We start from the raw sequence: 246,409 nt of genomic DNA, 5'->3' as shown, positions 1-246,409 counted from the left end.
AGTGCAAGCTCCTTCAAAAAAGTGGTCGCATGCTTCCTTTCCTGTTCATTTCTGAATGCGTAGGTCCTTGTCTTCTTGTTCTCCTTCGGCAGCGCGTTCGCCACACGGGCTATTTGAAGCATCCTCCTGGACAATTGTACAGTCAGCGTCCGATTTTTCGGACTCCCTAGGAACCGCGAGAACGTCCGAAAAAATGAATGCGTGTCTTTTACAGCCCTTAATGGTTCAAATCTCCACAGCCACGTCCGAAAAAGCTCTGCAGGCCGGCCAGTACATTTATTAGGCATGTCGGTGCTTTACTGTGACAGGAGATGGCGGGTGCACGCTTGTATAATTAAGGAATACGTACTGTGTCCCGTGACAGTTGCCACTTCCCACACTTGTTAGGCTTCACAGCGTAATATTACTGTAATGAGGCGAAGCTGGCGTTCGGGAAGCGGCATTATGCAACGCGCCGTGCTTTCCGAACTTCGAAGCCAATCGCGATCACCACAGAGGCGGTATCGATGCCATTGCTGACAGCGGCGAATTCTTTCAATGAAAAACACGACACAGAGCGGCAAGAAGCTTAACACCAAACCTCGAAGCAGCCAGGCCTAGCATTGGCGCGGTGGTGGCTATGGCTGCAGGCGGATCTGCGTGCGAGTGTGCCTGGACGAGGCGACGAGGTCATCAAAATGACGGCGGTGGTGGTTTTTATTAATGCCGTTTCGGACCTGCGGTCACGGCGAAAATTCCGGAAAATCGGACGGTGAAGCGTTCTTGTGTCCGAAATTTTAGACGTTCTTATACATTGACCCCATGGGCTATGTAGTTGTGCCACGAAGCCGTCCGAATTATCTAGCGTCCGGAAAGTCAGTCGACTGTACTCTGGCAACTCGTCCAGCCGACGCGACGTCAAAGACCATTAGTTACGATTCCTCTCTGTTGCTTGAGCCAGCATTACCGCCAATTTCGTTCCCTTTCAATAAGATTACAGCTAATTTTCCCTGATAGAAGCACAAATTCCCTGAGTTTTTCCAGACTACTAAATATCCCTGAGAACTCCCGGTTTTCCCGGTTTTCCCGGTTGGTAGACACCCTGCCCACTAAGCGACGGTCGTGACGTTGTACACCTAAGATCATTTGTATCCTGTGACATCAGGCGCATAAGAATTTCTTCCCTACTGCATGAGTGATCTCACGCAACATCCCTCATATGTTTCGTGGTATCACAAAGATTGCGGAATGATTAACTTATAGCCTCAACGAATTGCAGTGCTCAGGTGAAGCAGCGACCACTGCATTTGTTTGGAACTGTGCCAGATGTCTTTTATGACGCGCTCGATTCAGAATGCGGCAATAAAATTTATATGATTGTTACGAACAGAGGGCGCGACGATCGCACATGGTGCACTCAACACGTGCACTCACTGATTTCATTGCAGCGCAAAGAATACAGCGCAAAGCTAGATGAGTTTCTACGTTGTCAAAGAAATGCATACCGGCATTTCCGACTGCGCTACAACCACAGAAAAAGCACACTTTAAAGGACACGTGCACCACACGCGCACATGTAAGCAAGTAGCGGCTAGCAGACAACGCGCGACGTATCGTGGTTCAGCCAGTGTCCGCCAGGTGGCGAATCTGCCCGCCCTCGCGGCCACTAGTCGGCTGTGCTCGACGCCATAGTGTCCACCTACGCCCGCATCGGCTCACGCTGCTTTGTTTGGTGTTCCAGCACACGTTAGTTGCGCCAGTTCCAAATACGTATTTCCTTAAGAGGGCTCAAGCATCGACAGCAGACTTCGAGATATGAATGACAGAATCGCAGTAGCAGTCTTCGTTAAATGGTCCAAGGCATGCACACACTGCCCTTTACTGCGCGAGATGAGTTCGCTGCTGAAGACCAAAAGCCTTAGTTCGCATGCTAATTCGATGGTAAGTTGCAAGTGACTGTGATCGAAAAACGCCGTCACCTCAGCAGTTTTACCGTTTCAAGGTCTTAGTGCGCAATTTCAGTCATCAGCATCGGCAAGAAAATGCTTGATATTAATTTCGCTGAATACCTAAAATGTGCAAATGTGCTACATACATGTAAACATAAATCAGCAGAAATGTTAAAGACGAGCGCGTAGCCATGGAGAAAGAAATTCAAGAAGAGGGGACACTCGGCGAGGACTGGCAACAGGAAACACGTCACGCCTAGTATTAATCCCGTCCGTTAGTTGACGCGAGCATCGGAAAAAAAAGAACGTGAAATTAACTTACAGACAACGTTTTGTTTTTCTTTATTCTCTCTTACTAAAACTACAAAAGGTTTTGCGCATAAATGAACTTATACTTTGCGACTTATTTTTCTTGCGTCAGCTAGCAACAAGCTAACGACAGACCAGGCGCGACCGATGCATGCGTCATGCGCCAGACAGGCCACTGAAGCCAGCAAGGCCGGTAGCGCATGTGAATTTCGCCAGTTCGGCGACCCGTCTATTTTGGATGTAGCGTGTTTGTCGGGCTCCCGGCGTATTCTTGCGTTCCTTCTACACTTCGACACCACACCACTGCACTATTGGACTACGGCAAGGCGAGGAATTTGGTCTGACAGTCAGCGACGCATTTCAAGATATTTTGGCTTTTACGGCACGGAACCGAGGCTTGTGACGCAGTTAGCGAAAGGCAGCTCGGCCATCCTGCCGCAGTTTATTTGAGATAATGGCTAGTACTGGCTAGTTTGCGACGCATTTTGCGAGCCCCAACGTTATTATAACTTATTTCGATAGTTTTTGGGCACGCTCGCCGCACCCGGCATTGCGACGCAGCTTCGTGTGTACTGAATCTTACCGGGACAAGTTTGGCGCTTTCTCTAACCCACAGCATTATTGTAACTAATTTCGCTACTTGTTGAAGTACTTTTCATGCACAGTGGCCGCCCCCGGCGTTGTGACGCAGTTAGCGAAAAGCAGCTTGACCGTGTGCAGCAGTTAGTTTCGCGTCTTCTGACTCTTACTCGAACAAGTTCGTGACGCATTCTCTGACCCCCAAAATTATTGTAATCCGTTACTTTTTGGGATGCTTTAGAGGCGCGCTTGCCGCAACCTGGGTTTGTGACGCAGTTAGGAAAAAAGCACGCCGGCCATGGTGATAGTTTCGCGTGCACTGAATCTTAGTTAGACAAGTTTGTGACGCTTTCTAATGGACCCGCAACATGTAGTACCTTCTTTCGGTACTCACGCTTGTTGAAGACGCGACGAGCGATTGCCAAGAGTGATAACACTGGAGTGTGTTGCTTCCGTCGGCAGAACGCGCAAAAGATAACGCCGAGAAGCTCAAAAACCAAGAACTCGAAATTTCTGTCTTCTGAACGATTGAAAACAGGCCTTGCACCCACGCATTTCGTTTGAGCGCGTGTGGCGAGCGTCTAGCATGGTCTGGCTGAGAGCTTGTGTTGTGGCGACCTCAATGTATGTAGCGTACTATCGCGTTGGCTGAGGCCAAGTTGTTTTGTAAAAGCGCAGTCGCCAGCGCATCTGTGCTCCTAAAGTGCAGGAAATAATGCCCGGGAAAGGGGGAATGTTTGGAAATCAGATGTTTTCTTCATAACTTATAGCACAGCTTGGAACGAGTCGGGAATTTTCGACGCCATGTATGTAAAAGCGAATTGCTTTTGTTTGCAATGTCGCCCGTTCTCCACCTTCACACGTTTCCCCTCTACATGCAGTATTCCTGTCTAAATACCAAAATGACACATGCTTGTAATTTACATTTTTCAGATCATGCCGTCCGGTGGAGCTTCGTACTGGAACTACTGCTGCTTACCTGGTGCCACAGTTAACGTTGGATGAACGCACGAAAAGGCCGGAACGAGCATTTATATAGAGCGAAATAAACATTTCCTCGTTTGCAAGGCGTTTAGCGTCTACTTTATGAAATTGCACGTGTCACAGATTCGATGCAGGTTTGCAAGGATCGTTCGCAATCATTTTAATTCAATAAACAATTACGCACTAAGACCGTGCGCAATTGAACAGCAAAAGCAAAAAAGAGAGAGAGAGAGAGAGAGAGAAAGGCGCCGAGTAGCGCAGCCGGCGTAGCGCGTGCCAGCTAGCGTTCAAAACGCGCGCGCCCAAAACCGAAACCGGAAGATGTAATCTCATCCGCTTGATGCGCTACAGTCAATTCGGCCGCTGGCATGGTCGCTGTGCTCTGTGGAAGTGTCCGCCCATTCTCTGTGGCGTAGCGTTGGTTCTTTGTTCTATGGCGTAGCTTTGTCGTCGCATCCCGCGTATACACTTTGCGCGGCGTGACGCAATCTAAAGCGCTTTTGTTCCAACTCTCAACCGCGCGGAAGGAAGCTTGGCTGCGCACGAGTTAGCGCGGGGCACCCCGCATGTGAAGGCGCCAACGTTTAATGCGATATGCATTCCGGTCGCGCACGTACGTGTGGGCAAATTCAAATGAGCACCGACCTCTCTAGTTGTCAGAATGACGCTCTTCTGTGCCGTATAGGCGAGAGGTATGTATACGCCGCAGCCTTGCTGGCTTTCCTATGCGCGTTAATCGCCACGGGGATTCGTCGGGTGGCAACAAAGGGCGCACCTGCGTGCCGTACAGGGAGCACAGAGCAGCAGACCATGCGTCAAGTGCGTAACAACTGACATTTGCGTTTAAAAGAGAACTGGCACAGCGCCGCTGTCACGGCTGTTGTCACTGCTGTGCACGAGGTTGTTTTCCAACGGCCAAATTAGTCGGCATTCTCTAATATAGAAAGAGAGAAAACGTTGCACAGACAAGCCCAGATTCGTTCAACTCTCCTCTAAAAGCTTTCTTTTTTTACGTCAGTATTAGGCCATCGCTACTGGAGATTGAGACTGAATACGTGAGGGTCTTTTTGGCATAAAAGTACAGGGTGTTCAAAATTAGGCTTTATGGTTTTGTGAAAGTTTGGCACTGGGAGGCACGCGAAGACCACTTGTGCAATTAAGTTACGTGGCCAGGGGTACACAAAGTGAGATTATAATTATCGCTGTCAGCAGCCCAATTAACTAAAACTGAATAATTACCTTTCTGTTGACTGCAGGAAATGGGTATTTTTGTATAAAACGTTAGAGGTGTAGCGTTCCTAACTAGAACGGCAACAGAAATGACATCATCTAAGTGAGACGGGTGTCGTCCGCCATTTTATTCCAACTTCTTCCTTCTCACTTCTCCCCTAGCACCTTCCTTCGTCTTCTTTCATGCGTCCAGCGCAGACCGCTTCACTCTTCCGGATTTCTTTTAATTACACCTCCTGGGGTAATACTTGAATACGTTTCCAATAGCGGCGCACTCCGTTTGGCCCGAGGCTCCGGCGTACCAGACATTCTTCAATATTCCATGCTGGCATGCAGTCTTAATAACTTGAAATGGTCCGCAATATTTTGAATTTGAGGGCACAGCTCCTTTCCTTACAAGGACATAGTCTCCAGGCTGTATGTCCGGTATCTGGCTACTGTGCCTTTTATCAAAGTTTCGCTTCATGCGGCGCTTGTAGATCTCCTGTTCTTTGACAGTTTTCCTTACTTCCGCAAGTTCGAGGTTCTCTAGGAGACCTAGCTCACGATCTGCAGGAAGTATGGGCGCTGTACCTGAAGTTACAAAATGAGGGCTGCAGCCTAAACTCGTGGTGTATGATCTGTTGTGATGCTTCACAGCGGCCTCGAGACAGCACTTCCAGCCACCGGCAAAGTCTGGATACATCTTCAGATACTGTTTGATGTCTCGTATGGCACGTTCCGCTAGGCCGTTTGCTGCCGGGTGGTATGGAGAAGAATACTTTATCATGATGCCGTGCTCCTGGGCCCACTTTGATAATTTGGCACTCCGAAAAGCCGGCCCGTTGTCGCAGACGAGCGTCTTTGTGTGTTTAAAACACTCAGCTTTGAGGAGGTCTATTACGCTGTTTGCGTCTTCTTTGCCAGCTTTAGCCGCAATCGTCCGTGTGCACTCATCTATGGAGAGCAAGAAAGCTTGCGTTCGCTTGACTCCTTCCCCCTTCTTTTTGAGCTCCGCGAAGTCCAAATGAATTACTTCGAACGGGATGCTTGAATATTCAGGGTTTGTCATAACGTCTGTCGATTGCTTGAATTTAACTTTGTTCACCTGGCAGAGGTGGCATGTGCGGATGTAATGGCTGATGTCGTTTTTCATGCCCGGCCATGTGAATCTCATGAGCAATTTCTTATAAGTGCGCCAGAAGCCATCATGTCCACCCGATTCAGGGGTGTCGTGGTATAGATGAAGAATCCTTGGAATCATAGTTGGTGGTACGTGATACCTTCCATTGATAAACTGGAGCTCTTCTGTACCTTCCCATAGCTTAATATGATTGATTGTATCTGGATTATTGCTTGATTCCTGTACAAGTAATCTTGATAGAGCGTCAGCGTCAGTGAGGAGTGGGCCAGGACGGTGCGAAATTACGAAATCAAATTGTTGCAGATAGTTCACCCATCTAGCAATGCGGCCTCTTGGCTGGGCCATGCTCAGAAGTTGAGTCAATGCTTGATGGTCCGTGAAAAGTATGAATTTGGCACCTTCCAGGTAAGTACGAAAGTACTGCACAGCTTTTAAGACGGCCAGAGCTTCCTTTTCTGTGGTACAGTAATTGATTTCGGCGGGTTTCAGGGTATAGCTGTAGTACCCCACGACGTAGTGTTTGGTTTGATCAGCTTGTTTGGATGGCTTCTGGTATAGAACTGCACCGGTAGCATAATGTGATGCGTCCGTGTTCAGCACGAAAGGCAAGGAAAAATCCGGTATTCGCAAGATGGGGTCCGACGATATTAGTTTTACAAGCTCACGATAGACAGCTTCGCACTTCTCGTCCCAATGAAAAGGCACGTCTTTCTGAGTTAAACGTGTGAGGCACCTTGTTCTCAGTGCGTAGTCTTTGATAAACGCCCGGAAGTGTCCTGCAAGGCCAAGAAAAACGCGCAGGGAGTGCACATCATAAGGCTTTACCAGCTTGGAGATTCTCTCTACCGATTCTTGCTTGGTGCTTTTAGTCTGTCCATCAAACACCCTGCCAAGAAATACTACGGTATCTTGAAAGAACGCACTTTTCTTGAAGTTGACTTTGAGTTGGGCAAGACTGAGGGCATGAAGAACTTTTGAAAGATGACTACGGTGTTCGTCCTTTGTCTTTGAGTAGATGATGATGTCGTCGATGTACACATTGCAAAATGTGCCCAGGTAAGGTTTCAGAATGTCCGTCATAATCTTCTGAAACCACGCAGGGGAGTTTTTCCAACCAAATGGTAGGCGGTTGTACTCAAACAAGTCAAATGGGGTTATGAACGCGGTGTACTTCTTCGTTTCTTCACTTAGTGGAATCTGCCAAAAGCCCTTGCAGAGATCTATTCGTGAAAACCAATGGCAACCACCGGTTTCGTCAATGATGTCGTCGATTCTCGGCATTGGATAAGGTATCAATTCAGTTTGACGATTGAGAGCCCGGTAGTCTGTGCAGAGGCGGAATGTCCCGTCTTCTTTAGGTGCAATAGTGATAGGAGAAGCAAATGGGGATACAGAAGGCCGGATGATACCTGCGTCTAACATTTCTTGCAACTCCTTTTTCAGCCACACCTTTTTATCTCTGGACATATTATAGGGGGTTCTACGAACCACTGTTTTATCTGCGAGCTCGAAAGGAACGACATGGGATTTCATTGCTGGAGGGTAGCTTCCTATGCATATAAGCTCTGGGTACTTAGTCTTGATGTCTTCGTGGTGAAAAATTAGCCTTGATACACTAGGTTCTTCACCAGGGTCTTCTGTTCTTATCGTGTCTTCGGCCATTACCTTGTCATCCCAATAGAGGCTCATCTTAAGTTTTTTCATGTCTGGACGGGACAAAATAAAATCGTAGGTGACATTGGGAATGGCCAATACGTCACTGGTAATAGCATTTCCTTGAAATTCAATAGCCAGGGTTACCCATTCGCTATGCATGGTCACTGACCCATCGTAGGCTTGGACACGCAATGTTCTACCAGCGTGCAGACGACTGGCATCCACTCGAGTCTTGTTGATAATAGATACCGAAGCTCCACTGTCAACGAGAGCCTTCACTTCAATGCCATCTACCTTAATGGGGGCGTACAATAAGCTTGACGACACCAAATATACTGTCTCACTGAAGCTCTTTTTCTGGGGCTTGTGATGCACGGTAGACAGATTATGTGGAGGTAGGTTGCTGTGAACTGCGGTAATTGGTTCTTCACCATCCTCACAGTCATGATTTACGCTTCCCAGAGATTTGTTTATGAAGCTGTGTTCACATTCAGTTGACGGCAACGACTCTAGATTGGAATCAAGTTGCTCTGTTCTACCATCTGGCTGTCTTCTCGATGTAATTCTTGGTACTGAGGTCTGTAGAAAGTTCAGAAGGTCATCAAACGTTCTTGGACCTTTGAGCTGGACATGACAACGGATCTCGATACACAACCCTTGCGTTATCAAAGCTACAACAGCAGAAGACGACAGCTTCGGTTCTGCAGAATACAACAGGCGACGCTTCTCAAGACAGTACTCAAGCAGAGAGCCACCTGTATAACTGAACCGCAGTGCCGCATCCCATCTTTCTACTGCGTTGCCTTCGAAAGCCCCTAAAAAGTTGCTTTTCCACAGTTCCCAACATGTTGTTCCATAATCCATGAGTTGCACGTCATACCATTTTCTGGCTATACCGCCCAAATAGCGGCGCATATGCAAAATCTTTGTGTCGTCGGAGTGCCACAGATTCTTGTCACAGGCGTACTCGAAAAAACACAGCCAGTAGTGTGCATTTTGCGATTTTCCTTCAAAAACATCTGGTTCAACAATACTTCGTGCTGACTGCTCTCGACTAAGCGCTTGGACGAAAGTTCTCATTATTTCGAGCTGTTGTATAATGTTCCTTTGCAGTTCCATAACACTCAAGTCTAGGCTCACCTTCCCGGCAGGCGTTTCCTCTTTGAGGGTGCCACGTCGTATGGGTTCCAGAACGAGTTCGCTCAGTGTCTGCAGTTGTAGATTCACTGTCACCGAGCCTGTTTGCACGAGGGCTTGGCGGCTGATTGCAGCTTGTTGCAGTACCACGTTGATCAGCGCGGTAGAACTAACTTCAAGAGGAAGGTCCGTCGCTGGCTCACCGTGCACTTGGTATCGGGTGAACACAACAGACTCTGATGACGCCTGGTCGACGAAAAACGTCACCCGCATCGCTGGTCTTCGAAAACTGTCGGCTGCGCCAAAATGTAGCGTTCCTAACTAGAACGGCAACAGAAATGACATCATCTAAGTGAGACGGGTGTCGTCCGCCATTTTATTCCAACTTCTTCCTTCTCACTTCTCCCCTAGCACCTTCCTTCGTCTTCTTTCATGCGTCCAGCGCAGACCGCTTCAAGAGGCACTCATGCTTCCACACAGTATCAGTACCCTATCTATGCGACTACAGATTTTAATTGTCGTTCGCATGATTACGCATGCAAGAGAGTTGGGATCGGCGCGAAGCTCCTCCTTGATATGACACGGCTGTTGCGTGCGGCGTAGTCCGACAATTGGCAAAGGTGATAACAGTTCCCCTTCCCCTCTCGGCTGGCGAAATAAAAGATAGAGGAACCCAGAACCGCTGTCGTAACACGCGACCGCGCAACCTGTAATGATGGCGGCAGCCGCCATACGCCGAGATAATGGCGCAAGCGCAGAAGTCGGAGGGCAGTGCGCGTGCGCAATGGTGACTAGACGAGCGGGCGTGGTCCTTGCCTGGGCTACGCAAATAAAGTGGCTGCTGATTTCTAAGTATTGTAAGTTTTATTCAAATCAAGTGCAATAACTGCACGACACACCGCGCTGTCATATCTTGATTTCGCCAGCCAAGAGGGGAAGGGGAACAGTTATCATCTCTGCCTATGCCTCCGCCCCGTTGTCAGACTTAACGCCGCACGCAACAGCCGCGTCACATCAGCCGATTCTCACTCTCTTGCATGCGTAATCATGCGAACGACAATAAAAATTCTGAGTCGCATATCTCCGAGCACGGACACGCTAGAAGAATTCTTCCAAATGATACTGTGTGGAAACACGACTGCCTGTAACTTTTCACTACAAACATACCCACTTACTACAGTCAACAAAGAGTTAATTATTCAGTTTTAGTTAACTGGACTGCTGACAGCGATAATTAAAAGCTCATTTTATGGCCCCCTGGCCACATAACTTATTTGCACAGATGGTCTTCGTGTGCCTCCCAATGCCTAAATTTAAGAAAACCTTAAATCTTAATTCTGAACACTGGGTATATGCCTAAAAAAAGTCACTGGATATATATATTTCTAGCCAGCGTAACATCTCATTGAAAAGTTGCACGTATTGTACATCACAGTTGACATGGAAGCGAAAGCATGTCGTAAAACATCACAGTTGACATGGAAGCGAAAGCATGTTTAAATAAAGAGAGCACTGGCAAACACAAAAACGCGAAGGGTTATAATAATGATGCCTCCGTTTTGTCATGTCCGGCCTTCTTTCGTCCTAATCATTTCAGTGCTTTTATTAAAATTATTTGTGGTGTACCAATGAAATATTTTGTTCACACTTAATAAGAATAAAAAGAAACAGCTCGAAGCAAGCACGTTAAATGATGATAACAAATAGCGTCGAGTCCTTTTGAGATCTGAGAGAGAAATCGCGACGACTTAGTGGCTATGGCATTCTCTATGTACTGCTGAGCACAAGGACGCGGGTTCGACTCACGGATGCGGCGGCAGCATTTCGACGCAGCGAAGCACAAAAAAAAATTCTATTTATATTTGTGCGCACATTGAAGAAACTCGGACCGTCAAAATTGACCCAAGCCCTATACCGCGCTGTGCTCGTTCTGCTCTCCACCATGCGGTGTCTCGGCTCATAGCCCCGGCGCTACCTTCAGGCGTTCCCAACCGAATCAGTCAGTCGGACACACGTGCACAATGTCGCGTTGAATTCTATCCGGGTACGGTGAAACGGCCCTGTTCCAGTGCCACTCATTTTCGCTCTTCGTCGATGGTTCGCGAGCGGCGTTGCTCCCACACTATCTCCAGGACCGGCCGGCCGTGAACGGTGGATAACGAGAGGAATGGAATCGAGCGAAAGGAGTGCTAACATTACACCGTCCCAGTTTTCAACGCCAGCCTAAGTGTTATCTACGGTCTGTCCTGAAAGCAAGGAGTATAACCATGGAAAACACGCTCTGTTCGGCAAAATATTTCGGTACATCTAGCATTCTTCAACATAAGAACCTTGGGCATTGATACGGCGAGTTCAGCGAGTTTCCCACTGACTGTAGGAGTCTTGGGAAGTTATTTTGTGGAATCTAGTTGACGACCTTCGTTGTGACACTTTGGGCGTCTTCCACAGTGTCGTATGGGCGTTCTTTCGACGCGCTTTTCATCCTGGGAAGCAGGATGACGTCAGAGGGAGAGGAGAGGACGGGAATGTTTTGGAGCTGGGGAGGCGTGGTTGTGCCTCGTCCGGTCAAAAATTATCTGACAACGAGCGACGTGTGCGACGGAGCGTTGCCGTGGTGATGTCGCGATCCCTCGAAGCATGCACAGGACGCGTTGTCTCGGTCTCTGGAAGACTTCGGCGCATAAAAATTACGTTTGCCGTCGTACTCCAGGAAACAAATTCATTATGAACGATTCCCTTTCAGTCATGGAACGCGATAAAGATTTATTTCACTTTGGATTTCGATATCCGCGGCTTCTCCCGACGGGGAGATTCACTTGTGTGCCACCCTGAGCTCCGTCCTTCTGTTTCTGGGTCATATTAAAACAGCCACGTTTCACCTCCAGTAATAACTTGCGTTATGAAGCTTTAGTCATGTGCACCGTTGACTCGTTGCAACGATTCAACAAAAACAGTCATTCGAGTCTCCATTTGCACGGAGTTCAAACTTCTCGGCACGAGTTTTTTGCACGCCTTGCGTATGTGCAAATGTTCAGTGACAATTTGATTAACTTTGCGGCGTTCTCGGAATCTCTCGTTCTTGAACAATCATACGGACGCTTAAACGCCCATGAGTCGACACTAGCGTCTGAAACCATTGTCGACGAGAGCCCGGACCGCATGGCCCGCCGTGGACGTCTTCTCGGTCGTCTTCGTGCAATTCGAACACTCACGATCTGCACATTGCTATCATTGCCGTACGCTGCCCTAATCATCTCGAATGTCTCGGTATAGGGGACTTTCTCAGTTTAACGCAGAACTTTACCGCGTAGCGGCTGTTCCGACGTTCGCGCCATTGTTGTCGTAACGCAGGCGACGAAACAGGGGTACGCTCTAATAGAGCACGTCCCTTCGCTTCGCCTGTTCGAAGCCAGCTGCGCTTCGTGAAACTGAAGGTTCTCGCACCTTCCCTCGCGACCGGTTTCCGGGCAAGCTTCGCACGTGCGCGCCACGCCACGACTTATCTCCTTGTGTACTCTCAGGACAAACCGCGTAGTTTCGAGGGCGTGCCAATATTCGAAATATCGAATACGAATGGAATAGTCCTTGCTGTTCGATTCGTATTTTATTCGAGCATTCACTGTTCGAAATTGTCGAATATTCGTTTCTTCCGAATATATGAGGGATCGCAGCACTCACTGCAATCTCGTGAAAGCGGCGAGCATGAAAGGGAGGACTGTTTCGAATGACTCCGTTGCAGGAGAGCTGCGGTCGCTGCGCAGAGGCACCAGTTACCGAGCGAAATCACGGGACAGACAAATTCTGCGCAATAATTTCCAGTTATTCAGCACGAGTCGCTCACGTTTTAGGCAGCCCGCGTGCGAATTTGTTGTCTCGATTTATTGTTTAGCCGTTTTCACCATGCACATGCTTGCATCCCTTTAAAACGACGTATGCGGCAATCTAGTATACCGCACTTATCTCCTTCAACGAACACAGCATTACCCGTGCGCCTGGTGACAAGCTGACCCCTTGTTTCGTTATACTGCCCTCGTCGTGATGATAAAGATAACAAAAAAAGCTTTTGTATCTCCTTTACAAGCTTCTCAGTTTTCCAGGCGCCCGATTGCACATGGTATTACATACGGGCGTAAAATACCACACACACACACACATATATATATATATATATATATATATATATATATATATATATATATCTTTTTGTTTAACCCACACACTCCGCACAAACTTCATGTTTCACATTGTTTAGAAATAAGAAAGTATTTGATATGCAATCCGGTATTCGGAGGTCTTTTCCTCTCGACTTTCGACATTCGATTGGATTCGAATATTTCACTGTTTGAACAGCGCTACACTATGTTTATATCGAGGAGGCCGCGGTTTCTAACCTAACCTGACCTGAACGTGCAGGTCGTATACTATATTTGGTTTTCTGGCGTCTGGGCGTCATTTCCCCTCCCTGCAATACTAAACCCTCCCACCCCCTTTCCTTCTCTGTGCCTTCCCGCTTTGTTCCGGGTCGTCAAACGCCGTAAAGGCGAAATGGCAGCCGGCGAAAGAATGCAGCGCGCAGCTGAACGCTCGTCCACGCTGATAAGCGGCAGCGAGCGGCAGTTATATTACCTTTACGGCAACGGCGGCTGCGCTGGAACCGAGACCGCCGTGGGTCGCATATGCACGGAGTCTTGCGGATATACGTGCACACGGGCGACGGAAAGATTGAAGAAGCGAGAGGAGAGAGAAAGGAAAGAAGGAGGAGGGCCGTCACACAAACTGCAGATGTTGTCACGTGCCGCCGGTGAGCGATAACATCAGATACCGATTTTGTGGCATATACTTCACACGGTTTTAGATTCGCGAAAGATGGCGACGTGCGGGGTGTCTGTACGGACCCCGTATCGTTCGTGTTGCACGTAGTATACAGCGCGTTAGGGTAACCGTGGCTACTGTAACGAGCTGTATAATATACTATACGTGTAACATGAGCGCTGTAGGCGGAACGCTGCAGTAGAGGAAGGCAACGAAATTTGGCTGTTCGCCCAGGGACGTTTAGTAATGCGGCTCAGGAATTTATATTTGTTTCTAGATTCGGTAAGAAGATGGTGCGAGAGTCAGGCAAAGCAAAAAAAAAAGAGAGAGAGAGAGAGAGACAAGGCTACTGCGTAAAAAGAAAAGGGAAAACGCATTTTTCTTTCTTTTTGTATGACCGAAGAGTACCGTGATCATCACAAGCGCCGAAAGGGTCCGTATCCGAAGAGTTTGCACAGACGAGATGAGCAGAAAAACACGAGGAATGAAAATATGTGCCTTCGTCGGCAAGAAATTATGCAGGGGCCTTTTTTAAGAGATTCGGTGTACGTGAACGCGCATTATTATACGAAGTTCGAGAGCTCGGCACGTAGAAGTTACTTTCCCATACTGCAGGGGTAACTCTATTGTCATACTCCATGTGTGTTTTTGCATACAGGTCAAGCAGAGAATGAGTGAATGTATGTGCAGTAGACGTAGACAGACAGGCTACAGCCAGCTCGGTCGAGCCGCACTGCGCCTGGTGTCAAAGGCAAGGAAATGAAGGCTATGTGCAGGAGAATTATTAAGGGAGACGGTAATGGGATCCAGGTGGCATGGCTGTGTCGACGTGAGCGGGAATTAACGGAAGCAAAAGAGAAAATAAATGAGAAATTATGGGGTTTTACGTGCCAAAACCAAAGTCTTATTATGAGGCACGCCGTAGTGAGGGACTCCGGAAATTTCGACCACCATGGGGTTCTTTAACGTGCACCTAAATCTAAGTACCACGGGTGTTTTCGCATTTCGCCTCCATCGAGATGCGGCCACCGTGTCCGGGATTCGATCCCGCGACCTCGTGCTTAGCAGAGAAGTGGTTCTAGAGGGAAGGAGGAAAGGCTGGCACTATATCTTCTGCAACCCTTGAGGGAGCACGGCTCAGCGCCAGCTTAGCAGCCCAACACCGTAGCCACTAAGCAACCACGGTGGGTAGGAAGAGACGAAAATTCCCTGAAAATGGGTACAAATTGGCTCGTCCAGAGGCTGCTGACCTTACACTTCTTTAGCGTAGTAAGTCGTAGTAAGTAAGGCTGGTGATGTATTGAAGAAAACACTGTGTGAACATCAACACAATACACGCTGCCCACTGTGTAATTTGTGCGCGCTACGTATACAATGGGAGTAATAGGAACTCTATTTAGTTTCTCTCGCCTAATCGTCATTCCATCCCTCTTATTTTGTTCTCTTGCTCTAACCCAAAGCCGAAAAGCTGAATAGAACCACGGGGAAGAAAGAAAAAAAAGAACATGAGTGAGCTCTAGATCAGGCACTTAGACTCGACGAGCCTCTGAAACCGACTATCCTTTCATTCCGCGCCCATCCGGGTGTTGACTCTTGTGAAATAGACCCTCCATGCTTGCCAGACATTTTAAGGCGTTGTTTGGTTCGTGGTAGCTCTTATAATAATAGTGACACCCTCGTCACGATCGGTCCTCGCCATGCGCCCTACTCGCTATACTCTCCCTGATATTCTCTGAGCGCTCGGCGGTTAGAAATTACCACTTGCCTATCACGTGGCGAGGGCCTGTTTCCCATTACCATCTCCTTTATATTCTTGATGACTATGCTTCAAAATTATCACGTGACGCTGCCTTCTAGTATGTTTCCTTCCTCCATAGGAACGCCTGAGTACGGTCGGGTACTGCGGGATTTGCAGTCAAGCGTTCCAGTATACTGGAATATCTTCTGGCTTGTACATGTATATGTACAAGTCAGAACTAGTACGAAAATTGACAGATCCATAGCACTCAAGATCGTAAGTCGTCCTTGTTTTCGGCTCTGCATTCGAGAAAGCACATTGAGGCGGATTCTTCGACAGGCGAGACACGTGGGAAAGTATTAACGAACGAGGTCTGAGGTCGCATTTGTGTAGTAACCGTCGCTTCAACAACATTAGGCGTTCGCTTTAATATCACCGTGTCCTGTATAAAATCTGTTGTAGAAGTGTAAATAAAGGTTAGCGTCCTCTTTTCCGAAGCACACAAGCTACTGTTCCTTGTGGCGCAGCACTCGCCATGGCAAACGCTTGCAGAAAGAGTGGTCTGAATCGCGAAACCGACTTCGAAACGCGGTGACCTTTGCGCCGTCCAACGTGCAGAAGTTCCGGAGGCAAGAGCTGTTGCCTTCGCACCTTTGCGATAGACTGTGAGGATAGTTTTTGGGTCTTTTACTTCAGAGCTAGTGAGGCCGTGGTACTCTCGCACGTGTGCACTTTTCTTTCTTCCCTTCCGAACATAATCGTACAGTCAGGTATACAGTTCTCCGTGTCTTCGCATATGCGTACATGAGGGAACAACATCTAACATGCTGATCCGGTCCCAGTGACCTATTAGTGGATGCGCACAGCCTATAGTCACAATACAGCCGAGCAATTGCGACGCTCGCACGGCATCTGAATATGGGTCTTGCACGGACGTGGGTCTGTGTGACAGGCACGATGTTGGAAACAGATGCTGAGAAACGAGGCCTCTGAAATTCGGTGGTTCAGCTGGTTGCCCGCTGGCTGCGGAAAAGGAGGCAAAGGCACCATCCTTTCATTTCTTCCTATTTAGACACAATATATAGTCGCTTCTTTCTCCACCCCGTTTCAGCGCAGCTGATGGGGAATAATTGTTATTTTTCTTCTATTTCTTTCTCGTTCTCTCTTCTTCTAAATTTACCGATTTCTCTTGCGGAACTGGAAGATGGTAACCATGGTAAGTCGAGCGTAACAAGATGCCTTTAAGTGTTTATGCTTGGCGCTTAACGGAATAGCTTTTTTTTTTCGCAAGTTGATTGAATAATCTGCGTTAATGGGACGCAGCTGACGGTCCTCATCAAGCGCCTCACCCGCGGAGGCCCGAGGAAAATGCTGTTGCCTCCCCTGCTGTTAAGGAAAGTGGTGCAGCGGGAACGCATGCAGTGACGTTAACCTTCACACCACAACATCAGTCGCGAGGCCCGTTTTCGTTCCGTATGAGTGAGATGTCAGGCCCGGTTCTCGTCAATACCAACAGGAACGTCAGCCATGCACTGCAGCTGCGTCAACCTGCCAACGCGATACGCGTCCGAATGTGCTTATAACGTTCTCCACGGTGCAGGCGCGTCGCGTCACGCGACACTGCAGACTCGCACCAAGCGCTCGAAGTACGCACTTGCGCCCTACGCCTTCTCTCTTCCTCGTTCCCACTCTCTGTGCGTACGCTCACGCCGTTCTCGCCGGAGCGGCGGCACCGGCGGGGAGCGCAGCCTGTTCGGCAAACACCGCGCATGACCGGGCCTCGGACTCTTTTTTACTGTCGCCCTCCTCCTCGCTTCTTCCTCCCCTGTTTCTGATACAACGCGACCGAGCAGGCAGCGAATATGCGGCTTCCGAGGGCTGCCTGCTCACGTGCTTCGAACACCGTCGATTTCGGTCCCCGCCGGCTCTGTGAATAACGCGTTTGTCACAACGACGCGCACGCTCAGGTAAAGGGGGGAAAAAACTGACGTTTCGTTTTAACTGCATAGGCGCAGTTAGGTTGTGGAGGTGTATAGTCAACCAGGAGAAGCGATACGAACTGCTGATAAGCTTCTCGTAAGCAGACGGTTCTTCAAACACTATACGGAACTGCTGTTCGTGCAGGTTTACCCATTGGAGCTTTACGGCTCCTCGCACGTTTCACAACTTTTTGGATAATCGTACCTGTCCTATAGCTTGTGCCGCACTGTGTCTTCAAAAAAAGGAAAGGATCGACGAAGTGTCAGCCACTCGCCATAAACGTGGGATCTCGCCTCCTTTTCTTGGGACGCCCAAGTCAGCGATTGCTGGGACGCTCGCACCGTGGTTCCCGGCCTCGTCGAAGAGCACATCGGGATGTAGAAGCTGAGCTCAATCTGCGAATCCGATCTCCTCATTTCCGTCCAAGCTATCGTTTCTGTTGATTCTTCTCCAATCGGTGTCCGTTCGGTCAAAGGCAGACCGTTCAGTGTGCCGCGCCTATAGCAGTTCCGGCTAAAGCGCCTGCGTGTGTCCTCAAAAAGGCAAGAGGGCGTCAAGTAGAAGGCATGCCTCGGGGGAAGATGGAGACCGGTAACGGCGGCCACGGCAAACACCACCGGAAGCGTGACCGGCTGAGTCCCGTGGGTGGCTCGTACGAGCGGCGCAACAGCGACATCGAACTGGACAAGGTGACCGGTCCTCCCGAGGCCTTCTTCCACCAGGCGAGGCAGTCGCGGCGCGCCTCGGTAATGGCCGAGCTGGTCATAAAGCACCTCGAGGACCAGGACCAGGAGGACAAAAAAAGCTCAGGTAAGCGTACAAGCGGACGCCATCCGGCCTTCTATATTACATGCAAGTTTGCCCGCTAAATGGACGCTTCCAGTTTTGGTGCACGGGCTCGTGCTGTCTTGAAAACGCGGTGGCTACGCCCTTCGCGTCGCTGTGTCAAGTTACAATGCCGAGAGACTTTAACCACTGTCCTGATCTCTGTGAGATGTCCCTTTAGGCGATGTGCGCCGTCGTTGCAGTCCCACGACCGCACCCAAGGTGGCGAAAGCATGAGATAGCGACACGTATGTCATTGCCGCCTCTCGAATAATCGCCTGTATTTTATAGTGTGTGTTCGAGTGCGTTGTGCGCGTGTTTTGTGTCTATGCAATGTGCATCAGTGGCTTCATACGTCACCCTTATCACGTGAAGAACGGCTGTTTGCTTGTCGGAAGCAGAACTCTCCGTGCATGCATACTGTCATGAAAGACTCTCCGAGTCCTTTCCTCTTGCACCTCAGGGTCACGTGACTGCAGCTGCCAGCTTTGTTGCAGGCTTTACGGGCTGTAGTTTTGAACGCGCTGTGGCGGTGACTTGGTGGTCGATAACGAAGTTGGCTGGACATATAGTACAAAAAAGGGGACGCCGCAGCGTAGAATAACACCAGTCTCGCTCATTTTGCGGCTTGTTTTGAGTTCTGTGGGTAGTTCTCGAACTCGAAAAAGTGCTTGAAACATACGTACGACTTTGTACGCTACTGCCTGTAACACAGGTCACGGGAAGCGGCCGACAAACCTTGCAGAAAGCGGAAGGACTCATCTACTACACCGAGAAGCGCGCGCTCCCCCAGCGTCGTTACCTCTGTTATGGATGTGCAGTGAATTGTCCTCAGAGCCATGAGCCTGACACGCTGGATATTTGAACACACCGTGCGGCTATACTTGGTGACGAGTGATATACAAGTTGCATGCAGCTCTCCACGCTGAGTTACGCTGTCACCCGGATGTACAGCCTGCCTCGCTTGCTTTATTTACGTGTTCTGGCTTATACCTTATTCTGGTGTTCAACCACAACAGCCACAAATGAAAATCGTTACGCAGCGTCAAGTATGTTTGTTCGGCATGTAATACTGCTGTTGAATTTACGGCATTCCTACACGCGAAAAGAGAGAGAAGAGAGAAAGTAAGCCAAAGAAAAAGAACAGAAAACGTGTTCGGTGGTCTCAAGCAGGAAGCTGCATGATGGATAGCGTCATTTTATCTTCAGAACACGTTGGCAAGCTGTGGCGCAGTTATTGTTTCAGCCCACTATTACCGCTTGCCTGTTTTCTCTGGTGCGTTATGTTCCCAACAGATTGCTCTCCGGCCCGCAAACATTTTTTCTCCTATTTTAATGGAAAGTTGGCTCCTTTCCGCGCCGCGACAGTGGTATGTGTCGCATAGAGGCACACGGCTTTATTAAACGCAAAACTATACAGCGAGGTCTAACTGTAAAAACTTTCTTTTTTTGTTTGTTTTAAATGCGATAGCATTATAGGCGGACTTCACCCAAATTAGAGGTGCCATGTCCTTCTGACAAAAAAATATGCGCCGATCTTGAAGGCAGCGCACTGTAACACAGTGCCTCAAAGCGCTAGCTTTCACGAGGGGAGACTGCGAGAAGCTGGCGCGCGCGATACGTTTCAAAGAGCGATTTTGGCACGAGAGAAGCATGCGTGAGATCGTGGCCAAAATGCTTAGAGCACTGAGCTGCTGTGCTCGAAGACAGAGGTTCGGTCCCAGCATCGACCGGTTACTCATTTCTTTATAGCATTAAAGGTGGACCTCACTCACTCGTATAAGGCATCTAACCGAAAACTCGAGGCGTGCTAAAACGTACGCGAGCACATCGCAGTGTGCACGAGGTCGCAAGTTTGTAAAGAGAGGCGAGGTGTAGAATGGTCGCCTTGATAAATGAGAGTGTGCAAGGAGACCCGTGAGGCGCATGCGCGCGAGGCTGTCGACAGGTCACAGTCATCACATTATCTAAGTATCTGCTATCGCACACTTGTTAACGGTTATAAAAGTTCCGGCCTATTTATTTTATTTAAGGCTTGACATGGGGCGCCTCTCGGGCTGCTATTATCTTTTATAAATAAGTGTTTACTTACTTTTAACGAGGTACTCCGCGCAAAAGGAAACGATTAAACGTTACGACGGAGTGTATTCTGTAAGTGTCCACTAGAGGATGCATGTCAATTTCGTCTGCTGCTGAAGTACTGATTGGCTGGGCTGCGGTAGAACGTCAGAAGCGGTAAAGCTGCCAGCCAGTCAGCACTTCAGCAGCAGACGAAGTGGGCATGTGGACTAGGTGCAGACTAACAGAATACCTCTACACCCCCCCCCCCCCGTATATAGTTGCTTGTAACATTTGTCGATGCCTTAAGCAAGTAATTTATCAGGTTTTTTATATTGGTCACCTAATTACCAACATTTTTATTAACCCTGTTGGGTGTGTTCGGAAGCACACCGTTCACTCTCTACAGTAGCTCAGTGGCTATGGAGTTGCGCTGGAGGCCGAATGCAAAAAAAAAAAAGGAAATGTGCTCGTGTGCCGTGCATTCGGTGCACGCTAGAGAAAACCCGGGTGGTAGAAATTAATCCAGTGTCCCCCACTATACGGGGTGTATAATCATCATTAATTCGTGGTATATAGGCACGTAAATTACCAGAATATAATAGAAAGCACACCATTTCCTGACCACCTGAGACAACAACGATGACAAGAACTTTCGCGTACGTTTTTCTTTTTTTTTTAATATAAGGAAAGGGAGCTGAATTAGGCGCATTCGAAGCGTTGTGGGTGGCATTTCATGCTTCGTTACAAAGGCTATACTTTTGATGACCTGCAGCACTCTAGCAATTCATTGAAAGTTTGCTTGCATACAGCTTGGACCGTCGTCAATATAACCGCAAGTCAAAACTGCACGTCGAGGATGACGTGAATGACCTAGAAAAAAATTTATGAACTAGGTTCGCATATGCCAAAATGTGAGCCGCTTTACACGAAGTTTGCATTTCTTTCGACCTTATGCCCTCAGCGTGTCACCGTCGCTCGAAACATGCGGCAGAACGCAGCTGACCTGGTTCTTGCTGCGGCTTCGGGTCGCATGTGCACGTTCGGCATAGCGGATATGGACTTATTTCATCGAGGGGCGTAAAATTACACGAATGTCGGCGACGGAACACCTGCGCCTATAAAGTATATGCGTGCCAGCATATATACATTGTCGCGAAGAGGAGACGCATGCGGTGGTAAAATTTAGAGCCAATAGATTTACAAGCAAAAAAGTTTCTTCCAACTCGTCGTCATCGCCGGCTAAACGTCACCGTCATCACCATATGCTTTCTGGCTGAGTTGTCACACTGCAATGCTTTCTTTCCGAGTTGACGCTGCTAAACGATAAAGCATGGGCCAGAATAAGCGGTATTTCACGCGTTAGTATTTACGAGTGACACAGAAGTGTGCGGGTGTAAGACGCACTGCGGTTTTTGCAGGCCACAAAAACGATCTGATTATTAGGCACGTCGTATATAGAGAAGGAGGGGGGAGGGGAGGGGGGGTCTCCGCGGATTACTTTTCACCCCCTGGGGCTCTTTAACATTTGGGCAGCCCGTGTCACGTGCACGGTACACGAGCATTTATTGCACTCCGACCGCATTGGAATGCGGTCGGTATCGAACCGGCGACCTCGTGCTCAACAGCGCAACCTATAGCCAATGAGTTACCACGGCAAGTACGTGCTCGGCTGCGTAGGCGCATTACCAAGTTATTGGAGCGCGTGCGTGCACAGCTGGACCGGCATGAAAAGCAAGCGGTCAAGGCCGTCGGTTTTATGACGTTGTGGTGGCGTCGCGCTGGGGAGAAAAAACAACAACCGAAGCGAATGGTCACACTGGGAAGCAGAACGCTTGACGATGGAACGCAAGTCGAGACCTGCGGCGCTGTTCGTCACCGATGTGAAGAGAGTGCGTGAGTGACTGAAAAAAGTTATTTGTGCCCTCGTCGTCGAAGTCGGGAGGATGGACAGGATGCCCGAATAAGCAGTAACGTTTTGACAAACTGTGCTCTTTTGTACCGGGCAGCGTCAGTCAGTACAAAGCATTACTAGTATTATGATGACGAATGTGTTTTTTACAAAGAGCTACGACCTCCCGATGGTCACAGAATTAAGGGACAATTAAGTAGTACACAGAAAGAGACGTCTCCCAGTGGTATTCTAGCAAAAGTATCCAGGATTATATTTCTGCATTTCTTATGCTTATGCTAATTAAACGTTTCTCTTTCTCTCCTGCGCCTGTGGTTACCCTCCTGGCCTCGTCCATTATTGAAAACTCGATGAGCGAAGGGTTGCGGGTAGCGTGTTTCCAATGTTGCGTCATCGATACGCACTCCCCACACGAGCTGGAAGGCGTCGGCTGGTTTTCCGGTGTTGCACCAGATTGTATATGACGGATAGTTCGAGTCCCACTAGGACTGGAAGTATTCGTCGTATACAATCTTCAGTGTGCGTGAACTATCTCTTTCTCTCTCTTTCCTATCTTCCCTCCCTTTTTTTTTTGTTACCATGCCTAGAGTAAGCCACGCTGTAAGCAAGAGTTGTCTCTGTACCCTCTTCCACGTGCCGGGTAGCCGACAGTAGGCCCGCCTCATTAACAACCATGCCATTGTTTCCTGTCTCACCTCTCGCTCTCTTTTCCTCGCAGTGTTATGTCTACAATGCTAGAGAATGTCTCTTCCTGTCGCCTGACTGTGCATGTCAGTGGATTCTCTCAAATTCGAAGTTAGTTTTTTTTTTTTCGTAGCCAGATTCGACAGTGCTCGCGTGTGCTGCCCATTCGAATTCTCCCCTCTCCCCAAATTTATCCCCCTCTCTTTTTTGTCACGTGGCCCTCTCCCCATTCCTTGTGCCTGTGTCTGCGTGCATCCCGCTCGGAAACGGGCTCTCAATATGCCGCCGGCGACGGGTCGACTACCATGCATGCGCAGCCCGCCTGTGTTTGCCCGACGCACAGCTGCACCTCAGCTGTGTCATGGGCCGCGCTGCATATGGAGCGCGCGTGTGCGCGTCACACGGCGGCAAGGTACCTCCCACTCCTCCGTCAGCATAGACGCGTCGCCGTCTCTGCAATTCGTCCATTCTCTCTTTTTTTTTCTATTACGCCGACGGCGCTGGTGCGTGGGTGTATTGCAGTACCATGCTCGGAAGTGAAACCCATATGCAGTGCGCTTGACTTCAGCATTAACGGCGTGTGCTATTCCCGGCGCGGGCACGGGACGTTACCTTTCGCGTAGGCCGATTTCACGGGTTACTAAGCGTCGTCGTAGATAGATGGAACTATAACCGGATCCGATTAAATGTCCCGGCTCTCTTGGTGCGCTTGCATGGCGGCCGCGACGACCTGAGCTGCTAATAAAGTATACGAATGCTTTTCTTTCTCTGAAGTCAGCGGGACCGCCATCTTATAGCACCGTATAGCCAACACTCTAGAGGGTGTTGGTATACACCAGAACACCGTGAATTCAAAGGGCGCCGCCATATTGATGAGCGCCGGTCGCGCCATCTATCCCAAGAGCCGCAAAGTAGCAGGCCTGGGCTGCCACGGCGGGAGATGCGACGCGGCGCGAAAGCGAAACTTGGGCTTTTTTAGCTGGGCAGAAGACGTGTTTCGCGTTTTTTCTAACCTGTCATTTTCGCTGTCTGGATTCTATCAAACTTCAAGACCTCATGCAAGTCCGCAAAGGCCACACTGAGTGCTGTGCAGACTGCAGAAGCGAATACATCGGGTAGGTACGCTATTACGTTTGTACAAACCGCGCGCTATATGCTAGAACACGTGTGAGCTTTTTGGCACGTAACCTGTGAAGGAATTTACAGCACTGTGTTGGTGCCATATATTATTAAAGCACGCAGAACACTGTCATCTGCACTTTCAGTTTGGTCTTGTTTGTCATGGTCTGTACTGGGTTGGCCGCGTTTGGCAACCAACTGGCGAGGTCGTTTGACTGCCTAGTTAGCAGACGCCTGCCCTTCACCACCTGCACATTGAAAACAAAATAGATGTTATAGTAAGAAGGGCTGTAGTTCTTTCCCATGCCATCACTGTTGCGAAGATGTAAAGTCCTCTCAAAATGAAATAGAAAATACACCAGGCCAATTGTATCCTGCAACCACTTAAGAGTACAACATTCAGAACAAAAGCCTACAGCACTCGAACAAGCAGCATATGGTGCTAAACCTGCACTCATTGGAAAATGAGGTACTACAGTAGTTATAATGTTCAACTACATGTGCATTCAAAGCCCGTATAACAGGGCGAGCATGACAGATGCAGGTGTTGTACAGTTGCACAAACCATGACAGGGCACGTAAAATTACCATCCCTACTTAAAGCTGCATCATCAGGACCCCTTTGGTACAATACAACAACCGCACCTGCATTCCACGAAATTAGCCCCACCAACTGCAGCTACCTGGTACCAGACCTGTTTCGCTTGTGCGAGGCCATCGGTTTATTGGCGCTCCCTTAGAAAAGAAAACAGTAAAAAAAACTAGTGAGAACGATCAAAATTTTGTTACAAAATACAAGAATAATTAGGCACTTTATTTTCCTCGCCATATGAACGGAAATATTTTGCGCTTTGCCCCGCATAACAGCCCGCACGCAGTTTAGAGCTCAGGAGGCTCAAATGAATTCGTTACGAATGACACCTGCAACACCAGCTCGTAAAGGTAGGTGCGCTGCAAGAACACCTTCGGCGACGAGTAGTCGTCGTTTACGTTTTTGTGGACGCATGCTACGTGACGAGCAGACTTCGGTTTACTTTCACTAGCAATAACGCTCACCAGCAAGGCCTACAACTAGTTCACGCTTAATGGTCATTCCGTGCACCAGCTGCAAGTATCGCTAACCGCAAACTCAACTGTTCCGCTTAATCGTCGGGAGCTCTGCCTGAATGAAAACACGAAAAGGCTTGCCTTTTTGTTATAGCCAAGGCGAAGCACCGGCGCGGGATTCTGCTCTGTAGGCTTGTTGCCCAGAAAGTGCTCGGAGCAAACCTTCGTGTTACACGTATTACGTTCGTAGGGCGCAAAGTTGAACGTGGCACCAAAATATACACAGATCGAATACTCACTCGTGCATTTTCACTGGGTTGGTAGTTCTTCCTATTCACTGCAGCTATCCACCGGTGGCGCAGCTTGGCATTCTTCGTTGAGGATGGAAATCGGCGCAGGCTGAAAACACCGCACCGGCACGATTCCCTACGTGTGTTGTGCTCTTCGCAAACAGCGCTAAGCAACCTGCTCCTTTTCCGCTGGTTGTTTTGGCATCCAAACACGACGCAATGATGCCCAGATGACTTCTTCTACTTTAGATCCGTGTGAACGGGCACATTTCCGCACTTTGGAGCCCTAGAGCTGGCGCTTGCCATGTCTACTGGTCGCCGGCGAACACACTTTGGCAGCCCAGTACAAAACGGCGCCGGTCGACCGGGCAACCCGGGTGCGAGAGTATGCGTTCGGTTAGTCTGGGTGCGAGACTAGCGTGTTCTGGTCTATATAGCAGGCCGAGGAGCTGCGTAAACAACAAACGTGACCGCGCTAGAGCCAACCTAATCGCGCGACAGCACGACAGGTGCGTCTTGCACCGAGCGACAAAGTATAACAGCGATAATTTGACGAAAAGCGTCATCGAAAAACAAAACGATGTATATATACGCGGGATGGTATGCATGGTGCGCTGACGTCATCGTCGTCACCATATTTTGGTTGTAGCACGGTCAGAAGCTGCGTCCGTGACGTCATGCGCAAACTACATCAGTTTGTAGCACACGTGACGTAGCAATGAAAAGTCGCCAGGACATTTCGGTTCCGCGTATTAGCAACATCGTGACATATACGACATGAACTACGCGGCACAACAGGGAGTCGAGTTGAAAGTATGTATTTCAGATATTTACGGAAGAATAGAAAATAGCGTACGCTGCATACTTCGATCGTGGCTTCCATGTGCCCAAGAAGCCTAAGCATGTGCATATGCAGTTGACGGCACTGCACGTGCGAGTGATCCTAACTTGTATGCATATGGGGCACGACTTTTCTCAGTTTCTTCTGGTGCTTATTTCCATGCAGAGATGGCGCTTCAGCGAACTTCACTTGAACTAAGACTCCATTTGAACGATGCCGTTTAAGTTTCTCCAGGGGCGTCGCATTAGATTTCATATTCAAAAATGTTTCATCCGCCTGCTTCGACAAACTTACTCTAAGGCAATTTTAACTTATACGAACGTTTTCACTCCTTTATTCTTCTTCTTTTCTTTTTTTTTCACGACACGGTGTACTGCAAGAGCCCCTTTGGTGCTCAGCAAGCTGCTGGGCCGGGGATTATGGTGCAGGGCCTCTAAACATGTCCTCAAATAGCGCGTTGTTTTGCACGAGCGCGAAAGCAGAATAACCACCTTTTTTACATGATTGTGTAGGATAGCGAGATGCACGTGCCTGAACTTTCCTGAAACTATGGTAAATGAACGCTTCGTGTTTTAGTTTAACGTTCTTTTTTTTTTCAGCATCTCTTTCTTAATTCCCCGGTCTAATATATAGGTTCTTGGGCCGCTTGGAAACAAGTTTGTGTAGTTGTAGGCATCCGGCATGACGAACTGTACCGTCATCGAATGTGCGATCTAATATGATATATGGGGAGCAACTGATTGGACAACTGCTGGCGCCCGTGGGCAGCCCTTGGCGTATAGCATGTACTCACACGAATGAAAGTCGTAGTAGACGGTCCTGCGCGGCCACCGCCTCCAGATGAAGGGCGTGCCCTTGCGCTGCTGCTGCTGGTCGCCGTCTCCTGCGGACGCGTTGTCGGCATCCTCGACAGCCAGCTTGTCTCGCCAGTCCGCGGTGCGCACCGCAATGTCGCCATCGATAAGCGTCAGGCCCCGCGACGAGAGGTTCAGGCGGCTGTTCTCCAGGGTGTCCCACTGCGCGAGCGACACATGTATATGCACGGATGAAGGAAGTTTATATAGACTGTATAGGAGGAAGCCCTTACGTCACGCATGCCAGCCTCCGCAAGGCAACCCTTCGTGAATAATTCCCTTTTCTTGCCCACAAAAGTCGACCCATCACGCGACCCAGTGTTCGGCGGACCGAGCCGGTGCTATATTCTACAGACATTGGCGAATCCCGCCATATTTGCAACCTGGTAAGCCCTGATTGGTCCAGAGATCAGCTACGGTTTCTCTGATTGGCTCAAAAAGCCGCCATTACCAGTTGTCACAATATGGCTGAGTTTGACGACGCCTAAAATAGCACACTCGGCGCAGTGTGATTGGTTCCCGGCAGGTTTTCGTCGACGTGCACTGGTTCGGGTACTTCGCCGAGCGATATACATATATGTGTACATTTTCTGCAGATATGTTCGTGCGAATTCGGTCGTTTTATATGAGGTATACTCTTACAGCTTTCGTTGCAACGCGCGAACACGGCAGCTGCACCTTACTGCATTCGCACCCGTTTTCTTTAATTTCTTTTTATTATCATTATCTTTTCTTGCCCTTTGTTTTTGTTTAGAGCGTCATCTGAACGCAATCGAAGACGCTAAACCTTACCGCGACATGATCACGTGTAGTTGGGCCGACCTTTCGTAGCTTCAATTTCGTTACGTAATGCCAATGCCCCCCGCCCCGCCTCCCTCACCCCCCACGCACACCCTAGTTCTTTCCTTCTCACTGTGCGTCGTCATCGAAGTGAACCGTGGACCACGGTGAGCGGGCGCTGGGGATCGGCGAGGAAGTTACAGTGCCAGCCAGCTCTCTTCGCACTTCTGCGACAGGTCCACGGTACACGCGTATTTAGCCTGCTCAGCTTAAACGGTAAGAAGTACTTATGTAGAGCGTTTCATTCAGTCGACGGGCGCTGTTGCATTAAAAACGCTAAAGACGTTGCACACTCATCAGAACTAATGAAGTGCTAGTGACTTCGCCACCGTGTATGTTTCACTGTGTACTATTTCAGTATTGAGGAAGCTTTAGCTCGGTGCCAACTCCGATTTTCCTGCTAAACTACAAGTGCAACGCGTAAGCGATTTCGTTAGATAACCAATGAGCCGAGTTTAATTGAAGTTGTATGTAAAAGCGAAAGCCGAATCTACCGTCTGTATAGAATCAGAATCTTTATTTGGAGCCTCAATTTTTTGCAAAGACTGCCAAGAATCGGTCACTTTTAAACAAATTGAAGCGCAATGTTTACAGGTCCGTAACTTTGCAATAAAACCAGATATCTTAGTTCAGTGAATTGCACCCGTTAGAGCACCCGGAAGGGACAAATGTGACTCGAATCTGCAGCTTACGTAAAATTGTTACACGCTTTACAATGGTTTGGCAAAGGTCCTACTGGCAAACTAGCAGTATATTTTAAAGCTGTGTACAATACATCAGTTTTCACCACATTTGATATGTTATTAGGTGCAAATTTCTGTCTTGCACAGCGGACCAGAGAGAGAAGTCTAATGGTAAGAAAGGTAAATAGATCGACCGGAGGAGCACGTCTCACGCCTAAATAAAACATTTGCTTCCTGCAGTCGGTAGAGTTTAACTTACCCATTTTAAATGCAGCAGACTTCATAGAAATCGGTGCATGGAGCGGATACCGAGGAAAACAATTTCTCTGTTCCGACGTATTTACATAGAAGCTACTGAAGTAAACTTTCCTCATCAGAGCGTTTAAATACATTTCAGGACGTAGCCTGGGTATAGGCGTGAGCAGGTGGCCTTAGTGGCCAGTTGGCCTTCGTGCACATTGTTGGGTATAGGTAAGTTTACCACTGCAGTTGGTTGGCACAAATGGATAAAACATTACTCCGGCTTCAAAAGGTGATGTCTGCACTTGCGACGCAGCAGAACCAATATACAGGAGGCATTCACAAATATGAACACTTAAGAAACATCAATTGCAGGCCGACCCCTCGTTTGTTTTTCTCCTTGGATTGACCGTCCTCGTTGCCAAAACTTTCCTTCCTTCCTTCTTTCTTTCTATCTTTCTTGTAGTCTGCGTAGTCTTCAGTATAATATGTTTGGAGGCTCTTTCGCATTTGTGCGACCGCGCGAAGTCTCCTACTACCAATTCGAATGCAAAAGTCACAAGTTCTTTATGCATAAATTTTATCTGCCTTCGTATTTACGTTACCTTATTCGATAGCACATCCACCGAGGATTGGGCAGGTAGCGCATTTCCCAGCAGCACAGCGAACACAACCGTGGCAGTACGCATCGTCGACGCGAGTGACCAAAGGGTAAGAACCTCGGTGTGCGCTGTGATCCTCCGTCAGAAGCAAGCCCCATCATGAGGGTCCACGTGTGCGCGACGACCATTCCTCTTCCTTCAACGCGTATCCGCAAAGCCTCTTTGAGAAATGCGGGTTCACGTTAAAACGTGCGCCTGACGGAAACTTTCCACGCTTGTCGTGCGCTTGTTTATTCTCTGTGTTTGTTGTTCTACGTGTATACGTACTACATGCGGGCCAGGGGTAGCGCTGCCGGCACAATGTGATGTATGCGGTCAAGTGCCCCTAGAGCAACGCTTGCTTTTCTTGTTCGTTTCTTGTATCGGCCAGTGCCATAGACCTACCGCATATGTGTGTTGTCGTGCGGAGCCTAGAGTAAGCCTAGTTCGAGCCTAGAGATCGGAGACTGCGCCCGAGGCGTCGCCGCAAGGCGCGAGCACACCGGCTCTTTGTTCCAGGTCTAAAAACAAACTGTCGTGCTCACTTCGAATCATACGCAATGCAAGAAGAGCGTGACAGGAAGAAAATAATGTCATTATTTCATAGCGTTCAACAGCAGCGAAGAGAAAAGTAGTGGCTAAAAAGGGTATGATGAAAAAATAATAATAATAACGGACTTTGGACACATTTGGCATCGGAACACGACCGTGCCACAAAAACGAAATAAGCATGGCGACATGTTTTGATCATCATCGTCATGATCAGCAGCAGCCTATTTTTATGTTCACTGCAGGACGAAGGCCTCTCCCTGTGATCTCAAATTACCCTTATCCTGCGCCAACTGATTCCAACTTGCGCCTGCAAATTCCCTAATTTCATCACTCCACCTAGTTTACTGCCGTCTTCGACTGCGCTTCCCTTCTCTATAGGCACCATTCTATAACTCTAATGATCCACTGGTTATCCATCCTACGCATTACATGGCCTACCCAGCTCCCCTTTTCTCTCTTAGTGTTCCTCGCTTAGTGTCTATTAGAATATCGGCTATCACCGTTTGTTCTCTGATTCACACCGCTATCTTCCTGTCTCTTAACGTTACGCCTAACATTCTTCGTTCCGTCGCTCTTTGCGCGGTCCCTAACTTGTTCTCGAGCTTCTTTGTCAACCTCCAAGTTTCTGCCCTATAGGTTAGCACCGGTACAATGCAGTGATTGTACACCTTTCTTTTCAATGACAGTGGTAAGCTCCCAGTAAGGATCTGGCAATGTCTGCCGTATGCACTCCAACCAATTTGTATACTTCTGTAAATTTCTATAAATTTCTATAAATTTCTGTAAATGTCCTTCTCCTTATTAGGGTCGAGTAATTGACGTAGATAAACGTCCTCCTTTACAGACTCCAGAGGCTGACTGGAAATCCCGAATTCTTGTTACCTTGCCTGGCTATTGAACATTATCTTTGTCTTCTGAACATTAATCTTCAACCCCACTCTTACACTTTCTCTCTCTGTTAAAGTCCTCAATCATTTGTTGCAATTCGTCTCCAGTGTTGCTGAACAGAAGAATGTCATCTGCAAACCTAAGGTTGCTGAGATATTAGCCGCTGATCCTCACTCCTGGGCCTTCCCAGTTTAATAGCTTGAATACTTCTTCCATGCGTGCAGTGAATATCATTGGAGAGATCGTGTCTCCTTGCCTGACCTCTTTCTCGATAAGCAACTTTCTACTTTTCATATGGAGAACCAAGGTAGCTGTGGAATCTTTGTAGCTATTTCTCAAAATATTCACGTATGCCTCCTGTACTCCTCGATTACGTAATGCCTTTATGACTGCTGGTATCTCTACTGAATCAAATGCATTTTCATAATCTATGATATAGAGAGGTTGATTGTACTCTGCAGATTTCTCGATTACCTTATTGATGACGTGGTTGTGATCCATTGCGAATTTTTTTTTTTTTGCTAACATCTAAAGACAGCGAAGAGGAACGCAGAGAAATATTGCTGCTCTGAGATCCACGCTTCGAACGACCGCACTTCATTGGACTTTGAATTAGCCCCTTTTGATCAATTAATTATGAGTATGCTCATTGCCCCACGAAGTTGAAATTAGGGTTGTATATCTCACTTTTGCTTCTTCGACTCCATCTGTGCTAAATTTTATATCCGTACCTTTATTACCCTGTACTTCGGGTTTTGCACTACAGCGTGGCGATGTACGGACGCTCAAGCTCTGTTTCCTATGGGACGATACTGCTTTCGAGGATCAAAAGCACACGTGTGCTAGTCGAGCCCGTGTACTCTGCGCGCAAACGTACGACTCCGTACGTCTGCGCGCACTGTAGGAGCCGGGGGTCGTGGCCTCGGAGTTCGGAGTCTGCGGCGTCACACAGAGGGCCGCTCCCTATCCTACGTCGCCGGTGCATCTCGTGACGGGTAGCTGGCCTACGCTGCCGGGGGCGCCGCACGGAGGCTAAACGGGCCCACGCCGTCGTCCGAGTTTTTCTTGACGAGGGTTGCTTCTTTCGTGAAGATTACGAGGTCGAGTGGATGAGGAACAGAACAGGGGTTTTATTTAAATTGGCATTGCAAACTTGTTGACATAGAACAAGGGGTATCGTATACTGCCCGATGCACGTAGCTTAGAACATCGTTCTCGTAGCATGAGCTACAGGTCAGAAGGCTACGTCTTTCTGGCGAGCACACATCATAGCACACTAGCACACTCCAGCAGTCCGCTTAAATCCCTTTGGTCCTCCCTAGATCCCTAGGTCAGGGATATCTGCGATCACACCTTCCTCCAACCGGAGCGCCCAAAGTCGAGGAAGGCTCCGCCTTGAGACCGAGGGTGGGCATAAGCACTCCGGCACCTTTGTTTCCTGAACACAAGGAAAGGAGGGGAGTTTCGTAAACAGGGATTGCCACGCTTGATTCAAACTGGCACGTCTTGATTCCTGGAATGACCCAGCAATTAGCTGCAGCGTCTGTCAAACGACCGTGGCGGTTACCGGAGTCAGTGAGGAAATGGCGTAAAACGCCCTTTTCCAGGAGTTTCCAGGCTGGAAGGTCACGGCTCCCGCTAGCCGATTATAACATCACAGACAGCTAGAGCTGTCACTGGGCCGTTATGTCTGTTCCACTCGAGACGCCCCCGAGCTCTGGAACAGCTTCCAAGAGCTCACGTGACATATCCGATCGCACTGACAACACACGGAATACGTTTTAGCGAAGACGTGAGAAAAATTCCTTAGAAACTGCAGTAGACGCTAAGACCCGTTCTATTTTAATTTTTGCAAAGGTGGAGCGCCTTATTTGTGACATCAGACTTGGAATTGCGTGAGCAATACCAATTAGCTCGGGAGATCACTCAGCGAATTATCTGATTCCAAACACATATGATACACTCTTGGAATTGAAGTCAACCATGCAGTGTTCAAGATATGTACGTTGAATACATCCTGAGACATACGCGCTAAAATATGCCGCGAAGTTCATCGATTTTACATCGTTTCCCGCAACAGGCTTCTTCACAGGTTTTATACAGGAAACGACCGCCCTATACGGAGCACAAATAGAACTGCAGGGGACCATTCGGGTTATATGCTTGATTCCTTTGCCTAGAACATCGATGTAGTGAAGACCATAGACCAGCCGCGGCGGCTCTGTAGCTAGGACATTGCGCTGCTGAGCACGAGGTCGTGGGTTCAACTCCTGCCGCGGCGGCCGCATTCGATGAGGGCGGAATGCAAAAGTGATCGTGCACCGTGCTTCGAGTGCATGTTTGAAACAACCGCAGATGGTAAAAATTGATCCGGAGCGGCTTCACTGCGGAGTACCTAATGACCCAACTGTGCAATTTAGCGAAGTTATATAAACCCCGCAATTCAGTGAAGAACATAATTTGGGTCTCGTAACATATCCGATCGCGTTGACAACACACCGAATATGTTTTAGCGAAAACGTGTGAAATATTCTTAAGACACTGCAGTAAACGCTTAGACCCGTTGTATTTTAATTTTTGAAAAGGTGGAGCGCATTCTTTGTGACAGCAGACTTGGAATTGCGAGAGCAATACCAATTAACTCGGGAGATCACTCAGCGAATTATCTGATTACCTGATAATTGATGATTACCTGATGATTATCTGATAATTCGTATAGCCAGTTCGTACGGCTCAACCTCGATATGTCTCAATAGCATCTTGCCGCGTAGAGCCACGTACGTCGTATCTTATTTCGTGCCACTCACTGCGCACCCCAGTGATCGCGTTTAATTTGACCAGTGAGCCGTGTGAATTGTGTGCATACGCCTGTTCGTCGATTCGTCTACATCAACCCGACAGGAACGGACCGAGTTAAATGTCAAGTTGACGTACCCCCGACCCGACCCCGTTTGCATGAACTCACTTCAGAAGACAAGAAGTTGCTGTGGAAAAAAGAACGAATCGGCGAAAGTCGCTTTTACCGCCGCACCGCCAACACTATGCCCGACAGCGCCTACGTGCATTTCGCCGGGCGGGTCGGTCCGAGTCAACAACGTACCCCGTGAAAGCGGACAGATCTAGCCAGCCCCAATGCTCACCTGACCTTATCCATGCTTACGTAAACCCGAAATGCAAATTTGTGCCCGAGAAGCAGACTCGAACAAGTTTTGTAGACCTCGTGTAAGCGGTTTGTGTGATAACATGGACGAGATTCCGAACGAGTCCGAACGTGTGTGACAGGCACCTTTAAAGTTGGCTTTTTCACAATGAGATCATATGAGTGGGGAAGCCTCCGCTTCTGTGATTTATTTAGTTTTACATGAACTCTGGCAACGACAATGGGTCTTCATAAACATATATAAATATTTAGGTAAAGGCATCTCAGCTGCGTTTGAACTGGGGAAATCTATGTCACGAGCCCGGCGCTTGCATACTATTAGGGCGTTACGGAATAAACGCCCGACACCACTCCACGCAGCGTGCGATGAACGCACGCTGAGTGCAGCATTCGCTATCAAGGTGACGACTAAGCTATATATACCTAAGGCACGGTAAGAAAACTGATCTGGTAAGTTATACGGCTGCTGAGGACCTTAAAGGAATCTAGAACGCAATGTCTGCCGGTCTGTGCGATCCGTTCAGTTCAGTTCAGTTTTATTTCCTTAAGGGCCTCGGTGTTATGGGTATTACACATGTGGTGGGGTTACATGTTGCATTCTTATTTTAATACATGTTATGTTAGCTTGTGTAACAGTAACATCGGTGGGCAACTGATTGGTTAGGCCGTTCCAGTCTGATGCTGCCCGGAAGAAAAATAAGGCTGAAAAAATAGTAGTGCGAGAACGCGGGCGTGAAAATTGAAATGGATGGCCGGTGCGTTGTGACGTATGCGTGTGGCGTAAGGTGTAAAGTGCGCGATGCAGTGCGCTGTAGAAAGACTTAAGGAAAGGACGGAGGCTGGCGATACGACGACGATAAGAAAGAAGTGATAAGTCGATTTATGCTTTTAAAGATGATAGACTGATGTCGTACAAATAGGAAGAATTAATCAACCTAGTTACGAGCCCTTGAAATTGTTAAAGGTCATTTTTTTTAGATATTCCCGATGCTGATATTAAATGGGTGAAGAAAATTATGGTTTCGGTCTGAGAAGCGTTTTATATAGGCAAGAGAAGAAGGGGAACAAAGGGGCTCGATCTTGATAATCATAACCACGTAAAGCCAACATACAATGAAGCCAAGGAAAGCGTAAACTTTATTTTCAAATCAATGAGATTCGAGTCCGGCGTCGTTTTAGTGGGTCTGGGCACCCGCCGTGAACGCGGTTCCGAGACCTTGTCTCGAAGTGGCTTCCTCAGCTGGTTGGACGGCCCAGAGTTGTGCTGTCAGGTTCGAGCTGAGCAGTGCGGTCTTCCAGCGCGAGCGGAGGCTGCAGCGGTGGAAAAGATGGAGAGGTCGGCACTGCCCGACTTGTTTGTTAAGTCCCGACATTCCGATAACATGTGATTAAGTGTGGCAACCTCGCCACACGATGGGCATCTGTTTGTAGTTTACATGTCTGGATACATGGCGTGCATGAATCTGCGGTTTCTGTAAGAATTCGTTTGTAATTGTCTGAAGTGTACTGCTTGCGTAATGTCTAACCTAGCATGAAGTAATGGGTATACGCGTCTCTGTAACTGGTAGTGTGTCGTGATTTCATGGAACATGGTCATACGATCCTCCCACGCCCAGACGTTTGCAGACCCCGCGGGGGCTCTTCCTCCGATGATGCTCGGTGAGTGAGGCCTCGAGCAGCGCGGTGAGCCGCTTTTTTGGGGGTGCTCAGTCCAGTGCAGTGGCGTAGCAACAGGGGGGGGCCGGGGGGCCGTGGGCCCCGGGTGCAAGGGGCCAGTGGGGAGGGGGGGGGGGTGTCATATACGCCTGAAGACACCCTTTCCGCCGGCTACACCCGGGGGGGGGGGGGGGGGTGCTGACGGAAGACCTATGGGCCCCGGGTGCCAGACGACCTAGCTACGCCACTGGTCCAGTGTGTGCCGGGATCCATAGCAAATGCCTTCGGTTATTGAAGTCGGTCTCTCCATGCTGTATGGGATGTGGCTGGAGTATGTGATACGCCTCTTGCGAGATGCGCCCACTTGCAAAATTGCGACTTGCCGTTTGCGAATCGCAGATCATGTATGTACCTTTGGTTTGTGTGAGGGCCGTTGCTATGGACGCTTCCTCTGCCGTTTAGGCATGTGCCGTGTTCACGGGGTCACCAAGGAAAGCATCGAGGAAATTAACTGTGGTGAAAATTGGAATGTAGAAAGTAATGAAGAAAAGGGAAATGAAAGTGGACGAAAAGATAACTTATCGGCGGTGGGAGCCGAACCCACAACCTTCGCATTGCGCGTGCGTTGCATTACCAATTGTGCTACGGCGAGGGCTATTAATTCATCCACTAACTTGGGTATTTTATGTTTACTAGATCTAGCCCTAGGAGTGTTAGCCAGAGCCACTCAGAGCCATGGTGCGCGGACGTGGGGTATCCTTTTTTTTTTTCTGCCTGATGGCGTCCCGCAACACGTGATCTTAAGAGATCAGGCACGTGGATAATAAGCCCTCGCATGCTACCTAATGACATCAAGGCTGCCAGATCCGAGACCCTCACAATGAATAAACGAGAGAAGAAGGGGAACCTAAGAAGTTGTGGGTTCGGCTTTCACTGGCAACAAGCTATCTTTTCATCCACTTTCATTTCCATTTTCTTCATTATGTTCTACATCCCAATTTTAACCACAGTTAATTTCCCCGATGCTATTTTTTTTTTTGGCTTCGTTGCCTGTTGTCTTTATGTGGTCTTTATATAAGCAAATAACTTAACATATTTCGTAGCTATGCGAAGGTGGCGCTTTAAAGATCCCAGTTTTTTGTTAGATGACGAAAAAAATGCTAGTGATGTGAGCGTTCCAAGTGAGGGCGTTTGATAGCTCAAAGAATTGCCGGGAGAACCGTGAAGATGGTAATAGAAGAAGCAATTCACTTGGAGAAAACTGCTAAGCGTGAAAGTTGCAGCGGGTGCGGTCGAATCATCTGTGGTTTGAACTACATGCTCGTGAAGAAAGGACAACCAAGTTCTAATTAGTTCCAGGGGCGTATTAGTTGACGCGAAAACGTTCAAACCATGTTTGCACGTATGGTACGTAGTTGAGATCGGTTCTAGATGATGATGATGACTTTGAGAACTTCGGCGCATACTTAGTGTGGTGAATAGGCCAAGGATCGATATATCGCCTTCAAGGGAAGTGAGGGGAGAACGAAGACGGCAACTAATCTCCACGAGGATACCTCCGTCACGAGGTCTTCGTGCTGCTCTTGTACCAAGCGCCTCGACCCTGCAATTAATTTATGTGGTTTTACGTGCCAAAACCACTTTCTGATTATGAGGTACGCCGTAGTGGAGGACTCCGGAAATTTCGACCACCTGGGGTTCTTTAACGTGCACCTAAATCTAAGTACACGGGTGTTTTCGCATTTAGATGGGTGCGAAATGCGGCCGCCGTGGCCGGGATTCGATCCCGCGACCTCGTGCTCAGCAGCCCAACACCATAGCCACTGAGCAACCACGGCGGGCGAGCCTGCAATCATTCTTTCAACCTACAGTGCTGTCATCGTTGTGGGACTTGCCAGAGTTTCGAACGATGCAAACGGCACTCATTCGACAAAGACAAAGAGGACGAAGAAACAGTTGGCGTTTCGCTGTCACGTGCGAACCGCAGACGCCACGAAGAAGAAGCAGAAGAAGAGGGCTGCCATTCCGGTCTGCCGTGCCGGTATAGCCACTTGCTTGGTTCGTCAACAAGCTTCACGATTCTGCGCTCCACATTCAGCTCGCTCTTGAAGACCACCCTGCACCTGCTGGTGGGCAGTTCTCCCGAAAGCTCTGCGCACACCATGCACGCTCCCCGTACATCGGCAGGAGCCGACAGCGCCAGCGAGCGTAAGTGCGACGCGCCCTCCCTGCTGTCTTCGCTGTGGGCACGCAGTGAAGACAGACTTACACTCTCCGAGACAGATACGTAGGCAACACTGCAGTTTGTTTCGCGGCACTAAGGTATTTCGTATGTTGCAGACGACCGACTCTAAACTGGTGCTAGTCTAAGGAGTCATGCGCGGTGCACGAGCCCGAAGCACTGACTGGTTTCAACTGCGGCACTTGCAGCGTGTAGCCTGAAATGTATGCATTATTAGCGAATATTAGTTGATTGCGCAGTGATTCACGTTGATGGTCGCACAAGTTAAAGCGTCCGCCGGTCTTGGTATAATGACCGCTTGTAACGCAGTAAACACATAAAATTTTATTACTTGCATGCGGCGCCATAAATGCCATAATGGAGCATGATTCACAGTAAGGTGAACGCTTGGGCTAGGATATAGCGAGTCATCCGGGATACATACGCTCATAGAGCTGGGGTAAACATAGACAAAGACAAGAAACAAGAAAGAAATACGGGGCTATATCCGTTTTGTTTCTTGTTGATTGTGTCTATGTTTAGGCTAGCGCTGTAAGTGTATTCATGACGATTCACTGGTTCCACAATACTGCCGGTGAGTAGTAGGCCGAGATTGTTCGAGGGATATTTCAACATGGCGGCTTAGGGCTCTACAACAGATTCACGGCACAACAGAACAAAATGTCCAACATGGTCCATGTCCTTCATATTAGACTTGTACAGGTTATATATCAAAAATATGTAACCGGTTACAATTACTTCATCCAGAAATGTAATTGATTGCAGTAGCCTCAAGGAAGCAATTCAGCAATTGCTTAAATCCAATTGACTACTTTTTCGTTACTTTTCTCCCAACCTTTATCAATATGGCATAAACAACGTATAGATAGAACGAACTGGTCTGATTCTTTCAGTGCGTGTTCTTCAGCCCTTTCCACGTTATTTTCGCTAACAATTGTTTTTCAAAATTTTTGTCGGTCGTCTTTCCTGGTTTCCTTGTGAAGTCACCAGCAGTGACACTGAAAACTCGTTCAATGTGCGCGCTGGGGGAAGGACGGTGTCGTAACATACGAGCGCCTTGAGCACAAGATTGTAGCTACTCAATGCCACAATGTTCGCGCCTGGGTCCTCTACGAAGCGCCGCGCTTCGCGCTGTTGCCGGGGTTCAGAGAATGCGCTCCAGATGTGGCCAATTAAAAGTTTAGAGAATCGTACGTAGGGCATCTCCTGGAGTCAATATCCGAAGTGGCCATCACAATTGACCGATAGCTGCCATATCAGCCCTGGTCTAATTCGTTGGACAACATCTGGCGGATTATTACGATGAGGAAACAGACGTTGAGCGCCCAGGTTTGCCTCTTCATGCACGACCGCGGATATTCCAATGTAGTTCCCGCCAAATAGAAATGTTAAAAGGTGTGTCAGCTGTAACAGGTTGTCCATCAATAATGTAACTACATGCATGTAATTTCTTACTTGAACAAGTAATTGAATTAAGTGAGCTTAGCGTTACCGAGTAACAAAAGCACCGATCAGTTACAAAACTGCCGAACAATGCAATCAATTACAAGCAATAATTGAATGTAGTTTGCTTCGTGTAAGTCCTTTCCAGATATAACGCCCAAAATTCGCGCAGCTGTGTTGTCGCTTTATTAGTTTCGTGCGGAGGTAGCAACAGCAGTCGCGTACCAAGTCATGCATGTCCTGTGTCCTAGAAAAAAATAAATAAAAAAAGCGGACGTCAGGGAATATATGACGACTATAGTTGTTACCGACGTCTTAGCAAGGCTAGATAGATAGGTAATCTATATTATAGCCGTAATGAGTGTTAGGGCTCTACGCATGAAACAGTTCCATGCAAGACGTGCCATGGGTTTTCAAATTTCGCGCTTAAAGTGACACCTCACGACCTTCACGACCTACAGCGGTTGTAGTTGCAACAACTACATGCTTAAAATAGCGTATTGGATGAATTGAAGTGCAGACTATTTCATTAAATCAAATTATTCTCGCACGAGTTTACTTTAAACTACTTGCCACGACACAATAAAAAGTGAGCGTATCACAGCCAGCTGACTGATGCGACGCTCAAGGAGGCTTGGCGGAGAGTCGCCAGTGCCGTGTTGATTTCTGTGTATTTCTTACGATCTCACATTTGGAAGTCTCGTTTAGTGGACTGCACATGGGCACTGCTGTTACCGTACCAGTCTGAAACTGTAGGCGAGCTTCAAGCTTTGCGGCATCCGCCGACAGCTCGATTTTTGCCCCATTGCGGGGTGTGCCGCATCGTTCTCCCCTCACGTGACGTCTGCTGCCGTCTCCGCTGCCTGTCGCAAAACATGTCTCTGAGCACGGATATTGGCTCTGTTTTAACGGGTTTGCCCGATGATTTCGAAAAAGGAGGTTTGTCATTTTACTTACGGCCTCTTCTATACATTAGTTAACGCGTGTTTTCTCATTATGTTCAATGAGCGCGGTTTTACTGCGCCGTTGTTTGCAGCGGAGCCGCGGCTAGTTGCAACTTTCATATTGCTCTTTCGATTGCTCCTTGTTATTTAAATCGCGGCAGCACAATTCCGGGAATATATAAGTTAATTTATGTAATGTGCATGATTTATGCTGCACTCTAAGCATGGGCTTTCTCTTTCTTTCATAGTGTAATTTGCACCGTATCAACTTGCTTTCGGTGATGTAGCAATCTGAGTTACGTTGCGTAAGTGTTTATTGTAGCGACAGAGTGTTTATAGGACAAGCTGAGAGCACTGATTGTTACAGATTGCAAGCGTTTTTTATACGTATTCGAAATATGTCGATCCTGCGAGTCTCTAACGTGTGATCATAAGTTTTCTTTGGTATAACAGCTAGGCACCGTCGTAACAGTCCATTTCTGCCGTATTTCTTAATTGTATTTTTAAATTATTTTTTCTAGGTGTGGTGGCTGCCACCAGTGTTCTTCACCAAAGGGCGAACGAAATACGGCAACAAAGGGTCAATTGGCAGTCCTACCTCCAGTGAGTAATATACTTAACGATTTCACGTCATAAATTAATGTATACAGAAGGAGGTCTCATATCTCATGGCTGTGGGGGACCTTGTAATAAGTAAGTGACATGTCACTATAGTCACATATTCGTAGTTACGGCAGTGAACTTGTGGCTCATGGCATGTTTCATGGATCAGAATAATGGCACCAATTAATGCACTAGGTACGTCGCAACTAAGAATGCGAGTTTTGTTACTGTGATGAAACCAGAAATTTGAATGTGCCAGGGTAACACTGGCCATTTCTCAGTCATGTGAGAGAGCACAAATTGCAGCTTCTGTCACATTTGCCTACATTACAGGAGCTCTTGTGCTCCAGAGTATGCTGCCGCTGCATGTTGGTATACGGTGTTTTTGACTAGACCTCTTGGGCTGCAACACCTGATAAGTGATGTGCCGCTATTGAGAGATCTCGGACAGCCAGCTTTGCTCACTTGCCCACCATAGATCAAGTACATGCAAAGATCTGATTTTTTGCATGGAGTTCCAGCACAGAGGTCCTCCTACTTTAAGATAGTTGGTTGGCATTACTGTACGATGCAGCAGCTTTTGCCTTGCCTATCTAAGTGATCGGTGAAGCAAGTTTATGAGCACGTCATATGAATTATATGACGTGATATGCTATGTGTGCGTTGTGTTGGGCCACATCATTAATCTTGTGCAGGAGCCAGATGATCACACAAGAAGACTACAACTTCATTGTTGCCCTTGACCAGTCGACACCAGAAAGCAGGGCTAACCTGCTCAAGCAGCAGCGTCTGCAGTCAGCAAAGACCTTCTTCAACATGCTGGGGCACATTTCGAGAGACCAGACCATCCAGTACATCCTCATCATGATAGACGAGATGCTTCAGGTAATGCTTGCTGCAATTTCATTAGGTGTCCTTCCAACTCCTCATTATTTTTGTTTGTCACTCAAGTTTGGCTATATTGCACATATTGTCATGTAGGAGTGACAATCAGAACACAGTAGCAAAAACTGTGGATTATGAGACTAACTCGTTATTGAGTGAACTTTCGCCCAGAAAAACAAGTTACACTCAAAGCACTTCGACAGTGGTGAGCAGAGTCTGCGTCGAAAACTTGAGCTGCGGATCAGATGCGTAAGCTATTTATACATGGCTCAATGAAACTTCCAGCGTAATCGCTGGCACTCGCGTAGGTTATAGAATGTACACCACCATTCGCGTCACGCACACAATCTGATTACCCCAGGCTTGGCGACAACATAGGCAACAGATCCGACAAGCAATAACATTTTGGAAATTTCTGATACAGAGAGGATGAGCAATAACCTTTAACATTTGTTAGTTGGTGAAAGACGGTCACTGGAAAAAGACCAAGTACGCCTGTCAATATTGTTGTAAGTAAGGAAGCAAAATCCTGGTTACCTGTATGAGTTAGTTTGTACACTATGTGAACATTTGTCATTTGCAAGGCTCATGATAAAACTGTTCACTTGCATGAACAGTTCACATTTTTGACAAGTTACATAGCTCATATGTTGTATCAGGCTTTTTTAATGGCAAATATGAGTGACAGCTTAAATGAGTATGAATTGCAAGAAACTGACAGTTTCTTGTCCGAAGCATTGCACCTTGTCTTTGCTGAACCTGTTTTTTAATGGCATCTATTCCATTTTGTGACGGATTTTTGTATTGTTTCACCTGCAGACATTATGTGACCTTGTTTACTTTGTAGGAAGACAAGTCACGAGTGGAGATTTTCAAGGAGTATGCCCGCAAGAAAAAGGAGCCGGTCTGGACTCAGTTTTTGACCTTGCTGAATCGACCAGATGGCTTCATCGTGAATATGGTATGCAACGTGTGAAATGTTGCAACATCCAGATAAATTCATTGCAGAAAATATGGGTGGGCGCCCCAAAGTGGAGAAGTTATTACGAGGGGACTGTTGTTGCTTACACAAGAACTGAAAGTCAGTCTAGTTCATTCATTATTACATCATGCATAATGTTACGTTTTCTGTGTAATTTTCACGTTTTAAAGCATCACATATTAGCACACCATTGTTGTGTTCATACAATTCACAATTTGGTCATCTTTCCTTGTTCTGCTATGCGCACACTATATTTGTTCGTGGAGACTTTGAGGTGCCATGGCAGTGAATTTTCGAGTTTGAATTATGCATTTCATGTTAAGCTGCATGTGTCCCACAGCAGGGTAGCAAAACTTCAGCCCATTTGGTACGGCAGAAAATTTGCATATGAATATTTTTATGTCGCTGTTGAACTATACAGCAGTATGGCAAGACTGAGTGGGGAGGAAATTAATTGGCGGCCCCAGAAATGGCTCCCTCGAGTAACAGAAGCCTATCTCAAAGTGTAACTGCAAGTCGGCCTAGTTGGAACAGATTCATTTTTAGAAAAACTTTTTGTGCACAAAACAAACAGGGACAAAGAAAAGGAGCAACACAAGGACGAGCGCTTTCTGATAAAACCAATTGTTAGAAAGCGCTCGTCTTTGTGCTGTTCCTTTTCTTTGACCCTGTTTGTTTTGCGCACAAAAAGTTTTTAAAAAAATCTATCTCAAGGGCCATGCTTTTGTGCAGTACAAATATTGAAGTTATTGCAGGGCTATAAAATGTCTTAGCCACCACACATTCGTTTAATTTTGCATGTGTGTCTCGGAATTTTGCTGCTGCCTTTTATTGTGTGAGGGAAGGAATCACAGGCACAATTCAATGCCGACACCCTTGCTGTGCCTTTGGTTGCCAGAGCATTCAGAGTAAAGAGTCTGATGTGGTCTCGCAGTGTTTCAAAGCAGACGACACGGCACTGACCCCTCATTTCCTGACATCACACAGTCCATACCAAAATGGTGGTCGCTGTAGGTGGGAGTAGCTTAGAGGAAGCAAAATTATGAGTCACAGTGTGCTATGATAGCCATGTTTTATTGTCTGTATAACCATATTGAGCACTTTACTTTCAGTTACAATGATAAACTGAGAGTAGTCATGTGACGGTGGTCATAGCCCCTTTAATGTGCCTGCTAATGTTCCCTTTCATGTGCCTGCTATTCAGTCTGAGAAGTTTTTGCATGGATTCCGTCTTATTATTGTAGCCCACATTTAATTTTGTGAGGGCCAACAGATTGTTGAGCCCCTTGTTTGCTGACACGCCTTCTGGGGCATGATTTGAATACAGTAACTTCAAGGGATACTTTCCTGGTGTGATGCTATTCATTGCAAAAGCCAACAGACAATCAATCCAAGGAAAGTATTGGCAAAAATAACTAAATTCCCGGCATCTAATGTTTTCAAAATTCACCAAGCTTTTATAGGCATATATTTTCCTCTGAAAAGAAGTGTGAAAAAATTGCTCACACATATTTATATCGGGAAGCAAACAAAGGTATGAAAAACATTATTGTTGTAAAGGCAGTGAGGTGCATCAACTACGGTTGAAAATTGCTAAAATGCATGTAGATTTATTGAGTGGTTCATAAATAACAGCGTCAGGTGCACGTTGCTCTTTCAGCTAAATTGTTGAGCGATTTCCACCCAGATTTTGCTTAGAGGGAGCATTTCTTCAGTGGGTTTAATTTAAAGAAGTACTAACATATTTTGGACTATGTACTTTCTTTTGCCTTTTTTTTCTATTTTTCGTTTTGTATGTGTGTGTGTTCATTGAAGGTCGTAGACCTCTAAACCTTACCAAAGATACTAGCACATGTTGGAGCATTCTAAATAACTTATAATAGCTCTTCTATAGCCAGTTTCAGTTTTGTTACCCAGGAGGTTACTGTGTCATGACCTCATGGCACAGAAGGTGGTCAATTGGTAGTTTCATGAAGTTTTGGCACTCGCTCCGGCTCGCTCATTTTCCTCCTATGCTGCTACTTGTGAGGCTCGATGTAGCAGCTAGCAGACCACCGAGCGAACCGCAGTGAGTGTCAAAATGTCACACAGTATTGTAGCGAAACAAGTGCAGTGTTGCGTAGTGTCTTGATACATCTGTTTTGCTTGTGCATTGATTTCATTGTCTGCAACCAGACAAGTCGCATCATTGCCAAGATTGCTTGCTGGAGCCGTGAGCTGATGGAGGGCTCCGACTTGCAGCATTACCTCACCTGGCTCAAAGACCAGCTTCGCATGCCGGTGAGTGCACTAACACAAGCTTGTGGGTTCATCAATAAGCTGAAGAACATTCATGACAAGGCCTTCAGAATATTGTGACATGGTGAAGAGGAGTAGACAAAAGAAGAGCAGGAGGACGAGCTGAGTAGCAGACAAGGCAACATTTCAGTGGCGACATCATCAATGGCGACAGTTTTTGGTGGAAGGTGCTGGGTACCCCCAACCGCCACGCAAGACTGATGACACAGTTCTCCAATCTCCTGATCTGCATCGAAGCCGCCGGGTCGCTGGATCGCCCCCATTACTTCCGATATTTGAGATGTCCCACAACAAAGGCAACACTCACTCCGAAATGTTGCCTTGTATGCTACTCAGCTCGTCGTACTCCTTTTCGCCATGTTACAATATGCTTCATAATGCGCACTTACATGTATTACCAGGACAATGTTATGAATAAGTCACTGTAGTGTGGTGCTGTGCCAGACACGTGCAAAGCCTCAGATAATGTGACTGCCTAATGCAATAGTGTATTTTTATATAGTGAGACCAGCACTGCATCACTGTAGCTAAGCAAGAGCTGCTTATTCAGTAATGTGCAATTCTTCGTCTGTTTTAACATGTAGATAAATTTGACTAATTGCAAACATGTGCACACCTCTGTCAGCCAATTTATCATGGTTGCTGTGGTTGCATGTTAGATTGAGTGGTTGCATTATTCTTTTTTCACATGTAACAGAAACATTGCCTTAAGACAGTATCAAGTGTTTGCCATTGCAGATGCAATAGAATTATTGAAGGACCTCTTTTTTTTGCACTTACCACTTTTCACATTGTATTTTACTGTGGGCTTATAGTGTCATGCAAATAACCACACTTGTTACACCAACTGGCTGGTACAGAAAGTACACAGAAACAATGTATTTTTTTTTTTCTTTCTATGGTTATACATGTATTTGACTGGTATGTCCAAAGGCATGGAAAGTGCTCGATAGATGGGGTTGTGTGAAATGAGGCAACACTTTTTGTGTCATTTGCCCAGAGCACCTACAGTGTGGCTGGCTATACTGAAGAGCGGGGGAAGTGGGATATGTGAAGGCGTCTTTCAGACAGATCATTAAATTTAGTCTGTATATACCTATTCTTTCTTGTTTTTTTCCTCCTATTGCGCACAATTGCTAGCTGGCTACGATATTGACGCTTGCGTGCCGTCCTTTCTTTTGCTCCCAGAACAATGACTACATCCAGTCCGTGGCTCGGTGTATGCAGATGATGCTGCGGATCAATGAGTACAAGCTAGCTTTCGTTGCCATTGATGGCATTTCAACGTAAGTATAGGACAATTCAGTGCTTTTGCTCTAAGGTGCTCCCACTGCTTGCACGTTGCCGTGCATGCCATCCTTGTCTTGCTTTACTTCTACCATGTGTGTGTAATGTCATCACTTTCTGGCATGTGTCATCCTCATGTAAGGATACTCTGTAGTGTATATGTCCTTTTTGTCACACTGATGGCACTGCTTCTCAGATCTGTTGCAACAGCGATGAGTCTGCTAATAGAATGTGTGGCAGAACATTCAAATAATGGCTACATGTGAGCTAAGCCAATCGTATATAATCTGCCAGCTGCTGAGCAATGTTGGCACCTTTACCACCTCATGTTGCTTTGTGCGTTACTTTCATTGCTGTTGTGCTATTAGTGGAAGCATGTGATATTGTGTGCACATGTTACTGTCACTAAAAACATTACATTAGCTTGCCGGTATCAGGACTGTGATCTTGTTCATTCTCAATGTGCAAGCAGTTCATGCGCTGAGTTTGGGCTTTCATTCACTCGTATTTACACCAGAAAGACAAATTTGTACGGTACACAACACTGGAGTGCAGTTATCTGAACATCTGACCCTTGCTACGCTCTCCATCACAGTGAAACACACAAGGCTCAGGAGATATCGAAGAACATCAGAACAGTACACTGACACTTGTGCCTGTCACTTCAAACTGACCAAGATTGAAAATGTTTATAGCATTATAACACTCCAACACACAGCTCCAGATGTGACAAAAGCTGCAAACAAAAAAGCATGAGCTTTCTTGTTTCATTATTTGAATGCTGTATATGGCAGCCCCTTGAAAATTTTGTTGTAACAGTTTGGTATTTGCGTAGCGGCGTTTCTTGCCTACATGAATATACTCGCACAACTTAACGTCGTTGATCTGGCTGTAAGGCAAACATCGAGGAAAGAGGAGTACATAAGAGTCCATCATGATGTTTTCGTTTCTCGCTTACAGCATTGTGACGGTGCTGGCGGGTCGTGTGAACTTCCAAATTCAGTACCAGCTTACCTTCTGCCTCTGGGTCCTCACCTTCAATGTTGACTTGGCCAAGCGGATGAGCAAGTAAGACCTTGCAGCACTTACTTACTCGGGAGATGATGAGGCTTGTCATAGCACTGAGTTGTAAATAATGGCTGATGCTTCCTGTGAGACTGTGACTACATATAATTATTTTTGAGAACAGTGAACAGGTCACAAAATCATGTGCCAATATTTTGGGTATTACTGTACTGAGCAGCAGGATGCTGGCTGCAGTTCTCAATTTATCTTGGTCAGACTGTGGCCACTTTTGTCCCAGATGCAGCAATCTAGTTTTTCCTTCTATTTTCACTGCCATAATCCATTGCCCTAAATGATTGGAAAAGCTGTTAGTGCATTGGAGTATGGTGTTAAACAGCTGTCGTGGTGTCCCCCACCTCTGTATACCATAATTACAGAAATGTGAAGAATATGTCACTCAAACTTTTCACTGCATGTGCTTCACTCTGCAGAATACATAATGAAGTTGTAATATTACAACATACAAGGCATCTTTTCTTTTTTTCCAGTCTTCTTATTTTCAGTTATTAGGCAATTCACAATTTTGCTGTGCTACGCAGGCTGTTCAAAAGTTAAGCCTGCGTTTGTACTTGCATGAAATGTACTTATTATTGCAGTAGCAATTACAATCGACTTCCATTAATTTGACCTTGACGGGATCGACGAAATCGATTGAATTATCTGGCTAGTCGAATTAAACAAGATGCAGAAAAAACACCAACACACCGCTGGGCACCGTATTGTGAGGTGTCCAAGATTTCCTTCAAGCTGTCCAATTTACCTGGCGGCCATTGTGCCACATCAACAATGCCTGGTGCCTTACCAGACATTTTTGGAAGTGCTCTCAGAAATTACAGATCAGTGAATGAGTGCAGCTAACATTAGCTGGAAATGCAGAGAGATATTTGTCACACTGGTGCGCCCTGTGCACTACGTGCCTGTAAGATAATGCCATATCATTTAGCGCTGATCATTCTTTGGTGATGTGGAAGCCTAATTCTTTGCTGCATCATTAATTTGCTTATCCACTGAAATGGGACGCGCAACGGCAGTATGCTAACATGCTGCTAGTGCAGCACAGTAACCCGGTTCTGGGGAGAGGTGGTACATGCGCTGTGGGCCTAACATAACAGACAAAGCTAAATGGCTCAATTTCTGCATCACACATTATTGCAGTAACTAGCAGTGCACCAGACTTTAGCTCAAGTTTGTCTGAAAGGCAGTGAGAAATTTCGTTCAATGTAACCGTTGAATGGTTCTAGGAATTGAAATTTGTGGGACTTTTTCTTTATGCAGATACATGCGACTCTGCCGGGACCAACCAATCAGTTCTAATTATCCGGCAATAATAATTAAAAGATATTGAATTACTGGAATTTCAGTATAGTACAAGTTAATGAAATTTCATGTTATGCCAAGCATCTTAAACACTCTACTTGATTTTAAACGGCATCAGTTTTAGACAAGTTCATTGTAAATGCTTGTATTGATGGCACTTGCTAGTACTAATGGTGGATGCCATTAAAGGGGGTAGATATGAATAATTGCACCGTTCTAGGCAATCCTGGTTTACTGTAAGTCGCAATTTCAGGAAATTTTCAAATTGTTTGTTTTCAAGAGCTTGCAACCATTCATAAATACCAGGACTGTTCAAATAACTTGTGCGACTGAGCTACGTGAATGCATGAGGAAAATTGCTAAACATTGAACTTGAGAATGCGCGTTGCCTGCTGCCTCTACAGGTACAACATCATACCAATCCTGGCTGACATTCTCAGTGAATCGGGAAAGGAGAAAGTGGCACGGATTATCCTGGCAACATTCAGGGTTTGTAAACTTTTTATATCTGATTTGATTTCTCAAGGGTGTCTTCAGAATGTATGGTGAACTTTCCTTCTGCCATTTAGAATGGTGTATTTTAGCCCTACATTTACAAATAGTGTTTCTGCTGTCACTCGCTGTAGTAGATTAGCAGCTGTGCCATTGCACTGCTGAGCTCGAGATTTTAGACTTGACCTCAGCCACGGTGGCCACTTTTCAATGATGGCAAAATTTAAAAAAAAAAGAGGAAACGCTTGCGTAATTAGATTTAAGCACGCTCTAAAAAATCCTAGGTCATGAAACTCAATCCGGAATTCCCCACGGCAGCATTCCTCATAATTATTTCGACTCATCAAAACCCAGAATTTGCTTTTTTTGCGTGTGTGTTAATAAAGTTAATAAAGGCCTCAAATGTGCAGCACAGCGAACAAACCACTAAAGCAAAAACAGGTTCCCAAAGTGGATGATGTCACATGTGCTGAGACACATTTACTAGTTATTGAAGGGAAAATGAGACATCTGCCCAATCACAGCAGTTATTACAAATCAAACTCATACGGGTTCCTCGGAAGAAAAGCCTCACAGTTGAAGAAAAATTCATCCTGGCCCAGGACTCGAACCTGGAACCACCGCCTTTCCGGGACAGCTGCTCTACCATCTGAGCTAACCATCGAATTTGTCAACAACTCGAAGCAAAGGCAAGAGTTCGACGTAATAGTCCCAGGTTTGAGTCCCGGACCAGGATGAATTTTTCTTCAACTGCGAGTCTTTTCTTTTGAGGAACCTGTATGGTTTCCTTTGTAGCAATTAGCTACATTTGGGTGGATGTCTCATTTTCCCTTTATTGATTACTTCTCTCCACCTTGCGGGTCTCCGCAGAACTATTACGTCAAACTCTTGCCTTTGCTTCGAGTTGTTGACAAATTCAACTTTGCCCTGCTATCTGCTAGCCGCCTGGTTGGCTCAGATGGTAGAACGGCCACCCCGAAAAGGCGGTGGTCCCAGGTTCAAGTCCTGGACCAGGACGAATTTTTTCAAATGCAAGGCTTTTCTTTCGAGGAACCCATATGGGTTTCCTTTGTAGCAATTGCTACAATTAGGTGGATGGCTCATTTTCCCTTAAATAATTACTTCTCTCCACCTTGCGGGTTTCCACAGAACTATTAACATCAAACATTTACTAGATGTGTGAATATTTACAAACTACTTCAAACCTTCATAACTCTTAATCTTTCTCTTTCTTTCACTATGGCTTAAGTGATTGATGGTGTCAACATATAAAAAAAAAACAATTTGCAAATAGAACTTTGCTTTTAGATGTTGTAGCCCTATTTCTTTAATATGGCTGCCACCGTGCTGCTAATTAGTGATCTGATCAGTTAATTCGATCCGTGCGAAAGGTCCCGGCCGGCGTCCATGTATTTCTATGGGCCAAACTTTCGTTATTTGAATCTTAAGTTAGCCATCGCCGGATAATTCCAACTTGACCTGCCAGCATGCACGCGCCTGACCCGTATGGCGACCCCGATAGCGACCCTTTTAGTGGCAGCCTCGGTCTCGGCAGAGCTTAGAGGACAGTCAGTGCATTGAGTACGCACCTTCTCTCGTCTAAAACGCCTATTTTCGCCCCGCCCTAGAAATATTTTAAAGTAATAACCGTAGGTCACAGCGCTTTATTGCGGTATTTACCTGATTATGACGCGCGACTTTTATTTTTCTTTTTTAAAGAAGAAAATTGGGCCGAAAATCGTATGCGCTGTGCATCTGTCACAAAACAAAAACCGCCTTCGCAACTTTCGCATGCTTTGCCGCATAACACCGATTTATTGCGGCGAAACTGACTCTAGGAACCGTGTGGCGAAGCTGACCTTAAAAATCGTGTGGCGAAGCTGACTTTAAAAATTGACCGCCATTGTGCAACAATTTTTCTTGCTTAAACATCGGGCGCGCATTATATTTCTACTTTTTTTAGGGGGTTTAATGTGATTTCTACGTTAGTATACTACTTTGGGCACATAGAAAGTGGACGCGCGTTTGATTAGAGGGCGCGTTAGAACTGGGAAAATACTGCCTAATGAATCAGCAGTGTGTTTTGGTGTTTCTTGTGTGTGTGTAATTGTGTAATTCGACCCGTCGGATAACTCGATCGATTTCGTTGGTCCCGTCAGGGTCGAATTAATGGGAGTCGACTGTATAGGATATCTTGGTGACACTCGTTTTTTTGTGCGTTTCTCTCACTTTGTCCTGGCGTGGGGAATTTGCAGAACCTGATCGAGAAGCCTGACGAGAACGAGATCCGGCGGGACAATGCCATCGCCATGGTGCAGTGCAAGGTGTCGAGGCAGCTTGAGATATTGCAGGGCAAGAAGTATGCCGATCCCGACATTGTGGAGGACATTGAGTACCTGGAGGAGAAGCTTAACACCAGCGTTCAGGACATGAGGTACGCACAGTTGGACAGCAGCAGTACATAAACGCATGCTGCAAAGAAGGAGAATTTCGGTATTTAAGATGGCAGTAATCGGGGCACGCTGTGCTGTACTGACAGTTTGAGACAGTTGGAATTGGTAAAAAAATTTAAAAATTCCAGCAGAACTCACCTGCTGTGACTGTCATGTCACATTGTCACATAACCACCATTGTAAACAATGTACCAGATTGGGCAACTGCTATATGCATTTACAGCTAAACTAATGTGATACAAATCATCACTTATGGTATAACACTTCAGTATGGTAGTTGCACTTGAAAAATTATACTGAATGTTATGTATACTGCCTCGTTGTGAGAATATTGCTCACACTGTGTATTTTCGTCTTTTTCATTGCTGCCCATGCTGTAGCAACTTAGTTTCAAACATCTTTGTTTCTGCTTGCAGTTCCTTTGACGAGTATGCCACAGAGATCAAGTCTGGTCGTTTAGAGTGGGGACCTGTGCACAGCTCAGAGAAGTTCTGGCGGGAGAATGCAGACAAGCTCAACGAGAAGAACTATGAGCTGCTGAAGTGAGTGAGAGGCTATGGAAACTGTGGCAGCTGGATCTATGCGGGACTGAGCAAATTACTCTTTTGTGTTAGAAGGTTTTCCCTGTGGCAGCATTAGGGTACTGCGTTTGTATTTTACTGCATACAGCCACTGCTCTTACCTCAGGCTCCCTGGCCTTTGTGCTAATTACATGGTGTAAAACACTTGTTGCTTAGTAAGGATCGTTGAATACATTACTGGGGTCCGTAAGGCCACCTACTGTTAAGGCATAATTACAAGGCAAAGTAGAGCTAGGTGTACTTAATATTATTCATACTCTGCACCAATTAGGCCCTCCTGTGCAGTTGTCTAAAATGCGCTATTCCAGAAATGGGACAACAGCTGGCAGGGATTCAAGCTTTCTCTCATTATTTATGAATGTACCAATGATACAAGTCCAGTTTCCTGTCACTTATACTTAATGCATCAATTATTTTTGTCTTAATACTTATGGCAACCATTTCCATGGCCCTTGGTCTTCCATTTCTTTACTTTGTGCCCAACGATTCTTTGGTCAATATAAATGTACTTCAGAACTATTGCTGTAAGATGTGTTCACTGTGGGAAAACATTTCAGCAAGGGCCTTTCAGCGTACCATGTTCATCCATGTTATCAGAGGCAACTGTTGTATGAAAAAAAAAAAAGTTTCCAGCAACGACAAGTACTTTGATTCATATTAGGGTGTCCCTAGATGCAATATTAGTGACTCGATTGACCAACTATGCCCAAACACTCATTACGCTAAGAAATCCCCAGTGTGCATCCACAGGATTCCTTGTTAGCAGCAGGCAAACAGTGTGCACATCTTTGTATGTACTCTGGTCACATCTGCAGCGCATATGCTAAGCATGACACCACGAAATGAGAACACCGCCAGAAATGCTACTCATGTGCATCCCTTGTGACAACAGTCTGATGAGATCCTCACTGATAAGATCTCTGGTGAGATCCTCACTGATATCTTTTTTCCAGCTGCAGAACTTGTCTTTCCCAGTAATCTTGGGGCAGCTTTGTAGCATTGCACTTCAGCCAGTTGAGCGGTTTTTTTTTTTTTTCGCCTATTACCCACCTTGCAATGTTCGGAAAGACTCGTTTGAGCAGAAGCGGAAATTGTATTAGAGCATAACACATGAAATTGCTAGAGGAAATATGCTATAAAGTATTGTCTTTTTACTACAGGATCTTGGTGCGCCTGTTGGAGACAAGCAGGGACCCTCTTGTTCTGAGTGTCGCTGCCCATGACGTTGGAGAGTACGTCCGGTACTATCCACGAGGAAAACAGTTGAGTGGGGTTCATTTGCTGATCTCACCAACTGTTCCTTCATTGTGTCAAGCTAATGTTGTGGCATGAGGAGCACTGCTGTGCCTGTTCATTGCCTGCATGAATGTTGCGTACAAGTCCATTAGCATTCTCTCTTGGCAGGTGAGCAGAGCTTTTTCAGAGTTGTATGCATCTGTGTAAAGCAAACTATAAACGTTTAGCTGAAGACCTCTAATGGTGAGAAAGAATACAACAGGACCCTGCTGCTGGCAATAGCAGAAAATAAGTCATCTAGGCTCTGCAAGGATCGCATTTATGGATAAATATGGTTATGTTGACTGATATCTCGGTATACTTGCTGTAGCAAGTCACACATATAGTGAGATCTGGCATAAATTATGTTATTGTGTAACATCGTCGCTTAATTCTATCCCTCTAGGCTGACCGATAGTAAAAAGTGGCCATAGAACCTTTTTTTTAATTATTATTTACAGCAAGAAGTGCTTGAAATATTGGTGCAAGAAGTTGCTCTTTCCTTATGGAACGTGCCTTTTATCTTTGGCACTGCTATCAAGCTTTAAACTAAAATGCATTTTCTGAGGCATTGTCCTTTACCTTTGGAGTTTTTCTTTTTCCTTTGTCAGAAGTCACAAACTAGCTTAACAGTCATGCTCTCTAACTCGGATCACGTAAGACGCATGTCACCTCCCTCCTTTTATGGAGGTTTGAGAGAGGGTGGGATATTGGTGGGAGATGAGCCTTGACAGAAATGTGGAGCGCCTGACGTAGTGCGCATGGCACCTTTTGCGAAGCGAGTGCATGCCATTTCTGCTTCACTTTTCAAGGAATCATCTCATTTCACCAGTGATATATTCCATGTTAACTATGGTCAGCACTCTCAACTTCTCTGCAAATAATTAAATTCTGTATGCATTCGTGCCAAACATGTTCCTCCTATTTTATAATTGTTGGTCTACACCGGTTCTATCTGCCACCTGCCAATCACTGGTAGGAAAGGCACAGCAAACAACTCTTCCATTACATTGGGTGGGCACAAATGCGTTTCCGCTTCAATAAATGTTCTCCCAGTGCGTTTCAGCAATTTCTTCTTTTATTTTTATGTTTAATGGGTTATTTCCTGTATTTTCAACAGATAGTTACATGTTGAAAATTAAAACTAGAGTCGAACAGAGTAACTAGTTGGGCTTGTTGGTCGAGCATAGTTGGAGGCTACAGCACGGGAATCGATGGAGACAAAGGAGACACACAAAGTACATAGACTCAGCACTGTATGTGTACTTTGTATGCCTCCTTTGTCGGTTCCCGCTCTGTAGCCTTCCACTAAAACTACAGACTTTAATTTGTCGGTGTTAGTATAGAGTTTCCCTCAGGAAACTTTAATTTCCTAGAACAGAGGAGATTGTGCTCAAATTGGTTAGCATGGCAAGAATAAAATGCCAGTGACTATACATATATAATTTAGAAGCACTAAAGTGGAAATGCGGAATGATGCTTGCACTGTTTTTGCCTGCAAGGTTGAGCTGGTAAATGTCCATCGTGTAACGCTGGTTCTTTGTATGGTCACTTTCAGTGTTATTGAGAAACTGGGCGGCAAGCATCTTGTGATGCAACTGCTAGGCCACGAGGACCCCAATGTGCGGTATGAGGCTTTGCTCTGCGTCCAGAAGATCATGGTGCACAACTGGTAAGGCAAAGTGGTGAAACGCTAATGTAGCTACTATATAGGTATATTGTTTATAAAGCTGTTTGCGTAACCATTCTCTAGTGGCTGACTAGCCAAATGTAGCATACCACTCGCTCATAGTCCCACTTGTTCACTCACTCAATCAGCATATTAACCTATAGATTAATCAATCGGTAAATTAGCTACTGCATTTACTTTCCATTTACAAAAAGAGTAAATTAAGGTAAAAGCAAGGACCCTCTAATTGCAGTTTGAGAGTCCCCAAACCCCCTACATTGAGTCAAACTTAGATTCCACACACATAAGTGATTTTGGCTGTCATGTGCAATGGTGTGTTGGCTGAAAAATGAGCTGAGTTAAAGCTGAAATGCTGAAAAATGAGTTGTATTAAAGAAGTCCTGAACCGCATTTCTTTGAAGCCTCAAAAATGCCTTTGAATGAGTGTGGTACCCCCAGTGTAGTACCAAAATAATTTATGAAAAAGATCTGAGTGTAGATATTTCGAGCGCTGTACAGTGAAATCTCGTTGATACAATTCGGCTAAATACGTTTTTCGGCATAATACGTTTTTTTTTTTCGTTCCCGGCCGATGCCCTATAGAGGTAAATGCATTTTTGTACGGCTAATACGATCGTATTTCCACGTCGGTTTGGATAATACGATCCCGGAAACGTCTTCTGTATGATGATAACATCAGAGCCAGTCCTTTGAAGCGGGTGGGCAGAGCTACTGAAATTAACATCGAGCGAAACGACAGGCACGGCGGACTGAAGACGCGGCGACGCGCGCTTTGTATGCTCGAGGCTTGGCCTGGCTCGGCTCGGCTAGAGTCCGGCCGTGCTTCTGCACAGCGCCTGCAGCAGTGTGGCGGCCTCTGGGAGCAATTTTCGCAAGCTCGCACACCAAACGCACCGAAGGTATTTAGCGCCATCTATCCTAAGACATAGTACTCACGGTAAAATCACGTGACCAAGAAGCAGTGATTGGCGCATGCATTGACGATGCTGTAGGCTTTGTTGGCTTTGTGCTTGCCATTTCTCATTGCCATTTTGGTGTTTCGAGCGTTCAGCTTGCACTTCGCCCTTATCGTTTCTTCTGTTTTGGTGCCGCGTTTCACCCGTGCGCTTCACCATGTCTAGAAAGCGTAAAGCGTTATCACTGAAAGAAAAACTCGACGTCCTAGCAAAAGTCGACGAAAATCCGCAGAAGAAACGTGTCGACCTGGCACGCGAACTTTGTTTGCCTGTCTCCACGCTGAACACGATCGTCGGCAAGCGAGAAGAAATTCAGAAGAACATTCAAGTCTTCGGCGCCGGCGTGAAGCAAACAAGGGGCGCCCTGTCGATCCTTCGTGGCTGCAAAACGTAAAAGTAATTTTCCTGCCGCCCAACTGCACCAGCCACTTGCAGCCCCTAGATGCAGGAATCATTAGAAACATGAAATTTCACTTTAGGAGCTTGTTGATCAGACGCTTTTTGGCCAAGATTGACCGGAAAGATGCCAGCTTGAAGGTGGATCTTCTTGATGCCATCCATTTTCTGGCGATGTCATGGGATCGCGTCAAACCTGACACCATCGCCAACTGCTTCAAGAAGTGTGGCTTTTTTTGTGCACCTGGCGATACTGAGGAAAATGGAGATGACAGCGCAGAGATTGACATCCCGGACTGGGGTGACCTCAATGTCAACGCGTCTCCGGAAGAGTTTGTATCGGCGGACGACCAACTGGCGACATGTGAATTGCGCACCGTCCAAGACATCATTGCAGATGTTACCGCTGAAGAGGAGAGCGACGACGATGACAACCAAGACGCTGGAGATTGCAGCAGCGATCGTCGGCCATTAAGTACTGACGGTGCTCTCGAAGCTTTGGACGGGCTTCGTGGCTTTGTCGCGTCTGCGGAGCTCAGCAAGGAAACTGCTACTCGTTTTTACGAGTTCCAGAAAAGCTTGCTGCAGGACTTCGAAAAGCAAAAAGTGCAGCGCAAAGTGACGGATTATTTTAAAGTGCTTTAATAAAAGCAAGTTCTGTGCCAAGTATGTATTATTCGCGATCTTTTGGAGTCCGTTTTGGATAATACGATTTTTGGATAATACGTTTTTATTTTCAGTGCCCGTGAGAATCGTATCAACGAGATACACACGAGAACACCGGTTCACAGCGGTAGTCGTAGACGTTAGCTCCCGGCTTACGCACGCGTGTAGTGTCGCAACAGAATACCCCGAAACAGCAGAAGAGGTAGCAATTGCGCTTGCGCTTACCGACCCCCTCTGCGAGGTAGTTTTTAGCTACTCACAATCCGCAGTTTGCAACTACGCGCGGGGGCGCATTTCCTCCGAAGCTCTCCAGATTCTAAGGAAAGCTGGTCGACAGCACTTCGATAACACCGCCATCATATGGTTTCCAGCGCACGTCGCCACCCCCACTGATGAGGGCCTCATTAACTTGAACGAGGTAGCACACCGCTCTGCGCGAGAAGTGACCTGCTGCGCAGAATCGGAGACCGCCTCTTCGAGTTCAGAACTGCTGGCTCAAAACACGCGAGAACGCCTGGTCAGGTACAATGACATCACCAAGCACTACCAGCTAGGCAGGCGGTTGTTGCCCCCACCTCACCCCATGCTGAAATGTTGCCAGGCAGTCATCTGGCGACAATTGCAAACACAAACCTTCCCCAGTCCGGTGCGATTGCAGCACATTTTCCCCGCGCAATACCCGACTGCTCTTTGCAAATTATGTCAGGAGACTAGAGCGACGCTGTCACACATGTTGTGGGAGTGTCGGGTTACATCAGCTACAATGGCAGTAGCTCCGGAGGCTCTTGCGTCGAAGTGGGCCGCCGCTCTGCGCAGCTCCAACCTCAAGACACAAGAGTGGGCTGTCCAGCAAGCCCTAGAGGCGGCGACGAGGCAAGGCCTCGAAGTCCCCTCATGGGAGACCTGAGCCCGGGTCGTCGAATTTGCCGGATTCAGAATAAAGTTGTTTCCATCCATCCATTCAGGGCCCTTTTAAAGCTGGTTTTCCACATTAGATCAATCGAATTGCCAGCCGCATGACTCAGCGACACCTAACTGCATTTCAAGGAGTTAGTGTGCATTCCTCCTATGTATGATGTGACCCATCGCTCCTCAATCGCACAACACCTAATTCAAAAATCTAATTGGGTCTTTGAATTGGTCTTTGGAGTGGTGAAATGTGCTAATCCGCCTTGAGAAAGAAAATACGCTGGGCTGCACAGTAATGTAAATGTGAAGATTTGGGGGTTTTCACTCTGGTGGCGGCTGCGTATGGTGCAGCCAAGTAGCGGGCCCTATCTCAGAAGTGATCTGCGATGGGGACAGAGTACATTGAGTGCTGGTAGCTTCATGTGCACTGTGTTCTCGCCGCTTAGTTCCCGCTGAAGTGAGAAGCAGCATGAAGGTCAATTCACTTGCTCCTGCCGCCACACTTCCTCACGCCAGTGTTTTGGCAGCGAGTGTCCGCATTCATCGAATGAGATGTGTTCATGTTTGCTTGTGCATATGTGACACCATGCTTGTTAATTTAGTTAGTAAGCGAATGCCTACAAGTTTATGCCGCCGATAAAACTGCTATTCTCACTTCATATAGCTGTCTAATAATTTGCTATCACAATCGGTGCGTTGCCTTTTGGATGGAACTGCAACTCTTGTTTAATGTAGTAAAATTATCGGAGGGACCAGTGCTCTTCCTGCTGCTCTTTTTTATCTCCTAAAGTGTCTCGTTTTTCTGCAAGCGTTGCTAATGTCACGTGTGTAAATGTTTGTTTAGGTATGTGGCCTAATTCGCCAAAGTTTCTTTTAACTGCCCGATTTTTTTTACTCCCATTTTAATGTAATGGTTTACATAATCCTCTTTCCTTTTTTTTTTTCAGGGAGTACCTTGGAAAACAACTGGAGAAGGAAACTAGCACCTCACGTCCAGCACAAGGCCCAACCAGATCATAACTCATCTGGACATGTTACTGTGCTTTTTAAGCCTCAGGAGGGGATGTGTAATAAACCTGTGTATTTATTTATCCAAAGGCACTTGAACCCACCGGCATTCCTTAAGCATAACTTTGTGGGTTTTTCTTTGGTTAAAATGTTTGAACTGGCTGCTCCATGCACATAGTGCAAGAGTGACATTCCAAGTAAAACTGCCATTGCACAAGTACTTACTGAAAACAAACTTTTGTCTTTCCATTCTGCATATATAGAATATTCTTCGGTACTATAACTGTTCGAGTTCTTTCTGGATTTGTACAGTGTGTCAGCAATGTAACCTAAAACATTCACTTGTTAAGTGTGATTTATGTTAGACTATAAATTGTGCCAGCATTGTTTAAAAGCTGCAGAGAACATGTGTAGCAATAAAGACAATTGTGACCACTGTTTTCGTCTTTAATTCACTACTTTGTCGTACGCCAACATGAAATAAATATTGAAGGAAACAACTTCTAAACATAGCACTTAAACACCATACGTGTTGCCCTTGTCTACTTTGGCACAGACACATTGACGTCTTCGTCTGTCTCGACGCCAGTTTCTTCGATGAGGGCTTTCTTCCCTTTAGGATAGCCTTCAAGAATGGCATCAATCATGTCGTTTGCCAAGCGCTTTCTCTTGCGCCATTCCTTCACGAATGTCTCGTTGTCTTTGAGAATGCGGTCCTTCACTTCCGGCTCGACGAAGTTCGTATTGGAGGTAAGCTTATCTAGTCTCGCTTTCAGCCTTTCAAGTTCCGCAGTGGTGGACGCGATCTTTTCGTTGAGCTGTTCCGTCGTCAAGCTCTGACTCAATGCGCTAAGCTGCGACTCCCGGGTCTGCAGCTGTCGCGTCAACTCTTGGTGCTTAGCGTTGAGGTCGCTGATCTCTTGGTCCATAGCGGACAGCTCTGCCTCTGCAACGTTGGGGAATTCATCCTGGTTGGCGAAGTATATCTTCTGCTTTCCGTAAGTCTTCTCTTTGATCTTGTCGTCCTGCGCGAGTTGCTCCAGCGCTCGCACTACGGCAGTCTTACCGTGCTCCTTATGGAGGTTGTTAAAGATGTCGTTGGAGCTGTAGGGCCGGTTCTGAGCTTTGACGTAGTCGAGGATAGCTTTTTCTACCGACGCTTCTTTAGACTTGCTCATTGCGAGCTACAGATAACACGAAACTGTGACAGAAACAATCGCCCAGCGTACCTCGCCGTCGCGCGACGCCGTAGGAGTTCACGAGTCCGTGAGCTGCTCAGTTGATTTTGGCGTCGAGCATGCTAAATTCCACAGGAATGAAGTGGCAGCCGCATAATTCACTTACACGTCTACACTCCGTAGTTTCGAAAGTGCACTAGACAGTGGAACGGGCAAGTTAACTTTCAAAGGCGCGAAAACATGCGCCTCACCGGATACCGGATACGACAGTCTGCTCTCTAGTTTCATGTCCGTCGCGTAGATGGCAGCACCTTGCAGCACACGAGGCGCAAGCGCGGTTTGTAAAGCGCAAAACTTTTAGAACAATAATGTTTGTAGCTCGTCTTGGAACACAATTAAAAGGCCACAAAAAATTCTTAGTGCGGTACTGGGTAACTTTTTGCGCCGGCGAAATACCTGTGCGGGTCACTGGCTGTCATTACCCGGCTTGCTGACGTTACATACCTTGAGGGGGAGCAGAAACACGCTCGCGAGTTTTTCCCCTCGCTTACCTGTTGGCCTGCTGGATTTGCACGGCAGGTGTTGTGAGGTCCAGTTTGTGTTTGATGGGTGTGTCAGTGGCCGGGACTCTGGGAGCCTCGACATGAGTTCATGTGTTCGACAAGCGTTGCTCTAGCGTCCGGCGAACGAAGTGCATATTTCATGGGATTACATTGCGGCCGCTTATTGGAACTCCGGATAGCGCTGCACCATCGGTAAGTGATAGACAATGGCCCGAACAGGAATGTTTGCCGGCTCTAGGCTTAATTGACAGTTAGGTCGGCGAGATCTCCAACCTCCAGTGCGTCGTTGGTGTGCCTCGTATCGGCTTAAACGGCGGGATCAACTTCTACACGCCAATCCACAGGTGTTCGCCGCACTGTTCGTGCGAAAAGCGCCGTTGTTGCGTGGCCGACGACTTCGGTGTTCCGCTAATTTTCTAGGACGCGGAAAACGCGCGTCCGCTCTGCAAAGTGCCGGTAGCTTAAACTGGCGCTGGAACAGTCACCAACTGCTACGATACTGTTTGCAGGTCGTGCATTTAAACGTCGTTGGCTGCGTTCTCAGTATGATGTGTCGTCATTAGCAGCGATTTTCAACTCCGCTTTCCGTAGCAAGCTTTGCTCGAGAGAAGGTCATCCCGAATGTCTGGTCACCGGTTCTGCGCGGTGTTTTCTTTTTCTTTCTTTTTTTACGTGCTTATTCACTGAAACTACCAACACCACATCAGTCGTTAAGCTTATTTGCAGCCTTTTTCATTTCTGCGTTCGAATGAGTACGTAGACGTACGTACCTGACAGTTGAGGTTTTTATTTGCTCATGGGCCACTTCCCTGTAGCATTGTCGAGCGTGCCGTAGAGCGTAAATACCGCAAAGCAACCTGAGTGAACGGAGACACTCACGTGCATTCCGTTCAGGTGTCGGTATTTAATTCTTAGTTTATACGATAAATCCCCTAATTAAAAATCGGACATCGCGCAGGCAGTTTTCGAAGGTCGCGTGTCGTTTTTTATTAACGGAGGTGCGCATACGAAACATTACCGTGCGAACTGCTGTAAAGAACGGTAGCGTGGAGGACGGAAGGTCGAGCGCGCTCACAAGTATGCGAGGCCATGTAACTTCGCGGCCACGTCTTTCGCCGGCGGCGTTTTGGAATCGTCGGGCTCGCCCGCTTTATTTTCTGTCTCTGGGCTCCTTGCCGTGCGCAGGGCCTTCCTCCTCGTTCCAGCAGTCGGCGAACGGCGCCTGGATCGAGATGCGATTGCTTCCTCATTTGGCCCATGCGGGATGTTACCTGGCTCCGTAACGCATGCACGTATACCGGTTGCCGCCATGGAATATCGTTGCGAAGCCATTTGCGGCGAGGAATGCACGCTGTCGAAAGCGTACACGTGCGTTAGTGGGAGGAATGACGTCGTTTTTCCGTGCCTCCGTATCCGATACTGTGATCATTCGCGAAGGCGTGGCTGCACGCTTGCGCTAAAAGAAATAATAACAAGATTCAATGGGCAGTTGTCGCTCGTTATGTGCGCGGGTGTTCAGATGCAGCGCAGTGATGGATCACCGTGTTGTCGAAGGCGGACTATGGACAGGAAAAACTGTGCGCGTTTCTTCTTTTCTTTAACTGGCACTGCGAACAAACTAGGCTGTTTTATTGGCGAATTCGTAATGGCGGACGCAATTCGGCAATTTGTTTCCGAATGCCATGAGGTCTTGGTGGGCCTCACGACGTCTCGTGCCTGTTCCTCTCTCTGTCCGTGAAAAAACGCGTACTTACCGCAGTCAGCGACGTCCATTGCGCCAAATACTGTGTCTGACCTTGGACGACGGTCTGCCTGATCGTTTTACGCGCTCACAGCTATATTCGTGTATTTCTTGTCGCTTCATTTCGTATAGTTTCGTTCTAAGGGTTACCAAGCTCGCAGCTCTGATCGAAACATCCGAAGCCCGAAGGCAATCTGAAACACACGCCTTCCATGTAACTATAAAACCGCTATCACACGAACTCTTGCGAGCGTGCTTGTAACTAATTCAGATCGAACTCGGATGTCGATCAAGCGTTGCTGCACGTTCATATAAAGCGCGTTTGACTTCCACCCCACAAGGCTCGATCACGCCCCATCGATTGCTATCGACATTTTTGAGCGTCAGGCGGAAAGTGGAGGCGCGTTCGACCTCGAGGAGCTGTCACGGGGAAAAAAATAATAACCTTAAGAGAATGAATACAAGATGATACTAACCTTTTAAATGGTGATGGATTTTTGTTTAGTATATAGTGCACGAACTTGGAGATCCGCGCTTGCAGTCGCTTCCGCAGTTCGTATTAAACGGTGGCCCGCCCACCGCCTACAGCTGAATATGGGAAACACGTCATATAAGTTAATTGCGGTCTAACACTCGGTTTACAGCATCAGATGCATGCCTGTAAACTGTATACCTTTCATTTTTCTACGCATCCAGTACCACCCGACAGCACACAGGAGATAGGCCAGGATAAACATGTCTGTTAACATTGCATTTGACCGTATGCAGCATGCGACGTCCTTCGATCGCGCTCGATAATTGCGGAGCAGCGTGTCATTGATCCAGACCGAAACTGCCCGTGTGACGGGGGTGTAAGGATTGTGACAGCGCCAATGTGGCAGGGGTGTTAGGCACGGTATGCTTCTCAGTGATACCCTTATAGGAGTCAAATTGGAGTCTGATAGATGCCTCCAAGGAATAAAAATCAGGCGGGGGCACGCTCAGTGGGTGTTCGGATGGAAATCTTGAATGCACTTATTTCGCGCATTTTTCTTAAGGATGGCATCTGATAGAGGAAAGCTGAAATAAAAGTATTGGTTAGACAATTTCGGTTGAACTACGTGTCGGGCAGCGTTGGGTTTGCGTAGTCCTTCCGTAATACATCGTCTTTACTGCGCTTCCCGACTCCTTGCAGTAATATATATGTTTCGCCTCATTCTGTCGTATTCGCTTTATCGGACCGAACGGTGCATACTAAAGAAAGCAAGAAAGGGGGAAAATAATTTTAAATCTCTAATTGAAGAAAGAAAATGTCAGCAAAGAAAATCTCAGATTACAGGTACCGCCTCACTACCGCGTGCCGCGATACGCTGGCTGTCCTACTTATATATGCATACGTGATTTAGTGGCGCACAACTTCCTTTCACCTTTAGGAGAGCCTTACTTGCCTTGCCTCTCAAGCAATATTTACGAACTGGGCGGTATGCCGTTACAGTACTCCTTGCAGTACTTCATTGCAAGAGTTACTCGCGAAAGCAAACTCCATTAAAGACAAAGAAAACAAGTTTTCCTCCGTTCCAGCGTCGTTCGATTCTCCGGACGAGGTTGTTGCTGGCGTCTGGCCCTGGCGCTGTACTGTCTTCAAGGCGGAAGGGGAAAGCGCTTGTATGGTCGAGCCAACAGCGCAGGTTACCCGTGACCGGCGAGGTCCTATTGATGCCTATTATAGAAGCAACTTCCCGCTTTGACGACAATTCAGTTCGTTGCGGCGCTTTCTCGCTTGCTCAAAAGAACGTGTGGCCGTTTATACACACATAGATAGCGAGGGGGGACGTACGACGGGGAATGCGTATAGCCCAGTTTGCACGTATGTGTGTGCCGCTTCCGATGTGTGCGCCGTCTGACGGCTTTTTAAAGCGGAACGCGGGTAGCACGCTCAATCGTTCGAACTCGACTACGTCGCAAAGAGCTGTGCCAGTTTCGGAGCCCCTGAACGGGGCTGCAAATTTCTTCCGTCGGAAGCGATAACGCCGTCTGCTCCGCGCGCCGACGGAGCTGCTGGAACAATGGAGCCATTCTCTCTGGCGGGCTGGCTGGGCTCGCCGGTAGTGGTTGGCGCATTCCTGCTGTCTTTCATTCGCGCAACATCAGTCGTTGCGAGAGCGCTCATTGAATTGCACCCATGTAGTCTGTGCATTGGACGCGTTGGCTTCTGTTCTGCGGCCTGAAGTTCTGAGGAGCGACTGTCTCCTTTGCGTATACATAGATGACGAAGAAATAAGCGTTGGCATTCGTTAGTTTACTGCGACAACAGTGAACTTTTTCGTTACTGCGCCTACAAAAATATATGAAATTGATTGACCGTTTTTCTTTTTTTTCTACGCGTTGTTAAACGTCTCCGTTGGAATTCTACTGGCAACATCATTGCGCCGCCTGAAGTGACTCAAATTTAGCTATTTGTCGGATTTTGCAATCTTTGGCAGATTGGGAAGTCCGGAAAAAAAAAAGAAAACTTCGACTAGAGGTATCGTCGAAACTATAGCCTCCAGTGCTCCTAGCACTTCCTCAATAAAAAAAAAAACCGCAAAACTTGCGCTTTGGTGGACTCGGCAACATAACTTTTAAATGACAGCATCAGTGAAGACACAGCAGCTTCTATCGGGTTGTATATTTTCCGATCCGACGTATAGGCTGTCTTAACGATGCCTGAAACAGCGGTGCGTCGATTCTCATGTGTGTTATTCTGTTGGACTAATATCAAGCCCTACTTCATTTTCTTCACCGTCGGTTACCTTTATCCGTCAGCGCTCGGACAGCGTATGTCCAAATTGTTACGAGCAATCATTCCCGTCGTGTGGGGTGTTCGCTCGAACAAGAGCGCGCAGTCGATTTCAGACCGACCTTCGACCGAAACTTGGCTAGCTGTCTGATCTCATAAATTTTGTACACCGCCTGTGCAAGTGCTCTTATTAGTTATTGTACAATATTGTGCAGCACAGCACATTACTGTACAGCACTGTGTACGTGAACTGAACAAAGCACGTGGAAGCTCTAGTGCCAGCTGAACGCGCACTAGACCACATTGCCTGCTGCAAAGTTGATGGAATGCATTGTTCAAGTATGAGGAGGCTTCTACATGCTGCCTGACCTATCTACCATCGCTTCACGAGCCTAAATAACGCAGTGAAAAAGAAGCCAGGTACCTGCTGCTATAAGTAAAAACACATGCTCCCTGTACAGTATGAACTTGCCCGTTTTCACATTTGGGATGCTACTGCTTTTTCGCATAGCATGGGCATTATACTGTGGTTAGTATGGACGCCAACAAGTCATAACTTTATTGCGTGATCCGACTTAAAGATGTTGGGAACTAAAACCCACGCGCATATTTTGTATATTTCACTTTTTTTATACTAAAAATAGCAAATTATTACTTCGTGTTCCTTGACGTGCTTCTCTGAAGTTTCACCGTTGTAGTCCTGAGAATTCGTTTCAAGTGGATACGCCTTTCGAAATCACCTGTTACAATTCGTAAATAGCATTGTGTGCCGTAAAGTAATTACATATAAAATAGCAATTAGTGGAATTAGGCTACTTATTCAATTAAGCATTTATGATTTCTCGTAAAAGCAATGTCCACCTCAATGAATAACTCATACTCAATGGTTAGAATTGCGCTATGTGCCACAGGCAAAATTTAAAAACTTGTTGCAGCTAAAAAAAAAAAAAAATGACATACACCTGGTTTTACAAGCAAACAGATTTCGAAAAGAACGACCGCATGCTTCGCGGTGCTTATGAGCATCTCTCTCTCTCTCTCTCTCTCTCTCTCTCTCTCTCTCTGATAAATTGTGGTAGACGCAACAGCTGGACGAAGCTCGTGTGTTAGGAACCGCGGGAGCATTGTCCTGTCACGCGGGCAGCGCGTGTTAGTGCAACCGAGATCGTGCTCGCGGAGCTGGAGAGCGGAGCTAACTATCTGTACTTTTATTGTCCAACCCGTGTCCGCGAATAACATCTGTACTCTAGGCAGCTGTAGTTGAAATTTGGGCCGCTATCTTTCTCGAATCCTCGTATTTCGTCTGGCGAGATTATTCTTCTAAAGCTCTGCATTTGCGTTTCTTTGGCTGCTTAGACTTTCCGTCTGCTTGGGTTCGTGTGTCATCATAAGCGACGCTATGTAGCTTTGTGCTGTTTGCTAACCGATCACCTTGAAAAAAAGAAAGGGATGTGTGGGAGGCAGCGCACTGAACAACACGAACGGGCGACGCACTTTGTGTAGTACGCTCTCTTCCTTGTGGTGTGTTTTGTACGCTGTTGTGCTTTGTCCACTCTCTTCTCGGTGTTGGTTTCACTGTGCTCTGGAAGATCCATATCGCTGGGAGAGGCCAGTCTATGTGCTGCAGTGGACACATAGGCCCGTGATGATGATGATGATGATACTGCACAGCTCTTTTTAAGGAAACGCTGCATCCGACAACTACGCTGTCTCCGCTGCCTGAAAGATAACAAGGAGCCGACAACGCCGACGATCACGCAGGGAATCTTCTTCTAGTCGCGTTGGAGATTTTAGTCATCATTCCGAACCAACTAACCAAATATTACAGACCAAATTAAATATACGAATGTGTATTAGAGTATAGTATAAATCAGCAGGCCTTCTTGGATCAAACAACATTGGCATTCTGCCCCCAATGCTCCAGAAGATTGCTTTGCAATCCGCGCTTCTAGCAGTGCAGTTGCAAAGTTGCAGCTCGCGACGGGGATCAGTGCGTCGGTCTTTTTCAACAATTCTCGCCTCTTGTTTGTACTTCGGTTGATGCCACGTAAATGTCAGTGTAAGATATAGTTGATGCAAAACTTGTTCTCCACGTTCGACTACACTTCTGCGCGGGTTTCTGCCCATTCTGCAAATATAAAGTTAGTTGCGAGTACCCTCCCATCCTGTCTTCCTTGTGCGTGTCGGTCTCGCGCTACTTGACTACTAGCTTGAATACTGCTGCTTTTTCATGTGCAGAAGAGCAAAAACTGCCCGTTCACGAATACCATATACAATCGAAGCACCTCGATATAACGATCGAAGACGGATATAACGGATTAAGTCTAGCACGTTTCTCGCCAATATCTGCATATAACGAATTCATGGTTATAACGAATATCGGATATATCATTTTTTTTTTTGTCGTATCTGGCTTCGTTATAACGACTCACGACTGTAGTATACGCGCTCGTGCGCGCTGCACCTATTCCCGGCTCGAGGATTCCCGAGGCTTCGCGGGGCAAGCGCAATCAAGGCTTCGCCGCGCATCTCGAAGCGACGACGCGTGTAATTGGCGCGAATACTTAGTACGCGACCCCTGACACACTCCGGGAGCCGAGAGGGGGCGGGTCGCCTCTGAGATCTCGCATCCCGCGTGTGTGTGTATGCATTGCCATGGGTATGTAATATCTGCGGGTCTGCTGCCTCGTCTTGGCTTCCTCCGCACCTTCTCGCAGCACCCTTTCCAGTTTTCTTGTTCTTTTTCCCCCCCTCTTTTATATCGCCGCTCTTTCTAGTTTTGTTTTCCATAGTATCCCCAGTCATCGCCTTGGCCCATTAAGGCGCACGCTGCCAGCGAGCGCATACACCGCCTCGCGGTCCGAGGGAGAAAGGATGGAGCGGGAGCTGAAAGTCGTGAGGTCCGAGCTGGCGCGTCTCTATCCGCGCGCAGGTTGTGAGGATACGAAGACCACGACTCGCCGTCCATCCCGCATGCCCGGGAGGGTCACGCGCATCATCACTTCACCCCCCACCCGGCTTCTCCTTGAGGCTTTTCGGCCCATCATTGCCTTGAGACACGCGGATATACGCCGACGGCTTGGCTGCTCTTTTTTTTTTTGTTCCAATAAAATAGAGAGAAAAGGGAAAAAAAGAAACGATAAACAAAATGTGGGCTCATGCCTGCCTCGTGGGCTTCATTTCCGCCGCATGCCCACCGAGGATGCAGTGTCCCGTGGCTTCGTCTACCTGTCTCTTCCCTCTCAATTTGCTTTCTTTTTTTTCACCCTTATCGTCGTTTCTTCGCACTGCGTTGATATATATTTTTTTGTTGTTGGCCGCCATAAGCTCCTCCATAAACTCCCAGCAGTCCCCTTTTTGCCGCGATATTCACGCAAACGCACGCAGCAGACAGGTAAGGTTCGTGCGTGCGCCGTGATGACGATGGTCCGTGTATGAATGAGTGTGCCGGGCCGTTTAGGTCCCTAATGCCGACCCTCTTTGTGGTCGCCCGCCGGAGGCAGCCACGAGGAGGCGGCCTCCGTTCTAGGCGACTGCTGCTTGCGGCAGCCCCGAGCTAGTCTCTCATTCCATTATTATTTTTTTTTTGTGCCAAAATAGTTCGTGATCGACATTGCGGCGTAAAACCTTCGTGCGCACGGCGTACGAAGAAGGTTTCCTGCTTTTTTGTGCGAGCGCACTGTGCCGCAGCGGAGGAACTGCGTGGACTTTTTTTGTACCAGGCGTTCACCTTCTTAACAAATATAACCCTGAACGTAGACGATGGCGGAGTGGTCGCGGTATGTTTATGGTACGCCGTCTTGAAGAGAAATAAAGAATCTGGCAATGGTCGGCGGTGCTAGCTGTGGCCTGCCTTTCCGCTTCTGCGGCTGACCTGTCTGTGCCGATATGCGCACGATTGCGTTCTGTACGTATGGCGTGTGACGCATGCGAGATATCCTGCTGCCATTGGTCGCGCGTGTGGACGCAGCGGATATGTAGTCCCACCCGTCCCCCATTGATACGATTAATACGTGTTACTGTTGAGGCGTATGTCGTAGCGCGTCGTATAAGGAAAGTCGTGAAGCAACTGCGTATTTATTTGTTTAAACCAGTCATAAATAACTTGTTGCAGAAGCTGTAAAATAACGTTGCGGAGCGATACCGGTTAACGGTACGATTCCGAAACCAGCGGTGAAGGGAGCCACCTCTCCTCCTCCGTCGCTGTCGTTGCCGACACTCGTGCCGCCTTCAGAACTGCAATACAAAATGCTTTTTGTTTGTCATCTACTTTCTGCACCCTTCTGAATGTATCTAACCACTCCTTTCTGTAATCCCCTCGATCCCTGAAAGCATTTCTAATTAATAAATTACCCACAAATCGGATGGGGCAGCACCACGTGTGCAGGTACTAGCTTGACTTGGGCGCACGGCCCTCCCTCCAGACGTCAAATGCTGGACGAGACCACATGTGAAGGAGGCGCTCAGAACGCAAACCCAACGTTAAAAAGCAAACGTGGAAATCCTGTCAGTGCGTCGTCTACATAGCGTCGCCGCGCGCATAGTCATGCGCGTGCGCCACCGACGCCTATATACCGATTGTTGAACTATAGTTGCATGCTTGTAGGTGGGGGAAGAAAAAGAAAACATTCGTTTTCATTACCCGAGCGAAAAGTGCCCGTTTTTCGCATACCGCGCTCTCTTGCCGCGGTCCCACCCGACTCCAGTGCGTGGTGCTGTGCCGGGCCTTTTGTTCTTTTCGTTATCTGGCTGCATACGTGTCCTGTTGCTCCCGTGGCCCTTGTTTATTTCGCTTTCTTTTTTTTTTCCCTGTGTTTGTATCTACTGCGGTGTCGCATCGCGCCCCTTTACCGGATTCGGTCTTGTTCTTTAGTGAAGTGCTGCCGCAACCCACTCTGGCGGATTGGCCATGAATCGAGCGGTGAAAAGACTGTTTTAGGCTTGTACCGCAGTTCAGGAAGAGCAAGAAAGGGGAGGAGGTAGAGGTAATCAAAGGGAACGGAAAACAGAGTGAGCGCTAAAGAAAAGAAAACTGTTATTTCTTGTTTGATGTCGCTCGCTGTCCCTCTTCGTCTTTCCCGGGGATGCCGGCTCGCTGTGGGAGCTGATGCGACTTGCGGGAGCAAGAGAACCGCCACTCGCGTGCCAGTTCACCGGAGGACTGCGGCCCACCAGCGCAGTGGGTCTAGATTTGTTTGATCACGCGGTGCCGTACCGACCGCTTTTCAGCTGCGCTTTGCAGGCAAGTTGTCCTTGTAGCGGGCAGCTGTGCGCGCATCGGTAGGAAGCGTAGTACAGCACGCCTATAGTGTGACTCAATAGAACAAACAGCACTTGTCTCATCCGAAACAGGCAAAAAGAAAAAAAAGAATGAAAAAAAAAACGTGCAAATCCATCTTTGGTCCCGGGGAAACCAGTTGTCACCGAAGAAGAAGAGGAATAAAGAAATTAGAGCAAGAAAAGTTTCGCACATTTAATTAAAAGATAAATATACTTTCCTACGCTGCCCGCTTCTTGGCCGTTCCCACACAGAGGGTATGCGTCAGAGTTTTTAATATCATCCTCATCGTCATTCTATTACGATATCTACATATATATGATCATGGTCGAAGCCCTTCTACGCAATCGACATGTACGCATTCGCCATTGCCCGTATATATAAGTGAAGCAATTGCTGTATTGTGTATTCGATTCAGTAGTTCTGTAAATATTGACGGCACTTATAGTCTGGCTCTTCAGCGTATTCACCCAATACTATAGGCTCACTGAAGTTTCGTTTGGCTCTAATTCTTTGCATGCATTCAAAAAGAAAAAACAAAAACAGCGGGAACGTGAAGGGCGGGAACTTAAAAGGCAAGGCAAGAGGCGGATCCTTGTGGCGTTGTCATCAAATATTTCTGATGTCTGACGTTTGGGAGCGTGAGTGTCTTTGCTGGAGACATAGTGCAGGGCACACCCTTCGTCCACTGATGAAAAGTCGCACGGGTGCCTATTACGGCGGCAGGGCGTGCAAAACGATTGACTGACGTGACCTCGTCTCGTTGACAGTTCTTGAGGTACACGCTGCAGCCATTTGCGGTGTCACTCGTTACCGCGTGTGGCCGTGCGGCGTAACACGGGACATGCGATGTTTGCTTCGAAAAAAGAAAGAAAAGAAAAAAGAGTCGGAAATAATGTTGGATCGAGGCAGAAGGGAAATGGAGTGTATTGCAATGATAAATAGGGTGGTATCGCCTGGCAAATGCAGGTTTAACGTGCGGAGGAAAGCATTAGAAGAACACCTTTTGAAAACTTGGGTAACACTATACCAGATTTTGCTTTCGTACTCGAAATGCCGACTGTGCTTGGCGCTCTGCTGCCGGGAGCACGGTGTTGAAATGCATTACCGTGCGCAGCGACGACGTGTTAATGTGCATGGAACGCTAAGGAAGCCTACTGTACGCGTAGAGCCGAGAATCCCGATGTAGCTGACACGGAGTGCGTAGTGAGTGTGCACATTTCGGTGTGCCGTGTTTTCTCATCTGTACGCTCTACGAGCTCGCCTCGAACGAGTCGTTCGGCTTCGCTTGAAGTGAGCGTCTTCTTGCCTGTCTGCTCGCAAATAGCGGATGACGTATAGCGTGCCGTAAAAACCCTATAGGGCATTCTTTCGGCGAATCCCGTCGCCCCCTTCAGGTCGAGTCACACGATCGGCGTTTTCGCCGAGCATTGAGGGGGGGAGGGGGGGCGCCACTGGTATGCGACAACCGGTCGCACGGGGGACGCGCTTACTGACTCCGAGAGGAACGCGATTCGTCCAACTATTCCAGTCTGTTCGGCAAGAAGCTCTGCTTCGCCCCCCCTCCCCCCTCCCCTTCCCTCCTTCGGCTGGCTGGTTCTGAGGTTGGTCACCTCTGGTGATCTCCTCCGGCCAGCATAGGTTCGTGCTGCAGCCGCGTTTGTCGAACCGACTGCTGGCGCTTGAGGGCTCTCAATATAGGATTTGTCTGACGGGTTGTTCTGTGGTGTGCGGACAACGTCTGGACGGGATGCGGTCGGCGCGTCTCTCTGTGCCTCGCCGACGAACTCGCCGTCGGAGCCTCACGTGTGATTCTCTCTGGGCATTTGATTTTTGCCGTTCCGCGGACAGTCCGCGAGACTGTATACGTGCAACGCCGGCGTAGGCAAACGCTCATTGGCTGAAAGGTGCGCATCGGGAATTCCCAGGCATTCTGGGAAGACGAATGGCACATGCCTGTCTGTAGGCAATGGACCATTTTAGTGTAGACCAGTGGCCACACTACACTGTAAATGTTGGGAAAATGATGTGAATCATGGAGTTCATGAACGGATAGTACTAGAGTTAAATCTAGTGTCTGCGCGCGCCGCTGGTACTGCGCTTCGTTTCAGCACAGAAATGATGTTATTAGTGCCTACATTTATTCGGTTAAAGTTTGTGTTTGCGGGTTGGGGGATGGGGGTTGCTTTAATAAGGTTGCCGTATGGTTTCTTGTTTGAACCTAATCTTAAGTATGCCTATACGCTTGGCCTCGTTTGTCCTCTAAAGTCTACCATCATGCATGTCTTCCTAACGTTACAATTAGAGAAACAAATTTAATATATCAAAACTAATTACCAATGGTGAGCTTTACTGCTCTGGTGACAGCTAAATTTAGCGGCACGAATATTAGAAAGTGCCGAGGGAAATGTATGCACTGGAAGTCGATTAACGGAAGGAATTGGTCGTGAATGGGAAACGCTCTGCCTTATGCTGCTGGAGCACTTCGCAGCTGAGCCACCAGAAGCACAATGCAAGAAGCCGCGTTGTGCTTTTTTCAACGAAGCCATGCCAAGCCGTAGAGCAATGCATGTACTGTACCCATATTTCTCACGGTGCACGGTTGATTTATTCGGGATTTCTTCCGGTAACATGTGTTATGATGTGAATGCCGTGCCCGTATATGTTTTAATGTAACGAGAACTGCTAAAATAAATAATTTTCACGTTTTATAAGCGAGATAATGCACGTGTGCCGCACCGGATACAAACGTCCACGCTGCTGTATGTAGAGCGTTCGATCTCCGCGCTGCAGAACGGAGCAAGAACACGGCAGCTGCTATTAGGGGTCAAGGCTGAATACTGTGTAGGCCGCGCGTTCTTGTTCCCGCTGTTCGCGAGCATCGTACCTCTTAAAATGCGGCAGCTCACAGATATTGATTTCTTAGCATCGCGGTGCATCGATTAAGCTCTTTAAAGAGAGCTGAATCGTCTACATCGTCGTCTACAGACGTCTACACTAGTCTACGTAGACTACTGTACGCGCCCCATTTGCTGTGACACCACGCATTGGGCAGCACGTTTCAGCGCCTCCCGTTGAGTCGCTTCTAAAATTGCTTCTAAAAGCTTCTAAAATTGACCGTGCCTGTTTCAGAGCATCTGAGCTCTTGCCACTCGCTCCATTGTATTCGTTGCATGTGAGTGCAACTCGCTCAGTACATAGAGTCGGCACATGTGTGGTGACACGAACAGCTGCGTTGGCACCGATACATCGCCGCTTTTGAAGCGCGCTGGCTGACTCAGCCCTCGCAACTGTTGCGCGCCCCTCACGCGTGCAACTCGTTTTTTTTTTTCGTTATCGCGTAAGGGTTCATTGCCCGAGTGTACTGTACAACAGTACAGTACACTCGTGAAACAGTAAACCTGAATTTCGCTATGGTGTTCAAGAAAACACATTCGCTATAATCGCGCTCGTCGCTGAACTGCATCGTTTGTTTTCTATCCCGTTTTCTCCTTCGTTGAGTTTGTCACACGCGTTACTCTGCCGTTCTACATTCGGCGAGAAAGCAAAGTCTGCGCTAATGAGGAGCGTATAGAGGCGAGGTGTGTAACGTTATTGTACGTATTAAACGAAAACGAAATAAGCGCACTCGCGCTGCGGTAGCTCATTCTTACGGTTTTTTTTTTTTCCCCGCTCATTGTTCGCTGCCGCAGACTGTATACGTCGTAAATTAAGCCGGTCGGCTGCAGCAGCTGACGGGCCTCCGCGCCGCGCCGCCCACATGTGAAGTGGGAGCAGCGAAACACGTAACGTAACGCCTTGGATGCAGACAAGGTCGTGTATGTCTCGACCGAGATGCTCGTTGTCCTTACATTCGGGACCTTTTCGTCGTTGCTGCTCGTACCTCCTCGCATCGTGCACAAGGCCGGCGTCTTGAACGGTGTATGAAACTCAAAGTGTTTTAAAAGGCGTCTAGCCCTTTGTCGGTCGCCGCGAATGAATATTTCATTTCTTTCTCGCTCTCGTCTCTTTCGCCCAATCTCGTTTTCGCGATAAACGAGGCGAGGCCATTTCTTTTTTCTTAAACTTATTTCTTTCTTCGAAAAAGGGAGACAATAAACAAATAAATGAATAAATTGGAGCAGTCGTGCTTGCGCGGCTGATCGCCGTGTGGGGCGTGTTTCTAGAGTGGTCAGTCACCTTGAGTTCTGGCGGCGACTGGGCAGTGTTAAATGTGTCGCAAGAGAAGGTCCGCTCCGGCCGACCGACGCGTAACCTTGAGTTCGGACGGTGATACATCTTTCGTTATCGTGACTCTGAACAATCGTCCAAGCCTGCGGACGTTGACGTTGTCAGCGCAACACGCAAACGAAAAAAAAAAATGTATATATACGTATGCCGCTGTGTGCGGCAGGCTTTGAAAGCAGCTTTGGCAACTCCCGAGGCAGTGCTCAAAAAGGGGCGGGGCACCCCCCCCCCCTCGCGTTTGCGAGCGATGACGCATAGTGACCACTCACAGGACGTGCTATCTGGAGCACGAGCAGAGTCTGTGATGTTGTCTTATAGAATTGCGGAATAAAGATTGCGAGGTGTATATGATCAGAATCTTTGCGGGACGGTTGTACCTGAAGGGTAAATACGAGATTAACAGATACGTAGTATAATTTGGCTCGGGTGCTCCTATCTAAATATATGTAAACGGAGAATTCGTTTTTCTCGGCAACCACTGCACCAAATTTGACGAAGTTTGTTGCATTTAAAAGCAAAACTTAAAATGTAGTGACTTTTTGTTTACAATTTTTTATTTAGGTCGTCAATTTGTTATTAAAAATTAGCAAATATCGCAAATATTCAGAAAACTCTAAACTATCAAGTTTACTACACTCTGACTCAGACAGTGATATCACAATTCTGTGCACTTGCATCTGATAGTACATCTTAAGCGGACAAAATTGATATGCTACTCATGAATCTAAAAAAATGAGTAATATGGAAATATAGCTTTTGCAGAACCCTTGTACACAACGTAACAAATTCACGTAAAATATAAATTGATATATCGAATTTGTCCAATTTGTATGATCTAATGGATGCCGTTTACAGAACCGCGATATCTGTTTTTGATGCAGAGCTATTAATTTATAAACTTCGTGCGTCTATCTCTTTTTTTTTTCAAGCTTTCAAATTTTTGAGAAATATTTTCATAAAGTTTAGGTTCTAAATCGGAATTACGCTTCCAAAAGTCACTAGAATTTAACTTTCTCTCTCAAATACAACAAATTTCATTAAAATCGGTCGAGGGGTTATCTCAGAAAAGCGTTTTTGCGTTTTACATGTATTTGAACAGGCTGCGTCGGAGTTAGGGCCCGAGCTCAAGCTTCCTCTTAAGCCGAATTTTCACAGAGGTGGAATAGTGCGTGAACATGCGGTTCGTTTCCCGTAGACCCTGTGAAAAGAAAACAAGAAAAATTCCGCACAACACGAAGCGCTAATTAATCGATGAAGCCGAACTTCCATTTGCTATACTCAGCTTAACGAGGGGCTCGGACTTTGAGGCTGCTAGCTCCCTACAAACAAACGGGGCTTCTGTGGACACAGACAGATACGCCAGCCTCGACGATGACGTGGAAACCTGCAGGGCTCACAGGAACAATAATTGAATAGGTCTTCAAGGTGTCTCTGCCGGCAGATAATTATGGTTATAGGAGCACACTGCCCAGGATCCACAAGAACCATGGTGTTCACACGTGCTGCAGCTGATAATGAATGCTCGGAATCCTTTGATGCATGCTAGTTTCAACAGCATGAGCTCCCTGAAGTTTTCGAGCAAGCTACTTGACAAGCCAGCTTTTGTGGCAGCGCGCAGGTTCGCACAGCGACAGCAAACAAGCATTCGTCGTTGCCATAAAATAGTTTTTAATTAAGAGCGTGTATCTTAACGGGAGTGCAGTGTTAAAATTGCGTATTTTCGGAAGTTCGCATTCGAGTCACGCGACAGCGAGTGATATATACAGTCTCCGCTGTATATAGATACGAGCGCCTTCAAAGTGGAGGTAAATATGGGACTAGCGGTTACTCCCGCAAAGGGAGTAATCGTTGATCTATGGATGGATGGATGTTATGAGCATCCCCTTTGGAACGGGGTAGTGGGTTGCGCCACCAAGCTCTTGCTACTATACTGCCTAATATTCTACCTAGGTTAAACAATGAAAAAAGACACACAAAAACACTATGAACTACCACGCCCAAATTTTCTGATCCCCTATTGCGAACTGTGCTTTTGTACGTCTCCGTCTTTTGTCGTTTCCCTACTTTTCTTCCACCAATCCTCCAGTCGCCTCTTACTAATGTCTATTGCGGACATGTTTGCTTTACCACTGCTCCCTCTGAACCCAAGGGCTTCAAGGAGGCCAGTGGTGCCTAAATCGACCGCTGGGTAGACGTCTTCACATTCTAATAAAACATGCTCCGTAGTTTCCCTAGCTTTACCACAGCAAGCACATGCTTCTTCTTCCTTCTTATATCTCGCTTTATAGGTGCGTGTTCTAAGGCATCCTGATCTCGCTTCGAAAAGTAATGAGCTTCCCTTTGAGTTATCATACATGGTTTCTTTCCTGATTTCGTTTTTTCCTCTTAAGTAGTTACTCATGGCAGGTTTCTTTTCCATTGCCGCCACCCATGAGATTAATTCAGCTTGTCTGACTTTCCGCTTGACCTTTGTTGTTGTGTTGTCCACCCTACAGGCCGCATACTTGCTGGTAAGCTTCCTAGTTCTTTTCCTCCACTGTGAATCAATGTTTTTCCTGTACAGATACCTGAACACTCTCCCAGCCCATTTACTTTCTTCCATATTCCTCAGCCGTTCTTCATACTCAATTTTACTGCGAGCTTCCCTCACTTCAAAACTAGTCCAGCCCATATCACCCTGCACAGCTTCATTTGTAGTCTTCCCGTGAGCGCCCAATGCGAGGCGACCCACTGACCTTTGGTTCCCGTCGAGTCCTGATTGTACCCCTGATTTATAGCAAACAACCGCATTTCAAAAAGTAAGTCCTGGAACCATTACACCTTTCCACATACCTCGGAGGACCTCGTACCTCTATCTTGCTGGTGTGCAGCACATCGCGCGCCGAACAGGGTTCCAGCACGCGCCACTCACGATACAGTGATCGGCGCGCTAGCAATACGATTGCCGACGGCAGTTAGCGTAATAGAAGTGATGCCTCGTGTATAATTTCGGTGACCCATGGTAGTGATCGACGCGTGTAAAAGCGGCGCGTCGTATATAATCTGGGTGTCACCTGGCCTCAATCGCCACCCCTGTCAAGCTAACAGTTCGGCGTCACCTTGAAAACACGTGCTGAGCCATCGTCAAGCTCGCGGTTGCCCCCAGCGAGCTTGCCTGCTGTTGTGCCATCACCACAAGCCCGGATTCCGAATCTGCAAGATGCAGAATCTATCCTGCGAGCGCCCTAATTCTCCCTTCACAAGTCAAGATGCTGAGCCGTCAGGCAGCGGGATCCTGCGGGAGAAGCCTCGGCGAGCAGCAGGTTTGGACGTGTCCGCGAGTACCAGACAGCCCGGCGCCGCACCTCCTCTTGCATGGAGGTCACCACGCGCGCGAACTTTGAACCGGGTGGCCAGCGCGGTCGCTGGTTGGACCCCTCGGACGACCGTCGTGTGCTGACTTTGTATTGGGCCGTTTGAGTGACAATGGTTCTCGGGGATTATAAAAGCAGCGACGCGCTGCCTGAAAAACAGGATCCGCCGACCCACGGGGAGACAGTGTCGCTCCCGACTGGGGTGAGATGTGTCACGCGTTTTCGCCGGACGTCGTCGTGCGAGAACAGTCCCGTTTGTTGTGAGCACTCGGCCCCAGTGCCGACCCGTTCATGTCCTGTATGATAACCTGTATATAATGTATAAAGTCCCTTTTGTTATTCTCATCGACGCCAGGCTCGGAGTCTTCGCTACCAACGCTCTGTCACGAAACGGGTGACGAGCGCTACGGGACCACAAAGCCGTAATCGTGGAACAGCGGTGCAAGTTGTAACACTGCTGGCACCGGTTGGATGTCGTAACACTGGTGGCACCGGTTGGGTGTCATAACACTGGGGACAAGCTCGCGCTTGCAGCGGACGAGGCCCCCAGCTAGGCCTCGTCCGCTGCAGGAATAAAAGGAAAAAAAAACGAAAGAAAGAAAACAAACAGCGAAACTATTCAGTAAGCGTTCTTCAGTCTCCGTCACGCGGTCGAACTGTGCGTCCATTCCTATGTATCGGCTGTTTCAAGGAGTTTCTGTGAATAACAGGTCCCGACGAACAGCACTGAAACGCGCTTCACGTATCTCCGTGTATCGTCTTGCGAATGAAGGAGTAATGTCGCCCCCCTTCCTTAGTTTCTTCCACTCGGTGTTTCGCCTGCTGGAGAGTATATATATATATATATATATATATATATATATATATATATATATATATATATATATATATATATATATATATATATATATATACATACGCGCGTGGGGTTGTGTGTGTTTGGAGAGATAAATCAAAGAGCGAAAAGAGGCCTTTGTTCCGCTTGGCCGATCGCCCAGCCCGGTCGGTCTGTCTTTCCGTCTCCGTTGTCTCGCACGCCGACGCCTGCGTGGTATGTGCTGCCTCGTTGCCGGCGGCTCCGCGGACAATCGGGCTTCTCGTTCCCTCTTCCGGGTTCCAACTCCCAAGGCGAGACTCCCCGCTTTCTCGCATGTTTACCGTCGCTCCTTGCATCCGGTATGAAAAGGCTGATCGCTGCGATATAGTCTCCCTCGCTGTATACGGCTTGGTGTACATGTGACGCACCTGTGCGGGGAAGGATTCGGCGAGTATACGATAAGACGTCGCTGCAGCATAGTGCGACGGACCGAAGGTGACCGCGGTGGCAACCCGTTCGTTTTCCTATACTTTGCTGGACTATTGGAGCCGTCGTATACACACTCTTACAAAAAAAAAATAGACTGAAGGAAAATAATGGCTTCTGAGGAGGGTACTTGTTACAGGCAAACTGAAGGACAACACTAAATCAGTTTAGAATGTTGCGTTTTCGTTTATTTGTCGGGAGAATGTCGATTGCTAGCGTAGGGAAAACAACAGCCTAACTTCCCTTTCTCGAATTTCGCGCCTAAATCGCAGCGCCGTTAACGCCGGCGTTACGTCATGGATTGGGCACGTTGGCGCATACTCCCGGTTCCGTCGTGGGAGACGCCCACTCCATGAGAGCCCAAAGCTCTCGTGGCCTGCAGGACCTGAATAAAGTTGATTTCCTTCCTTCCTTGGCGCATACTCCAGCCATTCTTGCTTTGTTAAGGTTCTAGATAGTTGCCATGTTGTCTTTGGTTCTTCTAAAAACGCAACGTAATCCTTGATTATAGATGAACAATTAACCGTAGCCCCGGGAAAGAAGATACAGTGCGGCGCTAAGGGAGCTTGTGTGGGCGCTTCAAGGGGCCTCAACTGCTTACGTTCCAACCACTCTCCCCTGCGCCACGTATACCGTGTGCAATATATATATATATATATATATATATATATATATATATATAATATGGCGCGTGTTATGGTTGCACGAATGCGATGTTTATGCACCGCGCAGCTGGCAGGCAAACGTGTGTGTTTGGATACATGCCTGAGAACAGTGTGCGCGCTCCTGCTCAGTCAGCCGCAACCTTTGTTCCGCGTAGAACGTTTCGAGCGCTCGTGGTTGCGCTCTGGTGTTTTTTTTTTTTTTTTCAACGCAGCCCGAGGATGGATTTGTGGAAGATTCGGCGTGTACCGGTACAGATGGCGCATGCGCGGGCTCCGCGACACGGGGGAGCACGTTCACGCGGGCGGAGCGCTACATCAGAATGCTTTGCGGGCTGTAGGGTCCGACTGCCGAGGACTTTGCATGCTCTACGAACGCGCTGCACATTAATCTTCACGGCGTACAGTTGTGCCCTTCCCGATCCATCTTTCTGGCGCCCGCTATTGCAATACATAATGCGAACGTGTCGTTTGTGCACCTTAACTTTTATTGTCTGTATTTCCGCTACGAGCGGCGGTCAATCAATGGTGCGTTACTTTATTGAAATGTGATGATCATCACGCAGTGTATGTCCATGCTATATATACATATCTGTATCCGACCGTTATTTCTCTGGCGTCCGCGGAAGAGTGTCATTACCGTCCTCATGGCTGCGTTGGACCTGTTGCGTATACGTTGTGCTCACGAGACTTCTATATGCGCGGCTCGTTGTTTACTCTTCTTTAATGCGTAAGTAACATCTCACTACGCACGCCTATAGCGACGCCATATGCGTCCGCGGCGGGCCCAGCGTTGGCCACATGCCGCCGGCGTTCGTTTGCCTGAGTGGCCGCCTGCGAGAACCCCGAGTCCAGCGGGCGTCGCGCGTTGTCTCCTCTCGCGGCACGTTACGTTCCGCTCGGCGGTCGTTGCCGCCGCGGGCGCCGGAGCGTCACGCTCTGCTCCCTCGCCTCGCAGCTCCTCCCCCGAACGGAGCGGGGGTCCGGCGGCGGCCGCCGCCGCGTGCATTGTTCTCCAATGAACCGAGCGACAGGAAGGATGGCCGAAGGGGTGGACCGCTTCTGAAGCTTGAATACGGCGACGCGGCACAGCGCGCGGCGTTGTGCCACGTCCCGGGCCTTGTTTTCTCGGCGAAAGGAGCGGGGAGGCCACTCCGGCGCTGACGGCTATCGGGAGTGCCGTGCCACAGCGCGCCAAATTGCCGCCGCATGCCGGCGGGCGGCCTCGTCCCACGGCTCCCTCGGCGTCCAAATTGGACGCGCGTGCATGCATGCAACGCACACGCCGCCGCGACCGCGTCCAGCTTAGCGCCGAGCGCAGCCGCAGGGGCCTTCTTCCGGGACATACCTCCCCCCCCGCCACACGTGGTGATCGGACGGGGAGCTGCTTAGAATATGTTGCTGCCGCTTCACACTTTACGGCATCTCTTTATTTGCAACCCCTCCCCCCCCCCACACACACACACAGACACTAACACGCACTTGCGTTTAGGATAGCGGACGGAGATCGAAAGTGGAAGCAATCGTATACTATCGGGTTTGTTCGATAAGATGGCAATTGTATACGCTCTAAAGAAAATCCGCGCTTTTATGTATAGTGTGCGTTTGCAGATTTTATGCACACCTAACTTAAGCGTGATACATCTCCACGCTTACTGATCACGCTTACTAAGGGCGATCAACAACCCGTCTTCACGGTTAGCAAGCCTGATAGGGATCCCTATTCACACGCTTACTATGGCGCGACCATTCTCCACGCTTAGAGACGGCACCTGAGGAATGTCCCACGGGGTAGGTAAGGGCATGGGGAGGGATGCATGCTCCATCCTCCTCCCCCTTCTCTACATGTGCGGGCGGCTACGATCAACCATTCGGTTTCGGTTGCCGACCATGGCGCTCTCGCTCCGTTGCGAGAAATAAAGAAAGAAAAGGGAAGGATTAAAAAAAATAAGCTTAAAGAAGGGTTTTACGTGTACGTTAAAGAATCCGTTAAAGGGGCCTCAAGCGAGATTAACGTAAAGCCCCTCCATACCACTACTACCGCTGATCGAGGGGAGGGGCTTTAGATTAACCTTTCTTTCGTAGTCTTCCATAGCCTCAGTGTTGCTTTTTGACTCATCACTCGACCCGATGATGCGCTAATCCGTATGCACGTGCCGATACGCCACGTGACCATCTGCCAGGTGCGTCGAGCTCGCCCAAAGCCACCTTTGGCTCGCCTCGTCGCCTTCACTGCAATGGCAAATTATCACTAAAGCTTGCCGGTCAATTGAGACGGCGCCGTAACATACCGTAACGCTTACGTGCGTCGGGAACGTTTCGGCATAGCGCGTAGCGTTCTTTTGCACCACCGCTTGAGCGCGCTGCGTACGAGTTGCTCCACTGGCGCGTTAATGCGTTTTAAGCGTGGGAACCGGGACGGCGTTCGCTGCGGGCGTATATCGGTGCGTGCGGGTGGCTGTTGATTGCGAGAGGAAGGAGAGGCGCCTCCCCGCGGCGTTGCCCCCTCTTCTCCGTCAGCCGAATTCCTTCTCCCGCGCTTCTCTCCAACGAGAGAACAAATTGCAGCGCGCGCACCTGAAAAGAGCGGCAGCCGCGCGCCATTTGCAGTGTGGGGGAAAACAAATGCACGTGCGCGTTGCGTTCCCCGGGCTCGTCAAAGCTAACACGTTGAACACCGCGTGTACGGGAAAGAGGTGCGGAATCTCGGCGGTGGGTGCTGGCGTGGGCCCCCCCGCTGGTATACGCGTTGCGCAACGGACGTCGGTCTGCGTCCGCGCGGCGTGCCTAATGGGTATGCACGAGGCGCGCGCGCACGATGGTGCGCGTTGATCTCGCGGCCCCCCTACTTCTCTAGCGCGTTTGCTATGCGTCCCGTGCCCGTGAATGCGCGCACAGCAGCAGCTCGCGGCAGCCGCCCCTCTTACTCACTCCAGTCTACCTGGCCCTGTTGGTTTATGTATGCGACGGCCGTTGTATCTATAGCGGCGTGCGTGCGTGCGTGCGTGCGTGCGTGCGCGCGCGCGTGTGTGTGTGTGTGTGTGTGTGTGTGTGTGTGTGTGTGTGTGTGTTCACGTTTTCTTTTCATTTTAACGATTCTCTTTTATCTCTTTCGTTCCTTCCTTTTGCTTACCCGATAGCTTCACGCATGCCCGCCGCCCTCGACGACTGCATTCCACCCCGAATATGCCACCTCCTCGGCAATGCCCCAGTTACTTCCATACCAGAAATTGAGAGAGCTACCTGGGCGCTCGCCGTCGTGTGAGTGTATCGCCTGTAGAATATTCTGCATACTCGAGGCAAAAGCAACGCGAAGGCGATTTCTTTTTTGGCGGCTTCGCACTTAGCCGCGGTCCTTCAGCGAAGTCGCTCTCGTGGTGGGTATTTTGTGAAATCGCAGTCAAATCATACAGGCCACTGCTCGCGTCATTAGAACCGTGTGCACATTACGGAAGGCGCGTAGTGAGGCTCGCACGTTGTGCGAACGCTGAGAACGTTCGTTCTCGCCCCGCACGATTATATTTTTGTATGTGCCAAAAGTGGTGGTCGCAACGCACTTTCTGCACAGCATCAACTCCAGTCGCATGGCTGGGAATGCGCGCACTGCCTTGTTAGCACTTTTGAAAAGATTCGCACATCAGCCGGCTCTTTATATTCTGTAAACTATACAGGCTCTTCAGGTCTGTAGGCTCGAAAAGGTCAGAATGTGCGCGACTGAATGGAAAAAGAAAATCCGTCTCCATTCCACCCTGTGAAAGTGGATGTACAGCGAAGCTGCTGCCGACGGTAGACAACCACTACCGACGTTAGACAACGTTAGACGAGCACCGCCACCACCACAAGTGACGTACGTCACGCACGTGTGCGGAAGTGCGGCATACACGCTCATTCCTCTAGGCCTTCCGCCAAGCGCAAGTGCCTTATTGAAATAATGCAATTTTTCAAAGTAAATTGCGTCAGAGAATTCGTAAATTGCGACTTACGCACAAGCTGAACACATGACAGCTTCGGATTGTAATTCGAATATACGAGAATAACGGCATCTTCACGTGACGCTATCGTCAGATGGAGTCATTGCGTCAAGTGTGACGTCACGCGATGACGTATTCTTCGAGTGATGTCCCCTGATGACGTCATGCGATCCCTCTTCGAGAAGCAGCACACTGTGCGCTCCACGCCTCTTTGCGCTGTCTCCGGGATCGGCCGACATTTTTGTGTGAGCACCGCGCACGCAGACACGAAAAATCCCGACAACTAGAGGCTAACAGCTTGCCGTAAAAAAGAACGGGTCATCTCAGGCCGCAACAGACTGTCGCCGGCCCGATCGCGACGGTCCGCGCCGAAGTGAAACTTCGTTTCTTCCACGAGAATCGCCTCGCTACCAGCTCCGAGTCGTTCGAAGGCGGCAATGCCCGCCGAATGTATAGCCAGTAGAAGCTTACTGGTTTCTACAGCGGAAGTATCCAATCGCCTCTGGCTGAAGCTGGGGGCTATTGTGTATACAAGACTATTGTGTGTGTGCGCTCGCGCGCTCCCTATAGGAGATGGATGGATCGATGCGGGCGCCTGCAGGCTGTACACGACGAGATCTCAGTAGCTGCGCCGGCAGCCGTGTTGCCCTGCGCAAGCCATGCACGTTTCCGCCCGCGGCGGTGGCTCTCGGTCCGTGCTGCGCGACCTCTTGCGAGTTAGCGGAGGGTCGCGCCGTTTCCTGGAGTACATTGTGTCGCTCGCAGTTACGGTGCACGCACAAAATCGCCACGTACGCCCACGTTCGCTACGGTCTGTACCGACTGTCCGATGCTGCGTGCGTGCGGCAGCATGTATACCTATGCGACTATACGTTACAACGGTTGGAAGGGGCGTGGTGGCATGGCGGAGTTGCGAAACGCTTGGGCAGCCGAAGTAATTGTTCCTGCCGGGTCCTGCAGCCGAATAGACACGGGTTATTCCTTCCGCTGCTATACGCTTGCTGTGCGGTGCCGAGTCGTCTCTGAGGCATCGTGCAGGCGCTCGCCCTGGTCGCGCTCTCACGCGCGGCCGTTTTGTTTTCGCGAAAGTGCCTTTGGAGGCTCGGGCCGCTCAGCGATGCGCGACTGTGTGTTGCGCGCCGCGTTGACCTCGAACGGAACTGGTAGCGGTCGAAGGGCCGTCCGTGCTTTTCTGCGACGCTGACGCAAACGGCCTCGGCGAGGGTTTGGGGAGACGCCTCTCGGCTGTTGTGAGAGCTTGTTTCGATCCGCAGGGACAATTTGAAACGTGCAGCGCCGATCGAGAGGAGAGCCGTGTAAATCGTCTGAATCCGGGCCTCTTCGCGAAGCCACTTGATGCGATAACTTTCCGAGTGCCCCCGTATTTCACTTACCTTGTCGGTATCGTGGTCTTCCTCTATCTTTTCATTGTACGTTTCCGCGTTATTACAGCGATAGCTCTTGGATAAATCTGCCGGATTTGTCCGCAGTGGTCGATTGTCGTAACATATCCAGTAAATATACTGTGTCTCTCTCTCTCTCTTTTCTTTCACATATATATATATATATATATATATATATATATATATTAATATATAGGGGTTTTTTTCAAAGTTCAGCACGCAGGACCCGACGTAACATACGCAGGAAAGAGACGACGAACTTTTTGGAGGACTTCTTTTACCTAACGTTTTCGGCTGGTGGACCAGCCTTCTTCAGAGTACAGTCACTGTATTCTGACGAAGGCTGGTCCACCAGCCGAAAACGTTAAGTAAACGAAGTCTTCCAAAAAGTTCGTCTCTTTCCTGCGTGTGTGTGTGTGTGTGTGTATATATATATATATATATATATATATATATATATATATATATATATATATATATATAATGTGTGTGTGTGTGTGAAGGCTATACAGACATTTTTATATCGTTTGTGGCAGATAGTAAAATTATAGCCCTTCGGGTGGGTAGCTGGAAGAAGCGGACATCATTACTTGCACGAGAAATCGGCATACAGAATCGACAAATTAACAAAATTTTGCTAATTAGGTTTCTAGCTAATTATGTTTCCACGTGTATTGCAATTGTAACCGGTGAGTTCGCGAGAATTCTCAGGGTGGTGACGTCAAGTTCGATATGCGCCGCGAGATTTGCAGTAAAAATACGTTGTACCACTTACTTCCCCCCCCCCTTCTTTTTTTTTACGAAAACGCTGTTTCGCACCATTGAATAACAAGCATAACTGGGACGCCAGCGCATCTCGCCGTACACTTTGGGAATGAACATCTCTAAACTGGTGTCATACTCAGAATTCGTTCCATGTGGTACTTGCGGACTCATCGGCTACAATTCGTAAATTCCACAGTAAAGTTTCGTTCGTTCTCCGTCCTCGCTTCACCGTTGGAACTTGAAGCTTCTCGGACGATGATCGGCAGTGGTTGATCAAACGCAGGCAGGAAACGATGAGCTCAGATGTACAAGAAATATTTATACGTGAACTTTTCTATATACATGGCAGGTAAAACAAATACATTACAAAAGTGAACAACTGAGAAACAAGGTCTCACTCTTCGACTGTCTCAATGACTGTTAGAGCCCAGACTCGTTTTAACGTACATAGTACGGAGGCTCACTGGTCTATCAGCAATCCTGATCTCAGCCAAGTCTGAGGGACAGCATGTCGTCCCGATTTTTATAGCCCAAATATACAAAGAAAAAAAGGCGGTAGGGCCGTTGGCCCGTCCCACAGGTTCAGTTGCCAATCAGAGTCAACCGTTTGTTAAGCCACCACCCACAGGGATGGGCTTACTCTTAAAAATAAACATATTGGAAAACAAAGCTCTTTTCCTTCTTCGCCAAAACTCCGTTGCCCTCTCATTTCTCCGTAGTGAGTGACCGGCTCAGCAAAACACGCCAGGCCCGAACAAGTTATCGCTAGACCGTTTCAAATGCCAACGGCGTCTAGGCTGCACCTGTCTCGGAAGCAGGGGCACCGGCACCACGAAGTGCCGCTGTACTCAAAGTTTGGCCGTCTGGGAGACGGATGACCCTCCTTGTCCTTCAAATTTATTGTCTACAAGACAAAGTTCTTTGAGTGCGTGTTTCCAAGACGCCGTCGTGCGAATGCACTCTTTACGTGCGCACCGCATTCCTACAGCGTGTACGGTGAGCTGGTCTTAGACACCACGCAGGCAGTCGCACCCAACAACAATGCTGGCGATTACCTTCCGGAGGCGTAGAGGATTAGGTCCATGCTCACTGCATGCAGCACGGAGTCAGAGTTGCTAAGTCCTTCTTAACCTCGGCGGCGCCTCCAATTAGTCAGGGACTCGGGCGCCAGGCTCACAATACCTTTTGTACAGCGGTTCGTTTTAAGGCTGGTCTGTGTGACCCGTCGGCGGACTGCGAACATCGTGCGCACAATACTGACTTCCAGCAATCGGCACACGCCCGCCTGGCACCTGCCGCGATGCGTCACCAAACCCCGCGCGTTGCCTGTGACCCCGCATAACACAGCAACTGTCGCCCCGCTGACATGGGGGGAAGTGAACCCCCTCTCTATACACAAAGCACGAGGCCGATTCGTGAGACTTAAGAAGCCGAACAATCAGAGCGACCTTACACGTCCCTCCTAAAGAGTATACTGGGCTTACGATGTTCCCAGCTATACTACAAGAGCCAAAGGGCGCTGTATCATAAGATTTAGGCTCTGAAGGTTCCGTCGTCAAAGAAAATCGACATACGCTGCCCAACACGGGTGCTGCGGAGTCCGTAAGGAACAGGAAAATTAACTGAAAGGACCACAGAGAAAAAACAATTTTCTCACAGCGACAAAAAAAAAAAAAAAAGGGGCGAAAGCTCAACACATTCATGACAGTGAGCATGCAAAAGAAACACTCATGTATGTACAGGAACACTCCAACGCACTGCACGGCACCACAGCAGTAAAGTAACATATGCAGGTTATATACATAGTATGTCCATAGTCTTATAACCCTCACACAAATAGACGACAACAGCCACAGAAAGTTCCACCAAGGCTGAACTGTCCCACGCACACATCCTTCGGGTGAACGGGAACATTCACGCCTGTCCCAGCTGGCATGGCTGTTTCTGTCTATCCTTTCTTTCCTGCTCTTTACTCGATTGGCTCCCACGAACGATTCGAGAGCCTTGACAATGCATCAGCATTGGCGTTACATGTTCCTTTCCGGTGACGCACCGTTACATTGTAGCGCTGTAGTGAAAGCGCCCATCTTGCTAACTTGGCCCCCTGGGGGGTGCTGGTTGTCAAATATGACAATGGGTTATGATCAGAGACAACATTCACCACTGCTCCGAAAAGCCAGTAGTCAAATTTCTTGAGTGCCCAACCTGTGTCAAAGAGGAGTACTTGGTCCCCGACATTAAATTCTTTTGTCCGTGCCCTCCTATCGTAAACTAGAGCATATTTGCTCTGGCACTCGGTGCCTGTCAACTCAGCTACACTCTCGGTTAGTTCTAGCTCCCGCTGACTGGGCACCGCATTGACATCCTGCATCAAACTATTCCCTTGCAATTTAGGGATTTCATCTGTCGTTTCTTCGCAACTTAGACCGCAGTCCGGCTCAGTGTTATCGACCATTTCGACTGATCGGACCCCTGCCCGCGGAATATTTTCCTCTCCAAACTCCTCTTTTTCCTGCGCCCGTAGTAGTTCCCAATCTTCCTTTGACAGCAGGCAGTCAACCCCGTTTGCAAGTTCGTCGGTAACCGCGCACACCAGATCGATCCTCTGCGGTTGTATCACAGCCCCCGGGCGATGCATGCCTACGGGCAGCGTAGCTAGCTTAGCTCGAATGGTGTTTCCGAATGCCGACTCAAGTCTTACTGTTCGTGATGGCTCCTGTAAATCGATGGGCAACATACTTTTACGGACTACCGTTATCTCACTACCTGTGTCCAACACAGCTTCCGTTGCTATATCCCCGCACATGATAGGGATTAGGTCCAGCTTCGACCTCCCCGAGCTAGCATTTTGAGCTACGACATGTACTCTAGCGCTTAGCACCCTTTCTTGCTCTGGTGGAGGTTCTTCACTTACAACAGCAACCTTCTGTACCCTTTGTTTTTGCACAGTCGGTGGCTTCCCCTGCGGTTCTTTATCTGAAGCTTTTGGGCAGTCTCTGGCTAGGTGACCCTGTATATGACACACGTGGCATCTTAAATTTGTCCTCTGCGGGCCAGCTAGTTTTGCGTGCTGCGGCAATGAGGCTGTTGCGGCTGGCTTAGTTGCTCGTCCTTTCCCTTTAGCTTGCTCGAAAGTCTCGAGTACTTTTGCCACCTCCACTGGCTTAAACCAGTCTTCGCCTTCCCGCAAAAGAACATATTCTAGGGCTTCTGAGCTTAGACTAGCTTTCATACGGTCAGCGACCATAAGCTCCGTCATAGCTTCTTTGGTGTTTGCAGTGCGAGACTGAAGGTAATAGGCCAAATAGGTTCTAGCGCGGGACGCGAACTGAGCCCAAGTTTCCTCCTTTCGTTTAGATGCCTTCTCAAACCTCTCCAAGTATTTAGCTGGCGTGAGCTTAAGTTCATCTAATACTGCCTTCTTTACAGTCTCATAATCTGTACATTCCTTGTCATTGAGGCCACGCAACAGATAACGAACCCGCTCGGCCAGCGCCGGCATGATCAAATGTACACGGCTGTGTTCTGGTACTTGAAAAGATGCAAACAACTTTTCGACCTCATCAAACCATATCGGAACGTCAGCGTCACACGGCAACCGGTATGCCTTAAGCACTTTAGCACATTGCGCTATTACATCCGTGATGGCACCGCGCCGATCGCTTCCTTCCGACACCGAAGGCGGCCTGCTCGACTGCTCGAGCTCCACTCTCCGCAGAGCAATGCGCTCGCACTCTAGCTGTAGGCGCACCTTTTCCAGCTCCAGCTCCAGGCGTCTCACCGCCATGGCCTCTGGATCTGTCGTGCTCGGAGCCTGCGAAGCGCCTTGCGTCTCACTATCCATTTTAGTATCCGACGTCTCAGACTCGGTCTCTCCGATGCGTTGTAGTTCCTGCCGTCTCTGACCCTCTCTTTGTTCAGATGCCGTATCAATGTTTACGTTAGCCTCACTCGCATTTACTGTTCTGCGCGTGAACACCATTAACCTCACTGAACAACAGCCATGCCAACCTAGACAAAACGCAAGGAATCCCGCTCACCCGTTGCTGCTGGGGGCGCCGCCTGACGTCCTCGTCCAGATGAATTGCAACCGTTGCGGAATTGGCTGGTAGCCCTCTGATGCCTTGCGCCTGGTTCGCTGCTCGTTGCTCGTTGTGGGGCTTGCCGATCCTGTCGGCTGCGCCAGTAAAGTTTCGTTCGTTCTCCGTCCTCGCTTCACCGTTGGAACTTGAAGCTTCTCGGACGATGATCGGCAGTGGTTGATCAAACGCAGGCAGGAAACGATGAGCTCAGATGTACAAGAAATATTTATACGTGAACTTTTCTATATACATGGCAGGTAAAACAAATACATTACAAAAGTGAACAACTGAGAAACAAGGTCTCACTCTTCGACTGTCTCAATGACTGTTAGAGCCCAGACTCGTTTTAACGTACATAGTACGGAGGCTCACTGGTCTATCAGCAATCCTGATCTCAGCCAAGTCTGAGGGACAGCATGTCGTCCCGATTTTTATAGCCCAAATATACAAAGAAAAAAAGGCGGTAGGGCCGTTGGCCCGTCCCACAGGTTCAGTTGCCAATCAGAGTCAACCGTTTGTTAAGCCACCACCCACAGGGATGGGCTTACTCTTAAAAATAAACATATTGGAAAACAAAGCTCTTTTCCTTCTTCGCCAAAACTCCGTTGCCCTCTCATTTCTCCGTAGTGAGTGACCGGCTCAGCAAAACACGCCAGGCCCGAACAAGTTATCGCTAGACCGTTTCAAATGCCAACGGCGTCTAGGCTGCACCTGTCTCGGAAGCAGGGGCACCGGCACCACGAAGTGCCGCTGTACTCAAAGTTTGGCCGTCTGGGAGACGGATGACCCTCCTTGTCCTTCAAATTTATTGTCTACAAGACAAAGTTCTTTGAGTGCGTGTTTCCAAGACGCCGTCGTGCGAATGCACTCTTTACGTGCGCACCGCATTCCTACAGCGTGTACGGTGAGCTGGTCTTAGACACCACGCAGGCAGTCGCACCCAACAACAATGCTGGCGATTACCTTCCGGAGGCGTAGAGGATTAGGTCCATGCTCACTGCATGCAGCACGGAGTCAGAGTTGCTAAGTCCTTCTTAACCTCGGCGGCGCCTCCAATTAGTCAGGGACTCGGGCGCCAGGCTCACAATACCTTTTGTACAGCGGTTCGTTTTAAGGCTGGTCTGTGTGACCCGTCGGCGGACTGCGAACATCGTGCGCACAATACTGACTTCCAGCAATCGGCACACGCCCGCCTGGCACCTGCCGCGATGCGTCACCAAACCCCGCGCGTTGCCTGTGACCCCGCATAACACAGCAACTGTCGCCCCGCTGACATGGGGGGAAGTGAACCCCCTCTCTATACACAAAGCACGAGGCCGATTCGTGAGACTTAAGAAGCCGAACAATCAGAGCGACCTTACATCCACTATGTGTCGTAAGGTAATCAGTTAAAGAAACTAATCAGTTAAATTTTAATAATATAATTTCGCTAAGGTAATCTATGTATAACAGAATGCTTTGGGTGCGAAATTTATTTATTTATTTATTTATTTATTTATTTATTTATTTATTTATTTATTTATTTATTTATTTATTTATTTATTTATTTATAAATACCGAGGTCTTGAAAACAAGACCATTGCAGGTGGGTATACATATTTATACAGTAACATATTCAGACAGAAATGAAATACGTTCAGGCAAAGGCTTCGACAATACTTATACATAGAAAATTGTCCACCAAGGTAATCACGTGCAAGACCGCAACAGAATATCAATTTCATTGCAGGATTTACAAGCACCGAATATGGCTCTACACGCACACACAAAACAAAAATCACTAATTGTTGAGTATGCGCCTCAAACGATAACAATGAATTCTGTGTTACTATACTTTCAGCAGGGTTGTTCCAGTGGGTTATGGTTCTAGATAAATATGAATATTTGTAACAGTTAGCTCTTGTAAATAATTTTACCGAGAGAATATCGCATGCGTGTATCGTTACTACTGAAATAACCATTTATTTGCTAAGTGTCAATATTGTAGTACCCGTTTAACAACTGGGAAAAAAAATTTCAAGCGACAAATACGATTTCTATTAGTAACAGACGCTAAGCCGCTCTTTCTTAGAAGGTCCGTGATCGATGTACGTCCATAAGAATTATAGATAACTCTCACTGCTTTTTTTTACCCTTTTTCCAATTTGTAAATGTTAGTTTTAGTGAAGGGTTTCGACAGATTATAACCCAGATTATAACAGCATATTCTAAGACTGGTTGTACGATAGCTTTATAAACAAGTAAGCGAGTTTCAGGGGTAGCATACCGTAATGCCCGCTTTAAAGAGAAGAGTTTACGAAGAGCATAAGCGGAGACGGTATCAATATGTTTACTCCAATAAAGGTTATTAGAAATCCAGAGGTCCAGGTACCTGTAGCATGTGACTTCGGAAAGTGCGTGATCAGTAATGCCGTACTGGTAACGGAGAGGGTTCCTTTTAAATGTTATTTTCATATGTACTGTTTTACCGTGATTTGTTACCGTTTGCCACATGTCACACCAACGTTTTACTTTTTTGAAGGTCGTTATTTAGCCTAATTCGATCCTCAGTGGAGTTTATTTTTTCATAGGGGACACACTCATCAGTGTATATAACTTAACACGGACAGAAATATCACGAACGATATCATTTATAAAAATTTTTTAAAAAGCGGCCCAAGAACAGATCCCGAGGTGGGGGGGTGTCTGTATACGATTTTGTGTACACAACCGGCCGACGGTAAACGACTACACTAATTGCAGTTTGAAGAATACGAGAGGGGAAAGAAAAAAAGTTATTTACGCGTATATCCACAGAGCCGTGGTGCCCTAATTGGTATCGACTACGTGCATTTTCGTTTCTCGTCGTCATGCAGCTCCATCAAACTTCACCGGTTGTGTAGAATCGGCCATCGTCAGTGCGCGGTTTGGGATGCGTCATAATGCCGCCTGCCCATAGATTTTCGGTTGGTTTCTTGCGCTCAGGCGAATGGGTTTTGCGTCGAAGCAGGTCTCGGCCGGGAAATGCACATGTTGCCAGCCTGGCGCTGCCCGCACGTCATCGTCCTGTACGACAACGCCGGCGGTACCTGTGACGGGCACTGGAAGTCGCCGACGACCGCAAAAAGGATGTTCTAACCATTTACCTCTTTCAGATCCGTCTCGCTTTGAGTATCAAGATCACGAACATTATGCGAAAAAGAAGTGAGGCGTGCAGACAGGACACAAGAGTATAGAAGTGGACAGTGTTGTCCACTTCTATACTCTTGTGTCCTGTCTGCACGCCTCACTTCTTTTTTGCATAATGAATCCTTACCAATTAACTAGTTCAGCTTTCCGTCGTTCTAAGATCACGAACGCTGTATATAGGCTGTATACTACGATATATAGGCTGCAGGTATTCAGGTATGTCGTGCGGTGCCCTGGTTGTTTTTCTTCCCCGCTGTGTCGTGCGTGCGTGCTGCAGTGTGCTGTCTTCTAAACGCTCAACTATGTCCGGTGTTCGGTTCTTGGTGGCCGTTGGGCGCGGCCTTGATGACTGCACGCTCGTTTACATTGCGGCACGGAGGCGAGAGGAGGGATCTCGCCGTACGACATCTCTACGCGGGAGGCGAATGGGTGAAGGAAATGACAAGTAATGGTTACGTTATACACGTTATGCTAGGCACCAGAAGTTATCTGCTGGTATGACTGCAGGCATGAACGCAGGGGATGTACGCGTGCTTCGACTCCCCACTGCTGATTGATTCAGGGCACGGCAGGTTATTGTATACCTGTAGCTATGCCTGTCATCGCCGCTGGCTCGCCGTCGCGTTCCCAGGAAAATAACGCCGGGTGGATGAACCCGTGATTCCGGAACCGTGAGGGCAGCGTGCCTTCCGTGCCCTCTCGTCTGAATGCATGCATTCATATGGTCGCTTACCTTACAGGAATATATCGTCGACGAAGTCTTGCGTGCCTGGCTGATGGCGCATGCATGCGCGCGTAAACGTGGAGTACACGCTCTGTGCACGACTTACGTTGGCGTGTATTTGGAACATTCGAACATTTTGAGCATTCGACGGAGCTGCGCTGCTGTGTAAGAAACACACACACACACATGCGCAGTGAAACGAAGGAAAACTGTTTACAGGGAATCGGAGAGGCAAATGAATTTTCACTTGTTGAAATATAGCTGTGTTCTCCACAAGTTGACCGAAAGCAAATCACAACACTAATGCGGTTTGCCGTTGAATTGGGCCCATGCACCGCGCAATATTCCGGTTTGCATTTCCCAATGACCTTCTCCTAGCAGCTTTGAATCAGCAAGTCGCATTTAATGAAGGGGAAAATGTAAAACTGCGGCGACAATTACGATCTGTTTCACTTGTGTTGTCGCTTTTTTCTTTCCCCCTATATGTTATATACCATCCGATTCTTGGCTAACGTATCTCCCCAGAGCGTGTATGTACCACCCCCTGAGGTAATTATCATCAGCACCATCATCACCGTGGGGTAAATAACTTTGGCATAACCATATTTTACAGGCTGGTAACGTTGAAACCGCCACCGGGGCTATACATGAAGTTAACTTGACAGTGGTTAAGGCTGCCTCTGTGACAAGGGTTATTACTAGCACACTTTATAGCCTCGGTTGTCATCCTGGGCAGCGCTCGTGCGAATTTTCTCCTGATGCGGTGTCGCACGCTTGGCAGTCAGCCACATGCGGGGGTTCGTATGAGGGCTTCGAAAGTTCCAGCCGCTGTGACCTTCCGCGGCAGCGCAGCCTGCACACGTTAGCAATTCGCTGTTGTAGTGTGACCTTGTGCCTTCATTATGTACCGTTTCCGGGTTCTCTTAGGAGGAGCACTGCAACAATACATGCACCTAGCTCTTGCGGCATCTTAGAGCTGGAACCGTTATAGAGGTACACCAAAAGAAAGAGCGCAACAATAACGCGGACACTAAGCCAAGATCAGACAAGCGTTTATCTGATGGTAACAAATAAATAAACAAGCAAACAAATAAATAAAGGATGCGGCGATCTCACGACTGAAGGACATTTATTTCGGCCCAACCCAACCGCCGTCCGAAGAACGAGCCCAGGGAAGTGCAGGTACCCCCCAGGGCTCAGTTATATCTCCGCTCCTTTTCAACTTAGTCATGCTGGGTCTCCCCAGCAAACTACGCGAAATCGAAGGAATCCACCACGCTATATATGCAGACGACATAACGATATGGGCAGACCGCGGCAGTGATGGGCAAATTGAACACGCACTACAAACGGCCATTAACAAGGTGGAAGAGTACCTCCAAGGAACGGGCCTCAAATGCTCCCCGAGCAAGTCCGAACTACTCCTTTACCGGCCCACGCGCAGAGGCATGCCACCAAAGAGCTACACAGGAACCCGGGAGTACGAGGAAATCCGCCTGTACACCCAAGACGGAAACACAATCCCCAAAGTGAACAAGATCAAAATCCTCGGAATGATCATTGAGGCCAACGGAGCTAACGGTGAAACCGTGAGGAAGATCGAAGGCAAAGTCATCAGCGCCACGAGACTCATAAAGAGAATAACCAATAGACACGCGGGCATGAAGGAAGACAACGTCATTCGGCTGATCCACTCATTCGTTGTCAGCCACATCGCCTATGTAGCCGCCTACCACAACTGGTACGTCGCGGAAAAGAACAAGATTAACACGCTCATAAGGAAAACGTACAAGATAGCCCTGGGCCTACCGGAATCGACGAGCACCGAGCTCCTGACTCAGCTGGGCATATACAACACCGTAGAAGAAATAGCCGAAGCACAACGCATCTCGCAGCTCGAACGCCTGTCGACCACCACGACGGGAAGACACATTATGAACACGCTCGGCATAACGTACCACAACCAGCACGGCCAGAAAATGCAAATCCCCAACAAAATCAGAGAGACCATTACGGTGGCAACCATCCCAAGAAACGTGCACCCCGATTACAACCGAGGTAGACGAAAGGCAAGAGCCGAGGCTCTGCTCCGTTCATTCGGCAGGGACAGAAACGCGCGCTTTGTCGACGCAGCCGAATATGCGAACGGCCAAACATACGCCGCCGTAGTCATAGACGCAGAATCAAAAATCAGAACCACATGTAGTGTATACACCAAACACTCAGAAATAGCGGAGGAAGTAGCGATTGCGCTAGCCCTCACAGAACAGGAATGCGAAGTCGTACTAAGTGACTCGCAAACGGCAGTAAAGAATTATGCCAAAGGTCGAATTTCCAAGGAAGCCATGTCCATTCTGGCCAAAGCGGGCAGATCCAAAACCGCGAGCTCGAGGATCATATGGTTCCCCGCGCACGTCACCACGGAAGGCGACGCGCTCCCGAACCTAAACGAGACGGCGCACCGGACGGCGCGAGACATGACCCGCCGCGCCGAACAGGGAAACGCCTCTCGCACGATAGCGAACGCTTCTCGAGCAGGACGGGACAGGCTCACAAGATACAACGACATCACCAGTGCATATTTGAACGCCAGAAGGATATACCCCCCGCCGAGTCCCAAATTGAACAGGAGGCAGGCCGTCGCCTGGCGACAACTCCAGACAAACACGTTCCCTAATCCATTCCGTCTCAAACGCATCTTCCCAGATAAGCATCAGGACGACACGTGCAAATTGTGCCAGGAAGGACCAGCAACACTCAAACACATGCTGTGGGAGTGCAATGTAGTTATAGGAGGGATGGCAGTTACTCCGGAGACCCTGTCGTCGAGGTGGGCCGCCGCTCTGCGCAGCTCAGACCTCGGAATCCAGACGTGGGCAGTCCAGCAAGCCCGTGAGGCGGCGTTGAGGCAGGGCCTTGACGTTCCTCCATGGGAGACCTGAGCCCGGGTCGCGTTAAACCTTGCCGGACGTACAAGAAAGTTGTATCCATCCATCCATCCATCCAACCGCCGGCACTTTGCTCTTTCTTTAACTATGCAAGAAAGCAACAAAAGAACATCACAAGCGCTGCGTCCATGCTCTGACTATATGCTCACAACTGATTTTTTTTTTTTGAAAACGATCGTTTTTTGAAAACGAACGATGTCGACATGCTTATGCACAACGGGAAGCGACAGAGGCGATAGTCAAAGCCAAGTAGCATTTAACAAAATGGGAGCACATATGAAAAAGCGACAACAGAATCAAGACATATGACACTAATGGCGGCACGTGTCGTACCAATTTACATAATGCACGCAAGATCATACATCCTACCGAAGGTCAGCCGCGCTATAGCCTTCCAGCGCAGCTTCGACCTAAATAGCGCTTGCCCTCTCGCGCTGCCTACAAGTGAGACGTTCGCACCCCTACGTGCACAAGGCCGCATCAAGAAGCTACAGTTGGCAGCATACCGTATAGACTGTGAGTGCAGTGGAGCTCCGAGTGACACAGTGATTGGAAGCGGCGGATTCAAATAAGAGTATTTCGTGGTCTCAGTGTGCTCTCATATCGAGTATACATATATGCATATACACGAAATGGCAATCCACTGAGGCAGATGAAGGTGCGGAAAATTGAAATGGGGTTTCAGGATCGCGAAATGATCGCCACATTCGCGTAAAAGTCGACGGCAAAGAAACATGTCGTATACCTTCCCGGACAAAGCTATCAATAGCAAAACCTAAGTTAGCCCGCGCCGTCGGGGAAGGGTAATCTGCAACGACCGCAGGCGCCTGCATAAGATTGCGAACTATACCAATGCGAGCGAATAGTTACGCCATGGAAGGCGAAGTCCGCTTAGAACTGTCGCCATAGTTGTTCTTGAATAATACAGAGGACAACTCCTTTCGATGGTCACACCGGGAAAAAAAGCGTTCCGAAGATCCGATTAGCTTCTCGTACATGGTAAAGGATGAAACAAATTATACGTGTGCTGCACAAAACTGTATAATGGATGAGCATCCAAGATAAACGAAAAAAAAAATGTGCAGTGACATCCCGGCCCTCTGTACGGCTACACTTGCTAAGGAGAGAATAAGAACCGCGCAAAAATCATTTTTATATTGAAACGACGTGTCGACCTAGGCCAGCGTAACCTGTTTATTAGTATATGGTTGGAGTCTCCTATAATCTTCGATCACATGCGCGTGTCTTCAGCTTTTTGTTTATTCATTTGTCCCGCGAAAACAGAACTGTGAAAGGCGGGTCGTGCTTCTAAATAGCGTAAACGCGCTATAGCGAAAGCGGTCGCTCACATGCAAGTATACATCATCTCTTCCAACGAAGTTCGTCTATATTCCCCGCAAAGCGATTTGCAACAAGCACATCTCTCTCTCTCTCTCTCTCTCTCTTATATTTGTTTTTTTACGCGAGGTCGCTGTATAGTCTCGTAAATAGCGGTCGCGTGCCCGCGGGGGTTCGAACTAGTCTCGAACAACGCAACCGCGGAGCCAACGGTGCCGTTGCGGTCAGCTAGCAGGCACGCATGCGTGCGCTGCAAAAGCGTGCTCCGCTCTCCATCTCCATCGCGCGTGCGCGCGCCTGCCGGTTAGCTCTACGTAGCCGCTCTCCCCGCCTCCCTTTCGCTATAAATACCGACTTCGCTGTCGTGAGGGCGTGCTCCGCTGTCTGCGTGAGTCGATAGCCCTTGGCACCCTGCAGGAATTGCAGGAACGCTCTGCATGCCTCGCCTTGGAGGCCGTGAACGGTGAAGTGGTCGTGAAGCGATCCACTCTCGCTCGCTCGAGCGCGGCGTGCATGCATGGGGGCCGGCTGCGCGTTCGAGCGGCGCGTTTATAAATTGGCGACCGGGCCGGGTCGTGCCGTATGAACTGGGCCGTTATTTCTTTCCATGGGAAGAAGGAAGGCAGAAGCGTTTACCGCGAGAAGTAATGTTAAGGGAATCACGGCTGCGCGAATCTGAGAGGTGATCGAAGGATGATCGGGAGCGCGCTTGTCTGCAATGCGCGCGCTCGCCGTATCGGTTTTGGCGGTATGTCGCTGGATCCCCGAGGAAATAGATCCGTATCCCAGCGTGCGCTTCAGCGCACGACTTGTGTATGCGGGGTTGTTGCTTTTCTTTCTTTTTTTTTTTCGCCGAGATTGCGGTCGAGGGGACGACCGAGAAGCTTGCGCGTTCTTTTTCCGATTCGTCTCTGGCCCTTGGATTTCCTGTCTCCTCGCCGAAGCGAAGAGACAGCAAATCTGAGAGCCAACAAATTTTGAGGACATTTGCGTGCCCGTGACATCCAGGACCCGTATTCTTTAAAAAAGGTTATCACGCTCGAGGTGTTCTTATATATGTTTATTCGATCCTCCTCCCTTATATACGAAGTTCTGACGAAGTTCTCTTCGTAAAAGCAGATTCCATGGAATCGTGATTTGAGACAGATAAGTTAGCGAAGATAGCCGGCCAATGGCGAAAACTCACTTGGGAACGAAACGCTTTAAGAATTTAGCCCCACGCCCCTTGGGCAATTCTTTGTAGGCCGTGATTGTCACGGTGCAGCAAATGTTGCGCGAAAATTTGTTTACGTGCTTCGTAGTGCCAAGCGTGCGACAATTAAGGGTGTATACACTCTACAGAGTCGCTTCGGCAGCTACTGTCACTCTGGCTGTGGCTTTGAAACTTTCTGCAAAGAATGTGGAGCACTTTCTTCTTCGTTGTCGTCTACGCAGGGCATTCTCGACAAGTCGTCATGGCGAAGCGTCGTCCCTACATAGCTGTTCCGTTCTTCGCGTCGTCCTCATCTCGCTGGGGGCACGCAGAATGGTCGTGGTGTCTGTCCGTCCGGCACCGGACTTGGGGCAAATCCGTGTGCGGTGCGGTGCGTATACTACACGCACGCAGTGGAACGCGGCGCCCCGCCAGGGGTGGGGAGCCCGCAAGGCGTGCGTATGACGACATGCACGTTCGCTTCCGCGTGCGCCGCCGTTCCACGATATCGTGCGCGCACCCGTGCTTGCTCCCACGAGAGTCCCTCTCTCGCGGCGCCAGCGGCCCTCCCGTGCCCTGCTGCGTGGCGTGCGCGCGCTGCACCCCGCATGCGGCGGTGCGAGCGAGCGACAGCGACGACGCCGCGAGGGGACGAAGAGCAAAACGGCGCTGATACTCCTCGGTGCTACTGGCCGAGCGCATCTTCCTCGGAGAACCAGTTTGGCGAGGAAAGAACAGAGCCGATTCTGGGCCACGTACGGCTGCAGGCAAGCAGGCCGGATGACCGACCCGTCCACGTGTGGCTTCGATCGACCGTCCCTGTCTCCGTCGCTGAACGAGCTGTAGTTGCGCGATAGCTGCGACGAGGGAAAAAAATATTGGAGAAAATGCGGCAGTGCTTCGATGGTGTGATGTGAAAATGGAGAATGGAGCGGAGGACGCTGACGCGTCATACGGACAGAGAATGTGGCTTGACGAAAAAATGCGGTACGCAGTGAGGCGGAAACCGCTGTATTCTTGTAGTCTATCTGTAGCCTGCCGAGTGCTGCACTCCTCGAGATATAGATCGGCCCACTATTACAGCAACGTTCGGCCACCGCCTGCCCGTTCACTGCCTCGTCCTCGTCCATTCTACGTTCGAGGACGTGGATGAGGGCGAGGGCGATATATACGGAGGAGAACCGGCATGCTCGCGGCTGTTGACTTTATTTGCGATATTTTTCTTCACGTTCCTTTTTCTTAATGAGGTGTTTTAGCACTTGATGAGCCGCATTGGGTCACGCCAGGACGCTTGTTCTTTTTTTCCGCCTGGCTTCCTTGATCTCGAAAGGCGCGTGGCGCGGATTGCGCGATGAACACCGAAACGTTTGGTGAACCTTGTGTCACTGGAAGTATTGCGATTGCTACACAAATGTGGTCGATAACGGTGCATCTCTCAGTTTTTCCATGACAGCGCCGGTATTCTCCATTGTTTGAGTAGGAGAAGGGGAAGAGGAAGTCTAGGAACTCGCTGAAAGACATAGTGCAGATCAGAGAGAACGTGCCATGTGATGCACTGCCCATTTAGGTATAAGTGACTTATAGAAGAACCGAGCGTTGTAGGTTTGTTTTTCCCTGCGGACACTGTAAGGCCACGCTACCGTGCCGGCCTGTGACGAACCGTTTGTTAAACACTACGACGATGAAATGAAGGCACTGGGGTAATCTCGTCCTTGGTTTTCTATACAGCGCATGTACGAGCTGGCGTGTGCGGGATCTGAGCAAGTGGCAGTTACTAACGTGCTTGAAGCACTCCCCTTTATGAAATGGAGAGAGAGAGAGAGAGAGAGAGAGAGAGAGAGAGAGAGAGAGAGGGTCATAAGGGAGAGGGCAGGGAAGTCAACCATGCCTAGCCAGCGCCATCTAGAATTTTGAAAATTCTAGGTGGCTTTGGCCTAGCCCGGTTGGTTACCCGTCGCTGGAATAGGTGGACAGGGAACTGAAAAATGAGGAGAGAAGTTCACACTTTGCACGGGTGCACACACACACACACACATAGAAGCGTTCATTCATTTCGTCGGTCATGTAGGTAGGCGCATCTCAAGAAACGCTGCAGCGCTTTTGTGACCTTTTACTACATCGCAGAAGCACCAGGCCACGCTCCCAGAATATTGTATTCTGTAAAAGGCCTGTCGTCTTATTTTTCTCAAGCGATCCGAAGGGCAAGTCTCTGATCTTCGTATGATAGACAGCCACACAAAAGGTTCTGTAATGTTATTCTTTATGCTAGGAATGCGTTGGATCGTGCCCACCTCGTAGATAACGGCCACAGTTGCCCAGCTTCAGAGGTACACCAGTTTGGTCGATGTTCGAGCTTGGTTTGCCTTGGACTGGTAAATGTGATTCTCCGTTGAACCTATTCGTCGGGCTGCATCTGCGCACAGCGAGCCTCTCGGTCTACTCGAAAATCGCTCATTTGCGTCGCGGACTATTTGCGTCTCACTTCACTTTAGCATGCGTAGTTCAGCGCGGCGCTGTCTTGTATTCTCACCATGGTACAAGCTTCTTTCACGTGCTGTCGTCTTTAATTACGGGGATTAATGAAAGCGCACAAAGCTGACACTGTATTGATTTTCGTCTGCTTTTGCATAAGTGAGGGAAGAAATGAGCAGATGAGAAATAAAGCAGGTGGTGGGAGAGACAAACATTTATTGTGATGAAAAAGATTAGAGGTCGGACCTGAACCAAAGTGACTTCCTTTTCAGCATTGGGGAAGCGGACCGAAAGAAAAGGGTAGAAAAGTGTACCTAATCAAAACGGAAATGGTTGTTTGAATGAACGTGAACAGCGAAAATCTTCAAAGTCACAAGTCCATGTCCACACCAGTCTCCTGTAGGGATTTGACGATAACCTTTAGAACAACGTCGACTACGAAGGCCCGTCCGACCAAGGTTACAAGAGAGCTTTTTCGGACAAACGCTGATTGTTGAACTTTGACGAAAGCTCTGCCAGTGATTCTTTCCACCCCATAACTGTGGGCAGGTGTTCAACAGGTGTTCTATAGTCTCGAGTGAATCGCGCTCCAAAAGACGGGGCGAGCGTTAATTTTTGTTTGTGTGTGGGCGGCGGAGCAAGTGGTGTTCAAACACGAGGTCACGTTGGGTTCCATTTGTTCACGTGCCCACGGTTCGTTCAGTTTTATTTTCCCCGCAGGCAGGAGTGTGCGTCTGCGTATAACTGTCCGTGCGCACACGATTCCAGCGCTCGAGATATGTCAGTATCTACTTTACGCAGCAGGCTATCTTTCAGAAATGTGTGCGCATACCATATGGCACAGACTCGCGGCAGCGATAACTTGGTTATTCTCGCTCAGAGGTCTTGGCCTTGGTGTAACTCTCTCTCTCTCTCTGCCCAACGACAGAGAGTCTGCGTGCACACGCACGCTGTTTATGTGCGTTTCGTCCCGAAAGCCGAGCGATATTCACGTTCTTTTCTCTCTCTCTCTCTCTCTCTCTCTCTCTCTCTCTCTCTCTCTCTCTCGTCGCGTGTATATCTGCGTCAGAGCTGTTGCCACATATGGTAGCGCGGTGACGTCCCGTCGGTCTCTCGAGACACGCGGTGCGATGCTTGCGCATGCACAGCATGCATCTTCGTGCGACAGTCGTGTCTTCTCGTTTCGTTCTGTTCGTTTTATTTGTTGCTGCTTTCGCATGTTTGCGCGCGCCGCGCACGCATTGCTTCTTATCAGGTTGCGTGCATGGTTCCATTTGTGCTCGCACTGCGCGTTCCCCCCCTTCATTCGCGAGGCACTGCGCGCGCCGTCCAAGGAGCCGACGACTAATTTCTAGTTGGGAAGGAAGGAAGGGGGGGGGGGGGGAGACTGAAAGAAAAGAACACAGCAACGCATACAATCAAAAACGAACACCTCTCTCGGAAGCGGCGGTGCGCGTAAGCGCGTCGGGTTTGCGTGCGCGTCGGGTTTGCGTTCGTGTGTGTGTGTGTGTGTCTGTGTCTGTGTGTGTGTTTGCGTACACCGAGAATCGCTCGTCGTCGCAGTCCCGCCTGGGTCCTCGCTTTCTCGCCGAGACACCCGGGCACTTTCGTGCGCTCCAGCAACCCTCTCGGCAGTGCGTGTTTAATCCCGCGTGTGAACGCTTCGGTGAATACTATACGCAGCTTGCGTTTTTTTTTGCGCGTGTGTATTATGTCTACGCCACCTACGTCGCGGAACTGCCGCTCTGCAGCGTTCGCCTGTGAAATCGCAGTCGTGGCGTGCTGCTGCGCGAGCACAAAGTTGAGGGTTCGATTCGCGGCCGCGCCCCGGGGCCACATAAGGTGTCGTGTCCACTTCGGTGTCTGTATACGGCGACCGGTTTGGCTGGTATACGGATGCCGCATATTTAGCTTCCAAAGCTCAATATCCGTATTTATTCTTCCGTTACGTTTGCAGCGGATCTCCCACCGCTCGCACCTCTGTGTTCGAGGGAAAGGGGTAGGCTGAAGGGGCTGGGAACGAAGGGGCACGCCTTCACGTAGTTTTGCATGTTTCCTTTAGTCTTTCAGTTTTATTTAGTCATTGGCGTTGTGGTTGCATGTATGGAAGAATAAGTAAGCCGGTTGTTCGCGGTCACAGCTGGATCAGGCTGTGATGGCTTCGAAAGAATGTGTTTCCATTTGAAGGGGAATGAATGCCCGTCCACGTAAGTGTGGCTTGGGCGAGTATGCGACTCTTCGTTGTCGGTGTTGTTGCGAATGCCGGGACCACGGTCAGCTTTTTTCTGGGTGACCATAAAAATGGGGTTTCTGGACGCGCACTTACTTTTCCTTCAATGCGATTACCATTCTTTGGGAACTTCACGGACTTTTCGGTGTCCTTCCGTATCTATCCTCTCTCACGCCAACTTGGTCCACTGCTATGTATGGGTATGTGCCCGAACAGACAACTTGGGCCACTGCGTATGTGCAACGGGGCATGCGATACTAACTATGGGAACATTGTTAACCAATTGATCCTCCAAAATGAATATGCGCCACTGGATAGGTGTCAGGATAGACAAGCAGAACAAGAGACAAGAAGTGAAAAAAGTTGGCATCAAAGGCAGCCGAGTGTGGAGAAAGAAGTGAACAGAATGGGACCGGAGCGTACATAAAATAAGTGAGGTGCAGAGAAGTAAAGATGTCGGTAACACAAAATTGAAGAAGTCAGCCGCGCAGAAGTGAAGAATTTGGCAATACGATGTGTCGCTGTACATTGCTACATTGCTAATCGCATTAACGTCGACGTTCATTGTGACGTGGGCTCTCCCGCCCCCTTTTTTTTAAATGTTTGCGCGTTCCTCTCGTCATGAGCACAGACAGTGACATTTGAATTTGCCATAGGAGCAAAAAAAAAAAACGGCCTTTGTTTCAGAGCTAGTTTTTTTTTTAATATTTTAGACGAATTAGAATTTCTCGAGCAGGCGAGGGCACTTGTACTTTTTCAGTAACGCATTGTCGATAAATGTGTCGATGAAATGTCGATGTATGTGTCAAAATTACACAATTTCATTGAGAAGTGTAGAAGACCGACATCTTCCGGAAGAAGCGGCGGTTGGTATATCCCATATATACAGTGCGAGAGAAGTGATGGCGCGATGCGCCCGCATTCAGGAACATTCGTTTGGATGCCAAAATGCTTTTGCAGCATCCTGGAGCATGCAAGGGCTCTGGCTGCCTTTGCATATGATTTTATAAGGCGAAGGTAAGCCGAAGCGTGGCGCAGCACTAGTTGTGCGGTTTCTTGGAGATCTGTTTGCCTTCGGAAACTCTCTCACGTACATAGAACATGCGTGTACTTACAGCTGGCACTATCACACTTTTGGCAAGTAATGTCCATTTGAAAAGCTTGGTTTCCTCTCTCGTAGTAACTTTCCACTGCGACAGTAAGCCAGATGAGGTAAGGGGCTGTGAAGTTTTGTGTTGCAGGCCATCATCATGCATGCGAGTCACGAACCAAAGCTGTTGGTTGTTGTAATCCTGTTGGTCATAACACCGAATTCATCCTCGCCGCGCAATGAGACTTTTTCCATCGTGGTTGTAACCAACGCTCTTATTTGTAACTTTCTCGCATAGAGTTTTAAGATTCCCCGCGGCAGGCGACGGCTACCATCAATATCACCAGGGGAGTGAGCCTACAATGAGGAGGATAGGCCAGAATTGCGCGACATAAACGGAATTTTGTTCAATCTTTCTTGTTTACTTCATTTGTTTCAATGTAATGTGTGAGTGAGATAACACCGTGAGCGCCGCTTTCGATCACCTCTCCTTGTCCACAAAACAGCCAACTCTGTGGCTAACGGAGATGCGGACAAGCAGGAAGGTATCGTGAGAACTGCGCTTCCTCCGCGCTGGGGGCGAAGCCACGAGGAGAAGACGGCCGTCGCATGCGCCGAAGGAACATCGGGCGCCTTTCTTCGCCAAGCGGCGCGTTGTTTCGATAATCATGTGGGAACCGCCGTTCGCCGACGTAACGGCGCTTCTAGCGGCGGCCGAAGGGCACGGGGTAATCTGCGAAGGAGGTCAGCGACGGTACCGTTATTGCGTCGCTCGCAGGCAGAGGGAGATATGCGCCCGAGTATATATATGAACGCAGGGTCGCGAAGCCGTATACAGGCCGAAGGCCACCAGCGAATTGCTCGTGGCTCGCGTTGTTGTGGCTCGCGGCGGCCGAGACTTTCGTTTCTTCCTGTTTTTCCAGCGCTGGCTTCACTTCGGTTCGTACTGGGTGCGACCCATAAGCTCGTCTTTAGAAACACTCTAGGGCTCAAGCGACTATACGATGCCCACGGCTTTGACGCTAACTGAATCACGTGTTAGGGGCACGCGAAAGTCAGAGGTGAAGTCGTTCGTACGGTTGGTTTGTTATTGCGTCGCGCAGGGGCTGGCAGTATTCTTTCAGTACGGACGGAGATGGTTACAATGGTGGAAGTGCGAAGACATGCCATCACCAGGATGATCGTCAGCAGCATCGTCGTCGTCATCATAATTATGGTGGTCACCATGCCTGCTTCGACGCGTTTGTGAAGTTTGCAGTTGTATTTTCTACATATTTTTCATCGTGACAGTATAAGGTACCGCTCCTGAGACCACGACGGCAATAGAAAAACGCAAGGGAGCGGAGATTCGCGGAAGGGAGGGGGCATGTGGGGTGTAGAAAAGACCAACGCCTTCGAGAGGGGGTTGCAGTGTCGGTACGTTCTGCGTTCTGTTCGAAAGAACTGGCGACACAGTGTGCCGACATTCAGGACCATTCGTTTGAATACCAAAGCGCTTTTGCGGCAACCTGGAGCAAGCATGAGCGCTGGTTGCCCTTGCGTATATGTGAGAGATAGGCTGAACTTGGTCTGCACATATAATATGCAAATACTTAGGGCTGGCACAGGCGCACTTTGGCAAGTAGATGTCCGTTGGAATGCTCGGTTTCCTCTCTCGTATTACCTTTCGACTGCGAAGGCATGCCAGAGGTGGTTGTGAAGTTTGGTGTGGTAGTCATCATCACGCGTGCGAGTCATGCGCGAAAGCTGCTGCAGCGGCGTAGTATATTGTATAGCAATGAAGAGAGTTGAATAAGAAGGTGGAAGGAGGGTGGAGGGAGGGGGGAGCCAAGACTCGGCGCACGCCTGTGGTGCGCTTCGAGGGGAGGGGTGATGGAAAGGAACCGCCGCGATGCTGCTTGGCAAAAGGAGGAGAGGGGGGAAAGGGACCTGCGCGCATTCCTGCCCGCCTCCCTCTCCCGCCGGCTATGTTCCCATTCCCAGCATTGCACAAGCGCGCGCACCCTTCGCCGGCGGGAGCTTCCTGAGGCAAGGCCAAGGTGAGCTCGTGTCATCAGCTGCCGCAGGTTCGCCCACCCTCCCTCTCCATCGCCTCCTCATCCTCATCTGCGCTGCACTTCTCGTGCACGAACCGACGTGACAGACGCGTCGACGGCAGACGCGTCGGAACTTTCTGAGCTGTTGTTCTCCGCAGGTCGCTTTTACTGTGCTCGTGTCAGCAGCGTCCGCTGTTGCCTGAACACGCCGCCGCAGGGATAGGCCACCGAATAGAACTTGTAGGTGTTAAAGAAGCGGAGCTGAGGAACCTTATTCGCACTTCTGAGAAATATTAACGTAGGCTATATAATAGCAAACTACACCGCTGCAACAGTAAAACGGCCATTCTTAGCGTGAAGAGAGAATTTATTAGCTGAAGGAGATGCAAAACACCAAAGACGCGGGTGGCGCCGCCGTCTTGAATTTTCCGTACCAGCTTGCCGTGACGTCATTGATTTTTACCGCGTCTGCTCCGGCCTAGTTATTTTTCTTTTTATCGGTGAAGATGGGCTACGTTGCGTTCTAAAGGCACTTAAATACTGAACTCAGCAAGGTTCGAGAACATTTACCGCGCCGCAACGGCCCGAATGCGAGAAAGTGCTTTGGAATCCGTGACGTCACATTGAGGTGCCGATGGTGGGGTTTTGACGCGAACTTGAAAAAAGAAAAAAAAATGTTCGTAAATCATTCCCTGCCATGAAATCAACGAAAATAGAGTTCTGAGAGACTGTCTTATTTGTCACCATAGTACAACTGATTGAGTGTTTCTGTTCCAGGTTTCTTGAAGCTGAATTGATATATTTCACTACTTGAATAGACATAAAGGTTACTCTTAACGTGAGCAGCGTCCTGGTAGGACTTCGCAAATGCAGAAACGAAACTGATGGCGATGTCACCTTGTAACTCCCGCACTAGCTCCCCGTGACGTTATGGATTTTGACGGCGTCTGCGTCGCAAGGTGATTGTTAATCGATAAACGATGCTGTCTAAAGGAGCAAACACTGAATCTGTTTAGTTTGGAAGAACTTTTTCGGTACATAAGCGGCCTAAACACGTTTGAAGTTTGTGACGTCGCACTGGCGTACCACCCATGCCGGATTTGCAGCTTTTCTGCACTTATAACCTTATTTATTTTTGCCAAGAAGTGCAAATAGTTCCGAGATTACTGTGCTAGTATCAAACAATTTAGTGCTGCTTTTCTTGGTGTCCTTCTACGGGATAGTAAGCTTGGATTTGACATTGTGCAGAATAATCTGACACGAACGCATCAGTGTGTCGCCATTTCATAATTGCAACATCAAGCCTTACACACGCAGGCTCCATGCTGTCAGGTTGAACAGTGCTAGTAACCAGTGGGTACGCATGTCCATTCGTGCCTGCAGGTCACAGTCTCGACCTCTTCGATACCCGCTTATACACGCTGTCTCGATACACGCTGTCTTACATATACGATGTGATACGACGTCGTACGATGTTGGGACGGTCCAGCTGGCTTCTGTGCCAAAAGACATGCCCAGACGCCTGTATCGTTCTTTTTGCTGTTGTTGGCCTGAGAGGTGTTTCTCCGGCCAACCTCTCCCACTTTTCTTATCCTCAGACATATTTCTTCTGTCTCTCTCTGCACCACTGTTTCAAGCCAGGAATCGATCCCTGGGCACATATCGATTCCGACACATGTCGTTTCACTGGCGGACGGCCGGTTTTCCTTCCGTGAAACTTCCTGCACGTTGTGGATTTCCACACAACTTGAATAATGAAGCATATTTAAAGCTTACACTTCATTTTTTATTATTTTAGCGATATAAGACGGCCTATTGTCTGACGTTCTCCGCAATTCAGTCGTTGGCCTTGAGCTCTGGTCGCGATTTGCGTGACTTGTGACCTTTCCCTGTTGAGACATTCACCTATAGCATAACGACTAGGCCTCATTTCATTTAGGCTTTATCTCGATTGGCTGCGTGGAGTTTCATTCAGAGACGCGTTAGCGGTGGGAGAGGAGGCGGGGAGGTGAATAGAAGCAGCACAATGGGCCTCCTTCTGCGAGACGGTGCATTTAGCGGCCTCACTTTCTGCGCTATATAGCCGCTCTGTGGGCCGTCGTTCAAGGCCGACGCCGCTGAATCGTTTTATGGCATACCCGATGCAAGTAACGGCGTGGCACGATCATCGTTTTGTTTCCGGAACAGAACCAGTTCTGAAATAAACATGCACGCCGCTGATGCTGCTTCGTGTGTGTAGTGTACGTCGAGTCACCGGCTTCAGAGCTGCTTGCTGCATAGCTTGTGCGCGCACTAGAAGTGGGGGACTCTGAAATGGCGCCCAAACTTTGCGTAATTAGGTCGGCGCCCTAAATGATCATCCGTACACGCGCGAGAGCTCTCTGTTAGCACGATGCCTGCAGTGCCAGTTAGAGGAACCTGTTGTAGCGCAAACATAAAGCAAACGCAAAGAACAGAATACTCTCAAATGTGATTTATTATTGCAGTCCCCTTGCAAGACTAGGAAAAAACAAAGATGGTACACTCAATGCGCAAGCGTGCAGGATGATCACTGCGAAAAAAAAAGAAATGTGAGAAGAAAGAACAATTAGTCTGTTTGGCTGTATACTGACTATACGGAATATCGTGCGAAAGCGCATTTTCTTGGACTAAGTTAATCGTTTTCTTGCACCAAGTTAGGCATTGCGAGTCCGTTGTTTGGCCGCTTGCTAGTTAAATCCTTTGCAGTCGCGAAGTTTTGGTTAAATTGTCGTTTTCTTGCTTACACGACACGCATAGTCATGTACACTGGGTTGCATAATTCGCGCAAGGTTGGTTACTCGGTGGACACAAGAGGAAGAGGATTGCAGACTTGCACAAACAACGTCATCTGGTTTCACGCCGTACTGACCAGTGTTTTAGAGTAGCCTTCGAACTTGCATGAAGTCATGCAAATTCGAAGGAAATCATGTGCTCCGCTGTACAGTTGAGCGGAGGGAGGTGGCAGGCTTGGGCGGCTATTTATGCCCGTTGCTCACAGACTACCAAGGCACTTTAACTTGGGCGAGCGACGACACCTTCTTCACACCTTAAATGAGGAGAATTTTTCAACGTCGGGAAAGGCCAAAGCCAAGATCGCATACACGGGGGCCGTGACGCAGTCCAAGTTCTTCTTGGCCACAGTCTGTCACACACAGAGCACGCAAAGCCAAACAGTTTGTCGATGAAGTCCCGCTTAAATATGGCCGTCGCAGCCGTTGCCAAAGGCAGACGTTCCTCGGCCTTGCGATGCTGGTATGCAACGTCCGCAACTAGTTGGGCCTGTCGCTGTTCATCCGTTTCGGCAGCGCGCTTGGCACGCTCGTGCAATTTGTCGATCTCCAATCGCTTCTGTGGTAGTTTCTTGTTCTTGTTCCTTAGTGGAATGAAGCAACTCACTCTGGGGGATCGGTCATGAATCGGGCGGTGAAAAAAACTTATCAATTTCCTTTTCTTTTTTACTCTTCATTTTTGAAAGAAAATAAGATGAAATAGTTTCGTTGGCACGTTTCAACGCCATGAATTGTCTTCTTTGATGTTGCAGTCGCGATCGTTTGGCCACATCTTCGTCGGTCGACTCCCGCTGCCTCTGTCGCCGAGCTCGTTGTTGTTCGCTGCGCTTTCACACATACGCGCGCAGGCGTATGTGGGAAAAGAAGAGACTTTGCACGCAAAACGCGCGCATGAAGAGGCTTCACACCATAGAGGAAGGCCCTGGCTAGCTCGGATCAGTTTAAGTGTATGTGGCGGAAGTCACGTGGAGTTTTTCGCAATGGAGCACTGTGACTAGTGTGCCAAACGTCAACGTTGCCATAGCAACCGCGCTCCTGAATATCTCGCTGCTGCTCTCGGCCTCTGAAAAGTGTGGTAAGATTTTTCGGGCCCGTGTCTTTCTCGCAGCAAATTCTGTTCGCGAGACAAGCTGACTTTAGAGTGCGATGTGTAAACTTAAAAGTTGTGTTTCGGATCTGCGAGTCAGTGTCAGCCAGCAACAGAGACACTCAAGCAGTCACGGTGCGGATCTTTGTCGTCTCCTTCAACGCGCCACGGAAAAGCAGAGGGGTGCGTCTGCTTCACTAAAAAAAAAAAAAAAAGGAAGATGCTTATAAGCTTCGCCTTTAAGAGTGGAACGCAAAAGCATTCAAAGATCCCTGACTGCTTTTCACGCTTTCCGGTAACTGCAGCTTATGTTACCGTAACGTTTACCTGGAAACGCTGGCGGCGAACGCTATATGGACGTATGCGAGCTGTAAGGTTACTTCTTCCCGCCGTGGTTGCTCAGTGGCTATGGTGTTGGGCTGCTGAGCACGAGGTCGCGGGATCGAATCCCGGCCATGGCGGCCGCATTTCGATGGGGGCGAAATGCGAAAACACCCGTGTGCTTAGATTTAGGTGCACGTTAAAGAACCCCAGGTGGTCAAAATTTCCGGAGTCCTCCACTACGGCGTGCCTCATAATCAGAAAGTGGTTTTGGCACGTAAAACGCCAAATATTATTATTAGGTTACTTCTTTTTTCGCTGTCACGGATGCATACGGATGCGCGGAGGCGAGCGCCATCTGGATGGTATTGCAAGGAACCGAGCGGGGCCCACCGCTCTACGAATGGTAGAAACGTGGTAGAAACGCTGGAAAAGGGGTTTGTGCTTGAGTTTCTGCGTGACAGAATTACGTTTTCTTGTATAGTGAAGTTACAATCCGACGCAATCATGCCTGTAGGTTGTGTGCAAGTCGCACTTTACGATTTTTCTGCAGCATTTTGCTTCGAGAAATTCAATTAGTTCAGTAACGCCTCTGCGCCACGCGGAGGGCCTGCGTGGTTCGGGATGGTTTTTCGCTCACGAGGCGCCCGGCGCCGGACGCCGACACCGGTTTTTCTGCGACACGGGGCCCTTTACGCTCTCGCGTTAAAACTGTTACAGACGTTTCGTAGGCTTTGTTCTGATGCGCGTCATCAGCACACCCTTCTGGCAGCTCGTAGCAATGCGCGTTGGTGCTAGCACCTATCTGTCCCGGCGAGCTCATTGGAGGCGCAAATGCAGATGGCACACCAACATGGTTGCACTTCCGGCTTCAAAGACGTCACGTCAAGGCCCCTCCTATATTGTTTCCTTCCTCCATGCTTCACATACACAGAGGCGAAATCCAGGTTGGTAATGTTGTAGTGCTTTCGCACGAAAAACGGATTCTTGCTTTTTGGTAGGACAGAAATATAACTGACACGATCCGTGCCGTTTTTTCCTGATATGAAAAGAGGCATGGATTACGTCACTTTATTTCTGGCTCTGTTTAAAAGGGAAATTCGTGTTTTTCTTATTCATGCTGAGCCTGTACACATGCGCATTGTTTTGTACATTTTTCATTTCTTTTTTTTTATTGTTTCCAACTGCAATAAATCAGATTCTTGAGTAGCGCCTGTAGTGTCCTGTCTCCTGTTCTTTGCAGGTGTGTGTGTGTGTGTGTGTGTGTGTGTGTGTGTGTGTGTGTGTGTGTGTGTGTGTGTGTGTGTGTGTGTGTGTGTGTGTGTGTGTGTGTGTGTGTGTGTGTGTGTGTGTGTGTGTGTGTGTGTGTGTGTGTGTGTGTGTGTGTGTGTGTGTGTGTGTGTGTGTGTGTGTGTGTGTGTGTGTGTGTGTGTGTGTGTGTGTGTGTGTGTGTGTGTGTGTGTGTGTGTGTGTGTGTGTGTGTGTGTGTGTGTGTGTGTGTGTGTGTGTGTGTGTGTGTGTGTGTGTGTGTGTGTGTGTGTGTGTGTGTGTGTGTGTGTGTGTGTGTGTGTGTGTGTGTGTGTGTGTGTGTGTGTGTGTGTGTGTGTGTGTGTGTGTGTGTGTGTGTGTGTGTGTGTGTGTGTGTGTGTGTGTGTGTGTGTGTGTGTGTGTGTGTGTGTGTGTGTGTGTGTGTGTGTGTGTGTGTGTGTGTGTGTGTGTGTGTGTGCGCGCGCGCGCGCGCGCGCGCCATTTAACTGATTATGCGGTTAATGGGGCCATGGAAAGCTGATAACGATCCCTTGTGCCACTTCGTCACACTATACAATGCGCTTAAAATTATCGCGCGAGTGTTCTCGTCATCGACGGAAAATTATAAACGGATTGCACGATAGCGGTTATGTCGCTGTCAGCGCTTCACACTAGGAGTTAAGTCGAATACGGCAAATCAGTTTTCCCGAATCCCGCAAGGTAGAGGGAGGTTCACGAAATTGAAATTTGTCGTTCACCCTAATGTGCGTATATGTAGCACGAAGCTACAAAGGAAACGCGTACGGGTTTCTCAGAAAGAATCCTTTGCATTTGGGGAAATTTTCGTCCTGCATCCGGGATTCGAATATTTGGTATAGGTCACTGCAGTTTCAGCTTTTTCTGCTCTCTGGTTAAGCTTTGCGTCACAAGATGTACAGATGGCCATGTTAGGTATATGACACTCTAACCCGGTATTTTGGAAACACTGATAACATGTTTACGGAGAAGCTGAAAACGCCTAATTGGGACGTACACTCGTGAGAAAGAGTATACGGGCCAGGGATTGCGCGATAAAACTCATTTTCTGCTCTGTCTGCGAATGCAACTTGAAATTAAAGACTACAGTTGTAACTTGGCATTACGAATTTTCTGGTACACTCGTCAGCTTCCGTTTATGCATGCTAATTACAAAGAAATTGCCACCTGCGTCTTTTCTGAATGGAACGAACCTAGAGGCTGCGTGGGTTGGGCTGTACATGCAGCGACGCCTAAAAGGTGCGCTTCGACGTGAGCCCAGGCCAGGCCCCCCACTACTTTCCACCGGACTGTTTGTTTCTCTGGCGTTCGCGAGCCGCGTTTTTTTGTTGTTGTTGTTGTTCTTGTTGTTCCTTTTTATTAACGGGTGTGACGGCTCTCCGTCAACCTCGTCGTTCGCGTTCAATCTTTGAGGCACGCGGCGCCGTTATACAGGGAGCGCCGCGGTGTGCGATCTGTGAAGAGCCTTTTTGTATGCGCATTCCGATGGCTTGGAAGATTGAGACATATGCGCAACGCGCACTTGTCCGTATACTTGGCCTTACGCACGTCAGCCCACCATACATTGTTCGGTCGTCTCGTATATCTTAAACAAGCTATATGCGATCGCGCTATTTGGTGTAATTTCATGCATGCGCTCCTGTCTCGTATAAGCTCCTGTGCGCTGCCTTTTACTATATGGGCACTTATGTACAGCTACGTTCCCGCGTTTTGTATATGAAGCGTTCTGCATGCGGGGTGCCATTCACGCCCCCGTCAGCAATGTGCTATTACAGTTATGTTAGGGATCGCAAATTTCGTTTTATTTTCGCCTGTCACGTCCCTTCGATCGCTCTGATAGGCGTATAGTATAAGTGCGATCTGTTATTTGTGTAATCTGTTTTTCGCATCGCAGCTACGCGGGCGCCGAGCGCGTACACCCGACGTCTGCATGAGCGGTGTGCATACTTGCGTGTTTCGAGGTTCTCATACTTTAGTGGTAGCTGCAAGGCACTTGGTAAACATTCTCCAGGAGTTCCGGTCGAGCGTTCAAGTTTTACATGTTTGGGTGGCTTGGCCACGCGTCCGCGTCCAGCCAGCACTTAACATATGCTTGCGTTACGTCTAATATCTGAGAGAGACTCAGTGCGTGATTGGACGAAGACGCAAGCACGAAACAAGAAAACTCTGCACATTACGCGCCCGTGCCAGTGGGTTATTGTAAACGCGATGCCTGCTACAGATATGGGAACAAAGGAACAGCGCGCCTTGGTCACACTTAGAAAATAAAAAATAAAACATCGCTTAATACGTTGTCTGAAAAATCCATTGCTGTTTTGCTTGGTGAGACAGGCCACACTGGCACATTTTTTAGCTTTGAATTCGCTTCAGGCTGATCTCAACTGCAGTAATCCTTCATGCAAATTTACCTCGGCTTCTATATAGCTTAAGCAGCGTATCCGCGCCAGTTTAGTGCAGCGAAGTTAGTGGACACCCTTCGCTCTGCACTCGCGTTACTTTGACAATGTACAGGAGAGAAAAACGCCCGTCTCACTCTAAATATAGCTCGAGCATACCGATAACGCCCCACGGTTATCGGTACCGTCCACGCACCGTTGCGCGTGCCAGCTAAGCCGCAACAGGTGCATACGTAGCGCTGTTTACATAGCTACAGCACGTGCAAAAGTCACAGGTCGCCGAGGAGATTAGAGAGCGGTATAGCGATACGCTAAAGCTCGCTAATGTGGAGGCACGAGAGAGAGAGAGAGAAAACGAGATCAACCCCTCACAGAAAGCTTCTTGCCCGATGCTCCTGTGTCGTTCTGAAATGAGGCACGCATGCTCGCACCTGCCAACGCGCTGTTTCGATACACTTAGGTAAACCTTCATAACGGCCGCGGCGGCTCGGCGACGATGACGTGGTGCTGCTGAGCCCGCGAACGAGCGAAGGCACTGTCAAGTCACCGTGAGTCAGATCTTGCTGAGCCTTGCTGTGGTAATACGTAGCGGAGATCCTTAATTGTATTCGTACCTCTCTTTGTGGTGTGTGTGCGTGCGTGCGCAGTATCCCGTACATTCGCCCGGATGTCGAACGCACGCCTTGCGACTACCGTTAGCATGTACTGGCATCGCGTGCGTACACTGTAGCGCACTTTCTCGTTAGTCCCGCTCTGGTTACCTGGCTCTCTATACATTGCCTCACACAAACCAGCGCACGGGCTCCACGCATCGCCTCGCAGGGCCGCGTAGAAAGGCACACGTACGGGCATTCGGATTCCTTGTACAGAGCGCGTTCGGCCGATACCGCGCGTCGTCGTCAAAGCTCGACGCCGCGCTTCTGCTGCGCACATACCCCGTCTCGTGTGAACTGGGCCGGAACCTCCCCGTTAGTTGCAGGGCGCCGCGCCGCGCGGTCACCGTTCGGCTGCCGATGCTTCTTCCTCCGGTGGCACAGACGTGGGGCCGATGAGGCGCGTCCCTGCAAAGGAGGCCTCTTCGTCCTCCTCCTTCCCTCGCGAGCATGTAGCTGCTTGAAGAACGCGTGGCGCCTTCTTTGCTGCCATTATTTCCAAAAGCCTCTGGAAGACTCGCGCGAAGGGCCTATTCTTTCTGCGGGGCTGACCGACAGTCAGAAGCGACCAGGCGCGGCACTCTTTGGTGTTGCGTGTAAACACAGCGGAACGGCGTTCGAAGAAAAGAAAATACGCGAAACAAAGAGAACGAAAGCGGGGCGACCAACTTGACCGCGCAGAGCGCGGTGCGCCACGGCTCGTTGCTGCCGCGTCGCGCCTTTTTAAAGAATAGAGTGGCGCCGCTGCCCTTATTCGCGCCCAAGATTCCAGGGGCGACAAGGAGACAGCGGGCAGAAACAATGCCTGTCTGGCCGAGTCGCTCGTCGGAGAAAACGGCGGCAGCGAGAGAGAGGGAGCGATGACGGTGGTGGGAGAACCGAAAAGAAAGGCCCAAAGGCACCCAGGGGAAAAAAAAAAAAAAGACGCCAGTGGCGGCCCCAGAGGGGACGAACGCCTTGTGTGCGTATCGCAGTCGCACGCGCGGGCCAGGGAAAAAGTCCCCCGAAAAGGCGCTGGAATGTCGTCTCGTTCGCTCACGCCTGGCGTCCTCGAGTGTGGTTGCCATCTCTCGCTGTTCTGGCGCGGCGGCCACCGTCCGTGCGAACTCAGGGTCGTTCTCGGCGCGTTCGCACTACGCTATTCTCGCCGGCCAACGATGGTCGGCAAGGGGTGAAGGGTGAAAGAATGGGCAAGATGAGGAAAGGGACACCCGATGGGCGTTCTTTTCACGCGCCCTCCTTGCCTGCCGTCTGTGCTCGGCGTGCTGTGGAGGTCGTGCCTGCGTTGGCCCTGAGGCCTTTGCTGCCCGCTGGCGTGCGGCCGCAGTCTTGGTGGCACCTTGGGGTCACGACGAGAACCATGCCGCGCTTCGTGCCTATCGCTTCTTCGCGCGTGTGCGCGCGCGCGTGTGCCCGGTTCGGCGCTGTTCTTTTGGCAACGATCTGGTAGCATGCTGCTCGCGAAGTCATATACGCTCGTACACGAGGCTAGTGGATCGCGTGCGTGCGTGTGCAGCCGGGAATGGATTAGCGATTAGCGCGAGATTAGAAGCGGAGGCGAAGTTCGCGGGTGGTCTGCTCCTCGCCGGCTTGCTCTCGTCCGAGAGGTGCTTAACATTTGATAACTGAGAGAGAGAGAATAAACATTTATTTCATAAAGCGAGTAGAAAATTTCCTCGATGAGTGGGGCCCTCAGTCCAGGGCTCCATTGCCATGCGCGACTTCGCGAGCCCGCTGGATCAGCCGTTGCTGTTCCTGCTGGCTTGTGCTGAGCAGCGCAGACTCCCAAGAGGAAAGGGTAGGGTTGGGTATAGGAGGAACACCGGAAGGGTTAGGGCATTCCCATATGGAGTGATACACCGTGGGTTTGGCCCCACAGTGGGGACAATAGGAAGGGTACAGGATGGGATGAAAGATATGTAGCATGTGGAGACAAGGAAATGAATTGGTCTGCAGTTGCCGCCAGACAGCGGCATCTGCTCTATTAAGCGAAGGATGAGGAGGGGGATCGTTATGGCGACTTCGTCGGTAGTACTCGAGCGTCTCAGTGTACTGTAGGGGCTCTGGCGGTGCGTCGTCTGGGTTGGACAGCTCTTCCGATGGTGCCCGGCCTGTCAGACCTCGGGCTACCGCATTAACGCGTTCATTACCATGGAGAGAGGCGTGTCCAGGAGTCCAGACGATACGCACCTTGTGTAACGCACCGGCTTACGCACCTTGTGTAACGTGGGAGGGGGGACAGAGGAGAGAATTCGATGTGTGTGTGCAGTCACGAGTCCTTGCGCGAAGGCCCGGCAGGCAGCCTGCGAGTCTGTCACTATGGTGATGGGGGTGTCTTGTGCGGAGAGGGTCGAGGCATGGACAATGGCCAGGGCTATTGCCCCTTCCTCGGCTGAGCAGCTGTGCGTTGTTAGAACTGTGGCACACACCCTAAGCGCGTCTGTATTGTCAGTTACAGCTAAACACATGGCCCGCCTCTCTGGTTTTGATAACTGAATGATTTGTGTGTGTGTGGGGGGGCAATGACAAATCATTCCCGGTTTTGATAACTGAATGATTTGTCATTGCCCCCCCCCCCCCACACACACACACTTTTTTTTTTTGCACTGGCATGCGTGTACAGCAAGCAGCGTAGAAGCATCGACTCGTGTATTTCAGTTTTGAATCCGAGCTTAATATGTATTTTTCTGCTTCGGGTCTGATGCCGATATCTTTATGTCAAGTATGGGTCAAAAGCGTTGTGAATGGGTTGTCCAGGGCTAGTGGGCTGATGTCAAGGGAAGCTATCAGGAGATAAAAGTTGCGCGAATCTCTGTTTTTCCTAAGTCTTCGTTAAGAATCGGCTGGTGGCGTCAGCGCCGTGACAGTCACTGGACTATTGACGACACCAGATTGCAAACTTTCGCGACAACTTGTTAATGATCACGACCGCTCTTAGTGACGGTCATATATACCCCAAGGTCGTCACCAGACGGTGTTTACATTTTCTCGTGGAACTTAGCTCATGCATGCATGCCATTCAAGTGCGTATGCGTGCCATTCAAGTGAGTATCCACCAGATGGGTAACTGTTTCTGCAAGCTTTGATAAGTGAGCAGCTGGCAGCTGCTGACTTAAACACGGTATTACTGTATAGTCATTATTATTATTATTTGTTTTGGAAACATATATACATTTGACGGGAAAGGGAAAACGAGGAGCAGGCTGGCAACTGCCATCGGAAGGGGCACAACGCCTGCCTATTCTTCAGAAAGGAGGTGACAGAAAAGCAGAAATAGAAGATAGGAAGGGGGGGAGGGAAGGCGAAAGAGAGAGAAACAGGACAAATCTAAAAGAATAAAGTAGAACACACAGTAGGGCCTGTCACTGAAGGTCACGCAATCTACAGAATGTTAAATAAAAGAAACGGTGTCTGAGCTACAAACGTGAACCTAAGTTAGTTAATTCTAGAAAAGTAAGTAGAGTGCGATGAGCCTGATCGCGTCGAAAAGCACCGCTGGAGTACAAACATTCGTCGAGTGTCGTACGCCGTAGACCAAGGAGATGATATAGTCCTTCACTAGCGACATGCATGCATTGCGCACTGAATGCGGTATACTCCGACATCAGGTGCTGAAGTGTCTCGCAGCAGCCGCAAGACGTACACGATGGACTGGTCACACGCCCTTGTCTGTATAAACGTTCGTGCACGTTCATACTACATATATATGTTACATATATATGACCTACATATATAACACATTACAATAAGAGTAGTACCTCCGGTCGAACGCCCGAGTGATAGCATAATACGATAGATTTGCGTGTCGGTTGATCGGCATGTGTCTTAATCACAGTTTCACTCGTCAAATATTTGCGGCCGCTATGGTGTTGACGGACTGTGTTCCTGGGTGGGTGCAGCTGGGTAGAAAGGAAACCATTAAGGCGGGGGACGCCTACACCCCGTGCCACGGACACCTTCGTGCGGACGGTCGAGCGTCGTGCGTACAGAATCCGGAAGGTGCGGCTCGGCGTAATCCCTTCGGGGCGGTGCTCACGCCAGGGGGAGGCTGCACGCGCGGCTTTTTGATGAAGCCCCTTTACTTCTTGCTTGTTGGGGGCGTCGTCTCTTCGGAAGAACGTAACCAGAGTCGGAAGTATTATACCGCAGCGCCGCCGCCGCTGCGTAATCTCAGTCGAATGCGTTACACGCACGCCGCGTATGTGGCTGCTGCTGCCTCGATCGGCGGTGATCGTGCCGCCGGCCAGCCGTGGCCCTGACATCAAAAACACGACGCTTGCACGAGAAATGCGGCGCCGCGCTACCTGAAAGCGCGCTCTCGCCCCGTCACTCGCGGTATCCGTCGGAGCTTGTTTTTCGGCCTCTCGCTTGCTCTCTTTCTCGTTGGTATACTTCTTTCTGCGTCACTGTGTAGCGCTCATAAGCGACGGCCGGGTGTGCACGTTATGTGAATGTTTACAGCTCCCACGTCGAGACGACAGATCGCTCTGTGCGCCCCTGTCAGGCGAGGTGAGCGGCCTGTACATAAGTGGGTGCGTCGCTCGCCTTGTACATAGTTTTCGCGTGACGTCACGGACGCGGCTCTCGCCGTGCTGGTACCCAAACATGGTGGCCACGATGACGTCGGGGGCGCGCATTGTTTTGCTTTTTGACGACCACTGTTTTTCACCGCTCTGTCACTGTTATCGCTTTGTCGTTCGATGCAAGACGCGCCTGTCGTGCTCTCTCGTCCTGTCACGTCTCTTGCTTATACCGCGCTTCTCGACGAGCTAGTACTCATAAATGGCGGCCTATAAGTCGCGGACAACTTTCTACGGCTATGTGTTACATATGTGTTACTGCACCAAGTAGTCCGGCAGCGTTGACAGTGCTTTCGGTTGCTCGGAACAGACGCTGAATCGACGCAGCTTCCACGTGCGACGTTTTCGCATTTTCCCCAACGCGGAAGGGAAAAGCCGCAAAATAAGTAAACTTTTACGCTCGGTGGTGTGTTCTGTCCTATTTAACTGTTGCTAATAAGGTGCTTATGTTTTCTCTTCCCCGGCCTAACTTACCGTGGATTAAAACGCGGTACTCTTTTCAGAGGCGCTCTCACTTGTGCGCGCTTTTGCCTCCGTAGCTTTCCCTTCATAGCCACAGAAAGTTGTCCGCGAGTATAATAAGCGGTCGGCAGTCGTGTCATAACTGCGCTGCCGGCGAACGTATACTGTCGTCTTGTACCTCCATTCCTTTTCTGTGATCTTTCGTCTGTTTTGTTTTATTTGCAATAAATAATTCAATAAGCACTAACACGGCCGCCGTGTTTGGTCCTTAGGTAAGGTGTCGTGTATGGCATGACTGTTACGCTCATTATATTTGTTCCCAGTTTCTTGCTTAGTTTAATATACTTGGCCTATTGTAGATTAACCGAAGTGGAAGAGCAGTCGAGGACGGCACAGAACTAGGTGGTGTGATTAAATTAGAAAATTCGCAAGCATGGTTTCGTGTCAGCTGGCACGATACCATTGTACACGTAATTGGAGAGGTCGCAGGTCACTGCTTCGTCGTGCTGCGAACATGAGTTAGGACGATAATAAATGTGGTAGCTCGGTAATGACAAATAAGATGACATCTGAACGCCGCAGAGCTTTTGCGATCACTTCGTTTTGAGTGTTTGCCTTTACTACCCCTTTTGGTATTTTGTTGGGTGTACTTTTCACTCAATTCAGTGTGTCTTATGCCACCTCGTGGGTACGAACCACGTTTTGAGAGAATAACAGCAACCCGATCGCTGTGTTGTTTTCCATAACGCCTGCATGTCGTAAGCGCGCGTATCTGGCTGTTGCATGTTCACATACTCGAGGCACTCAACGACGTCACATTTTTATACCGTCGCTAAATCTGTACATCATCCAAAAAAGCCGGGGGACTCCCCGTAAGTAGCTCTCAGTGGCTATAGGGCGTTGCGCTGCGGGGCACGAGGTCGCTGGTTCAATCGCCGCGGCCGCATACCGATGGGGGTGGAGTTAAAAAAAAAAAGAAAACTTTTGTACCGTGCACAGGGTGCAGGTTAAAGAACCCGAGGTGGTCAACATTAATCCGGTGCCTTCAACTGTACGGGGTGATCATTTTTAAGTTTTATTATTATTTTTTTAATCGCCTAGCTGTTTCCGATAACATAATTCTGGCCATTGAGCTGTATTATTCAGAGAGGCGGACAATTGCACGATAAATCGAAACAGATATTCAATTAGTTCTTTAACTAGTCACTTAATGAACTTATTAATTACTTTGCGGCACATATTGCAATTTACTAATTGTAGCGCATGAACCTCCAAGGACTGTCCACTTCGAATGAATTTCCAGAATGATACCAGTCTGGAGATGTGCGCCATTAAACTCGCCGTAGAGGCTGTCTTGTTCCACTTAACTTACTTTAACAGAACGCTCTTTTATGCATTGAAGCACAAGAGTAACCGGAACGGCCATGTATTTCGTCCCACTCTTTTTGAAATATTTTGAAACTGGTCATCCTCGAGGTTCACTTCAATTGGACACGTCTTGCAAGCTCACCGGCTGCAATAAGTAAATTGCAATATGTGCCGTAAAGTAATTAAGAACGTTAATTAGCCTGGATCTTGTGAAGTCGTTTCTGGTGCTTTGTGCGCTGGTAGAGATCAGCATGATAACTTAAATAGGAACCTCGGTCGCAGAGCCTCATAGTGGGGCAAAACCTCGTTACGGGTCCATGTACCGAGTTCCTCTTTCTGACTCTTACGGGTTCAAGGTTCTCTTCGTTCTTAGGTGGCTTATTACAGAACGCTCTGTTTATCACGTGTTGTTTCCGGTAGCATTTACGGAGTGACGCAAAAATTGAAAAAAAAAAAGAAACGATCGTATAGAGGAAATGCCTTTCATAGCGTCCACGCCTCTCGATGGTGACGCTGGATCGAAAGGACGGACAGGAGAGCAAGTATCGCTCACTACTCAATGACGAAGTAAATACGACCGACGAGGAAGAAGCATGCGAGCCATCGCATTTTGTGCCCATACCATACCATACCATCGCATCGCATTTTGTGCGTTCCTCTGGCTAAAATAAAAGCTCGCACTTCGCATCTCGGAAGTCCAGGTCAGCCATCGATTCGATAAACGTTGCCCGACCTTGTGATTACAGATTGACAGGCCACGTATTACCGGCTAACGTCCCTTCGCGTACGTCCTTGATGCGTCTGGCCGTACAACCTACAGAAACAGTGCGTTGTTCCGCTGGCACAGACCCCGCTAGCCACCCTGGAAGCAACGCGCGTGTTTGATGGCGAAGCTAGCGTGCAAATCGCGCCGCGTATTACCCCTTTTTGCGTAGTGCAGCCACGATATGAACTCGGAAGGTTCTGCGAAGTCGCGGTGTCATGCGCCTTTGCGTGCTATCTTTTCGTGTTTCGAATCATATGCCTGTGCGCCCTATGGCTCTCCGAACCTCCGAAAGAACTTCACTGACTTTATCAATTACCTTATTTTTTTATTTTTTTTTCTGTTACCTGCTTCCCTACCTGACGATCGAGCTTTCGTCGAACTGCTACCTAGTGAAAAAATAACTGTCCCACTCGATCATCGCGCGTAGGTCTGTAACGCAAAGAGCCCCACGGAGTTCACACAGCAGGCGGTTGGTTGCAAAGACGGTACAAAATGCGCCCCTTCCCGCATCGCTACTCTTCAATCACTATTTCGCCTTCTCTCAATGCAGAACGTCAAAGGGGAGCTAGTCTGACACTTTGCCGTTTACGTATCTGGACACACTCTCTCTCTCTCTCTCCTTTGATCCGTGGCGCTCTGGGTGCTCCGACAAGAGTCGACTCCCGCGCCGACGGCTGCGATGCCCGACGCTGTCCAATCACCCCTGACGCCCGCTGCCGCTGCTTCCGCTCTCTCCCAGCCGTGGGAGGCGGTGTCGTCGACGAGATGCTGTGCGCGATGGCGCGGAACTGTTTTCCTCCTCGTACGGAATGCGCTGCCGCTTCCGACACGTAGCGGCCTTGACCTCGGAGGGCGGCCAGCGGCTGCGCCGCTTCTGTGCCGCCGTTGAAACTTTGCTGCCGCCTGCTGGACGGAATAGATTTTGTTCGGGAGGGAATTGTTCTGGTGGCGTCGCATGCGTCCACCCGCGTACTAAAGAGAGTCGCAGTATCGCTCGAAAGGCGAAGCATCGATTGCGATAGCAAATTAGTAGATAGCTATACGAAGTAAGGATAGCAGTTTTGTCGGCCGTATAAACTTGTAAGCGTTCGCTTATTAACTAAATTAACAAGCGCACCGTCACGCGCGCACAGTTAAACATGAACACATCTCGCTCGATGACAGCGGAAACTCGCTGTCAAAACGCTGGAGTGACAAATTGTGGCAGAAGCCGCGAGCGAATTCACCTCCGTGCATCTCTCGCTTCAACGCGAACCAAACGTCGAGAGCACAGCGCATACGAGGCTGCCGGCACTAGCGCACTGTGCAGATCACTTTAAAGATGATGCCCGCGCGGGAGCGCACTTTGGCCACGTCGCAGATCGCTTTCAAGATACGGCGCCCGCACGGCAGCAGTAGCCGCCGAAGAAGTACCTCCCCCCCTCCCCCCCCCTGCCCCCCTGCTTCCTCGTCTCACCCCCGTGCCTCGCACGCGAGAGAAGAGTTCGCGCTTCCGCCTCGTCTTCCTCGCTCGCGCACGCGAGATCGGTCGGCGTTCGCCGGCTCACCCTCGCAAGCTTTCACTCACACATGCGGCGTGCGGCGACGATTTTATGGCCCTTGGACGTTATACGGAACCTCACGCCGACGCCGACGCCGCTTGGAGTGTCCACAGAATTGCTTCCGCAGTAAAACGCGTGCGCGTTTTAGACGCCTTCGTCGTATCCTCTTTGGGCTGCGTGTGCTTGGTTTAGATCTTTAGCGCCTTGAACGCGCGCGCTACACGGAACTGGTGCTCTGATGCCAGTTCTCTCCAATGCCTCCCTCAACCAACAACATTGTCCCGACCAGCGCACTCGATCGCGCCGTGTGCCGGAAGCTGCTTTACCGGGACTGACTGATTTTCCTTACAGTACTGTGCTGGTCGAGACATTTTCAGTCCCTGTAGTGAAACTCCTTAGTAAGCAAGTGTAGGAGGCATTTCCTTCTGCGAAATTGTGCATCCTCCGCAGTGCTTGATTGGCCCGTGTTTAACTACAATGTAGACTATCCCCGTGCTCATCATTTCGCAGAGCAAAGTACTCCTTCGTGTGGAGTAAAATGCTTTCAGTGGAACTATCTGCAGAAATACTAAACCTGAGGCTCGCACTAAATGGAGGGGAAGGAAAAAATATTAATAAATAAAAAAGGCAGAGGTAGGTCGACGATTCGGACCGATTATTTCTAGGGGCTACATACAGTCAACCAGATGCAACCCGGTTCTGCTGCTCTTTTACTGCGGCACGCAGCAGCTCTACTCTGTTTGCTACGTCCATTCGTTCCGTTACGCTGTTACGGCTACTTCCCCATCATTTTTTACCTAATTGCTCCGCTGTATATATGTTAATAGACCTGCTCTTCACTATATCCCATTCCTTGTGCTCAGCTAGCTACTCCCATGCCCCCATGGCTGAGTCCTGACCGCCGTGTAACTGTCTAGCGCACTCAGTATAGTCGGCGCTTAATCGTTGGTTAAAGCGACATGTATAAGCAACGTAACTTGATAAATAAACTATCGACGCCCACATGACGGACGCAATTATGAAACCATAATGCAATCACCCAGATATAGGCAAGCGGCATTTGAGCTTCCCTTCCCGTTCAGCACGTGTATGTACTTGCTTGCGCGCCAGCCTTTTCCTACCACGTATGCGAACAAGTGACATTCATAGTGTCAGGCACTATATGAGTGTCAGTGGATCACCACCAAACACTGTGTTCATACTTCCGGAGAATTATTTAAAATCAGAAGAATCAGCACGTGAGGATGGCACGTGAGGACGTGAGGAAATCGAAAATGCAAAATAGGCACAAAGATAGAAAGGTTATAGCGCTATGCCACATGGTAAAAGCTGAGAGAGAACAAACAATCGGCGGCAGGCATTTGTTGAAATTGTATCTGTGTCATTCGCTCTTTCTACGTCGTTCTTACCTTGCGACGTTCTCCCAATAACGAGAATGAATAAATGTCCGAGTACCATCGCCATGACGGGCTTTTCCGACTCCTTTCTACTAAAAACAGCCGTTTCTCTTTTGGCAGCCTAAGGACCTTCCCAACGAGAGTGCGCTACAGGCGTCGTCATATAGGGCCTGCTGGACACTTGTAACCGATTAAGAACCCACTCAAAGGCATTGGAAGAGCAGCAACGGTACCTAAACTGCAGGAGGGAGGGGGAAGGGATTTTATCGCTCCCTAATAATAGAGTTTATATTATGGACGCGAGAAGCTTGCGTTCTGCTTGCGTGTATGTAAGGTGGTTGGGTCCCAGCAAAATTCAAACAAGCGTTGAGCTCTTGGGTAGTCAAGCGGCTTTCGTCTCCTAATCTAGATCTCGCTGTTGAAGTGGGGCGGCGAGGTTGGCTGGATATCACTGTTTTATTCACCAGTCATTCTTAGTGTAGCTGTAGATGTAGATCCTTATGTCGTGATGGCTCGTACCTCCTCTGAAGGAGAGAGAGAATAAACTTCATTTAATAATTTAAGCCGGCTGTTCTTCGCCCGGGCCGGGTGGCCTTTCTAATCCAGGAAGCCGTGCGCTACCAGCCTGGACCTGCTCACCAGTCGTTGCTGATCCTCAAGGTTCGCGCTCGTCGCTGATTCTCCCACTGTTCATTACAAAACTCTGTTGGACTCGCGCCTGTGATACCAGTTGTGTTATGTGTCCTTCACCTCGTTCCTCCCATTATCATCCCCCATTGTGACCCTTTTTCTTCCCCTCTTCCCCTTCCCTTACGTAGAGTAGCAGGCCAGATGCTCCATTATCCGGCCGACCTCTCTACATTTTCCAATCATTAGAATACTTCTTCTTCTGTGGGATTAGCCGAAAAGAGAGAGAGAGAGAGAGAAACTTTATTGTGATTCTAAAGATTTGAAGGAGGGGTGGTCGGAGCCTCTCAGTCCAGGGCCCCACTGGCCTCTGCCGCCTGCCTGACCTGGCTAATTAAGGACTTTTGTCCTGCCAGATCGGAGCGGGCGAGCTGTGCCTCCCACTGCTCCATTGTCCTACTGGTGTTTGGCCTATGAGGGTGCTTAGTGCACTCCCAGGTTATGTGCATTAGGGTAGGTATGCCACCGCACCAAGGACAGTTGGCCCTATAACGAGTGGGATACATGGCGTTTAGCAATTTTAAATGGGGGAACACCCCGGTCTGTATTTTACGCCAATCGGCGGCCTCTTCCCCGTTAAGTTGTGGGTGAGGCGGCGGGTATTTTCTTCGGACTCCACGCTGATGAGCAAGGATGTCTTTGGCATTTAAATTGGTGGAATTTTGTGATGGGTAGTGCGGGTGGTTGGGGTTAGAAGAGGACGCCGTCGCTCGGTTAGTGAACCCTCGAGCTAACGCGTTAGCCTTTTCGTTCCCCTGTACCCCCGCGTGGCCCGGGCACCAGAGTAGGCGATGATGGTTGTTGAAGGATTTCGGGATTATCGCGAGGCTAGCCGCAGTCACGTGCCCCTTGAGAAACATGCGACATGTCTCCTGGGAGTCCGTGACCACGACCGAGTCCCTTTGCGAACGCTCTGCGTGAGCGAGTGCGATCGCCACTGCTAATATTTCAGCCGAGGCTGGGGATCCCACCGTGGCCGACGCGGTAATTTGCTGTTGGCTGACAGCGTTCACGACTGCCAGGGCGTACCTCCTTTGGTAGCGCTGCCCGGTCGTGTCTGCATACAGAGCTGCGTCCGTGTAGTACGTGTTGTACCTATGGCTGTTAGAGTAGGCTGATTGAATGTGTTGTGCACGTGCTTTGCGCCTTTCTTTGTTGTACTCTGGATGCATATTCTTTGGAATTGGGGCTACTGTAATTTTGGATCTCATCGAAGGAGGGAGAGGTACGGCCTGCTCTGTGAGATAAATGGGGTATGCTGGGATATTGAGTCTAGCCAATATTGCCCTACCAGTTTTTGTGAAGCTGAGGCGCTCCCTCTGTCGCATCAGGGTGGCTTGCCTCAGTTCGTCGAAAGTATTGTGCACTCCCAAAGCTAACATGCGCTCCGTTGAAGTACATTTAGGCAGGCCCAGAGCAGCTTTGAAAGCGGTTCGAATTATTGTGTCAGCCTGCTTTTCCTCCTCCCTGTTCAGGATTTGGTACGGTAAGCCATAGGTTATTCGACTAACCACTAAGGCCTGTACGAGCCTTAGGGTATCGTCTTCTCGCATTCCCGCTTTTCGATACGTCACGCGACGTATCATTTGGGCTATGTTGTTGGCTGTGGATTTGAGGGTCTTGAGTGTCTGTAGTGCTCTCCCGTCGCTCTGAAGCCACAAACCCAGGACTCGCATCGTGGGTACCTCTCGGACTGATTGGCCCTCAACCACGATGTTAATCGATCCTCTGGATTTGTAGCCTTTCGCGTGTATCCGGATAACCTCAGATTTTTCAGGTGCGCACTTCAGGCCACTCCATCTAGAAAATTTCTCCACCGCTAATACTGCACTTTGGAGCGTATATTCCTTATCCCCTAGTGAACCTCTGCTCGTCCACAGCGCGATGTCGTCTGCGTAGAGCGTGTAACCTAGGTCGGGTATCCGATCCAGATCGCGCGCGAGTCGACACATCGCAATGTTGAAGAGAAGAGGAGATAATATAGCTCCTTGAGGTGTTCCTTTGTCAGGCATTTTAAATAAATCCGAAGTGATTTGGCCAATACTGATGCTCGCCTCGCGGTTGGAAAGAAACGCTCTTAAGTAATTGTATGTGCGCTCACCACAACCCGCGAGTTCGAGTTCTTCCAATATTGCGGCGTGAGAGACGTTGTCAAATGCTCCTTTAAGGTCTAGTGCTAGGACTAGTCTCTCGTCGCCGTACGGTATATTAGTTAGAATTTCATCTCTAAGTAGGAGGAACGCGCCCTGGCAAGATAAACCCGTGCGAAATCCTATCATGGAGTCCGGGAACCAGCTCCGCTCTTCCAGGTATCGCTGCAATCTGCTATGGATAACCCTTTCATAGAGCTTACCTAGGCAGGACGTGAGCGACACCGGCCGTAGTGAGCGACACCGGCCGAAAAGAAGATGCACGCCACCTTGATGTCATCGTCTTTCTCCTCCATTGTCGTCCGCCTTGGTGGCGTAGTGGATATGGCATTGCTCTGCTAAGCCCGAAGGCGCGGGATCAAATCCCGGTCGTGGCGGTCGCATTTCCATGGGGTGTAAGAGTTGGTGTCGTGCATGTCAAAATGATTTAGCTGGCCCATGCCGTCATCCGACTCATCCACGCTAAGGAGGTTGTTGAAGGGAGGAACTTGTTCTCATCGAGAACGAGGAGTACTGGGTTTATTTACTATATCCGCATGAGGAGTGGAGAACGTACAATATCCTCATGAGGAGTGGAGAACGTTACGTTCCATCAGTCTAGCATCACTGAACTGAAGCGCACTGAGGAGCCGAAGAGGTTCGCCTAAACCCCCTCTGTCCTCCCTAGATCCCTAGGCCAGGGAAAACTGCCGTCCCACCTTCTTCCGATAGAAGCGCCCAAAGTCGTCGAAGGATCCGCGTTGAGGGCGAGGGTTCACACAATCACTTCCTCACCTTTGTTCACTGTACACCCATAAATGAGGGGAGCTTCGTAGATGGGAATTCTCACGCTTGGCTGAAGCTGGCGTGTCTTAGTTCCTGGGATGACCCAGCAGTTAGCTGGAGCGCCTGTCAAACGACTGTGGTGGTTACCGGAGTCCGTGAGGAAATGCCGTATAGAACACCTTTTCCAGTAGTTTCTCGCTCCCATTGGTCCGTGACGGCGACAGTGAACCAACAAACAACACTCGATCCGCCAGACGTGTCTCGCCTTGCTGGCGCCGCAGGTCTGTCCGAGGCGGACGCATTGCTTCGGACGCAATGGAAGTGGTGGTGATATATCCAGTCGTCCAATGCGTAGTTTATCGCGACAAACGCTGGCGTACCTCATATACAGCTCCATGATGCAGCCGCAAGCCCCGAGGTTTATATAGTTCAGTGATTAATACCATTAGCATTCTTTGAGAACTTCGGCCAGTTTGCGGTATGTCTGTATGTTTGTCCTTGGCTAACCTCTTTCCCCGCCAACTTTGTTCATTGCGCAGTCCGTGACTATATAATGGGGAACCCGGATTCGAAACCTGCCGTCAGACCAAGTTGGGTCACTGGGAGTGTGCCACTGGGTGTATATGGGCCGCTCTTTAGTGAATTTCTTTGGGACAACTCGGGTCACTGGGTATGGGCCGCTCATCTCTGCCGCCAACTTGGATCACTCGGAACTATTGGACGCGTGCGAGTTCTCGTTGCTCTTGGGCGAAGAGCTCGCTTACCAGCACTGGGTATGTGCAGCTGGGCACGTGCCACTGTTAAAGGCACACAACCGGTGCACCATTTACACCAGTTACACACCCTTCGTAGGATGGATCGCTAATCGTATTAACGTCGCCAACGATCTCCAAGAAATGGATGCGCCGCCATTTTTTTTTTTATTTCGTAGGTTCCGTAGCATCGCAGAATAGGCACACGGCTTCGCTAGAAGCGATTTCTTTCTTTCTTTCGTCCCAGCGCTTCTCCAGCGGCTGCGGCACAAGTGGCCCAGCAGCCGCCCGGCGTCCCAAGCCGGGCGGCGCGTCGCGTTGAATGAGCTGGGAGCGGGTCAAGCGAGCGTGTCAACTCTTTTCTGGCGGCGCGCGCCGCTATCGCGGCTGCGCTGCTGCCGAGCGCGCTTACGCGCCTCTTATGCGCGCCTCTCCGCCGAACCAGCAAGAGCGTCTGCGGTGGCATGCGGCGGCGACCTACATCGCGCCCGCTGGCGCCTGACCCACTTGGGCGGTGGACCGCCGGCTTGTGGTCGCCTCAGCCGCGCCAGATCGACAGATTGGGAAGCGCCGTCGATGTTTTTCTTCTCTTCTTTCCCCTTTTCTTTAATTCTTTCATTACCCGCTGACGAGTATAGCTAGGCACCGCGGTTCTATCGTTTCTCTTTTTTTCTTCTTTTCAGTTGGCTATAGAATGCGCCCCGGTTGGACAGTAAGTGTTCGACATTTCGCGTCGCGTAGTAAAAGAAAAAAAGCCACACAGCCCAATGTCTGGATGACCGCGTCCCATTCGGAGTAAGAAACGCAGGGCTGTTCACGATTCAGCCATGCGCCGGGTTCGGTGCGCTGCTTCTATTTCTTTTTACTTATTTGTTGTTCATGCATTAATTGTCACCACGAGGAATGATAGAAATAATGAGTACTTATTCTAGCGTGACCGATCCTGGGCGGCACACTTTTTTAAAAATGCTCCCTGCGTTGAATGCGGTTTGAAGGCGCACATCTAAATAAGATTAAGCGAAACTAGACTGTTGGACTGCGATTGCGAAACTCTTCGTGCACTTTCCGGATACGATCTCTCTCTCTCTCTCTCTCTCTCTCTACATATATATATATATATATATATATATATATATATATATATATATATATATATATATATATATATATATATATATATATAATGTTTGTGTGTGTGTGCGAGAATTTCAATATGGTGTCACCCGTCTTTGCTCTTGCCTCGTTTCTAGGGTATCAGTTATCCCCTCGTGATAAGCCTGGCCTGATTTGTGATTCCAGAGTTGCGCTCTGCTGTGTATATATAGGTTAACTTGACATTTCTGTTTAGTTCCATTCTAGGCGCTGTCGCTTCCATTCCAAGATCAGGACGCGTTGATGACCTTGCGTGAACGAGCCTGTTCCAAGCCGCGGTTGTCATTGTTTCTCCCGCACATCTATAGAATAGGATGGGCCCTGCTTTACCGATATCTTGATCCGCACCTTGCTCACTAAACGTGGATGCGTTTTCTGCGGTACAGAACAGCCAACTCTTAGGCACCTCATGCGTATCAGTGGGTGTGCCAAACTCTGGGCGTATTGCCATTCGTCCTATCAATGTTCGAGTGACAAAATACATGCAGCACTCATGTACGTACTGGGAGGGTGAAAAGTTTACGGGATGTGGGTACCGCGAAAAAGTCGAACGTCAGTCGAATTTTAGCTTGTATCAATTAAGGTGGCACTTCACTGTGTTGTTCGCGTGTATATAGTGCACGCAGCACATTTGAAATCCGAGCTGCGTGCCCATGCTCAGGAAACATCCAGCTCTTTCCCACGTCCCTTAAACTTTTGACCCTGCCTGTACATTTTACTGCGACGGCAGTTCAGAGCTATAAGCCGGGTTTTCTGTGATAGACCGCACTTTCCATCAGGCGACCCGCTCGTCGTGAGCTTCGCCCTTGCCATATGGAGAAGAAAACGAAACATCCGGGACTGGAGGTTGTGGTACCTTTCGATCTCAGGGGCCATGATCGAACTCGTGCCCCTGCGGCAATGTACGCAGGTGGCAGCTATGGCGCCACACTCGCACTTGGCAGTCTGACCGGGGTTTTCTGGGCCACGGAGGCTAAGTGGTGCTGCGTCCGTGCAGGTATTTTGGAGGCCACAACAGCCAATACTGTGGCATTACAAAGACGACGTGGTGCATACCCCAGCGATCATTGACAGTTTTCGTAAAAACGCACTAAAGACGAAGACGAAAGGAACACGCGCATACGACAGGGCTGACGCTACTTCGAACTGGCGTCTATTTCGAATGATCATCTTTTTATGCTCTTCGCATCAGCTACATCAAGCACTCATCATCATACACAGAAAGGATTGTATAAATGAATCAGATCATGCACACGATTGTACGGTCAATCAGTTCATGTGCCAAGAACATGTTTTTTAAAGGGACAGCGGCGTCATCTGTGGGAGCCTGCTGCCGTCGCAGTTAATGAGTGCAGTGTTGGAACAGTTTATAAGCGTGCTGATGCCTTTTTTTTTTTTAATTTCCTTTCGTTGCTCACGCAGACCTGTAGACGTGTATGCGCATTTGCCAGCTCGCTCTTTTCCTCCGCCCTTCCTCTCCGGTTAGGCTACCCGCTCCACTGTATCGATCAGCGCAGCAGCTTATTCTTTATCCTTTTTTTTTTTTTGTTCCCCGACGTCTTTCGCCGTTTAGCTATACCGCTGGATATCGGGGCCAATGTCTTTTACGGACACCTCGCGCGCCCAGCTCCTCGCTGGTTTTTCCGGCCTATATTTGTGTTTGTGTTTTTAAAAAACTGTACATGCTTGACTCGGTTACCTCACTTATGCGGCACTGTTTCTCCCTTTTCTTCTCCGTGTGATCTAGACTGCAAAAAAGAAACGAAATGAAAGAGAGAGAGAGAGGAGCAGGAGAAGGCCAGGAAGTCTGGGTGGCAGTTCCGGGGTGCAGTTAAAAAAAAAAAGAAAGAAAAGGCGTTCGGAACACCCTCATCCCTCCGCTTTTCTCTACCTTCCCGTTCATTTCGTGCAGCAGACCGGTCAGTTTCCGAAGACGGCGCGCGCCGTCTTCCTTGCTCTGGTACCTCTCCCTCCACGCGGACACGCTCGGAGTGACCGGCTAAGCTGTTTGACCTTCTGGGACGACCGTTCGCGCGCGGCTCCAGGACCCCCCTCCCCCCCCACCCCTTGCGTGCTCGTATACACAGGCAGCGTGCTATTGCACAGTCGTCGACGTCCGCTGGTAGACCAGGCAATCAGCGGACCAATCTGCTGATTGCTTCGCCGGTCGCCGCCGCACAAGTTTAGCGGGTTTATATAGTGGGCAACCGCATACGCGCGCGCATTGAGGTTGAACGAATTGAAACACGGGCGCGAGACGCCGGCAGATCGTGCTTCGCCCGGGTTCCTGCGGGATCTCTTCATCTACGGGTCCGGTTGCGAAGTAATCGTGTGCGAGTGTTGAACGGCGCAGGTCCGCGAATGGTGGAACGTTATCGCCTTGTGGCACCGTTGCTTTCTTTCTTTCTCTACGTTTGTTTCTGCCGTCGTGTTCTTCTCCCGGGTTTGAACTCTGCGCAAGCTCCCCCGTGCTTGAATCCTTTTTCAGCGCTGGAAGCTCTGTCTCGCAGAGTATACACGTGTCGTCGCTGTTGTACACAACGCTAGCCGATGGCGAAGACATCCAGCCGCACTGCTAGCGGCGCATGCCGTAAATTGCTCGTTACAGCGAAATCGAGTCGTCAAATATATCGCGCATTTCGGAGAGGTTTGCTTTTGACAGCAATAAATACTACAGAAGCGCGTGTAATAAATGTAATGTGTAGTAAGTATACTGCGCGCGTCATTCCCACGCAGTATCGGTTACTGTGCTCCAGAAAAAGCCAAATTCACTTATCTCCGCGTTTATCCCTGCAACGGCCAAAGTTTCACGTTAAGGAAAATCAGAACAAATTGCTCACCTGCATTGCCATGGATGCGCGTACAATGAATTGTGGCGGGCATGTGCATTGATTGTAGCCTTGTCTGTCGTCACATATAGGTTGTAATAATTTTTTTTTCGAAGTAAACATTACTAGAAGGCGCGCACTGTTCCTTTTGCCCTGTTGTTTTCTATTCTTTTGCATTATTTCTTATTTTCAACTAGTCGCTGGAAATAAATGTTTTTCGCCACGGAGAGTTATTTTAGTTTGTTTCGCAAAACTATCTGCAAAGGAAACCTCTCTCCAACGTATCATAAACGCTACTACATGTGTAGGCTATGCGTTAAATGTTGAAGCATTCAAACATCGTAGCATATATAGTATACGTTAGGCATTCCGCATTCCAGGGATATGTTGGAAAACCGCTTCGATCGAAATCTGTATCGACAGTGGTTTCGTTCTAGACTATATGCTGTTCTTCTCGTCCCCGCGGTTAGCAGTTCTGCGAATGTCTTTGTTGGGGCTGGTTCGCCATACAGGTTTCCTGCCTTGCGTTATCTGTTCTTGTTGTTTGCTGTACATGCTACAGGCGGCGCGGCTCTCATTAAATTCCGGGGCTCCATATGCCAAAACCACGATACGATTATGAGACACGCCGTAGTGGCGGACTACCGATTAATTTTGACCGCCTGGGTTATTTAACGTGCGCCCAATGCACGGTCTACGAGTGCTTCATAGCTTTTCGCCGACGTCGAAATGCGGCCGCCGCAGCCGGAATTCGATCCCGTATCCATTCCCAGCGGTGGAGCTTTCTTGGATCAGCCCGGTCTTATCTGCCGGTAGCTCCGCGGCATGGCGCTGCTGTCGTTTGTTGAAGATGGCGGTTGTGCTTCACAAGTCCACGGAGTAAGAGCAACGAAGTGTGATTCGTTTTCCGTGGAGCAAAGGACGAACGCCCATTGAAATCCACAGGGAAATGCAGCCCACGGGTAAGGTGTCTCGCTTTGAGAAGTGTGAGGTGTTGTGAGTTCGTAAAAGGCCGTGAAGACTTGCATGACAATGAGCGTTCGGAGAGGCCGCATGCGTCGCTGACTGACGACAGGGGCATCTCAGATTTGGTGCTGCGATGGGACAAATGTTTGAACCGGTGTGGGGACTGCGTTCTAAAATAGTGTAAGGCACGTAGAATAGTACGTACATTTGTAATTGTCTCTACGTGCGTTTTATTGGCTAATAAAATATAGTGGCAAATACTTTCCGATTCGCTCTCGTGTATAGGTACTCTTTCGAGCAACGCCTCTCGCGTTGCTCTCATGTGTCCCGCGGCTCCTGTCAACTAGCAGTCTCATTTTTGTGGTGAACTCGTCGCACAGTCAGTCGTGCGACAGGTTCTCACAAGCTGCTGTTGACTGCTGTCAGCTGAGGTGCATTCTTTGCTACGCAACTCTCGACCGTCGTATACAGTCCACAGCCACCCACACGCCCGGTGGCGTCGAAAAATTTCTTTGGTTGGCGGGCGCACGCGAAAACGTCCAGAAATTACCCTGTCGCGCAGCTGACTGCGCGTATTCAAGAAAAAGAACGACTCGCGCGGTGTGTTGTGCGCGTTTACACAATTCTCCCCGCGGGGCAGCCGCATGAATGCAAGACACGCCCACAGGAGACCGCATGGCAAGGCATGCGACCATCATGCACGCACGCGTGCGGCGGGCCTAGCGCAGCGCCCTCGGACTCTCTTCTCACGGCACGCGCTTTTGTTTGAGCTATAGACTGCAGCGCCCTTTTGTTGTTCTTTTTTCGCATGCACGATGGGGGAAGGCACGCCTTCTCGCCCACCCGTCATTCCTCTTTCTAAACTCTTTGTGCGCCCTCGGCACATTCGTATACGGCTGAATCGTCGCTGAGCCGCGCTTGGTGTTTGTGTGACCATGCACCAGCGCGAGTTGGCCCCCTTTTTTTTCCCCCGGCCTTGCGCGACAGCCGCGGTGCAATTGCAGGAAACTGTCCTCCTTCGTGTCCTCGCGGCGAAGCTCGGTGGCTGCGCCTCGTTCACATCGTCCCCCCTTGATTCCTCCTCCTCCTCCTTTTTTTTTTTTTTCGTGTTTAAGCGCTATAGGTCGTTCGTGTTCGCAGATTGCCGGGGTACTTAAGCGCCGTTACGTAGCTATTTGAAAGTGAGGTTGACTCATATCCGTTCTGGTTGGTCCTGTGTATGTTACGTATGTCGTGTGTGGTCCGCTCTGGTGAAATCTGGAATGTGTGTTTTCCCATTCTACGTTAAGCTTTTGGACTTACTCAGCGGGCGTGATTTTGCAAAGTCGTTCTGAGACACTCGATTAACTTTGGCCTCCAGATCATCATGTGTGAAGTCGTCCGGATACAGTAGCAAGACAAGATGTAGTATTTGAATGAATGAATAAATAAATAAATAAATAAATAAATAAATAAATAAATAAATAAATAAATAAATAATTTACAGGCCTTCAGGAAAGCATTATATAAGACGGGAAGTACGCTAACATATTCGTAAGAAATTAGTAAGCAAAAAAATAGTATCAGTACAATAAAAAAATATTCATGCAATGCAGCAATATGGAACATCAATAATATACTATAAAATAGAGTATCAAGAGCAATAACATTAAAAATAGTAAACACAGTAACATAAGAAAAGTTGATCACTGAAATTATTTTATTAGCTTGTAAAAAATGCAGGATAGAAAGCATAAGAAAGCAAGACGTCTTAGACGGTTGAAACAACATATTCATCGATTGGAAAATTGCGAAATACTGTGTTACCCGCCGTGGTTGCTCAGTGGCTATGGTGTTGGGCTGCTGAGCACGAGGTCGCGGGATCGAATCCCGGCCACGGCGGCCGCATTTCGATGGGGGCGAAATGCGAAAACACCCGTGTGCTTAGATTTAGGTGCACGTTAAAGAACCCCAGGTGGTCAAAATTTCCGGAGTCCTCCACTACGGCGTGCCTCATAATCAGAAAGTGGTTTTGGCACGTAAAACCCCAGATATTATTATTAAATACTGTGTTTCGATTAGCAAGCGATGTTTTCTGAAAGTGCGTTTCATAAATGGACCGCAAGGGGCAAAGCTGAAAAATTAAAAGCAATATTACAGTCCATTTGGACAGGCTCATACGCGCAAGAGGGAGACGAAGAGAAAGTGGTGGACTGTCTACTGGAGCTGGTTACCTTTGTACCCGCCTGCGCATTTACCACTTTTTCCTATGTAAATAGTATATACCCTTTGCGCGTCGGGCTTTCTCTTCGTAACAATATATATATATATATATATATATATATATATATATATATATATATATATATATATATATATAGCTTGAGCCGTGCGTTATCATTACGGTGTTGCTTCTTTCTTTTTTGCGTACTTTGGTTACGAGGCGCATACATTTGTTGCTAGAGCAGCAGTCGTCTCTCAAGCCGACCACGCTTACACTGGCAGACACATCGAAATTCGCCCGATGGACTGATATTCTACGCTGTGGTTTACGTTTAAAGTACGAGGGCGAATAAGAAAGTACTTGCCCGTTATTCTTTTCGTTTTCTTTTTAATTGCCAGATTACGGCTGTAAATGCGAAGTCAACATATCCATTCTCAGCGGTGGACCTTTCTTTCTTGGACCGATCCGGCCTTATCCGCCGGTAGCTCCGCGGCACAACCGCCTTGGTTGCTTAGTGGCTATGATGTTGGGCTGCTAAGCACGAGGTCGCGGGATCGAATCCCGGCCACGGCGGCCGCATCTCGACGGGGGCGAAATGCGAAAACACCTGTGCACTTAGATTTAGGTGCACGTTAAAGAACCCTAAGGGGTCCAAATTTCCGGAGTACCCCACTACGGCGTGCCTCATAATCAGAAATTCATGTAGGCACGTAAGACCCCATAATTTAGTTAAGCTCCGCAGCTCGGCGCTGCTGTCAGTTGTGGAAGATGGCGGTTGCGCTTCGCACCTGCACGGCGTACGAGCAACGAAGTGTGGCAATCAGAACCGCCGACAAGCTCCGGTCATTTCACTGGGATAGTCTCGTCCACCGACAATACAGTCCAGACCTCGCCCCTATAGTGATTTCCACGTTGTCGATCCACTGAAGAAGTGCTTAGCAGGACAGCGATTTACGTGCAACGATGAAGCCGAGACAGCAGTCCGACGGTGACTCCATGCTTAGTCAGCCGGGTGAATTCTACCACAGGAGCATCTCAAATTTAGTGCTGCAATGGGACAAACGTCTGAACAGGTGTGGGGACTATGTAGAAAAATAGTGTAAGGTATACGTAGGATAGTTCGTACATTTGTAATTACCCGTGTGTACCTTATTTTAGCTATAAAGAAAATAGGGGCAAAGACTTCCTGATTCGCCCTCGTACAAAGCAGAGTCCTTAGACAAACTATTCTTGTCCTGTTCCTCCTCCTTTTTCTTACACATGAACTTAGCAGCAATTCGTATTGGACTAGTGAGGGTGACGAAACGAAAAGCCATTTGTATTCCTTAGCGGCACATTTGGTCCAACTCGGGGTCGCGCGAATCGCGGTTCCGTGTCCGTTGCTTGCGTCACTTCGCGGAGCGCGCCTCATAAGCTCGAGAAAGTCGCATATATTGCACACGCTTTCGTTTAGCCAGGTACACAGCGAGGGGCGCATGAGACGTAAGTCATCCACTCACGACAAACAAGAAAACGAAAGCAGCGCACACGAGAGCACCCACGCGGCCGCGTTGATCGGTCCTCTACAAAGGCCAACGGGTGGCCACCCACCGTCACGCCGGTCATTCGTCCGTGCCTTGCTCTTCCTCTGTTTCGAAAGCTCGCACGTTATGCGCGCCGATATGTATATGCGGACGCTTTCTCTCCCGTGCCTCCTCGCTTCCTGTGGCGCGCGCTCTCTTTTGCGTCGTTAAAAGGGGCCTTTGTGTCTTTGGCGCGTCTTGCTTTTCTTTGCTTTCCGCGACCCTTCATCGCCTGCTCCTCTTGCGCAGCCCGCGTTATAACACAGCCTCCGGCGGAGACGCGGTCTGCGCGACCCGGCTTCTCGCTTGGATGGTCCCGTTGTCGCTGTTACGACAGCGTCACCGAGTCGCCGCGCGGAGCTAGCGCGAAGCGCTGTGACCCTCGCTGGCCGCCGCTGCTGCGGAAGTTTTGGCGAGCAGGAAGTCGCTTCCGGCCTGTGTGTTGCGATATGTCCATTCGCGCAGAGTGGCTGACGACTGCGCTAGACTGCGCTCGCTGCGTGCGTCGCGCATAACGCCAGTGCAGGCGCACAGACGTGTGCGCGCGGCCCTGCAGGCCACGGTGAAAGCCTGTCGGTGCGCGCAGCTTTCGTACGCATTAGAGCTTGCGCGACTGCGTAAGTGCGCCTTTCGGTACTTGTGTGCTCGCGGGCCCCATTGTTTGCGCATGAGGCGCGCGGACTTTTGCGCCGGACGCGGCCGCCGGACAATTGCGGTCAGTGTGGCTATAGCGTATGCAGCGGTGGGGATGCTGCGCGGAGGTCAGTCGCTAACGGACGTGCGGGCGATGGTCGGCAGCGTGGCTTTACAGCGACGCGAGGTCTTCACCGTGACAGGGCCTGTCAGACGGTACGCATTCCGGAACTCGTGCGCAGACGATGAGATCGAAGGCGGCAGGAAGCGATGTATGCCAGAGAGTGAAAAGAGAAAACAGGAAGTCGTGTCCCTACTGTCAATTCTTTCTTCGAATTTGTCGTTGTAGATAGGAACGCTTACTCAATAAGGAGTAGGGGACACTTAGTGAGGCATTAAGTATGGGATCCGGCTTTGGATACGTGTCTTTCAGAAATATATACTATCCACAGGCATATTTTATATTGCGAAGTTCGTGAGATCCGTTTTTCTTCTTCGTCTTTTTCTTTATTTCATTTTTATTTGTCGTATCTGCAAATGCGCGAATACTATACTGCCGCATTGGAAGCATTCCCAGTATTGTTCGGGACACGAAGCCCCATATTTGAGCTGAGAACTCGTCGTACGAAGGTTAGAGGCACAGTATTTGCCAGAAGTTTCGAAGTCATTGTGTGTTTACTCGTGAACGGGCTCGTGGACGGGCCGCTAACTAGAGTATACGGCCCCTGCAGAGGTTCCATTTGTCTGTGGCACGAGATATTGCGAAGAACATTGCTCCGTCGGTCTTCTGAGCCTCGGCTGAGCGCGTCAGGCGCATGCTATATATACAACGAGCCAAGTGCCCCGGCGACAAATCTCGTCGCCTGCGCGGAGTGGCTTAGAAACATACTTTCGGCATGCATCGTTCTTGCCAAGTTTGTTTAAACCACGATTCAGTCAACACCCTCCACAATACAGACAGACAGACGGACGCTCGCCGTGCGTCTGTCTGATGCGCCAATCTTGGATGGTTTTACGATACGCTGCCCGTTTAAAAAGATAATTCCAGGGAGCACGGCAGTCTCCGTACGCCGGTGCACGCCCTGGTTCTTGCCGATCGCCCACGGAGACGCCACTATACGAAAGGACGCCTGTGAGACCGCTTCCTGACGCTATAGGATATACGCGACGTGGCCGATAGCCGGCGTCCTATAAAAGCGTATTTCATGGCTGAGAAATCCCCGCAATAAGAGACCTTCGATTTTTTTTTTTCTTTTTTGCGGTGCCGCTATTTTGGGAAACGAGGCCGAAGCGCTCTCGCATATTGCGGGCAATGCTCGCCGTGCATCTGTACTTAAAAAGAGAGAAAGAAAAAGGAAGTGGTTACAATTATCCCGGTTATAGAGGGAGTCGGCGGCGGCGGCACTTCGCGAGTAAAAAAAAATGCAGAATGAAATTGGCGTGTAACCTTGTTGTCGAAAACGTACGGCGCGCGCGTATACATGTAGGTCGGCTGGGCTCTATAGCAGCAGGGCGTGTAACGCGTGGCGGCGGCTAAGCGCAACCGAGTTTGAGTGATACTATACATTCCGGACGCGCACGAAAATGGCTCCGGGGGCCGTTCGCGGACCCACGACGAGCCACGCGGGAGAGTATACAGCGCGTGCGTCGGAAAGTACATACATCGGCGAGCTGCATGCGAAATCAATGGACAACGTGTACGCCTTCGATTGCTCATTAAATACTGCTCCCATACAGGACCGTCCCCGTTTACTGTGCGCGCTCTGAACGCAGCGTATCTGCCTTCTTAATGATCGAGCAGCGCGTTCAACCGCGAAGCGATGGTGCGTCCATGTGAATATATACATATATACACCAAGATAGCTGCCGTCGCGCCACGCCGCAGCTGCAGATGCGATCGCTTGTCAGACAGTCCGGGAGATATACGTAATCATCGGGTGTGGTCGTTTGTCGAGATAATTAACCTTCAGTGTCACGCCTCGCGCCGTCATTTGCTGGCATCTGTTTTATATATAGAGAGAGTGGAGAACCGTGATAACGAACATCTTGCGTGTATGTATGTATACGATTGTTTGTCTCGTCGGCGTCTGCTCTGGTTTTACTGCGCACACGTTCTTGTCGAAACGCGACCTCGTGTCAACACGCTGTCTTGTGGGAGCTGAAGCGCACGCGCTTACTTTTCTTCATTTGTAGTTTATTTTCTTTGATGTTTTAATGTTGTTCGCCAGGTGCGTGAACGTCTCTGCGTTTAGCGGTCGGCATATATACGATCCCATTTCGCGCAACACAAAACGGAAGAACTATTCATGTATGGCAAGCTGAATGCTTCGGAATTATGCTACGACCAGTGCCGGATTAAGGTGGCGGCCCTATGGCGGCTGCAGCCCCGGGCCTCCAACATTCAGGAACCCGGCTTGGCCATTTAAAAAGAAAAAAAAAAAAGTTGCTGGGCATGCTTGCTGCCCACGTTGCACATACGTACATTGTAATGTATGTGTGTAGAATTGTACATACGTTTTGTTGAATGTTATGCGTTTATAACTTGAAGGTTGAATGCCTGATAAAATTGTTCTTGTTTTGAAGAATATGCTCTTCTATTTTTTTGTTTTGTCCCTGCTGCGTGCCGATGCGGCCTTTCGGCTAATTGGGAAATTGAGATGGACTGACGCTTTAACCATACCGACGTGCACGTCAGATAATAACCGTTAAATAATACTAGAAATCACGCGATGAAATTAGTTTCCTGAACTCATAAAGATGATGTATACTTTATCACTAATCAGCGAACGTAACGTGTGGGCTTCGAAAAATTCGGCGTCTTAAACCAGTCGTCATCATCATCGTCGTCGTCGTCGTCGTCGTCGTCGTCATTAGGGCCCCGAGGATGCAGTTAGCCCCGGGCCCCGCAATTTCTGAATACAGCACAGGCTACGGTGCTTCTGTAATAACAAATAATAAAGAAAACAATTTTGTATGTATGCGATAACGAACTTTCCTGTGACAAAAAGATGAGGAAAAAAGGATGAGTCCTTCAATGCTGAAGGACTCTGATATATACGATATATTTACGTTCCCGAAGATATCACACATTTTTGAAAGTCTCCTTGATTTCGGTTATTCGCGTGCAAACGGCACTGTACGTGAGTAGTTGTTCATTTCGGCGTTTATTTCGCGGAAAATTCGGGTTGGCATTCCTTTTCGCGGTGTATACGTCGCTGTGCCGATCCTGGGGATTTGCCAGTCCAGAAGTGCCGCGCCAATCGCGAATGGAAACTACAGTTATACGAACGGCCTTGTAAATCCAGCCCGGGGCTCCAGATGTTAACAAGAGATATGCGATGATCCGAATAAGCGGACTAGCGCATACGGTATTTGCTCGTGTGAGGCCTGCTAATGCCTGTAAGGGCGGCATCCTGATTGGGAGATCGAAAACTCGAATTAGGTTTAACTTAAACATTCACATCGACGCTTGCAGCAGTGCATAGGAAGTCCAGGAATGGGGATAGCGTAACTGAAAAAAAGAAAGAAAAAAAGAAAGAAAGAAAGAAAGAAAGAAAGAAAGAAAGAAAGAAAGAAAGAAAGAAAGAAAGAAAGAAAGAAAGAAAGAAAGAAAGAAAGAAATGTTCTGAGCTGATTGGATTGTCACTGTTGCATATGCTGTGCTGTAGTCGTGGTTGAGTACGGCTGTGCCAGCAGTTCGCCATAAGTTTGACGGCCGTGTGGTCTGTATACCTGTCAAGATATTATTTTTTATGTGCGGGCCTTTTTAGTTGTTTGTTTGTTTGGTTGTTTGTTTGTTTAACATCGTGGTTGACCTGCACCTGCAGCTTCTCGCCCGTTCCAAATTATGTATGCCGTTTTTTTTTTTTTTAGAAGTTTAACCCCTTATAAATATAGATTTAGATGCGATGTAAACTGTACAAGCAGTCTATCGCATTCACGTTTTGCCAACGCAGCGTAAACATATCACACGGACGCCTCGATTAACACCCAAACTCTGGAATGAAGTCGCGAGGCCTGCACCATCATAATCGCCGAAATATCATAGAAAGCTGCGATTAAATTAGTACCGCTTCCTGTGCTATATTTTGTTGCTTTGTTGCCATGTGTCCGCGCGTTGTTTTCGATACTTACCTGTGTTTCTTATTTTCCATTTCCTTCTACTTTCCAGGCAGGACTTCAAGCTTTGATGCTGAACTCCTCCTGCCAAGATGGTCATAGTTACGCGGGTGAGTATACATTACCAGCCTCGGCGCTTTCAGTTTGCCATGATGCGAACTCATTAGCTGAAGGTATAGGTATATCATTGCGCTCTGAACATAATACACCTATAGCTATTGCGCTTCTTCAGCTTTCCGCGAAAGGAGATAAGCAGAAAGGAGGCAAGGAAGGAGGCAATGGATGCCAAGTGTCCTAAGGCTATATACACCTGCACTCCACACATCCCCCTCATTTTGAAGGAGTAGTCATTTAAAGTGCTGACATTTCAAAACGCTTGATCAAGTGTGCGCCATTAAGTAACATACGCGTGCCTTCGAAATATATGCGCGAATATAAATCGCTTCGGGCCGTCAAGAACGGCTGAATTAAGTGAAGGAAATATATTGGAGCGGCCTAAGACTCGAGTGGACAGCAATGCGGTAATATATATTTCCTGCTACTGTGCTACTCAGCGCAAATCACATTTAATGCGTTTTTAGTGTCAGCTCTCAGTGCGTGAGTGAAGGCTGTGTACTCGTAATGCTGGAACCCATGATCTTTCGCATTTCGCGGTGATCTCTCTATACGACGGCAGCAGTTCCCAAGTTGATGTACGACGCTGCGGTTGAAAGGACGTTCAGAGTCCCGCTGGCTAACATTCCCGGGCCAAGGCTCGATGTAATACGCATAACGGCTCTTGATTAACACGCTTTCGGTACCCTGGCCGACAGAAAACCCTGCCGAGCGCCCTAACAAGTACACGGCGGCCGTTTTGCGCCAGCGTATACAGCTAACGCTTGCATAGCGGAGCCGCGCCCGCATAATATATGCATGGTAAAAATTATTAGGGTCGTGCAGTTACTCTTAATGTAAGCTACATGTTTTCTTAGATAGCGGGAAAGCGTCTTAGCGTGCTCCGAGGCTTTGTAGGAACTCTCGAGGCGACACTAGAGCTCTTTTGTTTTCCTGAAGTGACGCATTCATCGTGGCGTGTCATCCAGAACACAATAGGAAGAAGATGGACAACGGCGCCATACTCGCAACAGAAACACTTCTTTAAAACCGCACGACTAAATGGCTTCGAACAGCCCTCACCCAAGTCACGCATGCACGAAAAACTCACAAGGAAAGAATATGCGGACAGCATTGCTAATCACACGCGGCTTCCAAAATGTGCATATCTTTAGCGGACAGTGCAACCGGTGAACAGCTGGCAATATCTTCCGAGGTCTTGAAGATATGGTATGCTTCAGTAACTTCCCAAGACACCAAGATAATTTTGTACCGGCTAGCCTGAATTTCTGGCTTTTTTTTTTCTGGTTTGCTCACGTGGGTTTCTGTAAACGTATCAAGGACTCGGGGTCTCGTAACTGCTGTTCGCAGTAGTTGAGCTAAGGAAATTAATATATCACGAGAGTCTGGGAAATTCTCGTTTGTTTCTTGATTTATTCATTTTGAGGCGCAGAATTACATACATACATTATATATATATATATATATATATATATATATATATATATATATATATATATATATATATATATATATATATATATATATAAACGAGAAGAAAGGGGGTTAACCAAGGGACCCGATATTTATTAGTCATATAATGAGAAGCCAACAAACACTGACACCAAGGACAACATAGGGAAATTGCATGTGCTTAATAAATGAAATAACGTAATGATAAATTATTGGAAATTAAAGTGGATGAAAAAACAACTTGCCGCAGGTGGGAACCGAACCCACAACCTTCGCATGTCACGTGCGAGGCTCTACCAATTGAGCTACCGCGGCGGCGTTTCCCCATCCACTTTCTTGGGTTCTACACTCCCAGGGTTCTACTAGTACACATAGATACCCAAGAAAGTGGATGGGGAAACGCCGCCGCGGTAGCTCAATTGGTAGAGCCTCGCACGTGACATGCGAAGGTTGTGGGTTCGGTTCCCACCTGCGGCAAGTTGTTTTTTCATCCACTTTAATTTCCAATAATTTATCATTACGTTATTTCATTTATTAAGCACATGCAATTTCCCTATGTTGTCCTTGGTGTCAGTGTTTGTTGGCTTCTCATTATATGACTATATATATATATATATATATATATATATATATATATATATATATATATATATATATATAATGTGTGTGTGTGTGTGTGTGACCATGTAAAGCCTACAGACAAAGAAGTCAACGAAAGCATCGGGGCGTAATTAACTGTGGTTGAAATGTAGAGATAATGAATAAAATGTAAATGAAAGTGGACTAAAAAGACAACGTGCCGTCGGTGGGAGCCGAACCCACGACCTCCGCATTACGAGCGTGCGTTGCACTACACCACTTGTGCTACGGCGACGCACTATAGCGCACTGAGAGCCGGCTCTCCTAACTGCATTCGACGTGCACGATTTGCCTGCGCGTATTAGTTGCTCCTATAGAGCAACGTCGGGAAATCCGCCACTTTCGTTGCCTTGATCGTTGTCGATGCGCAAGAACCAGAAGGCAACGCGAGATTGAGGCCGAAGATATATATATACCGTGGTTTGCCCGAGGCGTGTTACTCACGCTGTGTAGCTTCGGGAACTTTCGATCGCGTTCGCCCTTGAGCAGCGATGCTGTTTTCCCGCTGTGATGTATGTGTATACAAAGTGTCCCAACTATCATGCACCAAGATTTTTTTTTTTTAAATGTGCCAATGCCACGTAGCTGGAGAGAACTCAGGTAATGTTGTTTGCCGTCGCTTGGAGGTACTCAGATTATTATTTTTTTCGAGCGTGAAAGAAGCCCGTGAATGCACGCGAAATTGCCGCTCGACTGGCCGCTCGAGGCACTTTGCGTCTATTTGCGGGCTTCCTTCACGCTCGGAGAAACGCTATGTAGCACGTATTGAGCAGTAGGAAGCTGTGTTTGGAGTTTTCGTGTTGCTCTGCAATTTTCTCATTGGCACCTTTCATCTAATTGCAATGTCTTGGAAATTGATTAATTAAGACTAACTATCCAACTGGGCGGCATGCAAAAAATAATCTGAGTATCTCCAAGCGACGGCCGACAAGATTACCTTGGTTCCGTACGCTACGCGGCATTTTCATATTTTTAAAGTTTGGTGCATGATAGATGGGACACCCTGTATAAGTAGGCGCATGGCAAGAGAGAGAGAGAGAGATACTTTAGAGAGCAAATTCAGGCCTCCCTTGCAAACCGTGGCGCTTGCGTACGGTTAACCGCAAAAGATTCCGGACCACGGGATCTGAGAAAACGTTGAATTTCCGAGAAGTTTGTGACCGTGCGTAGCCAGTAAAACCATGCAACACTGCGTTGTTCGCGTATATACTGTACAGTCTGCCCAGGCTGTGTTCCGAGGCTGAGTAAATATTCATCTTTTTCTTATATCCCGTGGTCGGTAAATTTTTGCCGTAGGCTGACTGTACGTGTTTTTGCTACTCAATGAATATAGCTTGAACTGCATTTTTTTTTTCTTCGAAAATGTTGCCTAAAATGAGCTACCGACCTATATCCGTGACCAAAGAATCTCGACCAATATTCGCAAAAAAAAAAAGAAGCTAGCAAAAGCACCGAGATAACGGAGTTCCTCCACGTCGTGCCCGCCGTAAAGCCAGTCGGGAGATAATCCAACCTGTAGCTTTAAGAAATGCTGCATATTCAACGTGCTCGGCAGCCCCGAGGACTACATCATATTTGGGGCGCCGAATACGCCTGCGGAGCATTCGACGATGATGACTTCTTTGGCAGTTCCGACGAAGATGCAGCTTGTTGTGGCATCGAATAGTGATACTTAGTATACTTGAGCTTACGGTAAATAAAGGTGTGTCATGTTCCGAGTTCCTCGCTTTAGCAAATATATATGGGTCGACCTATATTCGAATTATATTTTTATGTCTCGCCGAGTTCAATATATAGGGGTCGACTTACATCGTGTTCGACCTGCCTTCGAGTAAATACGGCATCTATACGAGTAAAAAGAAGCATCTCTGTTCAAGTTAAAATGTCCTACGTGGTCAAAATCGCTCCACAGCCTTCCACTGCGGCGTTCCTCATAGCGCACTGTGAACATTGGCCACGCAAATGTGTCCACCTGGCTTACTTCGCTGTTCATCGCTTGCAACTCGAAGACGTAAACGCACATGGGCTTACGCTCGGTAGTGATTCTTTATGCTCATGCGCAGTGAGTAGTATGCAGAAGTGTCGCTTTTGTATAAGCATATACTTTTGCGTCAGTTCTTCACAACGGAGATTTCCTGGCCCTTCTAGATGTAGTGCATCTCGACCTCCTCCCATACAGCTTCTCGCAGTTCCTCACTCTTCTCTATTGGGCTGCGAAGAATAACAATGAAAGCGTGAAAAGACGCAAACACATCTGACGAAAACGGAGCGAGCACTTCTTCAGCCTTCTTTTCGTGCCATGAATTTTGCGCTTCATAGTTATGAATGTGTACCTACTCGCCAGTTGATGAGCAATAACAGACGAAATCGACGATGCACTCTCATTTTAACAGTTACTGTCGTAAGCGAGCTGGGCTATGGAAATCAGCTGTGTCAGAGGTGTACTCGGAGCATACGCAACCGGAACGTCGTGATGACCAGAAAGCGACGTAAAACGGGCCTCAGTGTGCTTTGTTGAGGTTATGACAAGTGCGGAAAGTTGCGCAGGTTCGCATAATTGCATGGTGGTGGATAGAGCGCCATAATAGGTGCGGGCTGTTACTTCTATTTCTTTTTTAAGTCGCTGTCCTTCGCGCTGTCTCTGTCACCTTGTTGAGGTTATGCCATGTAGCAAGTTCTTGCCATTTGTATGTGCATGCACATGTGTGTGCGTGCGTTTTTAAAGTCTGACCATTTACTGGGTGCTTCGGCGAGAATTCACAAACTGCATTGGCGCTGCTTGTTTTAAAAATCGCCATTGCCGAGATAGCTGTGCTTGCTTAAATCTCTGTGAAATATTTTTTTTAATTAAATGAGATTGTCAAAGAGTAAATATAGGGCTTGTAGCTAGGAATTTGTTTCTGTGCTTACGAAGAGCGATTTAGCCCTGCGCATGAATTAAGCTGGCCAATCTTTCAGTAACCGGTACGTTCGGACCCCTTTGCAGGGCGACTACATCTGGATAGAGCCGCAGGCGAAGCGGGAGTTTGACGTCGCCATCGGAGCCAGGGTTGCTTCGGCCGAAGGCAGAAGGATACAGGTTATCGACGACGACGGCAAGGTACGCGTCGTGTTCCGAGCAGAGGAAAAGGATACATGTACATATATATATATAGCGTGGAAGGTGACCACCGAGGTCTTTCCTGTTCAGGAACAATGGCTGACTCCGGAGAGGCGTATCAAGGCGATGCACCCAACGTCCATCCAGGGCGTGGAGGACATGATCTCCCTGGGGGACCTGCACGAAGCGGGCATCCTCAGGAACCTGCTCATCCGCTACAACGAGAACCTCATCTACGTGAGTACATACTCTCTCGTCTCGCTCCTGGGCCGTGTATAGCTTGATGGGCGCCGTGATTCAGAAGAGGGGAACGCTGGGATAGCTGCGCGCGATTCAAGATGATTCCGGACCGTGCGGCGGGTTTCTTACGGAAGTCGCCAACGCTACAAGCTCCTGGAGGGTGAGGGCAACTCTCGTGGCGGCCATCCACACTTTTCGAGCGCGTGGACTGCCCCACGCGTAGGGAGCCTTCACAGACACGCCCACACCGTGCTTGTGTATGAATTAGGGCTCCCTATTCACACACACGCACGCACACGCACACGCACGCACACACACACACACACACACACACACACGCACACACACACACACACACACACATCGCCATGGCACATCGACACGCACGAGCAGCACGCGCAGGGAAAAGAGATATTGAAACAGAGGACAGGTAGGGGGGTTGAAAAAAAATACTTCGCGCGGGGAAAGGGGAAATGAATTTAAATATAGAAAGGTAGAAAATGAGTGGGGAACGGAAATGTGCGCACACAAAATTCCGACGCGGCGTTTTATAGTGGGAATCCGTTCTAAACGGATTCCATTTAAAATGGGATGGGGGTCTGCAAAAAAAAAAAAAAAAGCAGAGTTTGTGTGTAGGCTCCACCATTTCCTGGTTTTAAGTGACCTCTTCAACCTTGACAAATCATTCTGTAGGCGCCTTGTGCATCGTTCCGGCGTAAACGTTTTTAGGTTATATTATTATATGATTTTTCTTGATTCTGGACTAGACCACTTTGAACCTGAAGCTGCTAACATCTTAACAGCACGTGACTGCTTCGACACGCTAATAACTCATGAGCTCCTGGTTTCAGGGAAATTGCGATTTCGCGTCATTTTGTTTGAGTTTAGAGATAACCACGCTTGCTGGTGTTATGAGCATACGACCAGCAAACCACGGTTACCATTTTATTCCGCGCACTCCAAGTTGTCAAAACGAGGTGTGGCTAAACCGTCTTTTAAGAATGCTCTGTCGAAATCCTGCCCACATTCAATGATGGAAGATGTACAGCGTCAGTCGGAACGATTATCGAAAGCAGGTTATCCTGAACATGTGCAAGTGTCTGTTACAAAAATGCTCCTTAAAAGAAAACAAAAAAAATGATACAGCCGGAATCACGCACAGCATGCGCTGAGAAATCTGTTGTGCCATATGTCCACGTGGTGTCTCATAATCTAAAGAGAAAACATCGCGTGTACAATCAGTTGTTTACTCTGTCCCTCAAAAAATTGTCTTCATTGTGCAGGATGAGTCAGCCAGACAGAAATGGTAACGACCAAAAAGAATGTTCAAAGAATCACAAAACTATTTTTCATGATTGCGTTGAAAGTTCCTTTAAGTTGTGGTAAACAATACGTGGGACGTATTGGCCAGTGTGCTAACGAAATATTGAGGGAGCATATTAACAACGTAAGAAAGAAGAAAGGGCGCGAGGAAGGCGTTCTCGCATCGCATTGTGACAATTAATGTGCATGTCAGCCACTCTTCAACGAAGCCGAAGTAATCAGTAAACGTAAAAGCAGGCACGTGCGTGAAATAATAGAAGCCGAGATTATTCACAGATTAGGCGAGCAGTGAGTTAGCTCAACGTCGGTTTTATTATCTAATAATGAACCGCGATTCCTCAGTTCGAGTTAGGCTACAGATATGCGCAAATAGGATGTGGTCCATCAGCATATATACAGTATGTACCGCGCTTCCATGTAATGTTGGAAATTTAGCGCCGTGGTGTATTCTTTCTTTGGTCCCCGTTCCTGTTTGTGCGCTGTTTTGTTTTCGTTATGTTGCACCAGCAAACCCAGGTCTTCAGTGATCCTATCTTGCAGGCGCGTGTATAGATAGACCACAGGAAGCGAGCTGCATCACTCTATAGCTACCTCCGCTACCATATAGCTAATATATCATAGCGCCCGTCTTGTTGTTTGTGTTCTTCGTACTCGTTTGATTTGCGCCGAAAAGTTCGCTTTAAATCATGAATCATAGCTATACCCACGTCCGTCGTGTGTGGAATTTCTTAATATCCTTTGTTCTGACAGTTGCCGGCTGTCCGGTGTCTCTAACGCGGTACACAGCAATTGCCTCTCCGTGCTTATACAACGTGGGCAGGTGCACAGAAGATGTGCGATTGTTTCATCACAGCCGCAAGTGTCACACGTGCAGAGCTGTCGGCTCAGGGAATAAGAAGCGACTGTGACAGTACAGGTAAAAGCGGCACCAAGCCAAAGCAATAGAGTTCTCTTCGCAGTTTGTCACTCGGGGCGGAATACATATACCCGATCAAGTTCGGAGCCAGTAAATGTACGAGGGCCGTTTTTTTTTTCAACCTCCGATAGGCTATAAATAAAAGACAAGCTCATCTAAAACAATAATTTTATTACCAAAAGATTAGTACAGTTACGGTTACTTTTCGACATAATCACCGAAGAGATTGAGGCATTTGTCATATCTGTGGACAAGCTTTGCAATACCCTCTTCAAAAAAAGTTGCCGCCAATGAATTCAAGTAGTCCTTGACGTTGGTTTGAAGGTCGCCATCGGTTTGAAAGCGCTTCCCACCAAGCCACGTCTTCAGTCCAGGAAAAAGATGAAAGTCACAGGGTGCTAAGTCTGGACTGTATGGCGGATGATCGAAAATGTCCCATCCAAATTGTTCGAGAAGCCGTTGAATTGCTCCAGCAGTGTGTGGACGGGCATTGTCATGGATCAGAACAACTCCAGCGGTCAGCTTTCCTCTTCGTTTGTTCTGAATGGCTCTACGCAAACGTCGTAAAGTTTCACAATAAACAGCTGCAGTGATTGTGGTTCCGGGCTCCATAAACTCCACAAGCAACACACCTTGCTGTTCCCAAAACACAGTAGCCATGGTCTTTCTGTTGTTGAAGGTTTTTTCGAATTTCTTTGGTTTGTTTGGTGAATTTGAATGCATCCATTGTTGTGATTGTCGTTTTGTTCCGGTGTGTCGTTTTGAATCCAGGTTTCATCACCAGTCACGATTGATTTCAAAAGGTTGGCTCCTTCATCCTGATAACGCTCAAGGAACTCCAAAGCTGACGCCATTCGTCGAGTTTTGTGGCCGTCCGTCAACATTTTTGGGACCCAACGTGCACAAAGTTTTTTGTAGCGTAACCGTTCAGTAACAATAAAGTACAAAACAGACCTTGAAACTTCTGAAAATTCCGTAGATAAAGCAGTAATGGTGAATCTGCGGTTTTCTTTAACCATTCTGTCAACTCGTTGAACCAGGTCATCTGAAACCACAGATTTGCGTCCTTGGCCCTCTTCATCATGCACAATCATGCACATCATTACGTCCATCTTTAAAATTTCGACACCATTCACGCACAACACCATCACTCATGAAGTTTTCCCCATACACTCGACTCATTCTCCGACGGATTTCTGCAGCACCATGGCCTTCAGCCTGTAGAAAACGAATAACACTTCGCAATTCACACTTGGCGGGAGCAACAATAATGGCAGCCATGTTTACGTGGCTGTAGCACAATGCCGACTGACGCCTGAATGTCAACAATGGCGGAGTGTATAGTGCGAGAGCTGCGCAGTTGCCTACAGCGCATGTCCGCTTTCTGCTGCCCGCGTAGCGCCTGCACGGAGCGATCGGAGGTTGAAAAAAAAACGGCCCTCGTATATACAGGGACCATATAGTGTAGGCGGCTGTTAGTGAAACTCGTTGAGTTTCGCAAGGGCGTCGGGTCTCTTATCCCGGCTGCAGTTGGCTTCTCGTGTTGACATAGTAGCTTTTATTTGTTTGTTTTTGGAACATTGTGCATTATGTAGGTAGTTTATTTCGTCATATATATAGTAAATATCTCTCTGTCCCTTTCCTCCCCCCATCCCGACTGCTGTCCGCCGTTCAGCTAAACGGTAATTTCCTTAGTTTCATTTTCTTCATTTTATTTCAGATCAACAACTAATTACTACTGCTGTACCATGCATACTACAGTCACGTGCCATAGAACGAAGTGTAGCCGCTGCGTCTGTTCTTGAGAGCGGAATGGACTCACGTGCCGATGAATCCGGCCATTCTGCGCAAGCACGTGTGAATCTAGTCATTGTGTGCCCAATGTTCTGCTATAAATTAAGTCTACTTCTACTGTGTATTATGCAACGTTCGGTGACAACGGATGGAGCCATCGATAACATTCGCGAAACTTCCGATACGCGCAGGCGCGTCCTGCGCCGAGTGGTAACGTTTAATACAAAGCGGTGACCGGAGAAAGATTAACAAGTACACGTGTCACCTTTACTTCTTTCCCTATTTTCTCAGAAAGCTATAATCGAAGGACACATTTTAAAGAAAATTTCGTCAAACCGTGGTGATCTACATCGGCTCACGTCTATAGAATGAGAAACACGTGCGCAGCGAAGCGCCGGTTCCGTCCACTGAATTTTCCTTCGATTGACTGGCAGCTGTTGGTGCTGTAGGCAGCATAGCTTTCGTCTGCTGGAACTATTATAACTTAAGCGAGCTCGTACACTGGGTGCAGTTAACGGCTCTCGCTGCTACTAAGCCTAACGAAATTGCACCAGCGACGACGACGACGACGGCGGCCGCCGGCGGCACGGCGGAGTGTTTCGATGTTATCTTAATTCGCCGCGCCCGCCTCCTTTACATGGGCGAACATTTGCCCATTTCCCAGCAGTTTGAAAACGGCACTTAAACGGCACACCAGGGGCACACCTTGAAACGCTTTTTCTTTCGCTCGCCGCGCACGACTGCATCACGCGTTTGTTGGCGATGCGGATATGCAGAGTGGACAAACGCTTACGAATGGTCGGGCCGTTATCTGGCGGTTTGCGCGACCTTGGGAGTCCTGCCAACGCGCTTCGACAGCGCACGAGCCGCACGGACTGCCCATTCGCGCGCTGGTCCCAACAGCGTAAACAAAACAAACGCGCTAAACCTCCGATACGCGCGCAAAGCTATTCGACACTGCGCGTGCCTCGATCCGCTAGCGCACGAGTACTAGCCGTTTTGTTCATTTGCATATGCCGTTGGAGTCTTTCCGCATGTGGTTTCCGTTCCTCTCTCCCCGCGTGGTTACGAGGAAAGAAGAGGGAACAATTCCAGCCCCGTGTTATTCGTGTCTCTCTCTCCCGTCTTTCCTTTTTTATATTTTCTATTATTTTCTTGCTTCGACAGCAGTTATGAACTAGGAAGTGCGTTTGCTTTTTTTTTCAAGTCCCCACCAGCTGTGCCTTAGCACTGAAGCCCCATGACTACAGGTGCGCGCCAAACCAACCTTTGTAATAAGTTTCAGTGAACTATTCTGACCAAAAAGAATTATGAAATATAATGGGGGTAGCAAAGAAAGTAGAAATTAACATGGCATACATTTTGTAGCTTGAAGGAAGTCACAAACGGTGTCAGACACATCTTTGTGGCTAAATTCATGTAGTACCAGTACACTTCAAGGGGCCATGACTATATTTTCGAGTTATCCTGCAGCAATTCGTCAAAATTTGAGTGCATTCTGTGCGGTAAGGACCTTGTATTTCGTTTTTTTATGTTGCAGTTAAAACGTACAGCACTCGGGCAGCACTGATGTATGACAAAATAAAATGCATTCTGCGTTGTCAGTGTGTCTTGGCGCTGACGTCCAGATGGTTTCTGCAAGCATTCTCTGGGTTGTGTTTTTTATTGCAGGAGTGAAGGATTAGCAGGTGCCAACCAATGGCGACGCCCCTGCTGCATTGGCTGCCAGAGCGTGCGGCGTGTGGTGTGCGGTGCGCATGTGGTTTCAGAATGCTTTGTAACAGACAATGCAGCAGTGGCACACCCCACTTCTTGACATCCCACAAGCCTCGCCAAAATGGTGGTTGCTGTGGGTGGCGGGGCTAAATTACTGCAGGTTTAGAAGTAGTGATATTAAATAGAAATTTCTGGTTACAGTGCACGCTGGGCGCCTAGATTTTTTCCCCCCCTCTCTTTCTCTATATTTCGCACTCACGCACTGTGTGCTTGTCTGTCCTTATCTATAACCATGTCGATCCCTCGACATTAAGTTACAATGATAAACTGAGAATAGTTGGGCAACCAAGTCAAGAATTATGTCAGCCCTTTCAGTCAAGAATTAGTCAAGCCTCATTAAGTTAAAAAGCATTAGCAGAGATTGTCTTGCTTTTCGTTTGGTCTGTGCTCTATACGGTTGTTACAAATTTTGCTAGGCACAGGTGGCGCGATCACAGGGGTGACCGCATGCAACTCATGTGCAGTGAAGGGCCAGTCAATGGAAGGTGTAAATTAAACAAGATTTTAACAAGGAGTTGGGACAACATTTTCAGAACATTTGCTGACATCGCAAAAAATTGAGGACGTTAAACGAGATTGGCTCAACATTGCATAGGATCGTAATGGGGCAGGGTGGGGGTCAACACATTTTGCTTTTATCTGTTCTCACTGCAAATATGTAGGAAACAACTGTAAAACTGCGGAACTGTCACTGAATTGAAAGAAATTAAGGGAGCCTGTATATCTTTTTTTAGATCTGTGAAAGATTTATTACCTTGAATCAATACCAACTGGCTCAAACTAAATAATTGCTTGGCAAGCCTTTACTCCTTGCCAATGATGGACCAGCAGTTGACCTTTCTTCATAGGGAACTTGTACATAATTGGCTAGCTAGCTGCCCAATATTTAGCATCGCTGCTCAAAATTCTGCTATTCATTATGTGCCTGCAACCAGGCATTTGTAACCCTCTACATTGACTACATTTTGGTTTTCGGAATTCTGTGCTGTAACCAAATGCTTGCTAATGATGATTGCACATAGGATTTTCTGTTCTCTTGCTGCTGCCATGGTTGAGTTTGACAAGAGTTCTTAACCCACGAAATTCATCACTTACAAGTCAACTACATAGCACAAATCTGCAGAGCAGCTCCTCTTGTAAGAAATTAACATTCTTTATGTGTGCATGAAAAACCCACAGCCCACTGTGTGGTTTGTTCATATTGGTTTCGAATCAGGCACGTACCCAGGATTTTTTTTCGGGGGGGGCCCACCACCTCCATCATCATCATCATCATCAGCAGCAGCAGCAGCAGCAGCAGCAGCAGCAGCAGCAGCAGCCTGTTTTATGTCCACTGCAGGACGAACGCTTCTCCCTGCGCTCTCCAATTACACTTGTCCTGCGCCAACCGATTCCAACTAGCGCCCGCGAATTTCCTAATTTCATCGCTCCACCTAGTGTTTTGTCGTCCTCGATTGCGTTTCCCTTCTCTTGGTACCCATTCTGTAACCCTAATGGTCCAACGGTTATCTAACCGGCACATTGCATGACCTGCCCAGCTACATTTTTTCCTCTTGATGTCAATTAGAATATCGTCTATACCCGTTCGCTCTCTGATCCAAAGCACTCTCTTTTTCTCTTAACGTTATGCCTAGCAATCTTCGTTCAATCGCTCTTTGCGCTTAACTTGCTCTCAAGTCTCTGCCCCATATGTCAGCACTGGCAAAATGCACTGATTGCACACCTTACTTTTCAATAATAATGGTAAGCTTCCAGTCAGGAGCTGGCAATGTCTGCCGTATGCGATCCAACCTATTTTTATTCTTCTGTGAATTTCCTTCCTATGATCAGGGTTCCCTGTGATTAATTGAGCTAGGTAAACATACTTCATCACGGTCTCTAGTGGCCGACTGGCGATCCTGATCTCTTGTTCCTTTGCCCGGCTATTTATCATTATCTTCATCTTCTGCATATTAATATTCAACCCCACTCTTACACTCTCTCTGTTAAGGTCTCCAATCATTTGTTGTAACTCGTCTGCATTGTTGTTGAATAGAACAATGTCATCGGCAAACCGAAGGTTGCTGAGATATTTGCCGTCGATCTTTACTCCTAAGCCTTCCCAGTTTAATAGCTTGAATTCTTCTAAGCACGCGGTGAATAACTTTGAAGAAATTGTGTCTCCCTGTCTGACCCCTTTCTCTATAGGTATCTCCCTGATTTTCTTGTGTAGAATTAAGGTAGCTGTAGAACCTCTGTAGATATTCTTACGCGAAGGACGGTCGGTAAGACGAGAAACTATTTACAGATTATATGTACAACAACGGTTGCAGCGCTGACCGGTTAGATTCACAGCGCGAGCCCAGTTCGTTCTCCCTCCTCTTTTTTGGAGTTATGGCGCCTACGCGCCTCGTTCAAACAAACAAATACCACACGAATGTAGCAATATTTTCCAAGCTTTTTACGTAAGCGTTCTGTACTCCTTGATTACGTAGTGCATCTACGATTGCTGGTATCTCTACTGAATCAAGTGCCTTTTCGTAATCTATATAAGCCACATAGCGAGGCTTATTGTACTCTGCAGATTTCGCGATGACCTGATTGATGACATGGATGTGATCCAGTGTGAAGTATCTCTTCCTGAAGCCAGCCTGTTCCCTTGGTTGACAAAATCCAGTGTTGCCCTTATTCTATTGGAGATTATTTTGGTAAATGTTTTATATAATACTGGGAGCAAGCTAATGGTCCCATTATTTTTCAATTCTTTAATGTCTCCTTTTTTGTGGATTAGTATAATATCTGCATTCTTCCAGTTTTCTGGGACCCTTGCAGTCGATAGACACTTCGTATAAAGAGCCGCCAGTTTTTTTTCACAATTTATTTATTTATTAGTAAAAATACAGATAATTGCATGTGCGTAGTATACATAAGGAGGTCCCAAAGTCAAAGACTGCATCGGGACCTCCTGCTAAAGACACTTATAATGTTATACAAAGTTACCAAGCAAGCATTATGCATTAAGCATTACCAAGCATTATGTCTCCTCCATCTTTGATTAAATCGACTGTTATTCCACCTTCTCCTCCCGCTCTTTATCGTTTCATGTCTTTCAGGGCCCTTCTGACCTCATCGCTAGTTATAGGAGAGTTTCTGTATCCTGTTCATTATTGTTTCTAAGTGAGCTATCGTGACTCCTCCGGGTACTGTATACAGGTCAGCTTAGAATTTTTCCGCTGCTTTTACTATATCTTCGAGATTGCTGATGACATTATCCTTCTTATTTCTTAGTGCATGCATCATGGTTTGTCCTATGCCAGGTTTCTTTTTTACTGATTTCAGGTTGCGTTCATTTTTTACGGCTTCTTCAGTCTTTCTCATGTTATAGTTTCGAATATCAGTTATTTTCGCCTTGTTGATCAGTTCTGACAGCTCTGCGAATTGCCTAACGCTGTGCGGCCGCCAGTCCCATACAACCGCATAGAGCGCAGGACTCTGCGATTCTAGACGTACTGCGCTCACCGCGAAAGGTTAGAAAAACACCCACATAAGCACAGCAGAGAAGTGGCTACGTGAGGCGGTTCAAAACAAGTAATTGTTCTCCACTTCCGGCGGCGTTTTCTCTACTTCCTTTTTAAATAAAAAGATGTTAATCCATAAATATTCTCATAAACAACGGTTAACTTATTTATTATTCGCTTTTGCTTGCAGTTTGGTTGTTGCCTTGGCTCTCTCCCTTAGTAGATCGCTTAATTTCTCAACTCCTTGCGATTTTTGTTTCCAGTTGCCAATTTTGCACGAAAAGTGATATACAATTAGGGAAAAACGGAAAAACAGACGAGGTAACGGGCGACAGTCATCTTACTTATGGGTTTAAGGATTATTGCAGGGTTTCATGATGGACGCTCTTTCACATTATTTTATTTCCCACCTTATCTAACCCATATCAAGTGTATATGGTTCCGGGCATCTTCCAGCGTCGCAGCGAGCCGTAACTCAAGGAAATAATGAAGCAAAGGGATAAGTTAAACGCAATTGGCGTTTTCTCCGGCCGCAACTCGTACCATGAGAGTACAGACCAGCTGAGTAACAGCCGCATCCCTCTCCTGGTCCAAGGACCAGCCTAAACAAAGAAGGTTGAACTAACAAAAGCAACAGCTATGCGCGGGATGGTTGAATAGATGGTGACAATTGAACGCATCTCGAGTTGATCGCGCGGGTGCGGAATCTATGAGAAAACTGTCCTTCACATTACAAGAGTTGCCGATAACTACCGCCATCTAAAAGGGGTGAAAAAGGCAGCATAATGCTGACCGATGAACAGCTGCCAAGTCTCAACATTGATCTGACGGCGCTTTAGGAATGTGTGAGTAGTGGTGGCGTGGGCGGGGAAGGGGGGGGGGGGTATGCCAAATATTATCGGGGGGGGGCCTGGGCCCCCCCGGGGCCCCCCCCCTGGGTACGTGCCTGTTTCGAATACATAACCACATTTTCATTTTTCATTCCCATGGCTATCATTTTGAGTGTTCGGTGTGCAATATTTTGCAGGGGAGTGGTGCGTAGTTACTATGCACTGATTAATTTTTCGCAGCGCCAACATAAGTTGATCTCTCTTTGTCTCTTCTCTCTATTGTTTTCTTTTTGCAGACTTACACAGGATCCATCTTGGTTGCAGTGAATCCCTACCAGATTCTGCCCATCTACACAGCAGAGCAGATCAAGCTATACAAAGACAAGAAGATTGGAGAGTTGCCTCCTCACATCTTTGCCATTGGTGACAATGCCTACACAAACATGAAGAGGTTTCATGTCAACCAGTGTGTCATCATCAGGTGTGTTCATCACACAAGAAGCAGATTGATATCTGCTTATTTTGCTTTAATATGTGTGATTACCATACTGTTTTGTTATTAGGAGTGTGCAAATATTCATAATATTACATACAAATCGAATAGTCCTTGCTATTTGGTTAAATAATTCGCCATTCAACATTTTTTAACATTAATTTCTATTTGAATGTAAGGAGCAACAACACTTCTTTGGAGAAAAACTAATGCAAGTAGGGATGGTTATTAATGACATTGCTGTTCAAGTACCATGGTCGCTGCACTGAGGTGCCAGTTCCCAAGGGAACGCTTGGGACTTGATGGAAGTGCTGTGCTAATTGCACCAAACTGCGCTGTGAAGGAAATGTTGCTAAATGCTGTGCCAAATTGTCGTTTTGGCATGTATTTCATGACATGTGCGGCGACACGCACATGCTCAGAATATTCAAGCAGACAAAGAATAAATGTTCAACTTTGTTGGCGCTGAAGTATATGAGCATATCTCAGGCACTGTTCTAGACCCCCCCCCCTCCCCCTCTCTTTCTGGATGGCTCCAGTGTATATACAGAACACAATAGTCCCATGGGGAAGTTGAATAATCGGAGCAGGTGCGAAAAATTAACCAGTGATGGACATATTGCAATAGGACAGATACTTTGGCTTGTTGGCTGAACTGCACATCTTCTTTTTTTTCTTTTCTTCATTTATTGATGCCTATGTGTCACTGCGTGCACTTCTGTGGCACGTGGTTTCTTGCTACAAATGCTACGTATCTGCAGTCGCTTCATGGTCCATTGGTGACATCTACATGCCTTTGATAAGTGCTTTATATCTGCGGTGTGTAGCTTAAAGATAGCTATTTTCAGTAATGATGGCATTGCTCTATTGTGAGGGCACAGCTGCTCGACGCGCCTTTGTGTACGGCACATTTTATTACGATTAGGCAGTCCAGACATGGGGAACAAAATGCGATAACGGGCAAGGAAGTAGACACGGACGCACAAGCTACACAACAAATGCGCTTTTCCATCTATGGTCTATGCCTGCGATCCTTGAATTGGGCGGCTGTATGTATCAACTTGCGGACATGAGTTTAGCAGATGAAATGCTTTAACAGGTGAAATGTATAGCAGATGAAAGAGGGTAACGAAGCCAATGGTAGCTTTGGAGGAATGAACTCTTCATTGAAATGCAGACTTAGCTATGAATTCAGGTTAAACCTGTATTTATCTTCATCTTTTTATATAATGATAAGAAAATGGTGCAGCAACTAGAAGAAAAAAAAAAGTAGCACCTTATTATATGCATAATGAATGCAATTTTTCGGAATGTAATAACTCATACAGCGTTGTTGTTGTTGTTTTTTTCTGATTAACGGCACGCAGAACTTCCTCTTTGCACCAGAGCAGTATGCTAGTGCTCCAGAGCAATGTTTCCTTGCAGCGAACAGCAAATCTTTCTGCTCCAAAAGCATCTATTTCTGCTCTAAACTGCAATTTTTCTCGCTCCAAAAACTGCTCCAAAAAGACCAACTGCCACTTCCATCATTGGGTACTGCTGGCTTCTTCCATGGTGGTTTCCAGTCATTCAGTAAATGTACCTTGCTTTTGAGGTGCCTACAAGTTTGTCTCAATTTAGGTGACGCAATATTTTTATTGGCCTGTCTAACACACATTTGTATCTCTTTAAACCAGTATGCAGTGCTTTAGTATTACACTTATATCCTTAAGCAAATACAACATGCCACATGCAACTGACGATGTGCTGTTTCTTTGCTTTGTTACTGTCATTGTCGCGGTGCACAAGATACGATGACTTTCCACTTGTACTCTCATTTAAAGCTGCTCAGTGGACATCCAGTTGTGAATGGCATTACACATGCAACGTAAATAAGAATATTTTTATGCCATATTTGTTTCATGAAACATTTCTTTGAAACATCATTTTGTTTATAAATGAGGAAGTATTCACTATTCGATCCAGTATTTAAAGGGCATCTTTCTCAAACATTTGTATTTGCCCTGATTCAGAAATTTCACTCATTGAACTCATTGAACATGCCTATTTACCATATTTTTCAGACTGTATTCAACGAACTCTACAAGTTTGAAAGTTGGAATTTCGTGGGGTGAAGGCTATCTGTGGGTGTAGGCTATGCATGATTTTATTTTTTTAATATAAAAGGCATGCTTGAAGATAACGAAGCTAGACTGTGCCTGCGAACCTTTCCCTGAAAAACCACATAGCAAAATCAGCTCCACAATGGTCGTCGCTGCGCACAAGCAATATTTCCAGCTCATTCTGGCAGCTCATGATATTATTAGGGTGCATGAAATATGTGCCGTAAAATATAAAGCACTATTACAATTGGAAGCGAATGCTCCACCATCATGGAATTGTTCAAGCTCAGTGTAGTCGACCGTATGAATGAGCATAAGATTTTGAAGGTGACGAAGATACCTAATGAGGAGCCGTTCGTCGAATCCGACATGCTTGACTTGTTTTCTTCTGGCAGCCTCAACAAAAATGATTTTTTTTACAGCTTTTAGTATTGACTCCTCCATACTGCCTAATGAAAAACCCAGGCTTTTGCTGGTTGACAATACAATGTTTGTTTAGCTTCTGCTTGCTGGTTGAAGATGAGCTAAAACACCTAATTTATGCCAAAGTTAAGCCCTATGGACTATACGCAGTTGTAGACTATCTAAGAACTTTTTTTTTAAAGCCGAAATTAGCCCCTGCAGACTATACACTGGGTGTGGATTATAGTCCAGGTAATACGGTATTAGTTTCATTCTTGGTGCAACACACGTCAATGTATGCATGGAGTGTTTACAGTAGCATCATGTAAGAAACTAAGAAGCTTCTTTTCATAATAATCGGAACCATACTCTGTCCAAGAATACTCCACACATTGCTGAGATGCCTTTGACACCTTCCTAATTGGCTTCCAAAATTACAGATGATGAGATGCACACATCAATACATAAATGCAGTCCATTGTTGTCGTACCATGGCACAATGCATGTAAATTTCAGTGGAAGCCTTTGTTATGGTGGCAAATTAGGGGCGTGTTCAATTTTCCTCACTAGGAGATGGCTGTTTGATGCACATTCTAAGTAAAATCATTTGTCAAGAACCCAGTACTAGTGTGATTGGCATCTTTTCACACTTGTTTGTTTGTTTATTTATTATTTTTTTACCCAGTGGCGAGAGTGGAGCAGGCAAGACAGAAAGCACGAAATTGATCCTCCAATACTTGGCAGCTATTAGTGGCCAGCACTCATGGATAGAACAGCAAATCCTGGAAGCTAATCCCATTTTGGAAGGTAAGGGACATTGTCAGTGTTGATAATCTCATTCTACCTGGATAATCTCTGTCGCGGATTGATAAAGTGCGTATGGCCATATTTTACTTCTGATATTGTTAACAATAATGAGGATATCTTGTTAAGCATGTTAGCATTTGTTGTGATACAATATGTGGCAGTTTATTGCACCCTAGTGTCAATGTAAATGGCATTAGTACAGTACTATCAGCAATAACTGGCATCTGTTATTAAATTTTGTGAAACTCGCATACATTTATGTAATGCATTAGGCATTACTATTAATAGTAATTAGCTGACGTTAATTACAGTTGAACGCCTCCACACCAAATGGCACAACCATGAAATGATTGTTACAACAAAGGATTCTATGTGTCCCGGCCAAATTCCTCTTGACTCTTTCATGTGTATTTTGAATACCTCTTTAGCGAAGTAAATTAGGTGCCCTGATATCTCATTTATTGCCTTGCAAAGAATGCACGTAGCAGTGCCGCCACTACTCTATGCAGCCGCCAATGAGGTGCAGTCAGCACTAGAACTAGCGACAGGCTTGACGACTGGGCCAATCACAGGCAGTACTTTAGTCTCACTGCACAACACCAGGAGGCGCCACTAATACGCCACTTGTTACAACCCAGCAGTGGGTGTGACAACTGACGAATACGACAAGAAAGACAACGACATGAGTCGCTTGAAAGTGATGACCAGCTATGTTGTCGAAGCCAACGAGAAAGAGGCAAAGGTTGACAAAGGCAGCAGTGATGAAGAGCCTGAAGATGAAAAAGAAACTTTTGATGACAATGGTGGCAACTCTGGCATTCGATGGCCTGCAGGCGTACCTTGCATCACACCTGTGTTTCGTCGCGGAGCAAGCGTGAACCTTGATGGCAAAAAGTTGGCTGCACTCGCTCTTTTGTTTGCAGGAAGTGTGCATAAAAAAATTTGCGACTTCTTTCACACGCTATCTCTTGAATTCACGATAAATGAAGGTTTTATTTTGGTGAAGGTGCTCATCCTGCTTTATTGAGAGTGGTACGGTGCCTGATCTTAACATTAAACAAAGTGGCCTGTGTAACAAAGGATTTTGAAAGTTCCGAGGGCTTCTTTATAAAGGCGTTTGATTGTATTGTATTCCATAGAAGTCATACGTTAAGGTACAGCAATATACATTGGGTGGCTTCACACTTTTATGAATTCATTCATTCCTTAGAAATGTCACAGAAGTATGTAATTTTCACTTCTGCATTGTTAATGTAAGGCTGCAACTCACACTTATACGTGTTGAACATTTCCTTGTACATCTGCCTCATTACCTTCTTTGCCTACTCCTTTCTTCTCTCAATCACCTCACCCGTTTCTACTCCCCTCGTGCAGGGTAGCTGACTGGCATTTCTTCTGGCTTATCCTCATCCTTGCCTCTCCGCTCTTCCTCTATCACTGTCAAGTTCATAAAGCATAAGTCGAAACTGAATGAAATTCATCAGTAAGCGGATTAGCAGAACTTGTGACCTGTGCTTTTGTGCAAGCACTAGAAACAAGTACCTGTGAATCAAGACATTTTTACATTTCCTGTGTTGCTTTTTCTTTCAGCATTTGGGAATGCAAAGACTATCCGAAATGATAACTCCAGTAGGTTTGGAAAATACATTGATATTCACTTCAACAAGCAGGGTATTATTGAAGGGGCCAAAATTGAACAGTACCTGCTTGAAAAGTCTCGGATCGTGAGCCAAGTAAGTGTCATTGCTTGACTTGGGGCAGTTTCACTGCTAATGGCTGTAATGTTAGCACTTGATAACATTATATGACACAATTGCACTAGTACATATATTATGTGCATGATTTTTGTTTAATGCCGCATTTTTAATGACTTGTTCCACTATTCCTGTTCATGGCATGATTGGGACACTGGCGAAGAGAATTTGTTAGCATCTTGCAAAGCTTCAAGGTACCATTTTGCGACACGCGGTACTGAGTCTGTTAAATTTCTTTCTTGTACTTTTCTTTTTTCTTCCAGGCACAATATGAAAGAAATTACCACATATTCTACTGCATGTTGTCAGGGTTGAGTAAAGAAGACAAGGCAAAACTCGAGCTTCAAGATGCCTCAAAATACTATTATTTGACTCAGGTACGAAATCTTTGGCTACAGGAGATGAACATTTTAGAGTGAATGACATTTTCTTATCTTTGTTCGCCAAGACTCCTATAGCTGTAAATAATTTCAGAAATTTGAAACAAACTTTTGTATAACCTCCCCTCTGAATTTTCATTTTATACAGGGAGGTAGCATCACTTGTGAAGGCCGGGATGACGCGGCTGAATTTGCCGACATTCGTTCAGCCATGAAGGTGCTAATGTTTTCAGACCACGAAATTTGGGACATTCTCAAGATATTAGGCATTGTGCTACATCTTGGCAACATCAAATACAAACGTAAGTGCACAAACAATCACATATAACATTAGTGAACATAAAAAACAATATGAAGGGGATTCACCAGTTTTCATATTTCAATCATTTCAGCCCGCCTGATTGACAATCTTGATGCTGTGGAGATAATTGGCGCTGGGAGTGTCCAAAGTGCTGCAAAGCTGCTCGAGGTAAGCATTTGTTCGGTGTGCCAACTTGTGGCCAATTCTTCTTTCAAGATGCAGTGCTCAGCCTATTGAGAAATGTGTGCCTCAGTGTCCACTTAATTGCATGTTACACATCTTTGTCCTTCTGAACTGACCACCAGAATTCAGCATTCATTAATCGGTATCCTGTTATTTGCCGTTTCAGTTGTTAAGTGCAGTGCATGGAAAGTGTAACAGAAGCTGTCTCTGCAAGTAGGCACATTGTCTTCTCATTTGTACTTTTTTTTTTCTGAAAGAACTTTCTTGATATACAATTACTGTGCGTGTTTTTTTTTTTAATTTATTTTATGATAGTGAGAAACCTTGGGAAGTTCTTTTAAGGTAAACTGACCATGAGAGGGCAATAAATTGTTTCATTTCGTCAATAGTAAGACTAAGTGAAATTATTCTTGTTATTCCTTCTTGAATAGGTCAATCAGCAGCACCTAATGGATGCTCTGACGACTCGCACCATTTTTGCACATGGGGACACTGTAGTCTCAACGATGAGTGTGGACCAGTCCAGGGATGTGCGTGATGCATTTGTCAAGGGAATCTACGGCCGCATGTTCATCTGGATTGTGAATAAGATAAACTCGGCAATCCACAAGCCAAAGTCAGCTGCAGGTCATTACCGAACATCCATAGGTGTGCTCGACATCTTTGGATTTGAGAACTTTGCTGTCAACAGGTGAGCTGAGGAATTTGCTAGCAATAAATTACGAAGCCTGTGTCATGCTATTTTCTTGGAACCATAGATTGATCCATCCAAGTTTCAGTGTTGCACTGAAACTTTTTTTTTTTTTTCACGAACATTATACTGAAGGAAATCGGCTTCTTGATTCTTATAGCCTCTGTGCTAGCATGGTTTGCTGTGAAGCAGTCATTCCTGTAGTGCTTTGGTGCATTTCTCCAGTACTGCTTGGCCAGACATAACCCTTCTGTCATTGCTTTCTTTAAACCACTCTCTTAAACCACATAGTGTAAGATCATGCTGAAAATGATAATGCGAGTCATGTTGGCCACTCTGGACCATGCTAAAAATGATAAAGTGAGCCGTGTTTAATTGTCCACTTTTCTTGCACCATGCCTTTTCGCGAGTGTGGGAGAAAGGTATAGACCTTATACAAGTGTATAGGCCTTATACAAGTCCATAAACTCCTGGCCAGCAGTTTTATTGTCATTTCAAAGGTATGTATAGTTGGCTGTTAAATAGAATTTTCTTGTTTAGTAACAGTCATTATAAATTAACTATGCTGTTGTGCAAGTACTTATGTGTTGTGCAAAATATTATGGAGTGCTCTAATAATGTAACCTAACTAACTGAATTAAGCAAGTCATATGCACTGTGATGAAGAAGACGAACACCACCAACTGAAGGTGATGCACATTACCAACAGCAGCAACATTGTGAGTGCTTCACGCGCAACGACGCTGAGGTTATGGTTGAGACCGCTGCCCAACGTAACTGCTCAAGCTGCCTGTTCCAAACAGTAAACCTAATTTTAGCACATATATGCATTCATGTCATAGTTATAGAGCATACCTAGAGCTTTGTGTATCATTTACAGTTGCTGATGTTTAGCATTCAAACAGGACACCTTTATTTTATTCCATGAACCAACAGAGTAACGAAGTGGCATGGATGCTTGTCTAGTCGGATGAACACTGAACTTTGCTGGCTGTTCTGCTTGAGTCTTCAATGTCCTTGTTCTGTACTGTTAGTAACCGTGAACCAGTGCCATCTCGCCCAATATTCTGTTCATGTGCCTTTCCTTTGCAGCTTTGAGCAATTCTGCATCAATTACGCCAATGAGAACCTGCAGCAGTTCTTTGTGCGGCACATCTTCAAGCTAGAGCAGGAGGAGTACAACCTTGAGTGCATAAACTGGCAGCACATTGAGTTCGTGGACAACCAGGACTGCCTGGACCTCATAGCCGTCAAGCCCATGAACATCATGGCACTGATTGACGAGGAGAGCAAGTTTCCCAAGGTCAGGAAGTAGAAGATATCTTGCAACCTAATCAGAACAGTCGTTGTGGATGTGATAACATGTATCAATGTACAGCACAGTGCAATGTTAATGGGAACACCCAGTTTATAGTTGGCTGCCAATTACAGCTGATTCTTAACACGAAGGCATGCAGACAATGTTTTAGGACATATACGCCAGCCTAATGCATCTTTTCGGGCAAGTTTTTTTTCTCTAGTTAAAGTAGATGTTTTTGTTGCATATTGGCTTTGTAACCAGATAGGTGTTCCTTTTAATAGTGAACCTTACTGTACATATTTAGTGGCACATAAAACATGTTCTTTCATTTATGTTTGTATAACACTTCAGTGTTGAGTTGAAAAAATTTTTTTGATAAAACCTTTGGGTCACTTTCTGTAGTGCATGTCTGCAACAGTAGAACGTGTTAAAGATGGGTGGCCACAAAGGCATAAGTTGTACTGGTTCACCATTCACACTGAACAGTGGTGCATAGCATCTTCCAAAGCATTCACACTTGGAAGCGGCCACACAGTTCACTTGAAATGAATGAATAAAAGCTCAGAGTTCTTGAAATAACTTGCTGTAGATATCGAAGTCTAACAAAGTACTTAACCAGTTTTTTAATGTATGCAGTTTGCATTGCGAGCTCCATGAGCCTTGCGGCATGCACTTCGTTCTTTGCTTTCTGTCATGCTCCACATTTCCTGTTCCATTACACAATGCAGGGCACCGATCAGACGCTACTAAACAAGCTGCACAAGATGCATGGAACTAACAAGAACTACCTGAAGCCCAAGTCTGACATCAACACGGCATTTGGCTTGAGCCATTTTGCAGGCGTGGTCTTTTATGATGCCCGAAACTTCTTGGAGAAGAATCGGGACACATTCAGTGCCGACCTGATCCAGTTAATACAAGTCAGCAACAACAAGTTTCTTCAGAACCTCTTTGTCAACGATATTGGCATGGTATGCAAACATGTTCTGCTTCTGTGTCAGCTATATAATGGAACGGGATATAGATATGCAGCATTTTATTTGCATTTGGAGGATAGCACAATAACCTACACGGGATAGAAGAAAGGCACACAACTTGTTCTAGGTCTTTTGTACTGAGGATCTGGGTCATTTGCATGGCAGGAATTTTCCACATGTCATCCTAAAGCATCTGTTAGGTGGGGTCGCCCTCGTGTTGGGGAGAAACATCCATTTTTAAGCGTTGAAGTTTTGTAATCGTTAGGCATCAGGCCAGGAGTGTGCTTGTACCTATTTTATTTGTAGGTACCCGATGGAAGCTCTAGTCTGCCTATTACCGCCATGGCAGATGCTCTGCCAGAATGCCGTCTGTAGTTGGACAAGGAGCGCCCATAGACAATGCCCAGAAATCTCTATAAGGCCCCTTTTCAAAGCGAGAACCCTATGTGTAGCTGAGTGCCGGGCCGGGGTACATCTCTATCCATAGAAAAAATCATTGAAAAAAGTTCCCGGCACCACCGGGATTTAGGTTTCTGTGTTCTTCAACATGAATCAAATTTTGTAAATTTTGTAAATCTTGCGTCCTTCAAACATAAATCAAAACCACCTTGCCCAGCTTGCTATTCTCCTTAGTATGGTATTGCTTGCAAACATTTTATGCTGGGCATTCCAACAGAGGCAATGATGAGTTTGTAAGTTATGACATTGCAAATATTTCTAATTTCTTCTTTATTTCTGTTTTTAGCAACATAAATATTTGGCTGCAAAAAGTTCTCTGAGAGCTTCGGATCTTGGAGAACTATCTCGAAGGAATCGCTGACTATTGCGCCCAGTGAAAAAGTAAAAATTAGCATAGAAACAGAAATGACATTACACAACTAGTGCATACACTGGCCTTTTGTGTGGATGTGAGAGCTTACCTGCCGTAGTTGCTCAGTGGTTTTGGTGGTGTGCTGCTAAGCACGAGGTTGCGGGATCAAATCCCGGCCATGGCAGCTGTATTTCAATGGGGGTGAAATGCAAAAACACCTGTGCATTTAGATTTAGGTGCACATTGAAGAACCCCAGGTGGTCAAAATTAATCCGTAATCCCTCACTACGGCGTGCCTCACAATCAGATCGTGGTTTTGACACATAAAACCCCACATTTAAAAAAAAATGTTATGTGAGAGCTAATATTCTGGCTTTGGTGTATGTCTTGCAGGGCACAGACACTCGTAAGAAGACGCCAACATTGAGTGCCCAGTTCAAGAGGTCCCTTGACTCTCTGATGAAAGCGTTAAGCCAGTGCCACCCTTTCTTCATCAGGTGCATCAAGCCTAATGAGAACAAGAAGCCTATGGTGAGCGACACATCTTTAGGTTCTATCATCTCTTGTGTGATGCTGCACTGTGATGACCTCATCTTCAGCAAGCTCATCTGCAGCAAGCTTATCACATTATGCTTACAGTGTTCATGTAGGCAAGTGCATCAGCTCATTGTACCGTTAACCTTTTGTTCGGTTCTTTAGCACTTTCATTCATGCGCACAATTGGTTGAATGAGAAAATGTCTCTGAAAGAGTCTATAAATGCTTATACTAGTCAGTTGTATGCAAAGAGTGCTGTAGTTAACACTCCTCTGAGGTAATTTGTATACATGCACCAAACAGTGAAGTTTGTTTATTCTCGCTTTTCTTCCTCCACATTGTCTTGAGCCTCGCACATAGGAAAGGTGGTTTTATACGAGCAGTACAAAAAAGCCTCGTGACTGGCTAGGATGATTCTCGTTCTATTCAATGTTCCATAGTCCAGCTAATGCTTCTCATTGCTGCTCTGCTTATTTTCCAGTGTTGCTGTTTGTGCTCTTAGCTGTCCTCATCCCTGCCACTGCCAGCTGTCTGTTAATGGTGCTTGAGCACAGCCTATTTCTTGCTTCCTCTTAAGGCCTGTTTGAGCCATATGGCAACTATATTTTTGAAGTGCTCAGGGATGGACAAGCATAGCATCTTTTATGGGAAGAGATTCTCCTGAATTCCTAGCTTGCATTTGTCCTTTTTTTTTTGCCTCACAAATTGTGTGGATTGCATGTTTCATGGATCTCACAGTATGTGAACCATTACATGAAGTGTGTAAAATTATGCAAAGCATTACAAGCAATGAGCTTTCAAGCACTCCTAAATTTATTAAATCAAGAAATTTTTCAATCCTTTAGAGGAAACGGGTGTTTGCTCAATGCACCCTGGAGACCAAATTAATTCCTTGCCTAGGTGTTTAGTGCAGCTTGTCAAAGAGGGTTTAGCCAGATTTTCTTACAACCTAAAGCTGGAGCCAGAAGTCAGTGGGAGCACTGCAAGTGTGTGTACAAGCTATACTGTGCATCTCTCGATTCCAACCTCTGCACCAAGTCACTGGTATCTCTTTTTTAACTTTATTGCTTCGACATTTCATAAACTTCTCAAGTGGCCATACCTTTTGTTTAAGAAGTTTTACAGTGAGGAGGAGGAAATGGTTGTTGGATACAGGCATACTGAGCCTTGCATTGGCAGTCAGCAATTAATTGCTACATTTGAGTGCTACCTCATCCCCCAGTACAGGATAGGCAACTGGGCTCAGCCCGGGTTAACCTCCCTGCCTTTCATTAATCCTTCCCCCACCCCTCTCTCTCAAGGGCTGCATTTTGATTGTAACTGCTGGGTCAAGCAACGGTTTCGTGTAAAGTTTTAGAGAAGACCAGCACAAGCACGAACACAATGAGCCAAAGAAAGCACAGAATGATGGTGCATGTAGCATCCTGTATTATGGTTGCATAACTTCTGGTGTGTCCACTTGTTTGTGAAGAGTCGATAGACTATGCTGGTTTAAAACTGTTATTGCCAATAAAATTGTCTCCTATATCAATGCAGATGTTCGACCGGGAGCTGTGCTGCAAGCAGCTGCGTTACTCGGGCATGATGGAGACTATTCGCATCCGGCGGGCAGGCTACCCTATCCGGCACACATTCCGGGAGTTTGTCGAGCGATACCGTTTTCTCATCCCTGGTGTTGGCCCTGTGCACAAGGTTGACTGCCGTGCGGCCACGGCTCGGATCACGGCTGCTGTACTTGGCAAGGCTGACTACCAGATGGGAAAGACCAAGGTCTTCCTCAAGGTTAGAGTTGACTCGGCTCAAATTGCTGTTAAGAGTACTTTAACTATCCAAGTAACCTGTTAATTATGTTTAAAAGAAACCATGGTGAACACCTTTCTTCTTTTTTATAAAGAAGAGGCTTTACTGTTCAACCCAGTTATCACTTTCAACACCAGTCATCACTTTCAACAACATTTGTTTGCTCAGAAAATTAACCTTCTTTCAAGTAATGTGAAATGCCCATTGACAGGGCTCATTACTTTCTCATTTGATGGAAGTTGGTCCCAGTGAAGCCACGTATTCAAATTTCGAGAGCTAGAAAGATTTATAGTTGGCTAAGTTTTGATAACATGATTGGATTAAATGATTAATGTTCAACCATTAAAATTTTGATCACTGCACAGAACTAACTCTTTCTAGTTTCTTGTGGAAAATGTGAGAAAACTTGCAATGTTTGTTGGGTGCCATCTCAGCCATTCTTGCTAAAATTTGATTTTGAGTTAGCTTCAAGAGTGGTGCAATTGTTAGCTCTGACATCAGAAGGTGAATTGCAGAGCCACCTAATATAATTGCTGATGAAAAAAATTACCACAAACAAAAAGACAACACGCACATTGTCTTTTTGTTTGCGCTAATTTTCCTTGTCAGCAATGCAAGACCAACTAGCCCAACATATAATTCCCACCCAATAGAAGTTTACCGAACCTATAGAGTGAAATGTTTAATTTTTCATTTTTATTTTTACCTATGTGGAACTGAAAAATGTTTGAAATGATATATTTGCACACACTTCCACCCCCCTCCTTCCTATTCTTCTGAAAAAAAAATAGATATAAAAAGAATATAGATCAGATACCTTGTTAACTATCAATAGTTTCATTGTTATTGCCTCTGTACTTCATTATTATGAGCACAGAGATGCTTATTGGAGTACCTTTGTTTTCCTATGTTCCTCTCCTCTGAAGATTTCATTACTTGCCGTGATCATGATGTCATGTTAAAGCAACCTTCCTCGAACATATAAATATAGCTTGTGTTTTTTCCCATGGTAAAAGTAAATTTGATTTTCTCAAGTAGCAAGCACAGCAATACTGCATTGTGTTATTCTACCCAGTATTGTCGATTGGCTTACAAACACTTGCAAAAGAATATTTGTATTTTCTCTCCACATTTTGCATACACTGTTGGCATCACCACAAATCTTTGTTGCATCTTGTTATAACAATTACTGATATAGAGCTCAGTTCTCACCCTGCTGTTTATAGCATCAAGTGACATCAGCAGAATTCATCGCAAACAGATCATATTTGTGTCAATTTTTTTCCAGAGTAATAACCTGCAAAATTTTCACCTCACCCAAATCAAGTGAGCTTTTTTGTGTATGGAGCATGGATACAGAGTTCTACGCTAGAGAACTCTTTGTAGTAGGCAGTAGTGAAATAATTAGATGCTTCATGCATGGTGCTTGTAGTCTGTTGGTCCGTTATTGCTACAATACAGCTGCATGGCCTAGTTATTGACGCATTATTTAGAAATACAAGCCACAAAATGCAGTTTAACGTGTGAAAATACTTCGCGATCATCCCAAGCAGAAGGAAACACATTCAATACAATTTTTCTCAAAACATAATCTGTCTTTGCTAATACTGACTAGCTTTAATTTTGGAAGAGGTACCAGCTCAATCAATCAATTTTTTTTTTCTGTCAAGCGTTATTCTTTTCGCATGTGTAGTTCTCTAATCTGCTCTGTATGGTGTATTTGTGCATGTTGATAAACTAAAGAAATTGAAGAGATATATTCATAATGTTCTGCATTTCTTTTAACTAAGCCAGGACACTCTGAAATGTTGCATGAAGTATTTGAACTCTTATTGGTAGAGTCTATTAAGGATGCAAATTCTGTTTATGCTTATCCTAATGTGTCTGTCTGCAAGCACAGTGTGATAAGATCTGGTAAACAGAATTACTGAGCAAGCAATGCGACAGACTTTGTGCTTAATTCCCTCTCCCTACCGCCTGGTTTTGGAAACAGTGTGGCTTTAGGTTTGTGGCTGGAAGTTGGTTAGAGGGGGAAAAAATGTTTCATGCATTAGTGATAGTACTAGTGTTTTGAAGTAGTGGAAGCCTTAGCTGCGTGGCAGAAAAAACAGACTGGCTACACAAACAAAGCAATACTTCTGCACATGCTTGGTAGTGTGCTTCCCATAATGCACTGTTTTACATGTTGGTAGTGTGCCTGCTGCAGCACCAATTGTGTATGCTGATTGAAGTGCTATGCAAACATGTTTATGTTATTAGTATTGATCGTTACTCAACACAGAGTTTCATTTCATGTAATGTAGCAGCGCAGGACCAGAACTTTCTTGCATTAAGCTAGGGTAAGCAGAAGAATCTTGATAATTTTTTTTCTCTGTGTGTGTGATGAGCTGCATGACTCAAAATTGCATGCCTATATGTAGCTTACGGTCACATTAGAACATTCTTCTTAACCACAAAGCTGCCTACTTATTTTTGAGGCAGAGTGGACGACATGCAGTGCTGCCTGTTCATACAATCTGCCCTTTGTCCTATGGTTCCACACTGTATAAGTAATCTTCTGGACCGCTTCACCTGTAGGATGCACATGACCTGTTTCTGGAGCAAGAGAGGGACCGTGTGCTGACGCGCAAGATCCTGATTCTGCAGAAGGCCATTCGTGGCTGGTACTACCGACGTCGTTTTCTCAAGATGCGCCAGAGCACGCTGATCATTCAGCGGTGCTTCCGGGCCTACCTGCAGCGAAAGCGCTTCGTGGCGGTATGCATGAAAGAGCTGATTCGTATTCTGTCGTGCAGTATCATTTCTATCTACCTCTTCACCCCCTCTGTTCTTTGTAACTCTCATTTGCATTGCTGTTGCACCTCACAGCAAAACATTGGTTTTAATGAGTAGCTGGATAAAATTCCTTATGCTTGAAACAGTTGTTTCATGGGTTATCGTGTGCCACTTTCAATCAGGTTTTTGCAGTCATGCTTTCTTATCAGTAGAAAGGAGCACATGGTAAAAAGTTATTCTGTTGCTTTTGCAGAAGCACGGTCTTTGCACAGAAACACTCACTGCTGCCATCACTATCTGAGCACTCGTGGTGCAAATAATTCTTGAAAACTGTTGTAAAGCTCACCAGGGTACTTGGAGGCTGTAAATGGAGACACGTAACTGTCATTTCTGCTGGAAAAAAACTTAGTATACAAACAAGGCGCATGCATGTGTAGCTACTGTTGTGGCAGACTGTGTACCAGCAATGCAAGTTGCAGCAGCAATGTTACCAGAACTACACCGGATATTAATTGTGCCTCCCGCATCGAGGTGAGAGCGCCTCCAAGTGCTGCGATATTTAGCATGGCGTATTGATCTCCAACTGCTCCGATCTAATGCGTGGACCAGGCAAATGCTCCTAGCACTCAATTTCTACCGGCCTAGTGTAATCATGCTGTAAGAGATGTATAGAGCACTCAACAGCAACCAACCAAATGTGCCGTAGACTATCCAACTATGATGAAAAGGTAGACAAAGCCTGTGGTACTACACCGACCAAAGTAAAACTTAAAAGAAAAGAAGACGTTTCGGTTCCCACACGGGAGCCTTGTTCACTGGTAAAATAAACAAAGGTGTTCGAACAGCTCGTTTAAATAGTCTTGAACATGTGACGCAAGCAGCGCGCATACACTGACGGCAAGTTGCCATCACTCCTGTTCAGAGTGTGTGGCGTAGTCTGAGTCATGAGCGACTCAAGATAAAGGTGTCAGGATAGCCCTTTTTCCCTGGCAAGGACATGTGCCTTCCCCCAGTCAATTGCATGGCCGCTTGAAGTGGCATGCTCTGCCAAAGCACTGGATTTCACATTTTCATTTCTCACGTCATAATTGTGCTGTTTAAGACGCCTTTCAAAATTGCCAGTTTCGCCAATATACACATAGTCACAATCCGCACATGGGACAACGTATACAACACCTGGGATTTTCTGTTTTGGTAATTTGTCCTTAACATTGACGAGCGATTGTCATAGTTTCTGCTTTGGAATGTGTGGCACTTGAACATTGTAAGAATGCAGAATACGGCTTAGAGCTTCACTTGTGGACGGGATATATAGTATTCTGCCGTGCTTTTGACTAGAGGCAGCATAGTGTAACTGTGGACGTTCCATTTGTCATTCAACAGCATTCAAGAAAGAATACAGGTAACAACAGGCTGATAGTTCCCGCCATACCACGCCTACGTCGGCTGCGCAGTCTTCCTGTCTTGTGCAGATTTTCTCCGCGGGAACTGAAAAGTCTTCTTTTCTTTTAAATTTTACATTGGTCGGCTTAGTGTCCCGGGCATTGTCTACCTTTTCAGCATGTTTCATCCCGACCAGACGGGCCTCCGTCAAACACTGAACTTCATTATCCAACTAGGTTAGAAAAAAAAAAGAAATCTGGCAGGACTTTGATATGTTCAATAGCATAGGTGGAGATACCTTAATTCGCATTTCGACCCTTATATTTAATCAGAAACCCTTTGAAGGTAAATTTTTCTCACCAAATGTGACCCGCCAGGGTTGATTTTCTTATTGAAGGTTTAAATCTTCGGAGTGAACTATGTCGAAAAAAATTTACTGCAATTTTTTAGTGATCATAAAGTGACTATAAGATCCTTTGTGTAGGTATACATTCATTGTTTATTCATGAATACAGGTGGGCTTGCATAAAGACTGTCTCATCCCAAGTTCCTCATCTGAAGAGCTGCCATCTAATGACTGATTCCTATTCGGCATTAGGACAGTAGTCCACATAAGAGGACTTGTTGCTCGAGTCACTTGCAGCGGAATAACCAGCGCACACATCCATAGTGTAATCGAACTGTGTATGTGGGCATGCGCAAGAAAACTCCATGGTTGTACGCCAATGAGGAGCAATCAGCTTTTGTGACTCTCAACAAAGGAAATGTAGGCATGGCAGCATCGTTCATATATGGTGGCATTGTTTGTCTATGCCAGTGCCCACTTGTGAACAGATGTAATCGCACCCCTGTAAGCAGCTAACAAGCGAGCATCTAGCGGTGACCCTTTGAGAGATTAGAAATCAGATAGACATCAGTTTTTGCGAGCGCAACAAATGGAAACAGTTCACAAGGTGGAACCAAAATTAATCGCTTTATGCCTGCACATGTGCAGATGTGTGAGCAGTTTTTGATGCAATGGCTTTAATAAGCTGTGGAATGAAAACCGAAAGACTATGGCATGAGAAAAAAAATTCCTTGTAAGCACACAGGGTGGCAGCACTTGCTGGGCAACTGAGAGTTGAAAAATTGGCACGTTTTTCAAACATACAGATGGCACAGTAAATATAATGAATTGAACATTTGGGACTTGTTTGCGGCACTGTATACTTACGTGCCTCCCCCTCAGAGGGTTCATTCTCGGTTATAATACACTGTGCGAGTTTCACATGTAACAAAACGAAGTGTGCTCTTGATTGGACCTATTCAGTTGTATTGGCCCGTTTCTGATTTGAAAAGCCAAGTAACTGGTTGGTCTCAATTGTTCCCATTGCAGATGAGGACAGGCTACCAGCGGCTACAAGCCCTGATTCGGTCTCGTATCCTCTCGCACCGCTTCAAGCATCTGCGGGGACACATTGTTACTCTCCAGGTAGCGTGAGCAACCTTTCTCTTGAGTGTCATGTGCCACTGTGGGAAGCAAGCTATTTGTGTGTGACATCTAGTGAAATTTAGTTGTGGAAAAGACTGATTGAAGGCCTTCTATAGCTTTCTGTAGAGTGAAAATTGATTATGTTGCATTGAAACGAACTGCAGACTTCAAATGTGATGCTTACGTAGGAAATTATGTTCTGAAGCGAGAAACAAAAAGAACAAGAAATGATTGTTTTGTATGTTGGGTGTGAAACCTGTAATATTTACAGTAACTCAAACCTCAGTATAATTAATTATTGGACACAAAGCACACATGCGCAGAGAGAGAATGAGAGACAGCTCATACCACATATAACATAACCGCTTATAGCACAGGGCCGAATATAATGCAATTTTTCATGATTCCCATTTATGTTCCCATAGAACTCATTGTAATAGCATACCAGTTATAGCTGTTGGGATGCTCGACTCTCACGCATCCCCTCATGTTGTTTTCCCCGCATGGCTCTTGCGTCTCCAGTAATCCAGCTTCTCCCCGTAGCTAAGCGCTGGTGGCAGTCGATGTGTTTGCAACATATTATGAGAGATGTTGCAAATGCTGCGCTGGTAGTGCCACCATTAGGTGGCATTAGTCGAACGCGACAGGGAGTTGGCTTTTACATTTTGGCTTGGTGTCGGCAAGCAGCATGGACATTCCGCGCGTGCACCAATCTATGCTTCTGCGAGACCGTCTCGCGAGGCCTAGGAGCAGGACACCAGAATGGACAAACATGATTGTTTGAATGCGCTACCATTCGCGTGACCGTACACACAACTGATTAGGCATTGGTGTCCAGCATGGGAGCAAGCATATTCACTTGCTTCCAGTCGCAGTGAGTCGGGCTTTCTCGATTTGTCACATGCCCATCGGCATGTTTTATGGATAGTAATTCGGCTAGCAGGCATTAGTGAATCAAAGATGCAATAAATGCCCTTGTGATATCAGACGTAACAAAGGTATTTTCGAGCTGGATGTGACTTCATTATAAGGAATTCAACTTTAGTTTCTCTTCTATTTTGGTAGTCTATTTGCCTTTTACATTTCTTGGCATCAGGTATTGTCAAATTGCAATATGCTTTTCATCATAATATGGTGAAAGAAGAGCAGTGTCAATGCAGGTGAAAAACAAGCTGCTTTGGTGTTAGCTTTTTACAGTGCCTCATCGCTTCTTTTGTGTAAATACACAGAGCGGGAAACTTGAATTTTGGGTAATATAGTGTATAGAACACCTTGCATAGCTTCCTAGTTTATCTCTTACAGTGCTAAAAAAATTAAATTAAATTAAGGGAGTTTTACGTGCCATAACCACGATCTGGTTATGAGGCATGCCGTAGCGGGGTACTCCAGAAATTTGGACCACCTGGGGTTTTTTAACCTGCATCTGAATCTAAGTACACAAGTGTTTTCGCATTTCGCCCCTATCGCAATGCCTCCGCCATGGCCAGGATTCAATCCCGCGACCTCGTGCTTAGCAGCCCAACGCCATAGCCACTAAGTAACTGCAATGGGATTTTACAGTGCTTTCTTTACACCCCGTCTTAGAGCTTCACATAAATTTCACCTCTGTCAAACAGGCCCTCTGCAGAGGCTTTGTGGCCCGGCGCGACTACCAGAAGAAACATGCTGCTGTAATCAAGATCCAGGCATTTGTCCGTAGGATCATTGCTCAGAAGAACTACCAGAGGATGAAGATAGAGGTAAAGAGGAGCAGAACACTTACTGTTGCAAATGAGTGCTTATTTATGAACACTGCCGGAGTGATGCTGTTGTTATGTGGAGCGTTGTTGAGCTATGCACTCCACTTCACAATAATGTGGCACTGGAGTGTCCCGTTAAGTCTTGAGTCGGGCAGTGATGCTCAAGACTGTACTTGAGGCTGAACAGGTGACACTTGTTACATGGAAGGACTCCCGGCGCACAGTAATCTACATAGGTGGTGTCCAGTATACCCTGAACATTCCATTACCAATTCTTTCCAGCATGTAGGGTCGTATCATTGCCTGTGCAGTAGAACAAACTTGGCTTTTCCATTGCATATTAAGCTTCAGCTTGTCTTATAACAGTACATTGAAAGCATGACCTTTTAGGTTATGGTGTACAAGGCTTGGAGGCCATGCAAAACTGATGCACATGTAAATATTTTTCGGAATGTTATGAAGTTGGACTGTACTTATCAATGACAGCATGCTTGAATAACACTTCCTGACCTGTCTTGCTACTGTGAGTCAGCCATGGTGGTATACAAACAACTGTACCTATGCTTATTTTTCCATTTTTCTGGTGCTATGTCCCATTGATTTCTGTTAGTCTGAGTGACTGTTAATCTATGGGGACTACTGGTTTCCATTACCCTGGGTGAGGTAACCATCGTATTGAGGGTAAAATGTGGTTGCCACCTATTTTCACAATCGCATTCCTGATTGGCTTGTACTAGTTGCAGTTCCCACTCTAATGCTGCATTATTGTGAAGCAATATCAGTAACAAAGCTAAGCTTGTTTATTCATTGGACAAAAGGTGAATTGTGTGAAGAGATGGGGGGCACTGAAGGGACGGTGTTGAAAATAGCAAGCTGAGTGAATTGTTTGCAAAAGCAAAGATGACATAGGTCAGATAAAGTGGGAATTTATTCATGAATCTCTGTGCAGATGTGATGCCTTTATTGTGCATGCGGTGGCTCCTTGTATGCTTGTAAAGCATTATTTGCTTACAAGCTAGACTGTTCCTTTGCATGCAATCAGCATCAGCACATTATTGAAGCCATGCGACTGAGGGAGCAGGAAGAAGCCATGCTGAAAAAGCAGATGAACCCGAAGAAGGCTCGCGAGATTGCTGAGCAGAAGTTTAGGGTAAGTATTGGGAAATGCTTTCCACTTGTTAATCTATCTTTTCACTAATTGGTGTGGAATCCCGAACAAATACTGTCCCTATCCTACTTAAGTGCTTGGATGTGAGCCCACATTGTGAATTGCTTGCTTTAAAGGAAAAGAACTGTGCCCTGAAGTTTTTGTCGCATGTTATCCCTGCAAATATTTTGGCTCTTGGCCACGTTGAAGTGCACTCAAAGGATGGTAGCATCTCTTGAAGATATAGCGCAGCAGTATTCTTTCATAAAATTTAGTTCTCTCTTCTTCTGGTAAAGATAGATTCATGGCAAAGAGTGGAAGGATCTAAATAGCACAAAGAGCAAACTTAAAATTGCATTGCAGTCAGATAAGTAGTTCATATCCACTGCCACAGCGTAAGCTACAGCGATGCCATAAAAAATATAGAAAACTTAATTTGGTAACCTTTGCAAATAAGATGGCAGACAGGAGACAAACATTCGACTTTCGCACGCCTATGAGTTTGTAAGCAGACAAAGCAATGTCCTATAGCTACCATCTTGTTTTCACACTTTCTTACTACAGCCGACTTAATACAACCTTGACTAATACAACTTGACGGAACCGACAATGTTGATCGAATTATCCGGCAGGTTGAATTAAACAAGGTGCAGAAAAAACTCCAAAACATTCTCCTGATCTGGCAGTATTTGCCCGATTCTAACGCCTACGAACGAAACGCGCACCCACTTTCTTTGTGTCCAAAGCAAAAAAAAAAGAAACTAATGTAGAAGTTCCTTAAAGCTTCTAAACAAAGTAGAAATCTAACGCGCGCCTGATTTTTTAGCAAGAGCAATGCGCAAGGGTCTGATGTGTTGCACAATGGCGGCCGGTTTCTTAGTCAGCTTCGCTGCAATACACCCGTGTTATGCGGTAAAGCACACGCACACAGCGAAAGTCGTTTTAGTAGTGTCCGATTTCACCCCACAGGCAATTTTCGGCCCAATTTTCTTTTAACCCATTGAGGGTAAATTTTTTTTTCGGCAAATGCGGTGCCCCATGGTCGAATTTCTTTATTGCAGATTTTAAAACTTCAGACTGACGTATTTTGCAAAAAATTCACCTATTTGTTTTTAGAGTGGCCATAAAGTGACAAAGAAGCATTTTCCTTAGGTGAACATACATTGTTTATCCATGAATACAGATGGGCTTGCATAAATACTTATAATAAGAATAAAGAAAGTAGATACACCGAAATAGATATATTGCAATTCGGCACATGGGCAGTAGTCCACATATAAGGACTCACTTGCAGAAGGCTAGCCGGTGCACGCATCCATAGTGTAATTGAACTGTGTATATGTCAGTGCTTGCAAGAAAACTCTGTGGTTGTGAACCCATCAGAAAAGCCAATCAAACCAAAAACTTGCAGTAATCCTTTGTTCCTTCGCCAGCCAGGGGCAATCAGTTTTCGTGAGTCTCGAGAAAAGAAACATAGGCATGGCAGCATCCTTCGTATACAGCAGGATCATTTGTATATACCAGTGCCAACTTGTGAACAGATGTAATCACGCCCCTGTGAGCAATAAACAAGCGGGCATGTAACAGTGACCCTTTGAAAGATTACAAACCAGATAGACATAAGTTTTTACAAGCGTAACAAATGGAAACAGCCGTGAGATAAAACCAGATTAATAGCTGCATGCGAACACACATACAGATGTGCAAGTGATCGCTGACCCACTAGTGCAAAGCAGCCATGGAATGAACATGAGGAGACTATGGAGCGAAAAAAAATGTATTGTGTCCACACAGGTTGGCCGCACTTACTTGGTGACAGAGCGTACGAAAATTGGTGCGTCTTTAAAACATACAGATGGTGGCATGAGTATATGGCATCGACCATTCTGGACTTGTTCATGGTGCCGTATATTTAAGTCTTTGACCATCAAAGGGCTAAAAAAGGAGGAGCCGCATGTTAGAATTGGGTAACTACTGTAATCAGACATTGTGAGCTACAGTCATTGCTCAGAAATCCTCCTTGAGGTGGCCGCAAATTGATGTTTTTTTTTGACGGGAGATTACATGTGTTCATTGCATTCACTGTCCCATAAGCTGCACCAAAACAGACGCTGCCACTAGGTGGGTCACTATTGGGTCGCCATAGGTGTTAGGCATATGCATGGGGACTGGTCATGTTCTAATTATCCGACAAAGGCCAATTTTCAGCGTCTACTGGGATGGGACCCTTGGTCGCAATCGAAATAACCGAAAAGTCAAATTAACGGAAGTCTACTATATATCGCATCTTCTTCCAACTGCATGCACTCAGTGATTTTTCTCATTCCTACATTTTGTGCCCTCCTCCGGCCTGCAGGAGCGTCTGCAAGAAATGCACATCCGGCAGCAGGAGGAAGATGTGCTGGTCCAACGCAACTTGGAACAGAAGATGGCTGTCATCAAGGATGCTGCGATTAGGCAGGATGAGCCCCTTGATGACTCCAAGCTGGTTAGTTTATATTTTATTTCGGCGTCACTTGTACTATTCTCCATCTTAACACAGACTTGCATTGATGTCAAAGGAAATGCTGTGCATATTAAGCAGCACTTCTTTTTGTTCTTCCATTTCTGCTGTATTCACTGTATTCACGCAGTCACTGCATTTGAGTCATATTTTGGTGCTCTGCAAATAATGTTTGATACCTCACTGTAAAAATTATCTTTCTGGGACACCTGAATGTATCGCAGCTATTAGGCTTACTAACCTGGTCATCACTAACAGAGTCCAACTGTCCCCAAGTGTTGTTGAATGATATCATTGTTAAGATGCTGGGGCATCTTTTTGTCAGTATAGAGCTAGCCTAATGCAACATATGTACCATTTAGTCTGAGGAGCTATGTGGTTGCTTTAAGCTATTATCGGTCACCTTGCTTTTTTTCTAGATCATGCAGAACTTTAGCAAATTTGACAGCGATGTTACACAACAGCTGTTGAAACTGAACACCTGACACCACAGTTCATGAAAGACTTTTTGAAACCCTATGGTCATTAGTTCTCCTTTCCATTATTTATCTGCTTTCTAACGTTTTGTACCTACCCTATACATATTATAGTCAACTACCTTGGAATAATTGCCAGATTTCAAAGTAAGACAGTAAGATTGTGAACTGTGATACTAAATTAGTCTGCTGCTTGCAAAAGCTCTCCACGGAGGCATGTCTTCACAAGAATAGTGTGACTAAAGCAGTCCTCTTTCTTTCCTTCAAGGTTGATGTCATATTTGACTTTTTGCCTCGGTCAGACTCTGTCAACGACCAGGTGGCACCGTCAGCATTCAAGGTAAGAGCAGTCCTCAATCCAGCCTTTCTGTCGTTTACATTCATAGTCCTTGTGACATGTGACATTCTCTACATTGTTTCTTGCACCCTATGTTGAACATATTACCCACAGTACAGAAATTAGCAAATACACTCGAACCTCGTTGTGACGAAGATGCAGGGGGAGCGGAAATTACTTCGTTATAGTCATTATTGCTATTTACTGCAATGTATGCCCAATGGGGTGCCCAGTTGTAAACATGATAATAAGAAAATGGCATTGCGGCCCACGGGGCCACTACATGGCCAACGCATGTGATGAAATTTGAATAACAGAACAAAAGAATCTACGGCATGTGCAACATGCGACTTCTTGGCACCTTACATGACAGCCTTGAGACAGCTGCCTTCTGTTCCATTGTGATATCTTTCGTTTCCGTTTTCCACCTGGCTCATCGCGGTTGAGCAGCGCGCAGCACACAACATAGCGCTCCACTGTGTGATTGAGGGGCCCAGGGAACTTGGCTCGGCTGGCTCGTAGTCTCCGAGATTGCACCGGTGGCAATGCGATCTAAGAAGCCACATGCAGCCACTAGCCCACTTTGCGTACCGTAAAGAGAAGTGAAGGGAGAAGTTGGGCGTGACTCCCGAAATTGCAACGGGGGAGATATAGGCCAGGTCTGGCTGCAGCTGCCTGCATGGCATGCCGTAGAGAAAAAGAGAAGTGAATGCACTAATCCTTCGCACCGCCGCGCTTAGCTGCGCAGCATGCCGTGGCTTGCGCAGGATTCTGCGTGACCCCTGAGATTGCTCCGGGGAAATCTTGGGAGGCGACGGCCAGCTGCGCCGCACAGCAGAAGTGAATGTACCAATCTTTCGCAAAGTCGCACATAGCCTCGTGGCGTGGCATAGCTCGTGTAGTCAGGCACACGCAAGAGAGAGGTGTCAGTGCAGGAGTGCGATAGCGAGCCATAGCTTGTGTGCAGCTACCCACGGTGGCGAGAAAGACCAGTGTTGCTCTACGGCGTATTCAGAATGGGGACGCGGGAGTTTTTAACTGCCACCCCGAATGAGTGCGGAATGTTGCATAAAGCGATGTATTCGGCATGCAATGGTCAGACATTTTTGGGTTTTGGAGACGAATCTAGTTCGTTATATCTTTTGGCAGAACAATGAGGTTTTAAATACGTGGATCTCTATGGAAATTTCAAGGTGAATTTCATTTACTTTATTACATTCATTATTTCATTATATCTCATTTTGTTATAACGAGGTTCAAGAAGTGTACTTTATTATTTATTCACTATTCGTATATTGTTAGAAAATAGTTATATCATGGTGTCAATGTCAATAAAGAACATCATAGGAAAACACTAAATGATCTTATGCTGTAATCTATCAAAACAGTGTTTGTGTTTTTTTTTACAGGAGACTGTTGATTATTAAGGGAGTAAATGAAGGACACACTTTGTTTTCCTTGTAGTTTCAGATGTGTAATCTACCAGTATGGCCTGACCTAATATTTTGCTTTAGTGCTGCCCTTAACAAAAAGTGGTCCTTGTATAAAGGCTTGAGTTCACCATATTCAGAGTTGCAGGTGGCCAGCAACAAGATAACTTGAATGTTGTTGCTCTGGCCTTAATCTATGCTGTTTTAATACGCTTCAAAGCCAATTACTGTACCCTGTATTCTATTATTATTTCTCATATTTCTAGAGCTCAGTCAGCCTTTTTTTCACTTCACATAACACTGCACAATATTGGCCTGGTTGGTATACCATTGCCAAACTTCTAACACCCAAGGAAAAAAAAAAGAACACATAAAAGGCGTAAGGCAAACAAACCTCAATCAGTGGGAAGTTAGCGCTTGTGTTTGTCTCATGTCTTCTGTGTCTGTTTTTTTCTTGTGCACTAGATGTTTATCCATTTGACATAACTCTGCTTTGCTTCACATTGTACCATCTAAGGTTATTTGGCCATATTCTTTGTTGAGTGCCGCTCTCAGTTTCACATCATCATGTACAAATGAGCTGTCAACAGAAATGACAAAAGAGCAACCTCACATTGCCAGATTTTGCGTCTAAAGCAAAAAGCATTGACAGAAGCTCGTCTGTCACAAGAGGTGCATCAATTAGAGGAAGTGGAGGCAGCCATGCGTGGAATGGGGCCTGGCGAGGGAAATGGAATGTTTGTTCGTTCTTGCATAGCTGCTTTAGACACGCGAGGGACCCAGGTCGGCGCTTCCTCATTGTTTACTGTGTGGCACAATCGGTGGTGCAACAAGCTTGCCTCATGGCCAGCACCGCAGGGTTTGCCCTGTATTCGTATATGTGCGTTAATGCTGGTGGCACTTATGCTGAGCGCCTGGTGAAAGTGAGGCGGTTGTGCGTGCAAAAGTGCAGATGTGGTGGTGAAGTGTGGTTTGGTGAGAAGGTCTACTTGTGGACTCGTTGTGGTGGTTCCAAAGCACGCAGCACGCTGGTGAGTTTGGGTTAGAACTTTTGTTTTTAAGCATAGGTGGGCAGTGCTAAGGTGTGAATGGCAATTGGCTGAGCCAGGTCGCCATAAGAAATGGTGGATACAGTGCTTGGTGCCTTTAGCTTTGCATATCAAGCTTAAGCTGCTGTATTTTTCGTACATTTTCTTTGCACTTAATGGGACGCACATGTCTGATGAGAACAAACTTTGTACTTCATTCACTTCTTTTCATACACTAACCAGTTCTCTCCATCTGAAGAAATTTATGCAATGAAACTGATGCTAAGAACTACAGTTCATTCAACACGTGAAGTGAACGGAGTTGTACTATGCTCTCTTCTGGCAAGCATGAATCCACACATATCTTAGCCAAGCATAGATATGCAAGTGTTTGTAGCAACAATACACCATCCGAGAAGCACAGAAGAGTTCAGCGATTGTCCCTAGCTTGATCAATGCATGCGATACGATCACAAACACAGAGACAAAAATTGTAATATCTCCTATGATCCTATCACTGGCCCACAATGTCTGTTGCAGTTTCCAAGCATAGTTCACTGTCCCTGGCCAGGGGGTATAGGCTGCTTTCGTGTGCAATTTATGGACTTCTTGAGATGAAGCATAGCTACAACGTACCTCACCGAAACTGAACTCTGGATAATGAACTCTGGCTAAATATCTCTGCCTAATGTGCTTATTCGTTTTGCTTTTATTAAGAGTTCTAATTTATTCTGTTGCACTGTGTACAAATTGTTAGTTGTGTTGTTTTTCATATAGAAGTTGTAGCAGTCTTGCACAAAGTCTTGCAGCAACAGTTAAATGCATTATATCATCAATGAGATTGCACTGCTTGCACTGAAATTGCACTGCTTTGCACGATATATTACTTATAAAAAATGTTCGCAGTGGCGTGAACAACCTTGTTTTTAAGAACCACGGCTTCTCTTTCCAACCTTGTCTTTTCACTTCCTTATGCTTTGATCTCTTAGGTAACTTCTTTCACCGTGGTGTTGGTTTATACTTCTTTCACTTTGAATACCAGCTACGGTGCCCTTGTTCCTACGAACCTTTGTTTATTTTATCGTTGTCTTGACGAAAAGATTATCATTATCAGGTTAGTACTACAGCAACGCCTTACGATGGAAACCTACATCAGCAACATATGCCACCACCGTGAATGCAACTGGGAAGTCTGTAGCTATACTAGATGTACCTGTAGAACAAGCATGACATTGAAACTGCTGAGTTCTTGTTTTCTTTGTGGAGGACTTGTTAGGTAGGGCATATACCATTTATGTCATGATCATGTCTGAAACCATGTCTGAAATATTGGCATGATGAGTACATCCCATTAACCTCAATGCTTGTTTACACCTGCATTTTTAAATACAATGTGAGCCCATTTTTCACTTGACTTCATTGCTCCTCTGCCGGATCAGTCGTCTGGTTTTACAAATTAAACTTCAGCCAATTGTTTTGAAGAATATATACATTTTCATGTATTAAACGGACAATAAAGATAAAAATAATTTGAGCTTTAGTATTCACTTAGCTGTATGGAATACAAAAAGCCACTCTTACCATCTGAGAAGGATTGATAAACCAGAAAAGACAAAAATTATAGGGTCTCTTAAGATCTCTCTTAAGAGGTGCACAGCGAATGCCTCCTCTTTCTCTTTGCCTCTTGTCTTTCTCTTCTTTTAGTCATTACTTCTCACAACTAAGCATATATAGTCATTTGTAATCAATTGTGGTCATTACAAGTTGTTGTTAGACATGTTGGTCATATTACATTTATTAGTAGTCATTATAAGTCATTTCAGTAATTATTACTCATTACTGCTCACTACTAAGCATTTTTTAGTCATTTCTAATGACTTGTAGTCATTACAAGTTGTTAGACATATTGGTCATTTTGCAGTCATTACTATAGTCATTACAAGTCATTTCAGTCATTATTAGTCATTACTGCTCACTACTAAGCATTTCTAGTCACAATTGTGGTCATTACAAGCCATCGTTAGACATGTTGGTCATATCATAATCATCAGTAGTCATTACGAGTCATTAGTGCTCACTAGTAAGCATTTTTAGTCATTTGTAATAAATTGTGGTCATTACAAGCCATTGTTAGAGACATATTGGTCATTTCGTACTAATTTGTGGCCATTATAAGTCATTAATAGGCATTACTACTCATTACTAGACATTTCTTGTCTTTTCAGAGTCATTAGTTGTCATTATTACTTATTAGTAGTCATTATTAACCTCTACCAATCTCTATTATAATGTTATCATTCACTAACTGTCACTATCAACCATTTTTCATTTTTGAATCTGTCTTTAACCTGTCTTCATATGGTGTGATGACGCTTTGATGGACACTTTGGCGGTCAGGTCTGCTGACACAAACTTCACCATGAGCCTAGGCTTTTGCCTTGAAAACTTAAGATGGTTGGCACCGCCACCTTGAGGTTCCCGTGCCAGAGAACTGTGACGTCACGTATTTTTACAGTGTCTACTCAGGCCTAGTTGATTTTGTATTGATAAAGATGGACTATGTTGCATTCTAAAGGAGCCAAAGACTGAACTAGGCATGTTTTGAAAATTTCTACTGTGCCAAAATGGCGTAAATGTGATAAAATACTTTAAAATCAGTGACATCATAGATAGCAACGAACCACCACTGGGGCTTCGTTGCGAAATTCAAGAACACAAGGTTGACCATTTATTTTCTCTTCTTGTAGTGAACTTCTTGCCACGAAATTAGTGAAAACAGTTTTGAAGGAATTCTCTATCAGTCTAAACTGGTTCAGTGTTTCTCTTTAGTGTCTCTTAATTAACTCGGTCAAGAAGCACGTGCTGTTGACCCACTAAATTATTGACATGCACACACTATCTGTGCAGGACCTGGAGGCTTCTCGAGTCAATGCCATCAATGGGGGAGAGGTGGAGGGCTCCATTCCAGCAGTGCCCGAAGACAAGGATGACCTCAGTGAGTACAAGTTCCAGAAGTTTGCGGCCACTTACTTCCAAGGGAGCGCCAGCCACCAGTACCAGCGAAAGCCTCTCAAGAATTCTCTGCTTCCCCTGCAGACACAGGGCGACACCATGGTGAGCATTTTGGAGATGCTATTTTCATTGCCTACTAAAATCTTTGTGTTTTATAATGGTAGGACAGTTCCACCACTACTGTTGATATACCTGCCAGCTAAAGCTCAAAGCTGGCAGGTAACTGGTAAGTCTGTCTTATGACATTCTATTAGTACAAATATTTTCAGTGATTTGAACTAATATGTAACTAAAAGCTGCACCAGGATGACTGAAGTTCCTTGTGCTTCCTTTGGTCTGCATTAAAATCTTATTTACCCACATAATTTAGTTTGAATGAAGCCTTTAGTTTTGTTCTCATGTTCAGAGGGATAAACGGACTGGGAAATATTTATTGTAGTTTATGGCCTGCAGTAGCACCCTAGCATGGTAGGCTCAATGTAGAGATTCAATCAGATCAGTCCAGTGCTAGAGGATTGTTACTTTTGTGGCAACACTCCACTTCGAATTGGCTTAATTTTGAGTAGTGGTAACACCATGACATGATCAAGAAAGGATTAACTCTGCATATATGTGCAAGGTGCGTTAGGATAGTAAGGTTGGCTTATGTGTGGAAGAGGATGAGTGATTAATGAAGTGTATGTGTGAAAATTTAAGAGAAGCCAGTAACGCACCTAAATTCGCTACTATTTGTTTGATGCATCTTGTGCTTTGGAGCTGCTCGTGATCACTCGATTGACACGCATCATGCATAATAAATGTTGCATTAACTGCCAGAGCCATATTTTCTTTCATTGTTTTATGCAAAACTCGCAAATGCTCACAATCAGTTTTGGGCCGCACGAAATTCGCAGCTTTTGTAGCTTGCATTGCCCTTCCAGGATACAATTCTTAGCTGTCATACAATTGTTAGCTATCATACAATGGTTAGCTGCGTACTTCTCAAGGTCAAGAATTCCATGATACTGGTACGGAGCAGCCACCAAAGTGTGGCTGCATTGGACAGGAGGAAGACATGTCCCCTATTGATTTAGGGTTGCCATCTTAGGCACTGTAGGTCTACGTGTAAATTTAATTTAAGTAGACTTGTGCATCAGCTACACGTAACATAATTTGGTAGAGGTGGATTTTCCCCATATACGCCACGGAGCTTCTTTGCAGTCGCAACGCCAACAATGCAACTTTGGCTCCTACTCGTGGCACATCATGTACGCAAACCTCTCCGCAGTGTTATTGCAATGTCAGCATGGAGATCGTTGCATTATATCTGATGCCAGCCAACTTCTATCACCTGCCGAATGCAATTACTCAATCACAGAGTGCGAGTGCGTTGCAACTGCCGTGTAGGCAGTTGCAATGTTTTGTTCATACTTGTATGGACACCCCTTCTGTGTCATCACTGATAACCACACTCCCTGCTGGCTATCCTGACTCAAGGACCCCATGGGGCATGTCGCTCGCTGGGCTTTAGGCCTGCAAGAATACGCCTTCTCCGTCGTATATAACATGGGTCACTTGCACCAGGATGCCGATTGTTTGTCCCGCTACCCCGTGGAACAAACAGCAGATGCAGCTGCCACCGCTTCCGTTTTCTCTGTGTCCCAGTTGCTTGAAATCGGCAACGAGCAATGCCGTGATCCTTCATTATGAGCCCTCATCGACCAGCTGGAATCAACGCCTGGTGACACCTTTCTCCGGATGTTTCTCCTCAAGGAGGGGACATTATATAGCCGTAATTTCGATCCCCACGGCCCTGAACTTCTACTCATCATCCCATTCCACCTGCGTTCAACTGTCCTCCTCCAACTTCACGACACTCCCTTGGGCGTCTTGCGCACATACGACCGGGTACATCGTCACTTCTTTTGTCCAGGTCTTGCTCGCTCTATGTGGCATTACGTTGCTATTTGTGAGCCTTGTCAGTGCCAGAAGAAGCCCTTCGCCCTTTCAGCTGGATGTCTCCAGCCAACCAATGTCCTACCCAAACCCTTTTTCAGAGTTGGTCTAGACGTTCTTGGGCCGTTTCCTCTGTCGGCTTCTGGAAATAAATAGGTCGCCATCGCTCCTGATTACGCCATGGAGTACAGCATCACAACAGCCCTACCGACAAGTTGCGCTACTGACATAGATGACTTTCTACTCTAAGACAGCATTTTAACGCACGATGCTCCATGCCAACTACTAATACTAACTGACTAGGGCCATAGCTTTCTCTCAGAAGATGTTGAAGGCATCCTCTGCTCCTGTCTGCTCGACAAAGCACAAATTCAGCACGTCCTGCCGCTCGCAGACAAACGGTCTCATGGAGCACCTCAACCGGACCATCACCGACATGCTTTCAAAGTATGTCGTGGCCAACCACCGCGACTAGGATCTTAATTTACCATATGTGATATTCGCATATAATTTATCTTGTTATGACACCGCCGACTATTCACCATTCTGTCTATTATACAGCTGAGAATTTGCTTTGCCCTTGGACACCTTGCTGCCTTCGGCCACAAGTTCTGCCATTGAATACGCCCGCGACGCGATCGCATGCGCCGACCACGCATGGCAGCTTGCCCACACCCATCTAGAGGCCTCACAGGAGCATCAGCGACACCTGTATGATTGCCACCATCGCTACATGCACTTTTCTCCGGCTTCTCTGGTGCTTCTCTGGTCACCCATCCGCCGTGTGGGTCATCCCGAAAAGCTGCTGTCACGTTACATTGATCCATACCATGTGGTTTGACAAGTGACCGATGTCGCATATGAAATCATACTCACTGAAAACTCCGTGTCGTCGTCAGCTGCACTTTTCACCATGGATGTGTAGCTTAAGCACTGGAACGGTACTTCTACTGCTGAGGGTGATGATATAGAACATCTGCCTCAGTGTGGCTGTACTGAAGAGGAGGAAGATGACGTGTCCCATATTGGTTTAGGGATGCTGTCTTGGCCACTGTAAGTCTACGCGTAAATACATTGTCAATAGACTTGTGCATCAGCTACACGTAACAGTACGGTTCCATTAAGTGTGGATGTGTAAAGTGCTGTAGTATCTCCTTCAGGGGATACTAACTGTTGAGGCTAAACAGGTTGTTCATAAAGCCTAACATATGAACACTGATATCACTGATATTTTTTTGAAAGATTTGTGACTTGCAAAAGTGATGCCATCATAATTGCTGTTGGCTTTTGGCGTGAGGTTTATGTGTCATGCCTCTTTACTGATGTTTTTTCCAAGTACTGATATAGTCCTAAACACATCTTGCACCTGGCCTTCCACCTCCATAGTCAGCGTCTCTATTTCTTTCTTTATTTACTAGGGTACTTATTTACAATGGTGTGATATGTCTTGTCGCTTATAATACTGTTGCACTATTGTCAATATATAAAATTTTTACTGCAAGCCGACCCACACAGAAGCAGATATTGCCACGTTGGGGCACTAAAATCTCGAAATATTTCTGATAATTTGCGCTATGGAGGAGGAGTAACCAAAAGCAGTGTTCTATCTGTTGAGCAAGTTGTATTGCAGTTGTATTGGCTGCAGGTCATGTACCTTGCACCTCACTTCCAAAATTACTTGTGGCTTTCTTTTTTTTCTTTTGCTCCTTTTTTACGAAAATGGTGCAACTCTTTTTCAGGCTGCCTTGGCACTGTGGATCACAATTCTACGATTCATGGGCGACCTACCAGAACCTAAGTTCCACACAATGGACAGGGTGCGTTTCTTGCTCTACTTGATGTCATTGCACCTGCGTTTCTTGCTCTTTTTGTAACGATTTTTCTTAATGAAGAGTTTCTGCTGTTCAATGCAGGACAACTCATCCGTCATGAGTAAAGTCACTGCCACCTTGGGTCGCAACTTCATCAAGACCAAGGACTTCCGTGAAGCACAGTTGATGGGTGTTGACACCGTAAGAATGCTATCATTTTTTTCTTCTGACTGGAAGGCAATGCTGCAATGCCACAGCTTGTTTCATAGATATGCAATAGGAGACAACATACATTAGTTTTGCTAGCACAAGATATTACTTTGTCCTTTTGTGCCTGTAATGAATACTCGGAAAGCTGCATTGTGTATTTGTATGCGCCCGAGATGTGGCAGAAAATACAGTGAAAACTGACCAGCCTCTGTTGGAAAAAAGAATTCTACATCAGCGGCACTTAACACTTTTTCAGAAGGCCATGCAAGCACTGCTGCGCTTGCTGAGATCCACCGGCCTGTGTGAATGCCTCTAATTGGAAAGCCCTTCTGTTTTGTTTCTTTATTCTCTTTCTCTCTCTAGTGCATTGCCCTCTTTCTAAACCCTATTCTCCCATCCCATTGCAGGGTAGCAGACAGGAAGCTTGTACCTGGTTAATTTCATTGCCTTTCCTCTCTCTCTCTCTCTCTCTACAGTAAAACCACATTATAACGAAATGTGTTATAACAATTGAATGAATATAACAAGATAATCATAATTCCTATTCAAATTTTTATTAGAAACCCATGTATTTAAAACCTTATTTTAATGAAGCAAAATTGTCCTGTAAATAGGTATAACAAACCTTCTTTTAGTTCATAATGAAGATTTACTGACTGTATTGTACTGATTAGGCTTAAGTCTATCAGTATGCTTCTCATGCTTCTCATGCTTCTCATCATTTGGTTTCTCATCACTTCTCATCACTCATCTGATGCAACAGTTCATAACTCATGCGAGCTGTTGGCTTCCTTGTAACATGCCAGACTGGTCCTGCTTCCGCCTTGCCACTGTACTCTACCAATGCCGCAACTCTCACTCACCTGCACTCTTTAGAGCCATGTTCTATTATGCTGATATAGAAAGCAAACAGCAGATTGCTTGGCTCGCGGTACATAAAAAGGAAAGGATGCTTTGGCTAGTCACAGCCACTATAAACTGTGCATGGGTAGTCAGAGGGTTTTTCATGCCCTAGACTTACATTTTGTATCGATACATTTCATTTTTCATTCTTTTTACCCCCCCACCATTGGGCCATGAGGATGCCACTGCGCTGTTAACTCCAGGATCAGCCACTCGGCAAAATGAAGGAAAGAATGGAAGAAGGAAGGAATCATCACAAGATGCTACTTCCACTCTCATGTTCTCAGCAATCCCCCAGCTTATCAGCATTTCATGAACGTGCCAACAGAGCACCACAACTTTCCGACTCTGTGCACTAACAAAATCAATTGTTCTGCTGCTACTGGACACCTGATGATGACGATGATCTTTTTAGAGAAAGCATTCATCTTGCCGTTGAAGTTGCACAAAAAAGCAATTTTTTGGTGTCCTTCGGCAATGCGTTGCAGGCTCTTGCACTTTTGCGTCAGCTTCAAATGACCAAGCAGTAGCTCACCACAAACCCGTAATGGATATAATGAAGCAATTTCAGCTCCCCCTTGAACTTTATTATAGCGAGGATTTACTGTAGTAAGTGCACAGCCATCCTCAAACTTGACTAAAATATGGCTTTAGTGCTTTTCGTTTTCTTCTACAGATATAGGCGCAGTTGTATAGTGACAGGCTCTTAGAAGAGCTACCTTTGTCTACTTTCTTCGCAAAAACACTTTTGTTTGTTTTTTATATAGCATGCATGTGCAAAGTAAAGGTGCCAGAATCGTGGTATGCATGTCCAGGTCAAGTCTAGCTGTGGCTGTTTAGCACAGGTGATATTGAGAGCCTTTGCAGCATTATTGCGGGGGGTTTATTGTAAACAGTGAGTTGTTGATGCTGAAGCAGCCAAGTGAAGATAAAAGGTATATTAAGTGATGGAGAGTGTGAAATCTTGAGAAAGGCAATAGAAACAACCTTGTAAGAAAGTTCCTGTTGGTTCTGTTTCTCTCTTTTTTTTAAAGGACTCTTACACCAAGCAGAAGTCTCGTAGCATCCGCAACAAGCTGGTGTCGCTGACCCTCAAGCGCAAGAACAAGATCACGGAAGATGTGAGGCGCCACCTTCAGGAAGAGGAGCTGGCAGCCGACAACTACAGCCACTGGCTTGAGAGTCGACCCACCTCCAATCTGGAGAAACTGCACTTCATCATTGGCCATGGCATTCTGCGAGAGGAGCTCAGGTTCGCTGTTGCAGTTGTATACAATGATTCACTCGTATTATTTTGTACAAATATTTCTCTATGTGAGCTGGCTACGGTGGACATGTTCTAGTAGTGGCAGTATGCAGATTCTCCTTTGTATGAAGATTTTAGTACGTGTGAAAGAAAGTTAAAGAACCCTGGATGGTGAAAATTGTCTGCAGTTTTTTGTTATGGCATCATTTACAGTCCAAATGTAGCTTTGGGATGTAACATCCTGTTAATAATTTTATTTCTGTGTATGATTATTGCATACAGAAGATATGCATACCTAATTATCTTTTCTTATTTGTTGCGTTTGCTTAGCAGCATCAGTTGCTTGCTGTAGCCCTAACCGTAGAGGCAATGAGACATTTGCGAATCCTCTGTGGAATGTGTTCAGCATTAATATTGTAATGCTATTATGCCATTCTGAGTAAACAAAGTGTAGGTTTGTTCATACCTTTGTAGGCTGTTCATACCTTTGTAGAGCGAAAGTATACATACTGTTATGATGACTGACTATACTGCAGAAATAGTGTTGTATCAGTTACATGTTATATTGAGGTGAACTTGTAAACTGTAATACTATGGATGTATTTTGACATTCAATTGGTTCTTTGATTTGGTACACCTGTATGTAATTGTTTTTTCAAGCAGTGAAGTTCTTGCGTGCCAAAACTAAAATGCACAGATTTGCCTGTAATACAGAACTTTTCAAGATGGAAATTGTGATCTGCCACATGAGCCACAGGCAAGCTTGAATGGGCAATTACTCACGGTGTTTCTGTTCCACAGGGACGAAATTTACTGTCAGATCTGCAAGCAGCTGACAAACAACCCAGAGAAGAATTCCCATGCCAGGGGCTGGATCCTGCTGTCACTCTGTGTCGGGTGTTTTGCTCCCTCTGACAAGGTAAGAGTCAAATCACGGATAGACCAATACGATATCAAATCCAAGCATATTTTAATACAGAGGTACCCTCGCTTGTATACTGTTCTTTGTATTTACTTAATCTTTAAAAAAATAACAATTTAGAAATAGGAGCAACTTACTTGCTATTACCCACTATGGTGGCTTAGTGGCTATGGTGCCGTGCAACTGTGCACAAGGTTGTGAGTTTGATTCCCAACCGCAGGGGCCACGTTACGATGGGGGTGGAATGTAAAAATGCTGGTATGCTGAGGTTTAGGTCCACATTAAAGATCTCCAGGCAGTCAAAATTAATTTATTGTCATCAAAAAATTGGCGGTCCAGTGTTATGGCAACAAAATTCAATCTCACCACAACCATTGGTGGGACTCGAACCCATGACCTTTGGTGGGAGTCGTACCCTCGACCTTTGGCGGGACCGAAATTCAGTGGCACCAAAATTGATGGCACCACCATTGGTGGCTGAGCTAACGACCGTTGGTGGGAGTCGAAATCACAATTTTTGGTGTTAATTAGGGCAAATTAAGACATGGTTAACTAAGGTATAGTTAATTAACGAAACTAAAACCAATGACTTTTGGTGGGAGTTGAACCCGTGGCCTTTGGCAGGACCAAAATCCAATGGCACCGAAATTGATGGTGCCACTATTGATGGTCGAAGCCATGACCATTGGTTGGAGTCGAACCCGCAACCCTTGCAGTTAATTAAGGTATAGTTAATTAAGGTATAGTTACGACACTCGAACCCACAACCTTTGGTGGGAGAAAACAAGGAATAGGAAGTAACAACACATTCGAATGAGAATGTCAAGTAATTTAATGAATGTCTCATGAGCATGCAGACTTTCGCCTTAATCCTCTTAAGCTAAAGTGGCTGTCAACATAGTTTTTCCTTTGAGGAGATTGGTATGTTGGGTTTCTTTTTCAAGGCATTGGAAGGGCCTGCTCTACTTAAGAATCTTTTCTGTTTGGCCTGAATCACTATGTATAGCTTGAGGCTTTGGTAAATGTGTTTAAAGAACTGCTGGGAACAGCTCTAAAACTCTGCACAGAATTAGAAGACCATCTGTGTGCCTCTCAAATTTTTTCTTCAACAAAACATTGTGGACTGTGCATGTGGCAGTCTTGCCACCTGCTCTAGGCAAAACTAAATCCTGGACGATGCACTAATGTTGAGGTGTAAAGCACATGTATGTTCTTGCTGTGGTTAAAGTAGGCAGCCCCATGTTGGGCCACTCATTTGGTGGCTGCAAATGTCACCCATTGTAAATTTGTATTGGCAAATGTATTTATTTTATTTTAGTGGTTGTGAGGGCACAAAAAATATTTATTTCCATGAAATGTTTGTAATTTCACAGAACCTACTTTGAAAACCTGTGCTCTCTACATTACCCGATGCTTTGCGAGTGTTATCTCCAAATGTTTGAACCCAACATGCCATAACTGTAGCCAAATTCCAAGTGAACTGTTTGTATCACTGCAGTTTGTCAAGTACCTGCTCAACCTGATCAGGGAGGGCCCACCAGGCTATGCACCCTACTGCGAAGAACGGCTACGGCGCACCTTCATGAATGGCACAAGAGGCCAGCCACCGTCATGGCTAGAGCTGCAGGCTACCAAGTCCAAGAAGCCTCTCATGCTGCCCATCACCTTCATGGATGGCAACACTCGAACTCTGCTGGCCGACTCGGCCACTACTGCCCGCGAGCTCTGTGCACAGCTGTCTGCCAAGATTGGACTGCGGGACCAATTTGGATTTTCTCTCTACATAGCTCTCTTTGACAAGGTTAGATGTTCACGATTATTGCCCAGGATCTACATTTGTATATCCTGAACTTTCAGGACTTAACCAAACCTGCTGTAGCTTTTACATATTGTAGGGAAAGAAAAGGTGTGAAATTATGCTTTCAATCATTCTTAAATGTACAGCATTTCAAAAACTGGAGAGCAACATTGCGCGAAAACTAGGTAAAGATCCTGCTAAAAGTGCCTACTTGCTGTACAGTCTCAAAGAATATAAAAGTGGTTACCTGTTGGACCTTGGCTGGCATCTGCATGTGAGGAAACAAATATATCTTCTTGAAAATTATAAAAGCTGCATTACCTCAGTGTCACTGACGTGAACTATATTGCTGCTGAAGTAAAAATTGTGACACTACGACTGGTACAGGCAGTCATTTGTCATGCCATGTGCACAACACGTGCTGTATCTTTTACCCATGTTGCCTAGTTCTGCTGCAAAAGAATCATGCAAGGGAGAGGTACAGTTGTGGGGCACTTTCCAGCGTAACTCGATAGAAACATGCTTTGATGCAAAATCATCAAATGGCCCATTGAGCTAAAAGCTGGTGTCTGTCATCTGTAGGAGCTAAACTGTCACATTACATCAAAGTTGCATCACAAGCGTGCCTAAATGAAGCAGAGTGGGTGAAAGGGGACACCTGCTGCTGCTCCAGCGTGCCATGTGTTGCGTAAGGGGAGGGGGCATCGCTGCAATGCCACGTCACTCTCGCTCTCGGCAGCCTGTGTTATCCGCGCATTTTTTGTCCATGCAAAATCTCGCCTGCATTCTAACTGCACCTTGGTAAGGCCAAATCATAACGCGCCAAGTGTTTCAACGCACTTGCTTGCCCGCGAGGAGTTCATAACTCTAAGGAGCGCTCAGGGGCATTGAATTGGCATTAATGCTTAATCCACAATGCATAAGTACTTAGGTGTCCTCAGATTTTTCTTCTTCTGTGCAAAGTCACTAGTGTTTGTATTGTTGCTGCAATTTCACCGTGGTTTGGATTTCAACATGTTCTTTGTTTGCGAGACATTTCCTTCTTATCAGTTTCTACATGTTATCTCTATTACCATGCTTTCAATTCTATACAAAACGTGAAATCATGCCACGAATACTGTGGTACCTCCTCATAGTACAGCCTTCACCGAAAGCTTTACAGCTACTTGCAAGTCAGAAGAGTTGCCACCATGTCCTCTGGTAGAGTTTAGGGCACACCTGATGCTTTAAACCTCAAGAGAGCGAGGAGAACTGCTCACCTCCATGTCAAAGTTTTGGTACTTCAGAAGTACCTCAGGGACATCTGTGTATAGACTGATGACAGCTCCAATCACTTGTGTACAGTCAACGACTGATCATTCGGACTTCAAGGGGGACGTAAATAAGTCCAAACTATTGAATGTCCAAAAAAAACTAATGTATCCATAAAATATTTTATTTATGTTTTAAAGCCCCTGTGCAAGGAAGAAGTAGTCAATTCATTGCTGCACGCATTTTCGCTTATGTGCAACCAACTCCACCTTTATTGCTACCAGTTTTGTGTTGTCTCTGTACGCTGATCCAAGGACTGCAAAGGCTCGAGTCAGATCCGCATGTGAAGGCTTCGGAGCACATGGCACATCATCATCATCACCATCACCTGAGAGAATTGCAGTTTGATTGTGGGAGAACTTGCTCAATAATTTTGGCATCGTTCAGTTCGGCATGCGACAACACTGTGCTGTCAATGGCTGCAAAGTGTTCAAATGTAACGGCGGCAGAAATCGGCACACAGCCTGCAGCATAGCAGGTCATCAATTATGTCCGCATTTTAGTTTGTTATGGTAGACAGCAGTTCAGCTCTTCATTTATGGAGCTGGGCTCATTCGGACTGCAACTCAAGACTCATTTGAAGTCTGACTACGAGGGCACTATTGGTGCCATTTGACGTGTACTGTCGATAACTTCAGGAGAAAAACCTCTTGGAGCCAGCAGAGGATTGTCTGGAACACATCTTAAACAAATAAGCACAGTATGGCGGAACACTGTCCAGAAGGCTAATTCAACAAACAAAAGCGGGCCATGCACGGTGATGCCGGAATGGATGTGATGATCACAGCGTTGATGCGACCTCACAATTCAGGCAAAGCTTCCAAGATCAGCATTTGCAGTTAAATCTTTGAGGCACAATGCTGTGACAAAGGCAAGACCTCAGGGATTACCATCTCTGAGGCCATACTTGATGTCTGATTTCTTTGAGGCCGTACTTGTTGTCTCATTGAGGTTGCCAGAGGAGATAATGGTGGCAGGGTCAGTGTACACTGCGGCCACGGATGGAGTCCGGATAAACGAATGTTGAGCTGGCGGCTGTCCGAAATATCGGTCGTCTTTACACATTAAGTCTATGGGGCCATTGGTGGTGCCACAAAGCTGTCTGAATTACCGAGCATGTCCGATTTATTGTTCAGTGACTGTATTCACCTTAAAAGTTTAACCTGAGACTGTACCTCAATTCGTCGATGCTATTTGCCATGCAGGTGTCATCACTTGGCAGTGGTGGTGAGCACGTGATGGATGCCATCTCGCAGTGTGAGCAGTACACGAAAGAACAAGGGGCACAGGAGCGCAATGCCCCCTGGCGGCTCTTCTTCCGCAAAGAGATCTTCGCTCCCTGGCATGACCCTACTCAGGATCCTGAAGCTACCAACTTGATCTTTCAACAAGTGGTTCGAGGTATCAAGTTTGGAGAGTACAAGTGTGACAAGGTATGATAAGTGCCCCATTGCATAGCAGTTAATGGCAGCTACATTATTTACTCTTTTGGGCAATGCATCTTCAAAGTCGTATGGCCTCTTTCTTGACAGGAGGAAGATTTGGCCATGATAGGAGCTCAGCAGTATTATGTTGATCATGGCACTGAGCTGATCATGGACACTCTCCTGGCCTTATTACCAACATACATCCCCGATAACTGCCTTCAGGCCAGTGACAAGGCTCTGGAGAGATGGGCTGGCCTTGTTGTGCAGGCACTAAACAAGGTTTGTATCAAGATGAGTCACATCTAAAATCTTGTTTTTTTTTTCAATGGGGTGCTGCTGAACACAATAAGTGGGCAACATAGACCATTGTTTACATTGCATAGCATTGTATTGCATTGCATGTTGGTATAGTGCATTTGGTGTTATACAGGGTGTTTCACGTAATTTATGCGAAGGATATTTTAAAAAGTGGTTAGCTGCAGCTGAATGAAACAAACGGCATATGGATTGTCGTCATGTGGCACTCCTTAGAGTATTTGTTTATATTCTGCTTAATTAGTTAATTGACTAAGATGAATTATGCAACATTTTAAATGTTCACTTTAGGGCCAAGTACCAAGTTTAGGGCCAACTTTAGGGCCTAGTTTTGTTGTAAAGGGGGTTCACAAACGACCGATCCAATTTTTTGTGGCAATGTACATGCTGTTTGGTGATATTTTTCAGCATTTAAAGAAAGCCTGCAAAATACCAAATAAAACCATGTGACTGCACTCATGCGCAGTCACATGGTTACAACTGCCAAATGAAAGATATGCGATGTGAAAGGCACTAAGGCACGTAGCTTAACATCCACATTCACTTGTAAACTCACAAAGTGACAAAATTAGAAATGATACTGCTTTCCACCTTTTCACTGTCCTGAGAAAGAAGTTGTCTCCAAAGGCACTAGGTCAACAAAAAATAGGAGCTATCAAATAATTGTGGTTTATTTGAGATGTTTCTCAATGCGGCCAGTATTGTTATAGTCATGTTTTACCTGGTTGATGTTTGTATAAAATTGCTTAGAGTGGTGAATCTACTAAATTGCTTTCTGTTTGTGATGCTTGAATGTTATTTTGCTTATCAGTGATGTTGGGGAAGCGTGCCTCTGCACATAGTAATATACAGTACAAATAAAGTACGATCAACAAGGGGCTTGCGTCATCTGTACTTTTTTTTTTTCAATTTTAATGAATTTTGCATTATGAACTTACTTAATCTTGCCCAGCGTTCTGATTCTTTTTACCTTCCACATTTTAGTACAAAGCTCACAGGTTTCTTCAAGCTGCGTAAACTCTTTTAATAACAAGTTTGAAATTAGGATTGACAGGAGATGCATGTCAATTGTAACTCTTGGCTCCACGCATTTTGCAGAGCTACTTCTTTCGAGAGAGAGTGCCCCCTCTGCGTGTGAAAGAAGATGTGGTGGAATACGCCAAGCTCAAGTGGCCACTGCTCTTCTCACGCTTCTACGAGGCGTTGCGCTCTTCAGGTCCACACTTGCCAAAGAATGATGTCATCATTGCCATAAATTGGACAGGCGTCTATGTCGTCGATGAGCAGGAGCAGGTGTTGCTTGAGCTTTCCTTCCCGGAGATCACTTCAGTTGCCAGTCACAAGTGAGTTGATCGACCTCAACATGTACATCTACCACACCGTAAGGTGGAGACAGGTGGCCCCAGCCAGTCTCCTTCTCACTTGTACAGCTGCAGCCGATCAGCAACCGCTGAAATGGACAGCCCACAAGGTGGAATCTTACAGAATAACCCCACTGCTGTCTTTGTACCCAGAAACCTCTAGGCAGAGTTTATACAATACTGCCTAGGCTGTGAGAGATGTGCAATGTACTTTGGAACTCACGCAGGACAAATTCAGAAGACACAATAATCTCAATATTTCAGCTAGACACAATTACACTCCAAGCAAAACTCTACTAATGTAATTTCTACACTGCTTGTGTCATAAAATTGTATAAAGTTGTTTTTTCTTTTTTCCTGACATTTCCATTTTGAACTGCCCAATGAGGTTATAGAATATGTTATGAAAATAGTTTATGGGTAACTGTCATGCCCTGAAAATTTTGCTCTGACTATGGAGACATCTTGAGAAAGTTTGCATGACATATTACTACCAGCTTGTGTGGTGCGCTGGCAGGCAAGTACAGAGCACAACATTCTGAAGCAATATCCTATTGTAGAATGTACAGCTGTGACTCAGTAAAATGATGACCTGTATCACTTTGCTTAATTTGAAGCAGCAACAGTAAAATGCAGTAGCCTGAAAGAGCAACCCATGCTATCAGAAGATCTTCTGTGATGCACTCCATCTAATTGCAAATAACCTGGACCCTCCATTATAGCACCTCTCATAGCCCCCTATATGTCTCTAACATATGAAATGCGATTAATCAATCGTCACTCAGTCATAACCTAATTTGTGTTCTTGTGTGCAGGGGAAACCGTCCCTTCTTGCAGAGCTTCACACTTAGCACTGTGCGTGGAGAGGAATTCACTTTCCAGTCTCCCAACTCAGATGATGTGCGGGACTTGGTTGATTTCTTCCTGGAGGGTCTCAAGAAGCGCTCCAAGTTCGTCATTGCCCTGCAGGAATACAAAGGTGCGTGAAGACGAGGTGTGGTCTCATTTCAAAGTGTAGAATGTACTACAGTGAAATCCTGATAATTCAATATCTTTAATTTGAATTGGTGGATAATTCCAACTGCTCTGTTGGTCCCGGCAACATCCTGTGTATTTGAAAGAGAAAAACTCCAGCGAATTCAAACTCCGAACTCCCAATTACATTATCAAGTGCTCACCCACGTACCCTTTCTCAGTGCATGCTGGATCACTTAATCCCCATCACTGGGCATGCGGGAGTAAGGCCGTACAGCGCGTGTCAAGCCACCATCATTCTTGACTCGCGCTTGCACATTTTCCTTACCCATTTTTCCTTATACCAACAGCAAATGGCAGTTAAGACATAGTCTTAACGCACTGGGATTTTATATGGAGCCTGTACTCATCGACAACTTTCTGCGGCAATAAAGGGAAAGCTATGGAGGCAAACAGCACACAAGCGAGAAGCACTTCTGTAAAAAGTCGCATATTTTCGTCAATGTTGGTTTAAGCTGGGGGAAGTGAAAACACAAACACGTTATTTACAACAGTTAAACAAGATAAAATACACCACTCAGTGTTGAAGTTAACTTATTTTGCAGCTTTTCTCTTTCGCTTCTAGGCAAACACAAACCGTCGCATGTGGAACCTGCGTCGATTCAGCATCTATTCCGAGAAGGCAAAAGCACTATCAGACGCTGGCAGACTACTTGGTGCAGTAACGCATGTGCAGAAGCTCCGTGCCCATAGCTTTCCCTTCATTGCCACAGAAAGTTGTTCGCGAGTACAGGCTTCTTCCGGCACATGTCAAGCGCCGATGGAGGAAAGATGAAACTTTTTCAATGCAAGCCCAGTGACGGTTTTATTTTTGCACGCTGTACCGCTCACTGATTGAGCACTATATTTAAAGGGGCTCTCCTTAGTTTATTTGAATAAATTTCTGGTCCCTTTGGAGTTAGAATTAATGAGATCATACTGTAGTACCATAACAGTTGTTACTAATTTATTATATTCACTTCTTAACGGAACCCTGCAACACCTCTTACGAAGGGTTTGGAATGTGTTTGGTACTAACCAGCATATTCTCACGAATATCTTCCAAGAAAAATTTTCTGAATGCACCTTGTATGAGCAGAGTTTCAAATACAGTAGTCGAATGGCCGTCCCTGCTGCACCGTTGTTGCCTTCCCCTTCAATTCACTGTTCCCGCTGTACTTGGTACCATTGCCACACAATGCCTGCCATGCTTCACCCATCATTGGGCTGAGCTTTCCTGTCAGCATTACCTTGAGATTGGGTGGCATGACCCTCTGTCGTGCCCCCCGATATTGGAGGCTATAATATCGGTTCCGTCGTATCATTCCTTACCACCACACTGCGTGACTGCCCTATCAGTTATGACATTTCGTTTTGACTGGTTCTGAAAGGCACTGGTTAGTTGACTGTATAAAGGAATCCAGCCAATGGCCATTGTGTATATAAGTGCATAGGAGTATACTTGAACAGTGACAAAGATTTCAGAGTTGAAAGGAAAGAGCAAGTATGAATGAAACTGTAGGTTCCCCACTGCAGGTACTAAAATACTATATGGATTGGATATTCATGACAGAAGCAGCACTTTCCAGCAACCAAGCAGGTTTATTTACCATGTTCAAAATGTATTGCAGAGCCTCTTTCTTATGAAGCATCTAGGTTCAGTGCAAGCTGAGCCTAGATGCTTCTTCTGTGAGTCTATTTCAAACATCTCTGTGCTCCATCATTGCTTTGCCTTACACGCCTTATCTTATCTGCAGGGGACGCAGCAAACTACTTAAGCTTCGAACAGGGTGACCTTATACTGCTGGAAGACACCATGTGTGGCGAACATGTGCTTAACAACAACTGGTGCACAGGTAAGCTTACACTACAGCAATGCCTTTACTTTTTCTGTAATAATTATGCCATCATAACTGTTTGCACCCTGGCCACAAAAGTCATCAGCTAATGTACAACTATCTGTATTCGTGAACATTGAGAAAGTTAAGGTACATGACCTACCATACCAGTGTGGTAGGTGATGTATACTTATAAATGATTCTTTGTTTTCAGGTCAAACTAGATATTTCCCTGAATTTTTACTCTTTAATGAAGGGTAAGAACAAATGCAGGCATTACAAAATCAGTGAGTGCTGCCTGACTAGTATGAGCAAGTGGTCAAGGTGTTTCATGTAATATTACTTGTGTACAATTGTGATACATGTTTCTTTTTCGGGTTGGTGCTCAAGCGAAAACCGGCATGCATACATATATTATATATAATAATTGAAGGCCAGACCCCGGCCGAAATGTCAGTAAAATGTAGTTGTAAACACACACACACACGTGCACGCACACGCACACACACACAATATATATATGCGAAGGTTGTGGGATCGTTCCCCACATGTGGCAAGTTGTTTCTTCATCCACTTTCATTTATTAAGCACAAGTAATTTCCCCTATGTTGTCCTTGGTGTCAGTGTTTGTTGGCTTCTTATGATATGACTAATCAAAAATCGGGCCCCTTGGTTAACCCCCTTTCTTGTTCACTGTGTATATATATATATATAACACTGGTGAAGTGCTAGGAAGTGAACGCGGCACTGGCGTTAGTCTGCATTGTGAATGGTAGCTGTAGCATTGAGGGCACACTTTCTCAACTAGGTATGTTAAAAGAAGCATGGCAAATTGGTCTAGTTGGCATTCTATTGATTTTGTTGCAGGGCTGTATAGAACGAAGCACTAAAACAGGGCAACAAGAACCAGAGGTCTGAGAGGTCCATGATGGGCGGAGAAATGCTCAAAATGTGCATGGTATTATACGTCAACAAAGATAAACAAAAAAGCATCACGCCTCTTAAGAAGCATGCCTTTGTGCGTGCGACTAGTTGTGCTTTTCTTTTCTTTGATAAAAAAATAGAGAACAGAAACAAAGAATTGCCAAGGATGTTTCTATTTGTTGTTTTCATTTATGTGGTTTCTTTCAAACGTGTAAATACTAATGCCTTTCAGCGAGAACTTGCGTGATAAGTTCACCACATAATGTCATTATATGTTTCTGTGCATGATTTTGCTTGTTAAAATAAAATGTTTGTGCCTATGTTAATTGTTTACGATTACAAAAGCTACCAGAAAAAGTCCTGAACGTTGGCTGGCTGGCTGACAACAAAAATGCGATACCTCTACGAATTTTCTCTTGTGAGAGTACCGGGCCGACGCCAGGTGGCGTAGAGTCGCAGGCATGAGACTGTAGGCAACTGTGTAGAGTAGCAGGCGCGGAACGGTAGGCAACGGTGTGTGGCGAGCAGGGAGAACATAGAAGGGGTGCCTGCGCGGTTGGCATGCGGGGAGTGCGCAACAACTAACTGAGCGAGTGATGTAATCGGCGGAGCAAGTCGTGTGCGGTGCGGCGAGATGAAATGCAGACTGCATGTGTGCATGCACCGAGGATTTCCCGAAATAAACAACACACTTGACACACTTAAAAAAAATACCCCCTCAAATTCTAAAGAAGCAAGAACCCAGGAATGAAGGACCCTATGTATTCAGCAGATATTTAATACACCTGAAAATAAGAAAATAGAAATGACACGGGGTTTACCATCTTCGTATTCTCATAACAGCTCTCTGTTGCATCACAGTTTGTGGCAGTAACAGTCGCCATGACTAGCTGATAATATTAAAAATTATGTTCCATTCTGAAATTTAAAAAATTGCCATGTGTGGCTGTGTGATGTGAAGGTTCTTTTCCTTCTATTCTATTCTTTTCTTATCATCTATCACAATGAGTAGCCAATACCAGCAATGACATGTCGAAAATTAAAGGGGTTGTTACGTAATACGGCCTCTTGAACATTTTTAGTCATGTTCCTACAGTAATATGACCCAAATCAACCAAAAAAAGGTGCGATACCTTTGCTACTATACACCAACATTACTTATCACTTCTTTTGTTTCCTGAAGAACTCCTGAAAAGGTTACAAAAAGTGATCTGTCAGTTCACTATGATTTAAGATTCCTGCAGTTATTTAAAGTCTGCATCAAGAGACACACAAAAAGCATAGCTGTCCTTTTATTTATTTCTCAGGTCGTAATGAAAGGACAGGCGAGAAGGGCGACTTTGCCTCGGACTACGTCTACGTGCTGCCAGCGCTATCGAAGCCGCCGAACAACATCCTGGTACTGTTCACTCAAGACGGGGCAGAGAATGGCAAGAAGCTGTTCCAGCACACCCAGACCAATGGAGTTGAATCTCGAGAGCACCCACATACCTTGGAGGAATATGCAATGGACTTCTTCAGGTAAATCTCCACACTAGTCCGGTCACTGAACCCATCTGTCATGGAAGGCAGCATAAATAATTGCTTTTCTGCTGCCATTCTGCTTCGTGGCACATTTTGCGCAGCATACTTGTGTGCTGTGTTTTAATATATAGTTGATATTGTCCACTATGAATATGTTTGATGTCACATTCTTGCAGTCTTTGTGGTCTTCTTGCAGCAGACAATTTTAAGATGTCACTGTAATTAAGGAAATTATTGGTGTTTCTTTACATAATGTAATCTGAAGAGTGCGAGGCACAAAATGAAAAAAATATTGCAAGTACAAACAAACAGGAAAGTTCTCACTTTGCTTTGTTTTTTTTTTGTTTGTTTGTTTATATTTCACAGGCTTGATGAAACTCCTAGTTTAGTGTAGGCCAGTGTTTGTGACAACATTTCCTATTGCCGGCATTGTATGCTATATGCATTATGGAACATGACAAACTTGCCCAAGTGAACACAATAAAGAGTTTAGTGGTGCCGTGTTACCTTGTCGTCAGTAGGGTACTAATGTACCGGTCGAGGAGTGCACGTGCATGCACTTTGCTGAATGGAAAGATTTCTTCACATGGTTTATTAGACAGTAAGTAGTCTATACCATATTGTCAATGTAAGCAGAGTTTTGCGAGTCAAGCCTGTGCAAACGAAGACACATAAAAAAACAATGGCACCGGCCACAAAGTCAATGCCGCACAAGTCCATGTCTTATGCAAAGTTTCACCAAGGGACGAGTTAAATTGTAATTAAAGTCATTAACAGAATTCAGCCCTTCAACGAACTGACAATGTGACAGCAACTAGACAGCATTTTTACAGACAGGCTGGTGGCGCTATCTTGTGGCAGAGAACTTAACTAGAGGGGACAGAGAGTTATTTTCGCAGTAACTAACAATATTCGATTCATTTCCTGGTGTAAAGTGTCGGCAGTGATGCAAGTGACAGTAAGCAGTCGTTTTTTATGTTGCTTCAATGAGAACAACAAAGTTACAAGAAAATGTTTCATGTGTTGTTCGACAAAGTGTCACAAGATATAGCTATTGGCGTTGTTTCTTGCCATCCATGTTTACTATAACCCGGGACATCTGTAAAAGTTAACAGATATATCGACAAGCTAAAACTCTCTAACATTCACCAAAATGAGCATTTGGCACTCAGTACATAGTTATATTCTGGAAGATCTGCATATTAGACACTATCATCATTATCACATTACCCTATGCATAGAGTAACACACAGCTAAAGCGTTTTTGGTTATCGTAGTACGGTAATACTGTATACCACACTTACCATACAATAACATCTCTAGTATTGCTGAGTGTCACACTTTACCTAATCTTGTGTGAGATTTAATGAGGCATCTTATCAGATCCTATTTAGCAAAGCAAACTGAGAGGAAAGAAAAATAGAAAGAAAAGACCTGTAAGTTGTTTTTACAATATAAGCAAACATGCATTCATACCTAGGTAAACCTTGCTGTAGGCTAGTTCGTACAACTTTTGTGAAGCACATTTCATTGTGAAAACCACAGGTGGAGAACCTTCACCATCAGCAATGAGCACAGTATTGCTACTTCTAAGCACTTAAGAATGATGTACTGTTGCCCTTTTTGTGGTGCAGGCCACTTCCCAAGAAGAGCCTTCAGCGCACACTGACATTGTCCTCTGCACGGCGGCGAGACGGTGAGCAACTCTGGCGCCACTCACGTGAGCCCCTCAAGCAGCCACTGCTCAAGAAGCTGCTCAACAAGGAAGAGCTGAGCCAGGAGGCCTGCTTTGCCTTCAATGATATCCTTTGTTCAATCCATAGTAGTGCGATTGATAAAACCACCTACAATAATGTGTCGCACGGCACCGTACTACTAATTTTACATCAACAAGTCTTTCATTCATAAACATTTCCATACACATAGGCCTCTAGCAGCGGCACCACTATAGTTTACATGCCTTACTGAAAGTTGCTAACATTGGTCACTGAAGGTGAGTGAAATGAGTGTAAATGGCTGACACAGTTATTTTGTTATAGTGTGATACCTGTGCATTAAAAACAAATCCCAAGCTGTACAGTGTAGATGTTTTTAAGCTCATAATCCTACCAAGCTCATAACGGTTTTCAGTGCATGAAGGGTGAATAAACTAATGGTCACATACTACATCGCATAAACTAAATGCAGCTGCTTTGCTGTGTATTTGTCTTGTACTCTGTGCTATCTTTGAGGTGTTAACGTGTTTGTAAGCAGCGTATCTTTTTCTCTCTATGTCTCTATGTAAATCTTTGGAGGTCCTCTTCGTCAAGCCTTGTCTTGACTCTTTGTCCTTGACTCTGGCTTACCTATCCTGAAGTATATGGGTGACTTGCCATCTCGACGAACAAGATCGGGCAATGAACTCACAGACCAGCTCTTTGAGGGCCCCTTGAAGCATGTAAGTGGCCGTGTCTCTTGGCAGTGATCTTGCGTTTACTATAGCTTGTCATTTCAGGTACTTAACAAAAAATTCATTGCTGTGCTTTGTCTGTATACAGAAGAAAGCTTTGGATACCAACAGGCTCAATCATATCTGAAGAGTACATACATTTTCATGAGCCATCATTTAAAAGTAAAACGTCATCATTCAAAATACCACTTCATATACTTCACGCTCAGAAATGCTGTCACTGTGTAACAGTTCTGCTGGCACTGGTAAATTTGTGTAAAGTCTAGTTGGTTACTTATTTGAGAACTACCCATTCATTCCTATGCTAAGAGGGACTATGTACTGGGCTTTATTCTAGAGGAATATGTCTCCATCATACCTCCAAACTCAGCATAGTCATTGTAACCAACTCTGTTTTCTTGTATTCTTCTGTACCTTGCATCTGCAAATTTAAAGTGCGTCACATCATTTCCCAACACCCTGTCATCATGATGTTGTCTACTTAACACTACACAGTGGCTGACTTTTAAGGATCATCCAGGCCAACATCACCAGCTTCTCATTCAAGTCAGCATCTCTGATGCTAATGATCAGAAGACATTCAATGTTGGCATGTGCTCACGTAAAATAATTGCACTTGTCCAACGGTCTGCTAGCTCTTTTGTCAGACTAGCCAGGCAACTACCCGTCAACACGGTATACTATCCAAGTGATGCTGCCTCACTCTTGTCTTCACGTGTTGTCATAAGTAAAGCTGGTTCCCACTGGCTTTCACTCATTGTCATTGTGAACTATCTGCAGACTTGAGCCAACTTCCTATGACGTATGAGCTGCGTTGAAAAAATATGCAGCAGATCCAATGAATTGGCATCTATATACAGTGAAGCTTTGTGTGAGTGCATAAAGAGTCAAAACGCAAGGTTATGTTTATTCAATGTCTGCACAAAGTGACATGGAAGGCTTTACTCAGGCATTGTAAAGAGGATAATGTAATGCCACCGCAGATGCGCAGAGGTGAGCTTTCTGGATCTTTTTTTCTTTCCCCCACACGGCCAGTACCGCAGATGCGTGGAGGCAAGCACCATCTGGTGACGGCGCAAAGAACCCAGCATCGCATGTGCTCCGCTGTGATTTGTTGGCCTGTTCAGCATGGGAGCAGCCAGGCCGTAGCACCCATGGTCACAAAACTCGGCGAGGTTCGCAAAGAAAAGCTTCACTTTTAAAGAAGAAACTTAAGAGCAAGTAGCATAGTGTCATAGCACAGGCTATGACACATGCACTAAGAATAAAAGTGACCAAAAAAAACAAATGGCATCAATTTTCTTAGCACACACCATTACTTTCCAGAGAGGTTATGTTGCCATTTCCAGATTGAAGCACTCTCAGAATTCAAGGACTTTTTGTAGTCTGTCAGCCTGCGTCGCATGCCAGTCTGTCACTGACAGTCGTCTGCAGACTCAGCTCGGAATCGTCTGCATTATACACACCGTGGTGGCTTAGCCGCTATGGTGTTACGCTGCTAAGTATGAGGTTGTGGAACCAAATTTCGGCTGCAGTGTCTGCATTTTGATGGGGGAGACACACCCATGTCCCATGCATTGGGGGCACATTAAAGATCCCCAGGTGGTCTAAATTTCAGGAGTACCCCACTACGGCGTATCTCATAATCAAATTGTGGTTTCAGCATGTCAAACCCCAGAATTTGATTTTTTAATCATCGGCATTATGGTGCTCTAGTGCGAAAGCACCTCAATTAGCCCAAATATGTGTTGACTCCCTCCTTCCTTTTTCCATGACTGCTGAATAAGTTTTTACTATACGTGTAGAGCACACATAAGCTTGCCCTTCAGTAAAATTTGGAAAAGCATGTACTTATACCGGTATAACTATGAAAAGGCACAACTGAGATGTCATTTGTGCATTGATTTATTTGTAGTAAAATGCTGTTGTATTAGTGGGAATTAGTTCTTATGCGATTTCTCAGTGATGCTTATAATGATGCAGCAACATTGTGTAATGTTATGTGAGAAACTAATAAATTTATCTTGGATGTGCAGGAAATACTGAGGGATGAAATTTACTGCCAAATAATGAAGCAACTGACTGACAACAAGAACAGGTGAGGGGTTCAGCATGCATGTTAATGGACGTGAAAATTCCCAGTAAGATGCTTTAAGTGGGCAGTCATATAACCCATCTAGTGTCATGACTTTTCATGTCTGTGTTCTTGCTCACTGCAGTCATATGTTAACCCCTCCCCTCCAAAAATAAAATATGTACATATACTGTATTTATTTGCTTATAAGGTGGTCATGATTATAATGTGAGGGTGCAGCTGGGGAAGGCAAGAAAGAGAGCTTATGTATGCACACTAATATACGGTGATGTAGAGTGCCTTACAGATTATTCAAACTCGGCAGATGCGCAAAATACAGAGTAATTTGAAGCCCCTGGAATAAGTGGAACAATTGGTTTGGGTTATTATGCAAACTTTGCCTTGCAGTGTGACTTCACAGCAGTGCAAATTTCGACTTGCAGTGTGGCTTTACGAAAGCACGTGCCACTGCCTTGAAGTTGCAACTCAAGGCGAAATTTACTTTAAACTCACACCTCGTCTTTACTGTTCATAAATATATATTTATGTATATATTTATGAATTACTGGAACCTAATGTGAAGCATTGACTCTACAGACAAGCAGCATAATTCAACATGACATGTGCTAGTTTTGCCACAAGTGGTGGTTATGTTATGTTTGGTTAAGTTATGATTACACCATAAGATGGTGCAAACATAATGCAATTTTATTTAAATTTTGTGAAATTTCTATTGTCGTAATAAATGTTTACACATAGCTGTACACAGTTTTAGTAAGCTACTTTTGTGTGATATTTGGCACTTTTTGTGGTCACCGTAGAAATCAGTTCATTGCACCTATCTTTCTTCAAGTCATTACCGAAAACAATGTTTAAACGAATTAGGCTTGTAAATTTCACTTTTCCATCAAGTTCTATTACAGAGATGTCCATCCATGAGCCATGAGGATGGCAAGCACTTATACATAAGAATGGAAACAGGTCACAATGTGTCTCTTTGCCTTTCATGTAAGACTCAGTGAGGAGCGGGGATGGGAACTCATGTGGCTGGCCACAGGACTGTTTGCACCCAGCCAATCGCTCCTAAAAGAGCTGACACAGTTTCTCAGGACGCGAGCACATCCAATCTCACTGGACTCTCTTCAGCGGCTTCAGAAGACACTACGGTTGGTACACCACACTTCTCTGATTCTTGTTAAGTGTGTACATTAAGGGAGTGCTGACATGTCATTTTCAACTTCTCGCTGTTTACATTGAGTGAAGGTGCAAGCCCTCTAAGCTCCAGAAGAAATACTGGCAGGCACCAGATCACTCTAAACAACTTATCATTATACTTACCTTTAAGAAACAGTTCCCAGATGCTTGGTGTGTCATGATGTCATTATACACCGGTTCGTTTCATTCCTGCAATTGGTGCAGCTGCCACGTGTGAGCACAACCATATGAAATACATGCTGCACTTCTGTTTATTTTTTATCAGCAATGTCATCATACCTAGCCTTATTGCTGCATGATGTCAGTGAATTTTGATCTCTTTCTTAAAATCAAGATAAAGTTCATAAAGCGAGGTCTGCCATTTTGAGAGCAACATCAGCATCAAATTAAAATATAAGTGTTTGCCACCCTTCATACTCGCTGAGTGTCACCCTTTTGCATGCTAAAAGCTTGTGGTAGAATTGCTACAGCATCAAAAATCTGCATCAGTAGTCCTTTAGTTTTTTTTCACCCTGTTGCTAGCTTACGAATGCCTTGTGCACCGTTGCCTGATGTATAGCGTAAATGGCACACCCAAGATGACAGAGAAGACAAAGACACGGCACTTCTTAGTCGTCTTGCATGCCCCATTTGTGTGGCACATCCAGTAATACAGTGCCATCTATCAGCTTATCCTTCCGTTCACCATGGTGTGGTGTGGCAATGGCTGTACTCTATTTTCTGAGTGGGAAGCACAAGAGCTTTGTGAGTTATGAGGCAAGGCATGAGGTTTTTGTGAGGCACAGACACAAAAGCGGACAAGACATTTTCACCAAGAGTGCAGTAAAGACACTGTGATGCAGGTTCTTTTTAGGTTTCGAATAGGTCACTGAGGCATAATATGAGAGCACCTAAATGAGCACGAAACCATTTGTACATGTGATGTACAAGACACTTAATACGTGCAGGAAATTAAAATACAATGGCAAGGACATAATGACACTGCCAACAGCATGAAATGTCTTGAACTCGCATTAACAGAGGACTAGAACACCCAACAGTGTGGAAAAAAAAATTGTGTACATTCAGTTCTGTCAAACTAAACAGTTCACCTTTGCATGAAGGCAGAGGTGAGGTGATGAACGAAGAGCTGATGGACTCACCCTAGCCGTGGTCAGTTTCATTGATGGATAGGAGACAGCTGAAATGCAGCTAGTCTGAGTCAGCCGAGAGGAAGCAGGCACCACACCGGAAACCTTGAGGTTGGCATGCCAGGAGGAAAGCGAGTCCAGGCCAGGCAGCTGTATGCACATTCAGGCCCGCAACCTGACCACTTGTGCCCTCCCAACAGGCACAAGCATCCACAGGTTTTGGCATAGAACTCTATGGCCTGGCACAGTCGTGAAGCACACCTTCGTAGGAAGGTGTTGGCCGACCCTTCACTGGTTGCTCTATCACGTAAAGTCCTTGTGGCTTGGGGTCGGGACCCGATTACGCATCTTCAGTGCCCAGTCTGGTGGCGAACCTTCATCCATGGCTTTCTGCGACTCCACGTTTCAAAAATGTGTTGCGCCTTTTTCTTCTCTTCATGGTGTCATGGTTTCACGCGATTGGGTTCCATCAGAGCTCAGTGTTCCCTGATGATTTGTTCCTCTTAACTCCGTGAGTTCTGGCATTTTGCTTCTTTTTCTCGTTTCTTTCTTGCACCGTGTGCCCTTGTGCTTAGGTCTTTGTCTTCGTCTTTTCCCAAGCACAGCACTTAAGTCCATGTGTGCACTCTTTGGTGTCCCTTGTCCTCTTTTTGAAAAAAGCAGAAAGAAACACCCAAATGCACTGCTGTTTTATTTGGAAGTACTATTTATCCAATTCTAATGTGTCCCCAAATGTAACGCACAACATTTGTTTTTAACAAGAATAGTAGCATTTCTTCGATTCTGACGCTCGCACAAATGTAAAATGAGCAGAGTTTGTTGCCGTAAAATGAAAGTTTATATTAGATGATATCCGTCGCCGTCACCCTCAGATGTCTCTTTATCACTATCTATGGATCTCAGCATGTCTATGGGCCACACATATCATCTCTGTGGGGTCGATCGCATTTATATTCCACATTTATTGAATAATTCTGCGATAATTGCAAGTGGAATGGGGACCTACACCTAGTTTACTAGTTACATGCAATTCTCTGAAATACCAAATGCATGCTAAGCTAGCAGCAACTTGTTGCTGCTAGCTTAGCATGCAAGTCAACTTTTCTTGTTGCTGCTAGCTTAGCATGCAAGTCAACTTCTCTTTTATGAATGAGCTTTTGTAATTAACAGCTAAAAGCAATAAACGTTCTTTGCCATCCTATGCAATAACTTGCTTTGTTGGCACTTTGTGGTGACAATGGCTATGACACCAGATGTAATGAACGGTAGGCTGTAGCAAAGCTGTGAATGCGGTTCCACTTTCATAGCTGACTACACCATGCAGGTAATATTCAAACCAATTTTCTTGGAAGGCAGGGGACACATTAGAATTGGATAAATGCCTTAATCATTCATTGTGAGCTGATGTTTTCTCTGTTGTGAGCTGCTGTGCAGGCCAGAAATAGGTGCTTTCGGCGGGAGAAAACATGTCTTTGGCACACTGTCTCCTATCTCCAGCAAGACAGGCGCTGCAGCCATTCGAATCTCGATTCGGGTCACTATTGAGGTCAGGCACATTCGTGCCAGTCCAAGTTATTTGGCAAGGCCCAATTTCAGGATTGAAATAATGAGTCTTGTAAAAAAAAAATCTTAAATATGTTTTAAGGCACTTTTGGTTCCTATGTACACTTTCTTGGTAATTACAGTGTGAACATGTTATAAAAAAAATGAAAACCCCTCCCCTACTGGGAGCAGTGGTGCATGGGAAGCTTGTCCAACCCTAGGGGAGTGGTTGGTTAGCTTTTTTTTTTTTGAGCATTTGAGACACATTAAAGAGACATGGTTGTTGGTGAATGAGAAACGGCTGTTTATTTTTGAGGTGGCAGGTTTACGGTTGTCATTGTCCTTCAGTGATGGCAGCCCAAACCTCTGGATTAGCTCAGCATTGTACATTTGCTTCAACGTCAGCCGGTTGAAGCTCTGGATCAGCGCAACGGTTTTGTTATGCTTTGATGATCACAGCCCGAACCTCTGGATTATCCCGGCGTTGTCATTGCGCTTTGACTTCATCTTGCCGAAGCTCTGGATTCGCTTGGCGAGCATGAGCATGAGCACGTTCACGGGCCCGCTTCCGCTGCTGTTCCTTCAACGCAGCCTGCACTTCAGCAGAACGACCCAAACGCAGCTTCTCCATCTGACTAGTGGGCCTGAACGGGCGAGAAACAGCAGGCGCAAGGCGAGCGATTACGTGATCACACCCTTTCCCTTCTCCGGAGGGAAAGACACGCACCTTGCGCTCCGTCTAATTTTTCATGCATATAAAACCTCGCTTTAAAGGGCGCATATCATGAACCGACAGTGGCTGAATCGGTTAGCGTGGTGGTCTTGCAACTCGGAGGTCGGTGGTTCGAATTCGCAGCCTGACAAGCAATCTTCTTCTTTCTTTTCTTTTTTTTTGTTTTCTGAGACTTCGATTTTTTCTTACGGCAACATTAATACCGACGCTGACACGATGGAAGTAATACAAGCTTCACTTACAAAATGTGCTCCATATCTTGCGTCATGTTTGTGTTAGTTCTTCCTGCACAGTTGTGCCATCTGAGTGCACAGCTAAAGTACCACCCACCATGCTGGCTTAGTCGCTGTAGTGTTCTGCTGCTGCGCACGACATCATGAGCTCGATTCCCAACTGTGGTGACTGCATTTCAGTGGGAGTGGAATGCAAAAACGTTTGTTTTGTGGACACTAAAGAACTGCAGGTTGGCAAAATTGATTCAGATCCCTCAACCACAGTACTTCTCATAAGTGGTGTGTTGCTTTGAGACATTCATCACCATAAATAGAGTTGAGTCAGTCTAAAGTAACAGCCACTTGTTACTGAAGTGCAAAGACAATGATACTACTGATGCTTTATTACTGCATTTACCTTCTACTTCTGCTGTAGAGATAATGAAAACTACCCCATTCAGGTGAGCGCTTGGTTCTTGTGTGAGGGAATTCAATGTGCTGAGGTCCACTTCATTGATAAGTCTGAATCAACCAGTTAAATATCAATACATAACCACGCGACAAAAACACAGCGTTCACTGGTTTAAGCTAAAGAGTAACAAACCACTGACTAGCCTGAGCACTACTCAGTGGCTTAGCAGAAGTAGTTACATTAAACATGGAACACTTTAACTTGGTTCATTCCTGCAGGACTGGTCAACGAAAGTATCCACCACACTTAGTCGAGGTGGAAGCCATCCAGCACAAGACGACCCAGATCTTCCACAAGGTCTACTTCCCTGATGACACTGATGAGGTAAACAAGCTCTCGTGTAGCATCATCATGGCAATTATTATTTGTGCTGTCATCTTTTTACTTGTGTTCTCATCTACACTGGACTTTATTTGTGAGCAGTATGATTTACAAGCATATTTGTTGAAGAGATGTTTCTCGCTTTTTTCTGTCTAATGTCTGTGCTGTGCAGGGAAGGTTAATGGCATAAGGCTAAGACCTAAAGATGCTTCATGCTAATGTGGTTTTCTTTCTTTCCTTTCTTGCAGCTAGTGCCATCAATGCATATTTAGTAAAATTGAACACTGGAAACAATGCAGTTAAACCTCGATATAACGAAGTCCAATATAACAAAATTCTCGTGTAATCGATAGCATACTGATTGGCATTGCTGATGGCTTTCAGCTTTAATGCCGCTAAATTTACTCATGTGATAGCAAGTGAATTGCCTTCAGAGTTAAAAAATTTGGCAGATACCTCCATTAAATTTGTCCAGGTGTTGCAGGTATGTCTGTCCCATTTGTACAATGCAACGCTGACTCATCCCTTGTTATGTTGTTGAACTTCATGAAGGCATTTGAAGTGGACTCTGGCACACGAGCGAAGGATTTCTGCCTAAACATCAGCCAACGATTGAACTTGCGGACTGCTGAGGGATTCAGTTTATTTGTAAAGATTGCTGACAAGGGTATGTATGCATCCCACTCTCATTGCTATGGCAGTATAGTTGCTTGGGTAGATGTGTTGTTCTCTGGAGAATGATAGTAAATCTAGTTAACATTTTAGTCACTTTGTTTTTAGTATCAAAATTGCCTATTGCATTTTTTTTTTGTAATGGCGGCCATGTTTCGTTATAGGCGAAACATGGTGCTCACAGTGCTCACCCATGAAAGATAAAATTGTGTCACCTAAAGTAATGTCAGGCTTTCCATTCCAAGTTGCTCATTTTAGCTTGTTTGCAATTTAATGCTCTTTCTCATCCCTTTTGTCCTCATCATTGTTGTTGTTATTAAGGTAGCTATTATCTCACAATGTTAGCCCTAATGATGTCAGAAAAGCTTTTGGGCATTAAATGCCTGCTATTGAAGTTCAAGCACGTCTTGGTTAGAGTACTGACAAAAACATGTTAAAATAAGAAATAATTCAAAAGGAGCTCTTCACTTCAAAAAGTTGTCTGTGTTAATACCACTCCGAGAGCTCACAATTTGTCATGAGGATGAACACATTTGTACTTGACACACCTCCATTTTTTTCTTATTGCATGTGTGTGTCCTGAACATAGGTGGGTTCATAGGTGGGCTTCATAGGTAGGCTTTTTGTTAATCCAGTACATGTACTTTTGTTCATTCTTCCATCAGTCATCAGTGTTCCAGAGGGTGACTTCTTTTTCGATTTCGTCCGGCATCTCACCGACTGGATTCGCAAGGCCAGGCCCACGAGAGATGGTGGGTCAATATATGCAGTTTTCTGTGCTTGTACCACCCAGTTGGCTTGTCTGGTTCATGTACAGTAATGTCTCGTTAGTACCTCATTTTTTTGGTGGGGCAACGATTCAATCTGAACTACACACAAAGTATCTTATAAGAGTCAAGTTATAATTTTAGCAGGCTAGCTATTAGCGAGCAGGAAGAGACTGTATAGTTCTGTAGCATGAGCATTCTCAAGCAATCTTGGCAAAATATGAATTGCCATGGTAATTTTGGTGGGTGGCGAGTATTCGTGTAAAAGACAGATACTCGCCATAGGCATCTAAGATAAAGTTTATGACAGTGAATATTTAAGAGCAAACAATAAAACTACATATACATGTACTCAACCTCTTATGAATGACACTGACTTTTGGCCTGTCAAAGAAATAGACCAACAGCAGAGAGGGAGCCAACCTGAGTATCTCATTATGCTGAAAGTAATAGTTTTCATATAATTCTCATGGAGATGCATGCTCAGTGCAATGTTTCTCGCACCTTTCTCAGACACCCATTTTTTACTCTAAGTTGCAACACAGTGTGCTTTCAGGCATGCTTGCGAATGTCGAGCATCATCCAGGGGCATGGTGGAACCACCGAGCACCACCAATCGAAAAGTGAGAGCACACCTCGTTGAAAACTCCCTAGCTCCCATCACTAAATGTGTTAACCATGAGCTGGGATCACTGTAGGCATAAAAAGGTCGCATTTAAAAGGGCTCTGCAATGCTTTCTAGAACTTGGTAAATAAACCTGCCTAGCCACTAGACAATGCTCGCATGAAAATCTGAGCCAAATACTATTCTAGCGCATGCAGCAAAGTGCCAACAACTTCACTGGAAAGACCACCTGCTCTTTCCGACGACTTCTTGTGCCTAATGTGGCATGGTGAAACACCAATAAGCATGACAGCTATTTCTGAATTTTTTTATGCGAAGCATATTACTAGAGCTCAACCCAGCTCCTCAGGCGTGGCGGTGTCGGCTTCAATACCACGTGACACTGTGACGTCACGACAGAGGAGAAACGGGGCTCCAATTCGCGCCGTCGCTCGCGGCGTCGCCTTCAAGGCTGACCACGTGACACCGTGACGTCACGACAGAGGAGAAACGGGGCTCCAACTCGCACCATCGCTCGCGGCGGCGTGGCGGTATATAAGCAGCTGCGTGCCTCTGCTAGACACTCACGAGGTGAGATGCCTCCTGGAGACAGAGCTGCTCGTTGGAATGAGAAGCGAAGGTTGCGGCCTGCTACAGAGACTGTTTCTAGGTGGCTTTGCTACGGCGCAGCGACTACGCGCCCCGCATCGGACGCGGTGAGCGTCGAGCAACGCAGCGTTCAGCGCGACAACGAAATGTGCACCTGAGCAAGCGCCGCACACCTGAGCCGACGCCGATGACACCGGCTTTTCTGCGACACGAGCTCCTTAACGCTGTCGCGTTAAAATAAAGGCTAGTATGCTTCGCATCCTGGGCTTAACCTTAGCTAAGCCACAGCCAGTTTTTTAGATGTCATGACAAACCTGTGCCCCCAACAGGACCAGAAATAAAGAAATTGCATCACTGTTAAGGTAGTAGCACCATATCCAGTGGCGAAAAACAATGCCATTTGGTTCTAAGACCGAGCAACATAACAGGCTGACCTCAGCGATCATGCCAACACCAAAGCTCAGTGTGATAAGCATTGCTTGATGTGGGCACAGTGGCACAGCTTCAAGCACAGTAGAAATGACGAAAAGGAGAGCCATGTACTTACGACAGGGGCAACATTTGATGCTGATAATTCTGCCTGCATGAGGCACATTCAGTTTTTATTTTTCTAGATTTGTGGTGTGATACCCTTTGATATTAGATGTAAGGGATTCTACATCTTTCTTAAAATATGTTGCAGGGTCCTTTTAAGGACATATCCATGCCAATGTGAAAATAATTTAGTAAGCAAGGCAGTCTTCTTTTTCTTCTTTTCATTCTGAGCACGGATGTGGCTGCGGCTGCCTGAGAGGTGTTGGTGCTTGGTGGTGGTTGGGCAGGTCTCTCAATTCTGGACTTGTTGGAGAAACTCCTGATCTGACTTGTTTTCATGGTAAACGCAACTGGATGCCATGAAAAAAGAAAGCCATGGATGTTCTCATACTACTCACAAATACTTGGGAAAAACGAGACATTACTGTACAGAAATGACATGTAGCATGCGGTGCTGTGAGGGATAATGATTTTCCCACATGTGCTCTTGGTTTACTACATACTACCATTTTTTTATTGTTGATATAACAAGGTACCCACACATACATGCTGGCATTGCACTGAGATTACCATTTCTCTGCTTATGGGAAACACACTACTGCTTATGGACGAGGACACAGAGACCAGGTGTGATCAAGAAAAAACCAAGGAAAGCCTCAGGCGACAGCCTGCGTTTTGACAGAGGGGCTTTCCTTCGTCAGAGCGCTGACGAAAACAATTCCCCTTATCAAAACATGGGAGTAGAGTTATCAGTGAAAAACTCTGTCCACCTGTGCACCCATTGTCTTCCTTAGAGACTAAATCTGAATAGAATTTTTTATCTAACTCTAGTCCCTGCATAAGTGTAGTGTGTCTCCAATCAAGATAAATTGATAACTTGCATTCTTATGAGTCAGTGCTGGTGGTAATAGCCTTTTCATAATTTGCGACTTCCTGGAATGAATCACAAGTTGGTTGACCACGGCAGAAGCTCTTTATTGTGGTGCCACACAGTGGTGCTGCAGGTTTGACAGCCTTTAAAGTTGGTAGAAATCAGCTTTCTCTCTTTCTGTGAAGCTTGAGTGTGCAGTGTCTGATTGTATAGAAATCAGCATTTTTGTGCGCTACCTCATAATATGCAGTGCCCCATCTCATTGAAGCAAATTGCTACAAGAAAGCTAGTGGGCATACTATCTACAGATACATTTCTTTCATTTACTGTTCTTCATTCCGATTCTGTGGATCGACAGATAAAATTGATTATTAACAGAGTTCTACATATCAGATAAGTGTTGCCGCTGCATCACAATATGGCAAGCATTCCTGCAACGGCTTTGATAACGGCAGCATATGTGGGACACTTTGGCTAAGAACACGTGCTTGGAAAATAACCTAGTTGAACTGAACTGAGCAATAATTTATTAAATATTTTCCATTTCTTTTCTGCTTTGAGATGAAAGAAATCTTCGCTTTGCCAATGCCTTTGCCTTAATTATGGTCAGAAGTCATATCCAGCACGCAAGTGTAGTTCCATATTTGCATAAAATCGCAAAATCGGAGCTTACCTCAGGTACACAGGTGCAACGTTTTTCTTAGTTTCCTAGGGAAACTAAGAATTGCTTGTCCGATTAGATACTGTGGCTATTGTGTATGCAGCCTAAAATTTGTCCTTAGGGGCAGATAATTTTGCCGTTTTGTGCATGTGTGCTTATTTCTTCACTCTGCCAATTTTATTCTGACAGTTGCACTGTAGAGACATGGTGTAATAACTCCCTTGCTTACAGGCGTTTCATAGCTGCCATCATCCTTAGTATTAAAATTCACCATAAGTGAAATGTGCTATAAACTAGTTTCATTCTGGCTACAGGATCTATACCTCAGTTCACATACCAAGTGTTCTTCATGAAGAAGCTTTGGACCAACACCATACCTGGGAAGGACAAGAATGCAGACATCATCTTCCACTTCCACCAGGTAGCCAGGCTCTCAATGTCCTCACTTGTTTACATTGTCCTTATATTTGATTTAATGCATTGGAGTTGAGCATCTTCCATGTGTACAAAACGCAGTACCTCTTAAGTGGTTTCTGTTGAACTGTTATATCGGCTGGTATCACATACCAGTCAGTAAAGTATGTTGGCCGTCCCCTAAAATATCAGTTCAAGTCCTCATGACCAAGCAAGGGACGACAACTCATTCTTAAGTAATTATCACCATAGCTTCCTGTTGTAGCAAGAACTGAACCTTTATTTTGACAAGTTCCCAAAATTGAGAAATGATATATCAAGGGCCTGTCCCTGTATTTGAATGAAGCAGCTGCGCAGCAAGCCCTCAAGTGCGCCCTGTGACTGCTGTCCCTTTTCCTATGTGAGCAAGCACTTTAACATTTTGTTTCGTCTCGGAAGATTCCTATGCTTACATTTACATAAACCCAGTGCAAGCAGGTTGAGTCAAGAATCGGCCTACTCCATGCAGTAGGGCTGACTCAGCCCAACCGGCTAGCGTTTGCATGAACAGGCATATTCCAGCCCGACAATATGACTCGACCCGCTTCTGTCGGGTTCATGAAAACGCCCTGTAGGATGGTCACAGCATTGAAGAGGAGTGCTAACTAGTTAGTTACAAGCAATTTCTAAGTATTTTTCAGTTAAGTTTTGAAGAGATTTCATGATATGGCTGGCAGTTTTCTGCACATGCCAATTGGCCATGATGTTGTGTAATCCTTTCAACTGACAATGATCAATTCAATCAATTATCTCTCCAGATTTGGGATGTGACATTCACAAACCAATACTTACCCATTCTTTCTTTTTGCAATATCTATAAATTTGAAGTGGCCACTTGCTCACCTATATTTGCCACCTGCTCAAGTAACATTGGCTGTTTGATGCTAGTATCCTTGCGCTTCACTTCTTCACCAGTAGCCTGTAGAAGTGATAACAATTTTATCTTGATTGGTTGCCTGTTTGCTAAAATTAGACTTTCTGGAAGCATTCTTAGATATTGTACTACAGTGTCAGATTCCTCGTACATTGTCCTACATAATGCGATGGAATGCATAAATAAAGAGAAAATTATTTGAACCCTGTAGGAAAATAAGAGCTTAACTTAGATTACAACAAAAGAAAGAGAGAAACACAAGTGATCATTGTGGCCAAGTTTTGTTAGGAGTTGGCACAAATCTTTAAACAAAGTTGTCCTTGTCCTTTTCTAATCGTTTAAGCTGCACTTTCTTGTTTTGCAAGTATGAACCAGCTAGTCAAACAGCATATGTTAACAAAAGAGACTTGAGGTGTATTATATGTGCAGAAGATAATAGAAAGTGACTGACTTGGAGCACAGAGCTACGGTGTTATAACAATATGGCAAGATCACTGCCGAGCACCTCTTTAGTACTTAAAGGTCGCCTAGCAATTGCTTTTCACGCAGGATACCTGAGTGTGAACCTGTGGCTATTTTTCATGCTTGTATGGGTTGAAAGCGTTTAGTGATAGCCTCAAAGAGATGTCACTCTGCCACCAAGCAACAAGTGCTGAACTAGCATGTCAGTCTTGGAAGTCGTCTGTACAGCCCTGCACAGTACTGAACAATTGCTTTAGCTTAGATATTTATCCATATGTGCAGCCCTTAATTAAACTTTCTATGTTGCACAGTAATAACCGGCGCATCATTGGTTGGCTCTTGTATTCAAAGCTTTGCATGCCTTTTTCGTCTTCCAGGAACTGCCCAAGTTGCTTCGTGGCTACCACAAGTGCACCAAGGAAGAGGCAGCCAAGCTCGCTGCACTTATATACAGGGTTCGATATGGGGAGAGCAAGGTGGAACTGCAGGCTGTCCCGTAAGTGACCTATCTGCATCCTGTCATTAACAGGAAGCTTTAGCTTGGGCCCAACTCCGATGCGGCCTATTCAAATACATGTAAAACGCAAAAACATTTTTCTGTGATAACCCCTGCGCCGAATTTAATGAAATTTTTTGCAGTTGAGAGAGAAAGTTACATTCTAGTGGCTGTTGGAAGCAGAATTTCAATTTATCTCCTGCATTTTGTTAAAAGGATTTTCAAAAATTCGAGAGCTTGAAAAAAAATAGAAGCATGAAGTTTACAAATTCATAGCTCTGCATCAAGAACAGATATCATGGTTCTGTAAACGGCACCCATTATATCATTGAAAGCGGACAAATTCGGTATGTGATATTATATCTTACGTGAATTTGTTACTTTGTGTACAAGGGTTCTGCAAAAGCTGTATTTCCATATTACTGAATTTCTTTAGATTCATATGTAACATATCAATTTTGTCCGCTTTAGATGTACTGTTAGATGCAATTCACAGAATTGTATTATCATCTTTAGTTGCTGAGTTACAGAGTTGTAAACTTGATAGTTTGTTTTCAGAAAATTTTTTATATTTGAAAATTTTTAATGAAAGCTTGACAACCTAAATCGAAAATTCAAAACCAACAGTCACTAGATTTTAAGTTGTTCTTTTAAATGCGGCAAACGTCGTCAAATTTAGTGCAGTGGTTGCCAAGGAAAGGAGCACTCGAACTAAAGCTTCCTCTTCAGATCATCTGCTTCCGAACATGAAGTTGCAGCTTTGGTTCCCAGCTACAGTTGCCGTATTCTATTCGAGGCACAATGCAAAAACGCTCATTGTATGTTTAAGCGCATGTTAAACAACCTCAGGCGACCAATCCCGCCACTACAATCCATATCATAGCCAATTCATTGCTTTGGGACGTCAAATGCCAGAATTTGATTTGATTTGATTTGACTTAATTATTGAGACAGATCAGGAAGGGAGGGATGGATTAAGAAAGGTGATGAAATACTCTTGGTTCACTCAAAGTTGAAGTTTGGCTAGTCAGTCTCAAAAGGCAGGCGGGTTAGCAGAAAGTGGGCAAACTCAGTCCGAGGAACAGATAAGGCAACTCAGATGTTTTGCTTTCTTGACACAAGCAGGCACCAGTCATGACAATATACCACTTTTTGCTCGTATTTTACTGTTTTATAGAACCCTGTGCTGGCCTAAACAAAAGCACCCACATAATGTTTCACTCGAGTGCTAGGTTTGTGCAGTACAAGTGAACAGGAAAAGAAGGAACACAAAACTATGCAGAAAGTGCCTGTCCACATTCTGTTGTGTTCCTTCGACTCCTGTTTCTTTGCACTGCACAAACTTGAGTGAATTCTCATAAAGTGTGTATCTTGCACCGTGTTTGTCACATCTGCAAGCAATGCACCTGTTGTCCAATATCTGTTTTGTGACAGCCCTTAGCAACTGCTCCATCCTTGTATTTCAAGGCCCATGAATTTGGTTTGATTTGATTCAGAGAGACTAAAGGAGGTGCTTTGTTTTCATACTGTATAAATATTCATAGTGCTTTATTTGCCCTCGTCTCTCAGTTTTTCATTTTGCTTTCCACTATATTTTTCTGCCAGGTCTATGCTCAGAGAGCTTGTTCCCGCTGACATGATCAAGGCACAAAGTGCTAATGACTGGAAACGGGTATGCAAGCGCCATTTGCAAACACTTTCTGTCAACTTGCGACTTAACTGTTCACACTTTTCATAATCTGACTATTTCATCACTCCAGGCAATTGTAGCTGCTTATAACCAGGATGCAGGCACATCACAAGAAGATGCCAAGATTATGTTCTTGAAGATCATCTACAAATGGCCAACGTTTGGCTCAGCATTCTTTGAAGTCAAGGTAGGCAGCACCTCCTGTATTTCTCCCACGTAATTTACCACCTTACATAGCTACTCTGCGTCAGTGTTAACCCTGTAATGCCCAACATATTACTTTTGCTGCGCTGAGTTTGACACCTTGAAATTCTGATATTTAAGCTCAAGAAACTAAATGCATAGCCTATAGTAGCGTTCTTGATATGCTTGAGCGTATTTTCGGTTGTGCATAGTTCAGCTAACCAAATATTAATTAACTAGACTAATGAATTTCTCAATCAAAAAGACATTTTATTGCTTCTTGTACAAATGTAATCTTCATAGCCAGAAATAAAGATCATCTAATTACTCTAATTATCCTGAATGTGGAATGGTGCTGGAGCTTTAAAGGGTTAAATCCTTCAGTTACTGACTGCATGTAGCACCTAAGAGCTTTGTGCATACATAATGCCTGTATTATATATTTATTTATATGTGTACCCATGCTGATGTAATGTGGACATACAGCACATGAGAAAATCACATTTATAATTTTTTAACAGCAAATTGCATCAGTTATGAGAAATTAACTTTTGCTGCTGTGCTTCACTGTTTTGAAAAAACATGTGCTGACTTGAACCAAACCAAGTGCCATGCTCAGTTGAGAGTGCATAATATTAATGTCTAAAGCTAGCTTATGCTTTAGTCACCCGTGATTAAAGACCTCTTTTTAAACCAATGCTTGTTGGACTTTGATCTGTGGAACTTGGTGGATCTTCAAGACTGTTCAAGGAGTCTGCAAAAGCCACCTAGAGATATGCCATTCATGCCGGCAAATATCCGAAACAATGTCACGTTCTCTAACATTCATTCTGCTTTTCTGCCTACTGTTGATGAAGCGGAATTGTGGGATATTATACGATCCATGAGTTTAACAAAATCTCCAGGTTTTGATAAAATTAGGGTAAGAGATATAGCTGTGAACTTCGATGTGCTCAAATCAACACTACTTTACATCCTAAATGAAACATTAAAAACCGGTCAGATACATGAAAACATGAAAGTTAGCATTGTGAGACCTCTTTATAAGAAAGGATCTCGAAAACTTTACGAGAATTACCGACCAATTTCAATTCTTTCGTCTTTGGCAAGCATATTGGAAAAAGTAGTCTATATTAATATGGCCTCATTTTGTGAAAAGTTTAGCCTTATTAACCCAGCGCAGTTTGGCTTTCGCTCGGGACAGAGTACTGTGAGTCTTTTGGAAGATTTTAATGACTATATCTGTAACGAAATCGATAAAAACAATGTTGTTTTGACTCTTTTTATTGATTTACAACGAGCATTTGACACATTAGATCATGAACAGTTACTATCAAAACTAAGCAGGTGTGGTTTCAGAGGCCCGTATTACTCATTTTTTAAAAATTATTTAACAGGCAGACAACAGTGTGTCCGTGTGGCGGAGTCCTATAGTTCTTTGTTGCATGTTAAATCAGGGGTACCGCAAGGGTCCGTATTGGGACCGCTTTTGTTTAACATTTACATGAATGATCTTGCTTGCTTACCACTAAAATCAAAAATTTATTTATACGCTGATGACACGGCTTTGGTTGTATCAAATAAATTTTCAAACGAAGCCGCTAGAGTGTTACAGTATGATGTCTGTAAACTACTTGGTTGGTTCATTAATAGCAAAATGTTCATTAATAAATCGAAGACTAATATGATATGGTTTCACAGCCCATATAAAGCAGTCGCGGATATTTCCCCTGTTTATCTCCACACCTGTGACTGCCTTGCATGCTCATGTCCTCCGGTAGCTCTGGTAAATAGCACGAAATACCTGGGACTACACTTCGACGACACATTGTCATGGAATATCCACATTGAAGAGCTCGCAAGGCGCTTACGTGCTGTGTGCGCTCATTTGTATGCCCCAAAATCTTTCTGTGATGTAAATATTCGTAAAATGGTTTACAAGGCACTTGGGTAATCGATCATAAAGTACAGAATAACAATTTATGGCTTTGCTTCTTCAAGTAGACTTAAGATAATTAACCGCATCCTAAAAAAAATTGCCTACAGCCTCTCGTATCGCACACTTGGTCACGGGGAAGATATCTTGCTGAGCATGTACCAGTCAGGCATGTTGTTTGTCGAGCAACAAGTTTTGTTCGACGTCATGTGTAAAAGTTATTTTTCTACTAAATTCAAAAACTTGAACGTGAAATCTCGCAGCTTACGTCAGACACAAAAATATGTGGTACCTCGTGTGTACACAAACTACGGCAAGAGAACTCGTGCTTTCTACGTGCCGGCTAATTTCAATAAATTGAATGAGAATGATATCGCGGGAACATTTAAACAAATAAAATCACATTTAAGGTCATGTGTGATAAGTAATGCCCACATTCTTTGAAGTTTTCTTCGGGATTTGGAGCATGCGAACCTGATTGCGAACTCATCTCAAATGTCAATGTGTATTGTTTTTTTCCCTGTGGATGCAATGTTATCTTTTGTGCAAATAATATCTTTTGTTCACTTTTGCAATATCATTTTTTTCCTATATTCTTTTTATTAATTTATTTGTACACATATCAGTACTACCAGCTGACTGCCCAGCCTCGCACACAAGCAATGTTGCTTATGCGGGCTGGATCTGTAACCTTGACATGACTGGATGTAATAAAGATTATTATTATTATTATTATTATTATTATTATTATTATTATTATTATTATTATTATTATTATTATTATTATTATTATTATTATTATTATTATAAACACCATTCAATCAAAAGAGGTGTCCTGGTGACGCATTTGTGATGGCCTATGTGAAGCGGAGACCTCTGCATTGATTCATACCATATTGAAGACGGATGGTGTTGAACCAGAATTTAAGATATCTACTGTGTGCAATGTGGCCTTATATTAGCATCCTCCTTTCCTACATTCAGCACAACCTCTTTAATTGATAGTAGACTGAGTGACAAGTAAAGCAAATAAGCATAATTCTGATAGTAGGAAATGCAACATGTTTTTATTTGTTGTGGATTTAATTTGATGCTCAAGAGGCTCTCTGCAGGTCAAAGGGCCCATAACAGCTAAGTGTATGAGAAACACTGGTTTCAACAAAAGGGTTCTGATGCATGCTTTTAGGTTGTGAAATGCGAGGTAATAGTTCTAACTAAATTAAAATTTTGGTAAAGTTGAGTGAACAATTGATTTAGCATGTGTTCTATCTCGCAGCAAACTACGGAGCCAAGTTACCCAGAGCAGCTGTTGATTGCCATTAACAAGCAGGGAGTGAGTTTGATTCATCCAGTGTCCAAGGTAAGTCAGTGGGTGCTGCACATGCTACTGATAATTAATGGTGAACATGCATGTTGAAGTTTGCGAGCAAGAAATTTCAGACAGCTGGTCTTCACGTAGTGTGTATGAGAGAAGCAGTTGTGCAGAAGTCGTTCCCAGCACATAATGTGCATCTCTCTAAGTGAGTGTGCAACACTTAATGCTTTTGTTTTCTTTGGGGGCGTGGGAAATGAAACAGGATATCCTAGTCACCCACCCATTCACACGCATCTCCAATTGGAGCAGCGGGAACACTTACTTCCACATGACCATTGGCAACCTGGTGCGTGGCAACAAGCTGCTTTGCGAGACACCCCTTGTGAGTGCTTACTCTTCGTTGTATTTTCAATGTTTGCGATAATGTGTGTGCCTTGAGGAGTGGCTAATAAATGTACAAAAGTTGTCATGAAATTAAGTTTTAGTTAAATGTACAAAAATATCCCTTAAATTGTGAAAATTGCTGCAGAAACTAAAATATACTCATTCCAAATATTTTACGCCTTCTGATGTTTGCATGCTCAGACATAACTTTCTACGAAATTACGGCTATTGCAAAGCAATACAGTGGTTATTTTGAATTAGTCTGCCAGCAAAGATGCGTGGTGCCAATTAATTCAGTCAGAACTCAAGAGTTCTGGTTTGCCTGGTATGTTCTCACTGCATTTTAAGACTGCCTGATCTAAACAAAGCTTGCAAGCAAAAGAATGGTATAAATTATGGTTGCTTCCTCTTCCAATAGTGACTGAAAAGAATGTTCATAAGGCACTGCTTAACTAAAAACTTTCACATAAGTGTTTCGACCCCACAAAGTCCAAACATATTTGCACACCAAAGAAAACATAGCAGTACTAACATATAATAGTAATATAACATGTTTCATTTTCTGAAAACTTGCAGTTTTTGCCAATTTTTCATTAAAAATTGACGGCATAATTCGAAAATTCGAAACGAACAGTCACCAGATTTTAAGGTTTTCTTTTAACTGCAACAAACCTCGTCAGATTTGGTGCTGTGGTTGCCGAGAAAAACGAATTATCCTTTTACATGTATTTAGATAGGAGCACTCGAGCTAAAGCTTCCTCTTGCGCTGAACGCGGTAGTATTCAAATATCTCTAACTGCTTCGCACGCTTTCTTGCAACTTCAGTGTATGTATCCGTAATGTTTACCGGGAAACGCTGGTGGCGAACGCTATGCACGAACGCGGACTTTCTGGTAAAAACGCGACCTGTTGCGTGGGCCGCGATGCGGCGGAGGCGAGCACCATCTGGAAGTCTTGCAAAGAATTGGTCGCGCCTTTCCGTGGCCTCCGACATTTGCGCGCAAATCTCGGACGCCGTGGCCGGTCTATGAATGATAGAAACGCCGGAAAAGAGGTTTGAGTTTTCGTTTAACAGAATTGTTTTCTCGTATATTCAAATTACAATACGACGCTATCATGTCTGTAGGTTGTGTGCAAGTCGTACTTAACGATTTTTCTACGTATTTTAGCTTGAGAAATTCAATTATTTCAGTAACTTCCTTGCACCACACGGAGGGCGTGCGTATGGGTGGTTCGGTTTTTTGCCGAGACGACATCCAATGCCGGACGCCGACGCCGTATTTTCTGCGACACGGGTACCTTAACGCTATCGCGTTAAAGAAGAAAAAAAAGTGCACACTCGCTGTTCGCAAAACCGTGCGCCTTGCTGTTGATAGGCTGGCTTACCCGCAAAGTTCAGGCGTTTAGTGGCTAAGTGTGCTTTACAGGCGAGATTTCGCTAGCAGCACGAAATCATCGCAAAATTCAGCATAAGATCGTCCCAATATTCCTTTTGAGGTAGAAACAAATGCTAAGAACCGTGTTTGCCCCCGCATAACCAGCAATATGTTCGATTTGATTCGGATATTCGTATCCAACCGAATCTTCAAACATTTTCAAATATCTATTTTTCGAATCAAATATGAATATTAAAAGCGTAATATTCGAACTTTTCGAATATTTGCGCGCCCCTCCTTGGAAGCCAAGATTAAACGAGTGCAAAGTGCTACTGAAGAGTCACAATAAAACAGCTGGAGAGCTGGTAGAAGCATATTGTATCAAGAAAAGCTGAGAAATGTTTATTAGTGATACATTGGTGTTCCTGCTCGAGAGTGAAATGTACGTTCTAGAGTCTTGTCTTTAAGCACGTGTCGATTTCAGTGGGTCTTTTTGTGCATGAGTAAAAATGGATGTATATAAGAGGCCATCACCAAATAAATCTTGTTGACAGTACAGCGCTCATCCCACCCTCTTTCTTCAGCCGTGCTCCAAGTTGCACTCCTTTATATTTACTAAAATTAAAAGAACTCGTTGGTATTTGTTTCTGGCCATATAGAGTGCATTGGTACGAAGAAAACATTAAACGATACATTTTGTGGGGTTAAAGAAATGGCGGTGTACAAGTATTCAACGGTATGTGATAACTGCTGAATGATAAAACCGCCTCAGAGTTCTTTGCTAGCTTTTTCCGCACGTGCACGCATGAGTGTGTGCACCTGATCCGAAGTTCTACAGAAGGAAATAGAAATATGGTAGTTTGTTTGCTTGTTCATGAGGTTAGATCAGAGGTATGCTTTTCATCTTATTTTGTTTACCTTAGGATAACTAAATCCTGCCATAAAGCATTTGCAGATTGACACAAATTGACACAATTGACTTTCGTTACTTTTATGATTTTCCTCTAAGTTTATTTCTCAATTTGAATATGTTTCTGCCTTACAATCTGTGCTTTTTTTTCTTTTACACAGGGCTACAAAATGGATGACCTACTGACTTCATACATCAGCCTGCTGCTAACAAACATGAACAAACAAAGGACTCTCAGAGTGAAATAGTGAACTTTGAGTTGGCACGCCATTCAGTGTAGTAGCAGCGTTGTTGCCAAGCTGTTGATAAGCTGCCATGGGAATATTGTTTTGCATTTTTATATGCGTGCACACCGAAATGCTAGCATGCGTGACAACAGTTTAACAGAGGGTCAGGGTTTTCACTCATGCAAAACTTGATGGCAGGTTGTGCATTTTCTATTGCCTTGTGCCTGCTGTTATCCCTGTCGAAACAGCGTTTTGCTCCAACAGGCTGCCAACTGCGATGTCCGTCCAAGCAGGTGTGCAGAGCATAGCTCAGCTCATCTCCTTTAAGCAAGCAACACGAGTATGTTAGTGTGTACTTGTCAATATATATATATATACATACATAAGACTGTGCAGGAAGCACACAGTCCGTCTTCCCTACCCTGGTCGGTCCAGTACTGTTAATGAGTCTATACAAGGCAGCGGCATATGTGAAGATGAACTTCGGTTTTCACCACTTACACACACAGTATGCAGGGTTCTTTTTCTCTTCCTCCTCATTTGCTTTTACATCAAAGCCTTGGAAAGGCAGTCATTCCTGACCTGACAGCCTGTCGGTATTCTTTTTTATGAAAATGTGATGACATTTTATTTATCTCTTACGTAAGACCCAACCCCACTCATGACATTTTTGTGATCTTTGGCAGTGTAGGAATTTGTTGCATGCAAGTTGCAACTTTTCTTCACAGTGAAAATCAAAATTTTCAGCTAAGCTGCCTTTTTTTTTTTTTTACGTGTACTACTCAGAGTTGTGAACATAGAAGTCAGCAGAGAGTCTATGAGTGCTCTCCACTTACGGCAGCCAATATTTCCACTGTACAAAATATACTGCAATGAACATCTTTGCAGCACATTCCAGCGTGGAGGCTGTGGTAATGTCAAGTAATCACAAATTTCTGTAAATGACTGAACGTACATTCCAGACAATAAAAGCAAGAATAACAGACCATTGTCTTTGTTCCTTTATTTGATGTTTGCATATAAGTGACTGTGTGTAGAAGGTCACTTGGGCATGTACACAAAGCACTAATCACAAACGGAACACTTGATCCGCATTCAAGACTACAGTTTGTAGCTATTTTTGCTTGCGTATAGAAGGTAGCATGAGGCACATTCTTCAACACAAGAGCTACTCAATAAGTACCAGCAAAAGTTCAAACTTTCACTTGCTGCATATCATTGCTTGAATATCTGTTTGGTGTTCCCTTTAATGTTGGCGCACCCTGTACAACGCTAAAAAACTTTCTTGGATTTGGCTACAAGTAGGACAATGAGTTTCATCAGGTCAATACTACGAGGGACGATCCAAAATTAAGTTTCATAATTTATTTTCACACAGAAACTTTATTGGCAAAAAAAAAAAGATGTGCAACGACATTATGAACTACTGTATACACCTTGCACTGTTTTTTCACATAGTCGCCACTGACATTGAAATACTTGTTGTAGCATGCAATCAGTTTGAAGAAACCACTCTGGTAAAACTCTGTACCCTGTAATGCAAGGCCTGAGACATGACCTTTTCACCGTACACAATCTGTAGGCGTTCATGGATGCTGAACACACTAGTCCCACGTGCCCATTCATACCGGATAACAGCATGCACTTCTGCTGGCGACCAGGTCAACGCACGTCTGTTTGCCACTCCCTCTTCTTCGATGCTATGTGCATGCTTCATTCCTTCTGTCATTGAACCAGGAACGGGTGTGGATTCTTATGGCGGTTGTTTGTTTCACCTGGTGCTCCATCTTCTCTTTCAAGAAAATGACAAAACTTACTTTCGGAATGTCCCTCGTATGTTAAGTACGACAAACTTTCTTTACTTATATATGTTCAACACAGACGTCACAGAATCACAGTCTCCTTTGATCACATTAGTGTGCTTTGGCAATCTTGCTCTGATTGCTGCATGACAACTGTGCACATGCAGTTGAGCAAGCGGTCGCAAGAATCCTAAGCTAGCGTTATACTGAATATGGGCATAAAAAGTGTGACAAGGTTGCCTGTACAGTGTGTACAGTGGAACACAGGTACACTGAAGCACGATGTGTCGGAGTCTGCCAAAGTTTTTTTTCCACCATCGTCCATGTTTGTTGTGGTCACCGAAGCACTTCAGATAGGTGCGAATGCTTTGGTAGTGCGCAGTCCAATGCCGTTTTTCCATGACTGTCCTTCAGCAAAAGCAGACCTGGCGACTTCTGCAGAAGCATCCTGCAGACTTCCTCATGTCCATTTTCAGCAGCCTGTAGGACAGTCATAAACAAATCTATATTTTTGAAAATTATTATGAAGCTTCCCTGCCATAGCCAGTCATTTAACCACAATCAACATGAAAGCCATGTTGGAGAGGAACTCCAAATAAGTAATGCTTAGTACAGTGGAATCTAGATAAACGGAATCGCTTAAACAGAACGCTATCCTTATGGTCGGTTGGTTCTGAATTCACGCAACTGTATTCAGCTTTTGTCTCTCAGCAAATGGGACTCCTGATAAATTGAATGAATTTCCCTGGAGGTTCCATTTAGAGTCCACTGAACAGTAGAATCTCGGTAAACGAAAATAGATTAAACAGAACAACAACCTTATTATTATGTTTGGCATCAAGGCAATGCAAGAAAAAGCTTGTTAAACAAAAGCAACTTTTTTCCAACTCCAGGTAAACGGAACCAAATATTAGAAAATGACATTGATCAACCAATATTAGTAGCATCGCGATATGCATCGCTGTTTACACCTCTCCTGCCTTTCCTGGATTCCCTTCTCTGGTTTTCTCACCAGTTCTCCACTCTCTCATCAAGGTGGCTGTTGATGCTTTTTGTTGGTGCCATGATGAGTGGCTGGCTGTGGTGTTTTTGTAATGGCAATGTGGCGAGCTGAGAGTTTGCTTAGCATTTACTATAGCAACACGGAAATCCCCGTACAATCCACTCATGCTGGAGATGAAGATCAAAGTTGTCAATGACTTCAAGAGTGGTTTCTTTGCTTAAACGGCTATATTATTTCATTAAATGACTTTTTAATGTATTGTGCTGCTACCTCTAGCCAGCTGCTGCGGGCAGCTAGAATCTTTGTAAAAATGAGTTTTGTAGTTGAGTTTGCTACACCTATTACCTGCTGTTGGCAATAAAGTATCTGGCCCTTTCAAAAGAGCACCTTTTGTATCCTTGAGTGCAATCTCGGTAAGTGGAACTCCTTTTAAACTTTTTCCTGGTCCCTTGAGGTTCCATTTAGAGAGATTCCAATGTACCTAGCTTTGGAAATGTGATTGAAAGGCTCAAGATTATGCTTCAAGTTTGTTGCCTAGCAGCAGCAAACTTGCAGTTGAATGCATGCTCATAATTACATATGAAAAATTCTCATGTATCCTGGACACATTATGTAATAAGGATAAGATAATGTTAGAAGTCAACCATTTTAAATTTTATAACCCGACTTACTGGCGTCATCTGAAGAAAACTTCATTTAATTCTCCATTTCAAACACATCTGTCGGCGAGCAAAGAGAAGACAAATTTATGAAGTGCAACTGTAGTGCCTCCTTTGGCAGAGTGGACCAAATCCATGCCACAAAATGACCTGGCCTTAGACAAAAGTTGTTAGACAATGGCACAGAAAGGCCCATTGCAAATGCCATACATAGACACTTTCATAGAAAACAGCCTGTGTATATCTATAGCAAAGAAAGTGCTGAAGCACTTGTCAACCTATGAGGACAAAAGCATTAAAAATCTATTTCACAACCGATATCAAGAGTTTCAAAGCCAGTGGTGCATGAACTCATATATTGCAATGATGCACCTCATTTTTAATTCTCTTTTTGCCTTAGCCATTGGCTCGCACAAAGCTGCACCGCTTTAATCACCAGAATTTGCCATTCAGCACAACATAAAAATGGACAGAATCGCCGGAAAAGAATCCGTACGAATTGCATCCCCAGCATTCATTTCTTCCTTTTCAATGTGTAGTTATTTGTCCACATATCTTTACTTCATCTTTGCACCACAGTGTTCCTTTAGGCGCTTAGTTATTTTAATAATCATGCCACATTTTGTAACAGTGCAAGCAATAAGCAAGTACTTGCAAATAGAATGCAATTCCACTTTTATCATCAGAAATCAACCAGCATTCTGCATCTTTGCAAGAAAAGAAAAGCGAAGCAGCACAGTGTGGTGCCAAGGTAAAAGAGTAGGATGAGCGAGGTGCACATTCCACTACCTGGGAACATTAAGATTTCAGGACAAAATTTTCAGAGGAATTCTTGGAACCAGAGAATTTCAGAGGAGGCTCCGCACTTAAAAAAATAAATGTCTGTGGAACAGAGCTTTAGGTTGTAATACAGCCTCACAATGCACTCGACTTAAAGATTTTTGCAAATGGTCTAACCGATCGTTTTCCGAGCAAGTGGTCTGACAAACTCTTTTTCCATGAATAAAAATGAGATGGCGTCATCTTTGATCTATACTTGACGCATAACAAGGAAGAAAAAAAGCGTTGGAAAACATGGTAAAAAACCTTGTTACACACAGGGACCACTATGCATGGATAAGTTCAGTGAATATAAGCCTTGTTGTCCAACCATACTTTCTAGTGAGTGGTTCAGCCGTTCATGGAAGGTGTGCACTATTTTGCAAGTCTTATGTTATTTCTGGTCATTCAATCGAAAATTCATTGCTTTCAGGCACCCTACAAGTTTGTAGTCTCAATTTAGACAACACAAATTCTTATTTTTGGTTATGACCATGTTTTAAAGGGAATGAAACATGGTCATACCTAAAATAATAATAAGAAAATTTGCAGTGCATTAGTAATACACTAATATCTTTACATAACACTACAAGTGCATCTGATCATGTATTCTCTCGTTTTATTACTGCAATATGATGGTGCACTAGATGACTGAAAGCATTTGCAAGCCCCTAAGCTGGCCGGATGTTCAACTGCATATTGCATGCCCGTATCAAATGATATAAATAACTACCTTTACCGACGGACTCCACGCAAACTTTACATTTCACTTTGTTGGGGAATGACAATATTAAATATTCTGAGGTAATTTTTCTCAGATATTCATATTCGATTCCAGCAGGGAATTTCACTATTCAAGAACCCTAAAAATTTACAGTGGAGGAGTTTGTCCCAGGTGTTCAATCGAGTGTGTAGACTTTTTAAATCATGTATATTACATTTCTGCTTTGGCCTGCTAGAGGGTCAACTATGCAGTGACATTATTTCATTCCAAGTTATATTACTATTGCTGGTTTGTTGTTGGTTAGATAAACTTAAGATTAATTCCATAGATCATGTTTCATGCAGTCACGGCACCTAAATAAATATTAGGTGCTACACAGATGAATAGGTACAGACAAGTGCCATCAGCTGAACAGCTAGCTATCATTCGTGACTGGCTGCATAGTTGCCTTCAAGATGCTGTATTCAGATGGCAAGTAGTGCACTGTCACACACACTGCTTCTATAACATGCTAACTATGAATTCCAGTACACATAAGCATGCTTTAGGTTGCACAGTAAGCGTATCTTCACCTTATGCAGGGCTGTTTTCCCATCACTGTCTACCAAGGTGCAGTCTGCACCTTTGTTGAGAAGTAAACACACACATTTCAGGTGCCCATGGTAAGACGCACGGTGTAGGGCAGTGGCACCTCCATTGGTCTGTACGTTCGGTCGGGCGCCACGACTGAGTAGCAGCTCAACAATATCAGAATGCCCATGCCTGCAAGCATAAATCTGTAAAAGTGATGACACCAAGTTTATTTCCAAGAATAAATGTTACACAAAAGTCCGGCACTCTCTTTTGTACAACACATGAAAACTAGAAGGCACATGGTTCTCAGTTCACATACAAAACACTGGCACGAAATGAACAGGCAATTGTATTTTGACGCAAAATAATCAGCAAATCATCTTTCTATTCGACAACAATGAAGGGTCTTGCACTCAAAGAAACTATGGAAAACCTGAAAATTTGAACTGAATTTATAGATTACTTGTAAGAACTCTTGCTTGAAAGCGAGATGGCCAGCACGGCACCTGTAGGTTTCAATTCAAGAGAATGCAAAATAATCTCAACAGGTAATGTATGCACTGCACTTTCCAATTAACAGGCTTCACTGATACAGTGAAGGTGATGGAGTGCCACAACAGAATCGTCAACTTGAAGTCGACACTGTGCCCTGTGTCGTTAATCTATTGTTTCACCTTTGTGACACATTAGTGACATGATGTACGCCCTAATGGAGGACTCCGGATTAATTTTGAGCACCAGGCGATCTTTAACGTACCCCGAATGTACGGGGGCACGTTTCGTCCCATGCATATCGCCCCCATCGAAATGCGGCCGCCACACCCGAACTTGATCCAATACTAATCTAGGTGGCATTGTTTGATCCCGCGACCTCGTGCTTAACAGCGCAACACCATAGCCGCTAAGCCACTGCGGCGGGTCAATATGCAAACAAAACCATACTTTTCAGCCTGTCATGCACAGCGTACATGACGGACTGTGCCAGTCTCAAAGAAATGGTGCATCAGATTGGTCATTCATGCCACGCACGCCGTAAGTTTTATACTTCGGCGACATTAGACGTACTAGCTGGATAATGTTTATAATTTTCTTTAATTTACTTCTGGTACCATTTAGCGAAACTATTTAGCAAATATAAAGTTTCCTTCAATCACTCCAGTCTGCATTACTTAAATATGAGCAAGTGTTAATACTTGCGTTGCTGTTCCTAGTACACAAGGAAGTAAAATTCGGAGGGCCCAAAATTTATAAGATTAAGGCAAGAAAGAATTTGAGCCAATCAGCGCAACTTCTCAAACCTGTGTCACTGTGTCAAACCTGTCACTTTGTTGATGAGGCTCAGATGGAGCCAGACAGCAAATGTGAACTCGTCAAAATCGCTTCATAAATCACCGTGTAACTTACAAGTGCACTGTAGCCGTAAGTGTCCACCTGATCAGGGTTATTGCCTTTTTGAAGAAGTGACTCGACCTTCTTGTAGTTCCCATCAGAGGCTAAAAAAAGATGTAAACTGAGTTACGTGTTTAGTCCCCTAACGGCATCATACCTACCTGCGCCGAGTAGTCCCCTGCTGAAATCTAGTTCTTCCAATGTTTGGTGAACTGACGGCGCCGCTGAACCATGCGAGCAGTCGTGCGGACAGTGCATATTGGCAACTTGTAGGGCAGTACGAAGTAGTGAGCTTCTATCGGTTTCAAAATATTCTCACGATCGCAGATGAAACAGTCCGAAACAAACTCAGACTCGGCTAGATGGCCATCGCAATTGTTGACTCTCGAATGACGATGATGATAGAATGACGCGTTATCCACTTTACAAAACGTACAATTAAATATATAAAGAAAGCGTAGACTGAATACTTATACCCTATTAGAGCACTAGAACCGACTTTTTGCTCTTTTGTTTTGCTCTCGAGACTGACAGGCTTTCAAGGGCATCTATTCATTGCGATTCTAGCGCCAAATTTGAATTGGCTATATTATCCGCTGGTGTACGAAAAGCATGGCCTCCGAAATTTACCGCGGTGCGCGCGTTGCGCGCGCGCGGGTGTAAATCTCGGAGGCCATGCGGAAAACATAATGGCGGCGAGCTCGACCACTGGAAAACCTGGCGCCACCGTTGGCATGACGTGGCGTGAATGATCACGTGGACACAGCGGCCGCGTCGGCTGCTTCGGAAGCGCCGAAGCGAGCTGAAAACGAAAGTTTAAAGTCCCACCTGCAGTGGTGTAGCAGCAGTGGGGGCCGGGGGGCCGTGGGCCCCGGGTGCACGGGGCCAGGAGGAGGGGGGGGGGGGGGGAGGGTGTCATATACATCTGAAGACACCCGAAAATTGTCGATATCCTCGCCTACCTCAACTACACCCAAAAGGGGGGGGGGGGGGGGGGCGTGTGACAGAAGAGCTAAGGGCCCCGGGTGCCAGACGACCTAGCTACGCCACTGCCCACCTGCACCACGGTTCTGATTAAGTGGGGGAGGTTTTACCGCCTTGGGTGTCTGCTTGACAATATTTGAAAGTACTATTACAGGTAGTGGCTGCCTTTGGAGGCGTGCCTCATGGTAGGCTACTGCTCGGTGCCGCAGTGCCGGACGCAGGCAACGGAGCCCGGTGTCAGCCTTATTCACACGTAGCCACAGAGCAAGGAGCTGCGTGAAGCTCGGCTGGCGAAACTTAGAACCAGCAGACAGCCATCGGCTACAACTCAGGTATGCAGCAAGCACACACGCGAGGAAGATTTCTGCTATGGCGCCGGGACTACGCGATGTTCGGTGAGTAGCAGAAAACGCGCACTGGGACGCTCGCCCGCGCCCGCTGCCCGGCTAATGTCATGACGGTTTGGTCTGTGAACTTGTTGATGCTAGATGCTGGCAAATTCACTGGAACGGGAAGGGAGTGGTAAGATGCACGTTATAAAAAGGCATGGTATATATGGTCATGTTTGTGTTATGAATTAATGTACTGGATTACGAAAATCAAGCAGAGGGAAATCGCATGCTGAGAAGACCGATAAACATACAGTGCGACGCAACTTGAGAAATAATATTGAAATGTCCAAGAATTTAGAAGACAAAAAAAAAAATTGAATCGTCGCGACGGCACATCACAGTCGCCGTAGCTAGGCGTCGAAGTCTCTATAACAGAATTATTTTTGAACAGTTCTGATAGCGTCCCCGCAACAATGGTTGCTAGTGTACTGTCAAATGCTCATATGCTGCGGCCTAAAGCTCACGGCATGGTGCGAAAACGCGCTCACAGCGAAAGCAAAACATTGTGCGCGGACATGCATGCAGACGTGCAGTCGGTCGCTGCGAACCTGTGCAATCGCTGGATTGAGGCTCCATTCTGTTATGCCCAATTTGGTTATATAAGAACATATTTCACATAGTTTACTCTCAGCGTTTGCCTATACCTTTCACGCAAGAAGCCGGTTCTGGAGACTCCATCGCGGCGACCGTGTGCAGTGGCGTTCACGTACTGTACGTATTCGGTAAAGAGATAGCGTCTGTAAACGATTCTGTGCTTTCAGTTTGCCCAAGATTATTATACCGACAGTCAAAAACTTCCTTCCTTTTGAGAGTACCTGCATAAGTTCCAGGAGGGTTGCCGCGTGGTGTTTTGATTGAGCGCCGTAAGCAAAACCTACGAAGAGCGCGCCGCATGATCCCTCATACTACGCAAGTGAGGCGCTTCCGACAGATGGCGACTCCGTAACTCCTCGCCGCCAAGAGGAAGGCAGCAAGCGGCTGCCGCCTGTCGACGTTCCCTTGAGCAGTGAAGACAGGGAGAGAGAAAAAGTTTAACGGTACGAAAAGTGAATGCACTAAAGACATGCGCCTCACCATCCGGAATACTCGTATACACGACCGTTTTAAGAAACAATAACTTCGTATTATGCACGTATACAGTGTGTAGCAAAACTGAATACAGAGTGTTGTTTTAGCCCAGGGTTTCTCAAACTTTTTTTCAGTACGTGACCTCTTTTGTAATATCAAAGCTACCATGAGCCCCCACACTTATAGGCCTTCTGAAAGTTCAATTTTTTCAACGACGCAGATACATCTACATTTTAATTTATCTAAAAGACATTAACCACATCATAACTAGCCAACTTCAAAAAATAGTTGTTAATAGTTTTCTTTCTGTCTCTTCCTTTTCAATTTCCCCTTCTCCCTCTATCTATCTATCTATCTATCTATCTATCTATCTATCTATCTATCTATCTATCTATCTATCTATCTATCTATCTATCTATCTATCTATCTATCTGTCTGTCTGTCTGTCTGTCTGTCTGTCTGTCTGTCTGTCTGTCTGTCTGTCTGTCTGTCTGTCTGTCTACATATCTCAACAACGAAAAATGATAATACAACATCTAATAGTACATCTAAAGCGGACAAAATTGATATGTTAGGTATGAATATAAAAAAAATTAGTAATATGTAAATACAGCTTTTGCAGAACCCTTGTTACCAACGTAAATGTAATTTGTTACGTTGTAACCAATGTAACAAATTCACATAAGATGTAAAATGACATATTGAATTTGTCCGCATTGAATTATCTAATGGATGCCGTTTACAGAACCGCGGTATCTTTTCTTGATGCAGAGCTATGAATTCATAAACTTCGTGCTTCTATTTTTTTTAAGCTGTCAAATATTTAAAAATCTTTTTAACAAAATTCAAGCCCTAAATCGAAATTCCGCTTCCGACAGTCACTAGAATTTAACTTTGTCTCTCAAATGCAACAAATTTCATTAAAATCGGTCCAGGAGTTATTTCAAAGGTTTTTGCGTTTTACATGTATTTGAATAGGCCGCATCGCAGTAGGGGCCCGAGCTAGAGCTTCCTCTAAAGTCGGCCCCGAACATAAAGTCTCAAATTTGTGAATCAGAAGAAATTAACGAACTTCTGTGTCACGATGTGACCTGAAGCCTGTTTCCGTAATAGTGGCCTTTATTTTGTTGAATTACTGACCCGGAAGCGCTACCTGTACTTATAGTGGTAAATTAGGGAGAGGAAAATTTGTCTCTCCCTAATTTACCACTGTATACATAATGCACAGTACGAGCGGAACCTTGTTTCCGTCTACGTTTTAAACAAGGTTCCGTTTGTCCTGTGCATTATTTATTACAGGCGGAACATTCTGGGGGAAAAAATGGTGACATTGGACGTGTCACAGCAATAATTGGCTTTGTTATTTAGGTTAAAGTCCTAGGCAGAACTGGAGGCTGACAGTGATGCTATAGAGGCTAGAAAGGTTCTATAACCTTCTAGCCTCTATAGTGATGCCGTCATAAGCGCACATAGTTTGCTGCGTGATTTGTGGCTATATAGATGGCAGCCGGAAGGAAACGGTTTGGTAATTGCAGAAGCGACCATAGCGTGCAAATTTTTCAGTCGCTCGTAAACCACTCTAGGTGGATCTGGAAAGATTTCTCGGAGGTGTTCGCTTTGTGTAAGCATATTATGATATCTCTGTAGAATACCACTGACTCTAAGAACAGAAGCTGAATGTGTGAGCACTTGGTTAGTCTGCTGCATTCTGGAGGGCTTCTTCGGTCGGTGCCTCTAGTAAGGTCGACGCTATCGTACTAGAACATTTCGCAAATGCAGCGTTTTGTATTCGTATTTTTGATTGTTGGTTGACCCTCGCTTCTTGATCCCTAGAATAAATCAGCGCCATGTTTTTCCGCGTGTCAGCGTTTGTCTCCAGCGAACTGGCGCTCGCGAACTCGTTAAGGGAAGTCCGGCATCTCTTTCAGGTTTAGCGCAAGGTTCCATTAAAAATGTATGGGCACTTTGCTGAACTAAACTGCTGCTGTAGGCGAAAGCTTATCTATGACTGGCTCTGTTGCTGTTGCCTGAACTGTTCTTCGAACGGGCGTCGCCGTGGCCGCGAGCATGGGATGCAATCACAGCCATATGGCTGCAAGGTTTGTCGCCTCCTCATGGCGCCTCCTCTCCTTGTTACCCTTGCCGGTGATCACCGCTTTCCTGCGTCCACCACGGACTGCGCCCGGACACTCATGAGCCACTAAAGGCTTACGCCTTACTATTGATGTCGCAAATACGTTGCATTACTCCTACAAGAAAGTGCACTTAGCGTCGCAAGGTGGCCTTCATGCGCCTTATGTTTTCTTTTATGCGAAGCATACTAGCCGCATAACCACGCTCTTCCTTGCTGCGCCGCGCGCGGCCGCGTAGCTACCATATGACGCCTTAACAGCTGCAAAAGCGGAGGCTCAACTCGTGCGCTCGCTTGCGGCCGCGTAGCTACATAGCCGGGTCTCAGCTCGTGCGCTCGCCGGAAGGTGACCATCTGTCACGGTCACGCGCTCGCCGGCGCGTGACCGTGACGTCACGCGCCGGTGCAGCGTCCCTAGCGGGAGGAGCGGGAGTCAGGTGGTGGCTGCGGCCGCGCGCGACCGCGCGAGTTGGGGCCCAGCTTTTCCTCCGGCTGTCGTGACGTCACGTCACGTGGTTAAATGGTGGCTGCCCGGACGCGCCCAAGGGCTAAACTGAGTGATTGCAATATGCAACGCATAACAACTAAAATAAAGGCTAGTATGCTTCGCATCCTGGGCTTAACCTTAGCTAAGCCACAGCCATTTTTTGTTTTGTGTTTTTAATAGGCCGATACCATGTTTTCTTTTATTTTTTTAAAGTCCTGTTTGACGTTGGCTGTATTAAGTACTGGCCCCTCACTATCGGGGAGCACACAGCCTGCCTGCATGCTTAAACTTTAGAAAATTTCGATGCGAAAGCGTCGAATGTCCCGAGCGAAAAAGCCGAAGGCGTCTGTAGCAGCGAAACGGCCCCTAACTTCCAAGTGGCTGCCACGTCACGAGCGCGGCGTTCGTGACGCTGGCCCGCGCTTGCTGGATCGGGCCTCTAAAAAGCAGAGCTTGGATAGCGCGCCAGGTGTTGCGTGAGGGGAGAGGGCATCACCGCGGCCCCACGCCACCCTCGCTCTCGGAAGCCTGTGTTATCCGCGCGTTCCTTGTCCGCACAAGCTCTCGCCTGCGTTGTAACTGCGCCTAGGTAAAGCCGAATCAAAGTGCGCCAAGAGTCTCAGCGCTACGCGCTCGCCTCCCCGCGAGTTCATAACTCAAGGACCGCTCAGTGGCGTTCAATCAGGCATTTTTTTCGCATTCACAACTCATATGAAGTGCTTAGCTGTTCGGAATCTTTGTTCCTTTTATAACCAGCTACTGAACCGTGCTCACTGAGACGCGAATAGATTCATTATTATTATTATTATTATTATTGATCGTGAGCATCCGTGCCGCCATTATCATCAAGAACTTCTCAAAGTCAGACCCCCCCTCCCTTGAAATAAACCCGGATCCGCGCCTGTGTGAAACATGTCTGTTCAGAC

The 246,409-nt window shown here is 46.3% G+C and overlaps 5 protein-coding genes and 2 non-coding genes across 11 annotated transcripts; 3 read left to right on the top strand and 4 right to left on the bottom strand.

Annotated features, from left to right (window-relative positions):
* The first annotated feature begins 13,619 nt into the window (after positions 1 to 13,619).
* VhaSFD (V-type proton ATPase subunit VhaSFD) lies at positions 13,620 to 59,341 on the top strand. 4 transcript variants are annotated; one of them, XM_065429768.2, is made up of 13 exons: positions 13,620 to 13,747; positions 40,917 to 40,998; positions 41,694 to 41,883; positions 42,731 to 42,844; positions 45,041 to 45,145; positions 46,352 to 46,449; positions 47,411 to 47,518; positions 49,237 to 49,321; positions 51,580 to 51,758; positions 52,194 to 52,319; positions 53,519 to 53,620; positions 55,192 to 55,305; positions 59,198 to 59,341. In XM_065429768.2, the coding sequence occupies exons 1-13, from the start codon at positions 13,729 to 13,731 to the stop codon at positions 59,268 to 59,270; spliced, it is 1,395 nt and encodes a 464-aa protein (XP_065285840.1). In that variant the 5' UTR covers positions 13,620 to 13,728; the 3' UTR covers positions 59,271 to 59,341. The 4 variants fall into 4 exon arrangements, with proteins under 4 accessions (XP_065285840.1, XP_065285838.1, XP_065285839.1 ...); XM_065429766.2 differs by lacking the exon at positions 13,620 to 13,747 and adding an exon at positions 17,388 to 18,286; XM_065429767.1 differs by lacking the exon at positions 13,620 to 13,747 and adding an exon at positions 37,718 to 37,974.
* A 343-nt stretch (positions 59,342 to 59,684) lies between these two features.
* LOC135900304 (homologous-pairing protein 2 homolog) lies at positions 59,685 to 60,730 on the bottom strand. The gene has a single exon (XM_065429770.1). It carries the CDS (start codon positions 60,434 to 60,436, stop codon positions 59,801 to 59,803), a length of 636 nt encoding a protein of 211 aa, XP_065285842.1. The 5' UTR covers positions 60,437 to 60,730; the 3' UTR covers positions 59,685 to 59,800.
* A 194-nt stretch (positions 60,731 to 60,924) lies between these two features.
* On the top strand, positions 60,925 to 234,438 carry ck (myosin-VIIa ck). Of its 2 annotated transcripts, none has more exons than XM_065429765.1 (47): positions 60,925 to 61,191; positions 144,275 to 144,332; positions 149,414 to 149,527; positions 149,618 to 149,764; positions 160,200 to 160,384; positions 163,586 to 163,707; positions 165,298 to 165,440; positions 165,725 to 165,838; positions 165,990 to 166,143; positions 166,234 to 166,310; positions 166,757 to 167,016; positions 168,109 to 168,319; positions 169,045 to 169,287; positions 170,498 to 170,635; positions 172,177 to 172,422; positions 175,018 to 175,197; positions 177,974 to 178,069; positions 179,686 to 179,808; positions 180,851 to 180,958; positions 183,312 to 183,443; positions 184,203 to 184,274; positions 189,637 to 189,843; positions 193,416 to 193,493; positions 193,590 to 193,688; positions 195,635 to 195,852; positions 196,648 to 196,765; positions 198,267 to 198,569; positions 201,083 to 201,310; positions 201,410 to 201,583; positions 202,718 to 202,962; positions 203,796 to 203,959; positions 205,752 to 205,850; positions 208,064 to 208,277; positions 209,915 to 210,081; positions 210,626 to 210,717; positions 212,766 to 212,827; positions 213,823 to 213,969; positions 218,326 to 218,431; positions 218,981 to 219,095; positions 219,766 to 219,852; positions 223,461 to 223,567; positions 225,313 to 225,431; positions 227,037 to 227,103; positions 227,192 to 227,308; positions 230,517 to 230,600; positions 230,818 to 230,937; positions 233,387 to 234,438. In XM_065429765.1, exons 2-47 carry the CDS (start codon positions 144,315 to 144,317, stop codon positions 233,471 to 233,473), a joined length of 6,507 nt encoding a protein of 2,168 aa, XP_065285837.1. In that variant the 5' UTR covers positions 60,925 to 61,191; positions 144,275 to 144,314; the 3' UTR covers positions 233,474 to 234,438. The 2 variants fall into 2 exon arrangements, with proteins under 2 accessions (XP_065285837.1, XP_065285836.1); XM_065429764.1 differs by having other exon boundaries at positions 60,926 to 61,191; positions 213,817 to 213,969.
* LOC135919952 (uncharacterized) lies at positions 88,308 to 90,247 on the bottom strand. Its single transcript, XM_065453979.2, has one exon. It carries the CDS (start codon positions 90,245 to 90,247, stop codon positions 88,430 to 88,432), a length of 1,818 nt encoding a protein of 605 aa, XP_065310051.2. The 3' UTR covers positions 88,308 to 88,429.
* Positions 146,031 to 146,103, bottom strand: TRNAS-UGA (transfer RNA serine (anticodon UGA)). Its single transcript has one exon. It is a non-coding gene; the product is annotated as a tRNA-Ser (tRNA).
* Positions 146,193 to 146,265, top strand: TRNAS-UGA (transfer RNA serine (anticodon UGA)). Its single transcript has one exon. It is a non-coding gene; the product is annotated as a tRNA-Ser (tRNA).
* A 364-nt stretch (positions 234,439 to 234,802) lies between the features above and the next one.
* On the bottom strand, positions 234,803 to 240,815 carry LOC135900305 (ankyrin repeat domain-containing protein 39-like). Its single transcript, XM_065429771.2, has 4 exons — positions 240,583 to 240,815; positions 240,437 to 240,525; positions 239,032 to 239,235; positions 234,803 to 235,734 (listed from the first exon to the last, which is right to left on the bottom strand). Exons 1-4 carry the CDS (start codon positions 240,677 to 240,679, stop codon positions 235,591 to 235,593), a joined length of 534 nt encoding a protein of 177 aa, XP_065285843.1. The 5' UTR covers positions 240,680 to 240,815; the 3' UTR covers positions 234,803 to 235,590.
* Between the last annotated feature and the right edge of the window lie 5,594 nt (positions 240,816 to 246,409).

The sequence above is a fragment of the Dermacentor albipictus genome, chromosome 1 (assembly GCF_038994185.2).
Source record: "Dermacentor albipictus isolate Rhodes 1998 colony chromosome 1, USDA_Dalb.pri_finalv2, whole genome shotgun sequence".
Classification (NCBI taxonomy): Eukaryota; Metazoa; Arthropoda; class Arachnida; order Ixodida; family Ixodidae; genus Dermacentor; species Dermacentor albipictus.
The sequence above is the reverse complement of the archived record's forward strand: the minus strand, read 5'-3'. Positions and strand labels throughout refer to the sequence as shown.

Bases quoted from the DNA above. Each gene is read 5' to 3' on its own strand.
- VhaSFD (XM_065429766.2), top strand. From the start codon at position 18,043: ATGCCTCGGGGGAAGATGGAGACCGGTAACGGCGGCCACGGCAAACAC. The intron at 49,322-51,579 runs GTTTGTAAACTT...GGGAATTTGCAG, and splicing joins TTATCCTGGCAACATTCAGG to AACCTGATCGAGAAGCCTGA. The intron at 53,621-55,191 runs GTTGAGTGGGGT...GGTCACTTTCAG, and splicing joins TACTATCCACGAGGAAAACA to TGTTATTGAGAAACTGGGCG.
- LOC135900304 (XM_065429770.1), bottom strand. From the start codon at position 60,436: ATGAGCAAGTCTAAAGAAGCGTCGGTAGAAAAAGCTATCCTCGACTAC.
- LOC135919952 (XM_065453979.2), bottom strand. From the start codon at position 90,247: ATGGCGGTGAGACGCCTGGAGCTGGAGCTGGAAAAGGTGCGCCTACAG.
- ck (XM_065429764.1), top strand. The intron at 160,385-163,585 runs GTGTGTTCATCA...TTTTTTACCCAG, and splicing joins AACCAGTGTGTCATCATCAG to TGGCGAGAGTGGAGCAGGCA. The intron at 167,017-168,108 runs GTGAGCTGAGGA...TTTCCTTTGCAG, and splicing joins GAGAACTTTGCTGTCAACAG to CTTTGAGCAATTCTGCATCA.
- LOC135900305 (XM_065429771.2), bottom strand. From the start codon at position 240,679: ATGCACTGTCCGCACGACTGCTCGCATGGTTCAGCGGCGCCGTCAGTT. The intron at 239,236-240,436 runs GTAAGTTACACG...TCACTTTTACAG, and splicing joins CTTACGGCTACAGTGCACTT to ATTTATGCTTGCAGGCATGG. The intron at 235,735-239,031 runs GTGAAGATACGC...ACTGTCCTACAG, and splicing joins GGAAAACAGCCCTGCATAAG to GCTGCTGAAAATGGACATGA.